The sequence below is a fragment of the Capricornis sumatraensis genome, chromosome 2, assembly GCF_032405125.1.
Source record: "Capricornis sumatraensis isolate serow.1 chromosome 2, serow.2, whole genome shotgun sequence".
NCBI lineage: Eukaryota > Metazoa > Chordata > Mammalia > Artiodactyla > Bovidae > Capricornis > Capricornis sumatraensis.
Window position 1 is genome coordinate 192161334 of NC_091070.1, and position 286663 is coordinate 192447996.

The following is a 286663-nucleotide window of genomic DNA, read 5'->3' on the forward strand; positions in this document are numbered from 1 at the left end:
TGTAACTGAAGCAGCAAGCACTCCTTAGGGGAGCAGTGCAGAGTAAAACCCGTAATGACCCCATAATCAGAGTAATGAAGATGAATTGTACCTTGTGCTGCCTGCCCATTCCTTCCTCTGTGTCTAGCAGCCAACATCAGACGCTGGAAACTCCTGTTTAGTCAGTATGAGAAAGGCATGTTTAAGATCATGAAAACAGGTGAGATTTTTCAGTTATAGGTTTCTAGAAGCTCAATATTGCAAATAATCTCAGCCATCACCTCTTCCAGCCTCTCCATCTAAACCAGAACTCCTCTCAACAGTGAGTGTTCTGAGAGAGTATCCAAACCTCTTGCATGCCTCTGGTAGACAGGCAGATCACTACCTCTTGAAGGTATCAGTCCATTTTTAAAGTCTTCTGAGTTTGTCTTTCTGTTGCATTGAAACCTTCTTTTATGTCATTTGCATGTCTTGATTCAAGTTCACCTTCAGCACACAGTGAAAGTCTCTCAGTTGTGTCTGACTCTTTGCGACCCCATGGACTATACAGTCCATGGAATTCTCCAAGACAGATTACTGGAGTGGGTAGCCTTTCCCTTCTCCAGGGGATCTTCCCAACCCAGGGATTGAACCCAGGTCTCCCGAATTGCATGTGGATTCTTTCCCAGCTGAGCCACCAGAGAACCCCAAGAATACTGGAGTGGGTAGCCTATCCCTTCTCCAGTGGAGCTTCCTGACCCAGGAATCGAACCGGGAGCAGACGCTAAAAAGCAGTCTGTGACCTTGAACAGGTCACTTTGCTCTTGTCCCCATTCTCTCTGTAAGGTGTTTGAGGTGTTCAGCGGGTGGGTGGCTGCCTACTCTACCGGCAGCCAGGCCCAGCTCGGACCTGACACCAGCCGCCGGTGCCCACCTGGAGCTGACACAGAGCTAGCAGTTGAAAGCAGAACAGACCAGAGCTTCTCCCAACCGTAATCAAGCCCCGAGGGAACACCCTGTGTGGATGATGGTGGCTGGATGCCAAATGAAGTGAAATATCTCCTTTTCTCAGGCTGTTAACTTTTTTTCTTGTTTAAGGAAGGGGAGGATAATGACATTTAGCACTTTACAACTCAGCAGTAAAATGAGCAGATGGAAACAGATCCCCAGCATCGTGGGCATGCTTCCAGCAAGAAACCCTCCCTGGCTCTAGCTCTGGCTCCGTGGGGCCGAAGTTACTGGCAAGGTTTGCTGGTGGGGTGAAGGACACCGCCTGCTCCCTCCCACCCCGGCTCCTCCCACAGGCACCCCTCCAGGCTGCACGTTGTTGGTAGTGCTGGCCCCCGTTGCCTGCTTCTGGTTTCTGGTTGCTGTGTTCAGCCTACCTGGAGCACCGTTCCCGTACACCAGGTCTGTTTGGGGTGTGACCTCTGTAGTTTGGAGATGAGGAGGAGCAGAGGTGGGAGGGGTGGGTTCTCAGAGAGCTTGCTCAATCGCTTCAGTTGTGACCAACTCTCTGTGACCCTATGGACTGAAGTCCGCCAGGTTCCTCTGTCCACAGAATTCTCCAGGCAAGAATACTGGAGTGGGCAGCCATGCCCTCCTCCAGGGGATCTTCCCGACCCAGGGATCGAGGATTCTTTACCATCTGAGCCACCAGTGGTGAGTAAAAACTGTTGCGGAGCTATGGAAAAGCTCCGGCTGGCCTCTAGGTGGCCACAGAAGAACAATTTGAGCGCAGAAGGTTCCTACAGGGAGGTTAAAAAAAGTTGTCACCTGTGGCTGATTCATGTCAATGAATGGCAAAAACCACCACCATGTTGTAAAGTAATTAGCCTCCAATTATAATATATAAATAATTTTTTAAAAAATTTTAAGTTGTCCTTGTCATCATCAAAATTATTATTTACTGAGAACTCTCCACTGGCCAGTCCCCATGGCTCATGTCTCACACACCTCACTTCATTTTAACCTTCCCAAGCCCAGGAGCTATGTGTTAGCACTGTCTGCATTTTACAGGTGAAGAAACTGAGGTTCAATAACTTCCCTGAGGTCCCTCAAGGCAGGCAGGCTAAAGAGTACTAATGAATGACTTTTTAACTGTTTTGAGTTTAGATTACTTTTTCTCCTCTATCACATATGTTGCTCTATTAACTGCACATTTAAAAAAACCTGAATGCACTTTTCATGTTTGTTTCCAAACTAGTCAATAGCTCTGTGCTGGGACTTGTTCTATCTTAGCATGTAAATCATTTCATTAAATTACAGGTTTTCTGTGAGTTTTATTTGTAATCCACAAAGTCAAAGAAACCAACAGAAGAACCCCTACTGTGGTGGAGAGCGATTGCCTCCACCATCTGCCCTGTGCCTCCCTGCTGGGAATAGCACCTCTCCTTCCTGGGCTACTAACCACTCCTTCCCCACTTGGAGTGGTGGCAGAGGGCTGTCAATCATAATACCCCACCCCTGACTGCAAAGGCTGACGTGACCAAGGTTAGGCCAATCAGAGTCCTTCCCAGAGAGTTTTTCAATTGGGTGCAAAAAAAGGACAGAAGATGCTCTCAGTCTGTCTGCTGAAACAGCTATTAGCAACTGTCCCTGATAGGATTACTCATTGGAAAAGACCCTGATGCTGGGAAAGACTGAAGGCGGGAGGAGAAGGGGACTACAGAGGATGAGATGGCTGGATGGCATCACCGACTCAATGGACATGAGTTTGAGTAAACTCCAGGAGTTGGTGATGGACAGGGAGGCCTGGTGTGCTGCAGTCCATGGGGTCACAGAGTCAGATATGACTGAGCGACTGATCTGAACTGTGGGCATCAAAAGTCTGAAAACAGTATCTTAAACAAGACTGTGTGTTTATCTTGCAAGGCCAGCTCATGTATTACCTCAGTGTCCCCTCTCTGCTCACCCACCAGGTACCCAGTAAGGTCATCGTACTGCAAGCTCCTGACACTCTCCACCTGTCTGGAAGCACTGGGTAGCTGACAGCCCTGGGAGTGGCTTTCAACCAACGGGGCATGGAAATTGCATAAATACCCGAGCCTCATAAGCTGGGGTGGGTGAGGGGATAGGATACTTTGGAGGAATGTGAGATTAAGGCCCAGTGGCCCATAGAAGTAAGCTGTTCATTTTTTATCACAGCCTGTATTCATTTCGAGCTCTTTCTTCTCACTTCCCTACTCTCTTCTCAGTGTTTCCTGAGATCATCTCCCAAATAAACTAGTAAGTACAAGTGAAAGTCACTCAGTCGTGTCTGACTCTTTGCGACCCCATGGACTATACACACTATACAGTCAATGGAATTCTCCAGGCCAGAACACTGGAGTGGGTAGGTTTTCCCTTCTCCAGGGGATCTTCGCAACTCGGACTGAACCCAGGTCTCCCACACTGCAGGCAGATTCTGTACCAGCTGAGCCACCAAGGAAGCCCAAGAATACTGGAGTGGGTAGCCTATCCCTTCTCCAGGGGAGCTTCCCGACCCAGGAATCAAACTGGGGTCTCCTGCATTGCAGGCGGATTCTTTACCAGCTGAGCTACCAGGGAAGCCCCACGTGCCCTCAGATCTTTGACTCAACCTGCTTCGGGGGATGGGGGGCAAGCTTTAGATGCCCTTGAAATCCTTCCTCATCCCAAGAGGAAGACTCTGCCACCTCCAAGTACTCACATGGCACCTTGTTTGTACCTCTAATAAATACACCATGGCCTGCCTTGTAGTATTTATTAAGCATAAAATAGGAAGGAGGAGGGAGATGGGAAGGTGGTTCAAGAAGGAGGGGACATACGTGTACCTATGGCTGATTCATGCTGATATTTGGCACAAACCAACAAAATTCTGTAAAGCGATTATCCTTCAATTAGAAAATAAATAAAATTTTTAAAAATAAAATAGGAAGAAATGTGTTTCTTGAGTACTATGCCTTATACCAGGTGTCTTGTGCTCATTCATTAACTTAATTCATTTTTAATTATTCATTTATTAACATTAATTAATGATCATAAAATCTTTTTTTAATTTACACTCGACCATTTATTTTTTTGTTTTAAATATTTTTTAAAATCGAAGGATATATAGTTCATGTACAATGTTATGTAAGTTACAGCTGTATGACAGTGATTCACAATTTCTAAAGGTTATAGTCCATTTATAGTTAGTATAGAATATTGGCTATATCCCCTAGGCTGTGTAGGCTCCTTTTATTTAAAAAAAATTATAAATAATATCATGACAAGTATATTTTTTAAAGCTGATTCCATTTTGGATGGTTTATTAGGATGTAAATCTTTAGAAGTGGAATTATAGGATCAAATTATATGAACAGTAAGATTTTTAATATCTTATTATTTTTATTTTTGACTGCCTTGGGTCTTCGTGGCGACGCGTTGGTTTTCTCTAGCTGCTGTGCGCTACCCTTCGTTGCCGTGCTTGGGTTTCTCATTGCGGTGGCTTCTCTTGTTGCAGAGCATAGGCTCTAGGACATGTGGGCTCAGTGGTCATGGAGCGTGCACTTAGTCACCTCGAGGCATGTGGAGTCTTCCCAGACCAGGGATCAACCGGTGCCCCCTGCGTGGGCAGGTGAATTCTTAACCACTGGACCACTAGGGAAGTCCTAATATGTTATTTTTAGAGTATATTTTTATTTTTATTATTTTCTTTTTACTTAAATGCCCTGATTTTTTTTTTTTTACTTTATTTTACTTTACAGTACTGTATTGGCTTTGCCATACATCAGCATGAATCCGCCACGGGTGTACACATGTTCCCCATCCTGAACCCCCCTCCCACCTCCCTCCCTGTACCATCCCTCTGGGTCATCCCAGTGCACCAGCCCCAAGCATCCTGTATCCTGCATCGTACCTAGACTGGCGATTCGTTTCTTACATGATATTATACATGTTTCTATGCCATTCTCCCAAATCATCCCACCCTCTCCCTCTCCCACAGAGTCCAAAAGACTTTTCCATACATCTGTGTCTCTTATGCTGTCTCGCATACAGGGTTATCGTTACCATCTTTCTAAATTCTTTATTGAGCGTTTATAATGTGCCAGATAGTGATCTACGCCAGGGGGTGGCAATCTATGGTCCATAGGCCAAATTAGGCACACTGCCTGTTTTTGTAAATAAAGTTTTGTTGAAACACAGCTGTGCTCATTTATTTATGTATGCTTATGGCTGCTGTCTTGTCATAACAGCAGAGTGGAGTAGTTGCGACAGAGACCATCTGGCCTGTGGAACATAGTAAACAGGAACAGTAAACAGCATTTACTGTCTGGCCCTTTGCAGAAAAAGTTTGGTGCCTGTTGGAATAGGCACTGGGGCTGCCGCAGTGAACAAAACAAAAATCACTGCCTCCTCCACTCTGTTCGGGTGAAGTCAGGGGGCAGAGGGGGGGAATCTAACACAGTGAACCCCAAACTAGATATTTAGTATGTTAAATGATGATAAATGCTGTGGAGAAAAAACAAAGGGAGAGAGAATCAGGAGTGCTCGCCAGCAGGGGTGGGGATTGTGGTGAAAATTGGGGTGTCAGGAGGTCCTGGCTGTGAACGTGACATTTGGGCAAAGACCTGAAGCAGGTGAAGGAGTGAGCCACGTGAACATGGTGGGGAGGAGCCTCTGGGTAGTGGGGCAGCAGACGGAGGGCCACACTCGAGTATTAACAACAGTTCATCCTATGCTGAGCGTTAGTTACCATGTGCCCTTCACGGGCTTTACATACATATTCCATTTAATTACTTAAAAGTTATCATCTCAATACACATTTAATCTTACAAAAGAATGATCTGAGATATTTCTATTATTAATAAAGACAGAGCTTTCCATTTACATAGTTGTTTTACAGTGCTGTTCGTTTATTCTTCATAGCATTTCAAAGAGGTTACTGACCCCATTTTAGGCAGCCAAAACCCAGAAAGGCCAAGTCCTTTGTCCCGGGTCACACAGCCAGTCAATGCTGGCCGTGGAAAGCAAGCCCAGCTCTATCTGCCTCCAGGCACTGCCTTGCTCTCTCTAAGCCACCAGTCTTGGAGGGTGTAAACTCCACCTGCTCCACTCACACCTAACAACTCCTTGTTAGGAGCTGGCAAAGGCTTGTTGGAAGGAACTCAGTTACCATCGTCCTTCTGGATGAAAGTGACCAGGTAAACTGCTGGCGTCATCCTCGGAATTCACAAATGCGATCATTCTCTCTGTCTTGGGGCATCTACACTGTGTCCCAGCCTTCTTCTGGCTATGCCAGTGCTGTGTAGTGTTAACCCCAAAGCAAGGGCTCAAAAGGGGCTTGTTGACCGACAGATTAACTATTGCTGCGATTCTGTTTCATTGCACTTTTAGCAAGACTTTCTTATGAACTGAAGGATCATTCAGAAAGACATTAATTCAACAAATATGTACTGAGAATTACAATGTGCAGAAAAATTGAGTTTTACTATGCACAAAGCCTTTCTACATAGTAATCAGATTTACTATGAGAGGGGCTAATAGGTGAACAAGCAATAGGTCCTCCTCTCCGGGAGCTTGCAGCCTATGGGGGTGAGGAGACAAGTGTTTTGTATGTGCTACAGGACCAATTGTGTGCCGGGCCTTGTGCCAATCAGGGCACTTTCATCATTAAAAATAATCCTCATAATAGGACTTCTGAGTTGGCCCAGTGGTTAAAAATCCACCTGCCAATGCAGGGGATGCAAGTTCGATGCCTGGTCTAGGAGGATCCCACATACCAAGGGGCCACTAAGCCCATGTGTCACAACTACTGAGCCCACACGCCATAACTACCGAACCTGCATCCCTAGAGTCCATGCTCCACAACAAGAAAGGCCACTGCAGTGAGAAGCCCGTGTAACACAACTGGAGAGTAGTCCACACACAGCGACAAAGGCCTAGCACAGCTATAAACAAATAAATACAAACTTTAAAGAATAATTGCAATAATAGCAAACATTATTGAACCCTGATACACACCAGGCACTGTGCTAAGCCCTGTACCTGGGCTAACTCCTTGTGTCTTCATCACAACTCCATGGAGGAGATGTCATCACTGTCTTCAGGATGAAGGCATCTGATCCTCAGGGACATTGAGTATCTCACCCCCAGGCACACTGTAAGTGGGTAACAAAGCGAGGATTTGCATTGAGCTCTACTTGCCCCACCACATATACACACTCAGCTATGACACACCTGAGAGAGAGTAGGTCAGAGGAGAGAGTCAGGAAAAAATCCGAATGGTCTCAAGAGAGGGGGAGGTGGGACGTCCATGGTGGTCCAGTGGCTAAGACTCTGTACTCCCAGTGCAGGGGCCCTGGGTTTGCTCCTTAGTCAGGGAACTAGATTCCACATGCCACAACTGAAGATCCTGTGTGCCACAACAAAGTCAAATAAATAAATATTTTTTTAAAAAAAAGAGAGGTGGGGAGGCCCTGCCAGAGGAGGCTTCAAGGGCGGGTTCCTCAAGGGGATACCATTTAAGACGGTCCCCAAAGAGTGAGCCTCCAGCAGAGGGTATCCAGTCAGACAGAAAGGGTCTATTTGGGTAACTGCTCCACAACTTGAACTGTATGTTTGTTACAAACAAGTTGCCATTGGAGGCTCTGAGTGGGGAGATCGGGCTGTGCATCAGACAGACCTGGAGATGAATCCTTTCTCTCCCTGTTACTAGTTGTGTTGACCATGCACAAGCCAACCAACCTTTCCAAGCCTTGGTTGTCTCATCTGCAAAATGGACATAACAGTGATAATTATACCTCTGGGGGTTTTATTGTAAGGATTTAATTACATACAGGTGTAAAGTGTCTAATACTGTTCTTGGTACATAATGAACAATGATGATGATGATGACGATTGGTGCCACACTTCCATTCTGAGGAATCTCAATTTAAAAAAAGAGGCCCGCTTTCTCAGCTCCCTTCTAATGTCTAATCATCTGAGACTTGGACACTGAGCAAATGAACAAGTGGGCACTCTGAGCCCAGGGGGAAGAGGTCCCTGGAGACAGAAGGGCATTGGTGTTCCACACAGGGGTCGGAACAGAGGTGGCAGAAGAACGATGGCTGTCTCCTCACGGTGGGCAAGGGCAGCTGCAGTCCTGAAAGTCGGAATGATTGAAGGCCGAGCCGGATACTTTCAATCATTATCTCTCATGGGCCTGTCACAACAGCCTCACATGGCATTCTGTTTTACTGAAGAAACCAGGAAGCAACGGGCCCAAGGTCTCAAGGCTGGGAATTGGCTGGGCAGGATTCCCAGGCAAGGCCACGTTCCCACCTCCAGTTTAGTTGGTCTGGGCCAGTCTGGGGTAACAGGTTAGGGGGTGGGTTCAGGAGTTCAACAAGTGGCCTGTCCCAGTGGCTCTCTGGAGTCTGTCTCCTCTCCCCCCACCAGTCTGGGCCATTACAGGAGTCTCCCATCTGGCCTCTTTCTCCATCCCCCTCCTCCCATCTCAGTTCACACCTCACTCAGGCAAAGAAACACAACCGACCATGTTCTTCTATGGTATAAAACCCTTCCATTACCCACAAGCCTGCCTCTTACACTGGTCAGCACTCTCAGCAGAGGAGGCGGCCACCTTTCTGAAGTGATGATTACTCTTGTTTTCAAGTTATAACAAATACATGCTCTAGAGTGGAATGCAAAATGTCCAGGCATTTTTCTCAGAGGAGGAGTTGTTTCGGATTAAGCCTCAAAACAGATGTGTGTACGTTGGTGGGGGCATTCTTCACAGAAACAATTTCGCCAGCCTCAGCGATAAGAAACTCAATCTGTTCCAGCAAGCCCTGACACAGTGGTGCCCACTGCCTTTCTGGTTGTGCTTCCCTGACACCTGGGGCTGCTCCATACTCCAGTCAGAACTATCTTGGAGCCTTTTTCCTTACAGCAGTGTGACCTGCTGCCCCTCTGAATAGAACTGTCTTCCTATTCACCCTCTGCTACTTTTTAACCTGAAAAACTCCTAGTTATCGTTTAAGTCTAATTTCACATCCCCTCCTCCACGAAGCCCTCCTGGATTCCACCCCTCCTTACGGTGCTCCCCTCCCAGCATCTTGCTCTCCCTTCTTCACAGCTTCTTACCACAGTCTCCTGTGACCTCCACTTTCAGACACCTTCTCCAAGAGGTTAGGAGCAAGTTGAGGTCGGGGAGTTCACCATAAACTCAGCCATCGTTGTTCATTCAGCACACACTAGGAGCCCCTCTCTGTGCCAAGCTGTGAGCTCTGTATGTAGAGACAACTCAGCATGTCCTAAGAGGAGCTCTGACCCCAAGTAGACAAACCATCCACGCATATACTGATTGATATATTAAAACAAGCAAAAAGCAAAACCTCTTGCTGAACCCAACATGGCTAGGCCTTCTGCTTAGAGGTGAGGATCCAGAAAAGAGCCAGACCTGTGCCTGCCTGCAAGGGATTCCCAGTCTGACCAGTGGCCAGTGGAAACCACTAAGCTCATGATGCATCTTAAGCTTATGGCTGTGGGGCACCAAGGCAAGTGACTTTTGCTTTGTTGTGGATGACAATGAATGAATGAATGAATGAATTTCTCTCTCTCTTTTACGGAACTTGTGAGGTTGTAACCATGAATGGGCTCTGTAAATCAAGGCACTCAATAAATGACTGATCAATCAATCGACTGAAATGTCACCCATGAGGTGGCTAGCAGTGAGAGGGCTATATTCTGGCCTCCACCACCCTGGACTTACTCAATGGGGAGTAAATCTACTCTGACCACAGCCACCTGGAGTGGACCTGCAGCTCCTGGCTGCAGAGCCTCCTGCAAATTCCCAGTAAAAGGCAGCAGTTCTCGGCCTGCCTCCCAAGGGGGTCATGAGCATTAATTAGTTACCATTGGTAAAGCGCTCTGAAGACATGGGGGTGTATAAACACGGCAACTCATTAGGCCTCTCCACACCACAAAGCTCTACAGCCGGGAAGAGCTAATTGAGAAATAATTAACACCTCAGGGTGCAGAGGACGATGCCTGGCTTTTCTAGGATTGGAAGGGATGTAATAAAGTGCATGGAGAGCAGGAAGAATTATAAGGCTACTTTAGATCCCCAAATATACTAAAGATTATTCACCTTCTGCCCCCAGGGAAGAGTGTGGGGACCTTTGCCCCACTAAAGCCTTTGGGACTGCATTCCTTGGAAAAGTCCAGAGTACAGTGCTGGGCTGCAGAGGCCAAGTGATGCTCTTCATGCAAAAGAGCTCAGGTCCAGCCCAGGTCTGCCCGGCTTCTAGCGTGTGAGCAGATGCCAGTTGTGGAACTCATCAAGCGGTATTTTCCTCAGGTCTAAGACCTGGATGGTGACATGTGTCTACCATCCTCCTGCCCCAGCACCAGCGTGTCTGATGTCCTTCCTCTACGTCAGCAGATCTAGCCCCGGCTTCATGTTAGGATCATGGGGGACTATAAATACTGACCAGCATCTTGGGACCGGGACTAGTGGGCACACAGTGATTCCCAGTTCAGTCAAAGTTAAGAACCACTGCTTTGGTTTGTGTATCAGGCACTGTGTTGGGAGCTGTAGAAAACACATGTAAACCCTACCACACTCAATGCTCCCCTCACAACAGCTCATCATTCCTGATTCAATGCCTCAGAGTGTCCTGGACATCCCTCTCCACTCTCACTGCCATTTTTGTGCTGCCAAACCTCACCCAAACCATTTAGGCTTGGTTTTCAGCTCGCCTCCTCAGGGAAGCCCTCCTTCCCTGTGTTCCCACAGGACTGTTCTCAGCCCTATTATAACACTGATCACACAGTGCTGTTCCTGGCAGATCCTGGTGGGCTGAGAGCTTCTCGGGGGCAGTATCAGAATCACCAGTGTCTTGCATTGGGTCTGGTATCTTTTAGGCTCTGAATAAACTGTAACAGTTATAAGTTAGATAGAGTTATATGATATGCAACTCCCACCTCAGGGCATTTGCACTTATTGTTCCCTGTGTCTGGAGCACTTTTCTCCCAGATACCTGCAAGTCTCTCTCAACTCCTTCAGGTCTTTACTAAAATGTCACCTTCTCCCCCAGACTTTCCCTGATCCTTCTGTTTTGAATGGTAACCACTTGACCTCCAACCCATTCCCTTCTCTAATTAATTTTTCTCCAAAGCATTTAAAACCATCTGACTAATGGGTCCTGTCTTTATATAAAATTGTTATAATTTGTTTATCCTGGAGTTTTTACATTAATTTTTAAAATTCAGGGATTGACACACTACTATATATAAAGTGAAAGTGAAAGTGTGAGTCGTTAAGTCTGTCTGCCTCTTTGCGACCCCATGGACTGTAGCCCACCAGTCCATGGGTTTCCCTGGTGGCTCAGATGGTAAAGAATCTGTGTGCAATGCAGGAGACTGGGTTTGATCCCTGAGCTGGGAAAATCCCCTGGAGAAGGGAATGGCTACCCACTCCAGTATTCTTGCCTGGAGAATTCCATGGACAGAGGAGCCTGGTGGGCTACAGTCCACGGAGTTGCAAAGAGTTGGACACTACTGAGCGACTATGTGTAAAGCAGATAACTAGTAAGGAACTACCACATAGCACAGAGAACTCTACTCAATACTCTGTAATGAACTAAACGGGAAAATAATCTAGAAAAGAGTGGGTATATGTATGTGCATAATTGATTCACTTTGCTGTACATCAAAACTAACACCAACATTGTAAATCAACTATACACCAATAAAAATTTGAAAAATAAATTAAAATGTGATTGCATTAAAAAACCACTGGTCTTGAGCCCTGAGTTCTTCGACCTCCTCTTAAAATTCACCATATTGGATAATTGACTAGAATGTAAACTACACTGAAGGCAGAGAATTTTGCCTATTTTGTTTACTATTCCTAGTTTCTACAACGGGCTGGTACCTGGTTGCTGTTGTTCACTCAGTCGTGTCCGACTCTTTGCGACCCCATGGACTGCAGCCCGCCAGGCTTTCCTGTCCTTTGCCATCTTCTGGAGCTTGCTCAAATTCATGTCCACTGAGCCAGTGATGCCATCCAACCATCTCGTCCTCCTCCTGCCTCCAATCTTTCCCAGCATTAGGGTCTTTTGGTACATGGTAGCTGCTCAAAAAATATTTCGTGAAAGTTTGACTTAGTGTCTTTAAGACTAAATAAAATGCCTTATTTCAATTCTTTAATATTTTAAATTTATTTAAATTGAAAGCCTGTAAAATCTTAGGGCAGATTCGAAGCCACATGGCCCATTGTTGTCATGGTTACACACCACCCGGCGGTTCTCGCATTCCGACATAGAGGCGGGCCCCGGGACCCAGCGCGCGAACACCAGACTCGGAAACATACCCGATCGGCCTTGATCATAGAGTTACACCTCCCTCAATCCTAGAGGGCACTTCCGGGACGATTTACCTATTGCTGCCTAGGCCAATCTACGAGCGCGTTCTCTCTCCTTGGCTAAGTTTCCGGCAAACCTTTCACTGGAGTCTAGCCCCCCCCCCCCCCCCCCCCCCGAGAGCGCGGCTTTGTGATTGGTGGGAAGGGTAAGAGGCGGGCTTGTGCTGGCACCGCTCTGGCGCAGGCGCGGTGGTTTGTGTGGCGGTGTCTGTGCAGGCGACGTTCCGTGGGACTACGGTTGGTGAACGGGCATAACAGTGAGGGCTGAGAGACGGGCGGGACACTGCGGAAGAAGAGCGGGCTCGGTTCTGGGCGCGGAGACCGAGGTCTTTGGTGTCAGTTTTTCCACGTGCATCCCGGCCCTAGATTGGGGCGGGGTCACAACCACATAAACTGTTGAATAATTTTCGTTTCTTAGTCTGTTTCCTCCATTGTGAAATGGCAGGACTTCCTTGTGTGCCTCGGGTCTTTGTGACCAGTAACTTGTGAGAAATACAAGTTCTCTGCCCACACCCCAGACCTACTGACTCAGAAATTCTGGCGATGAGGCCCCACAAGCTTTCCAGGTGATTCTGATGCTTGCTGAAATTTCACGATTACTGGGCCACTGTAATGTGAGGGGTCGACTTGAGAGAAGTCTTGGAGACAGACTCATTTACTTGAGGAGGAGTCAAGGGTGAAGGAGTTTCTGGCTTGAGCCACGGGCCTGAGGTGGGACTTTAAGTGATGGCTCCAGGCGTGAGCCACATGTGGCCATGCCTCCCAGCTGTCTTCAGGTCATGGTTCACAAAGGAAATGATAATATTTGTACAGAGCTCAGGGGAAGTTGTTGAAGCTGCTAGAAGTTGGAGGGGACCCCTGAAGGACTGAGGCTGCTGAAAGTTGGAGGGAGCCACCTGGGGGGATTTGAGCTTCCCAGAGCTGAGGGGAATTAGTAACCTGTTCTCAGCATAATGCAGGAGAGCTTTTGTTCCGTGGGATGTGCCGATGATTAGGGGTACTCACTAAGTTTGGCAGTATAAATCAGGAACCTTGAAAGAGCTTATATCCTTTTGCATCTGCAAAATTGGTGGCTGTCATAGAAGTTTTATTGGAGGCCGATCTGTGCTGACTGCTGCAGGGTGTCAGATCACAGTTAACACGTATTTCTGCTCGACTGGTTTTTCTTCAGGCACAAGTGCCTCCCTGTGCCGGGGTGTCATGGAAGGGCTGCTGACAAGATGCAGAGCACTGCCTGCCCTGGCCACCTGCAGCCATCAGCTCTCGCAGTATGCTCCTCAGAGGTTTCACCACTGTGCCCCCAGGAGAGGGGAGCGCTTGGTGCTGTCCCGCATGTTCCAGCCCCAGAAACTTCGGGAAGACCAGGCACTCTCTCTCGAGGGCAGATCTGGCGACCTGACCTGTAAGAGCCAGCGGCTGATGCTGCAGGTGGGCCTCATCCACCCGGCAAGCCCTGGATGTTTCCACCTCCTGCCTTACACTGTCCGCGCCATGGAGAAGCTGGTGCGCGTGATAGATCAGGAGATGCAGACCATCGGGGGACAGAAGGTCAACATGCCCAGCCTCAGCCCAGCAGAGCTCTGGCGAGCCACCAACCGGTGGGACTCAATGGGCAGGGAGCTGCTAAGACTTAGAGACAGACATGGCAAGGAATACTGCTTAGGACCAACCCACGAGGAAGCCATTACAGCCCTGATCGCCTCCCAGAAGACACTGTCCTACAAGCAGCTCCCGTTCCTGCTGTACCAGGTGACGAGGAAGTTTCGGGATGAGCCCAGACCCCGCTTTGGTCTTCTCCGCGGCCGAGAGTTTTACATGAAGGACATGTACACCTTCGACTCCTCCCCCGAGGCAGCCCAGCTGACCTACAGCCTGGTGTGTGATGCCTACAGCAGCCTGTTCAACAGGCTGGGGCTGCGATGCGTCAAGGTCCGGGCCGACGTGGGCAGCATCGGGGGCACGATGTCCCACGAGTTCCAGCTGCCAGTGGACATCGGGGAGGACCGACTTGTACTCTGTCCCAGCTGCCACTTCTCTGCCAATGTGGAGACTCTGGACTCGTCACAGACAAACTGCCCTGCTTGCCAGGGGCCACTGACCGAAACCAAAGGCATCGAGGTAGGGCACACGTTTTACCTGGGCACCAAGTACTCCTCTATTTTCAATGCCCAGTTCATCAATGTCCACGGCAAGCCGTCCCTGGCTGAAATGGGGTGTTACGGCTTGGGCGTGACACGGATCTTGGCTGCTGCCATTGAAGTTCTCTCTACAGAAGACTGCATCCGCTGGCCTAGCCTCCTGGCCCCTTACCAGGTCTGCCTCATCCCCCCCAAGAAGGGCAGTAAGGAGGAGGCGGCCGCAGAGCTCGCAGGGCATCTTTACGACCACATCACAGAAGCGGTGCCACAGCTCCAAGGGGAGGTCCTGCTGGACGACAGGACCCATCTGACCATTGGGAACAGACTGAAAGACGCCAACAAGTTCGGCTACCCCTTTGTGATCATTGCTGCCAAGAGGGCCCTGGAAGACCCTGCACATTTTGAGGTTTGGTGCCAGAATACCGGAGAGGTGGTCTTCCTTACCAGAGAAGGAGTCCTGGAATTACTGAGCCGAGTGCAGGTTGTCTGAACCACCCCCTGGACGCCTCCCACCGTATCTCACAGCCTTGGTGTTCACTGAAATGCTGCCTTTCCTGTACTGCTCTCCGGAGCTGGTCTCCCCAGAAACAGCAGCTCGTGGAAGGTGAGACCATGTTAGGAAAGCCAGTTGTAGTCATTTGTTCGGACTATTTGTATTTAAAGTTGTTAACTTGATCCCTTTGTCTGGGCTGGCTGTGCCACCACATACCCTATCTTTCATATTCCACTGTGGAAGCTTCTGTTTGGAGGTAGTGGCTAGAAGGAGCCAAGTTGTCATCTTGGCCCTCAGGAGAGTCACTTCCCTTCTCTCAGCAGTTTTCTACACCACATGTAGGTTGGGGGCCTCCTGATGACCGACCCCCTCCCAGCTCCAGCAGTCTGACCTTGGGCCTCTTGCTGCATTCAGTCCAGAGAGGCAGCCCACCAATCCTCCTCCTTTGAGAAGTGGGCTGAGGGTCTGGGGACAAGAATCAGGACACCTGGCTGCCACTGACTCAACAGTGACTTGGACGTGACCCCTGCCCTGCTGGGGCCTTTGAGTTTCTCCATCTGTAACGTGCGAAAATGGAACTAGATCTGTAAAGTCCTCACAGCTGACTAGCTGGTTCCTTGAGAGGTTTATGACAGGCAGATCTGGTTCCTCTGATCCTCCATTGTTTAAGCTACCCGGAAAGTTAAAACAGTTAGCTAATGGCCCCCAAACCACCTCCAGAGACCTGACTCTCCCTCTTGAGTTGGCCTGGCACTGAGATGATGTTATATTGATTGAATAAAGTCAGACTGTTGGGGTAAGGTTTGCATGTTAATTGGAAACAGTGGTAACACCTGCCAAGTTCAGAGCGCCACAGCTTCTTGCCTGGAAACTCTCCTTTTTCTACTTCTCCACTGGAAAAAGAAAAAATTGGGTGACTGGAAAATACGTGTTATACCATTTCTTCCCTCAAGTGTCTGCAGGCTTCCAGTGCTACAGTGACTTCGTCCTGGCTGCAGAGTTGGATCCTAGAGCCATGCGTGACGGAGGTGAATTATCAGTAGAAGGTCACTGCCTGAGTGCTGGGGAGAACTGGCAGCGAGCTTGAGCTTTCATTGCTCCTGCCCCCAGGAGCAGGATCAGCTTCTGCATCCTCGGCCCCTGGTGTCACGGCTTGTCCATACCTAAGGAGAATCTTTCAGGGCTAAGCTCAAAGCCATCACCTCCTGAAACATGCTCGGCAGCTCCTGGCAATGGTTTCTGTCTTTGGCATCCCCTGTGCTCTCCTACTAGCACCGACACCCTTCTCACTCAGCGCGCACAGCTCACTGTATGGCTGCCAGCCTGTCATTGATGGTCAGCTCCCTGAGGCTGGGGCCCTAGGCTGACTCCTAGTGCACTGAAGTGTTGTCTTGGCCTGTTGTTCTGCCTGCCAAACAGCTTCCCGGCAGCTTGTGACCGCTGATCGTGCCAGAGTAACCTCACCCCCAGCACACACCATCAGGGTTCCTAATGAATGTAGACCCCAGGCCCTAATGACTCCCAGGCTACCGCTGGGCTCTGCGCCAGCATTCAGGCTAGGAGACAGGATTCTGAGAGCAAACCTAAAGAGGCTGGATTGTAAGACAAGGATCTTACTCTTGGGTGCACAGTGGAATCCCCTGGGTCCCACCCCGAGGTTCTGTTCTGGGGTGTGGCCTGGGCGTCAGCAGTTTTAAAATTCCCCAGATGATTCTAATTCACCAACTTTGTGGAGCGTCCTCAGCCCACATTGCAGGGTTGAATGAGTCATTTCAGTTGTGCATTATCAGGTTGATGTGAGCTCTCTGCTTTCAGCACTTATATATGCCGTGTTCAGATCTTAAAACTGTTAAAGGTAAGTGCTGTGAAATCTTCATTTTACAGATGAAACTGGAAGCTCCATTCAAGCAATTTAAGAATGCACAGCTATTATGTATCAGAGCTAGAATCTGGGTACTGACCAAAACCTGTGTCTTGTCTCACTATACTGCATAGCCTCTGCCTGGGCAAAATGATTCCAGTAAGTAAAATGGATTATGTATGTCTGATCAACTTAGCCTGAAGCAGAGAAATTAGAATTACGTGCAAATGAGCACTTTAAATATTTTCTTAAATTTGTGCTTCATAAGCATACTTTATGGAAGGCTAGCCTAATGTAAGAATAAGCACTTCTAAAAATCAGCTTCAGGGAATAGAGAACTAGTTAATTTAAAACTCTCAAATGTGTATGATATGGAATGATTTGAGGGTAAGGTAGAATCATGGAACTTTAGAACAGGAGAGCTTGCAGCCTGCTTATCCAGCCCTCACTTCACAGATGGGAGGCAAACCTGCAGTGGAAATTAACCTGCTGCAACCCATCTGGCCAGACTGCCTGATTGCAGACCAGGTGCTGCGTCTCCTGAATTAGGCTACCTCGGGTCAACCTTGTTGCCAGGAGTGACGGCTAGTTGAGTCAGCCTTTGAGCTACAGAGGCCTTTAGGTTTGAAAGAGATACCCATTTTCCAAGGGAGACGCATACAAGGAGCACAGTGATTTGCTCAACATCCAGTTGAACTGAAACCCAGGTGTCTTGATGACTTAGCCAGCATTTCTTGCAGTAGCCAGGGGCAGTATAATTTGGTGGAAAGATTAGGACCTTGAATAGAGAATCAGTTTTCCACTTAGCAGGTATATGATCATAGACAAATAACTTGTCTTTTGTGCATCTCAGATTCTTCATCTATGAGATGCTTTCATGGCACCCACACCTCCTTGGGTTGGCCGAGCTGACTTATATGAAAAGCTTAACCCCTAGTGTGCTCTCTGGAACCAAGATGACTTGCATGGGATGACTTAGGAAATAATCCGTTGGGAGCTCAGGTTCTGCTGTTAACATTGAGACCTGGGTTTTGTTTTTTTGTTACGTTGCTTCACAACTTTCCTGGGGAGTGGCACAAACAAGAATAAAGTAACATCTGCAGAATGGTTCCGTCTCTAGAGGAAAGACAGAAATATTCTAACCGTGTACATTCCTCTATCCTTTCTTGAACTTGCCAACATTACTTCTTGCCATAAATTGATGAAATGGGGTTGCTGGCAAAATAACAGGTACAGGCTGTATTATCGTTGCTCATTCCTTGGGGAGATGGAGAAGCAACTGGCTGGGAAATACTTAACAGAATTAATACTTGGGGACAAAGGCTGGTGCATAACAAAACCATTGTGTAAATCAAGCTTAGAATGTAAATCAAGGGCTCCATTAATATTCAGTGTTTTAATGGAAGAAACACCTGCTGGGCCATCAATAAAGGAGCTTTGTGGAAATCTTGAAATTGTCACTTCCTTAACTACTTGAGCGCCAGGCCTCTTTACACCCCTGTCCATTTCTACTCCTAGAGGCCAGGACGCTTTTTAGAATTTGTATCTAAGGGCACACATTCTTTCTGGAGTTATTTATCCACTGATCTCCAGTAGCATATTGGGCACCTACCGACCTGGGGAGTTCCTCTTTCAGTATCCTATTATTTTGCCTTTTCATACTGTTAATGGGGTTCTCAAGGCAAGAATACTGAAGTGGTTTGCCATCCTAGCAAATCTGGAAAACTCAGCAGTAGCCACAGGACTGGAAAAGGTCAGTTTTCATTCCAGTCCCAAAGAAAGGCAATGCTCAAACTACCGCAAATTGCACTCATCTCACACGCTAGTAAAGTAATGCTCAAAATTCTCCAAGCCAGGCTTCAGCAATACATGATCTGTGAACTTCCAGATGTTCAAGCTGGTTTTAGAAAAGGCAGAGGAACCAGAGATCAAATTGCCAACATCCGCTGGATCATCAAAAAAGCAAGAGAGTTCCAGAAAAACATCTATTTCTGCTTTATTGACTATGCCAAAGCCTTTGACTCTGTGGATCACAATAAACTGTGGAAAATTCTGAAAGAGATGGGAATACCAGACCACCTGACCTGCCTCTTGAAAAATCTGTATGCAGGTCAGGAAGCAACAGTTAGAACTGGACATGGAACAACAGACTGGTTCCAAATAGGAAAAGGAGTACATCAAGGCTGTATATTGTCACCCTGCTTATTTAACTTATATGCCGAGTACATCATGAGAATTGCTGGACTGGAAGAAGCACAAGGTGGAATCAAGATTGCCGGGAGAAATATCAATAACCTCAGACATGCAGATGACACCACCCTTATGGCAGAAAGTGAAGAGGAACTAAAAAGCCTCTTGATGAAAGTGAAAGAGGAGTGGAAAAGTTGGCTTAAAGCTCAGCCAATATCGACTTTCTTTACTGGTATCTGAATGAGTGTTCTCATAATCGGCTCCTTTACCATCTCTATGGAAAGTGTTTTCTGGCTGTTTGTCAGTATATCAAGATGGGATTTTTCCTCATACAAAGCACTGAATAGTCAAAGATATTAAACTGAGCTGATAAGTTAATGGATTTTATGTAAGTTATACAGTCTTAACTGGGTACTTGTAAATAGCACTAAGTGGGCCTTCTACCTATAATACTCCAAAAGTTAAGGCAGCAGAGGGATTAGAAAGAATTTTTTTTTATAATCAGTTAATTCACTTTGTAAAATAGCTGTAAAGGATAATGTGTACAGATTTTCTGTTCGCATATTCATTTGTAAACTTCCTAAGACTGTTATGTTTCTACTGCTTTTGTATGGAATGACATTGCAAAAATAACAAACCTTCTTTAACTGAAAAAAAAAAAACAACAACATTCAGAAAACGAAGATCATGGCATCTGGTCCGTCCCATCACTTCATGGCAAATAGATGGGGAAACAGTGGAAACAGTGTCAGACTTTATTTTTCTGGGCTCCAAAATCACTGCAGATGGTGACTGCAGCCATGAAATCAAGACGCTTACTCCTTGGAAGGAAAGTTATGATCAACCTACATAGCATATTCAAAAGCAGAGACATTACTTTGCCAACAAAGGTCCATCTAGTCAAGGCTATGGTTTTTCCAGTGGTCATGTATGGATGTGAGTTGGACTGTGAAGAAAGCTGAGTGCCAAAGAATTGATGCTTTTGAACTGTGGTGTTGGAGAAGACTCTTGAGAGTCCCTTGGACTGCAAAGAGATCCAACCAGTCCATTCTAAAGGAGATCAGTCCTGGGTGTTCTTTGGAAGGAATAATGCTAAAGCTCGGAGAAGGCAATGGCACCCCACTTCAGTACTCTCACCTGGAAAATCCCATGGATGGAGGAGCCTGGTGGTCTGCAGTACATGGGGTTGCTAAGAGTCAGACATGATTGAGCGACTTCACTTTCACTTTTCCTTTCATGCATTGGAGAAGGAAATGGCAGCCCACTCTAGTGTTCTTGCCTAGAGAATCCCAGGGACGGCGGAGCCTGGTGGGCTGCCATCTATGGGGTCGCACAAGAGTCGGACACCACTGACGCGACTTAGTAGTAATATGCTAAAGCTGAAACTCCTGTACTTTGGCCACCTCATGCAAAGAGTTGACTCATTGGAAAAGACTGATGCTGGGAGGGACTGCGGGCAGGAGAAGGGGACAACAGAGGATGAGATGGCTGGATGGCATGACTGACTCGATGGACGTGAGTCTGAGTGAACTCCAGGAGTTGGTGATGGACAGGGAGGCCTGGCGTGCTACAATTCATGGGGTCGCAGAGTCGGACACAACTGAGCGACTGAACTGAAGGGCACACATGACTTTTAGAATTAGGAAAAGAATTTTTTAAAGTTTTCTATAATGTGGAAATTGGGGAAAGTATTTTTATGATGTTTTTGCAAACTTCTGGGAAAAGACTGATTTCACTTAATTTAAAATAATAACTTAGATCATAGTGACCCAGACAGAGAGACTCTACTGTCAGACTGCCTGGGCCATTTAGCAGCTATGGGACCTTGTGCAGGACACTTCATGTACCCATTTCCTCACTGGGAAAACAGGGACAGCAGGGCCTGCTCACAGCAGGTGCTTGGGAAGTGTAGCTGTCCTTCTGGAAGGTTGAGCAGGCAGTGCACATGGCCAGCACAATGGGGTGGTCACTTTCAGGCTCCCACATTCAGGCACCAGGTCCATGCAGGGGTGGTGTCCACTCATATTAAGCCAGCAGCTCTCAAGGTGCTAATGAGCTTGTGATTAAAACCTTGTAGGGCTGGGAGAGTGGGGTGGAGGCACTTACTGGTTAATGGTTAAGCCCGTGGGCTGACGGGAGTGCCACAGGCAGGATGTTGATGCTGTTAAGGGTTTCAGCAGACTGAATTCTTCTACCTAGGCAGACATGTCAGGGACATTGCAGGTGAAACTGCCGAACTTTTACCATAACCTTGGAGTGAGCAGGCAAGGGCCTCTGGTTTGTTGCCAACTCCTGGAAGCAGGGGCCCAGTCTTGCTACTGTATCTCCTGAGGGACTGAGGGGAGTCCTGAATTCAAGTTGTGACTCACTCTTCACTAGCTAGCTGGCTCTGTAAGCTACTTATCCTTTCTATGCCACTTTTCTTCTCAGTAAAATGGTGCCTTGCCTCCCAAAGACTGGCAAGGTTCAGCCCATCCACATGAAGCACCTGGAATGCCCTCTGGCACACCTAAGTGCCCAGTACATGGCAGTCGTTACTACTAAGCCTGGTAGCATGTGTGCTACCCCTGGCATATGCCCTTTCAAGTCTCCTGCCTTAGCTTGAAGTCCCTCCCACCTCACCAATCCCTTCAATTGAACGGCCCACATCCCCTGTGTGTGGTGGCCTCCCTCCACCTCCCACCCCGAGTCTGTTCAGAATTCATCACTCCTTCCTGTGTCATCAATCAGTAACTATTTGTTATACACCTGCTGTGTGCTGAGGAGCTGCTGTGCGCTGAGGAGCTGCTGTGCTAGGTCCTGGCAGGGCACAATGCACAGTTCAGCATACCTGACTCGAGTTTCCAGAGAAGTGGAAGCAACCACCCAGTAATCAAGTACAGTGCAGTCAGCATAGAGAAGGTAGAGGACTCATGGGATGTGTGGTAAGAAGCCAGCCAGTAGGGTTTCCTGGAGGAGGCAGCTGGACCTGACGGAAGGTCCTGATAGGTATTAAATAAAGGGAGGAACAGTGGGAATGGAGGGAGGAGAAGTGAGAGTCTTCCAGAGGAACAGTGTACAAAAGCCGTAAGCTAAAACCCTAAGACTGGAGAATAAAATGTGTCATAAACTCTTGGTGTGAGGCAGGCTGTGTTCCGTGTACTACATGCAGATTCATTCATCGAATTCTCACAGCGCCTGCATGAGGAAGGTGCTGTTATCCTCAAGTTGCAGACAGGACTGGTACCTGAGGCTACTCAGCTAGCGGGTCATGGGGCTGGAAGTAGAAAGCAGACAGCCGGGCTCCAGAGCTGATACTCTCACTTCTGCACCATCCTACCACAGCTGAACTGAGGCCAGGAGGCTAGGCTGAGGCTGGAGATGGAGGGAGCCACAGAAGTGGTAAAGGGCCAGACACTGAAGGGCCTTCAGTGTCACACCAAGAGTGCAGCGGGGACACAGACAGACTGGCTGCATTTCCCTTTATTGGAGAGTTCTCAACCCAGGCTTAGGTTTATGACACCCACTCAACAGCATGACCCTGAAGGCAGAAGCTACCTGATGCCTTGCCCTTGGTTCAGTTCAGTTGCTCAGTTGTGTCCAACTCTTCATGACCCCATGGACTGCAGCACGCCAGGCCTCCCTATCACCAACTCCTGGAGTTTACTCAAAGCTGGTGTCCATTGAGTCAGTGATGCCATCCAACCATCTCATCCTCTGTTGTCCCCTTCTTCTCCCGCCTTCAGTCTTTCCCAGCATCAGGGTCTGTCAGTTCTTCATATCAGGTGGCCAAAATATTGGAGTTTCAGCCTCAGCATCAGTCCTTCCAGTGAATATTCAGGACTGATTTCCTTTAGGATGGACTGGTTGGATCTCCTTGCAGTCCAAGGGACTCTCAAAAGTCTTCTCCAGCACCCCAGTTCAAAAGCATCAATTCTTCAGCACTCAGCTTTCTGTATAGTCCAACTCTCACATCCATACATGGCTACTGCAAAAACCACAGCCTTGACTAGATGGACCTTTGTTGGCAAAGTAATGACTCTGCTTTTTAATATGCTGTCTAGATTGGTTGCCCTTGGTTGGTGCCCATTAAATGTTGGTAAAGCCAACAGAAGGAAAGGAACCTGAAAGAGGAGGCAGGTGGGCTCTGGAGTGAGATGCTTGGGTTCAGATCCCAGGTCTGATACTCACTGTTGAGACTGTGTGCCTCCATCTTATTTATAAAATTGTGATCCTAGGACTGAGAACGTGGCTTAGGATGAGGGTTTGCATACTGCTTGCTGTCCAGGTTGACAGCCATTTGCTTGCCCTTGTACACCTCCAGAAGTGTTTCATCAGGGTGTGGCTTAAGGGGTTCTTTTGTCCCCCAAGTTCTCCAGCTGACACCCTAAATCCACAGAGGTAACTAGACAGGTTGGGGAGGCCCACCTCCATCCCTGACCCTTTGCCCTGAGAAGGGCTGCACTCTAGTCTTGTGGGGAGAAGGGTCCCTGGGATGGTGGGAAAGGCTCTGCCTCAAGCTGGGGATGCCAAAGATGCTGGCTCCTCAGCCTTGCCCTTGTCCTTCCTCTAAACCTAAGTTTCCTCATCTGTAAGATGAGGTGGAGGAGGGTTAAATCTTTGTGGGGAGCTCTGATTTGGCTCTGCTGGAATCCGAGGCATGGGCAAGTGGCCACAGAGGCACCAGGTGAGGGCAAGGTCCACAGGCCCCACTACACCCATCCACTTCACAAGAGGGCCACCTGTCCCGAACCCTGCAGGTCCCACCCCTATGGAAGGGGAGTGCTCAGGGCCCTTGCCCCACACTCCTGTGCTCACCCTGGCTGCCCATCACCATAGCCACTGCAGTGGAGCAAAGCTGGGACAGGCCTTGTTGTCTGGAAGGGCACAGAATCTAGCTGGGAAATGAGAGAGGATGGCCTGTGTGGCCTAAGCCAGGCTCATGATAGACACTGGACTTTGGCTCTATAGCCACAAGCAGGGACCTGCACCTGGAAGGAAAGCTGCCTGGTTCTTTGTAAACATTCCACAGCAAACTGCCATTCATAGATGACAGCATGCACAGCAGAAAACCCTAAGTTAGTCGATCTTAAGTAGAGCAGCTGGTTTCAGTTTAATGATGTATTAGGTAGCTTTGCTATAGTAACAAACAACTCCCAAATCTCAGTGCTTATTATTAATACTACAACGAATATTTATTTCTCATTCATGTCACAGTCAATGGCTGCAGGCCAGCTGCTTCAGCTCTGCTCCACGTGTTTTAGCATCCAGCTGAAGGAACAGCCCCACCCTGGGAAATACATTCCCAGGCAGAGGGAAGAGCATGACCCACCGCACCATACCCTGCAAGCTCTGCCTGAACATGTCCACTCACATCCCTTTGCATCAGAAGGGACGCACCCTCCTCACTGGGGGAAAGGGTGGACAATGCAAGGACAGGACATATAAAATCCTCTAGGAAGGAGGAAGCAACTAGCTGTAGACAAAAATACAACAGATGACAGTGACTCAACGTGCAAAAAGATTTTCCAGATTAAAAGGCATAAAATTCTAAATATGAAAACTGATGTACTATCTAAGTATGTCACAGGTCTCCATACTGCAAAAATCAGGAAACATGGCAAACTTTTTAGGGATTCTAGAGGAGCCTCAATTTTCAACTCTTCATAAAAGATGGAGCATTAGGACCTGGCTTCCCTGGCCCCATCTCACCCCAAGGCATCTACAGGATCCCAACAGAGCAGGCCTCTGTGTTCATGAAGGACTTCTCAGCATTAACACCTTACAGTCACAAGTGTGGCTGTGTATGTGTGCAGTGTGAGGCACACAGCTGCAGAACCATGTCACTGGATCATGAGTCTTCAGGTCAGAGCTGGAGGGTGGTGTTAACACAACTCACAGTGAGTCCAAGCAGGTCATAAGCAAGGCACAGAGCTCAGCAGCAAGAGAGCAAAGTGAAGGCCTGCTAGAGCTCAGCGGTCTGACCCGAGAGGCTGAAGTTCAAGAAGGCAGCAGCTCCTCCCCAACCATGATGCAGGGAAGGCCTGCCCCTGGGGTGACAGGAATAAAGTGCTGGGTTCGAAGAGTAGATCTTGCTGATTCAAGTATGCTTAACTCCAGGCTGAGGTGGGGGAGGGCGGAGGCCCAGGGAGCCTGGCTCCCACAGCATGGCCCAGTCACTTAACCTGGTGCACCTTTTTCCCCCGGAGATAATTCCTACAAAAACCAGAGGATCCTACACAGACCAAATATGTTGGTGTCAGGGCTTTTACAAAGTACCTGCAGTGAACACAAGAAAAGAGACAGATAATTGAATTGCAATCTTAATCACCCATGGATCTTCCCAACAACAGTCAAGGTGAACCTTTAGATGTGAGTCAACATTAAAACACAAGTTTAGCACATTTATTTGCTTGGTTGTTTATAAGTCTGCAAATGAGCATGACCCCCTCCCCCTTAGAACCTAGCCAGAACCTCTGGGCCAGTCCTCTGGGTCCTCTAGCATCATGTATGTTTATGGCTAAACATAAAATAAGAACATGCTTTCATTCCTTCATTCAACAGTACGTGCCCAGGGTAAGCCAGGCCTTGTGCTGAAAAAAACAGATTAAACAACAAACAAAAGCCACCATCACTGTCTAGAGAAAGGGAGATAAATAATGACAGTGAGGCACAACTGTAGAAGCATTTTTGAGGTACAGTGTTAGCCCAAAGAGACATAATTCCTCTACGGGAAAGGGAATCAGGAAAGGTTTCTGGGAGCTGTCATGTCTCAGCTTGCATTAATTGGAAAAGGGGTCCTGATGGGCATGGGGGAGAAAAAGCCAGGAGGTGCAGGTCACTAGCACTTTTGCTGTTGCTGGGCATAAAGCAAATGAAGCAGGCGTGCTGGACAGCAGGCAAGGTGGTGGACTCAGGTCCAGGGGTTTCTGCACCAGCCTGTGGGCTCGGATCTGGGCAGAGGAGCCTGTATCATGGCCCAGCACCCAGTTCAGAGTTTGATGTTGCTGGTCTGAAGTTCCTCTGTGCTGGGTAGTCTCTTGCCTACGCTAATCACTTAAAAAATAATGACTTCCAATGTATTTATACTTTCTCAGAAGCATGAAATTGGTTTTCCTCCATTAATCAGTCTGCTTTATATTTAAGATTTCTCTGCATTTTCTGGGAGATAAGATAGAGCAGACCTCAGGCCTTTAAAGAATTCTGGATAATTTACTAACAATTGATAAAATGAAGAGCTAAAAATCTGTCTATAAACTAGAAGGGTAATTTAGGGCTAGGAAAAAACAATGCTGCCAAGAGAAGTCATCAATCATATCTGAAGAAATCCTCACCTCCTGCCTGCCAGGCCAAAGCAGTAGCATCAAGACCAGCTAGACACTCACTGAGTCAGTCAACACATCACCAATTCCCATCCCAATCTACCTCCTAAACTTCAATCCACCCCTACTTCACGTCTCACCACTGAACAGTACACTTAAGATCTGTACACTACTTGGTAAATTTTACCTAAACGCCCTCTAGGGCTCCACACACCATCGTCAGGATTCATGCTCCCTAGAGCATTCAAGGCTGCCATACACGGTCCTAACATGGTCCTCCAGCCTCATTTCCAACCCAACCACCCTTAGCATACTGGACTCTGCCTAAATCCAAGACATTTGCTTTGCTCAAAGCTCAGGGAAAATTGGCCCAAGGGTCAACTGTAAAGCTACTGAGGCCATAACCTTATAGTCCAGGAACCCCCAAAGCTAAGAGACAACTGCCAAATCCAACTGGCTCCCACTGCAATTAACCAAGGTGCCCTCTCACGGTAGACCACCCCTTTCAGTGCATCAGAGCACTGACTCCTACTCTCTCTCCTACCTGAGCAATATGTAGTCAAGAGTTATTATCCTCATTTTAGAGATGAGCCAACAGACCCAGGGAGGCGGTATGGGCTTAGAGGCACACAGCCACTGAATGATGGTGTCTGACTTCAAGAGCCAATGCTCTTTCCATACGACAACATCAAGGGACACAGGCGCAATTAGGAACAGGAGGGCCATCCCAGCTGTCTTTGGTACAAAAGCCAGGCAGCGCTTTCTTTTTCAACCAGCCCCATTCACTTCCCACTGAGGATGTCACGGCTGTGGTGCAATGGGCTGAGTCAGCACACTGCAGCCTGTTTGGCCAAAAGCCTGGGCCAGTCTCCGTAGGCTGCTGTCTCACAATGTTGCATCCAGGGCAGAAGGGAGGGGAGTACAAGGCCAGTGCTCAGCAGTGAAACGGGAACCTGGCCATGTCCCTGGGACGGTGCCTGAGCACCCTTCCTGGTCTACCCAGCCCCATGAAGGTGACTCACCTGGGGTGCTGCAGCACCTGCAGCAGGGTGCTACTGGGAGGCACGCAGTACAGCTCCTCCCTGTCCTCATCCTCAAAGTAGATCTGCAGGATGAGCAGAGGGGCACAAGTCAGACACCAGTAAAGGGCTTCAGCGACACTAGGCATGCTGAGGCCAAATCGGGGAAATGTGTAAGAGACAGCAACTGCTGAGACTCAAATCCAGGCCCATGAGCCTTCCTTCCCTAACAATTCAGTCGTAGAGCCATTAGGTATGGGGAAAGGAGGCAGCAGTGGCCCTGAGCAGAGAAAGAGAGATGTCCACACAGGAGGCAGCCCTGGGCAGGTGTCAAAGCCTGGCCAGTGGAGATGTGCATTCTCACTGGGGACTGGCCAGCCAAGCAGGGTGAGAAGGGCAGCCACTTATGGCAGGGGGAGGCCTGCTGAGGGGAGTGAGGACCCACGCTGGATAAGAAAGACATTCCTGCAGGACGGTTGAGCAGTGCAGGGTGACAGCGTATGTAGGATGAGGAGGGCACCATGCTGGGGCAACAGGCTGATGCGGGAGTCAGTCCATGTGAGCGAGGGAAGGCTCCCCATGAGAGGGGATGCTGGTGGTGAGGGGAGGGGAATTAAATGTGGGGCAACCAATCAAACAAATATATTAATAATAATAGAAGCCACTGCAAAAATAGAGAAAGAGTTGGTACTGGATTAGAATTGGAGATACCAGTGACAGCTCATGTTTTTATACACACACACATGCACGCCAATGGAGCAGTGAGCATCCTCCTCCCCTCACCCCTGTACTTAGGAGTATAGCTACTAGACAGATCTTGACTTCTAAATACTATTTTCTGCTAAAAAGAACCAAAGCTCCTCGGGGAAAATGGCTGATTCTAGAGCTAAGGCAAAAAAAGCACAATTTGAGCCTCAAACACATTGTAACACAAAGCAAGGAAGTGCTTTAAAAGTGGAGACAAGTCCGAAGGACACAAAAGCAAATTTGAAGGAATTCCCACTGACCAAATCCTAGACACCTTGAGCATAATGTAACCATGAAAGTGAAAGTGAAGTCACTCAGTTGTGTCCGACTCTTTGTGACCCCATGGACTGTAGCCCACCAGGCTCCTCCATCCATGGGATTCTCCAGGCAAGAATATTGGACTGGGTTGCCATTTCCTTCTCCAGGAGTTAATAGATTATAACTCAATTGATAAAATAAACCATAAATCCACTGACATAAACAACGGTTTGATGAATAAGAAAATATGTGTATCATCTCCAAGTACCTCCCTATAAAATACTAACTACAAAGGGCAAAAGAGTAACTTTATGCAGTACAGAAGCTTGTATACCCCTACCTCAATCAAGTGATGAAAGTGAACATCATCAGTAATGGGACATTTGAAATTATGACGTCTGACAGGATGCAACAAGAATATAGCACTGCTCTGTGATATTCCAGTCAGATACACATAATCTAGGTCAAAAGACACACAAGACAAACCCACACTTTCCACAAAATAACTGGTCTGTAACCTGCAAAAGTGGTAAGATCAAGAAAGTTGACTAAAGACTGAAAATCTTCTGTAGCCCAAAGGAGACTGAAGGGACATGAGCACTAGATACAATACTATGTGGGATTCCTTCTGCTATAAAGAACATTACTGGTGACTGGCGGAGGGGATCAAGATGGTGGGAACAAGAAGATGCAGAGCTCACTCCCACACACACAAACATCAAAAATACATCTACATGTAGAACAATTCCCACAGAAACTAACTAGAAACTGGCAGAAGATCTCCTATACAACCAAACCTGCAAGAAAGATCTCCACATCATCAGGTAGGACAGGGAAAGAAATAAAAGCATCAGGCTGGGACTGGTACCACTGGAAGGGATCTGTAGTGAAGAGAAGTCCACATGGATGGACCCTCACCCTGAGGAGCCTGCGTGCCAGCTGGGAAATCCACTGACACAAGAGAGAAGCCCAGACTGTACAAGTAAGCACATGTGCTGGCCTGCTGACAATCAGGACCGAGAGAGAGCTGCACTGGAGGCTGCCACCTCGACAGGCACGTCCCAATCCAAAGGACCAATACCCTAGCCCCACTCACCCCACACCACAGCCTGGTGTGAGACTAGGGCAAAGGTTCAGTCTAGCTGTGCAGACAGACTAGGGTGATGTGGTCTGAGTAGAACCACGGAGACCACTGTCAGTGTACACACCAGGGTGGTGGGTCAAACCGGGCAGACATGTCAGCATATGCACCAGGCATCACAAGGGCATACAGCAGCTAAGCACTGGATCTCAGGCAGACAGGCCGTGGGAGAGGACTTGATCTAGCTACACAGAGATAAGACTGGAGGGCCTGGGATGTGATTTGGGGGAGATGCAGAATCCACTGTCAGTACCCAAGCAGCAGGGGCGCGTCTAGCTACAGCAGACACTGTCAGCACATACACTGGGCAGTCCTGGAAGAACACAGTGGCTAGGCGGTCAGGACCTGCCTGGGTTTCTGCAGGGATGGCTTCCCAATGGAAGCAGCCTAGTTCTGCCCACTCCACACAGCAACTACTGTCAGATCTAGAGTGGACAGGTCCTGGGAGAGGTCTACCACAGAGGCTGCCCAGGTCCCAGGTGGCACCACAGCCTCCTCAATTCCTGCAGCCACAACACCCTGACCCCCAACTCCAGCCTACTTCACACCACAGCCTTGCACCAGACAACCACAGCAGAGAAAAGGATGCGACCCTGGGCTGCTTCTGAGGGGAACCATGGCGGTGCTCAAGTTCACCGAGACTGCATGGACTTCACTTGCTTCAGCAACCACTTTCTTTGGGGCAGGGCACACACTCAAGGGCAACGAAGCCTGATGCATCCTGACCCTCGTGGCTTCTACCCCAACAACGGGGGAGCAGACGCTGCCCGGTAAGCCATGGAGCAGAGAGGAGGCCCCACCTCTCATCCAAGGCAGGCTCTAGACACACCACACCACCAACCATACCCCCACCAAGGGGGACAGCACACTCAAGAAAGATGTGGCTGGCATCCACACCCAAAACAGCCCTCACACAAGTATTGGACAAACTCTGAGCAGGAATGCTTTTTTAAGACCACAATAGCTAACTTTTTTAAGACCACAATAGCTAACTTTTTTCATAAATTCACAGAGATAGTGAAAGTGAAGTAAAATGAAAAAGCAGCGGAACTTCTCCCAGTTAGAAGAACAGAATTCCCCTGAAAGAACAAGTAATGAAACAGAACTCTCCAGTCTATTAGACCTCAAGTTCAAAAAGGAGGTAATAAAAATGCTAAAGGAATTAAGAAAGATTATCAGTAAAAATGCTGATCACTGTAAAAAGGACTAGAAACTATAAACATGAATCAATTGAAATTAGATAATTCAATTGCTGAGATAAAAACCAACTCTGTAAGTAATGAATAGCAGACTAAATGTCACAGAAGAACAAATAAGTGATCTGGAAAATAGAATAATGAAAACCACCCGAACAGAACAGCAGACAGAAAGACAAATTAAAAAAAAAGAAGAAAACAACATATGAGATCTACAGATGAATATAAAGCATGCCAACCTACACACCTACACATAATAAGAGTTCCAGAAAGCAAAGAGAGAGAAAAGGAGACCAAGAATGTGTTTGTAGAAATTATGGCAGAAGACTTCCCAAACCTAACAAAAAAAATAGATATCCAGGTACAGGAAACATAGACGGTTCCAAACAAGATGAACCCGAATAGATCCAGAACAAGACACAGCATAATTAAAACAGCAAAAGTTAAAGAGAAGATTCCAAAGTCAGCAAGAGAAAGAAAAAGAGTCAGTTAAAGAGGAACCCCCGTAAGGCTATTAGCTGATTTGTTCGCAGAAACACTTCAGTCCAGAGAGAGTGGCATGATATAGGCAAAGTCCTGAAGAGGAAAAATCCACAACCCTATCCGGCAAAACTATCATTTACAATAGAAAGGATAAATAATTTCTCAGACAGGCAAAACTAAAAGAATTCAGCAATACTAAGGGTCTTTAGTACTGAAAGGTCTTCTCTAAGTAAAAAAGCAGCAGAATCTATTGGAAAGGAAGATCACAATGGGAAAGGCAAATATATAAAAGGATAAAAGATCATTTAAATAAGCCAGTACACAGATTATAAAACCAAAAAATTCTGTAAAAGCAATTAAAACTATAATAGCAAAAGGATAAACATGAAGATGTAAAATAAATAGGACATAAAAATCATAAAATGTGGGGGAAGGGAGTATAAAGAAGAAAAAAATCAAGTTGTACTCACTCCAGTCACAAGGACAGATCAATATACACCAGTCAATCAGCGTGATGTATCACATTAACGAATGGAAAGACAAAACCTATGTGATCATCTCAACAGATACCAAAATAGCATTTGACAAAATTCAACCTCCACTCATGATAAAAACTCTCAAAAATGGGCAGAAGACCCAAACTGACATTTCTCCAAAGAAAACATACAGGTAGCCAACAGAGACTTGAAACGATGCTCAACATTGCTAATTACTGAAGAAATGCAAATCAAAAACCAAAGTGAGGTAACACCACACACCAGTCAGAATGGCCATCATTAAAAAGTCTACAAATAGATGCTGGAGAGGATGAAGAGAAAAGGGAACCCTCCTACACTGTTGGTGGGAATGTAAATTGGTGCACCCACCACGGAAAGCAGAAGCTAATAGTTACAATATGATCCAGCAACCCCACTCCTGGGTATATATTCAGAGAAAACTCTAACTTGAAAAGACACATGTATCCCAATGTTCATGGCAGCACAATTTAGAATAGCCAAGAATGGAAACAACCCAAGTGTCCATCAACAGATGACTGGCTTAAAGAGGATGTGGTATATATATATACACAATGGAATATTACTCAGCCATAAAAATATGGCCTTTTGCAGCAACATGGATGGACCTAGAAAATATTATACTTAGTAAAGTCAGTCACACAAAGGAAAATATTATATGGTATCATTATGCATGGAATCTAAAAAATAATACAAGGACTTCCCCAGTGGTACAATGGAAGACTCTGTGCTTCTACTGCAGGGGGTACAGGTTCACTCCCTGGTCAGGGGCCTGAGATACCACATACCATGTGGTGTGGCCAAAAAAATTAAAATAAAAAAATAAAAATGAATCTACATGTAAAACAGAAAAGAAACTCACAGACACAGAAAATAAACATCATTACCAAAGAAGAAAGAGGTGGAGGATAAATTAGGAGTATGGGATTAACAGATACAAACTTCTATACACAAAATACATAAGCAACAAAGATTTACTATATAGTACAGGAAACTATTTTCAATAGCTCATAGTTAACATATAATGGAAAATAATCTGAAAAAATATAACTGAATCACTTTATACTTGAGAAACAATACTGTAAATCAACTATACTTCAATTAAAAGAAATCTTTTTAATTAGTAGTATGTGCAAAAAAAAAAAGTGTTTCTGGGGGCTGGGGGGAAAATCTGTGAAAACTAATGGAGTCTGAGGATTAGCTGGTACTAGTGTATCAAAGTTAATTTCCTGATTCTGATGATTTATTGGGATCATGAAAGAAAATATCCTTGTGTGTAGGAAACAGACACTTAAGTCTTCAGAGGTGATGGGGCATCAGTTGACATCTTACCCTCAAACAGAAGACAAATTTCTTTGTTCTGTAAGTTGTGATTTTTTTTCAAAGTTGCAACAGTGGAATGTTATTCAGCCTTAAAAACAGTAAGATTCTGACCCATGCTACATGATGATAAATCTTAAAGACATTACACCAAGTAAATTAAGCCAGATAAAAAAGGACAAATACTCTATGACTCCACCTACACGAGGCACCTAGAGCAGATCCATTCAGGGACAGCGAGGAGGAAGAGTTCCCGTACATCAGTTCAGGATGACGAAAACGAGACAGACGGTGGTAATGGTTGTACAACAATGTGGAGGCACTTAATGCTACTGAACTGTACATTTTGAAATGTTTAAAATGGTACATTTTATGTTTTTTATATTTTGCCACTTTTTTTTTAAAGGCAGTGAAACCTTGCTCCACCCTGATTCCCCCAACCCCAATTCTCATAGAGGGACAAAAGAAAACTTCCTTACCTCTAAATTATCAGGGCAGTATTTTTGCTCTAAATCCCAAGAGGGTGTTTCACCAAACATCACCATTAGATGATCAATAAACCTAAGGAGATATAACATGTACTTTCTGGTATCAGTAACTCATAATCTTGTTTTCCCACATCCCCATCCCCTGGACACCAATTCACGGAGATATCAAGAGTATATAAATCATGAAATGCAGGCCTAATCCATTTTGACAACAGTGCCCAAAATATGTGAATCATTTGTCCCATTATGACATAGTAATTCTCTTTAACTGACTCAGGATTAACAACATTCCTATACTGAGCCACAGTCTAACCATTAACTATGAAATCACATGTTAAAATCACTAGTTAACATGTTTTCTAATAAACATACCCTTCAGTTTTATTCATGTACTACCTCCAATACTTTCATCTCTCACAAGAGACAACTCCCAGCGCTTGACAAACACTGTACTGTGGTGTTAGTATAACCGTGAGACCATGTCTCTCATTGCAAAGCTTCTTAGTGAAAGGAGAAATCAGCTATGGGTTAGAGATTATGCTAAACCAGACTGTGTAATAAAACTCTCTAATACTATTCTCTTCCCTCCTCACCCAAAATTCTACCTGTCCATCCTGCTGAAAAAACAGGGAAGCGCATGCAAGCACCACAGAAGGCTCCCGGGGAAGGAAGTTACCTGGAATCCTCGTGAAAAGCAGAGACCAAGTCCGACTGGGCATACTCTGGGTACAGAAAAAGCACAGGCCAGCTCAGTCTTCCCTGGTCATCCACACTCAGCCTGGCTCCACAGGGGTTCTCAGAGCTGAGCCCATACAGGACGAGCTCACTGAGACCTTCTGAGGCTGAGTCTTCATCCTCTCCAGCAGCTTCAGCGACTAGCCTGATGTTCCTAGCCTGGATTAAAGCAATAACATACATGTCATGTGAGAAGGATGCAAACTCACTTCACTAGAACAGGGAAAACTGTAACACTACCAGCTCCGTGAAGGCCAGCTCTACACATGATTTGTCTTCATTATCCCTGATACCTGCTGAACTCACCTTTACCGGCCATCTACCACAAGCGAGACTCTTGTCACAGACATGAACTAGACATGGTAATAAGTCCAACATAAGGGAAGAAGTAAAGCTGTGGAACTGCAGACCATGAATAATTAATTCAGCCTGGAGGCTAGCGGTGACTGGGGAATGCTAGGTCTTGAACAATGACTCTGAAAGGCAGAAGAATTGGGGCGCATGGGGAGTGGAAGGGCATTCTACCCCAGGGAATAGCCAAGGAACAGCTCGTGCTAAGGTATTAAAAAATACAGAGTGGCATGTACAAAAATGGAAATGTTTTCAACTTGGCTGGGACGTGGGATACTAAAAATTATATATACACTGACTTAATCTTGAGTCTGTCATAGAAATAAGGATAAATCAAAGGTCTGAATGGTAGAGTCACCTCTTACATATGCTGGGGGTAGCTTCCTAAGGTTAGCCCACAAGGGAAAAATGACATGCAATCAAAACTACCTTGATGGTATCTCCTATACCAGGGGTTTGCAAACTTTCCCTGAAAGGGTCAGATTAAGAAATATTTTAGGTTTTGTGGGCCAGATGGTCTCTGTGGATATTACTCAACTCTGCCACTGTAGTGTGAAAACAGTCATCAGTAAGACACAAACAGGCAGGGCCATGAGCCACTGGCTGCAGCTTGCTGACCCTAGCTTTAAACCACTAAAATACAATATATATATAGCTTTGGGTATATTACTCTCTAGAGTAGTTCTCAAATATAATGAAGTTTCAGATGCAGAGTTAAAGAAGAATACCAAAATAATGTCTATATGCCAATGTCTAGGCATTCCAATACTCTACATTTAAGGAAATGACCAAATCTCTCTGGAGTTATTCCCTTCTGTTTAATCGGTTAACATGTTAACAGATTTTCTGTTGTAGGGCAGAACTAGCGGAGTGCATCTTAGTACTGTGAAGTTCTCAAAGCGAACAAATAATTTTAAGGAGGTACATAATTTAACTCAACAAAGAATGAAATCAAGAACCAAATTCAAAGCCAGTATTACCTCCCCTGTGAAGCCAAGGCTCAATAGGTGACCTGTGAAAGCAAGATTTGGATCAGACCTTTCCTACATTTATTTAAAATGCAGGCGAGAGAGGGAAGGGGAGGAAGAATTTTGTGTTACTGTGATAGTTAGGAGAGCTACATCCTAAAATCACTTTCTCAGGATGCAGTATAATACAGGGACCAAGAGCAAGGACCTGGCTCTGACATACACTAGCTATGTGAGGTTTCTCTGAGACTATGTGGAATAAGAACGAACAAGATCCACCTCAGAAGGCTACTGTGAAGATTAGATAATGATTAACCCATAGCAACTATTCAGTATATGTTAACCTGAAACCAACACATGCATACAATTGAGACAGCTGACTGAACTCAGGGGGTCTGACTTGTCACACTGCTTCACCAAAAGCAGAAAGAAAATGAACAACTCATTCAGGTAAACCATCCCCAGAAAGGTTCCCGATCAACTTCATGATGAGTGAATTCTGCAAGACCATAGGGCGAAAGTTTGAGAACTCACCTTGATGGCCTGGAGTAAAGCCTCATTCTGATCCTGCTTCTTCTTTTCTTTCAGCTTTGCTTTCCTTATATCCCTCTGTTCAGTTCGCTGAAAATGAAAAATTCAGATGCATCAGCTCTAGGGAACTTGCCTCCTCTCCTCTTCTGTTACTCCAGCCTGACCCTAAATAGCTCTCTCTTGTCTCTATTCAACTCTGGCTCCTATATATCAAGGAACACCAGTGGCTGGATTCAGTTCAATAAACATTTAAGAAGCACATGTCTGGGTGCTAGGACCAGGGGCAGCAGTAATGTTAAAACCTACCCCAGGAACTCACAGTCTACCAAGGGGGACAGACATATGAAAAGGTCTAATGTTAGCCTGGGAGTACGAACTCAGTGCTCTGAAACACAGAGGAGGGAGTGATGACTGATTCTGCCCCATGGAGGTGGGTTTAGACAGAAACCAGATCAAAGAGAAAGGGCATTCTGGAAAGAGGACCTGACATAAGGGCCAATGGGGCATTAAAACTTCTCTGTTATGGATGGAGTACAGGAAAACACACTGGGAAAAACTCAGGCCAAGAACATATCAGAGACTCTGCCCTGGGCCAAAAACTTATCACAGACTCTGCCTCTTGCACAATTACAGTCCATGAGAGAAAAATATCACCAGTCTACTTCATCTGGCAGAACTATAACTCAGATTTCCTTTTCCTACTAGTCCACCCAAAACCAGCTGATCCTACTCCAACTCTCAGGACTGTGATTAATAGGGGCCAACTTGTTCTCTGAAGGGCCAGACGGTAAGTACTTTAGGCTTTGCAAACCACGCACATGTTCAAGCTAAACGATCTCCAGTCTCATCTGTTTGTACGTCTATGTGTACGTTATGCACGTAAGATGTCTCTATGGAAAATATTATCAAAATTAAATGTATAAGAAAGCTCTATTTAACAGACTTAAAAGTAAACACAAATTAACTTTTTCTAAATATAATGGAAACTGGCCAAAATGAATTTCAGATTCACATGATCTTAGAAATATTCAATATTAAATTATATCTGATAATAAAGCTAGCTTAACCTTGTTGGCTTAACCAATGTAAACATGTCTTACTTATTGTACTTAGGTTAACCGAGTTCATGTTACTTCTGTTGCAGAGTCTGTTAGCAATTGTTGACTGGAAAAAAAAAGCATAACCTAAAAAGGTGAGAATTTTGTTTTATTTGCAAGACTTGCGGAGGACTTAAACCTGGGAGGCGGCCTCTTGAATAGCTCTAGGAACTGCTCTGAAAAGGTGAGGGAAGACTTCCCTGGTGGGACAGTGGATGGGAACCCACCTGGCAATTCAGGGGACATGGTTCGATCCCTGGTCCCACGTGCCACAACTACTGAAGCCCCCGCAACTAGAGCACGTGGTTTTGTCCTAGAGCTGACTGTTTCTAGAAGAAAAATAAGGAACTAATACGGATACAGAAAGTTGTGAGATTTGAAAAAGGGAACCTTGAAAAAGAAGTTTTGTACAGTCAGGCTGGAATTAAATTAGGTAAATTTAATTTACCAAATTAAAACTACTAACAGTAGTATGGGACAGGATTTAGTTTCTCTATTGAGAGAAGAAAGTTTTCTTGGAATACTGCTTTTGCTAATAGATTGTATGAGTAATGAGTTTCTTTGCCTTTGCATGCTAAGTCACTTCAGTTGTGTCCAACTCTTTGCGACCTTATGGACTGGAGCCCACAGGGCTCCTCTGTCCGTGGGATTCTCCAGGCAAGAATACTAGAGTGGGTTGCCATTTCCTCCTCCAGGGGATCTTCCTGACACAGGGATCAAACCCAGGTCCCCAACCCAGGCCCCCTGCATCTCCTGCATTGGCAGGTGGATGCTTTACCACTGAGCCTCTTGGGAAGCAGAGGCGATAGCTCAGAACATTCATACAGGACCTTCTAGATTCCCAGGAATACACTGGAGCTTTTCAAAGGCCCCACAGACTCTCAATCCCCAGCTTGTCCTTTTAAGTTTTCTGGTAAGCCTATTGCTTGCCTCAACTGTTTTCCACTGCCTCAGGCAGACGAAATCTTACATAATTGCCTCAAATTGTATTTGACAAATGCCTCCAATCACAACACTCTGTGAAAAAGCTTTTCCTACTGGGATAGTTTCAAGATGTCTAAAATAAAAACAACTTGTGAGTGGGGTCTTCTAGATGGTCAAATAATGACACTCTTCTGGCAATGGGGCTTAATACTGTTCTGCCTCCTCTGGTGGCTACCAGGATGCTCATTTTCACCATAATTGTGGGCTGTTGGCTTTCAAGGCTACTATGGACCTTGGGAGAGAGGCGATGGGAAAGGGCAAGGTAAAATGCCACAAAGCTTGCTGTTCTTAAGAAGGTGCAGCCATTATTTTCCAATGAATAACCACTACCCAGATTGCTGCACAGCTTTGGTTCATTTCAGAGTTATGCTTTTGGGCCCTGAAATCTCCCTTTAATTACACTTGTGCTGCAGGACACAGACGCTTCCATTTAAGTCCACAGAGGAAAACAATAGAATGGAAAAGACTAGAGATCTCTTCAAGGAAATTAGAGATACCAAGGGAACATTTCATGTAAAGATGGGCTCAATAAAGGACAGAAATGGTAAGGACCTAACAGAAGCAAAAGATATTAAGAAGAGGTGGCAAGAATACACAGAAGAACTGTACAAAAAAGATCTTCATGACCCAGATAATCACAAAGGTGTGATCACTCACATTCACCTAGAGCCAGACATCCTGGAATGTGAAGTAAGGTGGACCTTAGGAAGCATCACTACAAACAAAGCTAGTGGAGGTGATGGAATTCCAATTGAGCTGTTTCAAATTCTAAAAAATGATGCTGTGAAAGTGCTGCACTCAGTATGTCAGCAAATTTGGAAAACTCAGCAGTGGCCACAGGACTGGAAAAGGTCAGTTTTCATTCCAATCCCAAAGAAAGGTAATGCCAAAGAACGCTCAAACTACCGCACAATTGCACTCATCTCACATGCTAGTAAAGTAATGCTCAAAATTCTCCAAGCCAGGCTTCAGCAATATGTGAACTGTGAACTTCCAGATGTTCAAGCTGGTTTTAGAAAAGGCAGAGGAACCAGAGATCAAATTGCAAACATCCGCTGGATCATCAAAAAAGCAAGAGAGTTCCAGAAAAACATCTATTTCTGCTTTATTGACTATGCCAAAACCTTTGACTGTGTGGATCACAATAAACTGTGGAAAATTCTGAAAGAGATGGGAATACCAGACCACCTGACCTGCCTCTTGAGAAATCTGCATGCAGGTCAGGAAGCAAAAGTTAGGACTGGACATGGAACAACAGACTGGTTCCAAATAGTAAAGGAGTACATCAAGGCTGTATATTGTCACCCTGCTTATTTAACTTCTATGCAGAGTACATCATGAGAAACACTGGGCTGGAGGAAGCACAGGTGGAATCAAGATTGCCAGGAGAAATATCAATAACCTCAGATATGCAGATGACACCACCCTAACGGCAGAAAGTGAAGAACTAAAGAGCCTCCTGATGAAAGTTAAAGGAGAGTGAAAAAGTTAGCTTAAAGCTCAATATTCAGAAAACTGAGATCATGGCATCTGGGCCCATCAATTCATGGCAAATAGATGGGGAAATAGTGGAAACAGTGGCTGACTTTATTTTGGGGGGCTCCAAATCACTGCAGATGGTGACTGCAGCCATGAAATTAAAAGATGCTTGCTCCTTGGAAGGAAAGTTATGACCAACCTAGACAGCATATTCAAGAGCAGAGACATTACTTTGTCAACAAAGGTCCGTCTAGTCAAGCCTATGGTTTTTCCAATAGTCATGTATGGATGTGAGAGTTGGACTATAAAGAAAGCTGAGCCCAAAGAATTGATGCTTTTGATCTATGGTGTTGGAGAAGACTCTTGAGAGTCCCTTGAACTGCAAGGAGATCCAACCAGTCCATCCTAAAAGAAATCAGTCCTGAATATTCACTGGAAGGACTGATGCTGAAGCTGAAACTCCAATACTTTGGCCACCTGATGTGGAGAGCTGACTCATTTGAAAAGACCCTGATGCTGGGAAAGGTTGGGGGCAGGAGGAGAAGGGGACGACAGAGGATGAGATAGTTGGATGGCATCACTGACACAATGGACATGGGTTTGGGTGGACTCCAGAGTTGGTGATGGACAGGGAGGCCTGGCGTGCTGCGGTTCATGGGGTCGCAAAGAGTCGAACACGACTGAGCAACTGAACTGAAGGGCTCTTCTGCAGATAGGCTTGGGAATGGCCTTCCACAGTAGCCTTCTAGATACTCTCTCCTGTATAAGCCACTTTTAGAAATTCTGGCCATACCTAGTAGCCTGGGCTCAAACTTCTGTTCCTGATCCATGTGGGTCCATACCTCTACTTTTGTAGACAGGACCAGAATGACTTCTGACTAAAACTTGTCCCTGTTCAGGGCCAGCTCTAGGCTCCCATGGTACTGAAAATTCCCATTTCATAGTGTAAGCAGTCAAGAGGGACCTAGACCAAGAATCAAGAGAACTGAAGTCTAGTTATGGAACAAACCTGTGAGACAGTATTGCAGAGGACTAAGACTGTAGACTCTGGAGCCAGACTGCCTGACTTTGAAGCCCAGCTTCACCAGCTATGTGACTTTCTGATCTCTCTGCTTTAGCTTCCTCACTAGTGGAAAGTGAATTAGAATAGTGCCTACCTTATAGGACTATGTGTGATTTAGACAGATTCGTATAAGTAAAATTTTTAAATAGAACTTGGAACATACATACAGTAAGTGCTAATGTTGAGGCTTTTTTTGGTAGTGATGGTCTGTTATTACTATTGTTTTTAATCATCACTTTTGCTGTTATGTACCAGAAATGTCACATTTCATCAGCAAATTAAAGATGTCTTAATGTTGGAAGTTACACAGCATTATAGAAGCCTAGGGCTTCCGTGATGCCTCAGTGGTAAAGAACCCGCCTGCCAATGCAGGAGACCCTGGTTTGATCCCTTGGTTCGGAAGATCCCTGGAAAAGAAATGGTAAGCCAGTCCAGTATTTTTGCCTGGGAAATCCTATGGACAGAGGAGCCTGGCAGGCTACAGTCCATGAGGTCACAAAAAAATTGGACAGGACTCAGCAACTAAACAACAAATAGAAGCCTAACATCTTAAGTGTTTAACTGTCTTTCCCCTCCTCTTGCAATAGCTATACTCAGTGTGCAGACTAGACTATGCCACTAGTCTATTTATTCAAATCATAATAGTCACAAATTTATCAAGTACTATATAGTCTTCCTTATCTCTATCATGTTATAATTACTCATTTAGTTCTCTGTATCCTCTAGAGCCCCATGGGTAGGGACTGATTCGGGGTTGTGTCTGTTGTTGTTTTCTTCTTTTTTTAGCCACACCGCATGACTTGTGGGATCTTAGATCCCCCACCAGGGATTGAATCCAGGTCCTCAGCAGTGAAAGCACAAAGTCCTAACCACCGGATGACCAGGGACCCAAGATCCACTCTGGGAGATGCTAATTAATTTTGCCACCAACCTTCAACTTGTCTGCTTTAGCCCTCAGGTCCAGAAGCTTCTTCTCTGTGGCATCTATCTGCAGCCCCTCATCGCACCAGTTCACAGCCTCGACATAGTTTTTCAGTTCCAAATGGCAAGAGGCACCTGTAGAACCCAGCACCCTTAGTATCCGGGGACAAGACGCATGGAAAGAGCCATCCTTGAACATGACCCCCAACTTCAACCAGCTACCAGCCAGTGGCCTGAAGTTCTGGGAAATGGATGACAAAGTCCTTTCTAGTACATTCCCCAGACAAGGAACACTGTTTCTTATATTTTAGATCAGAAAGGTTTCTAGGTCCCATTCGGCTCAAAACTCTCTTTCTGGTATCAAGGACTCTTAAAGTAGGGAAGGCTACAGCTTAGTGGCAAAGAACACGGTCTTTGGAATCAGAGAGATCTGGGCTAGAAATCTAGCTGTCATTAACCAACTAAACATTAGACAGTGGACTGAGTATCCCTGAGCTTTAGGCTGCTCATCTATAAATGAGAAGACTAAAGTCCATCTCAGATGACTTTAAATGGAGAGACAGAAAGCAGAATTTGCCTCAGTCACTCACAAAAGCAATGGCAAAACTAAACATGTTAGGTATCTCCTAAAACTGTTCTTGATGACTACCGGTTTAAGCTACCTCTCCTTTAATCAATCGTGTTTTTCCTCCAGTTAGCCTCTGGGCTTTCTACAGAATTTAAAAACATCTGAACTAAAAAAATTTAAATGTCAATAGAATTCAACCTCATCTTTCAGAGACAGAATGGGTGTCTTGCCAACACCACACAGTAAGGTAAAAACGACAATTCAAGCAAGCTACAGACTTCCAGCTGTAGCAAATTCCACATGACTATACACAATTTATTTGCCCATCTTTCCCTATAGCTGAAGGGCCTGGATCTACATAAACTCCCTAACCATGATTACATAAGCATAATTTTAATAAAGCATTTTAAGTTGGTCCATGGGGATATAGAGATTAACATGTAATGAATAAATTAAAAGTTTACAAAGCACCACTGAGCTTCTCAAAGAAAAGGTGAAGTATGCAAGTAATAAAAGCAAATTAGGACAGAACAGACTAGGACAGAAAAAATAATCTGAGAACATCTGAACATTAGAGTTATCGGCAAAAGTCCCATAGCTTATCTTTTAATTAACAATAACATGGCATTTGAAGATCTTGTCTTTCAATCAGCTAATTTGGAAAAAAAATTAGAATATGGCTTTTAGAACTGCTTTAATTAATTTTATTCTTTATTAATTTAAAATGAGGAGTTTCAATTTCTCTACCAATTCTTAAAACACAGAGGGTTGAATTATTCTCTGGAGAATTCTTTTAAAAATGGCATGTTGCTGCTGCTAACGACTTAATACTAAGATTGCAAAAATAAGGTAACTTCATTAGTATCTTAGCACTTTAATATCAAAGCTTAAAATACTCCTGGTGTTGCGCATGCCAACTTTTCCATGGTGACAGTCACACTGCAGCTCTACAGGACTTACCTCTTATTATTGCTTTGAGGTGGCAGGGTTTTAGCTTTCTGGCAGCCATCACATCATTGAGAGAAGAACGAAAATTACCTGACAAAACACCATTCAGTAAACGAGAAAACAAGTTTTAAGATCACATTATTTCCAAAATTTTGCATGTAAAAACAAAAACACTCTTGGACAATCTTAGAGAAATATAAATCAGAGCAACTGTTTATAGAAAAAAAATTGTTATGCTCATCAAGCACCTCAGAAATGTTTATAATAGCAGGCAACCCACCAAACAACTATAAATGGCTAGTAAGCACATGGAAAAATGCTCAAAATCACTACTGATTAGAGAAATTAAGATTAACATGAAAGTGAAAATTAAAAACAGGTAATACCCAATATTGGTGAAGATATGGTAAAAGGGCATTCCGTGAGTAAACCAAGAGAGTAAATTGGCGTGCATACTGTATATTCACTTTGACCCAAAAATACTCTTCAAAGAATCGATCCTTAAAAAGGCTTGCAAAAAAACGAAAAAATGCTTGCAAAAAATGTACAAGCACAAATGTAAAAGCATGTGAGCTGCTGCATTATTTTTAATTGTGAAAAGCTAGAGATAACCTAAATATCCTCAATTTGGTAATGATGAAATAAATTATAGTAAATCCATACTACTGAATACAGCTATTAAGGGAGTAAGATAGATCTGTATGTAAAAGGCATGATAGGATGTCTTTCCTACATTGTTTTAAGTGGTGGGTCAATGTGTACAGAAGCCTATCTTTATAAAATAAACAAACCAATCTAAATATACAGGCACATGTACACACATATGTATTTGTAAATGCATTAAAAAGAAAAAAAAAGGTGTGCAATCATGAACACTGGTTATCCAACCTAGGAGCCAAGAGATAAACTTTCACTCTCTAGTTTATACCATAAGTATTACTAACAGTTTGGTATATACTTATTAATTTCATTTCTAAAGCTCTAGCCCAGGGGTCAGCAAAATTTTTCTCTAAAGGGACATATAGTAAATATTTCAGACTTTAAAGGCTACATATGGTCTGTTATACATTGTTTGTTTCATAATCCTTTAAAAAAACACTTTTAGCTCACAGGAGATCAGGGACCCAGATGTGGCCTGAGTCATAGTCCGCCAAATCCTGCTTTAGCCTAAATAATCAGAATTACCAGAAAAATTTTATCACTAACTTTGTTCATTTTTGCATTACTTAAAAAAGCCTAAAAGCAGCTATATACTCAACAACAGCAGTACAGTAAAACAAACACTGGTATGTCCATATGATGCAACTTCAGTATTCACAAATAATTTAATGACAGGTGAAATTGTTAATGTTATAAAATTAAGTGAAAACTGAACAGAGAATTGGAACAACAGCATGATCTTATCTGTAGAAAAAATACATAAAGAGAAATCCAAAAACTTCTGCTTAAAGGTAGTAGACTGAACATATGCATTTCAACCCCTATCACTTGACCAAAAAAGCCATTAATCCAGAGACAAGAATGAGAAAATGGAACGCACATTTTAAAGCTGGAGAACAAAGAGACACAGGCTAAATGACTAATTAGGCTTGAGACAACTGAAATCTAAGCCACTAGAGGGAAAATTCAAAGCTACCAAGTATACTGCAAAGCCTACAAAGTACCCAGTACTAAGGAATCAACAGCAGCAGGTGCCTCCGTAAGAGTGGATGAAGGGGTCTTTGTTTAGTGTATTCTGAGTCAAACTTGACTCTGAATCCTAATCCCAGCACTGCATACTCTTAAGGCAATTCATTTTACACATTTACTACATTTTACTACAGTTTCTTACTCTGTTAACTAGGGATAAAGCTGTTAACCTTATTTACCATACATAGCTGCTATGAACTCAAGAGGGATAAAAAACGTGAAAGTGTTTTGTAAGCCATACCAGTGACAGCATTTAAGGAATGTCTCTTGATTATTATGCATTTGCTCCTCTGGTATTGCAAATACCTGTTTTTGTTTTTTTTTTCTTGCAAGGTGCTTTTGGTCTTATTAGGCCTATACATAACATTCTTTGAAGTGAAGTGAAGTGAGCTCGCTCAGTCGTGTCCAACTTTTTGCGACCCCATGGACTGTAGCCCACCAGGCTCTTCCATCCATGGGATTCTCCAGGCAAGAATACTGGAATGGATTGCCATTTCCTTCTCCAGGGGAACTTCCCGACCCAGGGACTGAACCCGGGTCTCCCGCATTGCGGGCAGGCGCTTTACCCTCTGAGCCAAACATTCTTTAGTTCCCGCAAAAAAGGAACTATGTAGCTCTTATTCACAGTGCAGTGCCTAGCACACAGTAAATGCTTTATATTTACAGTCTGAACAGGTAAATGAATGAAACTCCCTTAAGGAAAAGTCAGGTCTTACTCATTTCTATTTTGCCAGTGCCTAACACAGAACAAGAACTCAGTGTGCTGAACGAAGACAATGTATTCCTCCAGAAGTAAGAAGACTGGGTTTCTAGTCCAGAGTCTGGCACTAACCAAAGGAGTTCTTCTCTACGCCTATGTAATGAGGGGGCTGGTTGGCTCAAATAATCTCCAAAGTTCTATACCACTCTTGCTTTTTAGAATTTTATAATGAAACAGGTTAAAGAAGAAAAAAAAACTGGAGCAGATTATGACTGGAAAGAAACTCTGCTCCAAAGGTGATGAGTCCCAATAGATCTATCCCAGCTAGACTTTAAGGCTTATTGTCTACCAGTCCCTCAGAAAAGGCTGAAGTCATTCCCAGGTCCTTTCTCAAACTATGTGATAAGAAACAAGGGTTTAATATGCCTAAGATTAGATACCAACAATGATGTCACCCAAATAATCAGTTGTTTCCCAAAGTCATATCTGCACAACAGTCCTGCATGTCAGTAAGTGTTACTTGAAAAGGAGGCGCATAAAACCTGAGAATTACAGGATAAGGTTCTCTGCTGTAGGTTTTCTCAGTATTAACATACTAACGTGCACTGCAAATCTCCAATGAAGCAGCAGCACTGTCCAAGTTTACTTGCCCAAGGAATGTTTTACTTCAAAGGGCCCACAGACTACTGAGAAATTCTCCCTTGGACTAACAGAGTTTCTCTCACACAAAGAACTTTATCACCTTAATCCTTCTGGCATCCTTGAGAGGAGGCCAGAGAGAAAAACAACTTACTTTTGAGAGAGAAGAGGCATCTGGGCTCAAAAATTCCAGATCATACCAACTTGCCATGTATTAAAGTATTTGATGTTACTCATGTGGCTCAAATAGTAAGCATTATATAATCTATCTGACATCCCTTTTCACCAATCTACCTGGAAAATCAAAGTTCAGTTAAAGTAAGCTATCTTAGGTTTCTGGGATAAACAGCTCCTTTTCCTCTGACACTCTCAAACCCTCCCCACTAGCCATCATGTAATAGTTTTTTTATAAGTTAATCTTTTAGAAAGTACTAAATAATAGAATAAATTACCTAGATAGTATTGTGCTGCTGCCCGATTGGTATAAAGAATAGCATTCAAATCAGGGTCTGCACATTTCTTCTTTAATCCTTCAGTGTATGAAATAACAGCTTTCCTGTAGTCTTTTTCTTTAAAGTAATCATTGCCCTCGTCTTTGTAAGTCCTGGCCTGATCTGCAAAAAAGAGAAGAAAAAAAGCACTATTCCCTATTTTTTAAAGGGCTCATTAAAAATCTAAATCACACAATAATGTAATGACAAACCAAAAAGAACCAATAGGGAAAGAAAACTCAAAAAGGAATGCTATAAAACTGGGTATTAATATGGAGAAATAAAGTCACATGTACTTAACTACAATCAATCCTAAATATCTTAGAAAGCAGATTAAGTGCTCACACACCCCAAAAAAATCATAAAGGAAAAAAGTATACTTATCTCTTGAAGACAGGGCTTTAATTACAGAAGAAATGGGGGGAAATTACACTGTTTTTTAGTATGTTGTTTTGAGTCCCTTGAAGGCAAATTCCCCTCCTCACTTTAGCAAAAGCCTACAAAATTGTTACAATTCAGTTCAAATTTCCCAGCCACTGAAAGCCCACTTCTACACAACCCCGCCCCCCCCACCCCCAACCTTTGGTGTTCCAACAGCACCTCCAGCACCTTGGCACTTATCACATAGGTTTGTCCTGATTCTTTAGGACAGCTGAGCTGTCCACTGGAGTGTGACCTTTGAGGGCAGTCTCATTTCTTCCTGTATCCTGGTGCCCAGTATTCAGTAGGTATACAAAAAGTATATGTGGAATAAATAGTGACAAGTCAGCTCAGGCTAACCACTTCTGGTATCTATCAAAACCTTTCTAACTCACACTTTATCTCAATTTAATGGAGGAGCTTAGAGAGTCACTGAAGATACCTTCTGGAGATCGCTCTTCATCAAAAATAATTGACTGCAGGCAGGCCAAGTCAGGATTCTCCAGGGGATCAATTTCTGATGGTGAGTTCTTCATAAACAGAGGAATCTTTTCAAATTCCTGGAGGTTGTTAAGGGAAGAATGAACTATACAAATACAATTTTCCACTGAGTAGACCCAATTCCAGGTCTCCACATGAAAGTTTTTTCTCACTCATCATAATTTGCAAATCCTCATGACATCTCTCCCTCCCCGGCCTCAGTGTCCCACCTGTAAAATAAGAGTGCAGAATACCTAAAGACCCTTCAGTTCTCACATTCTTACAAAAGCGGCAGTAACTACCAAACGAGTTGAGCGCTCGTTTGTTCCTGGCACTTCACCCACCCTCTCACTTGAGCTTCGCCAACCATCCTAGTCGGAGGAATTTTACAAACGAGAGGACGGTCTGAGATAAGCTCTGTACTCACAAGTTTCTGACTCCAAAACCTGAACACCTAAACATACTGCCAACTTAAGAAGACCCTCAAAGCTTCGGGGCCGATTTTTAACACACAAGTAGAAACCGCCTATCCGCCGGCAGGGCCAAACCTTGGCGGTAAGAGCGCCTCAGCGCCCGGGAGGCCCCAGGAGTTGGGACGACGCCCACGCACGCACGTGCTGACCCCGGGCCCGCCCACCTCCTCCCACTGGCTCTCGTGGAAGCCGCCACGGTAAGGCTGACTCTGGAACTTTTCCACGAATGAGTCCATGCCGTCGTCAAAAGTGGTGCCCGGATGCTGCTGCGCCATGGCTGCTCCTGGTGATCCAGCCACCGACCAGGCGCCGAGAACCGTACGGCAGCTTCCGGCGGCGCGGGTGCCCCCTCTCAATCTTCCGGGCGGCGCCGGCGTGCTGCTTCCGGCTTGCTAGAGGCGTGGCCGACCCGACTCCACCCCTCCCCCGGGAAACGCCTACCTTCCCGCGCACTTTCGAATACTTTCGGGACGGTGGATGAGCCCCGCACCCCACAATAGCGCACTATCACTTAATTCACTCGTTTATTTAACCAGTCAGCACGTTTTCTAAGCTCCTTTCTGTGCCAGTCCTCGTTGGGTATACAGTGCTGGGCAAAGCAAGTAAAATCCCTGCCCTCTAGGATTTGATAAGGTAGAGCGGAGAAAGTGAAAGTGTTAGTCGCTCAGTGGTGTCTGACGCTTTGTGGACCCCATGGACTAGGCCTGCCAGGCTACTCTATCCATGGAATTCTCCAGGCAATAATACTGGAGTGGGTAGCCATTTCTTTCTCCAGGGGATCTTCCTGACGCAGGGATTGAACCTGGGTCTGCTGCATTGCAGACAGATTCTGTACTATCTGAGCCACCAGGGAAGCAGTAAGCAGAGGGGAGAGAGACAGACAATAAACAAGCAAGATACGGGAGTTTGTCAAGTGGTAGCAAGGACTGTGGGAGAAAAGTTTTAAACAGGGTGGGCAGGCATTCAAGCAAAGGAAGAAGCTTGGAAGTGGCCAGGGGGTGTCTGGGGAAGAGCATTCCCCGAGGAGGGAACGGAGAGGACTAAAGGTGTGAGGTGCAGAAAAGACAGTGAGTAGCAGGTAGGTGGGAAAGATAATAAGCTGTGATTCTGAGAGTTTGGGTTTTCCTCACAGTGCAAGGGGACCCTTTGGAGAGCTTTGAGGAAAGGAATGATGTGATCAGACTATTTCTGATTGGGATTCTGTGGTGGGCTAGTAGTAAAGAACCCGCCTGCCAAAAGATGCAGGTTTGATCCCTGGGTCAGGAAGATCCCCTGGAGGAGGAAAGGGCAACCCACTCCAGTATCTTTTCCTGGAGAATCCCATGGACAGAGGAGCCTAGCAGGCTACAGTCCATGGGGTCAGAAAGAGTCAGACACAGCGACTGAAGTGACTTAGCACACATGCACAAACCCCTACCCCCCACAGTTGAGATGGCAACAAGCCCTCTGGGCCAGGTGTGCCTTCCTGAAACCACTGGGTTCCCAGCAAATGGCTGCTGGGCCCTGCATTGGATGCCGCAGTCTCAGGAGCTCACAGCCTGGTCTAGAAGGAAAGATACGCATGCAGCAAACCCTAAACCCAGTCTGGTCACAAGCCGGCTCAGTGGAGGAACAGAGGAATGGCTGTTCCTTGGGGGGGTTCGAGGAGGGTTCATTGAGGAAGCAATGCAGATCTCAGAGCAGAAATGGGGAAGGTCTCTGCAGATGGATAGGGGCTGGAGGGAAGTTGGGCATTTTAGGCAGTGGAAGTCCACGTGCAGAGACATGGGGATGGGCAACAGCCTGCATGCTGAGTTAACAGGAAGGTCAGCAAAGTAGGTGGGAGTCATAGGTCAAAGGGTGAATGGGTGTCCTTTCACCCTTTGTGCTGCAGAGGATGGTGAGATGCTGACAGACATAGGGGAAAATTTGTCTTAGGAAGGCCTGGGTTGCAGGTGAAGGATTGATAGGAGATGCTGGGTTAAGAAATTGCCAAGGAGGATGCTGGTGAGAAGCCAGGGGAGAAGAGAGATCTGAAGCCCAGAAACAGAGCTAGCAGGCTTGCTCGTTATTTGATATAAGAATGAGACAGACAGCAGGGCTCAGGATGCCACTTGGAGGGGCCATGAGCCCTTCAGGACCAGGACTGTGTCACTTACCTTCTGCGTCACCTGTACCCAGGGGAACACCTGGTCCATATGTTTTCTTCCAAATCTAAATCTCCTTTTCCACACTTCCTCCTCCAGCCTAGTCCCTGATGATTCCTGTATTATTCTCATTTCTTCTCTTCTTGAATACAGAGCCTGCAGTCATTTTGCTTCCATTTTAAAAGTGTGATTCCATAGGAACTCGTTTTGCAGGTGATGATAGGGAAGGTTCAGAGAAGGGAAATGCTCTTTGACCCTTTCAAGGTGAGACTGTTTGGGGGCCTTTGCCAATAACTGAGCCTGCCAGGTGCCTCTGTGCTTTGAAACCACCCAGACCTAAAACGTGGCAGCTCTTCTTTGTCAAGGCCACCCAGACCTGGGCTCTGTCTCGTGAAAGTAGCAGTGTCTCTGGGTGGAAAGGGCTCAGACATGGGAGTTGGGAGGCCTTTGGGATCCACACTTCTAATTGCTTTCTGGCGTGACATTAGACAAGACCCACCCATCTTTGAGCCCTGTCCTCATCTGTAGAACATGGATAATAAAGCCAGCCTGCCTTTCCCATGACTCTGTATGGCTACTGTGAGATTCAAATGGGGCAATGCTCATGAACATTCTTGGCAATGGACAAGGTTATGCAAAAGTACCACCCCCATTTCTTATTCTAATGCAGACCCAGGATCCCGATGGGTTTGGCCTACATTTGTTGGAAGATGATTGTGTGGTTATGTTACAGACTTACGTCTCTTTCTGCTCTGCACACACACCCAGGGAATCTCAGCTCACATCTGTGCTCAGATAAATATCCCAAATCTGTTTACATCTTAGATCCCTCTGCTGAGCTCCACCATGTGCAGCCAGTACCTAGGAGATATCTCCACTATCATGGAAGACAAGCCCCTCAAGTTCACCATGTCCAGACTGAGCTCATCTCTCCCCAAACCTGCTCCTGGTCCTGAGGACCACTCAGTGGGGGACATCATTGGCCTGGCCATCTGCCCTGAAATCTGGGCACCATCCTGAGGTCTTGCTCTCCTTGCTGTCAACCACCAGATTCTGAAAATTCTTCCCTAGTCACCCACAGGTCCAGCCATACTGTCCATCCTGTATTGCAGCCCAGGCCCCTGCCAGACCCCAAAGCCCCCGGCCAGACGTCCTTGTCCTCCCCTCCGCTCCTGCGTGAGCTTTCCTCTCCTTTTTCTCATTTATTCCTCTGAGCCTTCCTCCTTTCCTCCTCCCATCACTCTAATGTGTTTTAATGTGCGTTTTTCAGTTTGTAAGTGTCCTTTGCAAACGTAACTTCTTTTGTACATGCATTTTATATGTATTTTTTTTTTCCCGCAGCACTAGGTTTTAGGTCCCATCCATGGTGTTGCATGTACCCTTACTGCTTCTAACTGCTGCATGGGACTCCGCGGTGCCCATTCATCTCCTCAGGGTGGATCCCCAGGCTGCCTCCTGTCCCAGGCATCACAAATAACTCTAAGAAAGACTTCCTCATACATCTCCCCTTAGGGACCTGTGGGAAGATTCCCTGAGATGTGTGACCGCGGTGGAAGTGGTGAGTCATGGGCGTGCATAAACTTAATGTGAGTGAAGAGTGACAGATTCCTGTCCAGAACGGCTACTGCCCTCCCCACGGCAGTGCCTGTGTGTGCACAAGGAGGAAGCTCTCTAAAGCAGACATCCTCCTGCATCTCCCCCTGCTTGCCTCTCCCCTTCCCACCACACCTCCCCAGGCTCTCTGAAGTCTTCTCCTTAACACAGGCTCCAAGGCCATACTAACCCAGCCCTTGTCCTCCTCTCCCCTCCCACTCTGAGCTCCAGAGCACCTTCAGATCTGCCGTGGATTCTTCGTCTCATGTGCCCTGCTCTTCTCCATACATGCCTGATGTGTAGGCATCTTTCCAAACCCACTGGAGGGGGTATCTTTTTTCTGGGAATCCTTCCCTGATCTCCCACCCCCAGTTAGCCTCTGGACCTCACAGTCCCCACACTGCTGTTCAGCACAGCATTGACCTGCTGGGCTGTTGGTGTTTTATATGTCTCTAATACTTCCATGAGGCCAAAGTTCATCAGCCTCAGCACTTTTGACAATTTAGGATGGACATGTCTTTGCTGAGGGACTGTCCTGTGCACTGTAAAATGTTTAGCAGCATCCTTGGCCTCTACCCACTGATGATAACAGCCTCCTCCCCAAGTGGAAACAACCAAGAATGTCTTCAGACCTGTCCAGATCACCCCCAGTTGAGAACCACTGCATCAGACTATCAAATGCTCAGGGCCTGGGGCTGGGTCTCATTCATGTCTGTATCTCTGGCACTCAGAGCAGGCCTGGTCCAGGTTAGGTGTTCAGTAAATGTTGCCCGAATGAGTGGTGGCCAATCTCTGGGCAAAGACTCGAGGGTGGGGCTCAGAGATCAGGATTCTGGGATATGCATATCATGGGGTGGGGATGAGGGGATCTCTTCTTTTCCTTCTCCAAAGGCTACCCAAATCATCGTCTCCTTTTGTTCTTATTCTCTCCCTGTGAGGGAGGGGAAGCTGAGACATCTAGCAAACTTACCGTGTGACCTTGGACAAGCCATTGCACCTCTCCTGGCCTCAGCTTCCACATTTATAAGAGAGCCTGAGTGCGTCTATGAATGTTGACTGAGTCGATAGTAAAGAACATGCTCATCTCGCAGGAAAAACTCCATGGGGAGAGGCAAGCTATGCAGCATTTATAGGGATCGTGGCTGGGGCCTTGGCCACCTCCAAAGAGGGCTGAGGCTCAGGAACATCACTGCTTCAAAGACATCTTCCAGGAGCCCAGCACCTGCATGATCCAAGAGCGCCGCTGGTGGGAAGTGGGCAGGTTCTCACAGCTCGGGCTCCAGCGGTGCGTGGTGGCCGGGTCACACACCCATGCGTCCCCATGTGGCAGTGGCCAGGAGCTCCGCCAGCAGCTGGCCAGGATGTTGTCCTGGGCCTGGGCAGCACAGATGCACACTGACGCTTCTGGGTCGTGTCTCAGGTTCTCCAGAGCTGAATTATGGGAGGAGAGTGGTCACCTGTTAAGTCTAGGTCCTCGCCTGAGTCTCACACCTCATCCTTATCACTTCATATCTTAGCTTGGGTACTCTGCTCAGCATCCCCTCATCTCCCAGCTCTTCAAATTGTTCGTGTCTTTCAAAGCTTGGATCAAAACCTGCCTTCTCCAGGAAGTCTTCTTGGACTGTCCAAGCCTTCCTTCATGCTCCCATCAGCTTTCCCAGTTATGAAATTAACATGTCCCTTAAGAGTCTGAGCTACTGGCTCTGCACTAAATGGTTTTTTATCTTGTTTTCTGAGTCTGGTTTCCTGGATTGTAAGCTCCCCTAGCAGGTGGACTGAGTGTTCTGTGTCTTAGCGACTCCACAGTAGCTAACATGTACTCACCGGGGTCAATGTTAGCACAGCTGGACTAAGCTGAAGCCCCTGGCATTGGGTCGTAACCCTCCCCTCTCCCATTTCCCGCTGTGAGCCTATTCATTCCCGCACTGGCTCTGGAAATCTCGCCAGCGCAGGACAGGACTCACCAGTTTTAACTTCATTCATACGATCTTCCGTCATGCTGCTGTCCATACAGGGGACCAGGGACCCTTGAGCATAATCCAAGATGTGAGTGGGTCCATCTCCTGATTCTGACTGCCCCCCTCAGACCAGATCTCCTCGGAAAAGCTCTCCTACTCCCACAAACGAGGACACAAACAGAGAACTTCATCTTGACCCTGGGACAGATTCCTTGAGAGGGGTCCTGGGAGGGGTGGAAGATCCAGTGGGCAGAGAGGGCAGCAGGACAGGGACAGGAGCAAGGCCATAGCTGACTCCGAGAGGTGGTCCTAGGAGACCCCTTCCCTAGGCTGATCTGTAGTGTCCTCCTCCAAGAATCAGGGAGGTGCTGCCTCAGTGCCCCCTCTCCAAGGAGCAGTAACAGGAGGGTACCAAGTGCCTCGCATACCTTCCCCTCAGGTGGTTGGTGGGATCCCTGGAGAGGCTGAAACTCAGTTCCTCGGCAACATAGCTCAGCCCTCCCCTGCTGCAGCGGCTCCTAAAGTACCTGCAGATCCCTGAAAGTGCCCTATCTCTCAGAAGGCCCCTACCGTACTTTGTACCTTACTAATTCCTATTTGTCCTTGAATATTCAATTTAACGTGGCTGCTACTCTAGGAAATTTTTCCCTACCTTGCCCCAAGCTAGTTATAAACGCCTCTTTAGGCTCCCAGAGTCTCTGAGTCTGTCTCCACCTGTGTACACAGTGTGATGTGTTTTACTTGTGATTCATGAACATCTCCCACCAGATGTGGGGTTTCTTCAGCTTAGATCTGCTAGAGATGGGGGAGCAGGAAAGATAGTCTGAGGGCCTCAGAGACACTTGCTCAAGTGCATGCGTGTGTGCGTATTTCTAGGGCTGCTACTGCTGTTGCTGCTAAGTCACTTCAGTCGTGTCCGACTCTGTGCGATCCCATAGACGGCAGCCCACCAAGCTCCCCCATCCCTGTGATTCTCCAGGCAAGAACACTGGAGTGGGCTGCCATTTCCTTCTCCAATGCATGAAAGTGAAAAGGGAAAGTGAAGTCGCTCAGTCATGTTCGACTCAGCGATCCCATGGACTGCTCCTCTGCCCATGGGATTTTCCAGGCAAGAGTACTGGAGTGGTTGCCATTGCCTTTTCCAGGGCAAGTGTTCCTAAATTTTTGTAGGGTCTCACAAAAGACCTATAACCCGCAAGAGGTTAGGAATCAAAACACCAACATTCTTAGAAGTGATTAGTTTGGAACAAGATTTAGAGAAGCCAGCGTTTAGGAAATACATCACTCTGTTTAAGGAGCTCCCCCTGAGCATGTCCCCACAGCCCAAATGATGCCCCCTCCAGCTGGGCATTGCTCATCTGCCCCCGAACTGACCATGTTAACAGCTGCCCCCACATCTCCCCAGTCCTGACCATCGGCATCACCTCCTGAAAATTTCTTTGTTTCTCTAGACTAAGCGCAGTGCCTGACACAGAGTAGAAGATCAATCAGTGTGTGAGGCAGAGGCCAATGGATACATGCATGGATGACAGGACGAATGAAAAATTGCACATGAATTGGGCAAAGGTACAAGATGGCGGCCTCTCCAAGCCTCTCTGCAGTAGGGTCTCCTGCAGACCCTTGAAGGATATATGGCTGGGGGAGGGAAGGAGAGTGGCTGAGAGGAGACGGCATACCGTCAGAAGTGTCCTATGGAGGATTCTGAGTGAAGGGAACCTACTTGGTTTTTTCCCCAGAAAGACAGAGGTTGGGGTTGTGGGAAGAAGGAGGAAGGTGACTGTCACTGAGGGAGAACCTTTATCTGCCAGTCTTCACATTTTAAAAAAATTCTCATCCAGGCCACAAAGCAGGAGCGGATCCCTATCTTGCCAATCACCTTACAGATCTTACAGAGGAGGCTCAGTTGGCATCACACAAAAAGGCGATTGTGGAGCTGAGATCCTAGTTCGCTTCCCCCTGTGCAGACTGGTGCTTCCTGCTGCAGGGCAGGCTCCTGCTGCGCCTGGACCTTGCAGTACTGGGGACGGGAGGTGGGGCAGGTGAAGCAGCGATTCTACTGCCTACAGATGCCAAGGTTATGACCTCGGTCCACTTCCCAAGCAGTGATCTCAGAAGAAGGGAGACCTTGCTGATTTATATCAAAGCTGAGTGCTGGCCAAGCCTTGCATCCAAAGGGAGGCATCCACCCTGGGCCAGAAGGGCCACTGCTTCCTTCCAAGGGGAGGAAGCAGCAGAACTAGGTCTGCCAGGGCAGGTTACCTATGAACATGACTGAGGACTTCCGCAGGGAGGCCCGAGGACTCTTGGCATACTCCAGGCTCTGGCTGAGGAACGTGAAGGCGCTGTCTCGATGGGTGTCCACCTGGGACAAAGAGAAACCAGAGAATGCTGGGCCCTCAGAGGGAATAACCACCCATCTACCCCTCCCAAAGCTAGGAACCAGGACCCAGTCAGGCAGCTGAGCCCTGGCCCTTTGCCTCCTAAATAACTCTGCTACCCATTCGGGACTCTTCCAGAAGCCAGACCTCATGTTCTCTTAGCTGACTGCAGCAATCATGTTAATGGCCTTCCTGCCTTGGGTGTCTCCTCTTCTGATCCACCCACCTGCTACAGGCCAGGAGGCAAGTTCTAAAATACAAGTCCAGCCAGAGCTGAGAATGGATATGGCATGTGAGGGACATGACTAAGGAGACGGGTCTGACTAGGGTGAAGGATTCAAGTTACAAAGCGGTGGGAATAAACTACAGACTTAGGAGGGTCTTAAAAGTCCTTCAAATACAGACAGAAAATAGGGCTTCCTTATGCATTAAAAAATAAGAAGCCAGCATCCATTCTTAATAGGGCAATGACAAAGTAATGTTTTAGGCAAAATAGTCTGACAGTGGTGTTCAGGTTGGGTTTGATCAAGTAGAAACCAGGGGGCAGGCAATCTGCTAAGAGACTGTTGAGGGAGATAAAGAGAGGTCTGGTCTGGTCACTCTCCTATTGACAGTCTGCAATCAGGGAGTAACTGTGGTGCTGGAGAAGACCCTCGAGAGTCCCTTGGACAGCAAGGAGATCAAACTAGTCAGCCCTAAAGGAAATCAACCCTGAACATTCATTCGAAGGACTGATGCTGAAGCTGAAGCTCCAATACTTTGGCCAACTGATGCAAAGAGCCAGCTCATTGAAAAAGACCCCGATACTGGGAAAGATTGAGGGCAGGAGGAGACACGGATGACAGAGGAAGAGATGGTTGGATGGCATCATCAACTATATGGACATGAGTTTGAGCAGACTCCAGGAGACAGTGAAGGACAGGGAAGCCTGGCGTGCTGCAGTCAGTCCACAGGGTCGCAAAGAGTCAGACACAACTGAGCGACTGAACAACAGCAATAACAAGGTCAGGGAGGAAACTCCTGGGCTTAGTGTGCAAAGTGTTCATGATCATGTTCTTTCTCAGCCTCAGGTCTTTCTCTACCACTGCCTCCATGCACACCATGCTCCAATCCCAGGGCAAGGCACAACTCTGCCCAAATCCGTGCCCGACACAAGCCATTGCTCCTGATTGGAGTCCCTTTCCCTCTTTCCTTCCTGATGAGTCCCTCTCATTCTTTGAGGCTCAACTCAGAAACCGTCTCCTCCCTGAAGTTTTCCACAACCCTCTGGCACAGCTAATCTCACCACCCTTGGCATCCCTGCAGCACGTTTCACGCCTTTGTCATGGTGCCTATGACACTGGACTTATAATTACTTATACCTGTCTCCCCCACTGGATCTGTAGTTCCCCCCAAAGAAGGGACCTTCTCACTCAGCTCAGAGTCCTCAGCACCCTGGACGGAGCTTTGCGTGGTACAGGTGCCCAGAAAGTACTGGATGAATAAATGAATGAATGACTAGGTTACTGACCCCTCTCTAAAGCTAAGGCCAGAGGCTGACCTTCATATGAGCAGAACTGTTGATGCTTGGAGAGCAAAGAAGAGACTGAGAATCCAGAGGTCTAATGCAGAGGTCACAAGCTGGCAGCCCACAGGCCACAAATGGCTGGCAGGGCAGAGGCCAGCACAGTATTTTAACCAAATTGACTGTTAATTAAAGTCTTATAAAAATCTAGCTTTCTTGTGAAACTGAAGGCCCTGGCGAGAGTTGGCTGCATGGTGGTTGGAGCTCTCCGTTCGTGCTTTCAACAGAGCCTGGCCCCTCCAGGTTGCCATGGCCCAACCACCCCTACATCACTTATCTGCCCAGTCACTGGTCATGGTTAGTATTCGTATTAGCAGCACTGGCCAAACACTTCTCCAGGCCTCTTTTTCCCTCTGTAAAGGGAGGTAACAATATTAGGCACTGGATTGCAGAGGCTTTGAGCACTATTGATAATGATTATTACTGCAAAATAACAACCTGTTATTTTGTTTATTTGTTAGGTTGATGGGGGAATGGGGATGCTGCATGCCCCATCCAGACCTCCCTTAGGATGTGAAGGATTTATTCCCCCAAGTACAGATTGCCCTGGTGGAAGAGAACTGCTGGCCCAAAGTCACGTCCCTTCACAGGACAGCTGGCAACCGATGACAAGGTAAACCACAGCCTCAAGACCTTCTTCAAGGGGCAGAACCAGAAACTGACAGACCACTCAGTCTGTATGGAGACCTGACCGCCAGCCCCAGTGTGAAGAATCTCGGCATCATGCTGGCTGAGACCTTCCCTGAAACCACACTGCAGCTTGACTCCTCTGCCGCTTCCGCTCCCTGCCCTCCCTTCCACAGCGGCTGGTCCCAGGGTGCTCCCTAATAAACCTCCTGCATGCTAAGCTCTGCCTCAAAGCCTGCATCCCGGGGAACACAGCCTGTGACTACAGGAAGGGTAGATGGGCCTAGATGGCAAAGCGTCCGAAATGGTACATGAAGGAACCCGGCTGCATCCTGCAGTGCAGCGTATCGCTGTGTGTAGGGCTCTCTCCTACCGCAGAATGTTCTCGAGTGTTACCTGGACAGGGGGTTCTGTGGTTTAATAATTTGGGGAAACCATGAATCAACCATGAAATTTCCTCAGCACAGAGCATGTCAGAGCTCGAAGGTGCTGGTGACACTGCGAACCTCAGAGAGGAAGATAACGATGCAGTCTTTCCCAAACTTACTTGTCTTGGATCTTTTTTCTCCTGTGGGGCATTTCTTGTAGGACTGACATCACAGCGAATACGTGCTGGAAATTACTGTTGTAGAAGAGGGAGCCGGTAGAGTCCCTCAGGCAGGGATGTGATATAGACAGACTCGGGTTTTAACCAGATTCTGGCAGCCTTAGTGGGGAATGGATTGGAGGGGCTGAGATTCAAGACTGGGGGACCCGCTGGATGGCTGGACTCATCTGAGAAACATTTATGACCTGAACTAAGGGAATAATAGTGGGAAGGGGGAGGGAAAAACAGATTCAGAGGTATTTAGGATATTTAAGATCGATCAAAGGTGAAGGTAAGGGGGACCAAGAAGCCTTTAGGTTTCAGCTTTGGGGATTTAGAAGGAGAGAGAACTGACGTTGGGAAGGCCATAAATTCAGAAGAGATATGCTGAGTTTAGTTGTGTGTGGTCATTGTGGGCAGGGGAGGGCTTCCCAGGTGGCCCTAGTGGTAAAGAACCTGCATTGCAACGCAGGAGACAAGAGATGCGAGTTTGATCCCTGGGGTTGGGAAGATCCCCTGGAGAAGGAAATAGCAGCCCACTCCAATATTCTTGCCTGGAGAATTCCATGGACAGGGGAGCCGGGTGGGCTACCATCCATGGGGTTGCAAAGAGTAGGACAGGACTGAAGCGACTTAGCACAGCACACACACAGTCACTGGGGGAGATGTCCAGTAAGCCTTGGAGAAGGAACACCAGAAGTGGGGAGAGAAGTCAGAGGTAAAGATGAGCTTCCAGGAGCCAACAACGTGTAGGTAGTAATGGAATTATCAGTAAGGATGCTCATGTAAAAAGGAGGAAGAGACAAGGAAAGAACTGGCCACCTCCAACATACTCATAAGAACCCACTGTAGTCTTAGAAGCACTCACAAGGTACTTGCAAATTTTGGCCACCATCTGCTGCTGGTTGTCCCAGGGCTTCTGGCTGTAAGCTTTTTTTGGCAGTTCCCAAGCCATGAAGCAAGAACAGCGGAACAGGGTCTTCACACATTTCTGGGGGCCAATAGGAAGAGAATACCAGAGCTATGCAATTCCAAAAGAGTTGAACTATTCTCCGGAAAAAAAAAAAAAGTACAAAACTGGATTTTGGGAAAACAATTCCTATCAATGTTTGAAACATACAAGGAAAGTTGGCTGTTTTGAAAAGAAATACTGGCATGGGTCCCTTTTGAAAACAGGCTTGGCCAGACTTGGTTGCGTGATGGATTGTCTGTGATTCCAGGCTGGGTTCTGTAAAGTGGGCTGCACCCGCAGGACTCAGGGCTATGCACTCACCTGGCTCACCTTGGCGTTGCCCTCTTGCATGGTCAGCAGCAGGGGCACCAAGGTGCTGATCAGCTGCTCCTCCACAGCCGGGGTGCGGGGCGACCGCAGCTTCTGAACTACCTTGCCGTACAGGTTGATGCTGGAGGAGCGCACGTCCTCTCGTGACTGGGGCAGATGCAGAGGCTCAGGTGTGCTCCATCCTCCAGGAGGCCGCCTGCACCTCTGTGCCCCACGTAGAGGCTCATGGCCTTCTTCCCACACATTCCGAGGGCCCCTCCAAGCATAAGACGCACAGAGACGAAGAACACTGAAGGCCACCTGGTGGGGCTGATCTAGGGCTGGCTTCCTCCTCATCAGAGCCTGGGTCAGGAGCTCTGCCCGCTCTTCCCAGCAGGGACCCCACTGTCCTAAAAGGTGCCTTTGTGACAAGTAGAAAAATGCCCCCCTTTGCTGAGACCAATCAAAGAATTGTGACCCCACCCCCCACCCCCCTCCCCCGCTTAGGGGAAGAATGGGGGAAGGGATAGTTAGGAAGTTTGGGATCGACAGGTACATACTGCTGTATTTAAAATGGATAACCAATAAGAACCTACTGTGTAGCACAGAGAACTCTGCTCAATGTTATGTGGCGGCCTGGATGGGAGGGGAGTTTGGGGAGAATGGATGCATGTGTGTGCATGACTGAGTCCCTTTGCGGCCCACCTGAAGCTATCACAACATTGTTAATCGGCTATACTCCTATTTTGAAAAAAAAGTTCAAAGGAAAAAAATTGTTACTCCTCTAGATAGACCAATCACAGAGAGGCAAGTCTCTGGGGTAACGAGCACACAAAGAGACCTCCTTCTGTGAGAACCAATTAGAGAAGGAGCTTTCTCTGTGCAAACCAATTACAAAGAATTTGGACCAGTTGGGACGAGCACCCATTCCCCTTGGGCTGACTCAGCCCTGCTCGGGTCCCAACAGGCCGTGGGAGCTACTACGACCCCTAGAGTAGTAAAGAACTGCCCTCCAGGTGTTACCCCCATCCTCCCACCCTCACGGAATCCTTACATCGCTGAAGTGTGGCAGCAGGGTCTGCAGCACCTCCACATAGACTGAATTGTCCATCAGCTTCCGATCCTGCCCCTTGAAAATGGTCTTGAGGTTGTGGACCGCCTCCACCACCAGCAGCCCATCCACACTCTTCAGACCCTTCACCATGGAGGGCAGGAGGGCCTGCACCTTGGCGGCCTGCGGAGAAGGAGTATTTGGGGCAGGCGCTCCTATCTGGTCTAACAGGTGAGGGGCCCAGCCTCTGAGTCACAGAGATGAACTTGGTCAAGCAAGTCCTACCTCCAGGCCTTTGCTTATGTTATCCCGCCTGCCTGGTACGCCCTCACTCAAACTCCCGCTGTTTCCAAAGCCCTCTTTAGCCTCACTGACTCCTTCCTAGCCTGCAACCCTGAGGGCTTTTGTTGTCTCCCCACTTCTTGGCACTATCTATAGATGATACCCTGTGTTGTTAGTTTTCTGAGTCTATGTCCTGTCCCTTTGTCCCTCTAAATCATAAGCTGTAACGACAGTGCTTAGTAGAGAAAAACAGCACTTTTTAAAAGGCTAATGAAACATCAACAACCTGCGACTCAGCTTCCTAATCTCTAAATTAGGAATAATTACTGCTATCCCCCGCCCCTCCTAAACATACTGCTCTTAGGGTCATTGCGAAAAATCTGAATTCGGAAAGTACTTTTCAAAAAATAAAGCATATAGGGAATTAAGGGATACCCATTTTACAGATGGGATAATTAAGACAGAGACAGAAATGAGCTCTGATTCCAGTCACCAGTATTGGAGAGTTGCGAATGGCCAAGCTCTATCCTTCCTCTTGTCGGGGCCCTGGCTGAGTGGGCTCTCCCCTGCCCTCCACTCACCTTTTCAGTCCTTTGAGCCAGGATGACCAGGCCTCGGATGGACAGCACCTTCATGATGGGGTCCCGGTGGCTCAGGCCTTCCGCCATCCGCCCCAGAGAGTACTCCTCAGGGATCCGCCGTACCTGCTCCATCCGGAGGAGCTGAGGGAATAAAGATGATTACTCCCCAGTGCAAGGAGTACCCTCAGGGCCCATTTGCCTCTGGGGCCTCATTCACACCTATCCACCCTCTAGTCTGTATTCTTACAACAAGCTTCTAACCAAGCTTCCCATCATTCACGGAATGACCCAGGCTGTTTTGTCCCTTCTGTGTGGGCAGGGATGCTCTTCTGCCAGGCCTCTCACCTCCACTCTAGCCCCAGCTCACCATGCACGGCTCCGGCCAAAAGTCAGCCCCTGCCGCCATGTTTGAGGGTCCCCAGGCCTCACCTAGGCTGACTGCCCCCTTCTCTGCGCCCCTGGGGGCCCTGAACACAGAAACCTTATTGCCCCCATGTGCTTATGCACCTGACTCCCACATCCTATCCCCCTGGAGCTTCTTTGAGGACACAAACTGAGCCTTTCTCTTTGGGCACCAGTTACTGATGCAAGCTCTGGGATGGAGTGTGTGCTCAGGGAACCCTGTTGGCATGAGTTCACAACCAAGAAATGGTTCCTTTCCTTCTTGGAATTGTCCTCCTCCAGAGCCCACCATTGCAAGGTTAGTACCATCAGCCCCACTTTGTCCCAGCCCCAAACCAGGCATCATCCCCATCGCCTTCCTCTCCCCCTCCCCTGCCACCTCCAGCATCCAATCAGTCTTCAGTTCCTGCCTAGTCATCCTCATAAGCACTTTTCCCATCTGTTCCCTTGCCCTGCATCTACTGTGACGATTGAGACCACGTGTCTATGATGAAAAGAGAAAGCTGGGGAGAGAAAACAGGACAGCTGATGGGGTGGGGGTGGGGAAGGCAGGAAAGGTGGGGCTCCACCTACCACCCGCCCTCCACGCATCCATAGAGCTACACTCAGCTGCTCTGCACCAGGTTCTGGGCTGTGACTAGAGACACAGAAATGTGACAATCGTAAGAGCAACAGAGCTTACTTGGGGAGTACTTCCTGCGCTGGCACTTTACATGAACTCACTTACTCCTCATCAAAACCCTTTGAGGTGGGCAATTCATTATCCTTGTATTGTAAATGAAGAAAGCAAGGCACAGACAGGTTCAGCAACTTGCCGAAGGTCACACAGCTCCCTTGAGGACTCCACCCACCACTGGGAGAAGCAAGTACCCCTTCAGGCACAGCATGGGGAGTCTAGGGGTGCCGGGAAAGGACATCTGAGCAGCATCAAAGCGTCACTGTGAACATGTCGCGCCACCACTTCTGGGGAGAGAGAGAAGGACTTGGAGCTGGGAGAGGACCCCTGTCCCAGGGAGGGAGGGCCACTGCTCAGGGCTCCAGGGGAGTGCTGGAAAAGATTAAGCCTACAGTCCCTGACCTCATGGAAACGCCTCTCCCACGAGGCTAACCAAGGTAGAGGAGCCAGGTGGGCAGAGCTGGTCTGAATCTCTCTGGACAGCATGAGCTGTGTGACCTTGAAAACTGCCCCTTATCTCACCAACACATGAACATCACAATTCCTGCTTTGTAGGGCTGCTGGGCAGACAAGTGGGGTCGTATACGTAAGAGGTCAGCGTGGTGTTTGGCACATGGCACGCCCTCAAGAAATGACACTTTCCCAATTCCTCACCAGGGTCATGGGGATCCCAGAAGAGCTGAGACTGTAACCTGGACTTCCGACCCGAAGACACATGCAGGTCCTCCTGAGGTGACACGTTCTGCTGGTGCCTGCAGAGCCAGGGAAAGTGCTTACCTGGGTACTCACTCACCCATCTGTTTGCCTCTTCTTAGAGGCCTTCTTGGGGCTGGGTCTAGGGATGCCAGGCATACATGATGTGGCTCCTGTTCCCCAGACTCACAGTCCACTGGGGAGGCAGTGCTGGATTTGCCATGCTGCCCCCATCCACCTGGCTGTCTTTACTCAAGGCCCAGTTCAAATGGCACCTCACCCAGGAAGCCATCCTTCACCTTCCACTGTCTGAGCAGACAGTGAGCCTCTGAGCCCCACTGTACAGACCCTGGTGATAGCCCAGACCCACTGTGTGCCAGCTAGAATGTCACAGGAGGAGGAAGGGTTGGAGGTTAAGCGAGTGGGTTTTCCAAGTGTCATCGACTAGTGACTGGAGAAACAAAATGTGGTATGTACATACAGTGGAATATTACTCAGACTTAAAAAATAATGAAATTCTGACCTGTGTTACATGGACGAGCCTTGAAAACATTATATTAAGTGAAATAAGCAGGACACCAAAAGACAAATATTGGTGGTTCCATTCGTATGAAACCTACAATAGGCAAATTCATAGAAACAGAAAGTAGAGTGGTGGTCACAGGGTCTGAGGGGACATGGGAAGGAGAATTAGTGTTTAATGGGTAGAGAATTTCAGTTTGGGAAGGAAGATGGAAAACTTCTGAAGATGGATGGTGCTGACGGTTGCACAAAAGTGTGAATGCACGTCACACTGAAGGCACAGACAGTGAGCTGTACACCTGAAAATGGTCAACATGATCACTAAATATATATTTATTACATCCATAAACACAAGCACACACACAAAGCTATAGAGGGAGTGCGTATTTTACAGCCCAGACGTCTGGCTTTGAATCCTGGATCTGCCACTTACCAAGCTGTGTGGCCTTGGGAAAGGTACTTAAATCTGTGCCTTGGTTTCCTTCTCTACAGTAGGGGATGGAATAATATGTGCATCATAGGATTATTGTGAGAATTAGATGAATCAGTATGTGTAAAGCCCTAAGAATACACCTGTAAGGGAGTCAGTGCTCAATAAAATTGTTGGCTATTATTATTGGCAAGTCTGCCCTTCTGGGGCTGACACTACCAACCTTCTCCTGACTCAACTCTCCCCAGCACCCGCTCTAGTACCCTTGTATCCTCACTCAGTTTAGACGTCACTTCCTCCAGGAAGCCTCCCTGATGTTTCCCTACCCAATACAACCAAGACTTATGTTCACCCACCACAGCCTGAATTGCCCCCAGTGCACAAGCCACTCTATGGTACCCTATGATATAACTAGGATGTCCTCTGTCTCCCCTCCTGCACCAAGAACTCCTGAGAGCAGGGCAGAACCAAGTTTATACTTGTGTCTCCAATCTGGTACCTGGTACATGGCAAAGGATGGTGGTTGCCAGGGGTACTAGGGGAGTTTGGGAAGACTCAAATTGGGTGGAGGGATGGAAAGAAGAGAAGAGATAGGAAGGAGGAGGGAGAAGACCCATGAGATCTTTTTACTCAAGAAAAATCATGTTCAGGAAAGACTCTAAAGTATTAAGTACTTATCACACAAGAGAAATGACCAGCAATGGGAACTGAGGCCTATGCTCCTGGGAAGGCCCTGGTAGCCCCTGCCCCGCTCTGGGCACCCAGTCGGTACCTCCACGAAGAAGGCAGTGGCGGTGATCTTGTGCTTCTCGTCGCCTCGCTCCAGGAGCGGGATGAGCAGGTAGAGGACACGGCACAGCTCCTGGCAGGAGTAGTGCACCATGGCCCTGGGGAGGAGGGGAGCAGTGCCCTCAGGCTCTCCAGCCCCAGGGGGCCCGCCGCATGGGGGCCTGGCCCCACACTCAGAACTCTGGGCAAGCCCCAGTCCCCCGTGTTCCCGCATCCCCAGGGTTTTCCACCTGAACAGGATCTCAGAGCCCATTGGATCACACTGCTTTATTTTACAGGTGGGAAAACTGATAGACAGAGTGGGAAAGCGTCCTGCCCAAGATCACAGAGAAGATCAGTGAGAAAGACAAGGCTATGACCCCTGAATGTGCAGGACCACTCCAGGAGGAAAAGACAGGAAGGAAAGAATTTGAGGACCCACTCACTAGGCACCAGGCAGCAAGCCAGATGCTTTCAAGTCCTTATTGCATTTGATCCTCATCATTACCCTTTGAGGCAGGTTACTATTGTTAACCCATTTAATAGATAAGGAAACAGAGGCTTTAAGTGTGAATTGCCCAAGGTCACAGAGCTGGAAAATTGTAGAGCTGGCGCCCCAACCCACGGGTTCCTACTCCAGCTGCCTAGCTCATTCTACGAAGCCAGTGATGTTCCAAGTGTGGCCCCTGAATCAGCAGTATCAGCATCACCTGGGAACTTGTAAAAAAAAATGCACATTCTCAAGCCCCCATCCCAGACTAACTGAATTAGAAACTCTAGAAGTGGGGCCCAGCCATCAGCGTTTTAACAAGCCCTGTAGATGATTCGCCCTCAAGTCTGCACTACGCTCTGTTAGTCAGTGAATCCAGAAGAGCGTGTCAGCCATGCATAGAGTCTGGAATAAGACAGCCTGGGTTCAAACTCTGTTACCACTAGCTGTGTCACTTTGGGCAAATCACCCAACTTCTCTGGGCCTCAGATTCCTTATGGGTAACTCTGGGGAAGTAATAGTGTCATTTCACCAGTTATTGCTGTTGTTATTATTCAGTCGTAAGTCACATCTGACTGTTTGCGACCCTGTGGACTGCTGCACACCAGGCTTCCCTGTCCTTCACCATCTCCCAGAGTTTGCTTGGACTCATGTCCGTTGATTTGGTGATGCCATCCAACCGTCTTATTCTCTGTCACCCCCTTCTCCTCCTGCACTCAGTCAGTCATGGTGAGCATTAAATGGAATAGTCTGTGAATAGACGGCTCTCTGCAAGGGCCTGGAGCATGCAAGTGCTCAGTAAATACTGTTGTATCTTGAGACCCAAGGGGAGTGCACCATCCTGGACTCTCAGGCTGCAGGGCTAAGAAGCAGGATCCTCTTGCAGAAACCACATTAGTGAAATCAAGATGCACCAGCCCCCTATCTCCTTTCCCTAAGGGAGGCTGTGTGTGGCTGAGGGGAAGAGCCCTGATCTGGGGCAGGGGGCTATTTCCCAGCCTTGCCACTTCCAGGCTGTGTGTACCTTTGGTGCATAACTATCCCTCTCTGAACCTTGGCACTCTACCCTGAAAAATGTGCATTAATAATCCTTGCCCCACAAGTCAGCATAATGATAACAGAAGTAAATGTGTTGAACTCTTACTATATGCAGAGGCTGTTCAAAGTATTTTAATCCTCACCCCAAAGCTCAGAGGTGAGTCCTGTTATTGTACTGCTGATGGGAAAACTGAGACACAGAGAAGGAAAGGAACTCTGCCCTAGGTCACACAGCTGGGAAATGGTAAGCTGGGATTCCCAAGCAGGCAGACCTGCTCTCAGACCACATTCTAAACTGCTCGGCTAGACCATCATTTCTGCATTAGCATGGGAATTAAACTAATACTGTGGTGAGAAAGGTGCTTTATAAATAACCCAAGCAGCTCCACAATGCCAGGTACTGTTACAACCACAGTTTGTAGAGCACATGTCATCTTTCACATTTGTATTGTCTACTTGCTGATGGAGACAATACTCTGCCGATCTTAGAGAAGAGGTGATAGAGCAAGGGAAGGGTCTTGCCCAGAAAGAGATGCAAACCCAAGTCTGTCTGAAGACACTGAGGTCTCTTCCCTCCCTTTGACCCCTGCCCCAGGGTCCTCACCTGGCCAGCAGGGACACTCCACGGTGGTGGTTCTCTGCCTGCCCCATAAGCTCCCAGCCGCCCTGGTCCTCCAGAAAGTTAGCCTCGTATGAGCAGCCCATCTTCAGCAGCAGGGTTTTCACCACTTTGACCACCCAGCTGCCAAGACAAGGGGGGCTGAGATCTCATGTCACCCTGCTCCCAGCAGGCCAGACCTTAATATATAAAGAGCTCTTACAAATAAATAAGAAAAATTTCCAAAAGTCCTATATACAATTAGGCAAAGAACAAGAACAGTTGCTCACAGAAAAGGAAATAGAAATGGCATTTAAACTCAACCACATTCATAGTAAGAGAAATGCAATCTAAAATGACAGCAAAATACCTTTTTTTTTTTAACTTTCAGATTGGCAAAGATGATGGCAAAGTTGTGGGGAAATGAAGTGTCATATACTACTGGCAAGCTGGGTGCTTTAGGAGGTACTTCATTTCCTTTCACTCACTGATCAAGAACTTTTTCCACCATATCTTCCTGTTCCACCATAATAGTTAAACACAGAAACCTTTTGATGCACCCATTCTACTTTCAGGAATTCATCCTATGTGTACAGTCACATGTAAATATCAAGACATATAAACAGCCTCACTCGTGGCAGCGTTGCTTGTAAAAGGCTGTGAAGCCCCTAAATCGAGAGGATCCTGGTTAAGTAAATGGTGGTATATTATAATCTACACAGACGGATATTATGTGGCTGTCAAAAATAATGAGGCAGCTCTGTGTGTGATGATCTCAAAGATACAGTATATAATAAAAGCAGAAATATGTAACTATGTAAGGTTCACTACCACGGGTGTGAAAGTAGAGAATGAAAACACGTTGGCTTAGCTCTGCATCAACCCCGTCCGAAGAGCAAGAAAGAACCCGGGCCTTATGAAAGCAAACTGGGGTAAAGAGAGGAACAGAGACTGTTTTTACTGTCTTTGAAGATTTTTACTCATGTGCCTATATTAACTGTTCCAATTAACAAATGAAAATCAAATAGTTCAGCCTTGGTTATAAATCTAATACAAATCATATCTCTAGGGAGGGAGGAGGAAAATTGAAATGGTGATCTCCTTGGAGAAGGCTGATTTCTTGCTGCCATCCAGCCCTAATCAGAGAACATATACAGCAGATGTTCACAGATAGCTCTCGAACACAACTGGCTCTGTCTCATAAAAGTGCACTTCTGTTTTCCTTTCTAGCCGCGGAGCTAATTTCTACCAATCAGTTGCCCTAAAGACTTTCGTAAGAGCCTTTGCTGGTGGCTGTCCCTCTGCTGGGGACAGCAGGAACATACCGAACAGGGACGAAGCCAGGGGTCTGGGCGTCCTTCTTGGCATCCTTGCGGGAAGCCACGCGGCCGGGCAGGCTGAGGCCAATGTGGTAATGGACCTGAATGAGCAGGGCCAGGAGCAGCTGTGGATAGATGCGCCTCACACGGCCCATGCAGCTGTTGACGGACAGGAGCTCGCACAGGCCACTGGCTGCCTGGAGGTGGAGGGGAAGCTGGTGAGACGTTGCCACCCACCATCCCAGCACTCCTGACCAGGCCTGGGGTGATTCTCTAGGAGGTTGGTCCTCGGTCTTTGCTCTTCTCTGGCCCAACATGGACAAGACCAGGTTCCCCCACCACTGCATAAAGGCCCTCTGCGTGAGCCCTGCACAGTGTCACAGCGACACTTTGCTGTTGACACAGCCCTGAAAGAATCATGGTGGAAGGATTTCTTCCCACATTTATGAGGTAGAGTCTTGACCCCACTGTGCAGGGCAGGAGACAAGATCAGAGGGGGGAAGGGACTTGCCCAAAGATACCCAGCCCCTTGGGGCAGAGCTGAGGCTTGAACCCAGGTTTTCAGATTACAGGAGCCCTGCCTCTTACTGGTTCATAACATCGGTGCCCAGTCAGTGAGGTGGGGTATCAGTTGCCTCTTTGTTGGGGGCTGTTAAAACTAGACTTCCCTCACTGTCTCCTCTGAGTGACTTGAGGATATGCCAACACACAGTGATCAGAGGAGTGGGTGATGCCCAAACCAAGGATGGAATGGGCGCTGGTGCCCTAGTCACAGAACTCAGTGCTGGGGGAGAGAGGCAGAGAGATCCAGAGGTAAAGCATGGGATTCGGGGGCAGGAGATGTGGGTCTGAGTCCTGGCTCCACCACTCAGTAGCCGTGTGGCCTTAGGTGAGACGTGGAAAGTCTCTGAGCATCAGTGTCTTCCTGTGTTAAGGGATATACCACCCGCTCCTCTATCCACCATGTCTCTGTTTATTGGCTTTCCTCTACCAGATTGTCTTGCTCTCTGCTGAATCCCCGGAAACTGATGAGTATGCCTGGCACATAGTAGGTGCTTAATGTTTGTTGAATAAATAAATCAACCCAACAAAAACAGTTTTTGAGTGTCTACTGTATGTGCTGAATTCAGGCATCTCATAGATTAATCAAATGAGCCACTCTATACACACACACTATTGTTAGATCACAACTGGGGTGAACTCTTCCAAGAGAAGTATGTGATGTATATGTGCTCAGTCGTGTCCAACTCTGCGACCCCATGGACTGTAGCCCACCAGGCTCTTCTGTCCGTGGGATTCCCCAGGCAAGAATACTGGAGTGGGTTGCCATTTCCTCCTCCAGGGGATCGCCCTCACCCAGGGACTGAACCCACGTCTCCTGCATTGGCAGGCAGATTCTCTACCACTGAGCCACCTGGGAAAGAAAGTATAATATGCACATATTTGATTTGGTCAGAGTGGGCTTCCCTGAGGAGGTGGATAGCTTAAGAGATAAGGGATGAGAAGAAGTTAACTTGGCAGACAGAAATCTAGGTCGAGAAAATAGCATGTGCAAAGGCCCTGTGACCAAAGATAGCACAGTGATCAAGAAGACCTGACAAAGAGTAATGAGGTTGGAGCCAGGCAGGCAAGAGGAACACACAGCACAGTGAGGCCAGCGAGGGTTGCAGGGCCCAGCAGCACCAGCAGGAGCTCTGTGTTACCCTCAGGGGCAATGGGAAGCCATAGAGAGAGTTGGGAAGAGCAGATGTGCATTTCTCAATGATTTTCTTAGCTGTGATACAGATGGGAGGGGCTGGAGTGGAAGCAGGGAGGTGAATGGGGTGTTATCCAGCTGGCTAGGACCAGGGCGGTGCTGACAGAGCCAGAGAGAAATCTGTCTGTCCACTCAGCCCCCTTCCCACATTAGAGCCCGTTCCCTCTGTGTTCCCAGGGCCAGCCTCTAAGAGTGGCAGAAGATGCGCTTAGACATTTTATGTCTCTAAAAAGAAGAGATGAGTTACCTCATTTGATCTTCATAACTGCCATACAAGGTAGATGTTGTTTCTATTTACAGATGCAGAGACTGAGCCTCAGAGAGGTGCGGTGACTTGCTCAGGTTACAAAATAGTAAGAGAGCAAGGCCAGTTCTCAGCCTAAGGTGTGTGAGTCCCTGGTCATTCAGTCCCAGGCCATTCCAGGCTGCCGTGGTCACTGTAAGTAGCAGCAGGATGGTGCTGCTGGTGGCCCAGTGGATCACAAACAAGAGCCCGGGGACAGACTTGCTCAAGGCCACCCACTTAGCTCCGGGTAGAGCCAGGAACTAGAAGATGGGTGTGCAGAGCTCAGCGAGAGCAGGAGGAGGACGTGTTGGGGCAGTGATGGGGCCGCTGGGCACGGGAGGAAGCGGGCAGAAGGAGAGCTCCTCACCGCCAGGGGCACAATGGAGGCCCGGCCCTTCTTGGTCACGGGCTTCTCCTTCAGGCTGGTCAGGAGCAGGTCCAGGAGGTCTCGGACGTCACAGCTGGGCTTGCGCAGTATCAGCTGTCTCCACATCTCTGCTCCATTGCTGACAGGCCAAGAGCAGGGACGGTTAGTGGGGACAAGGGCAGTGGGGCCAACCCTGCCGCCGAATTATTTTGGGAGGTAGAAGGAAAGAAGCCTTTGAAATCGCATCCATGAGTGTGCCGAAAATTTTCTTGAATGATCTAAGAAGCCTGGGGCTAACAATGATCAAAAACCTACTCAGGTACTTTGCCAGGTGTTTTGCATACAAGTCATGACTTCAGCAAATGTTGAACATCTGCCATCTGCCAGCAGACCTGAGCAAGATAGTCAAGAAACTGAGGGTCACTGAGTTCTTACAGGGCCCCTCACAGTGGATTGTCAGTCTCATTTTGCAGATGCGGAGTTAAGGCTCAGAGAGGTAAAATCACCGACCCAAGACTGCAGGGCTGATGAGCTACAGAGTCCAGGAGTGACCAGGTCTGATGACTCCAATGCCTGTGCCTGTTCCTCTAGGCCTAGGAGCCCTCGGGGCCTGGGTCTTACATTTGTCACATAATGTCAGGGAGCTCCCACTCCTGACCCTTAGAAGGTGATACACCAGGGACTTCCCTGATGGGCCAGTGGTTAAGAATCTGCCTGCCAATGCAGCGGACACGAGTTTGATCCTTGCATTTTGGGAAGACGCTGCATGCCGCAAGGCAACTAAGTCCATGTGCCACAGCTTGAGAGTAGCCCCACTCACCACAACCAGAGAAAGCCTGGGAGCAGCAGCAAAGACCCAGTGCAGCCAAAAATAATAAAAAATTAACAAAAAAATTAAAAACAAAAAAGAAGGCAGTATACCAGTCAGGGAAAAGCATCTGGATTAACCTGCACCAGCCTATAGGTTCTATCCTGGGGAGGTGAAAAGTGCTGACAGCCCAGGGCACTAAAGGGTTAACAGAAACCTTCCATCCCCTGCCCCCCAATCTGGTTAAGAGTTGAACCTTCCATTAACTTTCCAGCTCTGTTCCCCTGGAAACCTGATAAAGATAGTATGTCAACTATGTTGCTAGGCAACATTGCTTATGGTAAAAATGACCCAATTGGTAAATTGTGTCTGGGTGAAGAAGAACTGCAAATGAACTGTAAGGACCACTGGGGACACTGCTGCATTGAGCTTCTCAGGGTGCAGCAACTCTTGTGACTGGGTTTGTCCCTGTGAGAATCTGGGAGGCAAAGTCCAGAGGGTTATAAGAGACTCGAGTTCCTTTAAAACCCAAGCCACTCAAGCCACGGTAGCACCTACATCTTTTCAACTGGGAGGCCCAGGGCCAATACTAGCATGAAGAAAGTGAGGCATCCAGGTCTCTACATTTAAGGAGGTCCTCAGTCTCAGGCATGCACGGGAGTGGCACTTGTGAGCAAGGCCTCCTTAAATCTCATCCCAGCTCTGTCTAATCCTGCACAGGCTGCTGTAAAGATACTGCCCTGTCCTACATCCTCCTGAAGTAACTGAAGTCAGATGTGGTCCTGGCAGTCTTGAGTCTGAATGTTTAGTGGCTCTAAGAAGAAACTTCCCTGGCTTGCAGTGAAGCCAGAAAGGGTTAAATTCTTCTGGGTGGGAGATGGGAGTATGTCACTCCTGCACTGCTCTCCCTGGTTTCTGTGAATGACACCAGCTCTTCTGGTCAGAAGTGCACCCCACTTGCACAGTTCTGCATAATTCTTTTCCATTCACTCTCAACCAACCGTCTTAAGGCGTGGATCACACACTTCTGCCTTGTTTTCATTCAGAGGTATGGGAGCATTTCCTCGGCCAGGAGCCTGGAGCAGCCAGATTTGTCTCTCTTGCCCACAAGCTGATCACCACCTGGCCACAGTCCCCTCTGCCATCAGACCAGAGCTCCCTGAAGTCTGACAACATGGAGCGCAGGGCATGCACTCAGCATGACTGGCTGCTTTACTGATCTTGCCCACCCATTTGGGGTGAGAATGTGGGTGTTATTTTGTCCTTTTACATATGGGGAAAAACTGAAGCCCAGAGAGGGCAATAAAGCTACCCAAGACCACACAGCATCTGGAGGCAGTTAGAAACAACATTCAGTTCTTTTTCCCATGGCATCATTGAAGAGCTCTGGGCTTGGAGTTGGTCAGATCTGAGTTTAGGTCATCATTCTGCTGCTTGTTCAGTAGGTTCCTAAGGCTAGAAACTTTCTGTGAGCCTCAGTTTCCTTATCTGTAGAATGGGGTTATTACGCTTGTGAGAGAACAAATAAGTGTGCAGCACAGACCCCTGGCAGGAAGGGCTTAAGGGTCGTCATAAGCAACATCGATCATGGAGGTGGGACCACTGGGAGGGCAAGGGACTCCCCTGGGTAGAAGGAGGGATCCCCAGCCCGGGAATAGGGGGCTGCATCAACTCTCTGAGAGAGAGTGGCTGGAAGCACCCATCACTCGGTACCTGTCCAGTGGGAGGGGACACATGAGCAGGGCGATGACGACCTCGGTCATGAAGGAGCTGGCCAGGAGAGAGACGGGCAGCAGGGCCACCTCGCGGGCCCGCGGCTCCTGGATGTGGCTCAGGCACACGTAGATGCCGTGCATGATTTCGGGGATCTGGGGCGCAGCCAGACAACCAGGAAGCAGGCAGAGGGCCAAGCGGAGAGGCCAAGGGGAACAGCGGAGCAGGGAGGTGGGAGGAGGGAGAAGAGGGCAACGTGGAAGAGGAGGGCACAGAGAGGAGAAGTGGGGAGACGGGCAGGCACACACCTGCCCCTTCCCTGGAGACAGCTTGTCTGCACTGCCCTCCCGCACCCCTCACCAGATAGTTGAGCTCTTGGGGGCTGATAAGCAAGTTGAGAGCATCTAGAACTCACTCACCACCCACCCTGCCCTACCTGCAGGATTAGCGAGCCCTGTGGGGTCTCCCAGCCCAGCCCCTGTCCCCAGGGGGCCTTACCACCTCCAGCGCCCTGTGTCGGTACCACTCCAGCACCGAGCTGAGCGTGACCTCCGAGGCTAGCTGCATCATCTCCCCTGAGTCCTTCCCCCGAGCCTCGGAGCCACCTTTCAGCCCTTCCAAGGCTGCTAGCAGCAGGTCCTTTACCTGCTGGGGCCCCAGGAAATCTCCGAATTCCTGAAACAAAGGCAGAGAGATCCTGACACACGTGGGCAGACCCAGAGTGAGTCCTGCATCTATACACAAACGCCGCCAGACACAGGCAGAGGTCAGCAAAGGGACCACATACTCAGTTAATCATTGAGTGTCGAACCCTTTGAAGAACTGTGACAAAAAGAGGGAGTGACATGACCCCTGCCCCTCCAGAACTGGGTGCCACATGCTATGGCACAGACCAGAGGGATAGGGAGCCCACAGGATGGACCTATGTGGTTGAGGAAGGCATGTAAAGAAATATAAGGGGGATTGAGCCTAGAGGGCTGGAAGGAGAGGAGGCGGCACTAGGGCGGGCTGGTGCTGCCCCTCCTCCCTTGCCCCCATCCCCCAGGAAGGCCCAGGGCTAGTGGGCAGCAGGTGGTCACCGCAATCACACGAAGAATGTTCTGGCATGGGCTGACAGGGTTGTAGGGCCCCAGGAAACGCTTGTTGCTCTCATACAGCTCCTTCTTATTGGTCTCTTCCTTATCTCTGGCTCCTGCAAAACAAGAACCTTTTCAGTGAGACCTCACTACCTATTTTGTTTCTTAACTTTTTGCTAAACATGGATGTCAAATGTGCATAAATCGTAGGTAACCAGCATGATAAATCTTCTTGATGAGCACATCCGTGTAGCTCTCACCCAAGCCATGAAACAGAACACAGTCAACAAGCCCAGAAGGCCCTCCTATGCCCCTGTTTCAGACCATAATCCCCCTCCCCAACGCCTATTCTGACTTCTAAATCCACAGATTAGAGCTCCTTGCTGTTGGACGTCATATAAATGGACTCCTACTCTATGTTATCCTTTATGTCTTGCTTTCACTCAACATTTATGTGGGTGAGCTTCACCCATATTGTTGCAAGCCGCGTGGGTTCATTCATCCCCAGTGCTGTACAACGCTACACAGTATGAATATGCTACCATTTACTGGCCTGCTGTTCTACTTCTGATAGACATTTGGGTTTTTCCTAGCTATTATAGGTAGTGTTGATATGAATGTTCTAATATATCAAGTCCATGCTTTTTGTAGGCATGTAGCTAGAAGCAGAGGCTTCCCAGGTGGCTCAGTGGTAAAGATTACGCCTGCCAATGCAGGAGACATGGGTTCAATCTCTGGGTTGGGAAGATACCCTGGAGAAAGAAAGGGCAATACACTCCAGTATTCTTCCCTGGGAAATCCCACGGACAGAGGAGCCTGGCAGGCTACAGTCAACGGGGTCTCAGAAGTGTCAGAGACCCAGCAGCTAAACAACAATAGCAGCAACAAGCTGAAAGTGAAATTGTGTCCTAAGGTGGGTAGAGGTTCTGCTTTAGAGGGTATTGCCAAAGTTCTCCACGGTGGGGACCGGTTATGCTCCCACCAGCAGTGTGTGAGAGTTCCGTGGCTTCACATCTTGCCAGTGAATTTTCTGTTCCATTTTTGCTGGGTGTGTGAAAACACCTCTTTTTAAACTGCAGTTCCCTTACCCCTGGTATTCCCAACCTCCCTTTCCTATTTTTTTCTTCTTTCTTTGATACTCATCATCATCTGACTTGCTATATATATTACTTCTTTATTTTGTTCATTGTGTTCTGACAACAAGAAGATAAGCTCAACAGGAGGACTACTGATTTTTTTTTCCTTCTGTGTCCCCAGTGCCTAGAATAGTACCTGCAAATTGGAGATCCTTATGCTCTGCAGAAGGAAACACATTTTAGGCACATTTCCTGAGTCTTATCGTGGTCCTACCTGGATTCCTCAGCATGTACAAGATACAAGACGTGGGCATGAGGAAGGGTCATTGAGGCAGAATAGCATACAGACCAAGCAAGCACACTGCCTGAAATCGCTTCAGTCATGTCCAACTCTTTGTGATCTCATGGATGTAGCCCACCAGACTCTTCTGTCCGTAGGATTCTCCAGGAAGAGTGCTGGAGCAGGTTGCCATGCCCTCCTCCAGGAGACCTTCCAGACTGAACCCACATCTCGTGCATCTCCTGCACTGGCAGATGGGTTCTTTGTCACAAGCACTACCTGGGAGGCCTAGGTTCAGGCAGATCAAGGTTCAGATCCTAGCTTTGCTGCTTCCTACAGTCCAGAGGCCTGCATAAATCACTCCTTGAGAATCTAACAGTGGGAATTAGTCCTTAGAGTCACCACATAAAATACAAAATACCCATCTGAACTTCAGATAAACCAGCAATTTTAGCAAAAGTATGTCCTAAATATACCAAAAGGTATTTACTGTTTTTCTGAAATTTGTATTTAACTGAGTGTCTGATATTTTTATTTGCTAAATCTGGCAATACTAATTGAGTATACACTATTCCTGTCCTCAAGACTGAACATTAACATGACGTATATCACCTTTATCCATCACTCAGAAGATCTATGTGGCTCTTGGCAGAAGGGGAAGTCTCCTAGGGGCTAAATCTTTGCCCCAGATGCTAGAGAACAAGAAAAGCAGGGATACCATACAGATCCCAAAAGACTGAAACTAATAAGATGGGAGGGATGGGGGGAAAAAAATCTTTGTTGGCCCATAATGTGTGGAACGAGCTGGTCATTTTACACATATGATCTCATTTAATCTTCCAAAAAGCTTGTGGTTTGCATCCTACTGTGTCCTTTTTACAAATGAAGAAACCCAGGCCTCAACAAGAAAAGTACTTGCCTGAATTTATATAGCTAGGAAGGGCCAGAGCTAGGTCTGGTACCCAGGTCACTCTGCTTCCAGAGCCAGGGGACTTGAAACAATGTGCCAAGGTCCCTTGGTTTGGAGCAGAGTTGGGACTCTGGGGAAAGGGGGGAGGCAAGTAACAGTCAATACTGCACACCTCTAGGTGCAGTGAGTGCCAGCTGGGTTTCCGTGTCAGCCCTTACCACATCATTAGCTTCCCGCAGCTCTTTCAGAGATGTTCTCCTGCCTACAGGTTTTAGCCACTCCAGATTCCAAGATAGGACCTGTTCTTTGCTCACTCATCCAATACATGTTCACTGAGCACCCACCATGTGCCAGGCCCAGGGCGAGATCTTGGGCACACCATGGGGAACGAGACATAGACTCAAATGAACTATAGACTAACGGGGAAGACAGACCAAACACCAGGGCACTGGGGCTGTCATTCCTGGCTGCACACGGTGGCATGGGAATGTGAACATGAGAATCACAAGTTAAACTAGGAAGGAACAGAAGAGGCTTATATATACAGAAGCATTGCTTGAACCAAAATGTGTTTGTCACCTCTGTCTCCTAGTTCTGTGGGGACTAAACTTCACACTGATTTCCAGACCTCTCTGAACTTTGCGTTGGTCTCGTCCATCTCCCACCAGTGCCTTGTTGCCAAGGGTCCACTCAATTCCGAGGCTGAGTACCTGGCTCAAAAGCCTTGTGTTAGAGGCACGCCAAAGGGCTTACGTTTTTGAAGCTCCAAGATGGTGTAGAGGATGGTAATGCCGTCCAGAGCTTCATGGCCAATCTCCTCATCAGGATCCCCGATGCGAATGATGAGCCTCCCCAGAAGAAGCCCCAGTGCCGGGAATCCCGAGGACATCTGTTTGTGTCAGAATCTTAGGGACTGAGGCTTATAGGTCCAATAATGCTATACAGTAAATGGTGAACAGAGCTAGATGGCCTGGCCCGGAGAGCTGAATCCTCTGAGGAGTGAGGCCCACCTAGGAATCTCGGGGCGGATGCATGGGCTCCCTCAGAGCTGAGAACATTCTCCCTAGCAGTCCTCCCCTCCTCCCTCCCAGAGCCACTCACAAGGAAAGGCGGGGTCAGAAGCGCGTGGTTCAGCACAGAGACACTGATTTTCACAGCCCGTGCTCTCTCATGGGCCTTCCCAGAGTTCATCCAGGGCCCCAGGGGCTGTGGGGAAAAGGGTACGACTCAGAGCTACGAGCCGGATGCTAGCCTCTGCCCCCTGGATGGGCAGGACAGCCTTCACCAATTATCAGGAAGCTTCTGAGGGAGAGCATCAAAGCAACCCACCGCAGCCCTCCTCCTCTTCTTAGAGCATAGGGACACATGGGGTCCAGAAGCTGAGGACAGAACGGAAGACCAGAGGGAGGGCAAAGGTCAATGGGAGAGAGACGAAAGGTGGAGAGTCTTGAAGATAGGCGAGAGGCATAAGCACAAGAATTCAGAAAGCAAGGATATGGGAGCAGCTATCACAGGAGTCGCAGGAGTACGGGGGAGAGGGAGGGTGAAGGAGAAGGAGTTTGGGACACGGCCTGTGAGGGGGGCAGGGAAGCAGAAATCTGGCACAAGATTACATCCTGAAGTCAAATCACTCTTTCTGGGTCCAGACCCCCAGCCCCCGTTCTCCTGAGTCAATTCCCCATCCTCCTCCACCCTTCTCCTCCCTGCCCCCATACCTCCAAGATGCTCTTCAGCCCAGCAGGAGTGGGGTCCTCAACAAAGAGGGCCTTGAGAAGCGTCTGCAGGGCATTCAAGGTCTGACAGTAAAGTACCTGTGAACACGGAGAGGACCAAGTCACTAGGGAGCCTCTGGGGCAGACCCCAACCCCAGGCAACCCCTGATGCGGGTCAGGGGAGGAAGGGCACTCAAGCCCAGGAGCGCTGCTTTCTAGTCCCACCATGTGAGACTAACCTTGATGTGCGATATGGGGCAACTGGCTTCCCCTCCATGGGTTACAGGTTCTTTATGGAGACACTGGTAATTATTATCCGTGAACCCCTTAGCTTACAAGGGCAAGAGGGGATTGCCTCGTAATTGGCACAACTCTATCACTCTGTCCTCAAAGTGTTTTTCTCACTGTGCGAATGAGGACATGTTCTTTAAAAACTATTTATTTATTTGACTGTGCCTGGTCTTAGCTGTGGCATGCGGGATCTTTAGTTCTTTAGTTGAAGCATGTGGGATCTAGTTCCCCTGCCAGGGATTGAACCTCAGCCCTCTGCACTGGGAACTCAGAGTCTTAGCCACCGGACCACCAGGGAAGTCCCAGGAAGAGACACTTGTCCAAGGTCATGGAACCAAAGTTTCAATTCATGAGGAGCATGAGAAGATGGGTGGGAAAATGCTCAAGAACCGTGAGGGCTAGATCAATGGACAACCAGCCCTACTTGTGTTATTGTCTCCGAGGAAGTGTTCTGATTCCTTTTAAAATCACCACTCCTAGATCCAAATAGATTTTCTAAGTTACCCCTTCCAGGAGTCAGCTCTCTCCTCCCCAGTTGTTCCTTCCCCAGTCACACCACAGTCCTGAAATTGCCTTAGGAGGGTGCAGGCATGACACCTACACAAGGCTAAGGGGTGTCTTTGAGGCCCTCTCTCCCTGCCTCTCTTCTTCCCATCATCTCCACATATTCCTTCCAGGTCGTCTTTGTCCAGGCTTCCTGAGTCTGAGCACAACAGGCTTACACCACAACCACCAAGGAAGCCTTGCTCACCAACTCCCTCCTCCTACCTGCCCGTCTGCAGTCCATCACTGTGCAGCACTGACCTCTGCTGGCCTGGCCTGGTACTACAAGAAGGCTGCAGGCTCTCTTCCTACCCATCCCTGCCTCCCCTTTGGGTCTCCTCTCAAGTGCTCCACCTCCAAGACTCAGAGCCATCACACTGCGGCTGGTCTGGCTCCAACTGCTCTCACCTCAGCCTCTGGACTCCAGCCACTCTGCCTTCTTATCATCCTTGCAGTCATCACGTTCTCTCCGTCCTCAGGCTGCTGCACAGGCCATTCCCTCGGCCTCTCGCTCTTCCTTCGGCCACCCTCTTCAGCTAGATAACTCTTCTAAACCTCTCGCCTCTAGCATCACAACCTCAGAACCCCAACACGGTCAGGTTCCCTCCATTTCAGGCTCTTAATAGTATCATGTACTTCTTGCTTGTACCAAGTACTGTTGTAATTCTGCATTTATTTGTATGATACTTTGATAATCTGCCCCTCAGCCCTACAGTATCTCAGCCCTGTACTTCTGGATCAGGTATTAGTTAAAATTTCCTGGATAAAAGGATGTAAGCCTGTGGCTCACTCAGAGCTGAAATATCTCTCCCTAACCTCCCCCACTGACCCCATTCCACATGCAGGGTCTCCTCTGATCACTCTTCCAGGGGCCATCCTGCAGGGAGTTGAAGGTGCTCATGAGAGCCCCTTGAGGTTCTATTTCCAGGCCTCAACACAAACTTGCCCAGTCCTCAGGCCTTTTCTTCCTGATCCTGGCCACTTCCTGAGCCGTGCCAACATCTGCCCACATCCTTCTCATGGGGCAGAGCCCAGCGTGGGCAATGCTTCAGATGAGGGATCCTTTATTCCACAGACTCACTCATTCACCAAATATTTATCAAGTGCTTGCTCGGGCCAGGAGAGGGGAGGTGAATTGCCCAAGCCGCTTAAGTAGGAGGTTGAAGATTCCAATCTACCTCTCATAATGCCCTTCCTCTCCTGCTGGGAGTCCAGGGACGTGCCTCCCTCTGAGGACACCAGTCAGCCCCAAGGCCCTGCTTGGGAGGGCCCTGCCTCACCTGTAAGGCATCTGCCTTGGCCTGGTCTTTCTCCTGCATGGCCTGCACGGTGGGCAGGGAGAACACACTCTTCACGCACATGTTCACCAGCTCTGACCGTTCCTGCAAACCCAGGACAGGCTGGGAATGACTGGGGAAGAGACAGAAAGTGAGGGCATGGAGTGAGGGGGCACCTGAGGCTGGAGGCTGGAAGTGAAAGGTGTAGGGCTGGGACAAGGGCTGAGATTCAGATCCACAGAAGGGTGAAATGAGGTGAGGAGGAGGAGGGTGGTGGGGTACAAGTCAGATAGCCCCGGCAGGGCCTGGGCAAAGGGAAGGCGAAAGCCCCGGGACTAGGAAAGGGCCACGCACAGCAGAGAGGCCTCAAGATACAGGCAGAGCCTGAGGGTTGGGAAAGGGGCTGAGGGTTGGGAAAGGGGCCGAGGTCACCTCAGCCGGGTCAGGGTCTCCATGGCCTGCTGGCGGACGGAACTCGTGAGAGAATCCAGCGGCTCCTCCTGGATCCACTTCTGGATGGGGGACACGGAGGTGTCAATGAGGGGGCAGGCCACCACAGACCACCAATCCCGCAGCCACTCCTCAGGGAATGGGGCCACTCTTCAGCCTGGGCCGGCTCACTCCCTGCCTGGCCTCCAGTGGAGGGAGCCAGCTGACTGCTCTAACCCAGTCCAGAGGCCGCAGTTCAAGGTCTGCAAAATGGGCCTGATGCGCTGCACACATGCAGGGCTCAGCAAGAACTGTTTCAGCAGCCCTGAGGTAGGAAAGTCTAAACCACGGAGCAGCCCCCAAACACTATGCGTGACCCTTGAAAGTGGTCCAGTTGAGATCCTTTAAAATGTCCTTCCAGTTAGTTCTCACTTTTGATCTAGCACCAACACCCAGTAGGTGCTCAGTTAATGTTAATTAAATGAAAGTATCAGAGGCACGGGTGTTTTTTTCTCTCTTTATAGCTAACTATTGATATAATTCTGGAAACTTCAGTGGCTGTCCCAGCCCAGACACTCCGGTGGATAACTGAGAAGTGACTGCATTTAGCAGAAAAAAATGAAGTTCCTTCGGAAGTTCCCCTATCAGAGGAACTATGTGGGGAAATAACATAATGACTGTTCCCGGGGAGCTAAGATTTTACAGTGAAATAACCTTTGGGTTGTGTCCTCCATTGACACAGGTTTTTTATCAGTCACTTGTGAGATATTAAGAGTGAGACTTAGAGAAGGGAAGTGACTTGGCCAAGCTCCCTCAAGGTAGGTGGGGGGCAGTTCAGGGTGGAGCTGAGACCCAGGCCCAGGTATCTGTGCCTTGGTGTCCTCTGCCCACCCCAGCCCAACCCCACCTCATCAGTGGGTGGGCTCAGGACTTCTGCCCCCTCCCCACCCTGATGCCACAGACCCGCGAGCTGCTTGCGCACCATCATCTTCTTTATCAGGGTCTTCTTCTCTTCTTCCTTGTCCAGCACATTCTGGCTCTTCTGGAGGCTGAGGGCACTCCCGACCTCAGGGGCAGTAGAGGGCAAAACCACAGGGTGAGAGCCACATGGAGCCCAGCCCTGGGGCTGCCCTTACACCCGTCTTTGCGCCTGCCACCTGCAGCCAAGCGGCCTGTTCCTCCCCAGCTGCCAGCCCCCAGCATCAGCTCAAGAGAAGTGAGAAACCGCAGGGGAACTTGGGGTGGGTGGGTGGGGGGGGGGGTAAAGATACGAGAAGATGGTGGTGGCAGCAGGTTGAGGATAATCCCTGTAGGTCAGATTTGGGGGAAGACCAGATATCAGATTCAGATTGCAAAGCACCTGTCAACTAAGGGAGAAGAGGCAGGCACTGGTGGGACAGAAAGGGTTCCAACACCTCAAGTTGAAATGTCATCGTTAGTGACACCTCGTGAGGGCCTTCTAGCATCTACCCTTTGTAATGACACCCACTAGTCGGATTAATGCATTCTGCTATCGGAGAGGGAATACCAATACAAATGTCCCATTAATGTCCCATTAATTAATGTCCCATTAATCTATTAGTTCTCTGTATCTTAAGGTAGAAGAAGAAAAAAAACATGAAAGAGATAAAATATATTGTAAAGAAAGCAAAACACGTGTGTCTGATGGGCAGTATGGTGGTTTAAAGATGCTACAAGTTACTTCCCATTCCACCTGGCAAGAAGACAGGTTGTATGGCCTGGCCTGGGCGGGCGCCCTGCTTCTAGACTCTATCTGTCAACTAGGCTCACCCACATTCCATGTGTTACACTCACTACCAGCCTGTCCAGTCTTCTCCCGTTGGCCCTCACCAAATCATGAAGATGCTGGCTTTCTCTGGCCTCCCAAGGCCTGCTACGTGGCCAAGACCTGGGCTGGGCCTGTGTCCTGAAAAGGGTCATTCCCCTTTTATAGACCTTCACAATTCATTCAGTTGTTTAAAAAAAAAAAACAACTGTTATCAAGCACTTAGGATGTGCCAGGCACTGCTCTAGATTCTAGGAATACTGCTGAGAATAAGACAGACAAAACTCCCTGATTTATGGAGAATGAATTCCAGTGCGAGAGACTGACAAGAAATAAGATAAACTAATAAAGCCATAGAGCAGAGAAGAATCCGGCAGAGAAGAGAGAAATGCTGAGGGTGGAGCGGGAGGTGGAGGGAAAGGGCATCCCAGGAAGTCGGTGGCAGGAGGTGGTTTGACAGGAAGCATACCAGAGCCGTTTTGCCGCGATCATCTCTCTGCCCTGGCACCTCCACCAGGCATGAGGCTACTTCATCGAAGGCTCCTGCATGTCACAGTTCCATTGAGGAAAGAAGAGGGAGAGTAAAGGTACAGTGCAGCAGAATCCCATCTCCCCTTCCCCATGGGGCTCCTCCAAGCTTTACTTCCCCAGCAGCCAGACTGAGCCCCTATCCCTAAAACCCTTCAGGGGCACCCCGTGTCCCAGACATAAGGCTCGCATCCTTATTAGTGCCTTCAAGGCCCTGCCAGGTCAGTCTCGCCTGCCCACCTCTGCAGCTCACTTTCCCTTACTCTCCTCTCACTCACCATGCTCCCACCATGCTGGCCTCCTTCCAGGCCCAGCAGGCTTTGCTGCCAGGCCTTTGCACAGCTCTTGTCCTCTGCCTGGGCCTCTGCACTGTCGCACCCCCTTGCCCAGGTAGAGGACAAGGTCCGCTTGCCTGCCACTCCTCAGAGCGGCCTCCCCTGACCTTCAGAGTAACAGCGGGCCCACTGTGATCCTGCTGTGCATCTTTTGGTTCTCTTCTCTTGGTTGTTACCACACTTTATAGTTAAATTCTTACTTGTTACAGTATTGGTTGGCTAAAAGTTCATTCAGCTTTTCTCATAACATCTCACGAAAAAACCTGAATGAACCTTTCGGCCAACCTAATAGATAATTGCTATTTTGTTAGCCCCACAATTCCTCATCTTTCTTCTGGTGGCAAAGCCTCTGTCTTCCCTGCAGGCTATTCATTTCATATAGGTAGGTGAAGCTACGAGGCCCACCCATCACCTCTCTTCAAATAAGGATGGGCTTTACTCTTGAAATCAGTATAATATTATAATCAACTGCTGCTAAGTCACTTCAGTCATGTTTGACTCTGTGCGACCCCATAGACGGCAGCCCACCAGGCTCCCCCGTCCCTGGGATTCTCCAGGCAAGAACACTGGAGTGGGTTGCCATTTCCTTCTCCAATGCATGAAAGTGAAAAGTGAAAGTGAAGTTGCTCAGTGGTGTCCGACTCTCAGAGACCCCATGGACTGCAGCCTACCAGGCTCCTCCGTCCATGGGATTCTCCAGGCAAGAACACTGGAGTGGGTTGCCATTTCCTTCTCCAATGCATGAAAGTGAAAAGTGAAAGTGAAGTCGCTCAGTCGTGTCCAACTCTCCGGGACCCCATGGACTGCAGCCCACCAGGCTCCTCCATCCATGGGATTTTCCAGGCAAGAGTACTGGAGTGGGCTGCCATTGCCTTCTCCAATAAATCAACTAGACGTCAATAAACACACAAATGAATAAAGGTGGATCTGGAAACCATGCTTGCTCAGTAAGAGATTCCCATGCCCCCAGCCACAGTGATTGGTCCAGGTGTGGGCACTTGGCTGAGCAGGGCCATAGAGTCCTTGACTTAAGGCAATGAGGCGAAGCCCAAGGAGAGAGACCCTGGGACATCTTGGCCCCCAACCTTGGTGGCTACTGGAGGATGGAGTCAACAGTGAGCAGCAGAGACATCGCAGTGGTAGTGAATACAGCTAGCACTAAAACCCTGGCTTCTTCTAAGCACCTTTTCCACTAAAGGAAACAAGGCTCCTAGGAGAATCAGGTGATTCTAGGACCCGGGCAGAGAAAGTGCAGGTGAGTCTGAGACAACTTCTACCAGAAAACAAGGAAATGAGCCCAAGAAATTGTGAGAATATGTCAAAAAGACATAAAAGCTTGCTCAAAGAATACTCCTTGGTCAAACGGGGAAAGCTTCAGTATCACAATAAATGATGGTAACAACAGATGATATAGTCTATCGAGTAAACTAAGAAATGGTAAGTCCATGCTAATATGAAAAAAGAAATAACTAAATTGAAAGTCTGATGAGAAATAGGATATTTACATAGTTTCAAAAGATCTCTCTAGTATTTTTTGCATATTTATGACAAAGGGGTGAATAATGACTTTACAGTGGAAAACCTTGGCAGCAGCCATTGAGCTCGAGTGATCAAAGTGACCATCACCAGTAATGGAGCAAATCAAAACCATTCACCACCAGACAGAATGCAGTGAGAAAGACCCGGCATCATGTCTACGCTATTCCCACCAAAGATGCATGACGTGACTCCGACCATGAGAAAACACCCGACAAGCCCCGAATTAGGCAAATCTTATAAAACAGCTGGCCTATGATCTTCCAGAGTATCAGGGGCGCGACAGCCAAGGAAGATCTGATGGCTGAGGGAAACAAAACAGACGAGACAGAAAAGGGCAGTAAGTGAGTCTGACCTGGACCCTTTTTTAATAAAGGACACTTCCGGGACCATTGGTGACATTTGAATGGAGCCTAAGGACTGGATGGTAGCACTGTATCCGTGTTAATTTCCTGATTTTGATAGTTAATCTTTATCCTCTTTTATAAGAAACACATACGAATTCAAGATTGATAGGGTATCATTTAGCAACTTATCAATTCAGAAAAACATTTTATACCGTACTTTCAACTTTTCTGCAAGTTTTTTATTATTTCAAATTTTTAAAAGAATGATGGATAAATAGAGGCATTTTCAGTAAAAATGGAAAGAGTTTGCCTCAGCAGAGCTCACTAAAGCACAAGGGTATACTTCAGCCAAAAGGAGATTAATCCCAGATGAAGGTCTGCGATGCAACAAGCAAACGAAAAAAAAAAAAGAGGTTAATATTTGGGTAAATATAAGAACATTAACTACATAAAATAATAATAATGTTCATAGAGTTAAGAAAAAGAAAAGATAAAATTAACATACATTACCAGGAGAGCATATAAATGGGAGAGGAGGTGTTAAATGAGGTTAACACGTTTAAATCATCTGGGAGGAACATAAATGCATTGACTAGTTTGGACGTTGTGATTAATTAAGTATACACATTGTAGCTTCTAGAGAATCAGTAACAGACTTTAAACAGTATATAACTTTCACACAAATAAGGAAGAAAAGAGGGAGGAAAAGCAACCCAAAAACCAAAGAAGGAGAAAAAAAAAATATAGAGCAAGCAAAACAAAGAATACAATTGCTGGTCAACTATAGGCCAATTAAAAATTTTTAAAATTTTAACTCTGCATAATTGTATTAAATATAAATGAACTGTGGGTTGGAAACAGTATTACCTAATTCACTTTTTTGATCTGGATGCCCTTTCACTTTCTATTTGTTTGTTTTTGACTGTGCCGGGTCTTTGTGGCTGCGTGGGCCTTTCTCTGGTTGTGGCGAGCAGGAGCTACTCTCTGGCTGCAGTGCATGGTCCTCACTGCGATGGCTTCTTGCTGAGCTCAGGCTCTGCTAGGAGCTCGGGCTTCAGTAGTTGTAGCAGCTGAGCTCAGCAGGTGCGGCTCCCTGGCTCTAGAGACAGGCTCAATAGTTGTGATGCACAGGCTTGGTTGCTCTGAAGCATGTGGGATCTTCCCAGATCAGGAATCCAACTCACGTCTCCTGCATTGGCAAGTGGATTCTATACCACTGAGCCATAGGGAAGCCCCAGAAACAATGCTACATAAATTGATTTGTAGATTCAATGAAATTCCAGTGAAAATCTAACAGATTTTTATTTAGTTTTATGGAAATTGACAAGCTGTTTCTAGAATTAAAATGGAAAAGTAAAGCACCTAGAATAGGCAATCCCGACAAAGTGGAGGAGTCTCACTACTAAATATAAAGACTTACTCTAAATCACGGTAATTAAAGGCAATGGTTAAGGATGACAAACGAAGGAATAGAAAGAGTCCAGAAATAAACCGACACGTACACAGTCACTTGATTTACCTCAAGGTGACACTACAATTCAGTGGGGGAGATTATGTGTTTTTTCAATAAATGGTCCAGAGCAATTAGATATTCACATGGGGGGAAAATGAGCCTTTTAAATTCCTCTCTCAAACTGTTTCCCAAAATTAATGCACAATGCATTATAAATTTGATGTGAAAGACAAAATGGTAAAACTTATGGAGGAAAATATAACACTATTTTCATAACCTTTGCATACACATATCAGGATTACATAAAGAACTTCCACAAACCAATAAGAAAAAGACAACACAAATTTCTTAAATGAACAGAAGACTTGAACAGGCACTTCATTATAAAGGATATACAAATTGACAATAATCATATTAAAAGATGCTTAACATCAGTAATCATCAAAAAATGCCATTGAAAACCACATGGAAATGGCATTAGATACCTACACTTTCATGCATTGGAGAAGGAAATGGCAACCCACTCCAGTATTCTTGCCTGGAGAATCCTAGGGACTGGGAGCCTGATGGGCTGCTGTCTATGGGGTTGCACAGAGTCGGACATGACTGAAGCGACTTTGCAGCAGTAGCAGCGGCAGAATGGCTAAAATTGTAAAAAACTGACTACCAAATGTCTGTGAGGATGTTGAACAACTGGAAGTCTCACATGTGAGAGGGTAAATTAATCCAACCACTTTGAAAATTTTGCAGTATCTATTAAAGCTGGACATGTGCTTTTGCTATGACCCAGAAATTCCTCTTCTAGGTGAAAAAGAGTATCTTTGCACTAACATGTACAAAAGGGTTCAAAGTAACTTTATTCATATTATCCAAAGAGTAGAAAAATTCCAATGTCCATCAGAATGAATCAACAAATTGTGGTAATTTCATAAAATAGAATACTACAGAACAATAATAAGAATCAGCTATGACACGTGCAACTGTGGATGAATCCGCTAGACATAATGTTGGGCTAAAGAAGCCAGAATCAGAACAGTATAAACAACAGCAGTTATTGATAGAAAGTTAAAAGAAAAAACAGGCAAAACTAGTCTATGGTGATACAAATCTGAAGAATTGTTCCTTCTGTGACTGTTGATAACTGAGAGCAATCTTGACCCCTATTTGCCATTTGGCCTCTTTTGCTGTCACAACTTCTGTGGGAGGATGTCCCTACTAGTATCTTCTGCAGAGTCTAGGGATGCATCTTACGATGTGTAGAACAGCCCCCATACACCCACACCCACACCACGAAGATCTGTCTAACACAAAATATCAGTAGTGCCAAGACTGAAAAACCCTACCCGAAGAGCCAACTCATTGGAAAAGACTTTGATGCTGGGAAAGATTGAAGGCAAAAGGAGAAAAGGATGGCAGAGAATGAGAAGGTTAGATAGTATCACTGACTCAATGGACATGAATCTGAGCAAACTCCGGGAGATAGTGAAGGACAGGGAAGCTGCAGCCCATGACTTAGCAACTGAACAGCGAACAACCCCAGAAGAAGGGGAATTGATTGGAAAGGATCACAAGGAAAGGTTCTGGGATGCCAATAAAGATCTGGGTCTTGATCTGGGTGGGAGTCACCAGTGTGTTTATGTATGTAAATATTCATCAAGCTGTACGCTTAAGATTAGTAGCGCACTTTACATATTTTACTGATACATGTTATATATCTTGGAAAACTTTTTAAAAGACAAATACAGTTTGAAAATACATTGTCTTTAAAAATACAAATGGATAAAATTATCCTACTAAAAAACAAAGATTGATCCTAAATAGCCAAAACAATCTTGAAAAAGAACAAACTTGGTAGACTCCTATTTCCTCCTTTCAAACTTACTACAAAGCTGTAGAAACCAGACAGAGTGTTACTGGCATAAGGACAGACACAAAGACCAATGGAATAAAATAGAAATAAATCCTCATATATATGGTCAATTGATTTTTGACAAAGGTACCAAGACCTTTCAGTGGAAAAAGAATGCTCTTTTCAATATGTAGTGCTAGAAAAACTAGATATCCGCGTGCAAAAGAATGATGTTGGACCCCTTCCTCACACTGTACACAAAAATTAACTCAAAGATTAAACTTAAAAGCTAAAACTATAAAACTCTTAGAAGAGAACATAGGGGGAAATCTTCATGACACTGGATATGGCAATAATTTCTCTTATTTTTCAGACTACAGAATTATTCCATTTTATTCAGCTCAAAAAAATACAATTCTTTTCTTTTTTAACATGTTGTTTGTTTTTAGTGCTTTAGGGAAGAAATCGTTTTTTAAAAGAACTTTTTAATTTGTATTGGAGTATAACCAAAGGCAAGAATTTCTTAAACATAACGCCAAGGTAACAGACAGTAAAAGAGTAGACAAATTGATTCTCATCAAATTAATCGCTTGTGCATCAAAGGACAATGTCAAGGGAATGAAAAGACAACTCACAGAACGGGTGCCAATATTTACCAATTGTGTATCTGATAAGGAATTAATGTTCAGAATATATAAAGAGCTCCTAAACTCAACAACAAAAAACGACTAAATCTGGGGGCTTCCCTGGTGGTCTAGTATCTTGACTCCATGCTTCAAACGCAGGAGGCATGAGTTTGATCCCTGGTCGGAGAACTAAGATCCCACATGCTGTGTAGCATGGCCGCAAAATTAAAAATAAAACAACCAAATTTGAAAATAGGCAAAAGACATTATACAAATGTCCAATAGGCATACTAAAAAAAATGTTCAACGTCATTTATTAGTCATTAGGGAAATGCAAATCAAAATCACAATTGAAATATTACTTCACACTCTTTAGGAAGGCTATTATAAAAATGTTTTCTAAAAAAATAAAAAATAAAAAGTGCTGGCAAGGAGAGATTAGCAGTGCAGCAGTAGAAACCCTTGTACATTATAACCTCTGTACATTGTTGGAGGGAATGCAAAATGGTACAGCTGGTATGGGAAATAATTTAGCATTTCCTCAGAAAGCTAAACAAGAATTACCATACGATTCAGCAGTTTCACTCCGAGGTATATTTCTAAAGGAATTGAAAGCAAAGATTCAGAGATTTTTGAGCTGATGTGTATAGCAGCATTATTCATCATAGCCAAATATTCGTCCATGGACAAATAAAATGTAGTACATTCATCGGAATACTATCCAACCACAAAAAAGAGTGAAGTACTGATTCATGTTACAACATAGATGAACGTTATGCTAAGTAAACCATATACAAAAGAACAAATGTGTGATTCCATTTCATGAGTTACCTAGAGGAGGCAAATTCATAGAGACAGACAGCAGGTTAGAGTTCATGTGGGACTGGGGAGAGAGGAATAGGGAGTTACTACTTTATGGTAAGACCTTCTGTTTGGGATAACGTGTCCGACTCTTTGCGACCCCATGGACTGTAGCCCACCAGGCTCCTCCGTCCATGGGATTTTCCAGGCGAGAGTACTGGAGTGGGGTGCCATTTCTTTCTCCAGGGGATCTTCCCCACCCAGGAATCGAACCCGGATCTCCTGCATCGTAGGCAGACGCTTTATCGTCTGAGCCACCAGGGAAGTCATTTGGGATGACAGACAGTGGTAACTTTACACAATATTGTGAGGTGACTAGTGCCACTGAATTAAACACTAAAAAATGTTTGAAATGGCAGATTTATGTTATATATATTTTACAATGATTTTTAAAAAGATTTATCATGTAATATACCAAGAGCCATTGAATTGTGTACTTTAAATGGGTAAATTGTATAGTATATGTATTAGATTACAATAATAACTGGACTCCACAAGGAAAGGAATGAAGTTGAACCCCAATTTCACTCCATTTCACTTGAATAGATGGATATGTTAATAACGTTCCAACAAACATGCCAGAGAGATATTTTGAGGACCTAGACAAACGTATTTTAAAATGTATACAGAAGAATGAGGGTTTTTGAATAGCCTCTAGGGCATGGTGTGGAGGCTGTTGTCCTTGGAATAATTTTAAGAACTTTAAAGAGGGATTCTTTCAGATATGAATGCATATCTGTAAAGCTGTGGTAATTTTTTAAAATTGCAATGTGGTATTGGTAAATGAGCAAATAAAAATATTTGGAGATATAAATAACTGGGAAAAGATCTTTACAACATCAAAAACTGATGGATTCATTTATAGAACTCTTGCACATCAGAAGTGAGTCACAGGTTCCAGACAGGACCCCAAGGCTTCACTTAGGTGGGAACCTCAAAAACTCAAGCCTGCTTGCTCCACTGGTCTAACTCTGACCTGAGAAGCCAGACCTGAAATTCATCAAGAAAGAAAAGAAGGTAAAGTTAGATGACTCGTAATTTGTACAGAATGAAAGTATCATTATATGGAATATTATATTACAGTTAAGAAAACTGGAGCTCAGAGAGATTAAGTAACTCGTCCCAAGTCACACAGCAAGCAGGGGCTGAGCACTAGATCTCTGGTGTATAATTAATGTATTGCATGTTACCCATTACATGCTGGGTCCTTCCTTTCCCCTCGCCCCTTCCCTCCCTGCCCTACAAATATGAAGAGAGTTCTTCCAGGTCGGTGTCCTCTCTGGGGCTGGCACTCTGGCCTTACTCACCCTGAGGGATGCTCTGGAAGGCCGTGGAGTCCTTATTCGTGCTGTCGCCGGTGGGGAGCCCCAGGGTGAACTGGCACACCTCCACACTAGCCATCTCACTCCAGCTCCCCAGAGTCCCCTCCAGAGGCATGGTGTGGACACTGCTGTCTTCGGAACACCCCTGCTGGCTGCTCAGCATCAGGGTGGAGGTGTCGCTGAAGATGAGGCTGGAACCCAGGCTCAGAGTCTCCTTGGAGCCCAGGATCAGGGTCATGCATGAGGGTGGCGAAACGGTGGAGGTGGGTCCATGGGTGCTGGAGTGAAGGCTGACAACGTCATTGGAAACAGGAACCAGGGTCAAGCATGAAGCCTGAGTGACGGTCATGTTCAAATCAGACTTGGGGTTGCCATTTGAAGCCACGCTGATGGTTCCCTTGGAACTTGTGTTCCAGACTGCACCAAAGGCTCTTTTTGAAACAGACCCAGAGATGTTATGTGGAACCAAAGTGACGGTCTCGTTCGTGTCTGGCATAAGGGACTCAGGAGAACCTGAAGCCGCGTTCAGGTCCAGCTTGGATATGTTCTCTGAGCCCATGCTGAGCAGCTGATTGGAGTCAGGATCAAGAGAAGGGGTTGAGGCTGAAGTAAGGAGAGTTTTTGAGCCTGGCCTGGAGATGCTGTGGCCCAGAACAAGAGAGTCTTTGGAATACGGCCTTATAAATGGGTTTGTCTCAGGCCTGGAAGGATTGGAGTTGCTCTGACCCAAATCAAAAAGATTGCTTGAGAGGGAGTTGACAGCTTCCTCCGAATTTGGACCAGTGTGGCTCCCCGAGCTCATACCCTGGGCCTCCATAGAGTGGGGGCTCAGAATGAGGTTTGAGGCTGGACTTAGGGTCCCCTGTGAGTTAAGCCTTGAGAGGTGATTGGAATCCAAAGCCAGGGCTTCAGCAGAGTGGGCAGCAGTGATCTGGAGGGAACCTGGAGTCGTGGACCTGCTGTCATCAGGTCTGGGGGTGTCATCAGACTCCAGGCCAGGGGCCTCCTCTAAGAACAGAATCAGAGTTGGATTAAGGTCTGGAACAAGAGCCACGCCAGGACTCAGGGATGGATTTAAGACAGCAACAAGGTCCGTGTCCAGGCTGGGCCCAGAGATGATGCCAGAGCCTAAACCGGGGGCCTCAGTGGAGTTGAGATTGGGTGTCATGTTCGCGTCTTCACAGAGGACCAGACTAGCCCCTGGACCCAAGGCCATGCCCGGTCTGGAGGTCTATCAGTGCCACTGCCCCCTTCTGTCCAATAGCTGACTGTCGAACTCCCTGCAGTGCTCCTGAGAGACAGAAAAGGCAAGTTCAGCCTCACCTATTGAAACCTTTCCACGGCTCCCCATGGATGACCTCCATGACCACGCCCAGCCCACCTGTCCAGCTCCGTCCTACATGGCTCTCCCCCAGCTCTCTCAGCTCCAGCCTCATCCCCTGCGTTTCCTTCTTCGACCACACCCCGCTCCCTTTCAGCTCACAGTCCTTAAATGTAGTTTCCCTGGCCTGGAACCTCCCCCTACTCTCCTCGCTGATCCTACTCCTCCAAGCAAATGATACACGGCACTTTATTCCAATGGCTTGTTTAGTGATCCAGCCCCTGCTGGAGATGAGTGGGGACATTGGCAAGAACTACGCACATCTTAGTCCCTGGGGCATCCCCAGCACCTAACGTAATACTAGGTCCACAGTAGGAAGTCCAGGAATACTAGACAAATGAGGAGCCTCTCCCACCTTAAGGTAGAAAGGGAGAAGGGGAAGTCTCCTTATTCACTACTTCCAGCCAACCCCTAAGTTGCTGGAACTGCTCTTTGAATGACTGTGACACTAGATGCCCAAAGGCGCCTTGGCAGAGATGCCCACTGCCCTTAACAGTTTGCTCTGGGTGAGGCAAACTAAATGGAGGAGAACCTGAGGATATCATCCAAATCAGAGCCTGTCTCAGCCCAGCAATCTCACTGCTGGGTGAACTCCCCAAGTCCCCCGACCCCCATCCCACCCCAGAAAGACTAGACAAAGGAGGAAACTCTCCCACCTAACCCTACCCCACCCCCACACCTGGGCCACCCTCCCTGTGGGAATCGTAGGGACAGCTCACCTGCATGCTTGGTGTTCTTAAGCAGGAGTGGGGCCCTGTGAGGAGAGGCGAAAGAAGACCAAGTCAGGCAAGAGTGGCTTTTTCGGTACTTACTGAGCAAAGTCTAAAGGCCAGGCACACACTTCTGCTAACAAAATCCCCTGCGTGCACACACACATACACACAGAGTCCCAGAGGTTAAATATGCTTACTCCATTGTATGCTTAAGGAAGGGGAGGTCAAGGGGAGGAAGGTCAGCCCACGGGCTCTCAGGGAAGCCAAGACCACCTCTTTATGCCACCTAACTGCCTACCCTCCGTGACTTCCCACTGTCTTCAGGACAGCATCCCAAATCCATAATGGGACCTAAAAGGCCTTTCTGTGTCTGGCCCCAAGTCCTTTTTCACCCTTCTTGCCCCTTCATAGCTCCCTCTGCCTCTGCACCCCCTCATTCCAACATCCCTCAACTTCTTTGAGTTTCTACACAGTCACACGTCCAGGTTAAGTCTGGCCCTCCACAGACTGAGTCATTTTCCCTAGCTAACACCTACAGCTTCACCCCTTCAGATTTCAGCTTATATGCTACAAGCCTTCCAGGTCCCCCAGACAGGTGAGGTCCACCTGTAAGTTCCCAGGGCATTTTGTCCACTTCCCCTTTCTTGGCACACAATATCTGGTTTCCTCGCTAAACCACAAGATCCACAAGAGTCTAGCACTCCCGCCCACCCTAGGGCCCGAGCTCCGCAGCAAGAGAAGCTACCACAACGAGGGGCTCGCACACTGCAGTTAGAACATAGTGCCTGTTCGCCACAACTAGAGAACGCCCTCATGCAGCCACAAAGACCCAGTGAAACCGAACGTTACAATAAATAAATAAAAAGGAGTCTAGCACAGCACCTGGCACACAGGAAATGTGCAGTACATGCGCTTGTTATTTCATGCTTTCATCTCTTCTTCATTCATTCTTCCATTCGGTCACTAGCTCACTTCCTCATGTATTCATTTCTTATTCATTCACACACCAACTCACTCACTAAGTCATTTACTCATACCGTACATTTTGCTGTGCACCTTATGGCTTGGCTTTGAAAAAAATATAGATTCATAGTCATGTTGTCCTGGGTTCAAATCCCAGCTCATCCTCTTAATAGTGTCAGTAAACTTGGGCAAGAGACACTCCCCTCCCCCCATCCTCCTCGTCTCTAATATGGGGAGCATAAAGCCTGCTACCCAGGGTGGTTAAAGTCTCAGCATCTGGCATGGAGCCCACTTGGCCCACTGAAGGTCTTCTCTAAATTAGTTACTCGTTCTGTTTCTCTCTGTGAGGCATTACAAGCAGAGTAAGGTCCTTGGAGCCCAGTGGGACCTTCCTTCACCCCCTAAGCCAGCAGTTTATGCAGAGCTTTGTAACTTGCCTCAGAGGAAGGAAGTTTCACTTACCATCAGCACCAGAGGTGATTTTACCCTGAAGCTAATGAAATTTAAAATTTCAAGGCTCCTTGCTCATACAATTCTTTTCCAAAGGGCCTGTACATAATTTTGTATTCATAATTTTGTCTTCTACTTAAACAGGAGCCTCAAAATTATAAAAAGCGTCAAGGCTCCAAAATACCCTGGATCATCCCTCCCGTATTCTCCTCTCTGTACACATACATACACACACAAACACACATCATATTTATCAAAAGGAGGCATTTTCAACCTGGAAAAAATTTGAGTCAGGTATAGCCTATGGTGCAGTCAGTAGGATTTTGGAAGGCCTACCTGGTTTAACCTGTGAAAGAACATAAGCTCTACTTCTCTGACACAATAAATGCATAATACTGGGTCAATGGGCAAAAAGCTATGGGTCTCAACCCAGGCTGACCCTCCTTTATCCAGAAGAAAAGAGCAGATCTCCCTCACTTTCTTCTATTTCCTCAATCCTCCTCCTCCACCCTGCAACACACAGGTGAGTCTTCAGAGCTTAGGTGGGCAGCCCACATCTTACCCTCCACCAAAGGGATACTGTGCATTAGGAAGATGGTGGTTGTTGAGGTGGGACCCAGGGGAACTAAAGGAGGTCGCCATACAGCTGCTTATTGGCCTTTGCCCCCAGGTCCTGGAGCCCCCGTTGAGGAGAACAGAGGGTGGCAATAGACCACCTAGCCCCATCAGAGACTGAGAATCATTGGCTGATTCCCATCCTTTCTCCTTCACCGTTATGAAACCTTCCAGATCCTTGATAAGGGTTTCTGGCGCTCTTGGAAAGAGGAACTATCAGTGGATCTTCCAGTTCCTCATTGAGAACATGTTTATCAGATGTGTGGGCCTGAAATGTGTCAGGCACTTGTATGAGTATGTATACACGCATGCACGTATACACATTTGACATTGTTGTACCTCGGTTCTAGAAAATCCAAACAGACTTTGCCATCATTCCTCCAGATCAGATCCTCTTATTCTCTTACATTGCAAGGCACTGGAACCATGATCCAAGCCAGACACAATATCATCCTTGACTATACTCTTCTTGACTTCTGAATCCAAATTTTGCCAAGTTCTGCTAATTCTGGCTCCAGAAAATTCCCCAAGTATCTTCTCATATCTCCATCAGTTCAGTTCAGTTCAGTCGCTCAGTCATGTTCCACTCTTTCCGACCCCATGAATTGCAGCACGCCAGGCCTCCCTGTCCATCACCAACTCCCGGAGTTCACTCAAACTCATGTCCATCGAGTTGGTGATGCCATCCAGCCATCTCATCCTCCGTCGTCCCCTTTTCCTCCTGCCCCCAATCCCTCCCAGCATCAGGGTCTTTTCCAATGAGTCTGCTCTTCGCATGAGGTGGACAAAGTACTGGAGTTTCAGCTTTAGCATCAGTCCTTCCAAAGAACACCCAGGACTGATCTCCTTTAGAATGGACTGGTTGGATCTCCTTGCAGTCCAAGGGACTCTCAAGAGTCTTCTCCAACACCACAGTTCAAAAGCATCATTTCTTCCACACTCAGCTTTCTTCACAGTCCAACTCTCACATCCATACATGACCACTGGAAAAACCGTAGCCTTGACTAGACAGACCTTTGTTGACAAAGTAATGTCTCTGCTTTTCAATATGCTATCTAAGTTGGTCATAACTTTCCTTCCAAGGAGTAAGTGTCTTTTAATTTCGTGGCTGCAATCACCATCTGCAGTGATTTTGGAGCCCACCAAAATAAAGTCTGACACTGTTTCCACTGTTTCCCCATCTATTTGCCATGAAGTGATGGGACCAGATGCCATGATCTTCGTTTTCTGAATGTTGAGCTTGAAACCAACTTTTTCACTGTCCTCTTTCACGTTCATCAAGAGGCTCTTCACTTTCTGCCATAAGGGTGGTGTCATCTGCATATCTGAAGTGATTGACATTTCTCCCGGCAATCTTGATTCCAGCTTGCGCTTCTTCCAGCCAGCGTTTCTCCATAACCGCTGCTAAACGCTAGTACGGCTCTCACTGCTTTGAGACTCTGTCTTGGAATTGCCCTCTCAACAAGGGTCCCTATGCATAGGGGTCGCTCCCAACAAACCATTTTCCAAATTGAGCACAAAGTTCTTCCTCTAAAATTGCATTCAACAGTATGGTACTGGCAAAAATATAGAAACATAGGCTAATGGAATAGAACTGAGATTCAGGAAATAAATCCATGCATCTATGGTCAACTGATCTTTGACAAGGATGCCAAATCTGTTCAACAGGGAAAAAATATTCTCTTCAACAAATGGTGGTGGGATGACTGGAAATCAACACCTAAAAGAATTGAGTTGGCCTCTTTCACACTAAATATAAAACTTTAATCACAATGGACAAAAGACCTAAATATAAGAGCTAAAATTATAAAACTCTTGGAAGAAAATATATGGATAAATCCTCATGACCTTGGATTTGGCGATGGTTTCTTAGATATGACACCAAAATCACAAGAAACAAGAAAAAAATAGAGAAATTGAACATGAGCCAAATTAAAAACTTGTGTATCAAAAGGCACTGTTAGAAAGTGAAAAGACAACTTACAGAATACCATGAAATATTTATAAGTCATATAACTGATTAGATCTAGTATCTAGAATAACAACTAACAATATCTTACAACTTACAACAAAAAGATAAACAACCCAATTTAAAAAATGGGCAAACAACTTGAATAGAACACTTTAGTCATTAGGGAAATGTAAATCAAAACAACATTAAGATAACACTTCACACCCACTATGGTGGTTATAATTTTAAGAAATGGAAAATAGCAAGTGTTGGCAAGGATACAGAAATATTGGAACCATCAAACATTGCTGGTGGGAATGAAAATTATGTGGCCTCTATAAAAACCAACCTGGCTGTTCCTCAGGAAGTTAAACTAGAATGGCCATATAATGCAGCAATTTCACTCTTCTGTATATACCACAAATAACTGAAAATTGATGTTCCAACCAAAACTTGGACACCAGAGTTCACAGCTGCAGTATTCACAAGAGCTAAATGTAGAGACAACCAACATGTCCATTGACTGGCAAACAGATGAAAAAAAAAAAAAACATGGTATATCCACACAATGAAATATTATTTAGCCATAAAAAGGATTGAGTACTGATACTTGCTAAATATGGTAAACTTTGAAAATATTATGCTATGTGAAAGAAGCTAGATTCAAAAAATCACATATTATAAGATTCCATTTATATGAACTATCTAGATAATCAAATCTAGAGAGGTTAATAGCAGATTAAAGCAGACAGACTGTCATGGGCAGGAGAAATGGGAGAATGGGAAGTGACTTCTTAATGAGTACGGGGTTTCCTTTTGGAATGACAAAAATATTCTGGAGCTAGATAATGGTGATAATTGTGCAACATTATAAAGGTAACAATTGTCACTGATAGTAAATTCTATGCTCTGTGTTTTGTACAACAGCTTTTCTTTTTAAATGCATGTAACAGATAAGACAGAGTCCCTTGGACTTCAAGGAGATCAAATCAGTCAATCCTAAAGGAAATCGGTCCTGAATATTCATTGGAAGGACTGATGCTGAAGCTGAAGCTCCAATACTTTGGCCACCAGATACAAAGAATAGACTCATTGGAAAGGACCCTGATGCTAGAAAAGATTGAAGGCGGGAAGAGAAGGGGACGACAGAGGATGAGATGGTTGGATGGCATCACTGACTCAACGGACTTGAGTTTGAGCAAGCTCAGGGATTTGGTGATGGACAGGGAGGCCTGGTGTGCTGCAGTCCATGGGGTCGCAAAGAGTCGGACACGACTGAGCCACTGAATTGAAGTAGACTGAACAGACAAGAGGGCATAGACTTGCTTTTCCATGCTCTTCCTTTGTAAATACAACTAAATATCCTGGAAATAGCTCAACAAACAACCAAAAACAAACCAAAAAAAGGACTCAAATCTAGAAAGAAGGCAGTGGCCTAGCTAGAAATCTCAGGGCTGGAGGGATAACAGGGTGGTGACTTCTCCAGGGTTTTCTTTTTATTTCCCACATATTCCAGACTGGGTACCAGAGAGGCCTGTAACACAGATCTGTCAAGAGCATAAACACACTTGCAAGAAAAGAAAAGCCTGTTTTCTCTGACCAAAGAACCAGGAGGAGAAGCCCAACAAAGAAAGAGCCCCGGGGGCAACCCACTCCCTACTGCATACCCAGGGCGGCAGCAGCTTAATCCATCCGCAGTGGCAGTGGAGCCTTGTGTCATGGGCCCGCCACTGAATGGCAGAAAAGTTACTAGGGCCCACAGCTCCTGAACCCCACAGGGACACAGTTGGCCCAGAGAAGTACCTCATTCCCCTGCAGGTAACAGCAGTACAAATAAACAGGAGCTCCGATAGCTGAAGAACAAAGCAGGCTAGTGCTCTGGAAGCTATCACTGAAACCATGGTCCAGCAACATAGGCCCGAACCTACACTCTAAACATTAACCTGCTAAAATAAAGTTTTAAATAGGCTCAAGGATCTCTTAACATAATATCCAAAATGTCAAGGATACAATAAAAAATTGCTTGTCATACCAAAGACTAGGAAAATAGCATCCTGAGAAAAGATTACAGACACCAGTGTTGGGATGAAACAGATGTCAGAAGTTGTGAAAATGGCTTTAAAGCAGTCATAAAAATACTTCACCAAGTAAGTACAAATCCTCTTGAAACTAATGATAAAATAGAAAATCTCAACAAAGATATCAAGGTTATTTTAAAAAATTCAGTAACCAAAATTAAAACAGAAATTATTTTTAAAATTCAATAACTGAAAAAAAATTTAGCTTGCTGGATGAGCTCAATAATAAAGTGAAGATAACAAGATAGAATCGATGAACTTGAAGACAGACTAATAAAATTTACTTAATCTGAACAGCAGAGACAAAATAGACAAAAAAAACTGGACAGATTCTCAGCTATCTATGGAACAAAACAAATATCTACTATCCGTATCATCAGAGTTCTAGAAAGAGAAGAGAAAAAGTGTTGAAAAATTTCAAAGTAGAAATGGCTGAAAACTTCCCAACTTAAGGAAAGATATAAACATACAGATTTAGGAAGCTAAGAAAATCCAAAATGGGACAAACCCAAAGAAACCCATGCCAAAATACATCATGATTAAACTTCTGAAAACTAAAAGCATTGAAAAAATTATCTTAAAAGTGATCAGAGAGAATTACCTACAGAAGAACACTAATCTGAATGAGAGTAGATGTCTCATCTGAAGCCATGAAGGCCAGAAAGAAGTGGTACCCATTTTTTAAGTGCTGAAAGAAAAGAAGTCAACCACTACTTTTATAACTGGCAAAGTCATTCTTCAAGGATGAGGGGAAATAAAGATACTCTTAGACAGTACTTCCCTGCTTCCACTGCAGGCAGCATGAGTTTGATCCCCAGTAGGGGAACTAAGATCCCACATATGCTACACAGTGTGGCTAAAAAAAATGATAAAGGGAAAATATGTGTAAATTCAACCATGCCATCCCCCTCTTAGAACCCCTCTGTGACTTTCCATGGCTTTTTAGACTGTGGCGGTGTGGGCTATATTTTCTAAGAGACAGATTCCCAGGGCTTCCCTGGTGATCCAGTGGTTAAGAATCCATCTTGCAATGCAGGGGACACTGGTTTGATTCCAGGTCTGGGAAGATCCCACATGCCTCGAGGCAACTAAGCCTTCAAGCCACAACTAGGGAGGCCCACAGCCCTACAGGCCGTGCTCTGCAACAAGAGAAGCCACTGCAATGAGAAGCTCAAGCGCTGCAACTAGGGAGTAGCCACAACTAGAGAAAGCCCACTCAGAGCAAAGAAGACCCAGCACAGACAAAAATAAAAGCTAACTGATTAAAAAAAAAAAAAAAGATTCTCAGGCTTCACCCTTAGAAATTCCACTTTGTAGCTCTGAGGGGACCCAGGAATAAGCATTTATCAAGCCCCTCCACCCCTCCCCAAAGTGGTAATCACACAGCTGATGGAAAGGCCACAGGTGGAGACACTCAGATCTTCAATCTGATGTCTGTGTTTCATTTGCCAAGAGCCTCAGCCCATAGGCCTTACCCTCCATCTCTTCAGCGACATCCATCCCTTCCCAAGCCACATGCTTCAGCCACTTTCAAACTTCTTCTGGTGCTTCCAATGGGGCTTTTGCAAATACCCTTTCCTCTTCCTGAAGACTCCCCCCAGACTGCCCACCACTCCATCATTCCCCTGGCTAACATCTAGTCACATTCCAGATGCCAGGTTAGGTTTCCTTTCCTCTAGGAACATTCCTAGGACCCTCAGATGTGGCTGAGGTGCCCTCCTCGTGTGATCACCTGTATCAGAGAATTGCTCGGTTTACCTGTGTGTCTCCAGTTTAGAAAATGAGCTTCGTGGATATCTATTACCCCTGTTTTCCCAAGACATGGCACAATGCCTAGTACCCAGAGGAGATTCAGAAAACATTAACAGAATAAGGAAATGAATGAATGACAACTCCTCTGACAGGTACCATGATCCTCATTTACTGGCACGTCAATTCAGACGGCTCAGGGGCCATAAGTAGATTTTTACAAAGCCTCCCACAGTGACAGAGAAAGGATTCAAACCCAGGTATTCTTAGCTCACGAGTTTCCCTACAGGATCCCAGCGATTTCCGAGGTCTGAGTCACTCAGTGAGACCACATCTTCCCACTTCTCATTCCTTATTCCCTCTGCCACTCTTAGGCCTCTGTGATGTGTTGCTGCTGCTGCTGCTGCTAAGTTGCTTCAGTCGTGTCCAACTCTGTGTGACCCCAGAGATGGCAGCCCACCAGGCTCCCCTGTCCCTGGGATTCTCCAGGCAAGAACACTGGAGTGGGTTGCCATTTCCTTCTCCAATGCATGAAAGTGAAAAGTGAAAGTGAAGTCGCTCAGTCGTGTCCGACTCCTAGCAACCCCATGGACTGCAGCCTACCAGGCTCCTCCACCCATGAGATTTTCCAGGCAAGAGTACTGGAGTGGGTTGCCATTGTACTTCAATTGTGTCTGACTCTTTGCAAACCCATGGACTGTAACCCATCAGGCTCCTATGTCCATGGGATTCTCTAGGCAAGAATACTGGGGTGGGTTGCCATACCCCCTCCCTTTTTCAGGGGATCTTCCTGACCCAGGAATTGAACCTGTGTCTCATGTCACCTACATTGGCAAGCAGGTTCTTTATCACTAGCGCCACCTGGGAAATCCTTAGTTCTCTATCCGACAGGAAAAGTCCTGTAAAAACAGCACATCTCTCCTAATGCCCAGCTATAATGCACAAATCCAGGGCTTTGGAGTCAGCTGAACTTGAATTCAAAACCTGCTCTCTCTCTCACCAGAGGTGTGAATCAGGGAAGGAAGCTTCCCCACACTGCATGTCTAACTTAATACTCAATCCATGAGATAAGCATAGAGAATTAAATGTGATAATGCACACAGGAATTTTCATAGCATCTGGCCCCCAGCAGTCCCCCCAGTAAACGTCCATCCTCACTGTCCCTTCCTCCCTATGGGTGACGGTCGGGTGGGGGCCTTGAGAAAAAGACCAAGTCTGGCTTTCAGTTCTCTGCACCCTCTCCCCCAGTCCGTGGTATTCCCTCCCTGGATCTCACTCTCCCTCTCCTCCCTCAGACTCCCACCCACCACATTCTCAGAACTTGATAGCCTAAATGCTTTGTCCGCGAGCTTTAAGCAACTATTGTAAAATTCAATGCGTTACCTCCACCTGGGGCATCCACATGGTAACAGAAAATTCAGCCTTAAGTCAAAGGTACGAAGTTCTAAGAGTGGAATTATAGCCAGTGGGAGACTTTTACCCAGGGGGGTGGGGTCAAGGTGGTAACTGCCTTGTGGAGGCTGTGGCGGCTGCCCCCACCCCTGGGACTTTCCCAAAGCCACCCCTCTGCTTACCTAGGCTCTCCCCCCCAGCTCTGGTGTTGCAGTCTTTGTGAGGTCACCATGACTCAGAGTTCCCAGCCAATGAGGCCCCTTCTATGCCTACACAGTCGGAAGAAGCAGGGAGATGTCCTTTCTAAGAAGGAGGCATCTTCAATCCCTCCACCACTGCCTGGAAATGACCTAGCTCAGACAAAGTCCGACTTCCTCACCTGGCATTCAAGTCTTCTCATAAGATCCCCTCACCCTGCAAATCTATTGTTGCTGTTCAGTCGCTAAGTCAGGTCCACCTCTTTGCGACACCATGGACTGCATACGCCAGGCTTCTCTGTCCTTCAGCATCCCCCAGAGTTTGCTCAAACTCACGTCCATTGAGTTGATGAAGCCATCCAACCATCTCATCCTCTGTCGTCCCCTTCTCCTCCTGCCTTCAATCTTTCCCAGCATCAGGGTCTTTTCCCTGAAGAGTAGGCTCTTCACATCAGGTGGCCAAAGTATTGGAGCTTCAGCTTCAGCTGAATGAATATTCAAGGTTGATCTCCTTTAGGGCTCACTGGTTTGATCTCCTTGCAGTCCAAGAGACTCTCAAGAGTCTTCTCCAGCACCACAACTCAAAAGCATCCATTCTTTGACGCTCAACCTTCTTTATGGTCCAACTCTCACCTCTGTACATGACTACTGGAAAAACCATAGTTTGACTATACAGATCTTTGTCGGCAAGTTGATGTCTCTGCTTTTTAATATGCTGTCTAGGTTTGTCATAGATTTTCTTCCAAGGAGCAAACATCTTAATTTAAAGACTGTAGTCACCGTCCGCAGTGATTTTGGAGCCCAAGAAAACAAAGCTTGTCACTCAACTCCACCCCATTCGTCCTGGCTGAGGGCTTCAATGCCAGACGCCCAGACGCTGGCCGTCGTCTCAGTAATGTCCTGCAGGACAGGCTCTCCCCTCTGCCAGCCACCTGCATCCTGCAGCCAGGTCATGTCCATGCTCCTGGTCTGGTCTCTTCACAGTCTGCTTTTGCTTGCCTGTCCACCTTGTCTCTGCTTCCTTTTCAACTCTTAAAGTATGCACTAAAGCGTCATATACATGTCAGATTCCCCGGTAAAGAATCTTCCTGCAATGCGGGAGACCCTGGCTCAGTCCCTGGGTCAGGAAGATCCCCTGGAAAAAGAAATGGCTACCCAATCCAGTATTCTTGCCTGCAGAATTCCACAGACAGAGTCTGGCAGGCCCTAGTCCATGGGGTGGCAAAGAGTAGGACACAACTGAATGGCTAACACAAAGCATGATATACAGGCAGAAAACTGCACAAACCAAGTCAATTGTGGGATGACTGTTCACCAAGAGAGCACACCCATAAGGCAGGCACCGAGATCTAGAAACAGGAACTACCAGGATCCCAGAAATCCTCCAGTCAGTATCTCCTGCACCAGGGGTAATTGCTAGCCTGATTTCTCACAGATCTTTTAGACTGGTCTGCTTCCATACTTTATACAAATGGGATTATACAGTACAAACTCTTTTGCGTCTGGCTTCTTTGATTCAATGCTAAGTTTGTGAGCTTTTACATGTTTTTGCATGTGGTGGCTGTCCCTTCTTCTAAATGTTGGCTCTCTTCCAGTCTCTTCCTCCTTTTAATCTCTCTCCAGAGCCTCCAGGTAGGTAGTTGTTCTTCATATTTTGTCCAAAGTTCATAACTGTTATCTCTAGGGGGTTGGTCTGATAGCAGCTACCTTGACATTACTGGAAGTACAATAGAATCTCTCCTCTTTAATATTTTTTCTTTTTTCCTTTCTTTAGGATTACTGATTTTGCCTTTCTTCTCTCACTCCTTTTTTCCCCCCTTTTCTATTTGTATGAAATTTACATATTATATATCTATTCCTTACAATTACTCTAGCCATTTTAATGTGCATACTTTAAATAGAAAAATCCAAAATTATACTCCAAAATAATCTAAAATATAATAGATAATACTGTTATCTGCAATCCTCTTTCAGAAAAATCAAGAAACAAGAGACAGCAGAAGAGTTTAACACTAATCAGCCAACTTACATACCATTGTTATATTTTATTTTAGTCCTGTTCTGATTTTTAAATCCTACCAATTAGAAGTATTGGTAGCTGACGCTCCAATACTTTGGCCACCTGATGCAAAGAGTCAATTCATTGGAAAAGATCCTGATACTGGGAAAGATTGAGAGCAAAAGGAGAAGGGGACGGTGGAGGATGAGATGGTGAGATAGCATCACTGACTTAATGGACATGAATTTGAGCAAACTCCAGGAGATAGCGAAGGACAAAGGAGCCTGGCATGCTGCAGTCCATGGGGTCACAAAGAGTCAGACATGACTTAGCAGTTGAACAACAGCAGCAATTAGATATCATGGTTTTATGCAATCAGTGTTTACATTTAACCAGTGTGTGCATGTATGCTAAGTTACTTCAGTCGAGTCTGACTCTTCTCAGCCCTATAGACTATAGCCCTCCAGGCTCCTCTGTCCATGGATTCTCCAGGCAAGAAGACTGGAGTGGGTTACTGTGCCCTCTTCCAGGGGATTTTCCCGACACAGGGATTGAAAGGAGGTCTCTCACGTCTCCTGCCTTGGCAGGTGTTCTTTGCCACTAACGCCACCTGGGAATCTTCAGATTTAACCACTATTCCACAAATATTTTGTCTAATCATGTAAGCAGCAGGACTCTATCGGGCCTTCCTGGACAGAACCATGCCCTCCTTTTCCTTCACCTGTCTCTTGTTTGTGGAAAAACTTTAGCCTCCTAGGCCTACCCAAGTTCCAAAGAATAAATTTAATTATAGAAGTGAGAAAGTGCAGAAGCAAAACAAAATAATAAGTTTAGCCATTAAACAAAGGGCTTCCCAAGTGGCACAGTGATAATGAATTTGCCTGCCAATGCAAGAGACACAGAGACTAGGATTCAATCCCTGGATCAGGAAGATCTCCTGGAGGAGGAAATGGCAACCCACTCCAGTATTATTCCCTGGAAAAATCCCATGGACAGAGGAACCTGGTGGGCTACAGTCCAAGGGGTCGCAAAGAGTCAGACACAACTGAGTGACTGAGCACATTAAACAAAGTCAAGGACCTTTCGTTCTTCCTCAAGGGCTATAGATAATATCCTGAGCCGTGTCCTTGGAGCTGTTTTGCAGAGAATGAAAGCTCCATCAGGTGGAAGAAGTTAACTGTGTGCTGCCCACAAGCATGTAGATCCCAGACTGCTTGGAACCAGAAGGTTGATGATGTTGACCCCCAACTACCTCACCATCAACCAATCAGAAGAATGTCTACCAGCTGATCACACACCCCACAACCTCCCTCCCTTCATCCCTAACCCTGTCTTTAAAATCCTTTCCCTAAAGCCATTGGGGAGTTTGGGTCTTTTAAACACTAACTGCCTAAAGTCCCTGCTTGGTGCCGGGTAATAGATGCTGCACTTCCCTTCACCGCAACCCAGTGTCAGGAGATTGGCTTTACTGCACACAGTGGGGTGAGCGGACCCAAATTTGATTCAATAGTGATCATTTTAAAAATTTAATCTCAGATCTTCCATCTGGGATCAATTTCCTTCTACCTGAAGAATGAAAAGTGAAAGCTTTAGTCACTCAGTCGTGTCCAACTCGTTGTGAGACTGTCAGGCTCCTCTGTCCATGGAATTCTCCAGGCAAGAATACAGGAATACTAGAGCCATTCCTGAAAGACCTGAAGATAGCCTTAATAAATTCAATAAGAATTTATTAGTGATGGGACTTCCCTGGTGGTCCTGGGGTTGAGAGTCAGCCTGCCAATACAGGGGACTCGGGTTTGATCTCTGGTCCAGGAGTATGAGCCTCTGCACACCAACTACTGAGCCTGCACTCTAGAGCCCAGGAAGTGCAACTGCTGAGCCCAAGAGCTGCAACTACTGAAGGCCGCGTGTCCTGGAGCCCCTGCTCAGCTACAAGAGAATATAAGAGAAGCCCGTGCTCCCCAACGCAGAGGAGCCCTCACTTACTGTAATTAGACAAAGCCCACATGCAGCAATGAAGACTCAGCACAGCCAAAAGTAAACAAGTAAAATTTTTAGAAAACAATTTATTAGTGATAAACTCTTTTAGTTTTTGTTTACAAAAAAATATTTTATCCTCATTCTTAACTACTGTCACTGCATGCAGGATTCCAGGGTGTCTGTTACTTTGTTTTAGCACATCAAAGGGAATCTCCACTGCCTCGGCTCCCATCGACATATCTGGTTCATTATTCCACTGGAATCATGTCCCAGTCTCATCTCCTACCATTTCCTCCTACACAGTTTCTGCGTTAGCAACACAGTGGTTCCCCCAAACTCACAGTAACGTTTCTTACCTTTATGCCTTTTCTCAGGCTGTTCCTTCCATCCAGAGTGCATTTTCCCTCCCTTTCCTCCCCATTTCATCTGCATGGCTCCTACTTATCTGTCAAAACCAGTGGTACCTTCTCCAGGAAGTCCTCCTTGAGCCCCTCCCCATAGCTCAGTAGGACTTTCTCTCTGTTCCTACAGCTTAGATCAGAACTGTATTACAGTGTGCTATAAATCCCTGGAAACCTGATTGTTTCCCTCTCTGCACTGAGAATGCCTTAAGAACAGAGACCATGGCTTATGCATCTTTGCACACCAGGTACCCGAGGCCTGGCCCGTACGTGGTGCCAAATATACTTGGCAAGTATTTCAATATTTCAGTAAGTATTTCCTGAAGAAACGTTTTACTCTCACTCTGGCCTACCGCACCTCACTCCCTGCCCCGTTCTTTAACACTTAATCTGTTCTCTGCCACCTCCTCTCCTTCGGGGCTCTGCCTCTGAGGACATCGCTGAGTTGAAGTCTTACCCTCCATCTTCATTCTCTGCCTTCCCTAGAGCATCTGCTTTATGATGCTCCGAACTTAAGGCATTCTCCTTCCTTAGTTCCTGGGGCGCTTCACTCTGCTGGTTCTCTCCCTGCCCCAGATCCTTTTTCTCTCGTGTCCCTTTCAGTGTCCCCATCCGCCCCCCACCCCCCAGCTCCTTACATCTGTGTCCCCTGGGATTCTAGGCTTGGGTCTCCCCTCTCTCACTTGGGACCTTATCCATACTCCTTCCTTTAATTATGGCATCCATGCTTGTGACTCCTGGCTCAGTCAGGGTCCATCCTGGAAAATAAGAAACCACACTATGTATTTTAATGTTTAAAACAGAAGAAGCAGGGTCTTCCCTGGCAGTCCAGTGGTTAAGACTGCTGCTTCCTCTCCAGGGGACATAGGTTCGATTCCTGGGTGGAGAACTAATTTTGCATGCCTCTGGCCAAAACATAATTTTAAAAAGAAAGCAGTTTCATGGTGACAGCTGAGGAGCCAAATGAGCAGGAGGCAGGGATGCCAGAGTGGGCGTGGGAGCCATTCATTCCTAGATACGTTCCCTGAAGCAGAGGGAAAAGGATGACGAGATACTGCCTCTCCCCTCTCCCACCCGCCTACTGAAACGGAGCAGGACCTTATGGCCCCGGTCCCCAACCCCCACCATGTTCTCTGTCTGCCCGTTGTCTTTGCAAAACTTTAGTCAGAGAATAAATTTAATCAGAGAAGTGAGAAATGCTGAAACAAAGGAAAACAGTCAAAGGAGACCAAATAACAAAAATGTAGTCATTAAGCACATGACTTACGAGCCCAAGAGCCTTCAGCTCCTTCTCAAAGGCTATAGATGATATTTTGAGCCATGTCCTGTGAGCTGTCTTATAGATTCCAGAACACCAGGTGGAGAAGTTAACTGCATGATGGCCAGACTGTCCCCAGGACTGGAGCCACCACACTTCTGAGAACCGATGCGAAGAAATGGGAACAAGTGCACCCTGGAACCGAAGATTAACTGTACCCAGGACAACCAAGATGATGCAATGATGCTAGGCAGATGACCAGTTTGAAGATGACTGTCAGAGAGGACAGTACTGTTTCTGCATGTAACCCCCTCCGTCCACTCTGTCTATAAAAGCTCTCCCCCCTGCTTGGCAGGGGGTGAGTTGGCCTTTGGATAGCTGTCTGCCACCCTCCCCTCCCCCAGTTGCCAGCATCTGAAATAAGCAAACTTTCCTTTCCACCAACCTGGCCTGTATACCATCTTTTGAGTGGTGAGCAGCTGGACCCCTCAGTGCACACCTTTGGTAACACTACTCCTGCCAGTGCTTCCCTTGGCTGATGCGGCTGGAAGGCAGAGACAAGGGGGCAGGATTTAACTCCGTGCAGGGCCAGGGAGAGCCAGAAGTGGATCTGCGGACACCCTGGGCTGAGACTAACATAGCCCCATCCCTGGGCTTCCTGCCTCAGCTTGTTCACCATCTACATACCTGACCTGTGACTCATCAAGTCTTACTTGAATCTTCTTCCCACCAAACAGCCTCCCAGCTTTCTTATTTCTATCAGTGGTCCCTGATTCTCCAAGAGACAGGCTGAAACCTTCCAGCAAATCCTCTGACTCCTCCCTCCCTCTCTCCTTCCTCCATGTGGTGTCAGTTTCCAGGTCCTACTAACTATGGAATGAGGTTTGTGACATTGTACAGGAGACAGGGATCAAGACCATCCCCATGGAAAAGAAATGCAAGAAAGCAAAATGGCTGTCTGGGGAGGCCTTACAAATAGCTGTGAAAAGAAGAGAGGCGAAAAGCAAAGGAGAAAAGGAAAGATATAAGCATCTGAATGCAGAGTTCCAAAGAATAGCAAGGAGAGATAAGAAAGCCTTCTTCAGCGATCAATGCAAAGAAATAGAGGAAAACAACAGAATGAGAAAGAAAGACTAGAGATCTCTTCAAGAAAATTAGAGATACCAAGGGAACATTTCATGCAAAGATGGGCTCAATAAAGGACAGAAATGGTATGGACGTAACAGAAGCAAAAGATATTAAGAAGAGGTGGCAAGAATACACAGAAAAACTGTACAAAAAAGATCTTCACGACCAAGATAATCACAATGGTGTGATCACTAATCTAGAGCCAGACATCTTGGAATGTGAAGTCAAGTGGGCCTTAGAAAGCATCACTACAAACAAAGCTAGTGAAGGTGATGGAATTCCAGTTGAGCTGTTTCAAATCCTGAAAGATGATGCTGTGAAAGCACTGCGCTCAATATGTGAGCAAATTTGGAAAACTCAGCAGTGGCCACAGTACTGGAAAAGGTCAGTTTTCATTCCAGTTCCAAAGAAAGGCAATGCCAAAGAATGTTCAAACTACTGCACAACTGCACTCATCTCACATGCTAGTAAAGTAATGCTCAAAATTCTCCAAGCCAGGCTTCAGCAATACATGAACCATGAACTCCCTGATGTTCAAGCTGGTTTTAGAAAAGGCAGAGGAGCCAGAGATCAAATTGCCAACATCCGCTGGATCACTGAAAAAGCAAGAGAGTTCCAGAAAAACATCTATTTCTGCTTTATTGACTCTGCCAAAGCCTTTCACTGTGTGGATCACAATCAACTGTGGAAAATTCTGAAAGAGATGGGAATACCAGACCACCTGACCTGCCTCTTGAGAAATCTGTATGGAGGTCAGGAAGCAACAGTTAGAACTGGACATGGAACAACAGACTGGTTCCAAATAGGAAAAGGAGTACATCAAGGCTGTATATTGTCACCCTGCTTATTTAACTTCTATGCAGAGTACATCATGAGAAATGCTGTACTGGAAGAAACACAAGCTGGAATCAAGATTGCCAGGAGAAATATCAATAACCTCAGATATGCAGATGACACCACCCTTATGGCAGAAAGTGAAGAGGAGCTAAAAAGCCTCTTGATGAAAGTGAAAGAGGAGAGCGAAAAAGTAGGCTTAAAGCTCAACATTCAGAAAACGAAGATCATGGAATCTGGTCCCATCACTTCATGCCAAATAGATGGGGAAACAGTAGAAACAGTGTCAGACTTTATTTTTTTGGGCTCCAAAATCACTGTAGATGGTGACTGCAGCCATGAAATTAAAAGACACTTACTCCTTGGAAGGAAAGTTATGACCAACCTAGATAGTATATTAAAAAGCAGAGACATTACTTTGCCAACTAAGGCCCGTCTAGTCAAGGCTATGGTTTTTCCAGTGGTCATGTATGGATGTGAGAGTTGGACTGTGAAGAAGGCTGAGCACCGAAGAATTGATGCTTTTGAACTGTGGTGTTGGAGAAGACTTTGAAAGTCCCTTGGACTGCAAGGACATCCAACCAGTCCATTCTGAAGGAGATCAACCCTGGGATTTCTTTGGAAGGAATGATGCTAAAGCTGAAGCTCCAATACTTTGGACACCTCATGCGAAGAGTTGACTCATTGGAAAAGACTCTGATGCTGGGAGGGATTGAGGGCAGGAGGAGAAGGGGACGACAGAGGATGAGATGGCTGGATGGCATCACGGACTCGATGGACATGAATATGAGTGAACTCCGGGAGATGGTGATGGACAGGGAGGCCTGGTGTGCTGTGATTCATGGGGTCGCAAAGAGTCAGACACGACTGAGCGACTGAACTGAACTGAACTGAACTGAAAAATTCTCTGATGGAAATATGCACAGACCCTCCCCTTGCCTCACACCCAGTTCAGATCTCCTCTTTCGCTTGTTGTGTGTGTGTGTGTGTGGCATGTGGGCTTTCTCTAGTTGTGGCACACAGGTGTACTTGCCCCCCAGCATGTGGGAGTTCAGTACCCACACCAGGGATCAAACCTCTGTCCCCTGCACTGGGAGGTGGATTTGCAACCCCTGGACCACCAGGGAAGTCCCTTGTCTGGCTACTAACAAGAGCTTCTTCGCTGGGTTCCCTACTTCCGTTAACCTTTTCCTGATTCATGCTACACCACAGCCTGCCCATCACCAGTGAATCAAAGATGACTTTTTCCACCCTGCAGCCTTCTTGCCCCACCACAGGCCCACTCAAACCTCATGACTTAACAGCCTTCTCCCAGTTCCCCTAGGACGTCCTGTGCTCTCTCCTTCTGAGCCTTGGGTCATCCTGCTGGTTATCTGGAATGGCGCTTGCTCTTTGCTTCTCCCCCAGTGGAAACCCCACCCAACCATGCAGCTCCACACTGATGTAAATCTTAGGGAATGAAATTTTAACAGCAGATTCCAAAAGTCTCAAAAATGTGCCATTCCACTTCTAAGAATCTGGCCTAAGAACATCATCAGGAATATGGCCAGAGAGGCTCACTGGAGCATTTGCTTATTAAACAATCCAGGTATCCAACATGGAAGGTAATGGTTCCATAAACTAGGGAAACAGCCATTGAATGAGATTTTATACATCTATTAAAAGTGAAAATTGGGGGACTTTCCTGATAGTACGGTGGCTAAGACTCTGAACTCCCAATTTTGGCAGCCCAGCTTTAATCCCTGGTCAAGGATCTAGATTGCACATGCCTAAAAGAGGACAGAAATCCTGCGGGCCACCAGTAAGACCCAGTGCAACCAAATAAATTGTTTTTTTTTTTAATGATAAATGTAATCATATAGGGAAATGCTCATATTATATATGTGGGGAAAAAAGCAGATTACAAACTCATATTTTATAAATTATATACATACATGTACAACAACGCATCATCTTTATCAAGCACTAAGTTGGTACCAGGTACTGTCCCGAGTGATTTACATGTGTTTATTCATTTAACCCATACGACAACCCTACAAGGTAATAAATGAGGAAACTGAGATAGAGAAAGGTGAAGTGACTGCCTCAGGTCACACAGCTAGTGGGTGTCAGAAGGAAGTACAGGCAGCCCAGAGTCTGTGCACTGAGCTTCGCCGTCTCCCACGAGGAGTGGGACCCCAGCCATGTTCTTTAAACAGGCAAATTTAAATATTCTGCAGCAGATGATACTACCTTAAAACCGAACAAGTACGATAAATGTTGGGATGTGGTACAGAACAGTATCACAAGACAATTCCTTATTTTTGTTCCCTTGTTTTTTTCTTTTGGTTTACAAGAGAATTCTTTTGGAAGGTTGTTTTTTTTATTTTAAAACTTATATACTACATATGCCTGGGAAAAGTTAGAACAATATCCATCACAACTTTAACAATAACTTTCTCAGGATGGCAGTATTATTATTTTTCTTTCTTTTTTTTTTTACTACCTTTGGTTTTTCTTCAAAATCTATAATATGTATATATTATTAGTTTACTAGTGTTTGGTTTTAAAAACAATATATGATCCAATCAGGGCAGCAGCTGTGCCATACTGGTGTCTCTATCCCCAATATTTAACACAGTAAGTGGCACAGAGTAGGTGCTCAGTAAAAGTGAACTGAATGTCCTTTGGTTATAGATCCTGCCTCCTGGACAGTCACCCTCTAAAGGGATTTCAGGACAATGTGAGTCCACAGAACTCAAGGATATGAAATGACAGCAGGCAATTTTCACAGGAAAGAGGCCTCTAAGTATAGGAAATCATTTCAATGCTGCATTCTCAGGAATCGGTAACCACTCTTCTCTTTGAAACTAAGCATTTTGAGTGATTTACTACAAATTTACAATGACAGTTGTGAACACCAGTTGGCTTTTCTTTTCTTATTTTTTGGTGTGAGGAAAGAGTCTGTTGATTGCCTTGCTGCTCAAAATAAAATAAAAAGGGGAAATAAAAGCTAACCCTTGCCGTGGCAGGTAAAATGATTCGCCCCCCCCCCCCCCCCACCGCAAAGACAGCCACATCTTAACCCCTGGAACCTGTGACCTTATGCAAAAGGAATTAAGATTACAGATGGAATTAAGATTTTAACTAGCCAACCTTAAAGTGGAGAGATGATCCTGGATTATCCTGGTGGGCCTAATTTAATCATAAAGGTCTTATTATAAGAGGAAAAGGGAGGCAGGAGAAAGTGAGACTGAGAGATGTTAATATGCCCAACCTCGCTGGCTGTGGAAATACAGGAATAAGGCTAAGAACCAAGGATGCAGGCCAGCTCTAAACTGGAAAAGACCAGGGAACAGATTCTCCCCTAGGGCCTCAGAAAGAAACTCAGCCACACCTTATATTGATTTTGGCCTAGAGGGACTAGAAGATTAAAAATGTGCTCTTTAAGCCACTAAATTAACACATCCACCAAAAAAAGCCAAAATTCTGGTAATAAATGTGCAATAAAAAAGTCTTGAATTGAATGAAAGCAACCAGTTAAAACTTCTTGGTGAAACTTTTTAAAAGAATAATCACTTCTTTTAGGGGAAAACTCTCCCTAAGAAATCCCACCCAACCGTCAGTCAGTAAGTTCAGTCACTCAGTCGTGTCCGACTCTTTGCAACTCCAAGGACTGCAGCACACCGGGCCTCCTTATCCATCACCAACTCCCAGAGTTTACTCAAACTCATGTTCATTGAGTCGGTGATGCCATCTAACCATCTCATCCTCTGTTGTCCCCTTCTCCTCCCGCCTTCAATCTTTCCCAGCATCAGGGTCTTTTCAAATGAGTCAGTTCTCATCAAAGAACTGGCCAAAGTATTGAAGTTTCAGCTTCAGCATCAGTCCTTCCAGTGAATATTCAGGACTGATTTCCTTCAGGATGGACTGGTTGGATCTCCTTCAGTCCAAGGGACTCTCAAGAGTCTTCTCCAACACCACAGTTCAAAAGCAGCAATTCTTCGGCGCTCAGCTTTCTTTATAGTCCAACTCTCACATCTCACGTTAAAGGACGCTTACTCCTTGGAAGAAAAGTTATGACCAACCTAGACAGCATATTAAAAAACAGAGACATTAGTTTGCCAACAAAGGTCTGTCTAGTCAAGGCTGTGTTTTTTCCAGTAGTCATGTGTGGATGTGAGAGCTGGACCCAAACTTCAAGGTCCAGGTCAAATGCCACCTCCCCCAGGAAGCCTCCCAGATGCCTTAGGCTTGGTCAGTCTCTTCTCCCACGGCCTTAACACTGCGCCCAGATTCTAAACGCCTCAGAAGAATCCATGTCGTATTCTCCTAGTGGTTCAGGGGCCCCAGCTCGTGAGTGTTGATTGTTTAGAAACAGTCATCTTTCCTCTCTGGGGTACCTCTAGGCTGTATATCCCCACTGCCTCTCTCAGGGCACAGTGGGCAGAACTCCCTGCAGCACCAGCTCTAAAGGTCGCTGTTCCACATCTGAAATGTGGGTGCTTCCTCACGACCTCCATTCCCATCCTTACCATATAGGAGGGAGGTGTAAGCAGATATGGTAGGGGAGACATGCCCACAGAAAGAGAACTGGGCATGACTGTCTTGACATAAGAGAAGCCATTTTGTGATCTAAGCCTGGCCACAGTGCTTGTCCTTGAACAGGTCTCAGTAAGTAAGGGAGTGTAGGAACAAAGGAAAAGCCCTCAAGAAACAATAGTTCAGATAAAACAGAGTCCTAGTTCTTCCCCACGGGATATGTGTAAACGGTCTGACAGGGAGTTCCACCCAGGTGGAGGATGGGATGATGTTGACCTTCCCTTGTCTTCAAGGTTTCAATCGACTAAAACTTAGATTCTGTCATCATTAGCCCCAGTTCTATGCAGAATTTTCCTCTGTGCAAGCCCCTCCATGAACATACCTGAATCCTTTCTTTCTTCCTTTTTTTTTTTGTGGAACTCTATCATTTATTTTTTATTTTATTTTTATTTTTATTTTTACTTTATTTTACTTTAAAATACTGTATTGGTTTTGCCATACATTGACATGAATCCACCACGGGTGTACATGCGTTCCCAAACATGAACCCCCCTCCCACCTCCCTCCCCATAACATCTCTCTGGGTCATCCCTGTGCACCAGCCCCAAGCATGCTGTATCCTGCGTCGGACATAGACTGGTGATTCGATTCTTACATGATAGTATACATGTTTCAATGCCATTCTCCCAAATCATCCCACCCTCTCCCTCTCCCTCTGAGTCCAAAAGTCCTTACATGCTGCTGCTGCTGCTGCTGCTAAGTCGCTTCAGTCGTGTCCAACTCTGTGCGACTCCATAGACGGCAGCCCACCAGGCTCCGCCATCCTGGGATTCTCCAGGCAAGAACACTGGAGTGGGTTGCCATTTCCTTCTCCAGTGCATGAAAGTGAGAAGTAAAAGTGAAGTCACTGAGTCGTGTTCAACTCTCCGCGACCCCATGGACTGCAGCCTACCAGGCTCCTCCATCCATGGGAGTTTCCAGACAAGAGTACTGGAGTGGGGTGCCATTGCCTTCTCCATGCTGCAAATAATAAATCCTTCCTTCTCTGAATTTTTGGCTTGGTTGTGTCTTTTGACTTGGCACCGATGAGAGGTAAACCCAGTTTTCCTGTAGGGGGCCAGGTAAATGAAGTAACCCAGGATAGAGAGGCTGGGCCTGGGTGGACCTGTGTGGTTCTGAGTGGAATGGACTGGGAGGTCATGTGGCTCTGTGGTAGGGAATGGGAGGATGGGAGGTGTGGAGGGTTGCTGAATCTGGACGGCCCCAGGGCTAGGGACAGGAGGGGCCCCCTCCAGCCACTCCTCAATAGCAGCTTCCAGAATTATTCTCCAAAGTGCGAAGCTGAGCCTGTCTCTCTCCTACTTATCCCACAGACGAAGGTTCCCTATGCCCTCCTGGTTGGAGTGAAGCTCTTCATCAGGGTGACCCAGTCCTGCTAGCCTCTCCACCTTCTCTCCCGAGCACCCCTGCCTCCCACCTGGCAGGGCCCAGCCCCACTGCACAGCTGCCTCCTGGGCCAGCCCTTCCCCCACATGCTCTGCTCCCTCCACACACACTGCCCCTCATCTAGAACATTCTTCCCTAGCCCTGGTCCCCTGTGGCTCTCCAGGTCCTCCCCGTCGCCCCTGAAAGCCACGTGGTCCACCCAGGAGGCTGAGACTCCTCCCCTGTACTCCCAGTTCCTTTGTGTCTCTTGGTCCATCAGGCTCCACCTCGCAGGCCCTGCTATTGCCCATCTCTCACTTTACAGGCTGTAAGCTCACTCCCGCAGCATCAGCTTTAGAATGGGGGCTCCACCTAAGGGATGCTGGAGCCCCTGACAACCCCCATGTTCTCCTCTCCTACCATGTCACGGGGGGCTGATGGGTCCCCAGAGCTAGCATGGTACCGGGCACAGAGTGGGGCCCAGCACCCTCATCAATTATCTGTCTCATGAGGAGTGTCATAGGCAATGGGGTTCTTTGTGGCCTAGAGACCGACCCAGAGCTCTTCCTCCTGCCAAAAGCCAGAGCTGATAAAGTCCCTCTTCCTCAAAGGCAGCCTGCAGAGGCCACAGAGCCGAGAGAGGCAGCTAAGCTAAGTGCCTCAGAATCCACCAGCATCCTTCCCAGGGGTGGACAACACACAGTCTGCTGGGCAGAAAGACCCAGGCTCATAATCCAGCTCTGCTGCTGGCAGACTCCCGCTCCCTTATCTGAGATGTGGAAGTGATGCTTCCCCCACCAGAGTGTCCCAAAGACCAAATCAGCATACAGTTCTAAAGCTGATGGCAAGCAGCACCCTGTGGGACTTCTGGGAACGGAGGCCTTTATGTCCCTCATCTCTTATAGGCCAGACCCAGGCTCCAGGACCTTCTCTTGGTTCCAACTGTCAGAACAGTTGCTAAGGAAGGAAGGAACAGCAACAAAACCACCTGAGGCAAGATTAAAGGGACCATAGAAGCTTATCAAGGAGACTGGGTCACCTAAGACCCTTTTATTGTTCAGTCGCTCAGTAGCATCCTTATGACCCCATGAACTGCAGAACGCCAGGCTTCCCTGTCCTTCACCATCACCGTGTCCACTGAGTCGCTGATGCCATCCAACCGTGTCATCCTCTGTCGTCTCCTTTTCCTCCTGCCCTCAATCTTTCTCAACATTAGGGTCTTTTCCAATGAGTCAGCTCTTCGTATCAGGTGACCAAAGTACTGGGGCTTCAGCTTCAGCATCAGTCTTTCCAATGAATATTCAGGGTTGATTTCCTTTAGGATGGACTGGTTTGATCTCCTTGCTGTCCAAGAGACTCTCAGGAGTTTTCTCTAGCACCACAGTTTGAAAGCATCGATTCTTCCATGCTCACCTCTCTTTATGGTCCTGCTCTCACATCCATACGTGACTACTAGAAATACTATAGCTTTGACTATATGGACCTTTGTCCTGCACACACCCTAATCGTGCCAGCAACCTCACCCTTTCGAAACTTTGCAGAAGAAGAAATAAATACTGTTGCTGCGTTGATCTTTATCACATATCCCTGCCTGACTATGTAACCTCTCTTACTCATCAGGGAGGGGGACACAGTTCTTGAGGCGCTAGCCTCAAGATCTCCCCTTGCCAGGCAAAGTAATAAAGCCACTCTTTCCTTCTCCTCAGTAACTCTGTCTCCATATTTTTGTTTGGCATGGTGCACAGAGAGCCAAGATTTTGGCAACAAAATGAGGGCTGTTCGTTCAGGGAGAGCCTAGTCAATTGTAAGAGCTAATATCTAGATTTTTCTTTCAAAAAAGAGATTTGTCTAGTGTTAGATATTGTAACCAAAAAATAGTGACCATCTCTCTGTAAATGGAGTATGGACACTGCCCTCTCCAACATCACCTTTACTCTTATAGTCAAGTCTGGCAGCACCTTGCTGTCCTATGGGCCTGCATCTCCAGGCACAGATGACCACCCCTTTCTTCTCTAAGTGAGACTTTCTATTGGCTCCCTGGGCCCTCTCCACCTCTTGTCATTCTATCCCACAGCACTTAACTGATTTCTCTTCCCCCACCATCCCTAAAGTCTGTGGTCCCCAAAAGTCTGCCTCTACCCGCTTCTCTCTTTGTTTTGAGCAGGAAATGATGCTCACAGCTTTGTGTTTTGTCCGAGAGTCCTAGACCTCTACATCCTGGAAAGCTCTTAAGAGATGCTCCAGAGGAGGCCTGAACGAAATCCCCTCCCGAGCTTCTCCTTACTTCCCAGATTCCCTGAATCTGCCTACCTGGGCACTCTTCTAGTCACCCCTACACACACACACACACACACACAACACACACACACACACACACACACACACACACACTAGAGTAACCAAGGGCTCTACTGGATTTCTCTGTGCACCTCTGTAAGTCCCAAACCCCATGCACATGACAGGTGATTCTTGGACAGATTTAAATTCCAGGGTCTCACCTCAAAACAAGGGACACATATAGACTGAAAGTGAAGGGCTGGAATAAGATATACCACGCAAATAGAGACCAAAAGAAAGCAGGAGTGGCAATACTCATATCTGATAAAATAGACTTTAAAACAAAGGCTGTGAAAAGAGACAAAGAAGGCCACTACATAATGATCAAAGGATCAATCCAAGAAGAAGATATAACAATTATAAATATATATGCACCCAATATAGGAGCACCGCAATATGTAAGACAAATGCTAACAAGTATGAAAGGGGAAATCAACAATAACACAATAATAGTGGGAGACTTTAATACCCCACTCACACCTATGGACAGATCAACTAAACAGAAAATTAACAAAGAAACGCAAACTTTAAATGATACATTAGATCAATTAGACCTAATTGATATCTATAGGACATTTCACCCCAAAACAATGAATTTCACCTTTTTTTCAAGTGCTCATGGAACCTTCTCCAGGATAGATCACATCCTGGGCCATAAATCTAAACTTGATAAATTCAAAAAAATCGAAATCATTCCAAGCATCTTTTCTGACCATAATGCATTAAGATTAGATCTCAATTACAGGAGAAAAACTACTAAGAATTCCAACATATGGAGGTTGAACAACACACTTCTGAATAACCAACAAATCACAGAAGAAATCAAAAAAGAAATCAAAATATGCATAGAAACTAATGAAAATGAAAACACAACAACCCAAAACCTGTGGGACACTATAAAAGCAGTGCTAAGAGGAAAGTTCATAGCAATACAGGCATACCTCAAGAAACAAGAAAAAAGTCAAATAAATAACCTAACTCTACAACTAAAGCAACTAGAAAAGGAAGAATTGGAGAACCCCAGAGTTAGTAGAAGGAAAGAAATCTTAAAAATTAGGGCAGAAATAAATGCTAAAGAAACAAAAGAGATCATAGCAAAAATCAACAAGGCCAAAAGCTGGTTCTTTGAAAGGATAAATAAAATTGACAAACCACTAGCCAGACTCATCAAGAAGCAAAGAGAGAAAAATCAAATCAATAAAATTAGAAATGAAAATGGAGAGATCACAGCAGACAACACAGAAATACAAAAGATCATAAGAGACTACTATCAGCAGTTGTATGCCAATAAAATGGACAATGTGGAAGAAATGGACAAATTCTTAGAAAAGTACAATTTTCCAAAACTGAACCAGGAAGAAATAGAAAATCTTAACAGACCCATCACCAGCACGGAAATTGAAACTGTAATCAGAAATCTTCCAGCAAACAAAAGCCCAGGTCCAGACGGCTTCACAGCTGAATTCTACCAAAAATTTCGAGAAGAGCTAACACCTATCCTACTCAAACTCTTCCAGAAAATTGCAGAGGAAGGTAAACTTCCAAACTCATTCTATGAGGCCACCATCACCCTAATACCAAAACCTGACAAAGATGTCACAAAAAAAGAAAACTACAGGCCAATATCACTGATGAACATAGATGCAAAAATCCTCAACAAAATTCTAGCAATCAGAATCCAACAACATATTAAAAAGATCATACACCATGACCAAGTGGGCTTTATCCCAGGGATGCAAGGATTCTTCAATATCCGCAAATCAATCAATGTAATTCACCACATTAACAAATTGAAAAATAAAAACCATATGATTATCTCAATAGATGCAGAGAAGGCCTTTGACAAAATTCAACATCCATTTATGATAAAAACTCTCCAGAAAGCAGAAATAGAAGGAACATACCTCAACATAATAAAAGCTATATATGACAAACCCACAGCAAACATTATCCTTAATGGTGAAAAATTGAAAGCATTTCCCCTAAAGTCAGGAACAAGACAAGGGTGTCCACTTTCACCGCTACTATTCAACATAGTTCTGGAAGTTTTGGCCACAGCAATCAGAGCAGAAAAAGAAATAAAAGGAATCCAAATTGGAAAAGAAGAAGTAAAACTCTCACTGTTTGCAGATGACATGATCCTCTACATGGAAAACCCTAAAGACTCCACCAGAAAATTACTAGAGCTCATCAATGAATATAGTAAAGTTGCAGGATATAAAATCAACACACAGAAATCCGTTGCATTCCTATACACTAATAATGAGAAAGTAGGAAAAGAAATTAAGGAAACAATTCCATTCACCATTGCAACAAAAAGAATAAAATACTTAGGAATATATCTACCCAAAGAAACTAAAGACCTATATATAGAAAACTATAAAACACTGATGAAAGAAATCAAAGAGGACACTAATGGATGGAGAAATATACCATGTTCATGGATTGGAAGAATCAATATAGTAAAAATGAGTATACTACCCAAAGCAATTTACAAATTCAATGCAATCCCTATCAAGCTACCAGCCATATTTTTCACAGAACTAGAACAAATAATTTCAAGATTTGTATGGAAATACAAAAAACCTCGAATAGCCAAAGCAATCTTGAGAAAGAAGAATGGAACTGGAGGAATCAACTTGCCTGACTTCAGGCTCTACTACAAAGCCACAGTCATCAAAACAGTATGGTACTGGCACAAAGACAGACATATAGATCAATGGAACAAAATAGAAAGCCCAGAGATAAATCCACACACATATGGACACCTTATCTTTGACAAAGGAGGCAAGAATATACAATGGAGTAAAGACAATCTCTTTAACAAGTGGTGCTGGGAAAACTGGTCAACCACTTGTAAAAGAATGAAACTAGATCACTTTCTAACACCGCACACAAAAATAAACTCAAAATGGATTAAAGATCTAAATGTAAGACCAGAAACTATAAAACTCCTAGAGGAGAATATAGGCAAAACACTCTCAGACATAAATCACAGCAGGATCCTCTATGATCCACCTCCCAGAATTCTGGAAATAAAAGCAAAAATAAACAAATGGGATCTAATTAAAATTAAAAGCTTCTGCACAACAAAGGAAAATATACGCAAGGTGAAAAGACAGCCTTCTGAATGGGAGAAAATAATAGCAAATGAAGCAACTGACAAACAACTAATCTCAAAAATATACAAGCAACTTATGCAGCTCAATTCCAGAAAAATAAACGACCCAATCAAAAAATGGGCCAAAGAACTAAATAGACATTTCTCCAAAGAAGACATACGGATGGCTAACAAACACATGAAAAGATGCTCAACATCACTCATTATCAGAGAAATGCAAATCAAAACCACAATGAGGTACCACTTCACACCAGTCAGAATGGCTGCGATCCAAAAATCTGCAAGCAATAAATGCTGGAGAGGGTGTGGAGAAAAGGGAACCCTCCTACACTGTTGGTGGGAATGCAAACTAGTACAGCCACTATGGAGAACAGTGTGGAGATTCCTTAAAAAATTGCAAATAGAACTACCTTATGACCCAGCAATCCCACTGCTGGGTATACACACCGAGGAAACCAGAATTGAAAGAGACACATGTACCCCAATGTTCATCGCAGCACTGTTTATAATAGCCAGGACATGGAAACAACCTAGGTGTCCATCAGCAGATGAATGGATAAGAAAGCTTTGGTACATGTACACAATGGAGTATTACTCAGCCGTTAAAAAGAATTCATTTGAATCAGTTCTGATGAGATGGATGAAACTGGAGCCGATTATACAGAGTGAAGTAAGCCAGAAAGAAAAACACCAATACAGTATACTAACACATATATATGGAATTTAGAAAGATGGCAATGACGACCCTGTATGCAAGACAGGAAAAAAGACACAGCTGTGTATAACGGACTTTTGGACTCAGAGAGAGAGGGAGAGGGCGGGATGATTTGGGAGAATGGCATTCTATCATGTATACTATCATGTAAGAATTGAATCGCCAGTCTATGTCTGACGCAGGATACAGCATGCTTGGGGCTGGTGCATGGGGATCACCCACAGAGATGTTATGGGGAGGGAGGTGGGAGGGGGTTTCATGTTTGGGAACACATGTAAGAATTAAAGATTTTAAAATTTAATTAAAAAAATAAATAAATAAAAATAAATTCCAGGGTCCCTGAAATAGGGACATTCTCTAACTGCCTTCCTATACCAGGGACCGTAGGACACCCTCTGTGCCAGGCAGTGACTCAGTCCCTCCCCTATGGACTCAGGAGTGGCCTGCAGCAACCCAGGCCAGCATGCCAGTCCTATCAACTTCAATTCCAGGCAGATAATCTATCTGGGATGGAAGGAAAATTCATGCTCCTTGGGCAGATCTAATCTGCTCCTGTCACTCACCCTTGCCTGAACTTTGTGACTCTCTGGAACAGGGCAGAAAGAAGGAAGGACCAACTAGGTGCCTCCTTTTATGCAGGGGAAGAAAACCTCCAGGTCTTCAGGAAAGCAAGGTCAAGCTGGGTCCAGATCCCTAGTCCCCCAACTCTCAGGCTGGAGCAGACAGGCAGCAGGTTGCTGGAGGGGAGGGCAGTGGTGGCCCCATCTAACACCTGCTGCTGTCTCTGACTGTGCTCAAAGGTCATTTTGGAGGTGGCGGGATTTTCTGCTTGACCTGTTAAGATCCTGGGGGAGAGAGAGGAGGAGGCGCACAGGAAGGTAGGTGGGGCCTCCAAAGCTGTCTTTTGGACATTCAAAGCCTGCAGGAGCTGTCCTGCCAAGGGAAGAATTAGGTGCTGCTAAGCCTCCTACCTCCCACCCGATCCCAGCTCTCAGAGCCTCAGGAGACACTACCCTTCAGGGGGTATTCTCCCCAGAGGGTCATCATGGCCAACAAGAAGGGGTGCTGGAAGTGGGCTGTTGTCGGTGGTGTCAGTGCGGCTGTGGTATTCGCCATCGCGATGGTCCTGGGCTTCTCACTGCAGAAGCACACCAGCTTGCCAGGTAGGAGCACCCCATCATGCCATCTGCTTGGCTTCCTCCATCCCTCACTCTTTGCCCCCATAAGGTTCTGTCCCCATCGACAGACCTGATGGCCTCTGCTCTCCTCCCTGTTGTTGTTCAGTTGCTAAGTTGTGTCCAACTCTTTGTGACCCCATGGACTGTAGCACGCCAGGCTTTCCTGTCCTTCACCATCACCATGTCCATTGAGTTGGTGATGCCATCCAACCGTCTCATCCTCTGTTGCCCCCTTCTCTTCCTGTCCTCAACCTTTCCCAACATCAGAGTCTTTTCTAGTGAGTCAGCTCTTCTCATCAGGTGGCCAAAATATTGGAGTTTCAGCTTCATCATCAGTCCTTCCAATGAGTATTTAAGGTTGGTTTCCTTCAGGATTGACTTCTCCTCCATTCACAGCTCTACTTGCCCACCAAGATTTGATCTCCAATAAACAGTCTCATTAGCTTTGTTTCCCTTCTTCTTTACCAGGCTTCAGCTATCCTTCCATGCTCCTGGATGAACACTTCTTATTGGAGGGTCATGCAGGCATCACACTCAGCAGACTGAGCTGAACTTACCCTCACACCCCTGCACCCTCTCCTGATGAAGGGCCTTCCATCCACATGGGGACCTGGGAGCAGCCTCCTCTCCTTCTGCCTCATGCCTGTATCTTCAGTCCTGTGCCTCGAGGCTTCTTCCTTCCCATCCTCTATCTCCATTCCCTGCTCACCCTAACCTCTCAGCTCCCCGTCTCCTGCTGGACCCCTGCCTCAACCCGCCCCTTCCCACACAGTCTCTGCCACCAGCCTGCTCTCACCAATCCATGCTTGCCCTGCTACTAAGGAGCACTTTCTAAACACAACCTTGCTTGCTATGTCCAGCACATACCCCACATTTTTTTTTTTTTTGCTGGAACTCAGGGAATACCAGACCACCTTATCTGCCTCCTGAGAAATCTGTATGCAAGTCAAGAAGCAACAGTTAGAACTGGACATGGAAAAACAAACAGAATGGTTCCAAATCAGGAAAGGAGTACATCACGGCTGTATGTTGTCACTGTGCTTATTTAACTTATATGCAGAGTACATCTTGTGAAATGCCAGGCTGGATGAAGCACAAGCTGGAATCAAGACTGCTGGGAGAAATATCAATAACCTCAGACACACAGACGACACCACCCTTATGGCAGAAAGAGAAGAAGAACTAAGGAGCCTCTTGATGAAAGTGAAAATGGAGAGTGAAAGAATTGGCTTAAAATTCAACATTCAGAAAACTAAGATCATGGCATCTAGTCCCATCACTTCATGGGAAATAGATGGGGAAATAGTGGAAACAGTGGCTGACTTTATTTTGGGGGGCTCCAAAATCACTGTAGATGGTGACTGCAGCCATAAAATTAAAAAATGCTTGCTCCTTAGAAGAAAAGCTATGACCAACCTAGACAGCATATTAAAAAGCAGAGACATTACTTTGCCAACAAATGTCCGTCGAGTCAATGTTATGGTTTTTCCAGTAGTCATGTATGGATGTGAGAGTTGGACTATAAAGAAAGCTGAGCACAGAAGAATTGATGTTTTTGAACTGTGGTGTTGGAGAAGATTCTTGAGAGTCCCTTGGATTGCAAGGAGATCAAACCAGTCAATCCTAAAGCTCCAATACTTTGGCCACCTGATGTGAAGAACTGACTCATTTGAAAAGACCCTGATGCTGGGAAAGATTGAAGGTAGGAGGAAAAGGGGACGACAGAGCATGAGATTGTTGGATGGCATCACTGACTTAACGGTCATGAGTTTGAGCAAGTTCCCGGAGTTGGTGATGGACAAGGAAGCCTGGCATGCTGCAGTCCATGGGGTCTCAAAGAGTCAAATATGACTGAGTGACTGACTGAACTGAGGGTCATTTACAACTGGATCACAAATGGCCTGTGATCCAGTTGGAATCCTCTGGATTACAGTTGGAATCCTCTTTTCCAATCTTGTCCTATCTCATTTCTCTGTATCTGTACCAAAGGAATGGCCATTCTTTTATGCAACCACACATTTCCTATGGCCATACCTTTGCTTGTACTCTTCTTTCTGTCTGTAATAACCTAGTCCCCTCTTTTGGTTAATTTACACACCCATCCTTCTAAGTCTCCCTTAAATGTTCCCTTATCAATGAACTTTCCAAGGTCCCCAGGCTGGTCCAGAGCATCCTTGTGCTCAGGACCCCACATGTTTCTCTCTCACAGCACTGATGACTCTGGGGTCCACTGTCTATGCTAGATGGCAGGCTGGACATGGCCCTGGGGCCCAGAGAGGGTTAGTAAGATATACAGACAAGATTCCTGGGCTTGGGCAAGAACTGATGCTAACAGCCTCCTTGGCCTTGATTCCAGGCTGTGAACAAGATGGGACCTGCCGCTCTGATGCAGACATGCTGGACTACCTGCTAAGCTTGGGTCAGATCAGCCAAAAGGATGGCCTGCTGGTCACCTGGTACCACCGTGCCAACAGCAAGGAGCAGATGAAGGAAGCCCTCAGCAGTAAGTCCAATTGCCAGGATGGGGCAGGCTGGGGCAGAAGTGGAGAAGATGGAGGGAGGGTGGAGGCAGGGCTAAGACAGCATTACCTGTGAGGTAGCATTAGGATGGGTATGGCCGTGTTCTTGCCATCATCCACTTGAGAAAGTGAGGGCTCACTGGTTATGTGACTGGCTAAGGTTGTAGGGAGATGTTTTTGTCCAAGGTCACATCCTGCTCTCCCTCCCAGGCCTTGCCAGGAGACAGCTTGCCTGCTAAGGAGGCTTTTGCTCTCAAATCTGAGGAACCAGAGATATGTTTGAAGTCTAGCACTACCAAAACGAGTGTAAAAATCTTTAAGCAAATTGTCTTAATATAACTCCTGAGCCTCCGATCCGCAATGATGATGACAGCCAGTCAGCCACACTCCCTGTGGGGACACACACACTCAGTTACGTTAGGGCTCCTAGTACCACAAGCAGCTCCTTTTTTGGGTGCCATCCCACAGAAGAAAAACGGGGGCTCAGAAAAGTTAAGTGACTTAACCGAAATTCACACTAAAGTCACACTGTTTGAAAGTGGCTAAGCCAATATTGTGGGGTTCCATGGTGGTTCAGTGGTAAAGAATCCACCTGCCAATGCAAGAGATGCAGGTTTGATCCCTGGGTTGGGAAGATCCCCTGGACAAGGAAATGGCAAGCCACTCCAGTATTCCTGCCTGGGAAGTCCCATAGACAGAAGAGCCTGGTGGGCTACGGCCCATGGAGTAGCAAGAGTCAGATACGCCTTAGTGACCAAACAGTAACAACGAGAAGCCAGCATCAGAACCCCCATACTCTGAATCACTGCACTATGCCTGGCCCAGTTCAACAGGGGAGACCACTTTTTTAGCACTGTGGGAAAGCTCGTTAAATCATGTTCAAGAACGTGCTTGTTAATTCTAAAGCAGTGACTATTTGAGATGAAAAGAAGAGTCTCCAGTCTGAGCATACTTCAGAAGAGAGATTCAGATTCAGTGGCTCTGGGGTGGGGCCTGAGAATTTGCATTGCTGGTAAGTTTCCAAGTGGCGCTGATGTTGCTGACCCTGAGATCACACCTTGAGAACCACTGCTCTACTTTTAAAAAAGTGAGATCCTGAGTGGAAGAGGGTCTTGTCCACGGTCACACAGTAGGTCTGAAGCAGAATAAGACCCAGGCTCAAGGCCTCTGACTCTTACCTCCTTAAGAGTCACCAAGACCTGGGAGTAAGTGACTGGGAAAGGATGCTGAATGAATGAATGAGTCCTTAGAAAAACTTCCTGGAGGAGGCAGGCTTGGTGATCAGCAAAGGGGAGGGCATCGCAGGCTGGGTGGAGCCAGAAGTGAGAAATAGATTTAAGGGCCTAGATCTGATAGATAGAGTGCCTGATGAACAATGGAATGAGGTTCCTGACATTGTACAGGAGACAGGGATCAAGACCATCCCCATGGAAAAGAAATGCAAAAAAGCAAAATAGCTATCTGGGGAGGCCTTACAAACGACTGTGAAAAGAAGAGAGGCGAAAAACAAAGGGGAAAAGGAAAGATATAAGCATCAGGCAATGCCAAAGAATGCTCAAACTACCACACAATTGCATTCATCTCACATGCTAGTAAAGTAATGCTCAAAATTCTCCAAGCCAGGCTTCAGCAATACGTGAACGGTGAACTCCCTGATGTTCAAGCTGGTTTTAGAAAAGGCAGAGGAACAAGAGATCAAATTGCCAACATCCGCTGGATCATCGAAAAAGCAAGAGAGTTCCAGAAAAACATCTATTTCTGCTTTATTGACTATGCCAAAGCCTTTCACTGTGTGGATCACAATCAACTGTGGAAAATTCTGAAAGAGATGGGAATACCAGACCACCTGACCTGCCTCTTGAGAAATCTGTATGGTCAGGAAGCAACAGTTAGAACTGGACGTGGAACAACAGACTGGTCCCAAATAGGAAAAAGAGCACGTCAAGGCTGTATATTGTCACCCTGCTTATTTAACTTCTATGCAGAGTACATCATGAGAAACACTGGACTGAAAGAAACACAAGCTGGAATCAAGATTGCCAGGAGAAATATCAATAACCTCAGATATGCAGATGACACCACCCTTATGGCAGAAAGTGAAGAGGAGCTAAAAAGCCTCTTGATGAAAGTGAAAGAGGAGAGCGAAAAAGTAGGCTTAAAGCTCAACATTCAGAAAACGAAGATCATGGCATCTGGTCCCATCACTTCATGGCAAATAGATGGGGAAACAGTGGAAACAGTGTCAGACTTTATATTTTTGGGCTCCAGAATCACTGCAGATGGTGACTGCAGCCATGAAATTAAAAGACGCTTACTCCTTGGAAGAAAAGTTATGACCAACCTAGACAGCATATTCAAAAGCAGAGACATTACTTTGCCAGCAAAGGTCCGTCTAGTCAAGGCTATGGTTTTTCCAGTGGTCATGTATGGATGTGAGAGTTGGATTGTGAAGAAGGCTGAGCGCCGAAGAATTGATGCTTTTGAACTGTGGTGTTGGAGAAGACTCTGGCGAGTCCCTTGGACTGCAAGGAGATCCAACCAGTCCATTCTGAAGGAGATCAGCCTTGGGATTTCTTTGGAAGGAATGATGCTAAAGCTGAAACTCCAGTACTTTGGACACCTCATACGAAGAGTTGACTCATTGGAAAAGACTCTGATGCTGGGAGGGATCGGGGGCAGGAGGAGAAGGGGACGACAGAGGATGAGATGCTGGATGGCATCACTGACTCGATGGACGTGAGTCTGGGTGAACTCCGCGAGTTGGTGATGGACAGGGAGGCCTGGTGTGCTGTGATTCATGGGGTCGCAAAGAGTCGGACACGACTGAGCGACTGAACTGAACTGAACAGGATTGGGAGGCTAATGGTCAGATTTCAGTGATAAGGGAAAGAGAGAATTCCCTGGCAAGAGTGAGGACTCTTATCTGGGAGATAAGGCCTGAGGGAAGGCAAAGAGGCTCTGCTAGCCCCAGGCTAATCTCAGGTAAGTCCTGGGGCAGCAGATAAGGATCAGTTCAGTTGAGTTCAGCTCAGTCACTCAGTTGTGTCCAACTCTTTGCAACCCCATGAATCACAGCACGCCATACCTCCCTGTCCATCACCAAATCCTGGAGTTCACTCAAACTCACGTCCATCGAGTCAGTGATGCCATCCAGCCATCTCATCCTCTGTCGTCCACTTCTCCTGCCCCCAATTCCTCCCAGCATCAGGGTCTTTTCCAATGAGTCAACTCTTCGCATGAGGTGGCCAAAGTACTGGAGTTTCAGCTTTAGCATCATTCCTTCCAAAGAAATCCCAAGGCTGATCTCCTTCAGAATGGACTGGTTGGATCTCTTTGCAGTCCAAGGGACTCTCAAGAGCCTTCTCCAACACCACATTCAAGAGCATCAATTCTTCAGTGCTCAGCTTTCTTCACAATCCAACTCTCACATCCATACATGACTACTGAAAAAACCAGTAAGGATCAGGCCCCACCAGGTTGTGACCTTGGGCAAGAAGAAAGCTAAGGGCCCCAACCAAGCAGTGCCCAACAGCAAGGAGCATGCAGAGGTACCTGTCAGTATAGCCACAGAGGTGGGAAGGACCCGAGGCCCAGGTTCCCCCCTGCGGGTCCTGCTAGGTCCCCGGGGTAGGTCTATAGGAGGAGGGTGGCTCCACAGCTGGGGTAGGGATCCTGAGGGCAAGCAATGGTAGGCCGGAGTTAGGCTGGCGAAGTCACACCGGACATCTCTGTGGATGGGAGGGGCCGGAGCTAAGGCTTGGGAGGCAGACAGGAGTGGGCTCAAATTCTACATTTTACCATTTACCAAAGGAGTGGTTTGGGACAAGTGACTTCACCATCTGCAGCTCAGTTTTTCCCTCTGCCAAATGTGGACTGGTAGGATGAAACCAGGGCACTTTTGGTCATGAAAAAGGTCATTATTAATAATTATGCTGAAACAACAGGAATACACCAGATTATCCCAAGCAAATGGGGACGTGTGATCACCCCAGCTGAGTGAGTTAATTGTCAAGTAAAAAAGATGCGCAAGTTGAAAGCTGCAAGTGTTCGAGTCCTATTCTGGTCACCACAACTGTTAACTAAAAAGATGCACAACCTAAGAGTTACGAGTTAAGTTTTATCTGAAGCAAAATCAGGACTGCAGCCTGGAGGCATCACCTCATATAGTTCCGAGGGACTGCTCCAAACAGGTAGTAGGGGAAGGTCAACATAAAAGATTTTGGTGAAGGGGGAGTTCAGTGCAACCAAATGCTTACCTTACAAGAGGTTTTCTCCTAGTCACAAGGATCTGATGTCATCATGAAGGGATTTAGTGCTTTTATAGACATGAGGAGATGAAACGGAAAATACCCACCTATCTAAAGACCTGTCAAATCAGGTTCCCCGGAGCACAGAGTAGCTCACTCCACCCTGCACTCCCTCAGCGGCTGTTGAAGGGTCACCAGCTGCAGCAGCACCGGATTCAATCTCCCCAGAAGCAGAGGGCAGATGCCCTTGGTGTTCAGTCAGCGTCAATGCTCTTGGCAAGTGCCGATTTAGAGTTGACAGTGCCCCCTTGTGGCCATAAACCAACCATACTTGGTGGTGGTTTCCTCACAAGTCGTGTCCAACTCTTGCAACCCCATGGACTGTAGCCTGCTAGGCCCCTCTCCTCTGTCCATGGGATTCTCTAGGCAAGAATACTGGAGTGGGTTGCCATTTCCTTCTCCAGGGGATCTTCCCGACCCAGGGATTGAACCCAGATCTCCTGCATTGCAGGCAGATTCTTTACTGACTGAGGAAACTTGGGAAGGCATTTCACGACCATTTTGTCCCGTATTGCTAGGAAGGCTCATTCCCGGTTCTGAAGGTTTTTGTTGATAGGCCACTCAATGCACTATTACTGGACTAGGTCCTAATAGTCAAAGATCTCTGGACACCTGTCTTCTAGTTATGGTCCAAAAAAGTAACATTCCCTCTCGTTGCATCTTCCCATATCTAGAGTTACACTATTATAATCATTGATCACACATCAAGCTACACATTTGATCAACAGCTTCAAGTTTAGTCAACCTTATTTTCGTTGGAGGCTCAGTCATACACTTGGTAATACAAGAAACAATAATCTTGTAAAACAGGCAAAATGCAAATAATACAACTAACAACATTAGCAGAATTATAAATAAATATTTCAGCTATGAGCCTCCTGCACCAGGTTTTTATTTTTTTTCCAAACCAGTTTTTTAAAAGATCGTCAAGAATAGGGAATGGACCACTTAAGGCAGAAATCTGATTTTTCATGTGGTTCATCAAATGTGTTACATTAAAGGATTCATCAGGTATGAAAACACAGCATTCAGTTTGAATTATGGCACAGGTACCTCCCTGAGATGCTGTAATGATGTCAACAGCTGAGGGTTTTGTAGTACCACCTTTCTCATCATAAAGACCTCAGAGTTCAACAGGCTAATAGTCTGGTTACTATCATTTGAAGTTTGTTGAGTGAAAGTTGTTAAGGCTTCAATATGATCAATTACACCCTCCAATCCCACTGAAGTCACAAAAAATAGCTGCTAAATGATCATACCAGTAGAATACAGATGTCTTGACTCATTGAGCTTACATCAATGTTAGACTGGCTTGGTTACCTCTAATTTGTTATGTATACGACCTTGCGTTCATGGTAATCCCAGGCTACACCTTCCTATCCATTCCAGATGCCAAAGCCATTAATTAAAACCACAAAGCCACCGAGTTCCATATCAGTCACTCTCTCTAAGGGTAATAGTAGGCATAATTCATAAGGCACCCAGCCTAGTTTCATAATATTACTAGGCTGATTATTCTTAGAGGAGCTTTTAAACTTAAGTGACCATAGCTTGGTGTTAACCATATAGATCCATCCCATAATTGTGCGAGTTTCCTTTTAGTAGACAAGAGGTTACAATTTTTAATTGAGACTTAGCTTGCCATTCTAATTGGAGTTTGAGTGACCCTAAGAGAAAACTTAAATCTATGGCCAGGGTCAGAGCAGGTATTATTAATTGGCCAGGTGAGAGGATCCCATATAGTAATATCCTGAATAGATAGAACAGGACTAAATTATTTTCTAAAATAAATTTGCTAGGGGCTATCCAGTCAAAGCCCTGAAGGGAAAAATCCACCAAGGTAATCCAGAAGTATTAGACACAGGTAATTGGCCACAAACCCACCAGCTGGATTGAGTTTTAAACTAGCATAGCATCATGTCCACGATAGAAAACATTTGATTTATAGGCAAAGGTCCAAGAAGTCAAGAAAACATTATAACTGATCATATGAATCAGCCCAGCATCTTGGGCAAGCTGTCCACTTCTAGTGTCACTTTCTTTTCATCTTAGCGCACTGCAGCTTCCTCTGATTAAAAAAAAAGTCCTTCCATCCAGGTAGCAGACAGTTCCTTAAATTATGTCTTTTTCTCGTCTTGGTCGCAGGTCATGAGGCATCTGATCTTCATTCAAAGATAGATTACTGAGATAAGCTTCAGAAACTAATTTAGAGTGTCCTTTAAAAATTCAGTTAAATTTTACATTAATACAGCATAATAGCAAAGAACTACCAGGAAGTGTGTCTTAGTAGATACAGACCTCCATTAACAAATTAGAATTTAACAATCATTGAAACATCTTTTTCTCACGCCAGGCCTCCCTGTTCATCACCAACTCTGGAGTCCACCCAAACCCATGTCCATTGAGTCAATGATGCCATCCAACCATCTCATCCTCTGTCATCCCCCTCTCTTCCTGCCCTCAATCTTTCCCAGCATCCGGGTCTTTTCCAATGAGTCAGCTCTTCGCATCAGGTGGCCAAAGTATTGCAGTTTCAGCTTCAACATCAGTCCTTCCAATGAACACCCAGGACTGATCTCCTTTAGAATGGACTGGTTGGATCTCCTTGCAGTCCAAGGGACTCTCAAGAGTCTTCTCCGACACCACAGTTCAGAAGCTTCAATTCTTCGGCACTCAGCTTCCTTTATAGTCCAACTCTCATATCCATACATGACTATTGGAAAACCCATAGCCTTGACTAGATGGACCTTTGTTGACAAAGTAATGTCTGCTTTTGAATATGCTATTTGGTTGATCATAACTTTCCTTCCAAGGAGTAAGCGTCTTTCAATTTCATGGCTGCAATCACCATCTGCAGTGATTTTTGAGCCCCCCCCAAATAAAGTCTGACACTGTTTCCACTGTTTTCCCATCTATTTGCCATGAAGTCATGGGACCAGATGCCATGATCTCAGTTTTCTGAATATTGAACTTGAAGCCAACTTTTTCACTCTCTTCTTTCACTTTCATCAGGAGGCTCTTTAGTTCTTCTTCACTTTCTGCCATAAGAGTGGTGTCACCTGCATATCTGAGGTTATTGATATTTCTCCTGGCAATCTTGATTCCAGCTTGTGCTTCATCCAGCCCAGCGTTTCTCATGATGTACTCTGCATAGAAGTTAAATAAGCAGGGTGACAATAAACAGCCTTGATGTACTCCTTTTCCTATTTGGAACCAGTCTGTTGTTCCATGTCCAGTTCTAACTGTTGCTTCCTGACCTGCATACAGATTTCTCAGGAGGCAGGTCAAGTGGTCTGGTATTCTCATCTCTTTAAGAATTTTCCACAGTTGATTGTGATCCACACAGTGAAAGGCTTTGGCATAGTCAATGAAGCAGAAATAGATGTTTTCCTGGAACTCTCTTGCTTTATCAATGATCCATCGGATGATGGCAATTTGATCTCTGGTTCCTCTGCCTTTTCTAAAACCAGCTTGAACATCTGGAATTTCACAGTTCACATATTGCTTAAGCCTGGTGTGGTGTCAATAAATTTGGCCTGATGATTTACGTAACCATAATTGATCATAGGCTTTTTTTCTTTGCCAAAGCTTTTATAGCATCTCAGACTGAACTTTTAAAATAAAACCTTTCAGAGCTAAGAAAGTCACACCAAAGGCTGATCACAGATTTCACCTTTCACCTAACAGATCTAGGTGGATTCTGCCCTTCTCAAGGTCTCCAAAATTCCTTGAGATTTCTGTAGCTGTTAGCAATATAACTTTCTTAACTTATCTGATAAAGTTACTAGAAGCAGAGTTTGCAATTTCTGGAGGGGTCAGATAGAGAGAAAAGATAAATGTTTCAATTTGTTTCTACAGTATAATTTTACCAAATTATTGTCTTAATTAGTTTGAAGGGAAGGTTTGTCTTACACCTGGAAAACACAGATTCAAACCAGTAATTTTTCATATAGAAACCATAAAATTAGCATGTTCGCCAGTTCATTCAATCCTTTCGCTAACCTTTGTGAAGTCACCAGGTTTTCCATTAGAATCCTTAATTACTTATCCAGTTCAGAAACTTATATTTATTCAAAAGTCCTTTTTATAAATCTTGAAGAGGAAGCATTTTTGCGAAACTTGGTTAAATGCTGTGACAACACTTTAAGATAGTATCTAGAATTATGACTGATAACATTTACTAAGATATATCAGAACTTTAGGAACTCCATACAGTTTCTAATATATCTAAATTAGTAACATTTACCATACAATATGCGGGAGACCCGGGTTCGATCCCTGGGTTGGGAAGATTCCCCTGGAGAAGGAAATGGCAACCCACTCCAGTATTCTTGCCTGGAGAATCCCATGGACGGAGGAGCCTGGTGGGCTACAGTCCACGGGGTCGCAAAGAGTCGGACACCACTGAGCGACTTCACTTTCACTTTCACCTTCACCATACAATATAACCCAAGATTTATTACTCACTTAACAATAGTTCCTACGTGACTCTGCATTCAATATGAATCTAGGGAAACATTTCTCTTTGGGATGTTTCAGGGGCCCTCTGAAGCATCCCAAAGTTAGCTAGAAGCCAAAAGTGCTTCATTAGAATCTTTTAGGAAGTTTTGTCAACAAATATCAAAAAGGCTTACAACATTCAGTCAAGTAGGATTATAGGTCACTGTGAAACAATAACTATTCTACAGTGAAGGATTTCAGAACAGATCATTTAAGAGATAAAGAAACTTAAACCTATTACCAAAGCAGTTCAACATCTGAAGATAGAGAAAAGCCAAATTTAAGCTTTTGTACCAGCTTACTTTTAACTTCATTTAAAAGTCAACTTAATTAAATCGATTTTAAACCTAGTCAGTCCTAACCATGCACAAAATTCTTTTCTCGGGGTCTGCTTTCCACAAATCTTCTTATCACTTTCTGTACCCAATACTTTGTTCTCCCATCCTGAAACAGCCACCTGTAAGTCAGACCTACTTGCTTTTCCCTTCGTAAAATGCAATACCATTCCTCATACCTTCTTTGCCGAAAACACACATCCTACTTTCCTTAAGCAACCAAAAATGACCTTTATATTAGCATTCTGTAGATTGGTGAGCATAAATACCAGTGATTATTTCCAAAAACCTTTTCTTTCTTAGAGAGAACATTTTAGGAAAGCACCAAACATTATTCATTAATAGTCCCAAATCTCTTTTGTTTTTCTGTAGGGGGAAATTAGCGTTCAGTGATAAATGCTTCAAAATCTTATTTTATTTGGAAATGACCTAGTATTCAATAGACTCCCATCACTTAGTTTAGTATAGCCCTTAGAATTTCAAGTTACCCCAATCTAATCTAGAGAGTATTTTAGACAGACATTCCTAAAGCATAATTATTCTTAATAGAGTTTATCTAAAATTTCACCTCATTTACATTTTTTAGAAGTTTTTTTACTTAAGGAATTTTCCTTGCTGATAAAATTGTAACAGATATAATAATATTTAACTTACATTAAACCTAGACACATGAAAATACTCTGCTTAATGTTAATGTTAGTGACTCTTAGACATGTATATATTAGTTACATTAACAAACAAACATTAATGCCAGGTATTTAATACTTGATATGCCAGCAAATTTGGAAAACTCAGCAGTGGCCACAGGACTGGAAAAGGTCAGTTTTCATTCCAATTCCAAAGAAAGGCAATGCCAAACAATGTTCAAACTACCACACAATTGCACTCATCTCACACGCTAGCAAAGTAATGCTCAAAATTCTCCAAGCCAGACTTCAACAATATGTGAACCATGAACTTCCAGATGTTCAAGTTGGATTTAGAAAAGGCAGAGGAACCAGAGATCAAATTGCCAACATCCGCTGGATCATGGAAAAAGCAAGAGAGTTCCAGAAAAATATCTACTTCTGCTTCATTGACTATGCCAAAGCCTTTGACTGTGTGAATCACAACAAACTGTGGAAAATTCTTGAAGAGATGAGAATACCAGACCACTTGACCTGCCTCCTGAGAAATCTGTATGCAGAAGCAACAGTTAGAACTGGACACGGAACAACAGACTGGTTCCAAATTGGGGAAACAGTAAGTCAAGGCTGTATATTGTTACCTGCTTATTTAACTTATTTGCAGAGTACATCTTGTGAAACGCCGGGCTGGATGAAGCACAAGCTGGAATCAAGATTGCTGGGAGGAATATCAATAACCTCAGATATGCAGATGACACCACCCTATGGCAGAAAGTGAAGAAGAACTAAAGAGCCTCTTGATGAAAGTGAAAGAGGAGAGCGAAAAAGTTGGCTTAAAGCTCAACATTCAGAAAACTGAGATCGTGGCATCTGATCCCATCACTCCATGGAAAATAGATGGGGAGACAGTGGAAACAGTGTCAGACTTTATTTTGGGGGGCTCCAAAATCATTGCAGACAGTGACTGCAGCCTTGAAATTAAAAGATGCTTACTCCTTGGAAGAAAAGCTATGACTAAGCTAGACAGCATATTAAAAAGCAGAGACATTACTTTGTCAACAAAGGTCCATCTAGTCCAAGCTATGTTTTTTCCAATAGTCATGTATGGATATGAGAATTGGACTATAAAGAAAGCTGAGTGCCAAAGAATTGATGCTTCTGAACTGTGGTGTTGGAGAAGACTATTGAGAGTCCCTTGGACTACAGGGAGATCCAACTAGTCAATCCTAAAGGAAATCAGTCCTGAATATTCACCGGATGGACTGATGTTGTTGCTGAAACTCCAATACTTTGGCCACCTGATGCGAAGAACTGACTCATTGGAAAAGACCTTGATGCTGGGAAGGATTGAAGCCGGGAGGAGAAGGGGATGACAGAGGATGAGGTGGTTGGATGGCATCACTGACTCAATGGACATGAGTTTGAGTAAGCTCTGGGAGTTAGTGATGGACAGGGAAGCCTGGCGTGCTACAGTCCCTGGGGTCCAAAAGATTGAGTGACTGAACTGAACTGTACTGATTTAATACTGAATATTTCCCAATTCATGTGAACTTGAAATTCTTTTAGGTTGATTTATCTCTTATTTAGAATTGCTTGATTTGTAAGCCCTTACGTTTTTTTTTTTAAGTTATGACAAACCTAGACAGTGTATTGAAAAGCAGAGACATTACTCTGCTGTTAAAGGTTCTTACAGTCAAGGCTGTGGTCTTCCAGTGGTCACATATGCTTGTGAGAACTGGACCATGAAGAAAGCAGAGTGCCAAAGAATTGATGCCTTCAGACTGTGGTGCTGGAAAAGACTCCTGAGAGTCCCTTGGACAGCAAGGAGATCAAACCAGTCAATCTTAAGCGAAATCAACCCTGAATACTCATTGGACCATGGGGTCGCAAAGACTCGGACATGACTGAGGGAATGAACAACAAAAATGGTTTTTCCAGTAGTCATGTATGGATGTGAGAGTTGGATCATAAACAAGGTCGAGAGCCAAAGAATTGATGCTTTTTAACTATGGTGTTGGAGAAGACTCTTGAGAGTTCCTTGAACTGCAAGAAGATCAAGCCAGTCAATCCTAAAGGAAATCAATTCTGAATATTCACTGGAAGGACTGATGCTGAAGCTCCAAAACTTTGGCCACCTGATGTGAAGAGCCAATTCATTAGAAAAGACCCTGATGCTAGGAAAGATTGGAGGCAGAAGGAGAGGGGGACGACAGAGGACAAGATGATTGGATGGCATCACTGACTCAATGGTGAAAGACAGGGAAGCCTGGCATGCTGCAGTTCATGGGGTTGCAAAGAGTCAGACACTAATGAGCAACTGAACAATAACAGATAAGTTATCTAGAGAACTCTGGTCTCAAGGCATAGGAGGAGTTATTTCTTCAGGGCAAGAATTCTCAAAGAGATTTTTTTTTTAAGCTTTCTCTGGAGTCTAAAGAATATTGTGACCACACTGTCAAAAATCGTCTTTATTTTTCTGTGATCATAGTTTTATAGCCAGAATTTAGACCTGATAGTGCTCAAATTATATGCAGAGTGCATCATGAGAAACGCTGGGCTGAAAGAAGCACAAGCTGGAATCAAGATCGCTGGGAGAAATATCAATCGCCTCAGATATGCCGGTGATACCACCCTTATGGCAGAAAGTGAAGAAGAACTAAAGAGCCTCCTGATGAAAGTGAAAGAGGAGAGTGAAAAAGTTGGCTTCAAGCTCAACATTCAGAAAACTGAGATCATGGCATCTGGTCCATGACTTCATGGCAAATAGATGGGGAAACAGTGGAAACAAGTGAGAGACTTTATTTTGGGGGGGCTCAAAAATCACTGCAGATGGTGATTGCGGCCACAAAATTAAAAGACGCTTACTCCTTGGAAGGAAAGTTATGATCAACCTAGATAGCATATTCAAAAGCAGAGACATTACTTTGTCAACAAAGGTCCATCTAGTCAAGGCTATGGTTTTTCCAGTGGCATGTATGGATGTGAGAATTGGACTATAAAGAAAGCTGAGTGCCGAAGAATTGATGCTTTTGAACTGTGGTGTCGGAGAAGACTCTTGAGAGTTCCTTGGACTGCAAAGAGATCCAACCAGTCCATCTTAAAGGAGATCAGTCCTGAGTGTTCATTGGAAGGACTGATGTTGAAGCTGAAACTCCAGTACTTTGGCCTCCTCATGTGAAGAGTTGACTCATTGGAAAAGACTCTGATGCTGGGAGGGATTGGGGGCAGGAGGAGAAGGGGATGACAGAGGATGAGATGGCTGGATGGCATCACGGACCCGATGGACATGAGTTTGGATAAACTCCCGGAGTTGGTGATAGACAGGGAGGCCTGGCGTGCTGCGATTCGTGGAGTTGCAAAGAGTCACACATGACTGAGCGACTGAACTGAAGTGAACTGAACTGAGTGCTCAAATTGGCCCTGATAACAAGGGTAGATTGGTCCCAACAAGGATTGTTCTTCTGGAGAAATGGGGGGTCTTAATTTGCTTAGCCCCAGGCTGTTGATTATAGGAGAAAAGTCCTGGACATAAGGGAACTTCAGTCCATTTCCCTATCCTGTGTCAATAAAAACCTGATATTTTTAGGTCACTTTTCTTGTCATTGGATCATAGCTACAGGTTGACCAGTCATTTGAAATTTTTTTCCAAGGGGTTCCCAGGTGGAGTGTAGAACCTTAGAGGAAGCACTTCCCATATAAGCTCAAGCAGTTTGTACCAGATGTCTGCATGCTCAAACCAAACCAGAACCTCACCAGCCAGGAGTCACACTCCAGATAAAATAATAAGGCAAAAGGATGCCCAGAAATCAAAAGCCAAGTGGTAAGAGTGCCCTCAAAAGATGGCAAAGTGATTGCCCAAAAATCAAAAGTCAAATGGCATAAACGCCAAATGTGACTTCCCAGTCCCACTAGATCTCTGACCTGGCAGAGTCAGTGCTAGCAGCCTTTTTTGGTTCTGATATAGTTTCAAGCAATTTCTTGTTGGTTTCCTGCAAAGAAGTTACTCTATGGTTTCCTTTCTTGTACACTTCCAGATACCAAGCAAAGTAGTATGGCCGGCCTTTTCTAATCGTGGGCACAAAGATACCAATTTTGGAATATCAAAAGAGCCCCAATTTGGCCATTTTAGGTTGAGAACTCTTTTAGTATAATTTCCCCCAATTAACTAGGCCCTTGCAAATACCAGCTCCATAAGTATTGTACATGAACCTGGCTGGAATGTTAGTCAGAGGTTGGTTTTCTGACACCCCTCTGTTTCTGTGTTTGAGATTCCGTTTTCCACTTTAAGCTGAATTTGTCAGGGATAAAAACCGCTAGTGAAACTGTGTGGTGGGCCTGTGTGCTGCTTGTGAGCTGAACTCCTCCAGGAGTCACCTCAGAGCCGTTTTAGCTCCTCTCACGTGTCCTGGATTCTGCCTCCAGCACTCTAAGATGCTCAGGTCGCTGAATGGCCAGTTCTTAGGTGCAACCCCCCAGACGAGCAAGTATTTTGATTAATAGGTGAGTTTCCCTACGGGACCACTGTACTGCACTAGGACTAGGTCTTCACCACTCCCATAAACTCTTCAGTTGCCTGAGAAAACCATAGCTGCCCAGTAGAAGCCTTGTCCCTTTTCTTCAGAGCAAAGCTCTCATATTCTCACGTTTACCCCGACAAAGCCTATAAAGGCAGTCTAATTGAGGGAAAGTGTCAGATCAGCCTCCTACCTAACCACTCAGCCAAGACTGCTCAGTTCCCTACAATGGAACAACCTCGGCATCTTTCAGCTGAGCCCTGGGTATTCCTCAATTTTTTTTCGATCGATGCCCTCTCCCCCAGGGCCTTTTCACTGGACGGATATTCTCTGGCATCTTTCAGCCAGTCTCCCACCCAGTATCTTTCTGCTGTGTGGAAACTTCTTAGTATTTTTCAACCAAGCCCGAGTCAGTGTCTAGATCATGAGTGGGTATACCCCGGATATTTCACCCGGGCCCTCTCCACTATCTTTCCAACTGGAAGTGGGCAGGTAACCTGCTCCACAACCAAATAAAACTCAGAATCTCAACCAATACAGGAGATTCGAAAACCAGGAGAGGCTTACCCAAACTCGTCTGCACTCCCCGAGGAGGCGGATGGGCCACCCCTGGTACCAAGGCTCTGGTTCCTCCTGGAGTTCAGGTGAGGAGGGATATCCACTCTGGGTCCTTAGTTGGTCGTCATAACTGTCTACTAAAAAAGATGCACTACTTGAGAGTTGTGAGGTGTTTTATTTGGGGCAAAATGACTGCAGCCCAGAAAGCAGCACCTCAGATAGCTCTGAGAGACTGCTCCAAAGAGGTGGGGGAAGGCCAGTCTACAATTCTGTTGAAGGCAGAGTTCAATGCCATCAAGTGTTTACTTTACAAGAGGTTTTCTCCCAGTCGCAAGGATCTGATGTCATCGTGAAGAGATTTAGTGCTTTTCTGAGTGATTAAAGTGTTAGTCACTCAGTCGTGTCCTACTCTTTGCAGCCCCACGAACTGTAGCCCACCAGGCTCCTCTGTCCACGGGATTCTCCAGGCAAGAGTCCTGGAGTGGGTTGCCATGCCCTTTTCTAGATTTACCCAACCCAGGGATCAAACCCTGGTCTCCTGCATTGCAGGCAGATTCTTTACCATCTGAGCCATCAGGGAAGCATCTCAAATTCCCCTATAGGTAAGGATTGGGAACATAAAACCTGTTCCTGAAAATATTTCCCTGATAGCTCAGTTGGTAAAGAATCCGCCTGCAATGCGGAAGACCTGGATTCAACCCCCGGGTTGGAAAGATCCCCTGGAGAAGGGAAAGACTACCCTCTCCAGTATTCTTGCCTGAAGGATTCCATGGACTGTTTAGTCCATGGGGTCACAAAAAGTCAGATATGACTGGGCGACTTTCACTTCAAAGACTTGTCCCACCAGGTTCCCTGCAGCACAGAGTGCCTCACTCCACATGAACTCCTTCAGGGGGTGTTGAAGGTCAACAGCTGAGCAGCACACTAGCAGTCTTGGGTTCAGGGTCTGCACACTCAGCCATGGCACCCCTCTGCCAGATGTGATGTGTAGAGCACCTCGTGTGTGGGGGAGGGGAGGGAGGGCCTGGGAACTTCCTGTGGGCTCCCTGTGGAGAGCAGCACTTGACTGCACCTCTGAGGACCAAGGCTCCTCCTGTGGAAGCAGGCACCTGCTCCTGTCCTCATCTCTTCTTCCCTCATACCCCACCACCCCCCACCCCAAGTTGGCTCCCAGATTCAGGATCTGGAAGGCCCCAAACAGGTGTGAATGGCCGTGCAGGAGGAAGCTGGATCCAGGTGCTGATCACAAGGAGGCAGGCTAGGTCCATCCATCTTTAGTCCCCCTCACTGAGCATTTGCTGGGTCCCTGCTCTGCACCCAGCTCAGGAAGAGGTGTAGAAATGAGCGAGATGTGGTCCTGAGTTCAGGGGCTACCAGCATCTCAAGGGAGGCAGCCGGTGCAGGTCAACCAAGGCAGCAGCGTCAGAGACTCACCAGGACTGAGACCTGGGTTCCAGCCCTGGCTCCCTCCCAGTGTACCGCCACCTTCCCCAGACCAGACTTGGCCCATTTTAGATGGGGAAGGAGACCTCTCAGCATCCATTCTCTTTAGCTACCCTCTTATCTGCCCAGCTACCCACCTGGGCCCTGACTTCTCTGGGCCTTGCTGGGCCCCAAACCCCTCTGGATCCCTGTCTCAGCATTCCTGGGTAACCAAGTTAAGACAAGAAAACCATAGAAATAAAGGTTACCTTCAAATAGCCCTTCACAGTTTACAACCTGTTTTTGTTTTGTTTTTAATTTTTATTTTTTTAATACAACATAATTTATGTCCATGTGCTGTAGTTAAAGGCCAGAGAGATTCATCCCCATCTTGTCAGTGAGGACACCAAGGATTCCGGAGCACTGGGCCAGAGATATAATATGAGGATGAAATGGGACAGTGCAAAGTGCCTGAAACAGTGCTGGGGACAGCCTGGCACTCAGCGTCCTCTCGCTTCTGGAAATCCAGACACCTAGGCTTCAGAGAAACTTACAAAAATTCTCTGCAACTTTGTGCAAGCTCTTTTACTTTTCTGGACCTGGGTTCATTGAACTTAACTTTTTTCTCTTTGGCTGCACTGTGAGGCCTGTGCGATCTTAGTTCCTCGACCAGGAACCAAACCTATGCCATCTGCACTGGGAAGACAAAGTCTTAGCCACTGGACCACCAGGGAAGTCCCTGATCTCAGCTTTTTCTATCGTTCATTTATCCAGTCTTTTACCATCCAACAAACATTTCTGAAGCTCCTTTTTTAGGCCTGGTACCATCTTGGCACTGGAAATCCCAGTGATGGGCACCATAGACCTGGAGCCTGCTCCTAGCCCTCAGGCTCAGGGAGGATGGTGCTATATGAGTAGTTACATGGGGGCTGTGCACTCAGAGGATAAGCTGTCAGCCTGACTTTGACTGAGTGTGTGGTTTAGGGATGGCCTCCTTGATATTTTAAGCCAACACCCACAAATGAGCTGGAGGTGGCCTAGTAAAACTGCGGAGAGAAGAGTGTTGCCATGGCAACAGCCAGGTGTAGGAGCCCAGAGATGGGAGACAAGATATTTGAGCTTCAAGGCTCAAAGTGCGGTCTGTGGACCAGCATTCTGGGCATCACTGGGAAACTCGGTAGGTGTCTTGGGCCCCACCCTAGATCTCCCGAGCAGAACTTGCATTTGAACAGTTCCTGGGTGGTTTGTGTGCACACTGATGTTGGAGAAACAGGAGTGGATGGAAGCTAGATATTGAGGGAGAGAGGGACTCGAGGTGAGAAGGCAGTTTGCCAGGCCTGGTCCTACAGGACCTCACAGACTATGGGGAAGCATTTGGATTGGATTCTCAGGGCTACGGGAATTTTGATTTTTTAACAGAAGTGACAGGATCGGGTATATGGAACCGTCACTCTAGCAGCTATATGCTAAATGGACTTGGAGGGGAGCAGGGCTGCAAGTGTAAAACAGAAGAGACCCCTCTGATGCCAACTGTCCTCGATGGCGCAGGAGCTCATAGCGACCCCACCCACCCTCCACTCCACTCATTGATCAGAGAGCCTGGCCTGCTCTTCCCAGTCTGCTTCTCATTCAAAGGCCTTGACTCCCTTCTGGCCTGAACTCTCCCAACAGGCATCACACAGCCACTGGAGGCGTTAACTGCGTACATTTAAAAGACAAAAATAACAATTCTCAGTGCTTTATGCGTGCCTGGAGATGGACCAACTTATGTAGTTCTGGCAGGAATATGAGTTAGATGAATTTTTCTAACAGTACTTTGATAATGTGGGCTCTAAAAATGACCCTGCAGACTTCCCTGGTGATACAGCGATTAAGAATCTACCTGCGAGGGAGAGGGAGAGGGTGGGATGATTTGGGAGAATGGCACTGAAACATGTATACTATCATGTAAGAAACGAATCGCCAGTCTATGTTCGATACAGGATACAGGATGCTTGGGGCTGGTGCACCGGGATGGTCCAGAGAGATGATATGGGGTGGGAGGTGGGAGGGGGGTTCGGGATTGGGAACTCATGTACACCCGTGGCAGATTCATGTCAATGTATGGCAAAACCAATACAGTATTGTAAAGTAAAATAAAGTAAAAATAAAAATTTTTTAAAAAGAAAAAATAAAAATAAACAAATAAACCCTTAAAAAAAAAAATAATCTACCTGCCAATGCAGGGGACATGGGTTCCATCCCCAGTTCTGGACTAAGCTGATGCACCACACTGAGCCTGCGCACTGGAACGCGCGCTGGAACGCGCGCTGGAACGCGCGCTGGAACGCGCGCTGGAACGCGCGCTGGAACGCGCGCTGGAACGCGCGCTGGAACGCGCGCTGGAACGCGCGCTGGAACACCTGAAGCCCATGCATCTAGAGCTTGTGCTCTACAATAAGAGGGGCCCTGCAGGGAGAAGCCGGTGCACCGCAATGAAGAGTAGCCCCAGCTTTCCACAACTAGAGAAAACCCTCCCCCAGCAATGAAGATCCAGCGCAACCAAAAATAATTGATTTAAAAAAAAAAAGACCCAGCATGGCCCTGACTCAAATTCCTCAAGTCATGGTAAAAAAAATACCCAGAAAGTCAGAATAAAATATGCATCATTATCTGTTAGTAACAAAAATTCAGAGACCACTGAGTCTTCCTAAAAATGTAAGAGTCTCAGGAACGGCAGAGGAGTGGCTGACTAGGACAGGGTGACTGCTCTCAATCAGGGCTTTTGCAGCTTTTTTCTTTTTCATGAAAAGATTGTGAAAATGTGTCAAAATTGAAAGAAAAAGACTAAAACTATAAATGCTGAGTGGTCTCAACTGTGGAAAAACTATACATAGATAAAAATGGAAGAAAATACATCAAAAAGTGAACTATGATGGAAATGTGGGTGAATATTTCCCTTTCTGCTTTTCTGTATTTTTCAAATATTCTATAAGTGTATAATACTTTGATGATGAGAAAAATTGCTTTAAAAAGTTTCTCTGTCCAATGGAACAGGCGATGTCATGGTCCTGGAGGCAGACATCACAATAGAAGGGCTCGGCACAGTCAACGAGACGGGAGTCCCCATTATGGCGCACCCCCCAGCCGTCTACAGTGACAACACCCTAGAGCAGTGGCTGGAGGCTGTGCTGGCCTCTTCCCAGAAGGGTAAGGACTTCTCTCAGCCCCTCCCCAGCTGCCCACCCCTCTGGTCCTCAGGCCACATGGGCAGGGGTCCCTCTACTAGGAGACAAGTCCAATGACTGTCAGGAGTTGCTCTTGCCTTAGCTTTCCAGACCACTCTAGAGGCCTGGGCTCAGGGAAGATGGGTGAAACGAGGGATGTAAACGTGCAGGGTAAGCTGCAAAGGGCCAGACATGACCATTCAGGCCCCCTGAATCCATGGAACTGGATACAACATGCTCAAAGCCAATTCCACCTTCCCCTCTCCTGTCTCTTTGCCTGTTACTATCAGAATCCAGGCATCACCCTAATGCCTCTCCCTCATCCCCTGCATCTACTCAGCTGCTGCATCCGCCAATTCTAACTCTGAAGCCTTCCCCCGATCCAGTCCCACCCACATCATCTTTCTCCTGGACCTCCTTCCTCACTGGCTTCCTGCCTCCAAACTTAGCCCCTACCTAGGTGAGCTTTCCAAAATGCCAACTGTCGTGTCGCTCCCCTGCTTTAACCCTCTATGGCTCCCTACGCTGTCAACATATTATGATCCCCTTGGTCTGGCTTTCTAAGTTCTTCTCTAATTCTTCAGCCTGACTCTGTGCTATTCAGGCTTGGGTGGCTTAGGACCCTCGGAGCCTGCCTGTCCAAGAGTCACAGTCCCTTTTCATCAGATTCTTGACAATACCTGCACCAGCCCCAAGTCCCAAGCCCTTAGCCATCATTTGCTTCTTCCCCTTGGGGATGAGGGATGGAAGATCGCTCCTACACGGGCAGGTCTTTCTCTCCAGCAGAGCTCCGCCTGTTTGAAGCCTTCTTCACACCCACCCAGAATTCCGTCCCTGTCTTCCCTCCCACCCCTGACACACACAGCATACCTGCTCTCTCTGTCCCAGGAAGTCATGTCTTCTGTTTCCTTCTTCCTTGAGCACAAGGGACCAATTTCCCAAGCCCTTGGCCCTCTCCCCACAGGCATCAAACTAGACTTCAAGACCATCAAGGCTGTGGGCCCCTCCCTGGACCTCCTTCGGCGGCTGACAGAGGAGGGGAAAGTTCGAAGGCCTGTGTGGATCAATGCCGACATCCAGAGGGGTCCCAATGTGGGCCTCTCAATAGAGGTCAATGCCACACAGTGAGTGTTTGCCTCTCTGCTCCAGCTTGTCCAGTCTGTTTCTTTCAACATCTGGTACAGCAGGTGCTCAGGGGACCTTTGCTGAGTTTGCCTCCAGCCACACCAGGTCGTCTGACCTCTGAGCCTTCACACATCCTGTTCCCTCTGCCTTGAATGCTCTTCCACCATTTCCTGGTGAACCAGCCATTACCTGCCCCAGAAACTTCCCTGACGTCCAAGGCTGCTGAGGACCCTCCCTCACACTTTCTCCTAACAATCTTGATTTCACTGGGCTCTCACTGTCAGATTATGGATTTGTGCCCTACTAGAGAGTTTATTCGGAGAAGGCGATGGCACCCCACTCCAGTACTCTTGCCTGGAAAATCCCATGGATGGAGGAGCCTGGTGGGCTGCAGTCCATGGGGTCGCTAACAGTCAAACACAACTGAGTGACTTCACTTTCACTTTCATGCACTGGAGAAGGAAATGGCAACCCGCTCCAGCATTCTTGCCTGGAGAATCCCAGGGGCAGGGGAGCCTGGTGGGCTGCCGTCTATGGGGTCACACAGAGTCAGACATGACTGAAGCAACTTAGCAGCAGCAGCAACAGAGTGTTTATTCCCAGACAGCAAACAGTGACCGGGGCAACCCCTGGCCTGCTAGAAAAGTCTGTAAAGCACTAACTCCTTCCCCAGCCTCCCCCGCCCACCCCACAAACAACCCCCAGGTCCCAGCACTGCCAACAACAGCACTTAGGTAGCACCAGCTGCATGGTGCACTCAGGTTTACAGAGGGCGGCATAAAAGGAGAGAATATATCTGAGTTCATCTTCCCATAGAAATGCCAGGTTAGGAGCATTTTTTTCTTACCATTTTGCAGATAAGAAAGGTGACAATAATTGAGGCTCAGTCTGTTGAATGCTTATTATCTGTCACACACACTGGTTTAAGTAGTCTAGTTGTAGAGTACCAGTTAACTCTTAGAATGAGAATGAGGTAGGTACTATTATTTTCATTTTCGTAATACAGCATATCTTATTGAGGTTAAATGACCTGCTTAAGTCTAATCATTGGCAGAGCAAACATACAAAGCTAGGTCTTTCTGACTCTAACCTCCAGCTCTTTACTGTCCATCTCCATTCATCCATTCACCCATCCATCCATCAAACCATCTTTCCAACCAGTCAGCTAACAATCCATCCATCCAATATTTATCAAGTCTCAAACTGAGGTGCATTTGGTAAGCAGCAGTTTGAAACTGTAGTCAGTGGCCCAAGATTAAAAAATAGTTGATCTTCTTGTAGTGAGGTTACTCAATAATCTGGGGAAGGGGAGAGAGTAACATTATTTGCCTATTAACATTTGTAAGAATTCAAAATCTGAATGAAATTTTTAAATAATATCTGAAAGTTCAGAGGCTCTCACAGCTGATAGAGCCCAGATCCTACACCCAGGGCTTTGAATTGCATCTCCACATCCACATGAGGATGTTTGAGAAGTCCTGTCCTGCCTGAAAGGATGCCATTTTTAAGAATCAAAGAGGTTGGGTGAACTGCCCAAGGTCATAAAGTCAGGAGTGAAATCCAGGCCTCCCTAGCTCCAAAGTCCATCCTCTATCGTGGGACTTTGAGCAACTCGTAAGCCACCCTGTGCTTCAGGACTGTGCTCTAACATCTAGATGCGACAGATCCTGCCTCTTCCGAGCACTCTGATGGGAACCCAGGAGATGAGGAAGGGGCTCTAAAAGACCAGCGTCTCCGATTCTCTGCAGGTTCCTGGCCTTGGTCCAGGAGAGGTATCCTGAGGCAACCCTGTCTCCAGGCTGGACCACCTTCTACCTGCCCCTTTTCCCAAACGTGACGTACACACGGGCCATGGTGGAGAAGATGCAGGAGCTGGTGGGAGCACTGCCCCAGAAGGTGACCTTCCCCGTGCTGGCCGTCATGGCGAGGGCCGCCTGGCCCCACTTCAGCTGGCTGCTGGCCCAGTCTGACAGGTGGGAACGCCCAGGCCCCTGCCACGGCCCCCACTCCCTCCAAAGCCACTCCCAGTCCTGATGCCCCAACAAGATCCCAGATGCTGATGGTTAGAAGGGTCTTCATGATCATCTGGCCCAACCTCTGCTGGTGTTCACATCCTCTATAATATCCCTGCTTTCTGCTTGTGCACCTCTGGGACAGGCAGGTCACTATACCTGAGGCAGCCTGTCCATTGGAAAGTGTTGCTTTATTATTATTATTATTATCTGTTTATTTATTTTGGACCACACTGTACAGCATGCGTGATCTTAGTTCCCCAACCAGGGATAAACAGGCATCCCCTGCAATGGAAGCACAGCCTTACCCACTGGAACACCAGGGAAGTTCCATAAGAGTTTATATTGAGACTCAGTTTGCCTCCCGCAGCCTCCTCCCATGGGAACCACCTGTTCCCTGAGGGTGTACAGACTGCACCTGTAGCCTCTGCCCCTAAATAGCCCTGTGGGGTTGAGGAAGCCCACCCTCCCCCTGCTCTGTACTGCCCCAGCTGCCCAGCTCCACCTTCCTCAGACTTTCCCTGCTGGAGGCCACCCCCTTTCCTCTTCATGCCTGGCCTCTGATCCGCCCCCGCCACCCCCAGCTCCATGCCCATCTCTCTGTCTGTCTCTTTCCTGAGAGAGGACCCACAGGCACACACTCCAAGTGGAGGGCGGGCCAGTCCATCCACCTCTCCTGCTTCTTAGCCTCTGCTCTGTTACCCAAGGCCTCTGCGGCTTCTTCTGCCCCCAGGAAGGGGGTAGTGCCCAACACCCCCCGCCCCCAGCTCAGGTTAACTTCTGAGCATGGGAGAGGGGCTGAGGGCTGCTGGGCGCAGACAGGCCCTGAGCTGACTCTCTGGACCCCAGGTACACCCTCACGATGTGGCAGTCGGCCTCGGACCCCGTGTCAGTGGACGACCTCCTCTACATCCGGGACAACACCGCCACCCACCAAGTCTACTATGACATCTTTGAGCCTTTCCTGTCGCAGTTCAAGCAGCTCGCCAGTAGGGAGGGGTCTGCGGAGGGTGGGAAAGGGTGTATGTGTACCCATGCTCAGTTGTGTCTGACTCTTTGCGAGCCCATGGACTGTTGACCACCAGGCTCCTCTGGCCATGGGATTATCCAGGCAAGAGTACTGGAGTGGGTTGCCATTTCCTCCTCCAGGAGAAAGAAAAGGTGGTGGAGCGGATTCTGCTCACAAAAGCACTGACTAGGTGGGGCGGAGCATTGGAAAGGGAAAATCCTACATGAGATAAGAGGAAGGAATCATTTGAAGCATACATTGTATGCCAGACCCTGGGATGGAATGCTAAGCTCCATAGATCCGTGAAGCACGGATTCTATTTTACAGATGGATAAAATGAGGTTCAGAACAGTTATATAATTTATACAAAGTTGTTCAGCTTAAACGTGGCACAGCTCCTACTGGAAACAGCAAATTCCAAACCCTTGCAGTAGAGTTCCTCTGAGGGTTGCTCTAGCATTTCAGAGAACGGCTCCTCCCCTGTACCTGCTAATCAATGATGCTTGTTCCTTTGTCCAAAGCCCCTGTTCCCTTGACTCCAAACCTAGGAGAGCCTGCAGTCAGGCCGTCTCAAGGGGACCCATCAGACCCAACATTCCTGCTCTGGGAGCCATCTAGGTGAGGGGGGACGAATACCAGCTTTGGGGCCCGACTGACTTGGCTCCATCAGGCTCCAATCCCAGCAACCCTGCCCACTGGCTGTAGGACCCTGGGCAAGTCACCCGTCATCTACAAAACAGGGAACTCCAGCTCCCTGGAACTTTGCTGTGAGGCTTAGAGAGGACTCATGGTGTCCAGAAGGCCTCCGTGACTGGTGGTGGCCTCTTCATCTTGGCAATCTGACCCACAGTGAATACGTCACGGAAGCAAAGCTACTACACTGGGGGCAGCCTGACCCCTGCTCTCCAGCAGCCCGGGGACGAGGGTCTGAGCGTGGAGTGGCTGGTCCCTGACATCCAGGGCAACGGAAGCACAGCAACAGTGCAGCTCCCGGGTAAGGTCTGCCTGCAGCCCCTGTGCTCCTAGCTCGACTGCAAGGGTTACCTCGGGAAGCTACTCAGGCCTCTGTTACCATAGCAACGGGGCTGCAAGGTGGGGGAGCAGTGTTGTCAAAAGTAGGGGGCCCCTGGCCTTTGGACCAGCACTTGTGAGGCTTCGGTCACATGGTGCTGCAAGAGAGGCGGGCACAGGCCTCAGAGCTGAGCTAGCGGCTCACTGGGCCATTCTGATGAGCCCCAGGCACATTCACAAAGCAGCCCTTCCACCTGGAACCCAGACCCAATCAACAGACCCCATTACGTCCCGCTGTCCCTTTACCTTCAGCAAGGGCCTCTGACCCCCCATGACAGCCCTAACCCCAGACACTGTTGCCTCCACTGCCTCTTCCAGACCGAGAAGGCATGATCCTGCTGGACGTGGGCCTCCAGAAGCCTGCAGCTGGGGACCCCGTGCCCATCGTCCGCACCCCAGATGGCCGTGCCCTGGCGCTGGAGTCCTGCCTGCAGCAGCTGGCCTCGCACCCCGGACGCTGGGGGGTCCACGTGCACGTAGCGGAGCCCACCGCCCTGCGGCCGGCGCTGGCCACGCTGGCCACCCTCTCTGCCCTCGGCCGCCTGTCTAGGCCTGTGTGGGTTGGTGCCACAGTCTCCCACGGGAGTTTCAGGGTCCCTGGCTACGTGACTGGCAGGGAGTTGCTTACAGCTGTGGCCGACGTGTTCCCCCACGTGACGGTGGCACCAGGCTGGCCCGAGGAAGTGCTGGGCAGTGGCTACAGGGAACAGCTGCTCACAGACATGCTGGAGCTGTGCCAGGGCCTCTGGCAACCCGTGTCCTTCCAGCTGCAGGCTGGGCCTCTGGGCCAGAGCCCCGCTGGAGTCGTGGCCCGGCTGCTGGAAGCTTCTCCCCGGGCCACGGTCACGGTGGAACACAGCCCTGGCCGGGGCCTCTATGCGTCTGTGCGGGCAGCGCTGCTGGCAGCCAGGGCCGTGAAGAAGACCCGAGTCTACTACAGGCTACCCCAGAGCTACCGCCAAGACTTGCTGGCGGATGTTGGCACACACTGAGCACCCGGGTGGCCTGGTGGACCCCAGCTTCCCACGGGGCGGCAGGAAGGAATAAATGCCTCTGCTTCCTCAGTGCACTGCACGCGTGTCCTTGGGGCAGGATGGAGTGGGCGTGGACGTCAGGTGGCCAGGGACGATGCTTAGAGGGTCTGGAGGCTGGGGGCCAGGTCGTTCCGGTTGTCCAAGAGGAACTGTTCACAAGCCTTGAAGGTGGTGTAGAACTCAGAGGAGAGGCCAGTCACATTGGTGGTCACGTACTTGAGAACGCCCGGGGTGGCCTGGTTGTAGTAGGACACCTGCAGGCCGGGCAGCCACACCCAGGAGGAGGGGGCGGGGCGGTAAGAGGGCACTGAGTGGGCATGAGGCCGGGGGGGCGGAAGCCTTGTTGCCTGCCAGGATGGCAGCAAATACCGATCAGCACCTGGGCATACAGGACTGTGTCACTGACAGGCGTGACCAGCTGGACTCCCCTGACCCCTCCTCTGGGTGCTGACAACCCGGGCTTCCCTCCATCACCAAACACTATACTCTCATCATGTGTCTCCCCCCTCAGCTGGGAGGCTGTCCCCAGACTGAGGCCAGAGTGGAGGTGACTTACCCATCATCACATAGTTAGTTGGGCCGGGCCCCCACCTCCAATTCCAGGCTCAGTCCCTTTCCTGAGGGCTCAGAACATCCTTGACTCAGATACTCACCTAACACAGAACCACAGTGCCTCCCTCCCCATCCCTGACTCCCAGCTAAAAGCAGGGGCCCAGAGCAGTAGGGGATGGCTCAGCAGGAGGAGACACCTCAGGGCCCCTTCCCCATCCCCACTCCCCTGTACCCCCGCCCTCCGGCACCCACCGGCAGTGCTTGTCCCACTCGGGCCTCCGGCGGAGGTCAGAGAGCAGCAGGAAGGCCTGGGCTGTGTCCACGTGCACCAGCATCTCCATGTGGAAGGAGAGGAACTTGTCCTCCTCTAGAGTGTACAGGCGGACCTGCATGGGACAGAGGGCAGCCTCGTTCCCTCGTTTCCTCCTCAGACTGTGCTGGGGACCTGGGCTGGAAGTCAGGGCTGCACTGATTGCTGTGTGTCTGTGAACAAGTGACTCAACCTCTCTGAGCCTAAGTGGCAGCCCCGATAAAAATGGGAGAATCAGCGCAAAGTGGATAGGAAGGTGTCTGAAGAAGCAGGGACTTCATGGACAAGCCCACTAGTCAGATGGATGGTACTTGACGTGAAACGGAACGCACTCATCCCTTCCCGCAGCTGCATGCACGGTGCCTCAGGAGCTTCGTCAAAGGCCACACACGGCACGACTCCCTTTACTGCCCATTCTCAAACAGACCAAACGAAGGCACGGGAAACTGGCCTGTGGCTTCCAGGGACTGGAGTGGGGAGAGGCTTGATCACAAAGGAGCCAGAAAAATGGGGGCTTATGGAAATGCTCCATATCTTGATTACTGTCGTGATGATGTAACTTCATGTGCTTTCCACCCTAGCAGGATTACACACTAAAAGGGGGAAGTTTTACTGTATGTAAATTATGCCTCAAGTTTTTAAATATTGAAAATTTTCTTTTTAAAAATAAAAAGATAAAGAAGCAGTAATTAATGCAAAACCAGAATGGATCCTCAGAGCCAGGCGTGCATCCAGCCACGGATGTCACTGTGGGGAGGTGACCCATCCCAGGACACAGGCAAAAGTGGCAGAGCTCAAGCCCCGCCTCAGCCCACCCTTGCCCCCAGCCCCCAGCCGAGCCACGCCAGGCCTTGAGGGGTGGGCGTGCTTCTACAACTGGTTGGTTTCATGACTCTCCCAGGACCTTCTAGGGAACCCCCGTCTGACCTGAGTGGTTCGAGAGGGTTTCATGGCTCACAGTCAACACCTCTGGCTGCTCAAAGGAGGAAGGAAAGCTGGGAGGCTGGGTCTGCTACCTGGTTGCTCTCTGAGGACAGCACCCAGTTGTCCTTGGCCACGAGCATCTTCAGGGAGGAGACGTTGTTGTAGCTCAGGCACACCTGCACGGACACACAGAGCAGTCTCACCCTCCCCTCCTCGGGGGCTCCATGCTAGGGCCCCTCTGATGGGTGGAGAGGAAGCTGCGCGTGAAGGAAGGAGCCCTGGGCTTTGGGAAGGAGGCCCAGGCTGGGCCAGACTCCTCCTCCCCTTGGGGCCTCAGCTCGCTCCTGCCAAGCAGGGGGACACAGGAAAGCCCTGGCTCACCAGGCCAGCCTTGAGGCAGAGTATCCTGTCCCCTTTGGGCCTCCTCCAAGAAGGGAGGGTTGGGGGTCCCCAACAGGTCTGAAGGCTGTCCACACAGAGCAGAAGGCCTTACCTGGTTGCTAGGATCCCAGGGGACAGAGAGGGGCATCTCTACCTGCTTACAGGACACGATGTACTTCCTGGGAGAGAGGGAAGATGACAGCCTTGGTCCCTCTGGGGCCCACCTCTTCTCAGTAGGCTGACTGTGTGCCAGGCCCTGTGCTCAGGCCAGCAGGGTGGGAGGCACCCCTATCTGGCCAGGGAGACTGGGTGGGCACACAGAAAACAGCAGCCGAGGACACGCACACTCAGAGGTGGGGACTCACAGGGAAAGGTGTAGACCCGTAACCCTTGCCCGAGTGATTTCACCCTTGTGCCTCAGTGTCCTCATCTGTAAAATGGGGTCAGTAGTCACACCTGCCCCCTCATGGGATCATCAGAAGAACAGTACTGGGTGTATGGTAAACCCTCCCTAAATGCACATTTTTCTTATTAAATTCAAATGGTGAACCATGGTGTGTTTACAGCACTTTCAAGCTTGTAAGGTGCTTTGACAGTGGTCATTCACACCTGGATTTGCATCTCAAGCCTTTGCTCATCTCCTCTCAGATCCTTTGTTTCTTCATCTGCAAAAGGGGCATCAGAATCAATGGGAGGGACTCAAGATGTAAAACTGGCCACACCAGCCCGGGTTCAAATTCTCATTCTACCAATCATTCCTATCTGTGTGCCGTGGACACCAAATCCCTCTGTCCTCAGCGTCCTAACCTGTACAAGGGGCGGGTAAGACCACTGTGTCAAGAGGCCAAGACTAGAGACTGCCTGGATGTAAAGGCCCAGCCCAGGGGCAGCACCAAAGACAGGCAAGTCCCCAGAGGCAGGGAGCAGCAGACAGGGAGTTGAGACAGAACTGAAGCCGTGTCCCCTCCCACCACCTGGCCTCCACTTGCCTATCTTGGTGGATCTTCTTCCTGGCACAACCAGCTCGCCCAGCCCCCATTACCGCCTGCCCTCCTTCCCTAAAGGGCCCAAGGAGACCCTCCCGGCAGTCCTAAAGCGGACTTTAGGTCACATAGGGGCAGCCTGGACAGCTCAGTGCCTGGTCACTGAGGTCCGGCCCCAGCTTCCCGTCACACCCGTGAGCGACTTTGGGAAAACCACCCACCCTCACTAAACCTGCTTCCTCCTCCAAAGAGGACTTGCTACGGGCAGATGCGCTCCTGAAGCGTTTCCCGTGCCAGACTCCCACCAAGCCTCATGGCAACCCTCTGTGTGTGGCACTGGCACAACCCCCTTTATTTTATTTGGGCAGTGCCATGCAGCTTGTGGGATTTCAGTTCCCAACCAGGGACTGAACCTGGGCCGAGGCAAGACTTTGGCCACCTGATGGGGGGAGCATACTCATCTGAGAAGATCCTGATACTGGGAACGATTGAAGGCAAAAGGAGAAGGGGACGACAGAGGATGAGATGGTGAGTTAGCATCACTGACTCAATGGGCATGAATTCAGAAAACTCAGGGATATAGTGAAGGAGGAAGGAGCCTGACATGATGCAGTATATGGGGTCCCAAAGAGTCACAGGCTTCCCTCATGGCTCAGATGGTAAAGCGTCTGCCTGCAATGCGGGAGACCTGGGTTCGATCCCTGGGTTTGGAAGATCCCCTGGAGGAGGATATGGCAACCCATTCCAGTACTCTTGCCTGGAAAATCCCATGGATGGAGGAGTCTGGTATGTTACAGTACAGTGAAAAGTGAAGTCACTCAGTCGTGGCCGACTCTTTGTGACCCCATGCACTGAAGCCCACCAGGATCTTCCATCCATGGGATTTTCCAGGCAAGAGTAATCAGACAGGACTGAGCGACTTCACTTTCTTTTCTTTCTTTCTAAAGAGTCAGACACAACTTATCAACTCAACAACAACAACAACAATTAGATATCATTGTTTCATGCAATCAGTTTTTGTTTTGATATAACTATCTCACAAGTGAATATTTTATCTGATCATGTAACTGAGCAGGACTCTATGGGGCCTTCCCGGGATAGAACCACCTCCTCTTTTTCTCTTGTTTTCTACCTGTCTCTTGTTTATAGGAAAACTTTAGCCTCCTAGGCCTTCCTCAAGTTCCAAAGAATAAATTTAATCAGAGAAAATGCAGAAGCGAAGGAAAACAGTCAAACAAGACAAAATAATAAGTTTAGCCATTAAACAAAGTCATGGACCTTTCGTTCCTCCTCAAGGGCTATAGATAATATCCTGAGCCGTGTCCTTTTAGCTGTTTTGCAGAGAATGAAAACTCCACCAGGTGGAAAAAGTTAACTGTGTGCTGCCCACAAGCGTGTAGACCCTAGTTCGCTTGGAACCAGAAGGTTGATGATGTTGACCCTCAACTACCTCACCATCAACCTCAGAAGAATGTCTACCAGTTGATCACACACCCCAAACCTCCCTCCCTCCCTCCCTCCCTCACCCTGTCTTTAAAATCCTTTCCCTAAAGCCACTGGGGAGTTTGGGTCTTTTAAGTACTAACTGCCTAAAGTCCCTGCTTGGTGCCGGGTAATAGATGCTGCACTTCCCTTCCCTGCAACCCAGTGTCAGGAGATTGGCTTTACTGCACACAAGGGGGCGAGCGGACCCAAGTTTGATTCAATAGTGATCATTTTTTTAAAATTTAATCTCAGATCTTCCATCTGGGATCAATTTCCTTCTGCCTGAAGAATAGCCTTCATAAATTCCTCAATAAGAATGTATTAGTGATGGGGCTTCCTGTCGTTGAGAGTCTGCCTGCCAATACAGGGGACTTGGGTTCGATCCTTGGTCCAGGAATATCCTGCATGCTGTGGAACCACTAAACCTCTGCACATCAGCTACTGAGCCTGCACTCTAGAGCCAGGAAAGCACAACTGCTGAGCCCCGGAGCTGCAACTCCTGAAGCCCGTGGAGCCCCTGCTCAGGGGCAGGAGAAGAGCAGCCCGTGCACTGCAACAGAGAGTAGCCCCCACTCGCTGCAACTAGAGAAATCTAGTGCAGCAGCGAAGAACCAGCACAGCCGAAACTAAACAAATAAAATTTTCAGAAAACAACTTATCAGTGATACTCAGTTCTTGTTTACAAAAAAATATTTTATCCTCATTCTTGAAAATACTGTCATTGCGTGTAGGATTCCAGGGTGTCTGTTACTCTGTTTTAGCACATCAAAGGGAATCTTCACTGCCTCTGGCTCCCATTGACATATCTGGTTCATTATTCCACTGGAATCATTTCCCAGTCTCATCTCCTACCATTTCCTCCTACACAGTTTCTGTGTTAGCAACACAGTGGTTTCCCCAAACTCACAGTAATGTTTCTTACCTTTATGCCTTTTCTCAGGCTGTTCCTTCCATCCAGAGTGCATTTTCCCTCCCTTTCCTCCCCATTTCATCTGCATGGCTCCTACTTATCTGTCAGACCCAGTGGTACCTTCTCCAGGAAGTCCTCCTTGAGCCCCTCCCCACAGCTCAGTAGGACTTTCTCTCTGTTCCTACAGCTTAGATCAGAACTGTATTACAGTGTGCTATAAATCCCTGGAAACCTGATTGTTTCCCTCTCTGCACTGAGAATGCTTTAAGAACAGAGACCATGACTTATGCATCTTTACACACCAGGTACCCGAGGCCTGGTACTTTACCATACATAGTACCAAATATACTTGGCAAGTATTTCAGTACTTCAGTAAGTATTTCCTGAAGAAATATTTTATTCTCACTTTGGCCTCCCAAACCTCACTCTCGCCCTGTTCTTTAACACTTAATTTGTTCTCTGCCACCTCCTCTCCCTTGAGGCTCTGCCTCTGATAACATCTCTGAGTTGAAAGTCTTGTCCTCAATCTTCATTCTCTGCCTTCTCTGGAGCAGCTGCTTTATGATGCTCCAAACTTAGGAATTCTCTTTCCTTGATCTCTGGAGCACTTCACTCTGCCTTTTCTCTTCCTGCCCCAGATTTTTTTTCTCTTGTGTTGTTTTCCGTGTCCCCATTCCCTACCCACCCCCCCCCTTAAAAAAAAAAAAAACCAACTCCTTACATCTGTGTCCCCTGGGATTCTGGGCTTGGGTTTCCCCTTTCTCACTTGGGATCTTGTCCATACTCCTTGCTTTAATTATGGTATCCATGCATGTGGCTCCTGAATAAGTCAGGGTCCAAGGTGGAAAGCAAGAAACCACGCTAAGTATTTCTTCCCAACCCAGGGATTGACCCGGGTCTCCTGCACTGCAAATAGATTTTTTAACCATCTAAGCCAGCAGGGAAGCCTCATTTAAAACAGAGGAAGCAGGGACTTCCCTGGCAGTGCAGTGGTTAAGACACGTCCATTGCAGGGGACACAGGTTCAATTCCTGGTCAGAAGCAAATCTTGCATGCCTTGCAGCAAAAAAAAAAAAAAGTAAAAAATAAAACAGTTTCATGATGATAGTGAGGAGCCAAATGGGCAGAAGGCAGGGATACCATAGTGGGAGTAAGAGCCATTCATTGCTAGACACATTCCCTGAAGCAAAGGAAAGAGATGACAAAATACACTGCCTCTCCCAGCCTCTTACTCCAGCCAGTGCTTCCCTTGGCTGACGCAGCTGGAAGGCAGAGACAAGGCGGCAGGGTTTAACTCAGTGCAGGGCCAGGGAGAGCCAGGAGTGGATCTGCAGACACCCTGGGCTGAGACTAACATAGCCCCATCCCTGGGCTACTGCCCCAGCTTGTTCACCGTTGCACTCCCCACCTGTAACTCAGTACATCTTACCTGAATCTTCTTCCCGAAAAACACGTTCCTCCTCCCAGCTTTCTTATTTCTGTTAGTGGTCCCTGATTCTCCAAGAGCCAGGCTGAAACCTTCCAGCAAAGCCTCTGACTCCTCCCTCCCTCTCTCCTTCTTCCATGTGGTGTCAGTTTCCAGGTCCAAAAGATTCTCTGATGGAAATATGCACAGACCCTCCCCTTGCCTCACACCCAGTTCAGATCTCCTCTTTTGCTTGTTGTATGTGTGTGTGTGTGTGGCATGTGGGCTTTCTCTAGTTGTGGCACACAGGTGTACTTGCCCCCCAGCATGTGGGAGTTCAGTACCCACACCAGGGATCAAACCTCTGTCCCCTGCACTGGGAGGTGGATTCGCAACCCCTGGACCACCAGGGAAGTCCCTTGTCTGGCTTCTAACAAGAGCTTCTTCACTGGGTTCCCTACTTCCGTTAACCTTTTCCTGATTCATGCTACACCACAGCCTGCCCATCACCAGTGAATCAAAGATGACTTTTTCCACCCTGCAGCCTTCTTGCCCCACCACAGGCTCACTCAAACCTCATGACTTAACAGCCTTCTCCCAGTTCCCCTAGGACGTCCTGTGCTCTCTCCTTCTGAGCCTTGGGTCATCCTGCCGGTTATCTGGAATGGCGCTTGCTCTTTGCCTCTCCCCCAGTGGAAACCCCACCCAACCATGCAGCTCCACACTGATGTAAATCTTAGGGAATGAAATTTTAACAGCAGGTTCCAAAAGCCTTAAAAATGTGCAATTCTACTTCTGAGAATCAGGCCTAGAACATCATCAGGAATATGGCCAGAGAGGATCACTGGAGCATTTGCTTATTAATAAAAGACTGTAAACAATCCAGGTATCCAACATGGAAGGTAATGGTTCCATAAATTAGGGAAACAGCCATTGAATGAGATTTTATGCATCTATTAAAAAAGAAAATCGCAATCATATGGGGAAATGCTCATATTATATATACGAGGGAAAAGCAGATTACAAACTCATTATAAATTATATACATACATGAACAACAACACATCATCTTTATCAAGCATTTGGTAGGTATCAGGTACTGTCACAAATGATTTACATGTGTTTATTCATTGAACCCTCACGACAACCCTACAAGGTAATAAGTGAGGAAACTGAGGTACCGAAAGGTGAACTGACTGCCCTAGGTCACACGGCTAGTGAGTGTCAGGGCTAGAAGGGAGGACAGGCAACTCAGAGCTTATGCATTTAGACATGCTGTCCCCCACAAGCAGTGGAAACCCAACCATTTTTTTTAAACAGGCAAATATAAATATTCCACAGGCCAGATTATACTACTTTAAAACCTAACAAATACAGTAAATGTTGGGATGTGGTACAGAGCAATATCACAAGACAGTTCTTTTTGAAGGTTGTTTTTTATGTATGTATAGAAAAAACGCAGAACAATATACACCACAACTTTAATAATAATTTTCTCAGAAGGACATTATTTTTTTCTTTTCTTTTTTACTACCTTTGATTTTTCTTCAAAATCTGAAACATTGTATATATTACTAGATTCCTGGTTTTTGGTTTTAAAAACAATGTATGATCCAATTAGGGCAGCAGCTGTGCCTAATTGGTGCCTCTGTCCTCGACATCTAACACAGTAAATGGCACAGAATAGGTACTCGGTAAAAGTGAAATGGATGTCCTTTAGTTATAGATCCTGCCTCCTGCACAGCCACTCTAGAAAGGGATTACAGGATAATGTGAATCCACAAAGCTCAAGGATAAACAACAGCAGGCAATTTCCACAGAAAAGAGGCTACTAAGTATACGAAATCATTTCAATGCTGCATTCTTAGGACTCAGTATCCACTTTTCTCTTTGAAACTAAGTATTTTGAGTGGTTTATTATAAATGTACAATGACAGTTGTGAACATCAGTTGATTTGGAGGGGGAGGGAGCGGGAGCTTGAGAACTGAGTATGTTGGTTGCCTTGCTGCTTAAAATAAAATGGGCTTCCCTGGTAGCTCAGTTGGTAAAGAATCCACCTGCAAAGCAGGAGACCCCTCTTCCATTCCTGAGTCAGGAAGATCCGCTGGAGAAGGGATAGGCTACCCACTCCAATATTCTTGGGTTTCCTTGGTGGCTCAGCTGGTAAAGAATCCACCTGCAATATGGGAGACCTGGGTTCGAGCCCTGGGTTGGGAAGATCCCCTGGAGAAGGGAATCTGTACCAGTATTCTGGCCTGGAGAATTCCATGGACTACATAGTCCATGGAGTCGCAGAGTCAGACAGGACCGAGCGACTTTCACTTCATACTTCATACTTCCTTGAATAAAATGGCCGCAGTGCTTGCCCTTGAACAGGTCTCAGTAATCAATAATCTTAAGGGAAGTAAGGGAGTGTAGGAACAAAGCAAAAGCCCTCAAGAAACAATAGTTCAGATAAAACAGAGTCCTAGTTCTTCCTCAAGGGATATGTGTAAGCAATGTGACAGGGAGTTCTGCCAGAACTAAGGCTTCCACCCAGGTGGAGGATGGGATGTTGACCTTTCCTGATCTTCAAGATTTCAGTCAACTAAAACTTGGACTCCATCATCATTTGCCTCAGTTATGTGGGGAATTCTCCTCTGCTCAAACATTCATGTACCCTTATTTACAACTTCTTCTGTTTTGCTGTTCCTGGAGATGCTGCTTTGGGAAAGTAATAAATCCTTCTCTGGATCTTTGGCTTGGATGTGCCTTTTGACTTGGCACCGAAAAGACGGTGAACCCAGTTTTCAGGTAAGGGGCTGGGTAATTGAAGTAACCCAGGAAAGAGAAGCTGGGTCTTGGTGGACCTGTGGTTGTTCTGAGTAGAATGGCCTGGGAGGTCATGTGGCTCTGTGGCAGAGAATGGGGGGATAAGAGGTGTGGAGGGGGGCCCCCTCCAGCCATTCCAGAATCATTCTCCAAAATGCGAAGCTGAGCATGTCCCTCTCCTACTTATTCCACAGACGAAGGCTCCCTATGCCCTCCTGGTTGGAGTCAAGCTCTTCATCAGGGTGGCCCAGCCCTGTTTGCCTGCTCAGCCTTCTCCCCTGAGCGCCCTGCCTCCCACCTGGCAGGGCCCAGCCCCACTGCACAGCTGCCTCCTGGGCCAGCCCTTCCCCCACATGCTCTGCTCCCTCCACACACGCTGCCCCTCATCTAGAACAACCTTCCCTAGCCCTGGTCCCCTGTGGCTCTCCAGGTCCTCCACGTCGCCCCTGAAAGTCACATGGCCCGCCCAGGAGGCTGGCTTCCCAGTTCCCCTGTGCTCATCAGGGATCCATCAGGTCCCACCTCGGAGGCCACGCTATTAGCCCATCTCACAGGCTGTAACCCCACTCCTGCAGCATCAGCTCTAGAACAGCGGTTCCACCTAAGAGATGCTGGAGCCCCTGACAACCCCCATGTTCTCCTCTCCTACCATGCCCCCGGGCGCTGATGGGTCCCCAGAGCTAGCATGGTACCGGGCACAGAGTGGGGCTCAGATCAGTTTTCTGTCTCATAAGGAGTGTCATGGGCAATGGGGTCCTTTGTGGCCTGGAGACCAACCCAGAAGTCTGAGCCAAAAGCCAGAGCTAAATAAAGACCCTCTTCCTCAAAGACAGCCTGCAACGGCCACAGAGTTGAGAGAGGCTGCTATGCTGAGTGCCTCAGAACCCGTCAGCATCCTTCCCAAGGGGTGGACAACACACAGCCTGCTGGGTGGAAAGACCCAGGCTTATACCTCAGCTCTGCTGCTGACCAACTCCCACTCCTTTATCTGAGATGCAGGAGTGATACTTCCCCCACAGGACTGTCACAAAGACTAAATAAGCACACAGTTCTGAAGCCGATACCAGGCAGGGCCCTGTGGGTTACCTGGGCGCTGAGGTCTCTTTGTCATTTCTTATAGGCCAAACTCCAGGCTCCATGACCTCTTGGTTCTAACTGGCAGAACAGTTGCTAATCAAGGGAGGAACAGCAACATAACTACCTGAGGCAAGATTAAAGGGACCCTAGAGGCTCATCAAGATAAGAGACTAGATCACCTGAGACCCTGCAAATCTTGCCAGCAACCCCACCCTTTAGAAACTGCAGAAGAAGGAATGAAGACTGCTGCTGCCCTGATCCTTATCACACACTCCTGCCTGACTAGGTAACCTCTCCTCGGTCACCAGCGAGGGGGGCACCCTTCTTGAGCAGCTTGCCTGCTGTGTTCCTCCTTTGCTGCCAAAGTAATAAAGCCACTTTTTCCTTCTCCTCCATAACTCTGTCTCCGTATTTCTGTTTGAAATTGGTGCACAGACAGCCAAGATTTTGGCAACAAAACAAGGGCTGTCTGTATGTGGAAAGCCTAGTCAATTGTAAGAGCTAAGTTCTAGACTGTCTCCAACATCACCTTTACTCTTATAGTCAAGTCTGGCAGCACCTTGCTGTCCTATGGGCCTGCATCTCCAGGCACAGATGACCACCCCTTTCTCCTCTAAGTGACCCTTCTATTGGCTCCCTGGGCCCTCCCCACCTCTTGTCATTCTATCCCACAGCACTTAATCAATTTCTCTTCCCCCACCATCCCTAAAGTCTGTAGTCCCCCAAAGTCTGCCTCCACCCCCTTCTCTCTTTGCCTTGAGCAGGAAAAGATGCTCACAGCTTCATGTTTGGTCCAGAGTCCCAGACTTCTATTCTATTCCTTCCTGGGCAGCTGCTCTTCAGGGACACCCAGAGCCCCCATGACCTGAGGACCCCTGAACCAAACTCCCTCCCGAGCTTCTCCTTACTTCCCAGATTCCCTGGATCTGCCCACCTGGGCATCCTTCTCATCACTCTTACACACACACACTCACTCGAGTACCCAAGGCCCCTGCTGGATTTCTCTACACTCCTGCCCCAATTCCCCATGCACATGACAGCTGGCTCTTGGACTGATTTAAACTCCAAGGTCTCTGAAATAGGGACAGTCTCTAACTGTTTTCCCACACTGGGAACCATGGGACAGCCTCTGGGTCAGGCAGTGACCAGTCCCTCCCCTGTGGACTCAGAAGTGGCCTGCAGCAGCCCAGGTCAGCATGCCAGTTCTATCAGTTTCAATCCCAGGTAGGTAATCCATCTGAAAGTGAAGTCGCTCAGTCGTGTCCGACTCTTTGCAACCCCACGGACTGTAGACTACCAGGCTCCTCTGTCCATGGGATTTTCCAGGCAAGAATACTGGAGTGGGTTGCCATTGCCTTCTCCAGAGGATCTTCCCAACCCAAGGATTGAACTCGTGTCTCCTGCATTGAAGGCAGACTCTTTACCATCTGAGCCACCAGGGAAGTCCAAAGTAGGGCTCGTCCAGGATTTGAACCCAGGACCTCTCGCACCCTAAGTGAGAATCATACCCCTAAACCAACGAGCCACTAATCTACCTGGGATAGAAGGAAAATAATTGTTCCTCTGGCAGATCTAATCTGTTCTTGTCACTCACCCTTGCCTGACCTTCCAGACTCCCTGGGACAGGGCAGAAAGAAGGAAGCCCTCCTTTTATGCAGGGGAAGAAAATCTCCAGGTCTTCAGGAAAGCAAGGTCAAGCTGGGTTCAGATCCCTGGCCCTCAGGCCGGATCCATCTCTCAGGCTGGAGCAGACAGGCAGCAGGTTGCTGGAGGGGAGGGCAGTGGTAGCTCCATCTAACATCTGCTGCTGTCTCTTACCGTGCTCAAAGGTCATTTTGGAGGTGACGGGATTTTCTGCTTGACCTGTTAAGATCCTAGAAGAGACGGAGGAGGAGGAGGCGGGTGGGAGGTAGGCGGGGCCTCCAAAGCTGTCTCTTGGGACATTCCAGGCCTGCAGGAGCTGTTCTGCCAGGAGGAGATTTAAGCGCTGTCAAGGCTCCTTCCTCCCTCTGGATCCCAGCTCTCAGAGCCTCAGGAGACTCTCCCCTTTGAGGGACATTTCCCTCAGAGGGTCATCATGGCCAACAACAAGGGGTGCTGGAAGTGGGCCATTGTGGGTGGTGTCAGTGCGGTTCTGGTGTTCGCCATCGTGATGATCGTGGTCTTCTCGCTGCAGAAACGCACCGTCCTGCCAGGTAGGAGCCCCCAGCCGTGCCATCTGGCTGTCTCCCCACCCCTCACTCTTTCGCCGCATAAGGCTCTGTCCCCGCCGACAACCCTGCTGGCCCCTGCCCTCCTCCCCATTGTTGCTGCTCTCCAGTCGCTGAATCATCTCTGACGCTTTGCGACCCCATGGACTGCAGCACACCAGGCCTCTCTGTCCTTTACTCTCTCCCAGAGCTTGGTAAAAGTCATGTCCTTTGAGGCTATGATTCTATCCAACCATCTCATTCTCTGTCGTCCCCTTCTCCTGCCTTCCATCTTTCCCCTCATCAGAGTCTTTTTCAGTGAGTCCTTCTCACCAGGTGGCCAAAGTACAGGCATTTCAGCTTCAGCATCAGTCCTTCCCATGAGGGTTCACAGTTGGTTTCCTTTCGAATTGACTACCAAGACTTATCCCCCATCCACAGCTCTATTTGCCCCTCCCATCACCAAGCCCACCAAGATTTGATCTCCAAACAACAGTTTCATTAACTTTGTTTCCCTTCCTCCTTTACCAGGCTTCAGCTATCCTTCCATGCTCCCAGATGAACTCTCCTTGGAGGTCACACAGGCATCACAAGCTCGGCGGGCTGGGCTGAACTTACCCTCACACTCCTGCACCCTCTCCTGATGAAGGGCCTTCCATCCACATGGGGACCTGGGAGCAGCCTCCTCTCCTTCTGCCTCATGCCTGTATCTTCAGTCCTGTGCCTCGAGGCTTCTTCCTTCCCATCCTCTATCTCCATTCCCTGCTCCCTAACCTCTCAGCTCCCCCTCTCCTGCTGGACCCCCGCCTCAGCCGGCCCCTTCCCACGCAGTCTCTGCCACCAGCCTGCTCTCACCAATCCATGCTCGCCCTGCCACTGAGGAACACTTTCTAAACACAACCTTGCTTACTATCTCCAGCACATACCCCGCTTTTTTTTTTTTGCTGGCACCCAGGGTCCTTTACAACCAGATCACAGCCCTCTTTTCCAATCTTGTCCTATCTCATTTCTCCGTATCTGTACCAAGGCAATGGCCATTCTTTTATGCAACCACACATTTCCTATGGCCATACCTTTGCTTGTACTCTTCTTTCTGTCTGTAATAACCTAGTCCCCTCTTTTGGTTAATTTACACACCCATCCTTCTAGGTCTCCCTTAAATGTTCCCTTATCAATGAACTTTCCAAGGTCCCCAGGCTGGTCCAGAGCATCCTTGTGCTCAGGACCCCACATGTTTCTCTCTCACGGCACTGATGACTCTGGGGTCCACTGTCTATGCTAGATGGCAGGCTGGACATGGCCCTGGGGCCCAGAGAGGGTTAGTAGGATGTACAGACAAGATTCCTGGGCTTGGGCAAGAACTGATGCTAACAGCCTCCTTGGCCTTGATTCCAGGCTGTGAACAGGATGGGACCTGCCGCTCTGATGCAGACATGCTGGACTACCTGCTAAGCTTGGGTCAGATCAGCCAAAAGGATGGCCTGCTGGTCACCTGGTACCACGGTGCCAACAGCAAGGAGCAGATGAAGGCTGCCCTCAGCAGTAAGTCCAATTGCCAGGATGGGGCAGGCTGGGGCAGAGGTGGAGAAGATGGAGGGAGGGTGGAGGCAGGGCTAAGACAGCATTACGTGTGAGGTAGCATCAGGATGGGTATGGCCGCATTCTTGCCATCATCCACTTGAGAAAGTGAGGGCTCACTGGTTATGTGACTGGCTCAGGTTGTAGGGAGATGTATGGGTCCAAGGTCATATCTTGCTGTCATCTTTTCAAGGTGAAAGGAAGGGGCCCAAAATTTGTGCACTCTTCAGAAGGGAGTTTCAGATTCAGTGGCTCTGGTGTGGGACCTGAGAATTTGCATTGCTAGTAAGTTTCCAGGTGGCACTGCTGTTGTGAGCCCGGGATTACACTTTGAGAACCACTGCTCTACCCAAAACCCTGCTTTAGGGAAGTTAGATCCTGAGTGGGAGAGGGTCTTGTCCACGGTCACGCAGTAGGTCTGAAGCAGGAGACCCAGGCTTCTGGCGCTTACCTCCTGCAGAGTCACCACAGGGGGCCTGGGAGTAAGAGACAGGGAAAGGTTTGCTGAATGAATGAATGAGTCCTTAGACTTCTTGGGGAGGCAGGCTTGGTGGTCAGCAGAGGGGAGGGCTTCCACAGGCTGGGTGGAGCCAGTTTGCTACTGCTTCAGGATTCCGAGGCTAATGGTCAGACTTGGGTGAGAAGGAGGAGCTAGAGAACCCTGGCAAGAGGGAGAACTCTTATCTGAGACATAAGGCCTGAGGGAAGGCAAAGAGGCTCTGCCAGCCCCAGGCTCATCTCAGGTAAGTCCCAGGGCAGCAGATAAGGATCAGGCCCCACCAAGTTGTGACCTTGGCCAAGAAGAAAGCTAAGGGCCCCAAACAGGTGGTGCCCAATAACCAGAGTAACCAGTCAGTATAGCCACAGGGGTGGGAAGGACCTGAGGCCTTCCATAGGTCTATGGGAGGAGGGTGGCTCCACAGCTGGGGTAAGGATCCTGAGGGCAAGCCATGGTAGGCCAGAGTTAGGCTGGCAAAGTCACACCAGACATCTCTGTGGATGGGAGGGGCCAGAGCTAAGGCTTGGGAGGCAGACAGGAGTGGGCTCAAATTCTACATTTTACCATTTACCAAAGGAGTGGTTTGGGACAAGCAACTTCACCATCTGCAGCTCAAACCACTTCCTCTGCCAAAAGTGGACTGGTAGGATGAAACCAGGGCACTTTTGGTCATGAAAGAGGTCATTATTAGTAATTATGCTGAAACAATAGGAATACCCCAGAGTAACTGAGTGATTTACTCCAAGTAGATGATGATTGAAACACAGTGTATGCAACACAATGGATATTTTTTTATTTACCTCTAGTAAGTGATGGAAAGGGGGCACAGAGAAGTCAAGTAACCTGTCCAAGGTCACACAGCTTGCAAGTATTAAAGCGGGGACTGAAAGCTGGCAGCCTTGGGTACAGGGTCTGCATGCGGAGCCATGGTGCCCCTCCTCCCGGATGTGATGTGTAGAGCTCATGGGCAGGGAGTGAGGGCCTGAGGACTTCCTGTGGGCTCCCTGTGGAGAGCAGCACTCCTCACTTGTCTGCATTGCTTAGGACCAGGGCTGCTACTGGAGCTGCAGGAACATGAATCTTCCCTCATCGCCTCTTCCCTCATACCCACCCCCTGCCTCCCAAAGAAGTTGTCTCCCAGATTCAGGATCTGGAAGGCCTCAAACAGGTGTGAACGGCCGTGCAGGAGGAAGCTGGATCCAGGTGCTGATCACAAGGAGGCAGGTTAGGTCCATCCATCTTTAGTCCCCCTCACTGAGCATTTGCTGGGTCCCTGCTCTGCACCCAGCTCAGGAAGAGGTGTAGAAACGAGTGAGACGCGGTCCTGAGTTCAGGGGCTACCAGCATCTCAAGGGAGGCAGCCGGTACAAGTCAACCAAGGCAGCAGCTTCAGAGACTCACCAGGACTGAGACCTGGGTTCCAGCCCTGGCTCCCTCCCAGTGTACCGCCACCTTCCCCAGACCGGACTTGGCCCATTTTAGATGGGGAAGGAGACCTCTCAGCATCCATTCTCTTTAGCTACCCTCTTATCTGCCCAGCTACCCACCTGGGCCCTGACTTCTCTGGGCCTTGCTGGGCCCCAAACCCCTCTGGATCCCCCTCTCAGCATTTCTGGGTAACCAAGTTAAGACAAGAAAACCATAGAAATAAAAGTTACCTTCATATAGCCCTTCACAGTTTACAACCTTTTTTTTTTTTTAATACAACATAATTTATGTCCATGTGCTGTAGTTAAAGGCCAGAGAGATTCATCCCCATCTTGTCAGTGAGGACACCAAGGATTCCGGAGCACTGGGCCAGAGATATGAGGATGAAATGGGACAGTGCAAAGTGCCTGAAACAGTGCTGGGGACAGCCTGGCACTCAGTGTCCTCTCGCTTCTGGAAATCCAGACACCTAGGCTTCAGAGAAATTTACAAAAATTCTCTGCAACTTTGTGCAAGCTCTTTTACTTTTCTGGACCTGGGTTCATTGAACTTAACTTTTTTCTCTTTGGCTGCACTGTGAGGCCTGTGCGATCTTAGTTCCTCGACCAGGAACCAAACCTATGCTATCTGCACTGGGAGGACAGAGTCTTAGCCACTGGACCACCAGGGAAGTCCCTGATCTCAGCTTTTTCTATCGTTCATTTATCCAGTCTTTTACCATCCAACAAACATTTCTGAAGCTCCTTTTTTAGGCCTGGTACCATCTTGGCACTGGAAATCCCAGTGATGGGCACCATAGACCTGGAGCCTGCTCCTAGCCCTCAGGCTCAGGGAGGATGGTGCTATATGAGTAGTTACATGGGGGCTATGTGCTCAAAGGATAAGCTGTCAGCCTGACTTTGACTGTGTGGTTTAGGGATGGCCTCCTTGATATTTTAAGCCAACACCCACAAATGAGCTGGAGGTGGCCTAGTAAAACTGGTGGGAAGAGTGTTGCCATGGCAACAGCCAGATGTAGGAGCCCAGAGATGGGAGACAAGGTATTTAAGATTTGAGGCTCAAAGTGCGGTCTGTGGACCAGCAGTCTGGGCATCACTGGGGAGCTTGGTAGGTGTCTTGGGCCCCACCCCAGATCTACTGAGCAGAACTTGCATTTGAACAGTTCCTGGGTGGTTTGTGTGCACACTGATGTTAGAGAAACAGGAGTGGGTGGAAGCTAGATATTGAGGGAGAGAGGGACTCGAGGTGAGAGGGCAGTTTGCCAGGCCTGGTCCTACAGGACCTCACAGACTATGGGCAGGCATTTGGATTGGATTCTCAGGACTACAGCCAGAGCTGTTTTGAATTTTTAATAGAAGTAACACAATCAGGTATAGGTGAATGGACTTTGAGGGGAGCAGGGCTGCAAGTATAAAACAGAAGAGGTCCCTCTGATGCCAACTGTCTGTGATGGATCAGGTGCTCATAGTGACTCCACCCAGGCTTTACTCTACTCCTTGGTCAGACAGCCTGGCCTGCTCTTGCCAGCCTGCTTTGCACTCAAAGTCCTTGACTCTCTCCTGGACTGAACTCTCCCAATGGGTATCACACAGCCACCTCAGGAGTTAACTATGCATTTAAAAGACAAAAACAATAACAACCCTCAGTGCCCTTAAGGGTTCCCAGAGATGGACCAGCTTACATACTTCTGGCAGGCATATGAGCCACAAGAATTTTTCTAGATAGTAATTTGATAATATGGGCTTTAAAAACGATACAGCGGCCTTCCCTGGTGGTATAAAGAAGGCTGAAGGTAGAAGAATTTATGCTTTCAAACTGTGGTGTTGGAGAAGACTCTTGAGAGACCCTTGGACTGCAGGGAAATCAAACTAGACAATCCTAAAGGAAATCAACCCTGAATATTCACTGGAAAGACTGAAGCTGAAGCTCCGAAACTTTGGCCACCAGATGAGAGAGCCTGCTTATTGGAAAAGACCCTGATGCTAGGAAAGATTGAGGGCCAGAGGAGAAAGAGGCGACAGAGGATGAGATGGTTAGATGGCATCACTGACTCAATGGACATGCGTTTACGCAAACTCTGGGAGATACTGGAGAGGAAATCTTGGCATGCTGCAGTCCATGGAGTCATAAGGATCCACACATGAGTTAGCGACTGAACAAGGACAGTGGATAAGAATCCATTGGATCCAGGGTTTAGGAAGGAACATGCTTTGGAGCCACTAAGCCCATGTGCTACAACTACTGACCTGAGAGTTTTTGGACTCGCAAGTCGGCACTACTGAGGCTGCGTGCTGGAACGACTGAAGCCAGTGCAGTGCGCCTGGAGCCCGTGCTCCGCAACAGACGCCACTGCAGTGGGAACGCTGGGCACAGTGATGACGAGCAGCCCCTCTTGCAGAACTAGAGAGCCTGCTCCTAGCAGCCAGAAATAATTCATCAAAAACAACCAAACGACCCTGCATGGCCCTGACGAAAGTTCCTCGAGGCAGGGTAGAAAATAATCAGGAAAATCAGAAAAAAAGATGCATCCTTATTTGTTAGTAGCAAAAGTTTGGAGACTACTGAAATGTCCCAGGAAAGGTCGGGGAGTAGCTAACCAAAACAGGGGGACCACCCTCAATCAGGGCTTTCGCAGCTTTTTTTTTTTTAAAGTGACACATAGAAAAGAGTGGTCTCAACTGTGTAAAAATTATAAAAACGGATGGAAATGTGGGTTAGTAACTCCCTTTCTGCTTTTCTATATTTTCCAAATGTTCTATGATAAATGGCTAACACTTTGATGAGGAAAATAGATCTGAAAAAGGAACTGATCGAGTTTGTCCTATTCACAGGCGATGTCATGGTCCTGGAGGCAGACATCACAACAGAAGGGCTCGGCACAGTCAACGAGACAGGAGTCGCCATCATGGCGCACCCCCCAGCCATCTACAGTGACAACACCGTAGAGCAGTGGCTGGAGGCTGTGCTGGCCTCTTCCAAGAAGGGTAAGGACTTCTCTCAGGCCCTCCCCAGCTGCCCACCCCTCTGGTCCTCAGGCCACATGGGCAGGGGTTGCTCCACTAGGAGACAAGTCCAATCCCTATTAAGAGCTGCTCTTTGCCTCAGTTTCCCAGACCACTCTAGTAGGCCTGGGCTCAGGGAAGATGGGTGAAACGAGGGATGTAAACGTGCAAGGTAAGCTGCAAAGGGCCAGACATGAGCATTCAGGCCCCCTGAATCCATGGAACTGGATACAACATGCTCAAAGCCAATTTCACCTTTCCCTCTCCTGTCTCTTTGCCTGTTACTATCAGAATCCAGGCATCACCCTAATGCCTCTCCCTCATCCCCTGCATCTGCTCAGCTGCTGCATCCGCCAATTCTAACTCTGAAGCCTTCCCCTGATCCAGTCCCGCTCACATCATCTTTCTCCTGGACCTCCTTCCTCACTGGCTTCCTGCCTCCAAACTTAGCCCCTACCTAGGTGAGATTTCCAAAATGCCAACCGTCGTGTTGCTCCCCTGCTTTAACCCTCCATGGCTCCCCATTGTCCTCAGGACAAATTATGATCTCCTTGGCCTGGCTTTCAACATCCTTCTCTAACTGGTAAAGAACCTGCCTGAAATGCAGGAGACCTGGGTTGAATCCTTGGGTGGGGACAATCCCCTGGAGAAGGTAATGGCAATCCACTCCAGTATTCTTGTCTGGGAAATCCCATGGACAGAGGAATCTGGGCTACCGTCCAAGGGGTTGCAAAGAGTCAGACATGACTGAGCAACTGACTCTTGCTAATTCCTCAGCCTCATCCTCTCTTAGCCTTGTGTGGCTTAGGACCCTCTGAGCCTGCCTGTCCAAGAGTCACAGTCCCTTTTCACCAGATTCTTGACAATACCTGCACCAGCCCCAAGTCCCAAGCCCTTAGCCATCATTTGCTTCTTTCCCTTGGGGATGAGGGATGGAAGATCGCTCCTACACGGGCAGGTCTTTCTCTCCAGCAGAGCTCCGCCTGTTTGAAGCCTTCTTCACACCCACCCAGAATTCCGTCCCTGTCTTCCCTCCCACCCCTGACACACAGCATACCTGCTCTCTCTGTCCCAGGAAGTCATGTCTTCTGTTTCCTTCTTCCTTGAGCACAAAGGACCAATTTCCCAAGCCCTTGGCCCTCTCCCCACAGGCATCAAACTAGACTTCAAGACCATCAAGGCTGTGGGCCCCTCCCTGGACCTCCTTCGGCGGCTGACAGAGGAGGGGAAAGTTCGAAGGCCTGTGTGGATCAATGCCGACATCCAGAGGGGTCCCAATGTGGGCCTCTCAATAGAGGTCAATGCCACACAGTGAGTGTTTGCCTCTCTGCTCCAGCTTGTCCAGTCTGTTTCTTTCAACATCTGGTACAGCAGGTGCTCAGGGGACCTTTGCTGAGTTTGCCTCCAGCCACACCAGGTCGTCTGACCTCTGAGCCTTCACACATCCTGTTCCCTCTGCCTTGAATGCTCTTCCACCATTTCCTGGTGAACCAGCCATTACCTGCCCCAGAAACTTCCCTGACGTCCAAGGCTGCTGAGGACCCTCTCTCACACTTTCTCCTAACAGTCCTGATTTCACAAAGCTATCACTGTTGGATTACAGGTTTGTCCCCCCTTACTATAATGTTTATTCCTGGATGGCAAACAGTGACCAGGGCAACCCTGGTCTAGCAACCCAGGGCCTGCTAGAAAAGTCTAAAGCACTAACTCCTTCCCCAGCCTCCCCCTCCCACCCCCCAGCCGCCCCCAGATCCCAGTACTGCCAAAAACGGCACTTACGTAGCACCAGCTGCATGGTGCGCTCAAGTTTACAGAGGGCCACATGAAAGGAGAGTTCATCTTCCCATAGAAATGCCAGGTTAGGAGCCTTTTTTTTCCTCACCGTTTTGCAGATAAGAAAGCAGACAATAATTGAGGCTCAATCTGTTGAATTTTTATTATCTGTCACACGCATTACATAGTCTAGTTGTAGAGTACCATTTAACTCTTACAATGAGAATGAGGTAGGTACTATTACTTTTATTTTGTAATATAGGAATTATCTCACTGAAGTTAAATGACCTGCCTACATCTAATAATTGGCAGAGCAAACATATAAAGCCAGGTCTTTCTGACTCTAACCTCCAGCTGTCTACTGTCCATCTCCATTCATCCATCCACCCATCCATCCATTAAACCATCTTTCCAACCAGTCAGCTAACAATACCTCCACCCAGTATTTATCTAGTCTTTAACTGTGGTGCATTTGGAAAGCAGCAGTTTGAAAATGTAGTCAGTGGCCCAAGATTTTAAAAATCAATGATCTTGGAGTGAACGTTACTCAATCTGTGAGGTGGAGAGGGTGATATTATTTGCCTAGTCAAATTTGTAAGAGTTCAAAATTTGAATGACATTTTAAAATATCTGAAAATTCAGAGACTCTCACAGCTGGCAGCACAAATCCCACACCTGGGGATTGGATGCATCTCCTCATCCACATGGGGATGTTTGAGAAGCCCTGTCCTGCCTGAAAGGATGCCACTTTTTAAGAATCAACGAGGTTGCATGAGCTGCCCAGGGTCATAGTCAGGGCTCAGTCCCCTAACATGGGACTTTGAGCAAGCCACCCTGTGCTTCAGGACTGTGCTCTAACATCTAGATGCGACAGATCCTGCCTCTTCCGAGCACTCTGATGGGAACCCAGGAGATGAGGAAGGGGCTCTAAAAGACCAGCATCTCCGATTCTCTGCAGGTTCCTGGCCTTGATCCAGGAGAAGTATCCTGAGGCAACCCTGTCTCCAGGCTGGACTACCCGGTACCTGCCCTTATTCCCAAATGGGACATATACCCAGGCCATGGTGGAGAAGATGCAGGAGCTGGTGGGAGCACTGCCCCAGAAGGTGACCTTCCCCGTGCGGGCCGTCATGGTCAGGGCAGCCTGGCCCCACTTCAGCTGGCTGCTTGGCCAATCTGACAGGTGAGAACGCCCAGGCCCCTACCACTGCCCCTTCTCCCTCTAAACTCACTCCCAGGCCTTGAATCCCCAGAAAGATCCCAGATGCTGATGGTTAGAAGGGTCTTCATGATCATCTGGCCCAACCTCTGCTGGTGCTCACATCCTCTACAGTGCCCCTGCTTTCTGCTCATACACCTCTGGTAATGGGTAGCTATCACTTGAGGCAGCCTGTCCAGGGGAAAGTGTTGGTTTTTTTCTGCTTATTTGTTTTGGGCCCCACTACACACCATGTGGGATCTTAGTTCCAAATCAGGGATCAAACCAGCAACCCCTGGGGTGGAAGCAGTCTTTCCCCCTGGACCACTAGGGAAGTTCCAGAAAGTGTTTATACTGAGAGGCAATTTGGCTCCCACAGCTTCCTCTCTTGGGAGCCAGCTATTCTTTGAGGGTCTACAGACTGCACCTGTAGCCTCTGCCCCAGTAGCTCTGTGGGATTGGGGGAACCCACCCTCTCCCCCAACTCTGCACTGGCCCGAGCTGCCCAGCACCACCTTTCTCAGCCTCTCCCCCTGGAGGCCACTCCCTTCCCTCTTCATGTGTGCGTGTCAGTGACTCAGTCGTGTCCGACTCTCTGTGACCCCATGGACTGTAGCCCTCCAGGCTCTTCTGTTCATGGGATTCTCCAAGCAAGAATACTGGACTGGGCTGCCATTTCCTTCTCCAGTTCCCTCTTCATACCTGACCTCTAATCCAAGTCCCACCCCCCACCCCCCACCCCCCTCACCCTTATCTCTTTCCTAAGTTGTTCAGGCTCTGAGTCTTGTCTGACTCTTTGGGACCCTATGAACTGCACCACGCTAGGCTTCCTTGTCCTTCACCACCTCCCAAAGCTTTCTCAAACTCATGTGCAGTCAGTCAGTGATGCCATCTAACCACCTCATCGTCTGTTGTCCCCTTTTCCTCTGCCTTCAATCTTTCCCAGCATCAGGGTCTTTTCCAATGAGTCAGCTCTTCGCATCAGGTGGCCAAAGCATTGGAACTTCAACTCTTCAGCATCAGTCCTTCCAATGAATATTCAGGACTGATTTCCTTTAGGATTGACTGATTAGATCGCCTTGCTGTCCACGGGACTCTCAAGAGTCTTCTCCAACACCACAGTTCAAAAGCATCCATTCTTTAGCACTCAGCCTTTATGGTCCAACTCTCACATCCGTACATGACTAGTGGTAAAACCATAGCTTTGACTATTTGGACTTTTGTCAACAAAGTAATGTCTCTGCCTTTTAATATGCTCTCTAGGTTTGTCAAAGCTTTTCTTCCAAGGAGCAAGTGTTTTTTAATTTCATGGCTGCATTGCCCTTCTTTGGGACTTGAATGAAAACTGACCTTTTCCAGTCCTTTGGCTACTGCTGAGTTTTCCAATTTTGCTGGTATACTGAGTGCACCACTTTAATAGCATTTTTTAGGATTTAAAATTGCTCAACTGGAATTCCATCACATCACCTCCATTAGCTTTGTTCATAGTGATGCTTCCTAAGGCCCATTTGACTTCACACTCCAGAATGTTTGGATCTAAGTGAGTGATCACATCATTGTGGTTATGCAGGTCATTTTTTTTTTTTTTGTATAGTTTTTCTGTGTATACTTTTTTTTCTCTCTGTATTCTTGCCACCTCTTTTTAATATCTTCTGCTTCTATTAGGTCCATACCATTTCTGTCCTCAATTGCGCCCAATCGTATGAAATGGTCCCTTGGTGTCTCTAATTTTCTTGATCTCTAGTCTTTCCCATTCTTTTGTTTTCCTCTGTTTCTTTGCATTATTCACTTAGAAAAGTTTTATTTCTCCTTGTTATTTTCTGGAGCTCTGCATTCAAATGGGTATACCTTTCTTTATCTCCTTTGCCTTCGCTTCTTTTCTCAGCTATTTGTAAGGTCTCCTCAAACAACCACTTTGCCTTTTTTGCATTTTTCTTGGGGATGGTTTTGATCACTGCCTACAGTACAATATTACAAACCTCCATCCATATTTCTTCAGGCACTCTATCAGGTCTAATCCCTTGAATCTATTTGTCATTTTCACTGTATAATCATAAGGGATTTAAGTCTTACCTGAATGGCCTAGAGGTTTTCCCTACTCTCTTCAATTTAAGTCTGAATTTGGCAATGAATTTATGATCTGAGCGACAGTCAGTGTTTTGCTGACTGTATAGAGTTTCTCCATCTTTGGCTACAAAGAATATAATCAATCTGATTTCAGTATTGACCATCTGGTGATGTCTGTGTGTAGAGTATCTCTTGTGTTGTTGGAAGAGGATGTTTGCTATGACCAGTGCATACTCTTGGCAAAACTGTTAGCCTTTGCCTGTCTCACTTGGTAATTGCCTGTTATTCCAGGTATTTCTAGACTTCCTACTTTTGCATCCAGTCCCCTATGATGAAAAGGACATCTTTTTTTTCATTCAATTTAGCTTCTTCAGCACTACTGGTTGGGGCATAGGCTTGGATTACTGTGATACTGAATGGCTTGCCCTGGAAACAAACATTCAGCCATTTTTGAGACTGCACCCAAGTACTGCATTTCGGACTCTTTCGTTGACTATTAGGGCTACTCCATTTCTTCTAAGGGATTCTTGCCCACAGTGTAGATATAATGCTCATCTGAATTGAATCCGCCCATTCCCATCCATTTTAGTTCACTGATTCCTAAAATGTGTCTTTGAGGGTCCTCTTTCCTAACAGAGGGCCCACAAATAGACACTCCAAGTGGGGGGGCAGAACAGTCCATCTCCCTTCCTTCTTAGCCTCTGCCCTCAGTCAGAGCTCCCAAGGCCTCCCCACCTCAGCTCAGGGTCACTTCTGAACATGGAGGAGGGGCTAAGGGCTGCTGGCCCCATGGAGGCTCTGAGCTGGCTCTCTGGACCCCAGGTACACCCTCACGATGTGGCAGTCCGCCTCGGACCCCGTGACAGTGGACGACCTCCTCTACATCCGGGACAACACCGCCACCCACCAAGTCTACTATGACCTCTTCGAGCCTCTCCTGTCACAGTTTAAGCAGCTTGCCAGTAGGGAGGGGTCTCGGGAGGGTGGGAAAGGGTGGTGGGGTGGATTCTGCACAGGGCAGCCCCTAGTAAATATGGGAGCAGAGCTCGGTGGGGCAGGCCAATGAAAGGGGAAAATCCTACGTGAGATAGGACAAAGGAATCATTTGAAGCATACATTGTATGCCAGACCCTGGGATGGAATGCTAAGCTCCATAGATCCGTGAAGCAGAGGTTCCATTTTACAGATAGATAAACGGAACAGTTATATAATTTATACAAAGTTGTTCAGCTTAAACGTGGCACAGCTCCTACTGGAAACAGCAAATTCCAAACCCTTGCAGTAGAGTTCCTCTGAGGGTTGCTCTAGCATTTCAGAGAACGGCTCCTCCCCTGTACCTGCTAATCAATGATGCTTGTTCCTTTGTCCAAAGCCCCTGTTCCCTTGACTCCAAACCTAGGAGAGCCTGCAATCAGGCCATCTCAAGGGGACCCATCAGACCCAACATTCCTGCTCTGGGAGCCATCTAGGTGAGGGGGGAGGAATACCAGCTTTGGGGCCCGACTGACTTGGCTCCATCAGGCTCCAATCCCAGCAACCCTGCCCACTGGCTGTAGGACCCTGGGCAAGTCACCCGTCATCTACAAAACAGGGAACTCCAGCTCCCTGGAACTTTGCTGTGAGGCTTAGAGAGGACTCATGGTGTCCAGAAGGCCTCCGTGACTGGTGGTGGCCTCTTCATCTTGGCAATCTGACCCACAGTGAATACGTCACGGAAGCAAAGCTACTACACTGGGGGCAGCCTGACCCCTGCTCTCCAGCAGCCCGGGGACGAGGGTCTGAGCGTGGAGTGGCTGGTCCCTGACATCCAGGGCAACGGAAGCACAGCAACAGTGCAGCTCCCGGGTAAGGTCTGCCTGCAGCCCCTGTGCTCCTAGCTCGACTGCAAGGGTTACCTCGGGAAGCTACTCAGGCCTCTGTTACCATAGCAACGGGGCTGCAAGGTGGGGGAGCAGTGTTGTCAAAAGTAGGGGGCCCCTGGCCTTTGGACCAGCACTTGTGAGGCTTCGGTCACATGGTGCTGCAAGAGAGGCGGGCACAGGCCTCAGAGCTGAGCTAGCGGCTCACTGGGCCATTCTGATGAGCCCCAGGCACATTCACAAAGCAGCCCTTCCACCTGGAACCCAGACCCAATCAACAGACCCCATTACGTCCCGCTGTCCCTTTACCTTCAGCAAGGGCCTCTGACCCCCCATGACAGCCCTAACCCCAGACACTGTTGCCTCCACTGCCTCTTCCAGACCGAGAAGGCATGATCCTGCTGGACGTGGGCCTCCAGAAGCCTGCAGCTGGGGACCCCGTGCCCATCGTCCGCACCCCAGATGGCCGTGCCCTGGCGCTGGAGTCCTGCCTGCAGCAGCTGGCCTCGCACCCCGGACGCTGGGGGGTCCACGTGCACGTAGCGGAGCCCACCGCCCTGCGGCCGGCGCTGGCCACGCTGGCCACCCTCTCTGCCCTCGGCCGCCTGTCTAGGCCCGTGTGGGTTGGTGCCACAGTCTCCCACGGGAGTTTCAGGGTCCCTGGCTACGTGACTGGCAGGGAGTTGCTTACAGCTGTGGCCGACGTGTTCCCCCACGTGACGGTGGCACCAGGCTGGCCCGAGGAAGTGCTGGGCAGTGGCTACAGGGAACAGCTGCTCACAGACATGCTGGAGCTGTGCCAGGGCCTCTGGCAACCCGTGTCCTTCCAGCTGCAGGCTGGGCCTCTGGGCCAGAGCCCCGCTGGAGTCGTGGCCCGGCTGCTGGAAGCTTCTCCCCGGGCCACGGTCACGGTGGAACACAGCCCTGGCCGGGGCCTCTATGCGTCTGTGCGGGCAGCGCTGCTGGCAGCCAGGGCCGTGAAGAAGACCCGAGTCTACTACAGGCTACCCCAGAGCTACCGCCAAGACTTGCTGGCGGATGTTGGCACACACTGAGCACCCGGGTGGCCTGGTGGACCCCAGCTTCCCACGGGGCGGCAGGAAGGAATAAATGCCTCTGCTTCCTCAGTGCACTGCACGCGTGTCCTTGGGGCAGGATGGAGTGGGCGTGGACGTCAGGTGGCCAGGGACGATGCTTAGAGGGTCTGGAGGCTGGGGGCCAGGTCGTTCCGGTTGTCCAAGAGGAACTGTTCACAAGCCTTGAAGGTGGTGTAGAACTCAGAGGAGAGGCCGGTCACATTGGTGGTCACGTACTTGAGAACGCCCGGGGTGGCCTGGTTGTAGTAGGACACCTGCAGGCCGGGCAGCCACACCCAGGAGGAGGGGGCGGGGCGGTAAGAGGGCACTGAGTGGGCGTGAAGCAGGCAGTTGGCATCTTTGTGTCCAGCTCTTTGGGACCACGTGAACTTGTAGCCCTCCAGGCTCCTCTGTCCATGGCCTTCTCCAGGCCAGAATACTGGAGTGGGTTGCCATTTCCTTCCCTGGAGGATCGTCCTGCCCCAGGGATAGAACTGGGGTTTCCGCATTGCAGGCAGATTATTTACTGTCTTTAGGCTCCATGGGAGCCCAGTCACCTGCTAGGAAGGCAGCAAATACCAGCAGCACCTGGGGCGTTTGAGGACTGCATGATTGGTGGGCGTGACCTATAGCTGGACTGTCCTGACCCCTCCTCTGGGTGCTAACAACCCTGGCTTCCCTCTGTCACCACACTGTACTCTCATCATGTTTGTCCCCTCTCTAGCCTAGAAGGTCAGGAGGACTGGGTCTCCAGAGCCAAGCCTAAAACTCCTTTAAATGAAGGTGCTACCGTTAGAATATGGCTTCCCAGGTGGCCATAGTGGTAAGGAATCTACCTGCCCATGCAGCAGACCCAGGAGACCAGGGTTTGATATCAGGGCTGTGAAGAGCCCCTAGAGAAGGAAATGCAACCCACTCCAATATTCTTGTCTGGAAAAATCCCATGGACAGAGGAACCTGGCAGGCTAGAGTCCGTGGTGTTGCAGAATAAGCCCTTGTCAGCAAATCTGCAGCAAGCGGTTAGAACAACCCCAGGGAACACTAAGTTAGCAAATGTCCAAGTCTCTACATGGGGTGTCTCAGGGTCCTAACAGCTGCTGTGATCTGAGGAAGGGGCACTGAGTTTCCCAGCTAGCCCACTTTCAGCCAGCCAGTTAACTCTGATGAGTTTCATGGGCCCTGAGGGCCTTCCTAGACATGAAAGGGGTACATAAGTAAGAAGATGGAGTTTTAGCGACTTTCCTGTAGCTCAAATAGTAAAGAATCTGCTCGCAATGCAGGAAACCAGGGTTCAATCCGTGGGTTGGGAAGATCCTCTGAAGAAGGGAACTGCAACCCACTCCAGTATTCTTGCCTGGAGAATCCCATAGAGGAGCCTGGCGGGCTACAGTCCACGGGATTGCAAAAATACAATTGAGCAACTAACAGGCCTGGTTCAACTGTGTCCTTGGACTTGTCTCTGCACAGATTAGGTCTTATTGAAGGCTCCTTTTCTAGGCCCTGATACTCTTCGGCTCCCTACAGCTGGAAGAGAGCTTACTGGCCAGTGAGAGTGCTGAGGTCTGAACAGGGCTGAGCTCTGGACACAAGTGTGGCTTTGGGGTGAATCTGGGTGGGAAGGGCAATGAGACACTAGGCCTCACCTTGGTTAACTGGTCCCCCTCGCGCCAGAAGCAGAAGCCTGAGCAGACAGTCTCTCCACGCCGGTACTCTGGGCTCTCCCGGTGCGTGGGCAGCGTAACTGACCTCAGCGCAATGACATAGGGTTCCCTGTATGGAAGAAGTGTGCAGAGGGGGCACGGGAAAGGGTCAGGGCAGCTTCCAGAAGCCCCCTCCAGCACTGACCAGGGCCCCGCTCCAGGGATGCCCTCGCCAGAGTCTAAGGCACACAGCCTGGCTCCAGTTCAAGCTGCAAAGGAGGTTCTAGACAGGAGGTGCCTGTGGGTGAGTAGTTCTGAACCCACCAGATACCAGCATGACTGCACTGTGGACCTTCTGGAAACATTCTCCGCCTCCGTCTCCCCGCCCCGGGGAAGCAGTGCTGCACTTTGGATTTTCGTGCTTCATCTTTTTGCCTGTCTCTAGCACAAGTGATGCCATTTCTCCAGCATCCTCACCACAGTGCAGCTGGAAGCCTTACCACCCTTCAGGCAACATGGGGCTTTCAGAGGCTGGAGGCCAAGGAATGGGCCATGTGAGAGTTGGCCTGTCCGTGACCTGGGGCAAGGCACCCTCACCACACCAGGGACAGAGACCACCCTGCTTTAGAGCATGAGTGACCGCAAAGGGCAGTATGTCCTCTTGTTCTCCATTCTACCCACAGTAAGACCACGGCCACTGATCTTACGCTGAGGTCCTGAGGCCATAGGAAAGAGGGCTGATTCTACCTGGATGTCCCCTCCCTGAGGAAGAAGATGAACCTGCCCACCTCCCAGCCCAGCAGGCATGCACGCACCCGACGTCACAAGGCTTCCGTCGAGAGGCCAGAATGATGAAGTCCTGGGGCTTGGGGTCACCACCGAGGGCGGGGCTGATGACATGGTAGATGGCATCATCCTCATCCACCTGCTGCACTAGCTCCACGCTCCTGTGCGGAGTCCACAGGGGTCACAGAGGCTCCGTGTGTGACAGCAGGATTGACCCAGCCACTCCCCTGGCCCCATGCTTCAGCCACCCTGAGCACATGCTTGGGGGATATATCACCCCCAGACCACTCAACAGGGACCACAGGAAGGCAGAAAAGCCTGGCCAAAGGGGACATACACACCTGGGCTCGCAGACACGTACACAAGCAAATAAACCCCACGTGTGGGCACACGTGCAGAAACACATGGACACCCACTGATGCACACACAATACTATAGATGTCTGTCTGTGTCTGTGCAAATGCACATACATGGATGTGTGATGATTTAGTAACCATACTGAATATTGAGAGTGAGTGCCCACTGTGCCAGGCACTGTTCTAACAGCTTACAGGTACTATCTCCTTTAACGTCACATCAGCCCAAGCAGCTGGTACTCTGAGTATCCCCATTTAATAGACGAAGGGACTGGGACTCAGAGAAGTAACTCACCCATGGCCACAGAGCTAATAAGGAAGCAGGTCTGGGATGTGCACAGGTTGGGTGCCAGAGCTGTGCCCCTCAGATGCGGGTACACTACACACATGTGCCCAGGTAGACACACCCAGGCTTATACCAACACACACTCACAAGGACATCCTCACAGAGACACAATATGTCCAAACCTGCCACTTTCCCTTCACATATCGACATGAAGAATTGGTAAGCTTGGTAAATTGAACAAACTGGACATTCTCTGAGCTACCCTGAGTCTGGAAGGAGTTCCCACCTACCCCCTCCACTTCCCAACCACCTCCCCAAGCAGCGCCCAAGCCCCTCTCAGAAGGCAGAACTCAGTTGGAAAACCACTGATCTACCCCATGTGCAAATACATACCCACACTTCAAGTACCCATTTTAAGAGGAGGGAAACTGAGGCCCAGAAAGGACATGACTGGCCCATGGTCACATAGTTAGTTGGGCCAGGCCCTCACCTCCAATTCCAGGCTCCGTCCCTTCCCTGAAGGCTTGGAATACCCATGACTCAGATACTCACCTAACACATAACCATAGCACCTGCCCTCCCATAACCCACCCCTAGATAAAAGCCAGCAAGGGGCCCAGAGCAGTAGGGGATGGCTCAGCAGGAGGAGACACCTCAGGGCCCCTTCCCCAACCCCACTCCCCTGTACCCCCGCCCTCCGGCACCCACCGGCAGTGCTTGTCCCACTCGGGCCGCCGGCGGAGGTCAGAGAGCAGCAGGAAGGCCTGGGCTGTGTCCACGTGCACCAGCATCTCCATGTGGAAGGAGAGGAACTTGTCCTCCTCTAGAGTGTACAGGCGGACCTGCATGGGACAGAGGGCAGCCTCGTTCCCTCGTCTCCTCCTCAGACTGTGCTGGGGACCTGGGCTGGAAGTCAGGGCTGCGCCGATTGCTGTGTGTCTGTGAACAAGTGACTCAACCTCTCTGAGCCTCGGTGGCAGCCCCGTGAAAAATGGGAGATTCAGCGCAAAGTGGATAGGAAGCTGTCTGAAGAAGCAGGGACTTCATGGACAAGCCCACTAGTCAGATGGATGGTACTTGACGTGAAACGGAACGCACTCATCCCTTCCCGCAGGTGCATGCACGGTGCCTCAGGAGCTTCGTCAAAGGCCACACACGGCAAGACTCCCTTTACTGCCCATTCTCAAACAGACCAAACGAAGGCACGGGAAACTGGCCTGTGGCTTCCAGGGACTGGAGTGGGGAGAGGCTTGATCACAAAGGAGCCAGAAAAATGGGGGCTTATGGAAATGCTCCATATCTTGATTACTGTCGTGATGATGTAACTTCGTGTGTTTTCCACCCTAGCAGGATTACACACTAAAAGGGGGAAGTTTTACTGTATGTAAATTATGCCTCAAGTTTTTAAATATTGAAAATTTTCTTTTTAAACATAAAAAGATAAAGAAGCAGTAATTAATGCAAAACCAGAATGGATCCTCAGAGCCAGGCGTGCATCCAGCCACGGATGTCACTGTGGGGAGGTGACCCATCCCAGGACACAGGCAAAAGTGGCAGAGCTCAAGCCCCGCCTCAGCCCACCCTTGCCCCCAGCCCCCAGCCGAGCCACGCCAGGCCTTGAGGGGTGGGCGTGCTTCTACAACTGGTTGGTTTCATGACTCTCCCAGGACCTTCTAGGGAACCCCCGTCTGACCTGAGTGGTTCGAGAGGGTTCCATGGCTCACAGTCAACACCTCTGGCTGCTCAAAGGAGGAAGGAAAGCTGGGAGGCTGGGTCTGCTACCTGGTTGCTCTCTGAGGACAGCACCCAGTTGTCCTTGGCCACGAGCATCTTCAGGGAGGAGACGTTGTTGTAGCTCAGGCACACCTACATGGACACACAGAGCAGTCTCACCCTCCCTTCCTCAGGGGCTCCGTGCCAGGGCCCCTCTGACGGGTGGAGAGGAAGCTGCACGTGAAGAAAGGAGCCCTGGGCTTTGGGAAGGAGGCCCAGGCTGGGCCAGACTCCTCCTCCCCTTGGGGCCTCAGCTCGCTCCTGCCAAGCAGGGGGACACAGGAAAGCCCTTGGCTCACCAGGCCAGTCTTGAGGCAGAGTATCGTGTCCCCTTTGGGCCTCCTCCAAGAAGGGAGGGTTGGGGGTCCCCAACAGGTCTGAAGGCTGTCCGCACAGAGCAGAAGGCCTTACCTGGTTGCTAGGATCCCAGGGGACAGAGAGGGGCATCTCCGCCTGCTTACAGGACACGATGTACTTCCTGGGAGAGAGGGAAGATGACAACCTTGGTCCCTCTGGGGCCCACCTCTTCTCAGCAGGCTGACTGTATGCCAGGCCCTGCACTCAGGCCAGCAGGGTGAGAGACACCCCTATCTGGCCAGGGAGATCTGGGTGGGCACACAGAAAACAGCAGCCGAGGACACGCACACTCAGAGGTGGGGATTCGCAGGGAAAGGTGTAGACCCGTAACCCTTGCCTGAGTGACCTCACCCTTATGCCTCAGTGTCCTCATCTGTAAAGTGGGATCAGTAGTCACACCTGCCCCCTCATGGGGTCATCAGGAGAACAGCATTTGGCATATGGTGTGTTAGTTGCTTAGTCGTGTCTGACTCTTTGCAACCCTGTGGACTGTAGCCCGCCAGGCTCCTCTGTCCATGGGATTCTCCAGGCAAGAATACTGAAGTGGGTTGCCAAACCCCTCCCTAAATGCACATTTTTCTTATTAACATTAGATGGTAAACCCTGGTGCATTTACAGTACTTTCAGGCATGTAAAGTGCTTTGGTAGCAAACATTCACACCTGGATTTGCATCACAAGCAATTGCTCTCCTCCTCTCAGAGTCTTTCTCCATCTCCAAAATGGGCATCATCGTAATCAATGGCAGGGACACAAGATGTAAAATTGGCCACACCTGCCCGGGTTCAAATTCTCACTATTCCTATCTGTGTGCCCGTGGACACCTAGTCCCTCTCTCCTCAGCATCCTCACCTGTACAAGGGGCCGGTAAGACTGCTGTGTCATGAGGCCAAGACTAGAGACCGCCTGGATGTAAAGGCCCAGCCCAGGGGCAGCACCAAAGACAGACGAGTCCCCAGGGGCAGGGAGCAGACAGGGAGTTGAGACAGAACTGAAGCCGTGTCCCCTCCCACCACCTGGCTTCCACTTGCCTGTCCAGGCGGATCTTCTTCCTGGCACTAGCCTCTCGGTACCGCCGCTCGCCATCCTGGGGGGAGGAGCCCAGACAGATTGTGGTGGGGGGCAGGACAACCAGCTCACCCAGCCCCCATTACCGCCTGCCCTTCTTCCCCAAAGGGCCCAAGGAGACCCTCCCTGCAGTCCTAAAGCGGACTTCAGGTCGCACAGGGGCAGCCTGGACAGCGCAGTGCCCAGTCACTGAGGCCCAGCCCCAGCTTCCCCTCACACCCATGAATGACTTTGGGAAAACCACCCGCTCTCACTAAACCTGTTTCCTCCTCCAAACGGGACTTGCTATCAGTGGGCACGCTTCTGAAGTGTTTTCCACACAAAACTTCACCTAAGTCTTATAACAACCCTCTGAACTGGCACTACTACACCCATTTGATTTTATTTTGGCCACACCAGGCAGCTTGCAGCTACTCAGTTCCCCCACCAGGGATTGAACCTGGGTCATGGCAATACTTTGGCCACCTGATGTGAAGAGTCAACTCACTGAAAAAAGACCCTGATGCTGGGAAAGACTGAAGGCAAAAAAAGAAGAGGGTGCCAGAGGACAGATGGTTAGATGGCAATTCCGACTCAATGGACATGACCTTGAGCAAACTCCAAGAGATAGAGGAGGACAGGGACCTGGCGTGCTATAGTCCATGGGGTCACAAAGAGACAGACACAACTTAGCAACTGAACAACAGCAACAGTGTGGCAATGAAATCCTGGGATTCTAAACACTAGGCCATCAGGGAACTCCCAGTACTATCCCCATTTTACAGAGGAGGAAACTGAGGCACAGAAAGGCTAAGTGGCTCACCCAAGGTCACAGGACTAAGGAGTGTGGCCAGGAACAGAATCCAGATGCCCTAGCCCGGAGCCCACCTCTGAACTAGTACCTCTAACATCTCCTCACACATGGACATTTATTGGCAAAGACCTGAAAGGACATCACAGACTGTCTCCTGTCCCAGTGTCTTCAGGCTCCCCACTCCTTTGCCCACCACCCGTCTTGACTGCCCAACACTGGCTCTAGAGCAGAGGTTTCACAGTACATGCTCAGCCTTGTGCGGCGGGCAGGGCAGGGGACCTTCTGGGAGAGAAGAGGCAACCTCACCAAGGTCACTCCCTGGCCCCTGGAAGCAAGCCCGAGCCTGGCCCACAGGAGGCACAAGGGAACATTTTTTAGAGCCAGCCTGGACCCCTGGTCCCTGACTCTCATCCCTACCCTTTTTGCTCCCCTGTCACCACGGTCAGAGCAGTTGCCACTTAGTCAGGCACAGGATCAGTGTCTCCCCAACAATCCTATAAGGCAGGAACTGCAGATATGCCCTCTTTAAAGATGGGACTGAAGCTCAAGGAGGGCACCCATTAGAATGTGGCCAAGGTGGGGTCCAACCCACATCTGACCCCAAAGCCAGTGCTTTTACAGATCTGCAGGCTCAGGAGTGCTGGTTAACGCCCAGCAATGAGGGAGGCCCACACACATGGTTCAAATTCTTCCAGAAAGCACAAGGAGCACCTCTGGGGCTCACAGCAGGGCACTCAGGGCCAAGCTGTTCCCCAGCAGAAGGAAAGGGTTGGGCCTGTGCTCCCCAGTCCTGTCACCCCTGGGCAGAGAGGGAAGGGGGCTGGTAGTGGGGCACTCACCCCAGGCTGGGGCCGAATCCAGGGCAGCATCTGAGGCTGGTCATCTGCACCCAGGACCACGAAGGTCATGAAGGCGCTGTTGATGTGCCGCCGATGGGTCTCAGCCTCCTGGCGGTAGGCCTCCACGCACACACCCACCTCCATGCTGAGGGGGAAAGAGGGATGCCGTCAGCTGGACAGATCTTCCCAAGGCCACCCCTCTGCAACACACATGTGCGCACGCGAACACACACACACACACACACACACACACGTACTCCTGCCGCTTCTCCCACAGCCCGGATCAGAGACCGCTGGACGGGAAACTCAGAAGCCTTCCCTTTCAACAATGTTTACACAGCACCCGCTGCACCCCTGGCCCGTGCTCATCTCTGGGGGTCACAGCAATGAATAAACCTGTGCAGTCTAGGTTCTCATGCACTGACAGCTAGGGGATGGGGAAACAAATGTCTCTATAAAATATGTTTATGTAAAAACAAAGGGTTATGGAAAGACATAAAGAAGGTGGAGGGGCAGGGCCTAATTAGAGAAAATGCTCATTATAAACATATTCACCAGTGCTCTAACAGCCGTGCTCCCAACAGCTCAGTTGCTGCTGTCTCTGTACCTCCGACTGTCTCGATGAATTATAAAATAGCAGCTGCCTCCATTCCCCTCACTTAGCAATGCAGACTTTATGCAGATGGGGAAATCAATACCTTGAACAAGGCACTAACTTGCCCAAGGTCACACAACAGTCAGGAAGAGAATCTGCACTAGAAACCAGGCCTCACAGACCCTAGTTCAGGACCTTTTGCTCTGCACAACAGCAGAATGTGTGCTTATCAGAAGGAATAGTAAAATGATAATAATAATAATAAAAATAACAGCAGCAGCAATGGCTGACCTTCAGTGAACGTTCTCTCTGTCATTATACTATTAAACAGCAACTCCTCATTTAATCCTCGCAATTATGAGGTAGCTGTGGTGAGCCCTGGTTCTCGAAAGAACTGAGGCTCAGAGGGTTAAGTAAGTTGCCCAAAGTCACACAGATGCTAAGAGGTAAGCCAAATTTGAACCCAGGCAGCCTGGCTCTTGATCCGTCACTGTTAATGACTACATATTACTGAAAATCACCACATCTTTGAAATCATCAAAAGAGATGCATACTTTAAGTAAGCTTTCGTGGGGGTATCAGAATCCATTACAAAGATAAGGGCTCTGGGAACTGTTTGCGGTTTTAGGAAAGGGGTCAAGAAGGGTTCGATGAACAACAGAACACTGGCCAGAGGTGCCCCGTGACCCGAGCATCCAGTGCGGCAGGATCAGAGGCAGGAGCCAGGGAGAGAGACCAAGACACAGAGCACGAGGCGTGACACAGGATGGGGAGGCAGAGGAGGAACACCAGAGTGAACCCTGGGGATGGTGCAGGGACCCAGCGGCCAGAGTCCAGACCCCATAGACCTCGTCTACCGGGGAAACGGCTCCTGACACTTTGAGGTAACGTCCCTTCTCAGGCCAGGAAGAGCCCTCAGTCCCAGGGGGCCCCATCGCATCCATCCCAGCCCCTCACCTGTGCTTGAAGGCGTTGTTCACGATGGCCTTGAGCACCAGACGGTCCCCAACCTGGGATGGGCCCCGGAAGTGGAACATCTCAATGGCCTTCAGGGTAGGGTGGGCACGGCAGAGCCGGCTAGAGGAGGCCGGGGGTCAGGGGACAGGACAAAGCACCCTCCAGTGCTTCTCCCTGCCCCCATCCCCAGACCCTGCCCAGAGCCACACGCACCACCCTCTGGCCCACCCACTCCCACCCAACCCAGTGACAGCTCTACCCAGAGAAAGAGAACTGAAGTCCCATCTCACAGCTTAGAATACTGAGGTCTACATGCGTAGCTGGGAAAAAAGCTGAATTTGAGGTGACAAAGAGCAGGGCTTGCAATAAACCTTTTCCTTTCAATGTTTATATCCTAGCACCTGCTGTTCCTACTACCTAGAAGCCCTCCCCTTACCCAAAGCTACTTGTCATTCAAGGCCCGGCTGACAAACTCCTCCTCTAGGAAGCCCTCCCTGACTATCCACACTCTGACTCTCCTCTGAGATCTTATTGCACTCATAGCCTTGGCTGCCCAAAATGGCGTTGCTTATGTACTATGTCCACAGGGTAAACACAGAGGAAGGGCCATTGGAGCTAGGCTCCAAAGGGTGGAAGAATTCACCTGGCTGAGGAGGATAAGGGTTAGGGAGGCACTCCTCTCAGAGGGAACAGCAAGTACAGTCGTGGAGGTATGACAGTGTCAATTAATGAATGTTGGTCGTCATAACTACAAAAATATGCTCCAGTACTTGGGGCAGAACAAGTCCCAGACAGATACACAGGTTATAGGAGAGGGAAGGAATTCTTTCCACCTTTAGGGAGAAGGGGACAGTTAAAGAGGCTTCTTAGAGGACAGACAGGATTTTAGTAAAGAATAGTGGGGCTACAAGGTGGAAGGTCAGCCAGGAGGGGAGACAAGGGCTGGGAGCATGGTGGGGTGGGTGGGAAGGAGAAGGGCAAATGGCTTGCTTTGCAGAGTATAAAATCCAGGAAGTGACTGGGCAGGGCCAGGGCATGGGGAGGCCCTGGTGCTAGCTGAGGGCTTGACATTTCCCCCGGTGAGCTCACAGAAAATCATTCCTCTCTGGTTCCCTGGGTCTGAAGGCCCCAGCTTACCCTATAAGAACAGTCGAGCTGCTGAAGCCTTGAATGCTAGCACCAAATCAGGGTTTCTGCCCCAGAGGGAGCTGGCCAAGGGAAGGAGAGGAAGAAAGAAGAGGAGGCACCTGGCTGCAATGGTGGCCACGTTCTCCATCCAGGCCATGATCTGCCCCCCAAAAGTATTGCCCTGGTGATTGGCGTGGGGGGGCAGGACCAGCTCCACACTCTCCACCCGTGTCTTCTCGGCCGGCACCATGTGGCTGCAGTCTCTGCTCTCCAGATCTGACCAAGGAGGGATAAAGCGAGGAAGTGAGAAGATTCCCGAGGGCAGACCCCGCCATGGGCAGCCCAGGAACCCCACCACCACCACTCCACACAGCTTCTCTTATTCACTCAGCACCAAGGAGGTGCCATGTATTTCCCATCTCCCAGGGGAAGAGAGCTCGTCGGGCGAGGCCTGTGAAAGAGGAGGTCTTTCGCTTGGTGTGCAGGCTACCCAGCGATGCCACAGGCAGGGAGGAGAGCAGCTGAAGCCCTGAGCCAAGGTCTGGAAACCAGACAGGCAGGACAGTCATTAGGAGCAACAAGACCCAGGCTTAGCTGGAGCCGAGGACGAGCAAAGGGGCAGCACAAGATAAGGCTCAGATAAGGGCCCAGACACCAGTCTAAGGCATCTAGACTGACCCTTGGGTAGAAGGGCTGTCACGACAGGAGGGATCCACAGGGGCTGCAGTGGGATGGATGGTGCCAGGGGCCTGGACGACCATAGGAAGAGCTGGGCCTGCCGTGGCCTCCAGGCCCCACATAAGTAGGGCACATGGAATCTAGAGCACAGCTCACTGCCTTCAGTGGGGTTTGCTACCACCGTCTGCTCTCTCTCCACTCTGGGCGGCTGAATTATCCTTGATGGGTCCTAAAACTGCCTCCTCTAGGTTTCCAGGGAGACTCTGCATTCTCATTGTCCGGAGATCAGAGAACAAAACCAAGGTCACCTCTCTAGACTTTTGCCCCCAGCCTGTATCCTCTGTTAGAAAGACCTTGCTTCATCTCTCCACCTGTCAAAATCCTCCCAGTCCAAAGTAGGTCTTGTGTGCTGGCACAGGACAATCTGCAGGATATGCTTTTAAGGGGAAAGGAGCAAGATATGGGACAGTAGGTGCCGTTCCCCTATGGGGTAAGAAGAGAGGGTTGAAGTGAGAGGTAGTATGCATTAATATGGCTTCCCCAGTGGCTCAGACGACCCAGGTTTGATCCCTGGGTCGGGAAGATCCCCTGCAGAAGGGAATGGCTACCCACTCCAGTACTCTTGCCTGGAAAATTTCATGGACAGAGGAGCCTAGTAGGCTACAGTCCATGGGGTTGCAAAGAGTCGGACACGACTGAGCAACTTCACTTTCACTTTTCATTTTCATGCATTGGAGAAGGAAATGGCAACCCACTCCAGTGTTCTTGCCTTGAGAATCCCAGGGACAGGGGAGCCTGGTGGGCTGCCGTCTATGGGGTCACACAGAGTCAGACACAACTGAAGCGACTTAGCAGCAGCAGCAGCAGCTGCCTTTTTGGAGGGGCCTGGGTTCTGGGGTAGAAGAGAGTCTTGCTTTTTATTCTATCTCTGTCTTTTTTATCCCTAGAGCTATCTCAATCTATCTACCTATCTAGCTACCGGTCTACTGAGTTGGCCAAAAGAGGGAATATCTTACAGAAAAACCCAAATGAACTTCTTGACCAACCCAATATATGCTTTTTTTTAAGTCCTAGGGTCCTCAAGGCCAAGCTCAATACTACCTTCCCAAACACCTTGACTCCTAGAGACCCAAATGCATTTAGTGGATGACAAACCGTTTTCCATGTGTCACGGCTCCTGGGAGCTGGGTGAGAGGTCCAAATGCTCCCTTTTCCCCACTAAGGGACCTTGAGGCAAGAGGGTTATCCAGTCCTGAGGCCATCATTGGGTGGATATCCCAGGGAGACTTCCTTCCTTTCTCTGCCCAGTGGGAGCCCCAGACAGAGGGGAGCATGTAGGACACGAGCTGCCCTCCCCACCCATGACACTCACCATCCTGAATGACGCAGTTGGCGAGGAGGTCCTTAATGGTGTCTGCGTAGACCAGTCGCATGCGCCGGCGCTCGGCCGCCACGCTGTGCTCCGTCTTCTCCTCTTCCGTCCGCGGCATGGTTGGCTTCAGCTTCACCTGTGGCGGGGGCGGAGTGGGGGGGTTTCAGAACAAATTCCCTGAAACAGCATGAGGGTGCGCCCCCCTAGGATTGCAAGGAGATCAAACCAGTCAATCCTAGAGGAAATCAACCCTGAATATTCATTGGAAGGACTGATGCTGAAGCTGAAGCTCCAATACTTTGGCCAGCTGATGCAAAGAGCCGACTCTTTGGAAAAGATCCTGATGCTGGGAAAGATTGAGGGCAGGAGGAGAAGGGGATGGCAGAGGATGAGATGGTTGGATGGCATCACCGACTTGATGGACATGAATCTGAGCAAACTCTGGGAGAGAGTGAAGGAGGGGGAGCCTGGCGTGCTATGGTCCTTGGGGTCACAAACAGTTGGACACAACTTAGTGACTGAACAACAACTGTCCCCCTGGTAATCATCTCACACCTGGGGCTCCTGGATAGTTACAAGTCTTGTCCCCTCTTTGTCCCCATCTTCCATCTCCATGTTGACTGATATATCATTTTCACCCTCCAGTGTCCCCTGAGCCCATTCTTGGGCAAAGGCACTGTGGATGAGGAATGTCAAGGCAGGACATGGAAGGCAATAGAAAGACCTGGAGAATCCTGCAGTGAGGTGCATGGGGAGAGAAGGGGAAAAGCAGAGCAGGAAGGCACTTGGGGATCAACCACAGTGGGGGATGGGCCTTCTTCTGGAAGCTATGGATTCCCTGCTGCACCCCCATCTCTACCGCTCTACCAACCCCCAGAATCATTGCCCTGGAAAGGCCCCCAGGTGGCCTGGCAGCATAGAGTGGTCAGGTATAGCCACCTACCTTGGAGAGCTCCTTGTGGGCCACAAAGGTGGCTAAGGCCTTGCACACACACCACTGCTTCTCAGAGCACAGGTCCTCAGAGGCCACCTGGATGCCCACCTGGAAAGCAGAGCAAGGTGGACAGGTGAGGAGGGAGGAACTAGAACCCTACAGCTTGAGATGGGAAGCATCACCAGGCCCGGCTTCTGGTATTTCTGTATCACCTACCAAGTCCAGGGGGCTAGAGACGTGGGATAGGTTCTGATTCTGGCCCTGGCTCCCTGGGGAACCTTGGGCATGTCAATTCCTTTCTCTGGGCCTCAGTTTCCTCCTCTGTAAAATGGGAATGATTGTACCTACACTTACAGGGTTACTGAGAGGATCAAAATGAGACTGTGTTATGAAAGGGCTTGAGGTAAGTTAATTTAAGTGTTGGCTAAATTGGAAGGACAGAGTTTGGGGGTCCATAGGGGGACCTTGAGCCCTTATGGGGTGTCCAGAGCTACAGTCAAGATTCTGCTATCCAAGCCTCAGTGTGCCTCAGTAACCACTGGCCCAGCTGGGTAAAGTTGCCTGGGCGTGACGTCCATAAGTGGGAAGTAGAGGCCCTTCCTCTTTGTGCGTCACCAAAGAGTCCTCTCATTAAACCTTCCACAATCCTGCAGCATAGGAATCATGTGCCCATTTTACAGATGTGAAGACAGAGGCTGTGGGAGGTAAGCTAATGGACCAAAGTCTACCTCTCTCACTGCTTCAGCCCACTGACGTCAGGGCTAAGCACAGTGGCTGTCCTCCCTGCATTCACCTGGCTGCTGAACAGAGGGTCTGACACTAGGGGAAGGCCCAGGAAGCTGGAAGTCAAGGCCCACAGTGGAATCCACATCGCTCGGAGACCAGAGGCATGTCCCTCCCCATCCCTGGCCTCAGTTTTCCCTTCTGTGTTATGGCCATTGGAAAGTTAGATCCCTAGATCCTCCCAAACTTGCCAGCTATTTCAGAACTCTGTATCCTCAGCCAGGGCGCTGTGAGTATGAACACGCATGCACCCAGCCTGGGGGCCGAGAATGAAGAGAAAGTGGAAACCACCCACCCAGTGGCTCACCTCCATGCTAGAGTTGAAGGCCCGGTTCACCTTGGCCTTGATATTCACCACTTGTCCAACACTGAGGAGGGAAAAGCAAGAGATGAGCCACCCAGAGGGACAAAAAGAGAGAACAGGGGCCTCAGATACTTGTGGGGCCTCTGTCGAGGGGAACTAGCCAAAAAATGTTACAGCGTACAGAGCATATTCACATCTATGATGCTACCAAAGCAAGTTGGCAAGACAGTGTTAGCACCCCATTTTACAGGTGGGGAAGCTGAGGCAAGAGAAGTGGCATAATGTCATTCATCTCCCCCTTCCCCCTGCTCCCCCTAGTCCAGTGAACGCTCAATATTCTCTTTGCTCTCAACTCAACAGTCCCTCCTAAGGAAAGCTCCCCCACCCCCACCTTCTTATAGCCCCCCAAATTTTACCCTCCTAATACAGATCACCATAAATAATAATAATGAAAAAGTTTAAAATATTGCAAGAATTACTCAAATGTGACACAGAGACACTACATGAGCCAATGTTGTTGGAAAAATGAGGTCAATAGATTTGCTCAATGCGGGGTTGCTACAAAACTTCAAGCTGTAAAAAACGCAAGCTCTGCAAAGTGCAATAAGATAAGGCATGCCTGTATTTATCCACATACAGATAAAGCAAATTTAGCAAACTGTTAATTACTGACTCTCAGTGGTAATGATCACACCACTATTCAACTTTTCTATAATTTTGAAAGTTTTTATGATAAAATATTAGAAAAAGAACTTCCCTGACTCACCAATACAAAGAAAATCTATTTTTGGCGGTGCTACAATATGACCCTTCCCCTTCCTCCTCCTCCCCTCTCCTCTTCCTCTCTAGCCTCCCCTAAAGCCAAGCAGTCACCCATTTGGACTCCCAAGCTTCTCTTCCTTCCTGTCTTCCGTCTCACAGCTCAGGTCAAAATTGGCTCCATCCCCAGAGTCACTGCCCAGCCTCCTTGGGGGCCCCTTCAAGCCCCTAGTTTCCCAAAACCCCTCCAGAGGCAGCGCCTATAGACAAATCTGACCTTTTCAGCCAGTTGTAATAGAGCCCTTCTGCAGGACCAATACTCTTGGCAGAGAGAGGAACATGTTAAATGACACCACAGTGATGCTAATAGTAAAACCCAGATGATGGAGAACCCTAGAGAGCAAATGACCAAGGTTCTTCAACAAACAAACTTCAAGAAAAAACAGAGAGAGATAGGGAGTGGGAGGAGGAAGGAGAGGGTGCAGGAAGAAGGTGATGGCGGAGATGTAGGGCCTACAGGTTAAAAAAAGGACTTGAGGGAATTCCCTGGCAGTCCAGTAGTTAGGACTCAGTGCTCTCCCTGCTGGGGACCAGGCTCCATCCCTGGTCAGGGAACTAGCATCCCATGAGCCATGAAGCATGGCCAAAGGGAAAAAAAGACTAAAGACAACAAGTAACCAAATGCAACCTTATTTGCATCATGACTTGAACAAAATAAAGCAAAAAACTATAAAGCAAAACAAAATAAAACAGATTCAAGAGACACTGTGGGCAACTGAACGCTGACTGGATATTTGATGTTGGTGAGAAATTGTTCATTTTGTTTAGGGGTAGTAGTGGTATTTTTACGTTTTTTAAAAGTTCTTATTCCTTAGAGATGCATTTTGAGGCATTTTTAAATGGCTAAAGCAAAAACAAGCAAACAAAAAACCTTTCCCAGCTTTCCTCAGGTATGGCCAGGACTTTCCAGGTCACCAACCATGTTCCAGGCCCCTCTCCAGCTTGCCCTCACACCCACACCCTCCTCTGCCCAGGCTCACCTCCACTCTACTGGGTCCTATGGCAGGCCCATCCATCACTACACGCCCCACCCCAGCCTTCTCTATCATTGCTCCTCAGCTGTCAGATCCTGTTTCGGCAGCAGAGACTCAGAGTTGACCCAGACACAGCTCCACTGGCCTACAAATTCTCACTGCATACAGTACTGCAGGCAGCTCAAATACCTCCTCCAGGAAGCCACCCATGACTACCCTCTGTGGCACTCACTATGTGCTGTGCTCAGTCACTCAGTCGTGTCCAACTCTTTGAGACCCCATGAACCGTAGCCCACCAGGCTCCTTGTCAGTGGAATTCTCCAGGCAAGAATACCGGAGTGAGTAGCTTATCCCTTCTTCAGGGGAACTTCCTGACCCAGGAATCGAACCAGGGCCTCCTGCATTGCAGACGGATTCTTTACCAGCTGAGCTACCAGGGAGTCGTGTCCAACTCTTTGCAACCCTATGGACTATAACCCGCCAGGCCCCTCTGTCCATGGGGATTCTCCAGGCAAGAATACTAGAGTGGGCTGTCACTTCCTTTTCCAGTGCCTCTATCAGTTCAGTCACTCAGTCGTGTCCAACTTTTCACAACCCCATGGACTGCAGCATGCTAGGCCTCCCTGTCCATCACCAACTCCCGGCGTTTATTCAAACTCATGTCCATTGAGTCAGTGATGCCATCCAACCATCTCATCCTCTGTTGTTCCCTGCTCCTCCCGCCTTCAATCTTTCCCAGCATCAGGGTCTTTTCAAATGAGTCAGTGCTTCGCATCAGGTGTCCGAAGTATTGGAATTTCAGCTTCAGCGTCAGTCCTTCCAGTGAACATTCAGGACTGATCTGCTTTAGGATGGACTGGCTGGATCTCTTTGCTGTCTCTCAAGGGACTCTCAAGAGTCTTCTCCAGCACCATACAGTGCCTCTATACCCACCCTCAAAAACAGAGGCAATGTAGCCCATTGGTTGGGCTTCCCAGGTGCCCCAGTGGAAGAAGAAACCACCTGCAATGCAGAAGACGCAGGAGACACAGGTTTGATCCCCGAGTCAGGAAGATCCCTGGAGGAGGGCATGGCAACCCACTCCAGTATTCTTGCCTGGAGAATTCCATGGACAGAGGAGCCAGGTGGGCAACAGTCCTTAGGGTCACAAAGAGTTGGACACAACTGAAGTGACTGAGCACGCCTGCACGCAGAGCCTACTAGGTAAGAGCAAGCTCTCTGGGGCCAGACTGCCTTGCCTGTAGTATATCCTGAGTTCTCCACCAGCTGTAAGACCCTAAGTAAGTTACTTTACTTCCCTGTGCCTCAGTTTCCTCACCTGTAAAAGGAGGATACTAATAGCCAGGATCTCACAGTCTTGTTCTGAGGACTTAGTAAGTTAATTATCAATAGTAAAAAGACATTACGGTTATTATAAAACATTGAATATAGTTCCTTGTGTCATACAGTAGGGCCTTCTCCCCCCCCTTTTTTTTTTAAACTGGAGTATAATTGCTTTACAATGCTGTACACCTGAAACTAACAGAATATTGTAAATCAACCATCTTCCATGTAAACAATTGTTTACATGTTTTTAAAAAGGCTTACAAATAACTCATCAGTAGGGGCTCATTAGGACTTCCCTGGTAGTTCAGCTGGTAAAGAATCTGCCAGCAAAGCAGGAGACCTGGGTTTGATTGCTGGGTTGGGAAGATCCCTCAGAGGTTGGCATGGCAACCCACTCCAGTATTCTGGCCTGGAGAATCCCCATGGACAGAGGAGCCTGGTGGACTGCAGTCCATGTGGTCACACAGAGTTGGACACGACTGAGCAACCAAGCACAGCACATGGGTTCATTAACTGTGACAAAAGTACCATATGAATGTAAGATGTTATAGAAACTCTGTACCATCTACAGTGTTTTTGTAAATCAAAAACTATTCTAAAATAAGATATTCAAAAATGAGTACTGCAAAGCACCCATATGTCAAAGATCATTATTTGCCTGGAATTTACCCCTGTGAATTGAAATTATGTTTCTTTATCTGCCTCCCTGCAGACTGGGAACTGCACAGAGACTATGTTCCAGTGGACTTTGTAGACTCCAAACCCAGCATGGACCCTGGTCCAAAAAAGGCACAGGTAGTGAGAAATGACTGAGTAAGTAAGTACAGGAACTGGCCAAACTTCTTCCTTAACCACGACGCATGGGGCACCAGGAAGTCCTGGATAAGTTTTGGCACTTGATTTCCCAGGCACTGATAGTTCAGAAGCAGGCCTGGAGGCCAGAGCACTGCAGGCAGCCCCTGCAGCCTGCCCTGGGCTGAGACTTGGCATGCTCCTTGGGTCCTAGCAAAACTGTGCAAAGACCAAGCTCCGTACAGTGTAATGAAAACCCTTCTAATCAGTACAGACATCAAACAAACAAAACTAGTAGGTAATGAGACCCCCGTTCCTGGAGGTATGTGAGCAGAGGCTGAATGGTCCAAGCTTCTGGCTCAGGCTCTGCCAAGGCACCTTGTCTAGGGACCTCCCTACAGTCTGATGACCAATGACCCACAGAGAACAGCCAAGCTCCAAAAGGCATTCACTGATTAAGTCTAACCAGCACCCTTGAATATTCATTGGAAAGACTGATGCTGAAGCTGAAACTTCAATAATTTGGCCACCAGATTTGAAGAGCTGACTCATTGGAAAAGACCCTGATGCCGGGAAACCTTGAGGGCAGGAGGAAAAGGGGGTGACAGAGGATGAGATATTTGGATGGCATCACCAACTCAATCGACGTGAGTCTGAGCAAACTCCGGGAGATAGCGAAGGACAGAGAAGCCTGGCGTGCTGCAGTCCATGGGGTTGCAAAGAGTTGGACATGACTTAGTGACTGAACAGCAACTTCCATTTTGAAGATAAGAAAATTGAGGACCAGAGAAAGAGATTGACTTCCCCAAAGTCACACAGCACCCCATGCCGCAGCATGAGCAACATCCAACTCCAAAGCTGGCTGAGGGAGCCCACCCCACGGCACCTGGCCACAGGGGCAGCTCCTAGCGCACTGCTGTCCCAGAGACCTTGCAGACGGGTCATGGCTCCAGAAAGGCTGCCCCCCATCCATCTGCAAAGGCCCTCAGCTGAGGCAGGTGCCAGGCAGCACACAGGCTGATAAGGCAGGAGATGGGGGAAGAGCTCTGGGCGTGTGATGAGGAGACCAGAAAGAGAGGCAGGAAGCCACTTACCTGATGGTGTGCTCAAAATAGATGTCGTCCATGGAGGCTGTGACGCAGGGGCACCCTGCATGCCTCTCCGCTGGCATCAGGAGAAGAAAGCCATCCGTTAGCAGCTTCCCCACGGCCCAGGCCTCTGATCCAATATCAGACCCTCCTAGCTAAGGCCTGCCTCCTCGCTTGCACCCCACCACTCTACTTTCCTCACCGTGATTACGACACCCTGACCCTGTCTTACTTATCTGGGTTTTGTCTGGCTAGTGCCTCTCCCTTCTGCTAGACCGCAAGTCACTCGAGGGCAAGGAATTTCGCCCATCTTGTTCACTGCTGTGCCCAGTCCTGGAGCAGTGCCTGGCACGCAGTACTCAATAAGCAGCCGCTGAATGAATGCTCACGCCTCCACTTCCTGACTTCCTCGAGTGCCCAGACAACCTCACCCACCTTTGTCTGCTTGCCTGAGTCCTTCTAGAATTCCTTCTCTACTTCCAGGGATGGGTCAGGGTTGTCTCAAGTCTGTTCTCCTAGAGCCCCAGTTCCGCCTCCCTTTCCCAACCCCTATCAGACAGTGCAGGGGGACAGTTAGGCCTCCTGTCTGCTCCCCCGCTACCATCAGTCTGTGAACTACCTGTGGACTGGAGAATACTAGGGCATCGGCAACAAAATGAGCTCCATCCAAGCTCCACTCAACCCTGCCCAATGCCATGGGTTTTGCTACTGTCAGCCTCGGAGCAACCACATCTAATGCTACGCTGCATCAGAGCAGGGACCCTAGGGTCCAGGACCAGCACTCAGAGCCCTGGGGGTTTGCAGGCAAGAGGGTGGGCCCAAGCTGAGCATGTGGAACTTGAAGAGGGCATCACAGGCAGGTGGAGCGGCCTGAGTGAAGGTCGGGATGAGAGAAGAGGGCGACGCTCAGGAAGGGCCTCTCCCCTGGTGTGTGTGGCCAGGGCCGGGAAGGCAGCCATGCCGGGTTCAGCCTCACCAGACAGGCAGGCAGTGGCATCGATCCACTTGAGCAGCTGCCCGACGCTCAGCTCGCCACGCTGGTTGGTGTGGCAGGGCAGCACCAGCTGGCTCATCTGCACCTCCGTGGGGTTCCGGTAGCCCTCGCCGTCTGCCATGTTGTCGCTGTCAGTGCGTGAGGCCGACTTCCGGGATGAGCGGTTGGAGAACACGGAGGCCAGGCCCTGGGGAGCACGCGGGACGGTCAGCTCACAGCAGAGTCTCCAGGTCTGCCAGCCCCTGAGATCCCCAAGACCACTTGCCAAGAGAACCTAACTCCAAGAGTGGCCAGCACCCTCCAGCCCAGGGTCTCAGACCCCAGGGGCTCTCTGGATGCCCCTACTAGGCCCAGCTTCCTTTTAGCCACAAATTTCATGTTAACATATCCTTGCACCTGAGGGAGGGGGTGGGGAGAAAGGGACGGAGCAGAATATTAATTCAACTGTAGGCCAGCTTTTTCAAGTTTTGCCTCAGATTCACCTTCGTTCTGGCAAGATTTCCCATCTCTATTCAGGGAGGCCTAGGAAGCACCCCCCTATGGGGCTTCCCTGGTGGCTCAGTGGGTAAAGCCCTATGGGCTTCCTTGGTATCTCAGCTGGTAAAAAATCCACCTGCAATGCAAGAGACCCCAGTTTGATTCTTGGGTTGGGAAGATCCCCTGAAGAAGGGATAGGCTACTCACTCCAGTACTCCTGGGCTTCCCTGGTGGCCCAGATGGTAAAGAGCCTGCAATACGGGAGACCTGGGTTCAATCGCTGGGTTGGAAAGATCCCCTGGAAGGAGGGCATGGCGACCCACTATAGTATTCTTGCCTGGAGAATCCCCAAGGACAGAGGAGCCTGGGGGTCTACAGTTCATGGGGTCACAAAGAGTCTGACATGACTGAGCAACTAAGCACAACACAGCACAGTGAGCCCTACAATAGTCAAGCCCAGGGATTTGCTCCTATTTCATCCCATAAGGACCCTTTCCTCGGGCTCTTCATGTTTCAGATGACATCGGAAGCAGCACCTCGGCTGGTGCTTATCCGTTGTCAACACTTGGCTCTACTGACAGTGAGGGCTCCAGCCAGTCACTGACCAGCTGTCTGATCCAGACCAGGGCTGGAACAGCTGCCAGCTGAAGAACCAGCAGAGAAAATCCTAGAACTCATGAATAAGCGGAGGAGTCTCTGCCCAGGGTCCAACTTGGGAGTCTTACTTGCCAAGCAATAGAGGTAGGCATGCCTGGCAGTCCCCTGGATGGGGTGGGATGAGGAAGGGGAGCTGACCTGCCATCCTGTCTCTCTGGCCAGCTTTCCCTCATCACACTGTGAACAGAGCTAGGGACACCTGCCGGTGTGAGAAAAATGACAAGTAGGGATAGGCACATGGGTTCCAGTTTTCATGCATACATGCGTGCTAAGTCGCTTCAGTCGTTTCCGACTCCTTACGACCCTGTGGACTGTAGACCCCAGGCTCCTCTGTCCATGGGATTCTCCAAGCAAGAATACTGGAGTGGATTGCCATGCCCTTCTCCAGGGGATATTCCCAACCCAGGAATCAAACTTGCAACTCTTACATCTCCTGCTTTGGCAAGAGGGTTCTTTACCACTAGCGCCCAATGGGAAGCCCTCCAATTTTCACGGTCACTGCCAGTTGTGGTGATAAGTCTCTGCTAACATTTATAAAGTGCTTATAAAGTATCAGATACTCTTCACTTTACAAGTCCTAATTCAAATTTTATCCATATGACAAACCTCTGAAAGAGGTACATTATTATATTCATTTTAAAGATTAGGAAACTGAAGCTCAAGTAAGTGCCAAGCCCAGCTGTGACTCCAGAGGTCTAGCCAGTGTGACTGAGGTCCTACTCACCACACTACACTGCCTGAAGGGCTTCCAGGGGCCCAAGATGAGGAATCCAGGGCCCTGGGTGTGGATTCAGCAGCAAAAAGTGCTATGACCTCTGTTGACCCTGCTACTGCTACAGGATGGGGGCAGTGATGGCTCAGGGAAAGGACGGGTCTCATTCTGGGGTGCTATACTCTTTGGATAGCTCCCTTCACAAGGATTCCACAGCTAATTCAATAAATTTACAACATACCAAGTTGACTTGCTTAAGGTCACTGACCCCTAAGAGGTAGCCCTGGGATTTGAACCAAGCTAGTCTGGCCCAGAACAGCTTGTGGGTTCCTTGGAGAGGCAGCTCCTTGCCAAGGGCCCCTGGATACCAAGTGCAGTGCTGGGGACCAAAATGAGACAGAAGAGGGCAGCTGCCCCAGGAGCTTGCAGCCTGGGTGGGGACCTGCGGGCACCAGGCTGCCAGGCTGTTGTAAGCAGCTTCCAGACCACTGCGATCCGAGCAGCAGGAGCTGTCACCATGGTAACCATTGCCAAGGCATTTCCAGCCTGGTATGTGCTGGGGGCTGCCTGGATGTGGATTTGAGTGGCTGACTTTCTAGGTGTGGGAGACGGTAGAGGGAGGAGGCAGGCAGACTGTGTTTACCCACACTCTTCCCAAGCCCCTCCCACAGCTAGTTCTGGGACAAACATTCCAGAAAGAAGTCCTGGAGAAAGCAAGATGGAAGCAAGATGCAGAGAGTAAGGGGGAAGAAGAAAATCAGAGTATGTGGAGTTTCTGGGCAGTTCCAGATGTGCACACAGGGAAGATCCCACCCGCCCCAACACAACGTCCCTGCTGTTCAAGCCTGTCCTCACCCACTGCCTCGCTGAATCGTCACGAGGCAGGCAGAGGGTAAAGACCGTTTACCCCATTTTACAGACGAGGAAAGTGAGGATGGCCAAAAAGTCGTAGACCAGCAGTCAGGACACCTGAGTTCTAATCCTCTCTACTTCCCACCTAGCCAATCCCCACTCGTCAGTTCAGTTCAGTCGCTCAGTCGTGTACAATTCTTTGTGACCCCATGGACTGCAGTACGCCAGGCTTCCCTGTCCATCACCAACTCCCAGAGCTTACTCAAACTCACATCCACTGAGTTGGTGATGCCATCCAACAATCTCATCCTCTGTCGTCCCCACTCCTACCAGCCTCCTATTTCCTGTTTTGTGAAACAGGAAACGTCCCATCCATTGACGTCTACATGCCTAGAGGCAGGATCTTTGCCTTGTCATTCTGTTCATTCATTCGCTCACTCATTCATTCTCCAAGCACTTCCTCTGTATTAAAGTGAAAGTTGCTCAGTCGTGTCTGACTCTTTGCAACCCCATGGACTACACAGTCCATGGAATTCTTCAAACCAGAATACTGGAGTGGGTAGCCTTTCCCTTCTCCAGGGGATCTTCCTAACCCAGGAATCAAACCGGAAAGTCTCCTGCATTGCAGGCGGATTCTTTACCAGCTGAACTGCCAGAGAAGCCCCTCCCTCTGTATTGGACCCTCTCAAACACTGAGCTTATAAGAAAAACTGGGCCAGTCCTTTGAGAAGCTCCTACTCTAGTTCTCATGCTTAGAAGTGCCTGGCACCCAGTAGGACCACATCAAAGATTTATAAAGGGATGTCTAGAGGCAGACTTGAGTTAAAATCCTAGCCCTGCCCTTCAGAGTGCTATGTGATCCTAAGCAAGTCCCCGCTCCTCTGAGCCTCATCTGTCACTTGCCAGGCAGGGCCCAGGGGAGACTGCCAGTCTCCAAGGTATCTCAGCCCTGGTTCCAGGATTCTGGGGTCTAATCTTGCAGGGCTCTGGCATGGCCAGCTGAGCTTTCTAACAAGGAAGCTAAGGAGCTCTGTCACTTGTCAGGCAGGAAATACTGTGCTCTGAGAAGGGCGGAGCTCCCACCCTGGGGCTGGCAGAGGAACAAGCCCCACTGTGCTCTGGCCCCACCTCCCTCAGAGAGAGGAGTGCTGAGCCCCTGGAGCATGGGCCGAGGGGGAAAGCAGCAAAGCCTCCAGACTCCAGCAGCTTCCTGGGGCTCCAAGGCAGTCTGCCACAACAGGGCAGGCCAGGCCAGGCGGCCTCCCAATCCCTTGGTGGGCAGGCAGCCAGTCAGGGAGGACGGGGCGTGTGTGGGCCTAGCAGGGTTTGGCCAATGAGGCCCCAGAGCCCAGCCACTCCTCTCAGGGCCAGTCACGGGGAAAGCAGAAGCCCTGGGCAGAATCAGGGCCTGGGGCAGCCAGGAAGGCTGAGCCAGGACAGCTGACAGGGAGGACAGAGCCTGCATGAAGGTGGGGAGGGCATCTAAGGGTCAAAGACGTGCGCTCTCAGACGGCAGCCATGCCAGGCACTGGCGCCCAGCCGCAACAGTCCTGGCCAGATTGAGTAAGGCCAGACGAGGCCCCAGCCGGCTACACTGCGGGCTCCGTGTCCCTTCTCCTCAGCCAGAGTCATGTGACAGACCAGCTGGGTCACAGCGAGAAAGGCCACCTTGTCCCACCCTCTCATGGCTGGGGACACTAGGGGAAAGGCTAACGTAAAGGGGAAAGCCTCTTCGGCCACAAGGCTCCTTCTGGGCGACTGGACAACCATCCCACACAACAGATTTAACCTGGACCTCTTCTCTCCCCCAAGTAGCCAAGCTCCAGGGATCCAACCCCCTTGAACTCTTGGTCTGCCCCCCCCCCACCCCTGACCCCGCTCAGCCCCCACACTCTGATGCGCTCAGGCCCCTGCACTGCTCACTCACTGGGCTGCTTCCACAGCCAGTTCACGGGCCTCCAGTCTCTCCACCTCCTTCCAGGCCTCTACACAACACTGAAGGGCTCTTTCCAAAACCCCAACCCACCAACTTAACCACCACAACCTACTGCGTCCTGCCTTCCGGGGAAGCTAGACCCAGTCCGCACAACTGGGACCTTGGTCTGACCCGTAGGGCCACACAGACTTTTCTGCAGCGCAAGCCTGAGAAGGCACCTCTCCTGCTCAAGGTCTCTCAGCGGCTCGCCACGGCTCTGCCTACTCTGCAGCTCCTGCCACTGCCCCCGCAGCTGCTCTCCCAACTCCAGGGCACACTCTCACTACCTCTGCCTAGGACCCCTTCATCTGTTCTACCTGCCAAGTGAGTCCTTCCTCCTACCCCGTCTCCAGCACCCCTTCCCCATGCCTGCCTCCTCTCCAGGGAGAGTTAGGGCCTCCCTGGACCCCGCAGCCTCACCATCTCCATCACAGCACTGACCAAGGCATGCAGCCACAGTTTTCACAGCCACCTGCTCCACCAGACAGGCATTCCCACGGACAGGGATGGACATAGGCCTGGCACAGAGCAGGTGCCAAATTAACGCCTGCTGCTGCTGCTAAGTCGCTTCAGCTGTGTCCGACTCTGTGCGACCCCATAGACGGCAGCCCACCAGGCTCCTCTGTCCCTGGGATTCTCCAGGCAAGAACACTGGAGTGGGTTGCCATTTCCTTCTCCAATGCGTGCATGCATGCTAAGTCGCTTCAGTCATGTCCAACTCTGTGCGACTCCATAGACGGCAGCCCACCAGGCTCCTCTGTCCCTGGGATTCTCCAGGCAAGAACACTGGAGTGGGTTGCCATTTCCTTCTCCAAAATTAACACCTACAGGAGAGGAAAAGAGTGGTGACAAGGGCAGCCTTGGAGCTGAGACTTGAGGAAGAGGGCAGTCTGAGGTACAGGAAGGACTGGAGAAGAGCAGAAAACAAAAGCAGGAGCAGCAGGGGCTCTGGTGACGGAGGGGCTGGGGCAAAGGGCAACTGGTGGGAAAGTCCTAGGCACCTGTGTGGGTGGAGACAGAGGCGGGGATGGGGGGTAGGGCAGAGTCCCCAGAAACCAAAGAAGACCCCTGGAGAAGGGTGTGCCCTACAGTGATCAGCAGGAGAATGTGGAGACCAGCCAGCAGAGAGAACATCTCAGGGACTTCCCTGCCTATCCAGTGGTTGAGACTCTGCATTCCCAATGCAGGGGGCATAGGTTCAATCCCTGGCCAAGGAACTAAGGTTTCCCACATCACTAACCCCCACATGTCACAACTAGGAGCCCAGGCTCCACGAGAGCAGCTCACACGCACCGCAACTAGAGAAAAAGCCCACGTGCCACAAAGAAGACCCAGCCCAGCAAAAACATAAATAAACCAAAGAACCACCTCAAAGAGCAGGCCTGGAACAGAGGAGGCCCACCAGCCCCGGAGGGGAGGAGCTGGCCTGGGTAACCTCTCAGCTCACTCACCATGCCACAGGGCTGTGCACAGAGAGCCCCTGGAGATCAGCCTGGCCTGGACTCAAGTCAACTAACTCAGGTGCCTTCAGGCAGGCTGCTCAGCCTACCTCTGTGGGCCTCAGCTTCCGTAACTGCAAGAAATGGGATCATAATACCTACATCCAGAGACATCATGGGGATGAAATTAAAGATCAACTGCTCACAGCTCCTAGTACACACCTGCCACGTGGCTAACATTTGCTGAGCACTGAGGTTAGCATTATAAAGCTGAGTTTGGGCTTCCTACCAAACTGTAGCTAGGAGACTCCTAAACAGAGCTCAAACCAGACTGTTTACATAGTACTTTCTCACGCATGAGTTCACCAGAACCTCATGGCAACCCCGTGAGGAGGCAAGACTGGTAGCCGGTTTGAGAGGTTCTGTGAGAATTCAAAGAACCAGTGACAGAGTAGCGGGGATTCAGCTGCAGGGCAGGAGACCCCACATGGCCCTGCTCCGCCCACTCTCCCCCCCAGGCCTCTCTCCAAGGGCTGGGGACTGGAAGGCGGGCCCAGGGGCGGGGGGCGGGGGGCTGGAGGTGGGGAAAAGCACCTTGGCCCACTGCCAGCCAGGCCTCAGGAGAGCCAGGCCCTCCTAGAGTGTGAGGGAGCTGCCCAAGTTGGTTCCCTGTCCCCACAAAGGTGGCTCCAGGCTCTCAGAGCCACCAGTCGCCTCCCAGCAGTTTTCCCACCAGCAACACAGAAGCATCTGTCAACCTGCTAACACCCCTTCAATCCTATTCCCTGTCTTCTCCCCCCAGAAGGCTCTGAGGCAGCCTGCACACTCATACACCCTGGGTATGTACAGGGGCCCAAAATGTAAACAGAGCCAAGGAGCCAAAAAGGGAGGAGCGATTACACCAGGAACGCGTGTGTCATGCTGTCACTTCAGTCGTGTCCGACTCTTTGCAACCCCGTGGACTGCAGAGTGCCAGGCTCCTCTGTCCATGGGATTCTCCAGGCAAGAATACTGGAGTGGGTTGCCATTTCCTTCTCCAGGGGATCTTCCTGACCCAGGGATCGAACCCGGGTCTTCTGCATTGCAGGCAGGTTCTTTATCCTCTGACCCACTAGGGAAGCCACGTGAGGAAACCAGTTGCACAAAGATGCTGCCATAAAGAATTTCATTTGGCCTTGAGATTCCCAGTAGACAAGGGTAAAAAGGGTAGCAGTGGGTACCAAACTCTGAGATGAAAAGTGGGTGCACTGGTCTGTGAAGCCAGCATGAGGGCTGGGAGGACATCGGTGTTCCATAGGCTTCTGATGGCCATATATCATCAGATGACACCTTCATTCTAGAAGATAAATAATGGTCTCCAGTGCCCTGTACGCACATCCTCATTTTACTTCTAGCTACAGGGTGTATTGGCACTTGACATTTTCCAAGATTTGGGGGTGAGGAAGGTAGAGAATTAAACCATTAGTTCTCACTAAGAACCTGCTAGATGCCATTCATTTGGTTAGCACTTATTGCACACCTACTATGCACCAAGTTGTATGCTAGGAGCTTTCACACGTATCCTCTCAGTAATTCTCATACACATCCTACAACACACTGTTACTCTACCCATTTCACTATGAACAAACCAAGGCTGTGAGAGCCAGTGCATTGTTTCTGAGCACCTGAGAAGTGACAGACAGAATTTAAGACAGTCCCAGAAGATGGGACTTCCCTGGGGACCCAGTGGTTAAGACTCCCTGCTTTCACCACAGGGGGCGCAGGTTTGATCCCTGGTGAGGGAATTAACATCCTGCATGCTGTACCAAAAACAAAAGAAAATGAAGAAATTTTATTCCAGGGCAGTTCCCTGGTGGCCTAGTGTTAGGATTCTAGGCTTTCGCTGCAGTTACTTGGGTTCAATCCCTGGTGGGGGGAACTGAGATCCTGTAAGCTGTGTGGTGTGGGAAAAAAAAAATGCAATCCCAGACCTACCAGCCAAAGCCCACACTTATATCTCCACAGGCCTTGGAGATGAAGAGATGCTTCCATCTGAAACTCAAGAGAGGGGAGGCAAACTAACCCATGTCACACAGCCAGTCAGTGACCAAGGAGAGAAGAGGCCAGTAGCCTGAGTCCCTGCCCAGAGCCCACAGCCTAGGGCAGGCTGGTCAGCTTTTGTGCTCTCCCAGTGAGGACAGAGGGGGATGGGAGGGTCTTCAACCTGTTCATCCTGCCTCTGACCCTAAATCTGACAAGAAAGGAAGTGGGTAGCGGGTATAATTGAAATTGTGAGCTAAGCCCACCTCTTTTGGAGGTAGAGCTTCATGAGGCATTTCCAGTTTAGCGCCTTCCTATAAAACTGAATATAAGTGGAACTTATATCCATCAGCTTATCATCCTCAGGAGACCTTGGATAGGTTATTTTGCCTCTCTGTGCCTCAGTTTCCTCATCTGTCAAATGGAGCATTTAACTAGAGAGTTACTAAGAACTCTTTTCAAACCATGAAATTGTTTGGCTTATGGGAGGACCTCCTTGACAAGACTCAATACTTTGGCCACCTGATGCAAACAGCCGACTCATTGGAAAAGACCCTGATGCTGGGAAAGATAGAAGGCAAGAGGAGAAGGGGACCACAGATGAGGAGATGGTTGGATGGCATCACCGACTCAATGAACATGGGTTTGAGCAAGCTCCGGGAGCTGATAAAGGACAGGGAAGCCTGGTGTACTGCAGTCCATAGGGTCAGAAAGAGGCGGACAGGACTGAGTGACTGAACAACAAAAGACGTCCTTGACAAGACCCACAGGGCCCTCCAGCCACACCCCCAGTCTTGCTCACACCACACACCCCAAGACAACTGACCGTCTCTCTCCTCATGCCCCTCAGGCTGCTGCTTACCCCTGTCTGGAGCACTCATCCTCTCCTCTCCACCTCCGAAACGACTACAGGTCCCTCAGCTCCTTTATCTCTCCTCTATCCTCAGGCTCCGGCCCCAGGCCTCCACTCTGCAATGCTCTCCATTGTGACAACATTCATTTAACTGTGGGAGTATTTGGTGGAGCACTCTTTACTCCTGGTGTCCATGGGGCCCAGCACAGAGCCTGGGACACTGTGGACCAAACGAATGAGTCGGTTCAGAGGGTCTCCAATTCTCAGTGTCACCCCATGTGGCAGAGAGAATGGAGGCCAGGAAGTCAAGAGAAGTTTCCACTAGAAGTGCTGACCTCTCACCCCATCCTAGAACAGTCGGAACATCACCTGTCTGCCTCCACCCCCAAGGGTAAAAATAGTTTGTCTGAAATCGGACACCTGAGTCATCTGGAGAATTCCTCCTGCCCCACTAAGAAGTCAGCCAGGGGCCAGAGAGGGCAGGGAGGGCATTTCCTGAATGCTTAGCCATTCCTATCTCATCCGATCCATAGGAAACATTTGAGGTGTTATCACTAGCAGGGTACACAGGCGATCCAGAGAAGTCCCAAATCCAAGGTCACCCAACACTGAACCACAGAGCAGGGATTAAGTGAGGCCCCCTGCCTCTTGCCTCTGCACCAAGAGTGAAAAGGGTTTGGAGATAGAGAATGACTGCCTGCTGGTATGGACGGGGAAATTGAGGCTCACGGGCTGTCTGCCCAATGTCTTAGGCAAAAGGGCCTGAACTTCAGCAGACCTTAGGTAAATTAATGAGAAGTAGAGGACAATCCCCACCCCATCTTCATCCAAGACTAGTAAGGGTTAAAGGAGATGCCAGGGACTTCCCTGGTGGTCAAGAATCCACCTTCCAATGCAGAGAACACGAATTCTATCCTAGTTTGGGGAACTAAGATCCCACATGCCACAGGGCAATGACACCCCCGTGTCATAAATACTGAGCCTACTCCACACCACAACTAAGACCCGACAGAGCCAAATAAATAAATGTTTTTAAAAACAAATAAAGGAGATCCCGAAACTAAAGCACCCAGTTAGCTGTGAGGTGTGGTCCACATGTGAGGGAGGCTGGAGAAGATGGAGCAGTTGGGCAGGACCAGACTTGTCCTTCCTCCAGCAGGCTTATCACTGCTGGGAAACGAAATGCGGAGATGGAAGGGAGCGTATGGAACGTGCCTTGTAAACCTCAGTGGCTCAGCCCTCCTTTCATTTCAGCACTTCTTGAGTGTAAGGCCTGCCCACAGGGACAGGACATCCCGCACAGAGCAAGGCGGGGGTTACTTAGGAAATGCTGCTACACGGAGGGGTAGCAGGGGCCTGGCAACCAGGCAGAACCTGCAGGGACTGGCTGTGTAGGGCCAGGATTCAAATTAGCCTCAGCCAACATCCTCAGTTCTGCTTCTCTACACTGTTTGGGCACTGTTCCTACAGCATTTCGCAAGAACAACGGATGGCACGTGAGCAAGTTTTTGAATCTCTCTGGCCCCAACTTTCTTGTTTATAAAATGGAAAGGTACGCAGGGGAGATGTGACAACAATCGCACTCCCTTGTTTAATTACTTGATATGTGCAGGTGGGGCGCCAGGCATTTTCTGCGCCTTCTCTCTCGATCCCCACACAGCCCTAATAGTTAAATGTTGTTATTATTCCTATCTTACAGGTGGGAAAACAGGGGCTCAAGAAGGGTAAGTGTCATGCACACACACACACACACAATCATTATAGCCAGTAAAGGGCAGTCAGGACTTGGACCCAAGTTTAACTCAAGGGCTAAGGCTGGCTGGGCGCTTTGCTGTAACTGCCTCTCTCTTGTCTGACACAGCAGAATACTGCTGTGTCCCCGGCATTCAGGCCCTTTCTCACCCACACATGCCAGGCGGGACCCCTAGGCAAGCTTCCTCCCCATGGACCCTCACACCCTCTGCAGGAAACAGTGATGGTATCATGACCTCCTCCCAGCATAGTCCAGCATCCAGGCACTTGTCCTACTAGACGCTCAGAGTCAGCAGCCTGTGAGGGAGAGAGGTGGCTACCTCCAGAGTGGAAACTGCAAGCTCTCTGTCAGCCAAAACCTGCTTTGCAAATCCTCAGCTCTCTGGAGTAGGAAAAAACCTCATGGACAGCTATATATGCCCTCTCAGACACAGACATCTCAGTCACCACCACCACCCTGCCCAGTGACTGTCCAACATGAGCTTGCTTGCTCTCTGAGACAGGAGGCTCACTCTCTGCTGATGTAGACACTTCCCTGGTGTCTACATCCCCTTCTGCCTGACAGCAGATCTGCCTGCCAGAGTTCTTCTATCTACCCCTCTCCAACTGACAACTGCCTCCCTGCAGCTTTCTTCCTTGGAGCTGTTTGCCACCTCCTACCCCCTACCTCCAGCAGACCCCAGAAAGGGGCAGGAGGGGTCTGCACACAGGCAGTCTGACCCCAAGTGTGACTGGTCCCCACTTTGCGGCCTCTCAGGCAACCCTCTCCAATAGTACCCAGCTTGGAACCCACATTCACAGGCAATACCCCTCCATGGGAGCCCCTGGCAGTGGGGTGGGCCCTTCAGGATTGGTGAAGACGAGGGCAAGCCTCTCTCCTTCATCAGAGCCCTTCATGCTCCCCCTGCTAGACAGCCAAGACTCCTGCCTGACGCTGCCTCCGAGTCACCATGGCAACGGGTAGCCAGGCAATGGGCCAGGTCCAGCCATCCTGCAAACAAGCCCATTTACCTTGGAGCTGGAAACACCAGTTACAGGGACCAAAAGTCCTCTCCAGAAGGACAAAGTGGGGAGGGAGAGAGAAGGAGAAGAGGGATGGAGGGGAGGAGAGATTGGTTACAAAGAGAAAGAGGGAAAGAAGGGAAAGAAAGAGAGGAAATAGAGAATGGGTGCTGGTAGGGAACAAAACAAGTAGAAGACACACACACAACCAGAGAGAAGTGAGGAAGGCAGGAAAGGGCCCCCCCCACCCCGCCCCCAACCTTCCCCACTGCTCACATTCCTCAAGCCTGAGCTGCTCTCAGCCCTTTGGGACTCTGGCCACAGCTGGGACTTCCTGCCCCAGGAAGCTAACAGCCCATGGCCCCTTGGAGGCCCCAGTTGCTGCTCTGGCCCCTGCAGTCCCCTCTGCTGAGGGACGGTGCCTGCCCTCCCCGGATTGTGGGGCCCCTGCCCTAACCCCAGACAGCACTTACAGGCTGTTTTCTGCTTGGGTCCCCATCGTTCCCCTGAGGCCCAGCCTGTCTCTGATCACCAGATCTCCTGCCCCTCCCCCTCATACTTCCACTTCTTGCCCCCAGAGTGTTCAAGAAATCAGTCCCAAGCAGAGCAGAGCGGCAATAATAGGTGTGACTTCATCCACAGAACACACTTCCTTATACTGTGAAAGGAATGAGTCACAGAAGGAGGTCTACCAAGAGGACACCAACCCTCCAGGGGCTGCTTCCAAGGCCCCAAGTCTGGAGGTGGAAGGGTGAGAGTGAGAACTGGGCCTGGCCTGCTCCCTGGTGGGTCTGCTGAGCTGAAGCAGATGGCCCAGTGGTTCTCTGCTGGGCACTTACCATGTTCCAGGGCCTTCCTCAGCCTCAAGCTCTTTGGCTGTAAGATGGCCTTATCATTCTTGGCCTAGTCTCATTCCCACCCCCATGTGCCCTGAACTGTCTCAGAGGAATCTGAGCCCACAAGAAAGGCTTGTTGAAGAGGGATGATCAGGGCAGAGAGAGAAAAAGGGAAAACAGGAAGGCACAGGGGGCTGGCAAGAGGAAAACAGACTGTGCTAGAATCCTGGCCCAGCCTCCATCTCCCTGGATAATTAATTAAGCCACTCTCAACCTCACTTTGCACATCTGTAAAGTGGGAATAATAATATCATAGTGAGGATTCAATGAGATTATACACAAAATCTTGGACCAAGATCTGACCTGAAGAGTGCTTAAAAAGTACTAGCTCTCCATATTGTTAAAAAGTCAAGGCATTTGTGTGATTTTTGCAGATTCCATACAAAACAGAAATAGACCCACAGTCATAGAAAACAAATTTATGGTTACCAAAGGGGAAAGGGCTGGGGAGGAGGGTAAATTAGAAATTTGGGGTGAACAAATATACACTACTATTAAGATAGAGTCCCTTAGACAGCAAGGAGATCAGACCAGTCCATCCTAAAGGAAATTAACGCTGAATATTCATTGGAAGGACTGATGCTGAAGCTGAAGCTCCAGTCCTTTGGCCATCTGGTATGAAGAGCCGACTCACTGGAAAAGACCCTAAGGCTGGGAAAGATTGAAAGCAAAAGGAGAAGGAAATGACAGAATATGAGGTAGTTGGATGGCATCACCGACTCAATGGACATGAGTTTGAGCAAACTCTGGGAGATAGTGAAGGACAGGGAAGCCTGGCATGCTGCAGTCTGTGGGGTTATAAAGAGTCAGACACAAGTTAGCGACTGAACAGTAACAATATATGTAAAATGGATAAAGGACAGGGACTTACTGAATAGCACAGGGAACTGTATTCAGTATCTCGTACTAAAACCTACCATGGAAAAGAATCTAAAAGGATAGAGGCATCGTCGAAGGACACAGGAAATCATCCTAACCAAAGAGCCTGCACTGGTCCCTAGGGTAAGAGATGCCCACTATAAGTGGCCAGGCAGCCTTGGTAGAGCCCACAGAAGGCTTCAGGGCAAGGACCCAGGCTTCAGGTGGAGTGGAGAGCTGCAGGAAGCTGCTGGCAATGGTGGGGATCAGATGGGCCTTTCAGCCCCACCCCGGGACAGTCATTTCCAAACAAAACATGCCATCTGCCTACCATCAGGGCTTCATTTCAGCCGCGGATCAAGATGTTGAATAGGATGGTGTCTGTAGCACTCCATGGGGGCCTCCCCCAGATGACCACTCACAGTTTAACCAGACTCAACAAATTCTCATCTCCCAGGCCCCTGAAAGGCTCAAGATGCCTCACTAAGGAAATGGTTTCTTGGAATAGAAGGCAGTGATCACTAGAAACCAGCTTGGGTTTATGGGGAACAAGGCATTCCAGGCACAAGGGAAGAGTTCACCAGGGCAGGAATAGACATATGTTGCGTCCGCACAGACCCAGAATATTGTGAGTGTTCAGTAGACATGAGTTAAATCGAGCCTGGGAGCCATCTCCCACGTTTGTGTGCTCTGTTCAGCATTTGGTTAAAAGACTTGAATGAAGACACACTTGGTCACACATGGCCACCTGAAAGGCTGTAACTTTTAGACAGAAAACCAAACAGATGAAAATGAATGAGTCATGCTATCAACCTGCACCTCAGTTTTTCTGTTGCTGTCACTTTGCTCTAAGATATTTGTGTGCTTGGGCTTTCCAGCTGGCCCAGTGGTAAAGAATCCGCCTCCCAATGCAGGAGACGCAAGAGATGCAGGTTCGGTCCCTGAGTCGGGAAGATCCCCTGGAGCAGGAAATGGCAACCCACTCCACTATTTTTGCCTAGAGAATTCCATGGGCAGAGGAGCCTGGGGGGCTACAGTCCATAGGGGGTTGCACAGAGTCAGACACAACTGAGCACAGATCACATATACGTGTGCTGGGGTGGCGCTAGCTTTATGGTCGTTTCTGCAAAAATGGCCTCATGGTTTCCTCCATCCACAAGCTCAACAAGTCCTGCTGCATCCAAACAGGGCCCAAGGGCTGCTGGAGGACTCTTTGGAGGTGAGAGGCGGAAACGTGTTCAAGACAGGAGTGACTGGGTGGCAGGGAACAGACGGCCTCTCGCTGGGGTACGGCAGACAGTGCGAGGCCCAGCCCAGCGAGGGGGGAACAGAGGGGACAGCGGGTGGCACAGGGTGAACAGTCAGGCAACAGGAGGGACGGCGAGAGGGCCGGGCTGCGTATGGCCTGGGTGCCAGACCTCTGGCTACAAATGCGAGGGCTGGCTGAGTCAGGACAAGAGGGTCCTGGTAAGGAATAAAACCCAGACTAAACAGGAACAGACAAGGTTAGAAAGAGGCTAATTCTGGCTGGGGATCAACAGCAATCTTTTCTTAAAACTCCATTCCTTCCTTCAGGAAGATACTGGGAGTGTAGCACTGACCAACCCAGACTCTCCACTCACGAACAGACAATAAACAAAGGAACAAGATCATTTTCGAGGGAAAAGTGATGTAAGAAGGAAGACAGCGAGGAGCACTGTTTATAACAGCCAAGTCATGGAGGCAACTAAACGTTCATCAGCAGAGGAATGGCTAAAGAAGACACGGAACATACATGGAATATTAGTCATAAAAAAGAAGGAAACAATGCCGTTTTCAGCAACACGGACAGACCCAGAGATCATACCAAGCGAAGTCAGGCAGAGAAAGACAAATATCACATATCATTTATATGTGGAATCTAAAAAAGTGATACAAAGGAACTCATGTACAAAACAAACAGACTCACAGACACAGAAAACAAACCTGAAGTTACCAAAGGGGATGGGGGTGGGGTGGGAATAAATTAGGAGTTCGGGATGAACAAAAACACACTACTATATATGAACTAGATAAACAAGGTCCTACTGTATAGCACAGAGAACTGTACTCCATGCTTGTAATAACATAATTAGAAAAGAATTTGAAAAATAATATATATGCATAACCAAATCGCTTTGCTATACACATGAAACTAACACAAGGTTACATATAAACTATATTTCAATTCTTTTTGTTTTTTAAATATTTCAATTTTTAAAAAGAAGAAGAGGGCTTCCCTGGTGGTGCACCGGCCAAGGGACATGGGTTTGATCCCTAGTCTGGGAGGATTCCACACACCGCATGCAGAGCATCTAAGCCCGTACTCCATAGCTGCTGGGTCCTCACTCTAGAACCCGCAAGCTACAACTGCCGAGCCCATGTGCCTAGGTCCCACGCTCTGCAGCAAGAGAAGCCACTACAGTGAAAAGCCCGCACACTGCCAGGAAGAGAAGCCCCTGCTCACTGCAACTAGAGAGAGCCCACACAAAGCAAGGAAGACCCAGTGTGGCCAAATAGATAAACAGAAATTTTACTAACACCTAAAAAGAAGAGAAACAGCAGATGTGAAAGAGAGATGAGGTGGTGGACTGGAAGGGGCTAATTTAGACTGGGTAATCAAGGAGGGTCATGGCCACGATCTGAATGAGACAAGCAAGAGTGACTGGGCAAGGCTCTGGGGGCACAGGGTCCCAGGCAGGGGAGCAGAGTGTGTAGAGGAACAGGGAGAGCTTGGCTGCCAGAGGAGCAGTATGGTGGGCAGTGAGGCTGGAGCAGTGTCAGGGAGAAGGGAACGAACTAGTCCCACATTGCCCAAAGCCTCAAGTTCCAGTGGAATTTGTATTCTACTCCACGAGTGATGGGAAGAACTGGAGGCTGTGAATGGGGAGAGAGATGATATGACCTGCATTTTAATATCACTTTGCTGTCGTATGGGGCATCCCACGTGGCTCAGTGGTAAAAAAAAAAAAACCCACCTGCCAATGCAGGAGACACCAGTTCGATCCCTGGCTTAGGAAAATCTCCTGGAGGAGGAAACAGCAACCCACTCCAGTATTCTTGCCTGGAAAAAATCCCACGGACAGAAGAGCTTGGCAGGCTACAGTCCATGGGGTCAAAGAGTTGGACACGGCTGAGCACCCGCATGGTGTTGTGTGAGGGCAGACTGCAGGGTGAGAGAAGAAGCAGGGAGACTCCTCCGTGGGCAACTGCAGTCCAAAGGGAGATGATGGACCCAGGTGTATTTGGGAGGTGGAAGCATCATGACTTGCTGATAGCTTCCATGTGTGAGAGGGACAGAACAGGAGGATGCAGGGAGAACACGACTGAGTGGCTGAACAACGAGGACAAAGCTGGTAAGAGAGGGGTCTCCATGTGCCAGAGACCACCTATGTATGGCCCAGGGGCTGTCCCAAAATTGCTCTCCCAGAAGTTCAAAGACCACTGTTTAGAATCGATGGCTGGTACTTACTGCGCACCTTCTGTGTGCTAGGCCTAGTCCTTGGGGGTCCTTTAATTCTCCAGTGCACCCTGAATCAGGAGTCCTCCTTTTACCGTCGAGGAAAAGGAAACTCAGGGAACGTGGAAAGATCCACACAAGGACACATGACCAGTAAGAGACAGAGCAGAGACTGGACGTGGGTTCTTCTGACTCCAGAGCCTGGCAGGGGTGCTGCCCCAAGGGATGCCAGCCCTGGAGGGGGGTCGGATCACTCAGCCCACACGACTTTTCAGACAAAGCCTGGCACTTGGGAGACCCTCCATAGGTTGCCTCCTGGCTCTCCTGCCTTCCAGGCGATATGGAGAAAGCTGGGGAGGGAGTGGTCCCTGGCCAGTCCATCCCCCCTGGGCTGTGGGAATCACCATCCCCCCCACCATGGCCTCTTCAGAGGGCCTACCGGGCTCAGAAGTCCCTCCCAGTCTAAGCAGGAGTGAGACACACCTTCCCTTAGTCTGGCAGCCTGGGAGCTCCACTTTCATCTTCCAAAGCATTGGCAGGTGGGTGGGGACCAGTCACTCTCAGCCTCAGGGTGGGGCGGAGGAAGCAATGCTGTGCTTGCCCTTTCTCTTGACCCAAAGTTATCCAGTCTTTGGGTCCCTTCCTCTCCCCGGGCCCATATGTCCCACATACCCCACCACTCTCAAAGCCTGTAGGCAGGCCATCCAGTCTCTATGCATCACGGAGCTACCCTCCTTGACACAAAGCAGGCTCAAATGACAGGGACCATTATTACCTCCAAGTCCATGTGTTACCGACGAGAAAACTAAGGCTGGGAAAAGGTAGCCACTAGCCGCTTGAACCAGCCAGAGCCTTCCGACTCCAGACCACCATCCCTCCCACAGCTCTGAGGGGCAGTATCACCAGAGAAAGAGAGGAGCTGGTCTCTCCACAGCCCCTACAAGGGATCAAATGGAAATTGAGACCCACCTGGTTTGGCTTAGCCCTGAAGTGTGCTGTAAATCTGAGGCTGCTTTAGGAAGACTTGAAAGCCACTCCCCTTCCTGACCTCTGACCTGGATTCCAGGCCTGGGAGCAGGGCCACACCCCAGGGCGGATCAGAGCCGGTTTTAGAGATGGAGAGGCCAGGGTTCACATCCCGAAGGATGGGCCTCGAGGGGCCACCTCAAGGGTGCTGCCAGCCAGTCTGCTGACTCTCTGCACTTTTGAACAACCAGACCAGGTAAAACACATACAGTCACTTTTAAACTGTAAAGTGGGCGCACATATGAGGAGAAAAACTCCTTGAGAACAGGAACCAGGTCCCATGTCTCTCTAGAGAACCAGGGCCTCCCTATAATTTTTCCCCCCAACTCTATTGAGACACAGTTGACAAATAAAAGTTGTACACATTCAGGTTGCAAAACGCGATGTTTGGATAGGCATATATATTGTGGAATGACCACCACAATCAAGCTAATCAAGATACCATCACATCAGTTACCCTTTCTGGGGTGAGGAGCGAGGACATTTATGCTCCACATTCTTAGCAAATTTCCAGTACATAAGACATTATTATTAACTACAGTCACCATGCTGTACTTCAGGTCTCCAGAACTTATTCATCTTACAACTGAAAGTTTGTACCCTCTGACCAACATTTTCCCTCCCCACCCCCACCAGTCTACTATACTTTTTTTCCCCCACTTTGGCTACATGGTGAAGCATACAGGATCTTAGTTCCCTGACCAGGGATCAAACCCACAGCCGCTGCAGTGGAAGCTCAAGAGTCTGAACCACTGGACCACCAAGGAAGTCAGCTACTATACTTTTTTGAGCACCTACTATGTTCCATTTCTATATATTATATAATGGCTTTGTATCCACAAGCCATTTAATGCTGGAGATGGTGAAGGATAAGGAGGCCTGGCGTGCTGTAGTCCATGGGGTCGCAAAGAGCTGGACAAGACTGAGTGGGACAACTGGACCCTGAGAGAGACAACACTCCCTCTTGCACAGACGAGGGAACTGAAGCCAGGCCACCTGAGGCCACTCAGCTCTGGGTGGTGGAGCTGGGACTTTGCTTTTCTCACTAACAGAGCTCTTTCTACTCATTCACTAGGCTTCCTCTCCAGAAGAGATGCTTAACACTTAATGTCTACTCACATTAATTACTATTAATTAGTCTGATTTGCTGAGAGCAGATTATTACTACCAAAGAAGGCCCAGGCATGATATTATATAGGCAAGGGGGCCAGGGAGGGAGGGACTCCTCAAGGAGTCAGTGCCAAATGCTCTCCCTATTCCTTTGGAAAGACTTTTCCCCACATTTTATAAACCTCCGCCTGGACCATGCTTTCTAACCTGGAAAAGTTTTCAAAGCTGAGCTACACCATCATCCTCTCCAGGGAGACCACCCTCTCCTACAGGCTGCGAGTGGCCACCTCTGCGCTTCCCTCTGTCACAGCCCAGTCACACCGCGCTGTCATCGTAGGCTTGAACCTCAGTCTTTCTATCAGTCAGGGGGCACCTGAGGACAGGTCCAGTCTGACTCATCCCTGTGTCCCCCAAATGCTGGACTCTGGTCCTTTCCATCACTGCCCGATGCCACCTCCTGCCCACAAGGAGGCTGCTTCTGGGAACAGCAGGAACATGCAGGCCCACAGCCAGGGAGCTGGCAGAGGACCCAGCCAGCAGCACCATCTGTCCCTGGAGCCACAGGACACAAGAGGCACAAGGCAGAGGTGTCAGTCCCTCGGCTCAGCCAGGTCAGCCTGGGACAAGAAGAAGAACCACAACACCGGGGCCCCTGCCCAGCTGCAGCTGAGCATCAGACAGGCTTCGAATTCTCTAACTCACTCAAAGTGACTCGGGGCCAGAGCTTTGGTTTTCTCAGCTGTAAAGCTAGATGAAAACCAGCAGCCTTGCAGGGCTGTTGGGAGGTTTAACTAAGCCTGACACTCAGTAGGTGTTCAACAAAAGGTAGTATTTACCATATCACCCAACCCACTGACCCTGTCATTGACCCACTAAGGAAACTGAAGTCCAGAGGAGTCAGAAAGAAAAGAACCAATATTTATTATAGTCAATTACGTGTCAAGTTCTACACTCCTCCAATGCCTTTAATCTTGCCAACAATCTAACAAGATCTGCAGGAACAGACCTGCTTCACAGGAAAAGGCCTACAAAGATGAAGTGAGTGAACATCTCAAAGGCAGTTAGCACTTAGCACTGTCCAGCTTGGGCCCAGGCTCCTGGACCAGGCACACGTAAAGGGCAGAGGTGCAGCCTCTCCAGGCCATGGTGTGTATGAGGTTGAAGCAGAAGGTCAGCTCTGAATCTGCATTGTCAGTGTGTGAAGGTAAGCAGAGGAGGTTGGCATGGGTGAGTCTGGGTGGGAAGTGAGGCTACTTACTGAGGCTACTTACAAAGGCTGGGAAAGGGGTCCCACTTAGCAGGTAGAGGTTCTGAGTCTCTTGCCAGCAATGCAAGCCCTGCACTTCCCCTTACTTCTCTATGCCTTGCCTGCATCAGGGTGCTGATCCCACGGTCCACCTCCCAGTTGTGAGCGGTTGGGGTGGATGAGAAGCAGTGGGGACCTCCACAGCACAGGCCATTCAGAGGAGAGGAACTCCTTAGACATGTCTCCCTGGGCTGCTGAGCTCAGTATGCAGGGACTACACACCTTGGCACCAAGGCTCTAGAGAGCCCCAAGGAGTGCACAGCCTGGTGGGCAGGGCAACATGACTCACAGCACTCCAAACCTCAAACCCTGCTCACGGGGCCCCGGCCCCCAGCCTGCAGCTCATCATAGCCTTGTCTCAGACCCTTCCAGCTGCTCTGCCCTCACTCACTCCCAGCCACGCCAGCCTCCCTTCAGCAGCTTGCCAAGCTCCCCCCACCTTGGAGCCTGCAAATGAATGCTATTCCGTCTGCCTGGAATGCTCTCCCCCCAACTCCTCCCATGGCTGCCTCCTTTTTAGCCGCTGGGTCTCTGCTCAGCGGTCACCTGGTAGGAGAACTCTCTTCTGACCTCTCTCATTATTCTCTAACAGTTCTCCATTCCCCAGACAACCTGAGTTTAACCTCGGCAGTGCCACTTACTAGCTGTGTGACCTTGGGCAAGTTACTTAACCTCTCTGTGTCAGTTTCCTCTTTAATATGGGCACAGCACCACTATCTACTTCACAGACTTGTTATAAGGAATAGACGAGCTAATGCAAGCTTGTCACCTAGCTCGTATTTATGACATTTATTATTACTATTCACAGCTCTTATCGCAGATTTTCATTGTATATTTCTTTGACTACCTTTTCACTGTGTCTCCCTCATTAGCTGTCAGCTCACAACAGCCTGGGTTCATCACAGAATACTCAGTCCTGACACAGGCTAATCACTGTAGAAGAAACACCAGAGGCCAACACAACATCCCAGGGAAACACCATTAATTCTGGGAGCAGAAGGATGGAGGTTTGAAAGGAAATGATGGCTGAGCCAGGTTTTGAAGGATGAAGATAAGTCCTCCAAACAGACTAAGAACACCAAGTCTATCCACCCAGGGCTGAGACTGGGGTTCAGATGTGGCTCCCAAATAGGCTGAAGCTAAGCATCCGAGTTTTGTCTCCTCTGGGAAGACTTCTGGGAACCCTTCAGCCCCCTCTGAGCCATCATGGCCGCCCATTTGTCCACAAGTTTTTGTGTTCCTACTACATGAGAGACACAGTATTTTATGTCTAGGGTTTTCTCTTCCCCCACCACTCAGTGGGGTAGTTGAGGAAGCCAGGCCCCTGCTTTTCACTGTCAGGACCAATCTCAAAGTGGTGCACAAACCCTTCGCAAACATCCAGACCCCTAGGATGTCCAGGCTGATGGAGACCTCAGAGAACAACCAGAAAAGGGGAGCACCTGGCCTAAGGTTAAGCATGAACACTGGGGTGAAGATGAGATGTTAATCCAGAGGTGGCCAAATACTGTGTCCTAAACTTCCCCACACTTTGAACTAGACCCCAGTTGAGGCTGGGGGTGGGGAGCGGTTCCAACAGCTGTCCTCAGGTTCGAGGTGAAGCGGGGGGTTGCAACAAGGGGCCGGAAGCAGCAGGCAGGTCTGTGGGCTGATGAACAGGTGCACAGATGCCCACAGCTGCATCTGGTCTCCTACCACCTGTCAGCAGCACCACCAGATGCAGGGCTTGCCGGGGAAACTGGGACAAACAACCCCTTCCTCATTCCCAGGGTAAGTGAAGTCCTGGGCCCCTTGGGGAATTGCCTAGACAGGGCTAGAACCCAGGTTTAATAGAGGTTCACAGCCTCCCACAGGGTGCCCGCAGATCCCTGCCAATCCAGGAAGGCGGGACTCAGTACCCAGTACAGACTGACCACTTGCATGGGGAAGAAGGGTCTCCACCGAGAGAAACAGGACAAGTGACCCTTGCAGCACCACCATACGGGCATCAGCGCTCCTCCAGACTCGTCCCCCCAGGCTGGCAGCAGACTTGCAACCTCATTCACTCACTCGCTCACACCTGCCGAGTGCTCGCTGGGTACCCAGTAACAGGTGAGAGCCAGAGCCGACCCCAAAATGCTCACTGTTTGCAGTGCCATGTGACCCTGACAAGGGCCCTGGAACCCTGGGAAGCAGGGCTTGTGGGTTATCTGAGGACTCCGTTTAACCCAGTTCTCTTTGTCCCCAGGGAAGAGTTTGGTGGAGTTTTTTGGTTTGCTTGCTTTTCATTGAAAACCGCTCTGGTAACAAACTCAGCAAATGGTCTCCTCCTGTATTCTGGGAGAACTTGGAGAACTCAGGAGGAAACAAGGGGAGTCCAAGGAGATCTGCCATTCAGGCAGCAATCCAAAGGTGGTGATCAAGGGCACAGTGTTCTCAGCCAGTATGAGGTCACCATGTCACCCTATGAGCCCAACTTCCATACCCACCCCTACCTCTACTCTCAGACTCAGGGTGCGGGTGGGGGCAAATGTGGGGAAGCAGCATGCCAGCTGGGCTCCGAGTTGGGACACGTGGGTGGGAATCCCATTGTGGGCTTTCATCGGGCCTAGCCTTAAGTTCTCTAGGAGCTCAAACTCTAGAGCCAGACTGCCCAAGTTCAAATCTCCACTCTGCCAGTTTCTTCCAGTGTGATACTGGGCAAGTCTTCAACCTCTCTGAGACTCAGTTTCCTCATGGAGGACGTGGAGATGATAACTGCACCTATCTCACAAAGAACTGGAGGAGTTATAAACACAAAGCATCTCATATGATGCCTAGCATGGTCAGCTGTATAAGGATTTGCTACTGCTGTCATCTCTGTGATAAAGACATGTTGCTCCTCCACTGCCTTCTCCCCGGTTACTGATGAAGATCAACGGGAAAAGAGTCATGAAGGGTTAAAGACAACAGGGCACAAGAGAAGACACAGACAGCCCTACCCACCCGGAAGAGGCTCTCTGCCCTGCACTCAGGGATGGGACCAAGAAGCCCTGATGCTCAGATCCCATCCTTGGTCTCGCTGAGAAGCTGCCTGTGCCCACTGGTTCATTAAGCATTCCCAGGCCTGGCCACATCCAACCCGGTGCTGGGAACACCAAGAGCTGCCTCAAGTGGTGGGAGAGAGGGACATGCAAATTCCACACACAGTCCATGGTGGGAAGGAGCTAGCACAGGGGCTTGTCGTGTCAAGAGAAATCTGGGAAAGCTTTCCAGAGGAGGCAGCATCTGAGCAGAGATCAGAGGGCTCAGAAGAAACTTATCATGGAGACAAGTTCGCAGGAAGCTGGTGGGGAGTCTGGCGGTGGGGGAGGGGTGGGGGTCACTTAGCAGAGAGCACTCTTGCAGAGGAGGGAACAAGCGTGGGGCACTGAGGCAGTGGCAAGCTGTTCAGTATGGGTGCCACACTAATCGCAGAGGCGTGGGGAAGGGGGATGAGGAGGGAAAGGGGGGCAGAGGCAGATTACCAAGATCCCTTTGTATAAGGTAAGGCACGTGAGCGTGATACCCAAGGCAGCCTTCTGAACAGGTGAGGAATAATTACATTTGCCTTTTAGAAGCATCTCTGTAGTGGAGGGTGAGTAGGAGGGGGTGGACCTGAGACAGGGAAGCAGGGAAGGAAGGGTGCTGGGCCAGTTGAGGACGGTGAGGTCTGGGCTGAGTGGTGGTCGTGGAGATACAGGAAGGGAGTGGAGAAGAGATGTCTTTATTTACCCCTTTTTAAAGGCTTTCCCCCAAAATATCTTCAGAGGACACTCACTCTACGCCCATAGCATGTCTGCCAGTCTGTCCTGAACCTTTTTCCATTTACCAGATCAAAGGCCCCCACCAGGGACCACTGAGCACTTGGGTCTGTCTGGTGCCTCAGCATCCAATCTCAGCTCCAAAGTCCCCGTTAAGAGGCTTCAGGGAAACGTTCTCTGCAAGGTTACCTTGCAGATCACCCTCCCAACAGCCCTCACTTGGTCCTCCTGCACATGCTCTCCCAAAGAGGTCATTGTCCCCAAGAACCCTTCGGTTTCAGTCTGCCATACTCTCACCCACACGCACACCCCTAGCCTGTAACTTTTAGCAGCTCCAAGCCCTTCGAGCCCTGAACCCTGAGAGTTAAACACCACAGAACCACAGAGCTCAGTCATCCAGCAGAAACAAGCTTGGAACTCCACGGGGAGACACACACACACCCAGAGTAGAATCCCAGATGCCAAGAACTTGCCAAAGATGATTCTATTCAACCCAGCTAGTCAGCCTAACGGCCCCTGGAGCTTGTTTGGTGATTGTTGCTTATAATGAACCAGCCTAGGAGCTCTGAAATTTCTCCTTGCAGAGAGAGCTAGAAAATGCCCCGTGGAAAGGGAGAGAGAAGATGTAGGACTCCTGACTTCAAATGGAAACTTCAGTTCTCTTTTGGGATCCCCAGACTCCAGTCCCCTCCCTCTGCCTCCAAGCCTCCCTCCCCCACCCACCCTCCATACCCTTCGCAGGTGACTTCCGACACTCTGGATCATTGCTGCCGTGGCCTGCTAGCTGGTCGCACCCTCCTCGGAGAGACACTGGTCAGAGAGACTCTGACAGCCGGCTCCAACTCAGAACGCAGCGGATCACCTCGCCTCCCCCTCCTCGTCCCCCTCCCCGCTCCTGCCCTCCTGAGCCAGCCCTTATCACCGAGCCCGGGCCCTTTCTCAGACTGCCCCCCTCCCCTAGAGCCCCGCACAGAGGCTCCTGTGCCTGCTGCTCAGCGCAGAGGAAGGAGAGAGGCTGCCAGCTGGGCCACAGCCACGTCAGGAGCCCTGTGCCCGCCCACTGGGCAGCCAGCCGGACACTCACTACACCTCCAGCCACCACCAAACTTGGTCACCTCCACTCCTAGCCCCTGACGTCCTCCCCACAGGGTCTCTGCTCTGGGATCCCTCCCGGTCCCAGCCAGGAAGACTGACAGAACGGGAACCAGGTTTCCATCCGTCCACAAAGGGTCAGGCCAGAAGGTGGCAGGAGGCCAGGGAGCTGCCAGCAGCCTCCCAGAGAGATACCAGATCCACCTGCTAGGACTCTTCACCCTTGGGGTGCCGCCTCACGCTCCGGCCTGCCAGCATCAAGCAGCTGCTGGCCAGGGACAGGGCACACCCCCTCACTTCCTTAAAATAGGCAGTGTGACTTTTCTAAAAGTGACACCTACCAAATTCCACCCACGGGCACCACAGAGTTCAGCCCCTGGGCACCCACCCCAGCCCCTCTGTAGCCACTACTGACTAAAAGAACACCAACATTTTCCCTTCTCCCCCTCACTTCTGCAAGAGACATGGTGAGGCAGACTTGACACACGCATGGGATTTCTCATGACAGGCCAACAGAATCAAGTGCTTGGTGCTTAGGGAAAGAAGGAGGGGAGCGGAATGTAGGCTGCGATGGACACGTGCATGGTGCACAACAGCGCCTCACTGCAACCTTCACCCACTGTGTGCTGGGCTCACCACGCCCTCATTTCAACCCCCGCACGGTCGCTTGGGGAGGGCAGGTGGGGTGTCCCAGGTGGCACAGCTGTTGAGTGCAGAGCTGTACTGGAACAGAGGTCAGTCTGATTCTGAGGCCTCTGCCCCTCACTGCCTCTAGTTCACTTACCACGAGCCTAATGTCTCCCCCTGGGCCTAAGACAACTGGGTTCCGGCCTGTTTTTTTTTTCACTAATGTGCTGTGCGACTCTGGGCAAGTTTCCGGCTTTCTCTGGGCCCTCTTGTTCTAGGAGTCAAGGACTCTAACGTCCATCACTATGAGCTCAGGCCCTCCCTTCGAAGAGTTTATGTCTGTCAGTAAGCTTCAGTGTCAACAAATGAAAAATTAGAGTCAAGCCTTAAAAATGGCAAGATGGGGACTTCCCTGGTAGTCCAGTGGCTAAGACTCTGAGCTTAATGCAGGGAACCTGGGTTTGATCCCTGGTCAGGAAACTAGATCCCACATACTGAGACTAAGATCAGCGGCAGCCAAACAAATAAACAATTTTTTTTTTAATGGCAAGATGGTCCAAGCATGGCACTGAGGGTTGGGGTAATCTGGGAGGCTTCGTGGAGGAGGCAGTGCTAGAGCTGGAACGAGGCTGAATCAGCTGAGAAGAGGGAAGAGGTGGGAGGCCTTAAGGGAACAGAACAGGATGCAGTCATAGGCAGTAACCATCCTCATACTGTAGGAAAAAACTGGAAATCTATCACTGAGGACCCTGAATGCCAGGAAACAGGGTTTAAGCATCAAGGAGCCTCTGAGTTGAAGTTTGTGTTCAACATGATAAAAAGCCATGTGAGGTGAAGAGGACAGGTGTCACGAGAACCTTCTGGACAGGTAAGAAAAACAGCTCAGAAAGAGGACAGTTCATCTCACTAGATAAAGCAGGCAGGAGGACAATTTCAGGGTCTTCGTTGTGCAGATGAGGGGGAGGAAACCCAGAAGGCCTCTGGGCCCAGCCCTAGCCTCTCTCCAGAGATGTCTGGACTCAGACTCACTGCACTCAGTCTAGCCCCCTCATCTTACCGATGAGCACACTGAGACCCAGGGATGAAAACTGAGCCAACCAGAGTCTCACAGTTAGGCAGCTGTCTAGAATCACCACTCCTGACCTCAAACCTAGAGTCCTGGCCACCAACACCACAGCAAGGCATAAAATACGAAAGGCTTCATTCAGTTAGACTTATGAGAAGACTTCCAGCAAGGCTGAATCGATGTACTATCAAGAACTAGGTCTTTCTGCAGAGGCCCCAGCAGCCCACGAAGGTCTCCCTCCCCTTTGCTATTTATTACAGAACTGACCCTTGCGTCTCTTCAGCAGCTCTGTTTGGTCTATTACTCCAATGAATATTTCCTGGGTGTCTGTCTCCCCTTTCCAACTTGGGAGCCCCTTGATGGCTGAGATCCCATCTTCCTGATCTTTGTGCCTCTCCTACAAGCCCCCAGACCAGGGCCCTAAATGCAGAAGGCATGAGACACACCTGATGAATCATAGTCCTGGAAAGGTGAATTGAGAAGAGATCTTCAGTGATAGCTAGTCAGTAGTTCTCCAACCTCAGCCTGCATCAGAATCAGCCAGAGGACTTTTTTATTTTTGGCCACAATGAGAGGCATGTGGAATCTTAGTTCCCTGACCAGGGTTTGAACCTGCACTCACTGGCTATTCAGGAGACGCAGGTTCAGGAAGATCCCCTGGAGAAGGAAATGGCAACCTACTCCAGTTTTCTTGCTTGGGAAATCCCATGGACAGAGGAGCCTGGCAGGCTACAGGTCTACGGGGTCACAAGCAATTGGGCAAGACTTACACGACGAGGACTGAGCATGCATGCACTGCAGTGGAAGCGCAAAGTCTTAACCGCTGGACCACCAGGGAAGTCCCCAGAGGGCTTACTGAAATACAGATCACTGGGACCCACCTTCAGCAGAGCTCCAACAGAGCCCAAGAATTTGCATGTCTAACAAGATCCCAGATAACCACGATGGTGTGATCACTCACCTAGAGCCAGACATCCTGGAATGTGAAGTCTAGTGGGCCTTAGGAAGCATCACTACGAACAAAGATAGTGGAGGTGATGGAATTTCAGTTGAGCTATTTCAAATCCTGAAAGATGATGCTGTGAAAGTGCTGTACTCAATATGTCAGCAAATTTGGAAAACTCAGCAGTGGCCACAGGACTGGAAAAGGTCAGTTTTCATTCCAATCCCAAAGAAAGGCAATGTCAAAGAATGCTCAGACTACCGCACAATTGCACTCATCTCACACGCTGGCAAATTAATGCTCAAAATTCTCCAAGTCAGGTTTCAACAGTATGTGAACCATAAACTTGAAGATGTTCAACCTGGATTTAGAAAAGGCAGAGGAACCAGAGATCAAATTGCCAACATCCACTGGATCATGGAAAAAGCAAGAGTTCCAGAAAAATATCTACTTCTGCTTTTAACTATGCCAAAGCCTTTGGCTGTGTGGATCACAACAAATTGTGGGAAATTCTTCAAGAGATGGGAATACCAGACCACCTGACCTGCCTCCTGAGAAATCTGTATGCAGGTCAAGAAGCAACAGTTAGAACTGGACATGGAACAACAGACTAGTTCCAAATCAGGAAAGGAGCACATCAACGCTGTATATTGTCACCCTGCTTATTTAACTTATATGCAGAGTACATCATGCAAAATGCTAGGCTGAATGAAGCACAAGCTGGAATCAAGATTGCCGGGAGAAATATCAATAACCTCAGATATGCAGATGACACCACCCTTACGGTGGAAAGGAAAGAAGAACTAAAGAGCCTCTTGATGAAAGTGAAAGAAGACAGTGAAAAAGTTGGCTTAAAGCTCAACATTCAGAAAACTAAGATCATAGCATCCGGTCCTATCACTTCATGGCAAACAGATAAGGAAACAATGGAAATATTGAGAGACTTTATTTTCTTGGGCTTCAAAATCACTGGAGATGGTGACTGCAGCCATGAAATTAAAAGATTTCTTGCTCCCTGAAAGAAAAGCTATGACCAACCTAGACAGCATATTAAAAAGCAGAGACACTACTTTGCCAACAAAGGTCCGTCTAGTCAAGGCTATGGTTTTTCCAGTGGTCATGTATGGATGTGAGAGTTGGACTATAAAGAAAGCTGAGCGCCAAAGAATTGATGCTTTTGAGCTGTGGCGTTGGGGAAGACTCTTGAGAGTCCCTTGGACTGCAAGGAGATCAAACCAGTCAATCCTAAAGGAAATTAGTCCTGAATATTCATTGGAAGGAATGATGCTGAAGCTGAAGCTCCAATACTTTGACTACCTGATGTGAAGAACTGACTCACTTGGAAAAGACCCTGATGCTGGGAAAGATTGAAGGGAAGAGGAGAAGGGGTCAACAGAGGATGAGATGGTTGGACGGCATCACCGAGTCAATGGACATGAGTTGGAGTAAGCTCCAGGAGTTGGTGATGGACAGGGAAGCCTGGTGTGCTGCAGTCCATGGGGTTGCAAAGAGTCAAACACAACTGAGCGACTGAACTGAACAAAACTGAACAAGATCCCAAGTGAGGCTGATGCTGCTGGTCCAGGGACCTCACTTTGACAGCCCGTGAGTTATGTCAGTCTTCCCATTTTAAGCTGGGGAAAATGAGGCCCTGAGGTTTTAAAGGCAAACGCTGACAGTATATCACTATCGTCATCATCATCATCATCATCGGCATCATCACTGTCATTTTAGCCCTTCATTATAGCCCTTCTCACCTGCCCAGCACTGGGTAAGCACTTCACGTTTGCTACCATCTCTGGGCCTCACCTTAACAGGAAGGGACCATGACTGTTTTTCTCCTGCAGAGGCAATGACAGAGGCAGAGTCTAAAGTCGCACAGTTGATAACAGCCGGCACTGCAACTGGCACACTGATCTAGGTCCAGAGCCCAGGAGTTTAACCCCCACTCTACACAACCTGCTTACAGCTTATGCTGACCAGGAATTCTCTAGAGGTTTCCAAATCCAGCGGGTTCATCCCCAGTGAGGGATGAGCCTGCGGCACCCTCAGCCCAAAGGCTGGGTCCTCGAGTGGTCCGTGTCTAGAGGAAGACTGCCTCTTAAGTCTTGTGACCCCAGAGTATTTTCTACCTCAAACACTTCTTTTCCCACAGTTACATCCATCTTCTGACCCCACCAATGGGGGCCTTCCTGGCTGGAGGATGAAAGTCTGCATTAATTCTTCAGGTCCAAGTACCAGCCCTACCCCTACTCAGCAACAAAATAAATGAAACAGTCTCTAGTCCTACTCCATGGCGACACCGGGTTGTCACTGTCAGTCGTGGGTCTCCTCCCCCATCAGATGGGAGCGCATCTGAGTCAGCTGAGTCCTCAGTACAGGATCTGCCCAGACCAGGATTTAGTAACTAAATGATGAATGAATGAATGAATGATTGGGTGTAGAGGCAAATGAGGGAATGAATGAGTGAACACATGACCAAACTCCCAGGAATCCCCTCTGCTGGACCCTCTGGCCTTCCCAGATAGGACGACAGACTCTTTAGCTGGGAGGGGACCTCTGACATCATCACTCCAACTTATTTTCAGCATTGTCCTAGCCGAACCCCACCAGGGGCCACAGCCTGCAGCTCTCCCCTCTCCACACACATATCTAGTGTCCTAGCCTCCATTTACACACCTCCAAGATTGAAGAACTCACTCCATCTAAGGTTGCCTATGATACGAAAGAGCTCTAGTATCAGCAAGGATGTTACCATTCCTCTTAGCCATGAGGAAAAGGCCATTACCTTTTCACCAAGGCTCTATATCACCCAGAACAAGGTTGCTCCCGTGGCCTGTGACAGCTGGCAAAGACAAGGGAGTGCATGGCTTGTCCTCTGCCCACCCTAGTCTATCTGTCCAGACTTCTTTCTTTTTGGTTGTGCCAAGCGGTGTGTGGGATCTTAATTCTCTGACCAGGGATCAAACCTGCAATCCCAACAGTGGAAGCATGGAGTCATAACCACTGGGCCACCAGGGAAATCCCAGACTTATCTCTTCTAATTCTCTCAAGCCATGAACAGAGCTTCCCACTGTTCCCTTACACACCTGGGCCTTCCTTTGTTCCTGCTGTTCCACCCACCCTGATGCCCTCTAATAACGCAACATCCAAACCCTTCCCTCACAGTCAAGGCCTGGCTCAAATGGCACCACCTCCAGGAAGACTTCTGGGCTCTTCCTAAGTGGAAATTACATTTCCTCCTTCCTCTGTATCTTCACTGCCCACACAAAAACACACAGCCACACTTCAATCCTTTATTTCTCTCTCACACTGCTTTTTCTCTTAAATTGAGCTGACTTGTGTTCATTTCTCCTTCTTCACCTTGAACAAACAGGTAGAAGCAACGATGCTGATTCACCAGACTACCCTTCCCCCCTCCCACCAAACACGCAGGTACTGGAATACAGTAGATGCTCAGTGAGTGTCTAAAGAATGGGGGAGTAAGTGATGGAATGGGAAAGAAAAGGGATTGAGTGAACGGAAGTAAGCACATGTGTGAATGAATGATCAAATGAGTGAGTGACAGAATATCCTGTTCTCAGAGCTAAGACTCCCAGTTCTTTCTGGGGGACCCATTGGGCTTGTGCGGCAGAATAAAGGAAGTTGTGAGATAACTGCAGAGAGGGCAAGAGAGGGGAACAAAGGGCGGCGGTAGTGATGGCATCAAGAGAGGAAGTGGAGGTGACTGCATTGTTGCTTCAAGACCAGGCCCCCTCTTAGAACCACGGCCATTGCGGAGAAGCTGGGCCAGGAGAGCGGTTGAGAAGCCCACTGAAAGGTCCAAAGGGGAGAAGATACAGCATGGTGGGGATGGAGGGGAGGGAATGTCTACAAGTCGTTTAGGCCAGATTCAGGTTTGTGTGAGCAGAGTACCGGACCTGCCCAGCCAGCCCTGAAATCTCTCCTGCCCAGCGGCTCAAACATGCTCTCCCTCTCTCTCTCTCTCTCTCTCTCTCTCTCTCTCTCATCACCTCCTCCTTCTTGGCCCAGCTGCTGGGGGTCCGGACCCAGCCTAACTTCCAGGATTGAGCCCTTGCCAGTGACTGGCTCCCCGACCCCACTCCGGGACCCCAGTGAGCAGCAGTGGCTGCACCCTGTAGACGCTTGAGTTTCCCTCCAAGGGCCAGGCTATGTCGTCTTAGTGAGAGGCCCCGCCCATCCCAGCTCATGTCCCAGAATGCCTTGGTGCCCCAGCCTGCCCAGGCGAGAGTGCTACCAGGCACCCCCTGCCTTACCTGGAGCGCTCCCGTAGGGTAGAGGCAGACAGGCCGGGAGAGGGTGCTGGAGTCGAGGAGGAACCAGCAGCAGAAGGGTCCCAGGGAAAGCAGCCCTTCCGGAGAGAGGGGGTTGGCGGGGAGGGGTGGGGGGGGCTGCGGGCGGCCGGGGTCTTACCCAAGTGGTGGAACACTGGGGACCTAACACCTTGCAGGGCGGAGGCCCGGGAGTCTCCTGGGGACGTCGGAGATGTGGTGGCGTGGGGGAGGTCCCAGAGCAGACTCCGATGGGGGAGGCTGCGGGAGGCTGGAGGGAGGCGCAGGAAGCGGGTAGAGGCACCGGCAGGGGCGGCCCAGACCGGTTCCTGGAGGAGTCTGCTCCCCTCCCCTCACCAGCGCCGGCGAGGTGGCCCCGGGGCTGCCGAGCCTGCAGATCATAAAGGGCCGAGGCACCCGGACTGGAGCCAGACACTCCGCCCCTCGAGGCGTCAATCCCTGGGCGCCAGGCAGAGGCGGAAACGCTGGGGACCTGGCGGGGTCGAGGGGGAGCCTGGCGGCCTGCGGGATGCAGACACGTCCTCCCAGGCATTGTTAAACCAGCCCCTCACCGCCTTGAAAAGCAATGCCTGCTAGTCATTCACACCTTATTGAGCACCTATCAGGTGCTAAACGCGGTGCTGGGTGCTGGGATGCGGTTTTGAGCAGGACACACTGGCCTTGCCTTTATGGGTATTGATAGAAAAAAATTTTAATGGGCAGTTCAGAAGAGAACAAAGAAAATAAATACCACCCAGGGATCTCTTCACTGAGAGAGAATCACTTACTGTTTTCCTGGTATGTGCTTCCAGCTACACTAGAGCTGAAAGAGGTAAACAGTGCTGGCCAGGAGAGATGGAGGCTTCCTTCTCCCTCCACCAAGTGCAGGTACATATGTTATGTTATATAATATGAAATGTGTGATGTGATCATAGACATGAAGGCGCCACCTAGAAGAATCTCCATCAGTGTTCACGTTTGGGGTACAGGCTCATCTGGCAAATTTGGAAGAGACTTGACAGAGGTGTCGTGGTCTGGGCATGGGTTGGAAAAGAATTTCCAGACATGAGACAGAATGAGAGGGAAATAAAGTTTATTTAGAGTGGGAGACGCTGTTAGAACAGCAGGCCAGCTCAAGGGAGAACCAACGCTGAACAAGGGTCCCTAGTCCACTTTTATACCCAGGGTACAAGGAGTGGGATAGGGGTCTTGCAGGTCATTTGCTGATTGGATGGGGCACATATACGGGTGGGGGGAAGAGTAAGGCAAATACCTTCTCCCTATGGGGTAAGAGGGGAGACAGGTTCTACTGCTCTAGAGGACCTAAATCCGTTAATAGTTACAACATGGGGGAGGGAAGGACAATAAGGGTCTGGTTTTTCCGTTCCTGCATTCCAAGACCCTCCTTGGTTTTATCTGCTCTTTCATCCTTGGGTCACCAAGAGAGGATGTTGGTGGTCCCTGAAAGATAACTATCACAGGAAGAGGAACTTGGCAGTGGGAGTGCATTCCATACCAGGGCCAGAGAGGGTGAGGGATCAGTCATTCCAGACACTTCACAGGGACTGGTGGTTGAACTCACCTGCCCAGACCCTCTCAGTGAAGAGAGAGTTGCCTGCTGAGCGCACCACACTTGGGGCCCAAGCAGCCCTCCTATGGGGACCCCTGGCTAGGTAACAAGATGGGGGACTTCCGTCACCCAATGCGTGGGGCTTTGGCAGCAGCCTAGGTGATAACATAAGCCAACCTCTGCCACAGACAGTGGCATTAATGCAGGAGCTTCAGCTCAGCAGAGGCCCCAGGCATCTGCAACGGCAAACAACATCCAACACTGCTTTCCAAGTGCAGTGAGACACATTTGGGAACACCCAGAAACATATGGGACAGGTGTTCTTTGCTGCTGCTGCTGCTGCTGCTAAGTCACTTCAGTCGTGTCCAACTCTGTGTGACCCCAGAGATGACAACCCACCAGGATCCCCCGTCCCTGGGATTCTCCAGGCGAGAATACTGGAGTGGGTTGCCATTTCCTTCTCCAATGCATGAAAGTGAAAAGTGAAAGTGAAGGCACTCAGTCGTGTCCGACTCTTAGGGACCCCATGGACTACAACCTACCAGGCTCCTCCATCCATGGGATTTTCCAGGCAAGAGTACTGGAGTGGGGTGCCATTGCCTTCTCCAGGTGTTATTTGCAGGGAAAGGGAATTCTCAAACAGAGGATGGCGCTGGGCTGACATAAACTGTGGCTTAATTTTAATAAGACATTGTTCACAACCAAATGGTGAATCCTAGAGATAGTCAGGTTATCCATAGAAAAGTGACCTTACTGGATATACTATTTTGTAATCTGCTTTTTTTTCCTTGCAACAATTATCATAAATACCTTTCCATAATTTTTATTGCTATATAGCATTTCTTTTCATATAGATCTACTCAAATGTATTTAATCTCTTTCTGCTTTTGTAAGCTTTAATGAAATATCATTATGTACAATAAACTGCACATATTTAAAGTATACAACTTAATGAGTTTTGTCATATAAACATATATATTCATGACCGCATGACTACACTCAAGGTAACGAACATATTCTTCACCCCAAAGTTTCCTGACGGCCCTTTATACTTTCTCCCTTCTGCCTTCCACTGCCCTCTGCCCCTCCCCCACGTTCCCAGGCACAGCATAATCTTCCTCTGTCACTCCAGATTAGTTTGCATTTTCTAGAATTCTGCATAAATGGAAACATACACAATGTATTGTTTTTTATCTGGCTTCATTCACTGGGCAGAATTATTTTGCAGTTCATACACACTATTGAACACATCAGTAATTTTTTTTTTAATTGTTGAGTAGACTGTCATCTTATGGATATATCACAATTTGGTTATTCATTTACTTATTGATGGACTTTGTCTCTAAGTACTATTATCCAAATGGAGGTGGTGTGGACACTCCTGCTCAAATCCATATGTGCACATATAGTTTCATTTCTCTTAGGTAAATACCTAGGAATGGATTCGCTGGGTCACATGACAGATGTAGGTTTGACTTTTTTTTTTAGTATTTATTTATTTGGCTGCACCAGGTCTTAGTTGTAGCATGCAGGATTTTTAGTTGTAGCATGCGACCTCGTAGTCGAGGCATGTGGGATCTAGTTCCCTGACCAAGGATCAAGCCCGGGCACTCTGCATTGGGACTTCCAAGTCTTAGCCGCCAGACCACCAGGGAAGACCCTTAACATTTTTCACAGTATCAGAATTTTTCCAAAAAGCTGGTATCATTTCACATTCCCACCAGAAGCGTATGAGAATTCTAGTTCCTTCGTACCTTCACCAGCACTTATTTGGTCAATCAGTTTAATCTTAGTCATTTCAGTGAATTCATAGCGGTATATCCCTTACTCATTTCAGTGAATTCATAGTAGTATATCCCTGTCGATTTGAATTCTATTCTCCTGTTCATTGATGTTGCTAAGCATCTTTTTGTATCCGTATTTGCCACAATCTGTGCATCTTCTTTGGTTTTAAAAAATTGGACCCTCTTATCATTGAGCTATAAGAGTTGTTTGTATATCCAAAAGAACTGAAAGCAGACTCTCCAAAAGATATTTGTACACCTATGTTCACACCAGCATTATTCACAATGAGCAAAATGGGGAAGCAACCCAAACATCCATCAACTGATGAATGGATAAACAAGAAATGGCATATACATATGACGAAATATTAATCGGCCTTAAAAAGGGAGGAAATTCTGACACAGGCTACAACATGGATGAATCTTGAAGACATTATGATAAGTGAAATGTCAGACAGACAAATACTGTATGATTCCACTGTATAATGTATCTAGAGTAGTCAAATCCATAGGAACAAAGTAGAATGGTAATTGCCAAGGGCTGGGGGAGAGGGAAGTGAGGAGTTGTTCTAATGAATGTACTGTTTCAGTTTTGCAAGAAGAAAAGTTCTGGAGATTAGTTGCAAAATAATGTGAATATACTTAACATTACCAAACTGAACAGTTAAAAATCAGAAAGTTGAGGAATTCCCTGGCATTCCAGTAGTTAGGGCTCTGCACTTTTCACTGCTGAGGGTGTGGGTTCAATCCCTGGTCTGGGAATTAAGAGTCTACAAACAGCATGGTGCAGCTAAAAAAAAAAAAAAAATCATGAGTTTGGTAAATTTTGTTATGTATATTTTACCACAGTTTTTAAAAAAATTAAGTAAAAGAGTTCTTGACATATCTAAATACAGTCAACTGCTCCATATCTCCAAATTTTGCACCCAAAGACTCAACCAACTCCAGATCAAAAATATTCCAAAAAATAAATAAATTCCAGAAAGTTCCAAAAAGCAAAGCTTGAACTTGCTGCCTGCTGGCAACTATTTACATAGCATTTATATCATATTAGGCATTATAAGTGGAGAAGGAAATGGCACCCTACTCCAATACTCTTGCCTGGAAAATCCATGGATGGAGGACCCTGGTGGGCTACAGTTCATGGGGTGGTTAAGAGTCAGACATGACTGACTAAGCGCCTTCACTTTCACTTTTCACTTTCATGCACTGGACAAGGAAATGGCAACCCACTCCAGTGTTCTTGCCTGGAGAATCCCGGGATGGAGGAGCCTGGTGGGCTGCCGTCTATCGGGTCGCACAGAGTCGGACACGACTGAAGTGACACAGCAGCAGCATCAGCAGGCACTATAAGTAATCTAGAGATGACTTAAAGTATACAAGGGGATGTGCCAAGGCTATATACAAATATTACACCATTATATATATATATACATATATAAGGGACTTCAGGATCCACAGACCTTGGTATCCTCAGGAGTCCTGGAGCCAGTCTTTGGAGGATACTGAGAAAGACTCTATTGTCAGTTGTCTTTTATACTGGTCTATTGCTAAAATTTCATAAGTGCTGATGCCCCTCCTTTCCAGTTTCTTCATTATTGGGAGTTTGTATCTTTTTATTTCCTTTACTGTCATTTTAATGGATTCTTGTTAATGAGCGGACTTTTTTTTTTTTTAAATAAAAATGGTCAGTGTACCATCTCAAACCCTGAGTTAGTCATAATTATTAAAACATCCTAAGCTAATGTTTTTGTTGTCTTAAAAAGTGACATTTCACTTCTGTGCCTTTTCTAGGACGCCATATAGCTGGCGCTCAGCCTTTGCAGATTGGCTTCTTCACTTAGGAATATGCATTTAAGTTTCCTCCATGTTTTTCATGGCTTGCTAGCTCGTTTCTTTGTTTTGCTGACCCCAGTTTTCATTGTGGTATGCAGGATCTAGTTCCCTAACCAAGGATCAAACCTAGGCCCACTGCATTGGAACCGGAGAGTCTTAACCACTGGATTACCGGGGAGGTCTTAATAGCTCATTCCTTTTTAGCACTAAATAGTATTCCATTGTCTGGATGTACCAGAGTTTATTTATCTCTTTGTCTACTGAAGGGCATCTTGGTTTCTTTCACGTTTTGGCACTTATGAATAAAGCTGCTATAAACATCAATGTGCAGGGTTTTGTGTGAAGATAAGCTTTCCACTCTTTTGAGTAAATTCCAAGAAGCATGATTGCTTCATCATACCTTAGGAGGATGTTTAGCATGGTAAGAAACCAAACTGTTCTGCACGGTGGCTGTACCATTTCACATTCCCACAAGCAATGATGAGAGTCTCTATTGCTCCTCATCCACCCCGATATTTGGTGTTGTCAGTGTTTTGGATTTTGCCTAATCCAAGAGTTTTACTTCTAATGGGCATGTGGTAGTATCTTGCTGTTTTAATTTGCGTTTCCTTGATGACATATGATGTGAAGGTTCTTTTCATGTGCTTATTTGCCATCTGTCTATCTTCTTTGGTGAGATCTCTGTTTTCTCCCAGTCTGCGGCTTGTCTTCTAATTCTCATCAACCTATTTTTTCCTTACTTTTTAAAAATGTATTTATTTACGGCTGTGCTGAGTCTTCATTGCTGCACACTGGCTTTTTCTAGTTGCAGCGAGCAGGAGCTCCTCTCTTAGATGTGTGGGGCTTCTCATTGAAGTGGCTTCTCTTGTTGCAGCTCTCAGGCTCTAGAGCACAGGCTCAGTAGTTGCTGTGCACAGGTTCAGCTGACTGGTGACATGCGGGGTCTTCTTGAACCAGAGATTGAACTTACGTCCCCTGCACTGGCAGGCAGATTCTCAACACTGAACCACTAGGCAACTCCCTCATCAGTTTATTTTTGGTAACAGAATGAAGACCTGTGAACTTTAGAATTTTAGAGTATTCGTGGTAACTTTCATCTACCTATATTGTCCTCACCATCCTTGTCCCTCCCCAAGTCAGGGAATCATCATCCTGAACTTTGTATTTACCATTCCTTTGCATGGAGGAAGAGGTTTGTCATTGTTTTTCTAATACAAATTGCTATTATGAACATTCTCCTATCTGACTCCTGTTGCGGTACAAGGAGTATATACCTAGGAGTGGGGGCTTCCCTGATGGCTCAGCAGCAAAGGATCTCCCGGCCAATGCAGGAGACAAGGGTTCGATCCCTGGGTTGGGAAGATTCCCTAGAGTAGGAAAAGAGTCGGACATAACTTAGCGACTGGGCACACAGGTGCATGCATACCTGGGAGTGGGTATATACCTAGTAAAATTGCCGGGGTATAGTGTATGAAAATGTCCAACATTACAAAAGAATAACTTGTTTTTCAAAGTAATCGTATCAGTTTGCACACCCACAAACCACATGCAAGCAGTCTCTTGATTCACACTCACTCCAATTGTCAGGCTTCTGATTTGGGGCACTCAAATGTTGTAAAATGACATTTGATTGTTGTCTTGCCTTTTGTTTCCATGATTACTAATAAGTTGAACGTCTCTTCAGATGTTAATTGACCACCTGTTTCCTTCTCTAAGAAATGCTGCTGCTGTTTAGTTGTCCAACTCTTTGTGACCCCATGGACTGTAACCCTCCAAGGTCCTCTGTCCATGGAATTCTCCAGGCAAGAATACTGAAGTAGGTTGCCCTGTCCTTCTCCAAAGGATCTTCCCAACCCAGAGATCTAACCCACATCTCCTGCTTGGCAGGCGGATTCTTTACCACTGAGTCCCCAGGGAAATCCTCTCTTAAGAAATGCCTGGTAGACTCCAATTAAAATAAATAAATTTATATTAAAAAAAGAAATGCCTGGCCATATATTTCTTTCCTATTTTTAGTTTGGGCTTATTTTCCTTATTAACCAGTTTTGCATGTTCTTGATATGTATCTTTTAGCTACTATATGCATTGAAAATATGTTCTTGTATTTGTAGTACTTTACTTTCTTTAAAATTTCTTTTGAGGAAAAGGTGTTCTGGGTTTTAATACAGTCAAAGTTTTACGGTTAGTACTTTTAGGTCTTTTTAAAGAACTACCCCCAAATCAGAATGATGTTCATTTACATTTTATTCTCAAAATTTCAGAGTGTTGCCTTGGACATTTAAGTACTTAACCCATTTGAAATTGCTTTTTGGTAAGAAGTTGGGTGTGAATTCAACTTCATTTTTCCATATCTGCAACTAAGTTGTCCACTTCTATTTATTGAATAGCCCTTCTTTCCCCATGGGGAAACTGAGACCAGAGAAATTCAGCAACTTGCCCAAGATCACACAGTTTGATTGTTGTTTAGTCACTAAGTTGTGTCTGACTTTTTGTGACCCCGTGAACTGCAGCATGCCAGGATTCCCTGTCTTTCACTATTTCCTGGAGTTTGCTCAGATCCATGTCTACTGAGTCAGTGATGCTATCTAACCATCTCATCCTCTGCTGCCCCCTTCTCCTTTTGCCCTCAATCAGTCTTTTCCAATCAGGCAGTTAATAAGTGTCAAAGCCAGGATTCAAAACCAGGCAGTCCAGCTCTGGAATCTGCCATAGTTTGAACCACCCTGGTACCTGCCTTTTGCTTCTGTCATGCAAATTAAATGCAGAGTTCTATGCCAGGCTCTCAATTCTATTTCACTGGTCAATTTGTCCATTCCTGAGCCAAACCACACTGTTTTAACTATTGGGGTTTTATAATAAATACTGATATCTGGTAAAGCAAATCTACCCTATTCTTCAGAAAGGGCTTGGCTATTTTTTTGATCTTTCTTCATATATATATATATATATATATATATATATCAGAATCAATACATCAAATTTCATAGAAATCCTTGTCAGAAATTAGATTGGAGTTACATTAAATATATTTATGTATTAATATATTATTCAGGAACAATTTTATATCACCAATATTAAGTCTTTGCATTTAAGTTTTCTTTAATATCCCTTGATTAAGTGTTAAAATATTTTCCATGCTAGTCTTACACATCTTTTGTTCTTTAGACACTTTATTCCTTAGATATTTCTTTTGCTGTTGGGGTCTTTCTTATTACATCTTCTTAACTTGGTGTCCATTGTGACTAAGGCATCCCTGACTGAGCTCCAGGAGTTCTGCAAACCTTCTGAAACTATATATGCATTTTGTGGAATCTATGCATAACTTCCATTAGATTCCCAAACTATTGCCAAGAGTACTGAATGTTTCTCATGGGCCAGGCACTCCCTCGAGCCCTTTATAAGTCCCACAACCACCTTGGGAAATAGACGCAGTTATTCCCCCATTTTATGGATAAGGACACTGCTTCTCAGAGAGGTTAAGTGCTTTGCCTGAAGTCACAGAGCTAAGAAATTAACAGCCAGCATTCAAACCCAGCCTGTCTGACCCCAAAGCTATACACTGAACTTCTGTAACCTGTTACCTCCAAAGAGGTTGGCACTTGGCCTCCCTGTGCTACTACTGTTTACTCATCTGTAAAATGGGTGGATGAAGGTTACTGCTCCACCTCCCTCTCAGGGCTGTTTGGAGAGACAACTGAGGCCATGGATGGGAAAGAGGCTCTGCAAACTGCCAAGTGCAGCACGTGAGGCAGGGGTGCCAGAGGAAGCAGGGGCTCGGGCGTCTCTCCCTCCACCGCTGCCAGCTTCCCAAGCAGCCTCTTCCTAGGAGATGGAGGACACGCCAGCTGAGCTGGGGAGGAGCTGTCCTGCCCAAGCACCCACTCTGCAGCAGGCCCTGTGTGAGGCAGGGACGCAGAATCAGACGTGCTTCCATGATGATGAGGTCCGACCTAATAGGTGGTGACAACGGGTGCTAGTGCCGTGGCAGTTAGGGCTGGGGGGTGGCATAATCACAGAGAGGTTCCCGGTCTACCCTGGGGAGCCATGAGCTCCCCTTGCATCACGGCAGCCAGGTGCCCTCCTCCAGGTGGCCAGCTTCCAGCTTCCCTTAAGATCTGTGCCACTGGCCCTTCGGAGCAGCCATGCAGCTTTGAAGATGCTCGTTCATGGTACCACACCTCTGCTGAGGCCGCCTCAGTCACCTCCACCACTCTTACCACAAATCCATAGTCCTCCCCTTGGCCTCTCCATCAGGCCCCTGGCCCTCACTTCCTGGCCTCACCCTAACCCTTATCATACCCAAGAGGGAAGACTCACCAGCTCTTGCCAGCCTCCTGACCTCGGTGCCTAGAGCACCCCTCCCCCACTCTCTTCCTGAAGGGGTCATTCTCCCTTGGGTCTCAGCTTGAATGACACCTCCTCAGAAACACCTTTACTGGTGGCTTAGATGGTAAAGAATCTGCCTGAAGTGTGGGAGACCCAAGTTCGATTCCTGGGTCAGGAGATCTCCTGGAGGAGGAGGTGGCTACCCACTCCAGTTTTCTGGCCTGGAAAATCCCACTGACAGAGGATCCCAGCAGTCCACAGTCCATGGGGTCCATGGGGTCTCAAAGAGTCAGACACGACTGAGTGACTAACACTCATCTAAAGAAAGTCTTCTCTGGGCTGCTTCTTCTCTGCCCCTCGCTGGTTTCTTTCATAGCTCTTATTTCTTGCAGTGATTTGTGCATTCATTTTCCTCTCTTCTCTCCCTCCTGTCCTCTCCTGTTACAAAGGCTTCATGAGGGCAGGGGTCACACCTGCCTATTCTTGGTGGTCTCTTAGCCACAGAGGGCACTCAATAAATATTTGTTTGATGAATGAATGAATTAGTAAAAAAATTAATGAACTGGATCTTAAAGAATCTAGAGCTGTGCTGTCCAGTAGCCACGAACCACAGATGGCTATTTAAATGTAAAGAAATTAAAAGTAAATAAATTTAAAACCCAATTCCTCAGTTGCAGTAGTCACATGTCAATCTCTGTATGCAGCTAGTGGCTACTGAATGGGACATTTCCGTCATTTCAGAAAGTTCTATTGGGTGTGCTGCTCTGAATGACCTTAAAAGCAGAGAAGGTGGACAAGGGCATTTGGAGCAGAGGGCCCAGCATGTACCCAAAGCTGCAGGTGTGAAAGAGCAGCATGGTGACGCTACGCTCTGGAACAAGGAAGGGGCCACATCGCTCTGCCTTTGCACGGCCCTGTTTGCATTAGAAAGTTTGGCTTAAGGTCAGGAAGAATGTCAGAACAGGGAGACTCCTAAGAGACAGCTGGTTCCATCCATTTCTCTTGGAAGTGGAGAACGTGGCCCAGAGAAGACACCCAAGATCAAAGAGAAAGTAGCATGAATGGGGCAGGAACCTAGGCCTCCTGACTCCCAGTGCCTTAGGAGTCAGTTTCCCCCAACCAGGTTCATGGATACTCCTTCCCTCCTTCCTGGCCCCTCTCCCTACCCACAGCCAGGCCACCAAGCCTGGCGAGGCACCCAGGCCCATCCTTATCCTCGACACTCACACTGACCACTTTTATTTACTCCTTAGTACGTCACAAACCCTCCCTCCCCAGTGTCTGACCCCTAGAAATTTTAGACATCCCAAGGAGAATAGCTGCTTATAACCATTTGCTAATTACATGTATGGATGTCAATTAATTCATTTAGCTAATTACCCACTCGATGAGCACCACGCACCAAAGAACTGTAAAAGACAGACATATGGTGAGAGAGGGGGGTATCCGGGTGCTCAAGCGGCATGCAGGGGTAGGGGAGGGAGGGCACCATGGCTGCAGCAACTCCCCACCACCGGATGAGTGGAGGGAGGCCGCTTAATGGCTGGGGGGACAGAGCTGCTGCTGCTGCTGCTGCCATAAAGCATAATTATGGCTTTCCACTAATAGTGCTGGGAAAACACACAGGCACTCATGCGTGCAGATAACCGCACATATGTATATGCACATCTCTGTTTATACACACACTTATGTGCTTACAGACACAGCATGCACATACGCATAAGCACGGTACACGTGCACACGTGTGGACACACACACATGAACACGTGAGGTCATTTGGCATCAACACACAGACATTTTCTTCAAGTCCTACCTTTGGTGGAGGCTGAAGGGTGGGAATTCTCTCTTTTTGCACCCAACTTTATGCCAAGCACTGTGCTCAGCCCTTCCACATAAGTTATTTCATTTAATCTTCACATAACCCCACAAAGAATGAATTATCTCCACTTCACTGATCAGGAAACTGAGGCTCAGAGAAGCCAAGACACTTGTCCAAGGCTACACAGCAGGTAAGTGGCAGAGGTGGGGCTAATCCCTGCACCTCCATAGCCACAAGCAGCAAGGGGCAGGGGAAAGGAAAGGGGGTTTTCATCTGCTTGCAACTGGTGGGATCTTGGGAAAATAAACCTCTTTTAGGGGAGACTCTACCCTACTCTACTTTAGACTCTACTCTACTCTATGTCATTCTCCCTGGAAAAGGGATCTCCTGTCAGCTTCGGCCGCATCCCATGAGTCTGCTCTGAGGCCACCTCTGTGCCAGGCCTGGCACTCAGGACACAGGGTAAAGATCTGAACTCACAGCGTGGTAAGGCAGATGGAGAATACGGGTTGTCATCAGAAAAGCAAGCATTTGATCTGGCTGTCTGGGTTGAGAGCCCAAGTTGTTCCATGTTCCACGCTTTCTCTTTCTTCCTACCCTGGAGGGGCTGGATCCAGAAGCCTAAGATGAACCCCTTGAGCTCCCTGCAAATGACACACATCTCCTCTCTGAGAGCTTCTGCCTGGGGTCCTGCCCTGGCCCTACACACCTTTCCTCATCTTCATAAGGACAGCAGCATTGGTCTACCCTGGCAAACAAGAATAAAAGTTTCTCCAGTTTTGGGGAAAAACAAGAAAACTCTCCAACACCCCTCTTCTAGCCTCTCCACTTACCAACCCTCATGTCCATTCACCAAAGTAAATAGGAAGCCAGTTAGGTGATTCATTCATCCCTCTGTTCAATAAAATACTCCAGAGAATTCCTCTGGTCTAAGAATGGATGGTCTCAAACACTCTTTCAGGCCAGCAAACAAGCAAAAAGTAGCAGCTCTGCAGCGTCTATCAGTTAAAAATCTTTCTGTTGCAAATGACAAAAAAATCCAACACAAATAAGTTTCAACAGAGGGAATATACTGGCTCAGATACAGAGAAGGGAAGGGGTATGGCAGTTTCAGGAATAGCTTGATTCAGGGGTTCAAGCAAAGTCACTAGGACTTGCCTCTGTCGGTCTCTTATTCTTACTCTCTCCCATGCATTGGCTTCATTCTAAAGCTCCACTCGGTGATAAGCTTCTCTTGCTCTCAGACTCTAGCCCACCAGAGACAGGAGCTTTTCCAGGAGCTCCTACACAAGCCCTGGGATTCGCTGTGGTAGAATGCGCTCCCGCATGTGCCCACCTCTGAGCCAGTCTCCACAGCCAATGGGCTGCCATGCTCAGATTGCTTGGATCCAAGGGTGGAGTTCCAGCCAAACCTCCTGAACAGAGTGGGAACAGCTGGAGCCCCAAATGTTGTCAGAAAAGGGGGAATTGATAAAGGACCAGGAGGCAAGGTACCAATACCCACTACAATGTTCTTTTTTAAAATTTCATTAATTTTGTTTATCTTTGGCCACACTGGGTCTTCGTTGCTGCGGGCGGGCTTTTCTCTATTTGCGGCAAGTGGGGGCTGCTCCCAAGTTGTGGTGCATGATCTTCTCGTGTTGTGGAACACGGGTTCTAGGGCGTGTGCTCAGTAACCATGGTACATGGAGTTAGCTGCCCCGCGGCATGCGGAATCTTCCTGGACCAGGGATCGAATCCATGTCCTCCGCACTGGCAGGCGGATTCTTAACCACTGGACCACCAGGAAGGTCCTACAGTGTTCTAAGCATTCTAAATCAGAAGGGTAGGGAGTATCAGCCCCGTCTTGGATCTAAGGAAACCGAGGCTGAGAAAGGCGATAACCCTAATAAAAATTGTCCAGTGAGTAAGGGACTGAGTCAGGATTTGAACCAATTTCCTCTCACTTCCTCCTTGAGCCCTTCCCCCACAAACAGGCTCCCGGGAGCACTCTCCAGGCATCCACGCTACAACGAATCGAATCACTTTCCTTGGTTATGCGGTCCCTGGGCCAGCAGGGCCTCCTGATTGCCTGGGAAAGGCCTCCCAGGCTGGGAACTCTGTGAGGGCCAGCCTGCTCCATCCATGGGTGTCCCACTCCTAGCCCTCGGAGCTCACTCCAGGGCAGGTGGAAAGCCTGCCACGCCACTCTCCCAGACTTCTCTCTGGCCAGGTGTGGTGAAGGACAGTCCAGAAGGGCCTGGGAGCGGCCCCAGACAAGGACCAACGGGAGCTAGAGGATACACGCCGGCTCCCTGGCCCCATGGTGGCATGACAAGGTGGGGCCTGTTCCACCCAGGTGCCCACAGTGGTGACTGGCCTGATAACACACCCTTTCCCAGCTGCCTTCCCTGCCCTGTCTCACTCCCCGACTCCCCTCCTTGATTCCCGCAGTCAGCTCTCAAACAGGCTTGCCTTCCAACTCTTCTCTCAGGATCTGCTTATGGGAAAACACAACTTAAGGTACCTCCATTCTCCTATAAAATTAGGGTATGGGACGCCTAAGTGGGGGTTTAGCTAAATCAATGATGGTCAAATATTTTTTTAGTAGAATGCTTTTACAAATGCTTCTCTTTTCTGTCTGGTTTTCACCCCCTCTCCTTCCTAAAATCCAGGCCCCTCCCCTCCCTGCCCTGCCCCTTGTCCCACTGAGTCTCAGGTGTCCCATAACCCTTCTTTTTCACGTGGGATCTTAGTTCCCAGACCAGAGATCAACCCTGCCCCACCCCATCCCTACTCCCCCAAGCCCCACGCCTCAGCCCCTTGCAGTGAAAGGGCAGAGTCCTAACCACTGGACCACCAGAAAAGCCCCTCCCACAACCCCTGAGTCTTGCGAGTCTCAACCCCTGGCATCTTCTCAGTCAAGGGCATTTTCTTCCCTGCCAGGTCCTGTGCTGAGGGGAGGCAGAACTTCGGATCCCTTGGTGATGGAGGGCAGGAGGGAGATCCTAGAAATAGTTACAATTCACTCCCTCCTCTAACAGCTAAAAAAATCACACAGATTGCACATCTCAAAGACTAGCTTCCTGTAGAAAACCCTTACTGTGTCTGTATATCCTTTCTGATAACGTAACTCTGGCCTAAGTACACTACAAGAACTCTAGCCCCACTCACTGTGGAAAACTGTACAAAGCCCTCTTACATTAACCTGACATCGGAGAGTGCCAGGTCGCAGGGTCCAGACTGGTCTCTCCCCCAGCTTCCTACAGGGGATGGGAGAGCTGTGTCCATCTTTCTGTCTGCTTATATCTGCCTCCCACTCTCTCTCTCAAGGACCATCTTCCTGTCCTCCTCTGGAACGTAGGAGGTAGAAGGTAACCGTTATCAGATGCTGTGGAGCAAATCACACCAAACTTAGCGGCCCTACACAATAACCTATTATGCTCCCAAATTCCCTGGGTTAAGATTTCAGGATGCTGGGCCATTCTCACTTGGGTCTCCCACGCAGCTGCAGACACATAAAGGCTTGATGGGGCCCGACGACCCACCTCAGAGGTGACCCACTCCCTTGGCTTGCGACAGTTCTGGCTGTTGGCCCAGACCCTCAGCTCCGCCCCACGTGGGCTTCTCCAGGCTGCTGAGTGTTCTCACGGCCTGGCAGCTGGCTTCCCTGCAGCAGGAGAACCAAGAACCCAAGGCAGACGCTGCAGTGCCTGTTGTGAACCAGTCCCTGGAGGCACATCGTCACTTTCATCTTATTCTGTTGGTCACACAGGGCCAGCCCTGATCTGGCGTGGAGAGAACCACACGGGAGGCGTGGGGCAGTGGGCCATCATGGAAGCTGCCTACCATGGGAAGTTTCACCGGAGCCCTGGCCACCCCCAGGTAGTCTGTGCTGCCTGCCCCCTGAGTTCCTGTCCGCCCCACCCTGAGCCCCCCAACACCATATCGTGGCGTCTAGTAGTGCATACAAGAATCAGGCAGCAGAGGCACACAGGCCAGAGCAGGAAATGTCTCAAAGCCCTCATCAGCCATCGCTGTCTTGAAGTTCATCAGTCACTGCACTTTCGGGCCAAGCTCCTCTTACAAGCCCACCAGGCTCCTGGGGGCACAGAGGGGAGCCCTCATCACCTGCCGCCCTGGGGGACCAGGAGCTCCGGGAGGGCCCAAGGGAAGACTGGTAAGGTGAGACTGGGGAATGGGGTTAGAAGGGGGCGTGTCTTCTACCTACCTCTATTCATTGGCAAGATGATACTCCCCATTCCTGCCAAAAAAAAAGACAGAATCTGCCCCAGATTGTCACCCTGCACTCCACTGAGGAGACCCTGAACAAGAAGTGCCCAGAATGTGATCCACAGAATCTGAGTGGAATACAGGGTTGCTTTATGCCACTTAGTTATGGGACAATGTGATATAGAGCATTAAACAACCCAACACCTTCTGTCTCCAAAGACATAGAGGTTCTGCCCCAGGCTAACCTGGTCCATGGATGACAGGCTCCATGTGGTCCCATCAGTCAGATGGGCCACTCCCCCAGGCCTGGAGGCTAAGAGTGTTCATTCCAACACACTGCAGACAGGAGGAGACCCTCCTGCAGCTCACGTCCACACACCTGGGCCTTGTTTTTCTCCACCCTTGTGTCCAGATGCCCATGCAGAACCCCAATTCCTGTTGCTTTTTCTAACAGCTTAGCCCTTCATCCTCTCCCCTCTCCCTGCACCCCCAAGGCCTCACGCCAGCTTCTGTACAGATGCAGGGCCTGGCTAAACAAGAGCCTTCTAGGCAGCTTATTTCCTTGGCAGAAGGAACCAGCAGAAGCTCGGACATTACAGCTTGTTCCTGAGTTTACTGAATGAAGGTGACCAGCTACTCTAGGAACCAGCCTGGACGTGGGAGAGTGAGGGGGATAGGTTGGGGGGAGGGAGTGGGAATTTTCTATTCCTAGAGTTTGCCCACACCTGGAAGGAATAGCAGGAGACTACTTTTAAGTCAAAAGGGGGATTTCTTGGGAGGTCACCAGGGTAGCCCACAGAGCTCTTGGCAGAGACCTTGAGAACCAGAGAAGAAACCAAACTTCTAACAATGATGATGTCTAGGGAGGGCTTCCCAGGTGGCACTAGTGGAAAAGAACCTGCCTGCCATTGCAGGAGACGTAAGCCTAAGCAGGTTCTGATCCCTGGTTTGAGAAGATCCCCTGGAGGAGGGCATGGCAACCCACTCCAATATTCTTGCCTGGAGAATCCCATGGACAGAGGAGCCTGGTGGGGTACAGTCCATGGGGTTGCAAAGAGTCAGACACAACAGAAGCAATTTAGCACCCATGCACACACGATGTGTAGGGAATGGGATCGTGAAGAACACGTTTCCTCCACACTGTTAGAATTTCTTTCTCAAAAATCATGTAAAATCAATAACAACAAAAAGAAAAACATTTCCTTTTGGAGACAGAAAAGATCTGAAGCAAGGTGGGGGATGCCCAGAGCCCCACAACCTCTGCCCCCGCTCAGTCCCCAATTCAGGGCCTCGAGCATCTCCACTGGTTGACTGCTCAAGACCCCGCAGCTCAGGCCTATTGTCAAACACTAGAGTCTGAACAAGCTCAGGGTCCGGGCCCAGCCTCACCCGCCCTGATCTGGCAGCCAGCACCTCGGGAGCCCAGCAGCATCTCATGTGTACAGACCTGGGCCCCCACTGCTGATCTTCTGCCTGCTGACAAATGATCCTGCCTTCCCCACGAGCTGTGACTCCTGGGCCCATCCATCAGCTGCCCAGCCAGTGCAATCGGAGTTTAATGATGTCATGACAGGAGTGATTACAATTGTTAATTACCTTCCAGCCATCAGCAGCTTCTGCAGGTCTTCAGCCATGTGGCAGCTGCCACAGCCACCCTGTGCTTGTACAAACCTCTCCTGGTCTCATCGACCACCCTGCTGTATTCCCAAAGGCCCTGGGATATGGGGGTGGGCATTTCAAAGGAGGATTTCTAGGCACCAGTATGTCCCCAAGATCCTGGTACTCTGAAGGTCTGAATGCCTTTCTCCCTGGTTTAATTTATAGAACGCACGCTATCAGGGTCCTGAAGGAAAACACCAACCACATCACTATCTGCTCACGATCAGTGGTGTGGAGTCCCATACCAAGGTCACAGGCACAAGGCCTTGTACCAAGGCCATAGATGCAGAGCCCAGGACCAAGGTCACCTCTGGAACTGATTGAGCCTCATTGAGAACCATTGCCAAAAGCCCCTCTGATCCTTACAGGCCAGTCCCCTGATCCCATATCAGGTAAAAATGACCCCCGGCACTCACCCTGTAGTGCCCTAACCAATCACCTAATGCCACCTTTCCAGCAGGAATCCTCAGCTAAAATTGGCTTCTAACTCACAAAAAGACTCTCCCTGGTGTGTCAGGAAGTCAGCCCGCTGTATTTGCAGTGTCCCTCACCTTCTATTCTCCCTTCAGTCGGCTTTCCCTGGTCTGTCAGGAGGTCAGCCCACTGTGCTCACAGCACTCAAATTATCTCTACTCTCTGTTCTTAATAAACTCTCCCTTTATGCAGTGCTCTGCGTCTGGAAATTCTTTCTCAATCCATATCTGGACTGGACTTCCACAAGCGGATCCTCCCTGCCACAGCATAAAATCTAAATCCCTTAGCTTAGCACTTAAAGATGTTCCACGAAGGACAGTGCCTGCCTTTCTCTGGTTGCACCTCCCACTACTCAGCTCCACACACCTCGTTGATAATAACAGAGCTTCCAGCCACGCCTCCTACTTTCCCAATCCCAGGCCTTTGCCCACACCATCCCTCCCCCCCGGAAAGCCCTTCACCCATGGCTCCATACATTCAACTGCTACCTATTCTTCCATGCCTGCCTCATGCTAACTCTGTAGGATATGGCCTAGAGCCTCCCTCCTGCCCCAGGCTCCAATCCCAGGTAATTTTGGCCTCCCAGGATCTTCAGAAGCCCTTCACCTGAGCCCCCCCTTTCTCACACATCCACTCCCCAGTTTAACAGGTTTGTGTCCATGTCCTCTCTCTCCCACAGCAGTGAACTCCTAAGGGTAGGCCCAGCACAGGGCCTGGAGTGGAGTGAGGGGTCAGAACCCATGGACAAGTCTTGAGCTGGCCCAGGAGGGAGGAAGTACAAGTGGCCCTGAGAAGGAGACAGCATGTGCCATTGCTTCCTTCGTAAGGGACTGTGCCCACATCCAGGCCCTCACCAGCTATGCAGGAGTAATGGGCTCCTCACTGGTCTCCCTGCAACCCACCTCCACCTCCAACAGCCAAAGCAAGCCTTCAGTTGTGAGTCAGATTCTGCTACTCCTTGGCTTAAAACCCTTAAATTCCCCCGGAGGTGAGTCTGTTAGTTCAGCCTTCAAGGATCACCATGGCCACAACACGTACTCTCCGTGCCTGTCTGCAGCTCGCTGCCACCCCCTCCTCTGAAGGCCACACCTCCACACACAGGCCAAGGCCGTGACCGCCAGGTTCGTACCTCCTACCCTCTCCCGGTCAGGTGCCAGGGCCTCACTGGACCTACCCGGTCTAAGCTCAGTCAACTAGATTTTCTCTCTTCCCTGGGAACTGAAAGGTATATAAGTGCTTCGGAGCCATGAGGAGGTTATTGTCCACTTGGAGCCCAGAGAGGATGAATGAAGAGGAGGAGTATGAGGAAGGGGAAGAAGAGGGGCTCAGAGAGACAAAGAGATACCAGGAGACTTTGGAGGTCACACCCGTCCCTCCCCGAGACACAGTTCTGTTGGGTTCCAGAAGAGACGCCCATCTCTTTATAAACATTGTCATTTTGTTCACGGTGGTTTCTGTCAAATGTGTCAAAGATGGAGGAAATTTTCTCATCCAGACATGTACAGCTCAAAACAAACATCATTGTATCTTTGAATGAAATACTCTGAAAAGCTGTCTGGGGAGCAGTAGGGATGTGGGAGTGCAAGTTCCAAGGACTTGTCCACATTTCACAAGGTGGTGGGGAGGCTGCCCCTTGAACGGCAGGTGAGAGCGTCATACTGCTTCTAGAAGCAGTAGGGCTTCCAGAGGTCAACCATCTCCATTTAACCCCAGCCCTGCCACCCACTCACGGTGTAAGACTGGACCAGTTCTCTCTGGCTTCACTTTCCTCATCTGTTAAACAGCCCTGCTCATAAAAACAGTGCCTACCTCAAGGAGTTGTGTGTTTTTTTTTGGGGGGGGGGCGGTTCTTTTCTTTTTTTATTGGATTAAACAAGTTAATATGCAGAAAGCACACAGTAGTGTCTGTTAAGGGCAAACACCGAATGTTAGCAAAAATGGGAAAAGCTAAAGGTGAAGGGGCCTGGAAGTTGTGCGATAAACTCTGATATGCAAATTTAAGCCAGGATCCGGGGCACAGGTGAATTTAAGGAAAAAAAAGAACTTAAAGTAGATTATTCACCACTGCGTTCCCAGGAGAGTCCTAGACACAAAGCAGCCCAAGTCCCTGCTCTCACAGAGCTTCCATTCTAGAAGGAGACAGGCAATCAATAAGGTCCCTACAGATGACAGCTACAAAGACAAGAGAAGTGTGGTATGAGGAGAGGGATGACGAGAGGGCTTCTCTGGACCAGGCGGGGACTGAGAAAGGACCAACCGCTCCAGCACCACCCGCGGAGGGAAGCCAGCAAGGAGGGGACAGCAGTGCCGAGGCTGGCGAAGGTGAGCAAGCTGTCCATGAGAGGGCAGGAAGGGCAGATCCCTGAGCAGGCGGCTTTGAGCATGGATTCTGCCAGGCTCTCTGCTACAAAGCATGAATAGAAAACAGCCTCGTCCATCTCTGCCTTAATCTTCAGTCCCTCCCACGTGCTCATGAACACCTTTGGGTGGTTCAGTTCTCTTTCAGGGAATAGGGGAGCTTCGGAGTTCAGCGAGGAACAAATCCTGAGACAACAGGGGTGGGTACTCCTCGGGGCAGGCCCCTCCAAGACTCTTCCTCAAAACTTAACCCTTCCTAAAGAGTCCACAAAACCCCGCATTTACCCAGAGCCCAGCTCTGGCTAACCTGCCGCAGGGGGAAGCTGAGAGAACTCACCTTTGCCTTGTCTTCAGCAGGCCTGGTCCCTCAGCGACCCTAGTGAGGAGAGGCAGGAGCACTGGGTTCGGAGTCCAGCAGACTGCGTGGCACTCTTTTCTGTCGCTTGCACACTAGAAGCCTGGGCAAGTCTCAGCCGCCCTGCTCCATAAAATCGGGGAGACAGCTCCTGGAGAAGATGAGTAAGCCTTCCCCATGTTGCCAGAAGGTATCAAGCTCAAGAGACCCATGCTAGTCATCCCATTTTCCGTCCAAGGGGCCAGTGGGACAGCATCTTCTCCAATGTGAAGACCAATGATAGCTATGCCTTGATGAGTGCCTTCCGGGGGCCAGACACATGTGAAAGAAAAAAAAAAAAAAACAGCAATAAAGACTTTAAAATAAAAAAATGAACACCTAGTGGAACAGTTTTACCACTGAGCAGGTCACAAATCTGGCACAGGCTCTGGGGAACTGCAACTTTGATGAGACAGAAAGAAATTTAACTTTTTAAAGCCAAATACCAAGCACTATAGGCTTCCCAGGTGGCGCTAGTTTTAAAGAACCCACCTGCCAATGCAGGAGACGCTGGAGACACAGGTTTGATCCCTGGCTAGAGAAGATCCCCTGGAAAAGGGAATCTACCCACTCCAGTATTCTTGCCTGGAGAATCCCATGGACAAAGGAGCCTGGCAGGCTACAGTCCATGGGGTCGCAAAGAGTCGGACAGGACTGAGCGACTAACACACACCCACCCCACGCATTGCCTGCCCCGAGTGAGGAAAGCAAAGCCTCTGAGCTGCCAGGGGCACAAGGCTCGTCAGCAGGCATTTGCTGCCTGTGAGGGCCCATCTCAGGAGCCTGGCGTCTGCTGCGCACACGGCATGCCGGGTCTGGGTTACGTGGCCTAACAGGTCTGCCCCAGTGTCAGCAGGCCAGGGGGTCGAGGCAGGGTGTACCACCTGGTACCCAGCTCTTCCTCCATTACCACTGCTCCAAGTGACCCCACAAAATACAGTTCCTTATCCCCATTTTAAAATGAGAAACTGAGGCCCAGAGAGTTTAGGGATTCCCCTGTCAAGGTCACTCAAGCCCAGCTCAAATTGGAACCTAGATCTGTCTGGTTGCAAAGGATGTAACTGTCACATCAAACCACGGAAATGCCAGCTGGGGCACAATAAGCAGACTGTAGTCAGACTAAGCTCAGAATCCTCAGAACTTGGAGGAAGAGGGTCAGGCCAGAGGAACCAGGCCAGAATGCTGGAGCCCAGGTTCCCTCCCAGGCCCCTGGGGTTGCAGAGAGGCTGAGCCAGGGTGGTCCAGGGAGAAGTGTGGGATTACTCCCAGGCTGCACCGGCCTCCCGCCTCCCCTCCCCACTAGGGGATGATTTTTCAAACCAGATTTTCCAACATCACCCTTCCCTGGGCGGCCAGACACCCGGCCCCCCACAGCCCGCCGCCAGTCAGCCCTGCCTCCCTCCTGGAGCGGCAAGAAGCCCGCAGCCGTTCTGCATACACCCCCTGGTGGAAACAGCTCATTACGAGATGGGGGAAATGTGCTAGAACATTAGCTTAATAAATCAAGCGCTCCCGGAGCCCTGCAGCCGCCGAGGCTCTGCAAGGCGGGGCCACGGCGCCCACCCCCGAGCTGGGCTTGGGGGTAGGGGGCGGGGCCATCATGCGGCCGTCACCCGGCTGCCGCCTCCCCTGCGGAGCCGAGAAGTCGGTGTGTGCAGCCGGCTTGGGAGACTAGGCCGCCCGGGGTTTGAATCCCGGGGCTGCCACTTGCTAACCTGCAACCCAGAACCAGGGAGGGCCTCCTGGAGCCTCTGTCTTCATCTAAACAATGAGGCAGTGACGAGCCCTATCGATGGAGGGCCTCTCAGAGTGATGCCTTCCACAACTCACTGCAGCTGCGTGAGATCCAAGAGGCCATTTCATTTTTCAGAATGATGAGATTCAGAGCCTGTGGCTGGTTTATGTCCAGTCCTGCCAACCCTCTGCCCAAGGTCACTCCCAGCCCCCTGGCGCCCACCTCTGCCCAGAGCAGGTACTCTGCAGTGAGGAGCCCTGCAAGGTAACCAGGTCCTGCAGGGTGGCTGGACTGCAGAGCAGCAGGCTTCACCTCCTGGGTGCCCAGCAGGCCAGCCACCTCCCAGCTCCTCCCGATCCCAGACAAGGAAAATCCAACCAGTGGTATAGGGACCACCACGGACTGGGAGCCCCAGGTTTTTTCCTGCAGCCTGCTGCCCCCGTCCCTGATACACGCCAAAGCCTTCTCTGCTGTCCCCCACCATACTGGCTGGCTCCAGCTAACTTCCCTCCCAGTCCTAGCTCAGGTGTTAACCCACTTAGGGCCTGAAGAGAATCCCTCCCTTCTCTGGGCCTCAATTTCCCTCTCTGTGTGAGATTTAGCCTAGAGGATCCTAAGGAGGCTCCTGCTTGCCACCCCGCCTCTCCTCCCTGCTGGTCTAGGCAGGAAAGGGGCTGCAACACAAGAGCTCCTTAGCAGAGAAAACTACTGTCCAGAGAGCTAATCCCTCCTGCTCTCTGGGGGGTGGAGAGAGGGCTAGAGAAAAAAAAAATTAAATTACTAGACCATCTATTTGTCAACTCCTCCCTCCCCATTGACTTAATTTTTTCCAGCCAAAGGTAGAGTCAGAGGAGGCAGGAGTGAGTCTGCAGCCCAACCAGAGACGGAGTAAGGGGAACTGCAACAGGGAATGGGAAGAAGAAGCCCCAAATGGACACAGGGGTGAACCTGTTGGATGCTCATCAAGCCAGGAAGCCTCATCTGGGCCAAGAACAAACAAACACCAAAAATGAGGAATAGATATTCCTCTGCACCTAGCTCTGCCCAGGGACTCGGAGCAGCATCACTTCCTCCAGGAGACTTTCCCAGATCTCCCAGTATGGGTTAGGAGCCTTCTCTGGGTTCCCACAACCTCTTTGGTTCCCCCATAACACCATGCCGATATGGTGTGTTAGCTTTCATTCATTTATACAATGAGTATCTCTGGAGCATAGTATGTTCCAAGCTAACTGCTGGGAATAGAGCTAAAAACAAAAACTGTAGTCTACCAGGAAAGACTGATAAGAAGTATAAACCCATTTGGATTATCTACTGCTGTGTAACAAATCATATCAAACCTTCCTGGCTTAAAATAACAGCAATCATTATCTTCCTTCTCGTAATTTCTGTGGACAAGGAATTTGGAAAGGCCACAGCTGGGGTGTTCTGGCTCAGGGTCGCCCGTGTGCTATAGTTAGACAGCAGCTGGAGATGGAACGGCAGAGGGCTGAACAGCTGGGGGGTGGCCAAGCTACCCCTCCTTTAGTCTCAGGACTTCACACGATCTCTCCACGTAGAGAGTTTGGGCTTCCTCACAGCATGGCAGTTTTAGGGCAGTCATGGCAGCTGGCTTGCACCACAATGAATTCTCCAAGAGAACCAAGCAGAGATGTTTCACATTTTTTCAACCTAGCCTTAGTCATAAAAATAGTGTCTCTTCTGCCACACTCTTGGTCAAGGCAGTCATCAAGGTCCACCAAGTTTCAAAGAAAGGACACCTACAGACCCTATCTCTTGATTTGGTAGGAGGATCAAAGTCATATTAAAAGAGGGGCATATGGGAAGGGGTTATATTAGTGGGACCACTTTGGGAAAACACAATCTGCTGCAAAACCCAATTTGATTTAAATAAGATCACCTCACACACCTCCACACTCACCTCACACTCTCTTCCCAGGTGGTGCAGTGGTAAAAAATCTGCCTGCAATGCAGAAGACATGGGTTCGATCCCTGGGTTGGGAAGATCCCCTGGAGTAGGAAATGGCAACCCACTCCTGTATTCTTGCCTGGAGAATTCCATGAACAAGGGAGCCTGGCGGGCTATGGTCCATGAGATCACAAAGAGTCAGACACGACTGAGCAACTGAGCTGAGGTAACACCCTCCATCCCCCTAGGAAGTTAACCCCTCCACATCTCACATTTTTGCACTTCCCCAGAGGCTGACTTACGTTTCACTTTGTTTCATTTACCTTTCCTGATCACCTCTGGCTCTAAACTTCTGCTTCTGCTGTACTTGCTCAATTTTCAGACTATCTCACTGGTCTGTGGGTGCAGACTTTTGTCATAAGCATGAGATTTGGACAGAAACTCAATCCCTTGCTTGCATTTCCACAAAACACTCAGCTAATGGGATGAGATGGCTGGATGGCATCACGGACTCGATGGACGTGAGTCTGAGTGAACTCCGGGAGATGGTGATGGACAGAGAGGCCTGGCGTGCTGTGATTCATGGGGTCGCAAAGAGTCGGACATGACTGAGCGACTGAACAGAACTGAACTGAATGGCAAATGAGGATGTGGTGGGCTCTGCTAAGAATTTAAGGAGAAGGAGGGGCAGCTCCAGTGACTTGAAATTGAATATTAGACATCCCTTCCCATAACTGAGATTTATGCTTGGTCTAATCTCCTCTCCCCTCTCCACTGCACCCTCCACCACCACCAACCACCGCACTGAGCTGCTTCTGGGATCTCAGTTCCCCAAGCACGGATTGAACCCGGGTCACAGCAGTGAAAGCCCTGAACCCTAACTAGACCACCAGGGAACTCCCATCTCCTCTCCCCTCTTTCACTTTTCCCTCTCTTTCCCAGCCCTTTCTCACAACTCTACCCCCTTCCCAAATTTTCCCCAGGTAAGCCAAGCAGTTTTCCAAGACTCCTTGCCCTAAACTTGCCCCCCGGCATTGTTTTGGAGGCTCAAAGGGCTTTTCAATTTCAGAGACATCTTCCCTAGAAGGGAAGTGTGGATGCCATGATGCAATGATGAATTTTTCCTCCATTACCCAGGCCAGGACCATCAAGTGGGACAGGGTGTCTAGTGGGGAGGGACTTTGTGTGGACCATCGCATGCAATCTTTGGAATAACTCTCTTCTGCCTGGTCTGCTCCCTCACTGCACCATGAGCCCTTAGAAATCAGAGCAGCACGAGTCGCCTGGGTCCTCGGAGCCCACTCAGGATAAGCACTCAGGAAAGACATGAAATGACAGCAGTTCAAAGGCGATTCCATCAGGGACCGAGGGCAATGGTGTGCCAGAGCTCAGACCCTTGAAGCCAACCTGCCTGTCCCATCCCCAGAGGTCAGACCTGCTCTGAGGCAGGTGCTGTAGGTGGTCCTCAGTGCTGATTGTGGACAGGAAGGCAGACCAGGAAACCCAGCAGAAAAATGTGCAAAAGACACAAGCAATTCCCAAAAGGAGAAGCCCCAGATGGCCAACAAGCGCAAGTGCGTGAAGAGCTGTTTATATTCACTAACAATCTAAGAAACACAAAGAGTTGCCACCTTACATTCATCATAGGGGCAAAAATTAGAACAATGGGTAATACTAAGTGCTGGCAGGCACGTGGGAGGTAAATGCTCTCACATGCTGCTGGCGGGTGCAAAGCGGTTCAGTCATCCTAGAAAGCAGGCTAATGAGAGTTAGTAAAATTAAGTAGGTGTGTGTCCCATCAGGTAGCAGGAGTATCCTGGTGCACCCCTGGATATGACAGGGAAATTCTCACACAAGCCCGCAAGGGGACTCGTCCATGATGTGTACAAGGGTGCATGTCAAGAAATTATTTGTAAGAGGAAGAAATTCAAGGCAGGAAACTTCCCTCGTGGTCCAGTGGTTAAGAACCTCCCTCCCAAGTCAGGGGACACGGGCTCGATCCCTGGTCAGGAAAGTAAGACCTCACATGCTGTGAGGCAACTAAATCTGTGCTTCACAATGAAAACCTGTGCATGCGTGCCGCATTGCTTCAGTCGGGTCCGACTCTGTGCAACCCTATGGACCATAGCCTGCCGGGCTCCTCTGTCCATGGGGACTCTTCAGGCAAGAATACTGGAGTGGGTTGCTATGCCCCCTTCCAAGGGATCTTCCTGACCCAGGGATTGAACCGGCATCTCTTATATCTCCTGCATTAGCTGGTGGGCTCTTTACCTCTATCAATATCTGGGAAGCCCAGTGAAGACCCAGCACAGCCAAAAAAAAATTTAAAAAATTTTTTTAACTAACAAAAAAGAAATTCAAGGCAGTGTATGTGTCCATCACTGGGGAAATAAATGAGCAAAATGGGGTGGATTGCGCTCAGAAATCCATAGTGTAAGAAGAGGAAACAAAGAGGCCTTCAAACATGTAGTTCTGAGTTTGTGTGGTGGTGCGGGAGCAGAGGGGGAAATGAAAAATACATAACGAGATCTCTAGCACCCAAGACACCTCTACAAAGTTTACAAAGATACATGGGTCCTCATGGAAAGAAGAGATGGGAGAGGGGACTAAAAATAGGTGAGTGGTAAGAAGGGAAAAATCCTACACATGTAAGCCAGGCCTGGTATTCTGAACTGTGTATGTATCATCTCATTTCATCTTTGGAATATTCTATGAGGTAGGTACTATTAATAGCACCACTTTTTTCAGATGAGAAAACCAAGGCTTAGAGAGATCACTCTGTCCGTGGGATTCTCCAGGCAAGAATACTGGAGTGAGTTGCCATGCCCTCCTCCAGGAGATCTTCCTGACTTAGGAATCGAACCCATATCTCTTAAGTCCCCCAGCTCTGGCCCCTCCAAATCCAGCCTCACATGAACCAGCAACAAACACCCCTCACCCTCTTCCCCCAAGAATGGATTCATCCCTCCAAGAGAAGCTCACTTAGCACTCTCTAGAAGCCAATGGCTCGCAATGCCCGTACACTGAGTCCAGCTCTATCCAGGTGTTTGAAGCTCTCCACAATTGGACTCTGCTCACCTAGGAGTCTCATCCATCATTATTTCCCTACTGATGCTGGCTCCACATCAGACCAAGCTTCTAGCATTAATGTACCATGGCCTTCCACGCCCACCTTGAGTGCCTTCCCTCAGCTCCTTTCAGTCTATTCAGACATAAGGAGTATATGCTCTAGTAGCTTTCCAGTCTTTTTTATTTTTAAAAATTGATGTATAACTTACATATAAAGATCTTAACTTCAAAAAATTCACTGAGTTTTGACAAATGCCTTCATCAGTTTGATAGTCATTTCCCCTCCCTGAGTCAGTTTCCCATCTACAAAATGAGGTAATGTCAACCTTATAGGGCTGTGGTAGGAGGTAAAAGTTATATGACAAGTGGCCAGCACAGTGCCTGGCACACAGCAGGCAAGCAGTTAACTATTCTTCACAAGTAGCCTGTATCCAGTTTTCAATCACAAAAGCTTAAATGAGCATCTACTCTGTGCCCTGTGTACATATGGCCTGGAGACTCAGGGAAAACCAAAACTGGAGGCTGCTAGCTTCCTACTGGGGTTTTCCAGGCAGCTTAGTGGTAAAAAATCCACCTGCCAATGCAGGAGATGCAGGTTCCATCCCTGGGTTGGGAAGATCCCCTGGAGGAGGAAATGGCAACACACTCCAGTATTCTTGCCTGGAGAATCCCCATGAACAGAGGAGCCTGGCGTGCTGCAGTCCAGGGGGTTGCAAAGAGTTGGACATGACTGAGGACCCACGCACACAGCCTCCATGGATTTTTTTTTTGGCTGCATATAGGATCTTAGTTCCTCAACCAAAGATTGAACCTGCATTGGAAGTGTGGCGTCTTAACCACTGGGCCACCAGCAAAGTCTCTCTCCTAAGGATTATTAAACTATACTGAGACAGGTGCTGTGACAAAAGCAAGCACAAGGAACAATGGAGTTTGAAAGGAGGAACCCAGGTCAGCTTTGGGGATAAAAGAGGGCTTCCCAGAGGGAGTAATGCCTGAGAGGCATCTTGAAACAGTTAACAGTTGGACTTCCCTGGTGGTAGTGGTTAAGACTGCATTTCCACTGCATGGGACACAGGTTCGATACCTGATCAGGGAACTAGAATCCCAAATGCTGCGCAGTCAAAAAAAAAAAAAAAAAATTAACAGGTGAACGACAGTAGGATTCCAGGCAGAGCAAATGGTGTGGGTACTGCTCTGACGGTTGGTGGGAACACAGTGTAATGGGGGAAATGCAGATAACTCTGTTGGCTGGAGTAATGGGAGTATGAGGGTTCTGTTGTGGTGAGTTGCAGAGGCCAGCAAGGGCCTTGAATGCCATGCAAAGCAGAGGGCTTGCCCCTCAGGACAGCAAGGAGCCAAGGAAGATGTTGAGAGCAGGAATTAACAGGTGTGTATTTTAGAACGTCCTCACTGGGGTCTCTTCATTCTGCTCTGACCCGGTTTATTCTTTATCTGCCTTAGCCTGCAAGCTCCTTGCTGTCCAGCCCAGGGCTCAGCAACCTCTCCAGGCTCCCTAAGGACTGTATGTGACAATCACAGCTCCTCAGGCCAGCACACAAGGACCACCCAGATCTGACTCCCTCTCCAGTCACATCTCTTCCCCACTGTCCTCTCCCCTTAGATTTCAGCTACGCCATCTTCGGTTTCATTAAAGGTCATGCTCCCTCATGTCTTGCGCTTGCCCATGCTGTTGCCTATTCCTGCCATTCCCTCTCCCTGAATGAACTGTCTCCCCTTTAGCTCTGTTTATCTGGCTAATTCCTACTTCTCCCTTGGGACTCAGCACAAGGATCACCTCCTTCAGGGAGCCTTCCCTGATTTCCCCCCAGACTGGGTGACAGTTCTCTTAAGACACCATTCTGCCAACCATCATTATACCACTATGCTTTCTGCAGGGAAGGCTGGTTCACCTCAGTATCTCCAAGCCCTGGCAGGACCTCACAGTGACAGCCTGTGCAAGTCTAAGGAGCAGGGCAGGCTCTGGAGGTCACATGTAGTGTCGTCCGACTCTTTGTGACCCCAAGGACTCCTCTGTCCATGGGGGTTCTCCAGGCAAGAGTACTGGAGTAGATTGCCATGCCCTTCTCCAGGGGATCTTCCCAACCCTGGGATCAAACCCAGGTCTCCCACATTGCAGGTGGATTCTTTACCATCTGAGCCACCAGGGACGCCCACATGCATGTATCACTAAGACACAAAAGATGCATCTGAGAGAAATAAAATGAGATGGTCAAGGTGGAAAGGCCTAGATCATGGAGGGTCTCACCAGCCTGCAGCTGATCCACAGGGCAGGGAAACGCAGGGCATAGACAGAAGCAGCATGGGAATATGTGCTTTGTGGTTCAGAAGGCTTGGTGGAGGGGCCAGTTTCAAGCCCCCTGGATACCAGCAAGCTGGCAGATTAAGATGGTGGCTAAGAGATGTGGAGAAGGGAACAACTGGAGAGATATTTAAGGGGAGAAAGGACCAGACTTGGTGCCTGATTGTTCGTGGGCGGCAAGGGAGAGGGAGGAGTGGGAACGACTCCCTGTGCAGCTCCTCGAATCTCTAGGGAGAGAGGAAGGAGGCCAGCAGCCAGCTCGGACACCAGTCACCTTGGACACAAATAACCTCTAGGGACTCTGCCCCTGCTGAGCCGAGCTGCTACCTCTGACAATGCCTCCCCAACAAACACACACACACACACACACACACACACCCTGTTTTCCCAAGGGGTTGACTGGACGCTCTGCTGGCTCCTTGCCCACTGCTCCCTCCCGCAGTCTGCTCTGCGCCAGCCAGGAGGGGAGGGAAGGGGAGGGGCAGCCGCAGAAGCCCTGCCGGAAGGGAGGAAGGGCGGGCTCAAGAAGCCAGCCCAGCCGACCCCCAACTGAGGAGCAAGGGAGAGCCGAGGAGAGAGGGTGAGACAGACAAAAGACAAGGAGAAGCAGTACAGCAGCTCTGAACACTGGAGATACAAGATGCCTTTCTGTTCCTCTTGCTTGCCCACTCCCCATTTTAGAGATGGGGAAACTGAGGCCCAGAGACAGCAACAGTTTAGGAACCTACAACTCAGGTTTCAGCAGACCCACACTCTTCTGTTGGAGCCCCTCGGCCTGGGGCAGTCACTTACACGCTGGTCTGGTAGGAATGGGTGTTGAGCACCACAGCCATCCCCCCAGAAGAAGAGCTGGCCAGCTAGTTGAGTCTATGGTTCAAGTCCCTCCAAGTCCCCATAGTATAGAGAACTGGACTGAAAGACAGGGGACTTGAGTTCTCACCCTGCTGTAGGACTGATTTTTCATCTGTAAATGTCCCATACTGCCTCTGATAAACCTCTCTACAAGGTTTACAAGAGCCACTAAGGGATGAAGGAAGACTGTGAATTCAAAAACGCCACAGGACCCCAGAAGGATTGGGTGCAAAACCATGTCCCTGAGCAAATCGCTCCCCTCTCTGGGACTCAGTTTCCTCAACTGCACAAAAAGGGTACCAGATTCATTGATATTAAAAGGCCCATTCCACCACTGGAAGCCAGTAGGATGCACCCAGTCTGCCAAAGTTTTAAGATTCTAGAGCAAACACAAAACCTCACCATCGCATCTTCCCCGCCCCTAGAACAGGTGCTTGGAAGCCCTCTTCAGGCCTGTCACCGGTCACCGGGGGAGTTATTGTCGCCCCTGCCCAGGTACCATTGACTCCGTCCTTAAGGCCCCTCGCCGCCCCGGCTGCAAACTTACTGCAGTGGCCCCTAGGGGGCAGTGTTGCCCCGAACTTGGGCCGCCGCAGCTGCTGCCCCCGCCCCAACGGGCGCCGGGAGAATACTTGAGTTCTGGGAATGTTTGACACCCCCCGGCACACACACCGCCCCCCGCGGCCAGCCCCAGTCCCGGGGGCTCCCGCGCTGCCCACAGCCCGGGTGCGGACTTACTGCTAGCACCCCACCCCACCCCCCACCTCTCCCAGCAAAATATTTCGCAAGGACAAGGCTTCTATTTTTGTTTTTTCGCAGGAGTAGAGAACAGGTATTGGTCTCAGGCTGCTCGCGCGGACTAGGATGTCTCTGTGTTCAGAGATCTGAGGGAGAAATCTGAGGGGAGAGGAGGCTTGTTTTCCCAAGAACCTGTCAGCTGTTTCCCCCGTCACTCCCGCATCCCTTTGATAAGGGGTTGGCGGGCATGCACCCCCGTACCTCCTCCTGCACGGGTCCCCCAACCCCGCCAGGAAGCGCCCCGGGGTAGAGGGTGTGGGCTGCAGGGTCCGACCTCGCCTTCTCCAGCTCAAGCCCAGGCCCAGGGACCGGGGCACAGGCCGAGCTTGAGGGGCTGGGTTTTGGGGGTGACTTCTGCTGTCTCCCCAGCCTCAGATGTGAGCAGCAAAGTCAGGGTGAAGACGGTGAAGGGGAAACGGAGGGAAAATCCCACTCAAGTTTGGTCCAACGGTTTAATGGAAGTGGGGGGAGTAGGAAGAATTTAAAAGCCCCGAACCCACAAAGCAGACTTTTTTAAAAAAAATTATAATTGAAAACATCTCGGAGTAAGGGCCGCCAGGAGCGGGCCAGCTCCCCCCGCCCCATCCCCCTCTCCTGCTCCCCGGAGTCCGATGAAGTCATGATAAGTAGGCTGCAAAAAAAAAAAAAAAAAGTGGGGGGGGTGGTTTGCAGGGGCTGGGGGCACAGGGGTCCCAGGCTGGGGCCCCGAGCGGACACAGTTTGGATACTATGGTTACGCGACCCGACCCAAACAGCGAAGGCGGACAACAATAGCGGCCGCCAGAGGAGGAAATTCCTTCCGGGGTGGACGGCGCGGGGGGAGGGGCGCCTGGCTGGAACGCCGAGGCGGCGGCTCGGCCAATCAGCGCTCGGCCGCCGGCGGTTTCAAGGTGCCCCGCGCCGCGCGCCCCCGCCCCCCCGCGCGCTCCGCTTGGGCGCTGGAATTGCTGAGACGTTTCCCTGCACGCGCCCGGGTAACCCTGCGGGGGCTGCTGCTCAGGCCGACCCCCTCCCTGGCCCTTCTCCCCGCCCCCCGCCGGAGCCCACCGCCCCGGGAAGACTGAGTGTTCTGCTCCCTGAGTTGCTTGCACTTGAGGGAGATGGGGGGGGAACATCCCTCCAAACTACCCCTTTCTGTGGGGTTGGTTACTGCACAAGCCTGTTTTCTATTTTAAAGCATGTCTCAAGAAAAAATGAGAGAGGGGAGAGAGAGAGAGAACAGGGAGAGCGAAGATCCACCCCAACTCAAGAAGCCTGGGAGGCTCTGACCCCTGCCTGCCTGGCCGCAGGGGCTGTTACATAATAAGTTGGGTTATTGATATTGGCGGCCCTGGCCGGGCATCTGGCATGCAGAGATCCGAGGGCAGAGTTGGCATTTAGAAAAGCCCCCCTCCCCCTTTCAGTGACCGTTACCTGCTTTATAAAGGACCAGCGGAACCAGGGGCTCACCTCAGCCGGTGTCTGGGCAATTTACCTGGTGCCCATGGTGTGACCGTGCTCACTGCTACCCCCACCTACCAGGGATTCTGTGCCTAAGTCCCCCTCCTTCAGAATCCCTGGACTGGCTCTTTCCTTGTTGCCAGGCCCTCCACGGTGCCTCCTGCTTTCCTGCCAAGTACCCAAAGCCGGCATCCTGGGCACTCAGAGCACTGAGCTGGTCCCGTTCCTTTTTTAAGCGGAACCAGGTTTCTGCTCTCTGGTGTTTCCTAGCTCGGAACACCACTCTGAGGAGGAGTAGATACCTTCTCTTATTCATTGCCTACTGAGAGATTCACTTCTCTGGAAGGCTCTAACATTCAAAAAGTATTAGCCTCTCTCTCCCACTTTTTCTCTCCCTCTCTTCATATATAATGGGGATAGCCCTAATTCTCCAGTTCCTCGTGTGTCTCTATAAATAAATAATGAGATTTTATTAATTATGCACGTATAGTATCTGCAAGCAGATTGCTCTGTCTCTTGATGCTTAATAATATTTTAAAAATGAAAAAAAACTTCCACACTGAAGCTGGGTATTTGGGTTTTTTTCCCCTCCCTTCAGGCAAACAAAAACTTCAAGGGGCCATATGTCCTCCAAGGAGAGGCGAGGAAGGCAGAAAGTTGGGGAGTGCAAGAAAGGGAGGGATTAAAGGGGGTCTCTCTGCAGATTTTCAAGGCAGCTGAAGGCAAATTTCAAGTAGCCTGCTTCATGTTTGTGATTGAGCTGCTGGTCTGAAAACATACCAAGGTTCACTTGGGCGTTTGTGTGTTAGGCGGGATGGGCAGCTGTTAATAGTAAACAGGAAACCAGCAAGAAGAGAGCTGGCTGCAGCCCAGTCCCTCTCTCAATTCCGCACCCCTTCTCAGAGCCCCCAAACCCTTGAGCTCTCAAAACACACTTGGTTTCTGGGAATTGTGCATCAGTTAATTTCTGGGTGCCCAACACAACTCCTGGCACATAGTAAGGGTTCGAAAAAACATTTGCACATTGAACAAATGGAGCCTGGAGAACATATCCAGGGTTGGGGAGTGGTTGCACAGAGGCCGGGGCTAGGTCTTGGGGCACTATGCCTTGAAGGCATAACAGTTGGAGCTTCAGTCCTCAGAGAATGGGGGAGGGACTCGCCCCTCCAATTTTGTAGTCCAGGAAGTGACAGAGCAGAGCTGAGCATTGAAAAACTAATCTGAGTGAGGGAGACCAGAGAGAGGTGCAGATACAGGAACCATCAGGCAGAGTCGGTATGGCCAGAGAGAAAAGGATACAGAGGTAGCCTCCTACCTTTAGCATGTGGAAATGAGGCAGTGGGAGGGGTCAGAGGGGAGCTTTGATTCAAAACGTTCTAGTTCCTGATCTGAATAGCAAGCCTATGGAAATAGAGATTTAAAGGGCGCAGACATGAAGTGTAAGGACTCCTATAGAACAGGCTTCCCTCGTAGCTCAGTTGGTAAAGAATCTGCCTGCAGTGCAGGACACCGGGGTTCAATTCCTGGGTTGGGAAGATCCCTGGAGAAGGAAATGGCAACCCACTCTGGTATTCTTGCCTGGAGAATCCCATGGACAGAGAAACCTGGAGGGCTATAGTTCATGGGGTCACAAGAGTCGGACACGACTTAGTGTCTAAACCACCACCACCAGAACAGGCACCTTAGACTGAAATTTTAAAAGCAGACAAAAAAAGAGATCCCAAAGGAGGCACGCATCATTAACTGTCCATCAGACTGTCCAAGGAATTATCATTTGGGACCCAGAGATCCCAAGAGGATCAGGGGCTAATCGCGGGCAGAGGGTGGTTGGTTTCCACAGCAGGACCAGTTGCTAGCACACCACCCCACATCTTTTGCCTCCTTCTCAAGTTATTTGCACAACACCCGCCTTGCAGGAGAGAAACAATTTTCTCACCCAGCCCAAAGCAGACCAAGCCTTCCTACAAAAGGGTTAATTAAACTGGGTATGTGTTGCGCAAGTTGAAAAAAAATTTTTTTTCAAGGGAGAAGTTCTGGATGCCATTTCTTCTGCCTGTGAGAGGCCTATATATCACCAAGAGTTAAAACATAAAAATAAAATTGTGCTGGCTGAGGTTACCACAAAACTATCAAGCTGGGTCTTGTTGCCGGTGTCCTGGCATCTGCTGTGTAATTTGGGGAGCACTTACTCTCCCAACCATGGGTGGGGGCGGCTGTCTGACTTCTCTCTTTGTATCCTCCTAATTAAAAGGGACCAGGATCCCTTACCACATGTGTTAGAGGACATCTCTTGTGCCAAGAAAAGGCAAGGAGATGAAGATGCTATGGGTACTCGGGATGCAGGGAGATGGTACCAGGATCCAACACGAACCCTCCCTGCCACCCTCACCCCCACCCATACCTGATGTATCATGACCTGCTCTGTGACCTTGGGCAAAGTCCTCAGTTTTCCCAAAAATCAAAACGAGGAGGGGAGAGGAGGATGGTTGAAGATCAAGGATCCTTCTCACTCTCTGGCTCTAAGAAATGGGTCCAACTGGACCTCAGGCTATCTTCCCTCATGGTCTGTTGGGATGGAACCTCTGCCCCGCCTCCAGCAGCCAACATGCCTGTTGCCTGCCCCCCTAGTTCCAGTTGTGGGGCCAAGGTCCCAAAACACAAACCACCTTTAGACTACAAAGGTCCCCAGTTGTAGATATGCCCAAGCTCCGACAGTGCCTCCTACACACAAACGCAGCAAAACCCTAGGCTCAGACACCATCTAGGCTGACAGGCCGCCAGGCCCAGCTCACCTGGGATGCACGTAAGCCCTCTACAACATCCCAGGCTCGTGTCTGTCCAGCCTCTGCTTGAATGCCTCACATGACCAGAAACTCACTATCACTTGTATACCCTGGCACAGGGTACCCTTACCACTTAACTGCTCCTGTCCACCAAGGCGTCCTGCTACTAGTTCAAAGCCAGCACGTACCAGGATGGAACTCATAATGTCCTCGACAAACCTGGTACTCCTGCACTTCCTCTCACGCATCCTGGCTCAGACAACTGACACCGCAAGCGAAAAGCTTAGGACTTCTTCCTGCTTTCCCACTCCCTCTCCAGTTGGTCCCCAAGTCCTGACATTCCATCTTCTTACTGCCCCTCTAGTCGGGCCCACCTCCTCATCCCCCTCCCTCATCGCTTGCCTGTGCAGTACATCTGCTTCTAGCTGGCCTCCCTGTCTCCTGATTAGCCCCATCCACATGACCCTCCATGCTGCCTACCAGAGGGCCCTTTCTAAGCCCTTAACCTGAATATCACGCTCCTCTGCTTACAAATAAACGATGACACAAGTGGCCCACAGGACCACACTCCAAAATTCCTTACCACAGTATTCAAGGCTTTTCTCAATCTGGTACAGACACAAAGCAATCCTATCGCCCACCTTCCTGGTAGACTTACTTCACCTTGCAGCCCCACAGAATGGCGTGCTGGTGCCTGAACATACTTTGTTCTTTCATGCCTGTATCTTTGTCCGTGTAGTCCCTCCACCTAGGACACCCCTCTCAGCACTGAAGAAAGAGGTGGAAAGTACAGGGTCTCTGCCCTAGAGGAACCCACATTCGAGAGCTGTGCTATCACCTATGGGAACCACTCATCACACAGGCAGATCGAGCACATGAAATGTAGCTAATTCAGACTGAGGTGTGCAGTAAGTGCAAAATACACACCAGATTTCAAAAACTTAGTACAAAAATAATAATGTAAATTAGCTTGTTAATAATTTGTTTCTGTTGATTCCATGTTTACCATAATTTTGGTATCTTGGGTTTAATAAAATATATTAGTAAAAGTAATTCCATCTGTTTCTTTTTACTTCTTACAACCTGGCTACTAAAGAATGCAAAAAAGTACAGGTGTGCTCTCATTCGTGACTCGCTGGGTATGTCTGTGAGACAACGCAGCCAGGAGCACAGATGCAGAAACCAAACCGGTGGTTAGAGCAGTGATGTGGGGAACAGACGATGGGGGGCGGACACAGGGTGCTAGAGGCCAAGGTGAAGGCGGTGCCCCCTAGCCCCCATCTGAAGGTGGTGAGTTTAGGCTTGCCAGCGTGGCCATGTCCTCAGACAGCACCTGGACCAGCTGGCACACAAGGGCAAGTGCTGGCGGAAGTACGTGCAAACAGGGAGGCAAGGCGTGCATTGAGTGCTCTCAGCTCCCCCCAGACACTTTTATCTGGAAGCCATCCCTGACCACCCATTCCTGGGGCCCAGCTGAGGTGAGTCCTCCTGGGGGGCTCCTAGAGCCCCTCGTCTTCCCGGTCACAGTACAGAGCAGTTGGCGCTGTCATCACCATTGATGGTTGTGACCACCAACCCACCCCTTCCACCCCACCCCACCGCACCCCATCCCACCCCAACCCAAACCTCCTCTGGGCCTGAGGGCTGGGGGCAGTCCCTCACTTCCTCACAGTGGTGTCCCGGGGCTTGGTGCAGGGGGTACCTCACGGAATGTTTTAGAAAGTTGAATGAATTCCTTCGTTCAGCAAACATTCATTGACCCTGAGCGACCTTTCCAACTACATCCTTTGACAACCCCACACATCCTCAGAGGTGCCTTCCACCAGCCAACCAACTGTAGGAACCCATATTGCGGCCCAGAACAGCTATCGTGCTGGGTTTTACTGAGCCCTGCCTGGCCATAGTTACAGTACTTATGTAGGTTAACCCATTTCATTTTCTCCATAATCCTGTGAGATGGATTCCACAGATCCCCATTTGTATACAGGCGAGGAACTTGAGTCTTGGAGAGATGAAGTGACTTGTCCAAGGTCAAGGTCACAGGGTAGGTCTGGATGGAGCTGACTTTCACAAATCCGTCCTCTAGTTGCCAGGCCTTTGGCCTAAGACAGGGCTCCTGCAGAGTGCTCTTCACGCTCTCCCTTCCCTTGCTTCCTCCTCCTCCCTCTGTACCTCCAGCTGTGAGAGAGTTGAGTTTAATTCAGACGCTAGCAGTGGGGACGGCCCCCACCCCATACCCTTTGCAGGGGAAGTGCCTCCCCCCAAAGGCTGCCCAGGGCTGAACACCCCGCCCCCAGCTGAGGAAGGGAGGAGGGAGGAGAAGAGAAACCCACCGGGGCCTCTGGGGCACAGCCCTGAGGAGCCCCGGTGTTTGGTTTCAATTAGGAGGACAAATTCCAGGAAGCCAGGCCAGTGCTAGGGGGGTGGAGGGTGCGCAGAGCAGGGCTCAGAATGAGGAGGCTTCTGGAATCTGGCCTTGGGAAGAGGCTCCCGTAGGGTGAGGGGCCCGCTGGGGAAGAAGCCTGGCCCCCAGGGCCCGGTTCGGGTCCCAGTTCACGTTTACCAACTTACTGCAGTGTGCTGTCAGGGGCATGGAGAACACGGGCCGGGTGCCTGGCACCCAGTAGGCTCTCGTGGGCCCAGGAAGTGGGAACAACAGTGCTTCTATTCGTGCTTATGCTTAAACTGCTCTACAAATCCCAGCTCTGGAGGTGGGGAAGGGTGCCCAGTGGTTGACGACACAGTCTGCTGTGTGGCAAGCTGGGGGCTGGGTCCTGGGGTCCCAAGCTGACGGAAGCTGAGAGCTTGTGCACAGTCCAGGAGCGACAGGTATAAATAACTGCTATGCCACGTGGCCAACGTCAGAACAGCACCAAGAGCCAGGCTCTGGAGGCTCAGAGAAAAAGGAAAGAGCCAAGAGGGAACGAGCTTCATGTGTCGTCTTGGTGCTCGTGTGCCCAGCACCGAGCTTCATGCCTGCCACAGAGCTAGCACTGAATTCATGGGTGATGAACTCTTCTGGGAAATGTCAGGGAAAGGGTCTTAAAAGAGGAGTGTCTAAGCAGGGTTTTTAGGAAATGAATCAAAGCTTGGAGACCAAGCAAGGAAAAAAAGGGCATTCCAAGCAGAGGAAACAGCTGATGCAGAGATGAGGCAGCACAGAGCGCGCGGCAGTGTTCGTTGATTCACTCATTCAACAAATATTGATGGCGTGTCTGTGACGGTCCAGGCACTGTGCTCCACAGATGGCTGTGGCTGGACTGGAAGGGAATGAGTGGGAGGAGGAAGCAGGGGCCAGGCTTCTGGGTGGGAGGAGAGGTGAGCTTGTGCATTTTGCAAGGGAATCAGGACTCTGCACTGTCAGGTATGGATGGGTAGGGGGGACTGAAGGAGGAGTTGTCTGGAAAAAATCATGGTAACATAGGACTAGAGTGTGGGAGGGGAGGGGTCCTACCATGTAAATGAGGAGCCTGAGGCTTCAAGTGATGTTGGCATTTGCTCAGGCACAGCCAGGTACACAGCAGCAGAGGTGGGCCTCTGGGCTTCCACAGCCCAGAGCTCAGCTCCTGTACCCGGTCTGGTCTCTCAGCTCTCCCCCAGTCTAGCCCCACCCTGGGTCAAAATCCTGGGTCTTGGGCTCCAGGTGGCTACCTCGCTTTCTGAATGACCATGGGTACCTCTCCTCCTCTCTCTGGACAAAGGGCTTGGATTAAGGCAGAATCTTCCAAGGTGTGGGTCAAGTCCACCCCATGGGATGAGGGAATGAGGCCAGCGAGGGTGCAGACATGGCCACAGACCATGGAACCTCAACTCATCTCGGATAATTTATTCCTTTTTGATTCTTGCTCCTGGCTACCTCAAGGAGAAGGAGAAGGCCCATTTTGAGGTTGGAATGTCTTTAAGGCCTTTCTGATGCTTGCTAATCTCCCTTCATAGCAAAGAGAGAGGCCATTTAGGAAGCAAAAATTATCTAAGCACAATTGCTTTGTTTTCACTGAATTACCTCTTGTATTTACCTCTTGTTTTTGGAAAGCCAAAACAGAGCACAAATAGTTTCTTTTGTTAAAGTTTTTAAAAAGTGAGTTAACTTAAAGAAAAACACTAAACAGATAAGGTTAGAGCAAAAGTCATGGAGACAGATGACCAGGCTTTAAGGACTTCCTGGTTGGAGATCTCTTACTTCACTTCTAACATCAGCCATTTTTCTAGGAAACTAACTTGGAATTTAGGTGCTACAACACATGGGATCCCCAACCAGGAATCAAACCAGAGCACCCTGCAGTGGAAACACGGAATCTTAACCACTGGACCACCAGGGAAGGCCCCTGTTTTTTTTAAAATGGGAAAAATGAAACTTCCCTGGTAGTCCAATGGTCAAGGGGGCCACTGGTTCGCTCCCTGGTCTGGGAACTAAGATCCCACATGTCACATGTGCAGCCAAAAATAGAAAATAGAAAAATAAGAGGGAAACGGTAGAAATTCCCCTGGGTATTTCACAGTGGAATTAACTCTATTTACCAAGGAATTTCCCTCAGCACACTTCAATCCCAGCTGCAACATTCTGGCCATGCCCTCCATGAAGGTGGGGATGAGGAAGGAACCCAGGCTGGGGTAGCCAACCCTGAGTCATTGTCACTTTCCTTCTCCCGATTCTGGGGATGCTCTAAGGAGGAAACTGTCCTTCTGCGTGCACCATCCACCTGTCTGATTCCTACTCCCCTGCTGGGGAGCCCTTTCTCAGTTCCTGTAGTCTCCCCCAATCTGAACCAGGGCCTCTTGTGGAAATCCAGTTTCCTTAGCTTCTCAGGCACCTTAAGGCATCATTGCCTGTATGTGCGCCTACTGTCCCCATAGATGGGGAGGCCGTGCCTCTGTTATCTCCATCTAGTCAAAGCTGTGGCTTTTCCAGTGGTCATGTACGGATGTGAGAGTTAGACCATGAAGGCTGAGCGTTGAAGAACTGACCCCTTCAAACTGTGGTGCTGGAGAGGATTCTTGACAGTCCCTTGGACAGCAAGGAGATCAAACCAGTCAATTCTTAAGAAAATCAATCCTGAATATTCATTGGACAGACTGATGCTGGAGCTGAAACTCCAATACTTTGGCCACCTGATGCAAAGAGCTAACTCATTGGAAAAGACCCTGATGTTGGGAAAGACTGAGGGCAGGAGGAGAAGGGGACGACAGAGGATGAGATGGTTGGATGGCATCACCGACTCAATGGACATGAATTTGAGTCAACTCTGGGAGACAGTGAAAGGCAGGGAAGCCTGGTGTGCTGGGGTAACAGAGTCGGACACGACTTAGCGACTGAACAACAGCAAGAGCCTAGCACCCAGCACAAGGTCTGAACAGACAGATGCTCAATAAACCTTTGTTGGATTGAAGAGGGCACTTCTCAGTGTGCGTGATGCTGACATTAGTTCCAGTCTCTCTGGGACTTTCTATGAGATTACTTGTCCTCTGCTGAGTCTCCTGAAGGGAAAGTTGCCTGTGAAGGGTAGTGAGAAACAGGGGAAAGGCCAAGATGTAACATCAGACAGATGTGGGTTCAAAATTCTGCTTTGCTGTTCAACCGATTGAGCCGAACCAGAGTACTGTTAAAGGGGATCCTATCCCCACCAAAGAGGAAGACAGGTCGTGATGGATAAAGGGGACAATGTGAGAAGAGCTACATCCACACTTGCTGGGGTCAGGGACACACTTGCTTATTAAAACATGGAAGCGTTAGAAGTGTAGAAAGTACAGAAAGCCCAGATGCTAGAGGAAAGGAACTCACACTACCCAGGGGACTGAAGCTGGGAAAGTTCTCTATGAGGGTCCTTTTGAGTCGGGCTTTGAAGGATGAACAGGAGTTACCCATAAACACTCAGAGGAAATTGAGATGAAAAGGCAGAAATTCATATAGGGAAAGAACTCCCAGCCTCTAAACGGAACTACAGCAAGAAGAGTTTTAGTTAAGAAGGAAGGACGTCTCCCCCCAGAACTTGGGCACAATTCTAGTCTAGATTTGACTAAAGGTGTAACACGGCCCAAGAAGGGTCAGAGCCCCTTTATCATAAGTCAAAGGCCAACTTGTCCATCGGCCTGTGGCAAAGCCACCTAATAACTTTCTCACTAAACCTGCTTCCTCTGTGCTAGAAGGCAGTCCCTCCTTGAGTGAGGAGGGGAAGGAGCAGGAGGCTCCCCTCTGATTACTGGGTCTGTAGCCAAAAGACTGGGCCCAGGGCCAAGCAGCCCCCTCCCCTCCCTCTCCCAGAGCCTGATCCCCACCCCGCCTGGCTCCTTCATTTCTCCCTGCAGCCTTGACCTAGGGCAGTGATACCAAATTGGAACATCGGCCCCTCTCCTGGGCTGGGGAGGAACAAATGGAGGCAGGGCCCGTTTTCTAGGTCAGAACTCCTTGCCCTCACCCTTCCTCCCCTAGCCCATGTTGTTCAAAACTAGACCTTGGGGAGAAAAGGGGACTGGAGAGTGTGGATGCTTTTGTGTGTGTGACTGAGTGGGTATGTCTGTGTGGAGAGAGGGAGAGAGAGGGAAAGAGAACAGAGCCTGGGAGCGTGTGAGTGTGTGTGTGTGTGTGTGCGTGTGTGTGTTATGCCTGTGTGGAGAGAGACACAGAGAAAGGGGGGAGAGAGAACAGAGCCTGGGAGTGTGTGTGTGTGTGTGTGTGCGCGCGCGCGTGTGCGTGCGCGCGCAGAGAGAGAATGACAGAGAGGGGGAGAGAGAACAGATCCTGGGAGTGTGTGTGAGGCTGTATGACTGCGTGACTATGTGCAAGAGACTGGTGTGTGTGTGTGTGTGTGTGTGTGTGTGTGTGTGTGACTCCAGCAGTAAGCTGTACCTTAAAGGCACAGACCCTGCCTCTGCCCAGCTCCCCTCCACCTCCACCCCTAACCAGAACCACCCCCACCAGCATCAGCTGGGAACCAGAGCCAGTCAGTCCCCAGTGACTCTTGCCTGAGGGAAGAGAGGCAAGCCAGCCCTCTAAACAGCCCCACTCTAGGCCGAGGCTTTGAGACCTCAGAAAGGGGTGCAAGGAAGGAGAGAGGGGCTTTATCCCTAAGGAAAGTAGGGCCCCTCAGAGGATTGGGGGCTGGTGTGGGCAGGAGGCCCAGCTCTGGGCCAAGACTGCCTGGTCCAGGGTCCCAGCTCCTCCCTTACTTAGGGCGGGGTGGGTGGAAGGAGGCCACAACCTCCACACCTCCTTTGCAGGGCGGGGACTCAGAACAGAGCTGTGCAGCAGTCCCGGATGGAGGCCATGGGGGTATGGGTCGTGGCAGGACACCGTGAGGTCTCTGGCGCAGATAAGAAGGCTGGCTCTCGGGTCAGGCTGTCTTCCCGATATCTTAGCAGCTGGAGCCTGCAGAAGGGAGAGCAGGGGTGTTCGTTTTCTTCCCACAGTAACCTGCCCCTCCCCCCACTCGTACACCCGATTTGGGCTCCCAGGCAGGAGGTGATGGGTGGAGCATCGACAGGCTGAGACCAGGTTTCTCGGTCTGCCTTGGCCTTCAACTCGCTGTGTGACCCTGGACAAGTCGCCTACCCTCTCTGGGCAGCTGCCGCCCGTTCTGTATAATGCGAACACTGGGTTCAGAGACTACCAGCTCCTCTAGCTCTGACATTCCCACATGATGGGCGTCATGAGATGAGACCATGCCTCCAGTGGAAGAGGATGAGAAATTACCCAGCCCTGAATCCTTCTGGCCCGATCCCCAAAGTCACAAAAATGTAGTGTGCGCTGATGTGTCCAGGAAAGTCTTCCTGGCCCATCTCTGCCGTGTCACAGGCGAGGAAACTGAGGCTGGGAGATGGAGGATGAACGTAATGATTTGCTTGCGCGAGATACAGAGGGACTGAGAGCCGAAGCCAGAACGGGAGCCTGGTCCTCTAGTCAAACGGGGTTCTTCTAGCTATCCGAGTCGCCAAAGGAGCAGCAGGAGCTGGGAGGCCGGGAGGAGGAGGACAAGCTGGGGGCGCGCCCAGCGGCCGCGGCTCCCGCGGGCCCCTTCCGGCCCCTCCCCCAGTCCGCGCACCGTCCCGCCACCTGCTCCCCCGCCCGCCGGGGCGGGGCCGCCGCCCCCCGTCGCCATGGCAACGCGGGACCCGGCCGGCCGCCCTGGCCTCCTTGCCTCCGCGCAGCCCATCTGGCCCCAAGCCCTACCCAGCTGTGCCGCCGAGGCCCGGGCCTCCAGGGGCCCCTCACAGTTCCCCAGGGGCGGGAGACCAGGGTTGCAGCACCAGGCTTCGGCCACCTACCCATCCCAGCACATGGGTTGGCTGCTGGGTTCATCTTCCCGGGTCAGAAGCCACCCTGCCCTCCGGGATCTCACATTCTAGAAAGAACCCACCCCCAAATGTGCACCCAGTGCGTAGGAAACAACCATAGGATTAGGACAGCTTTCTGCAGCCAGCCACCCTGGGCTCAAATCCCCAAGTAGTGTGACCCTAGTCAGTTTACTTAGCCTTTTCCCCATCTGAAAAATGGAAGTGATCATAGAACTTGCCTCATAGGGTGGTGTTGAGGGTTAAATGGGTCAATAAAGAAAAATACATGGAGTCAGCACTCAATAAGGATAAGCTGTTATTATTACCTCCGGTAGCAAGCACAGCAAGAAAGAGCTGAAACCTAGAGCAAAGGGCCTAACCCAGCCTGGAGGGCAGCAGGGGCAGCTTCCCAGAGGAGGCCATGCTGGTTGGAATCTCAGGAAGTAGCAGTTAGCCAGGAAGCAAAAGGGAAGAGGGAAGAGCAGCATCTAAGGCAGAGACGTGAAAAAACAGCAGAGAGTTTGGGGGAGGGGAACATTATGAAGCCCCTCAGTGTTGCTGGAGAGTGTAGAAGAGCTTGGCAGACTTCCCTGGTGGTCCAGTGGTAAAGAATCCACTGGCCAATGGAGGGAACGTGGGTTTAACCCTCGGTCTGGAAGATCCAACATGGCTCAGGGCAACTAAGCCCATGATTGAAACTAGTGAGCCCAACTGCCCTAGAGCCTATACTCTGCAAGAAGAGAAGCCACTGCAATGAGTAGCCCCAAGTCCAGGCAACGGAGAGAGTCTGAGCACAGAAACAAAGACCCAGCGCAACCAAAAATACATACATAAATTTTAAAGCATAAAAGTAAAATTGTTAAAAAAAGGAAGAAGAACTTGGCTTTTAGTCTAAGGGCACTGAGACAGGAACCACTGAAGAGTCTAAACAGAGGCAGGAGATGTCCCTTATTTCCTAGACATCATTTTGGCTGCCATACATCCAATGGCTTGGAGGGGTTAGTGGTCTTTTTGAGAGATGGTGAGGTCTGAACAAGGGGAGATGGAAGGTCAGTGGAAGGTGGGGACCGATTCATGGCTATTAGGAAGCAGATGTGACAGGACGGTGACCTGTGCATCAGAAGTGGCTAGAGAGGGCAGAGTTAAGGGTGGCCATGAACACGCAGGTGGTTGCTTTGGGTACTAGAAGGGCAGCAGGGCCAGAAGAGGGACAGGTGTGGGGTTGGGGGTGGGAAGAGAATGGGCTGTGAGTGTGGAGCAAGGGTGAAGGAGGTGCTGCCCAGCTTGGGAACACTTTGGAGCCTAGAGACCGGGCTACAGAGACCAGCGTGGGAGACACTGGTGCCTGGATGATAACTAATCCTACCGGGGCCTGAGAGAAGCCCCAGAATCTTCTGGGCTAGAGACCCTCACCAGGCCATATCCTCTCACACAGAGAAGAGGACTTTTGTTCCATGATTGAATTCTAAGCTTCGCTTCCCAGGGCCAAGCAGAATCTGTCCAGAAGAAATTCAAGAATTTTGACCCAAGTGCTAGAGTGCCATTATCTCTTTCTGAGGTTGTGGGGTTTGGGAGGGACTGGAGAGTCCAAGGAGCTAGTCCCAGCTCTGTCGTGTAGCAGCTGTGAGGTCATGGCGAGTCTCCTTGCCAGCCTCAGTTTCCTCCTCACCATCTCCCTTGCAGGGTGACTGTGAGAATTAAACAGGTTTCTGGACACAAAGCTCCCAGCACGGCCTCTGGCCATCTTTGTTAAACATGCAAACTCTAGGATCTTCGCCAAGACCCAGGAATATGAATGTTCACGGTGGGGTATCTGGGGGTGGTCTGGAATCTGCAAGCGAAACTGACCCATCATTGAATCAGAGTTACGACCACCAGGGACTTCCCTGGCAATGGTCGAGAGGTAGGATAGTCCACCTCAAACATTTGTGGCCTGGGGCAAGGGCTCAAATGGCAGGCCACCTGCCAGGTTCCTCCTCTCCCCACCTGCTTCCTCCCTACAGCAAGAGTCCCTGTTTGCAGACATGGGGACTCCGCCCTATGTCCCAAATTCCCAGGTGCACATCCCCTCCATCCCCCCCCAAACAGTTCCCTTGTCCACCCATCAGGTCTAGGGTTGCACACACCTGCAGCACAGTCCACTGGGAGGACAGACCTGGATCCTGGGAGTGGGCTCAGGACCCTTTGGGCAGGGAATTCCAGATTCCATTGCCTGGAGTGTGATCTAGACTAAGCTTGGGCTCCAAGGGGGCATGTCCCCTTGGCCTCATGTACACCTTACCTTGTAGCGGGGAGTGGGGCTGGAGGAGGGCAGAGGGGACCCATACATAACAGAATTCAGAGCAGAGACCCAGCTGCCCAGGTCTGTGGTTCCCCTGCCTCAGTTTCTATCAGCCTTTCCCACCAAGGCCCTCTGACCATCCCAGTGGATCCTAATAGCCATATCATGGAGGCTGCAGTCATTTGTCCACCTGCCTGCTCCCTGCCCAGCTGAGGTCATCTCAGACTTTACCTCCAGCCTCTGCTGGCCCTGAGAAGTACGGGGTTCTGAAACCTCCCACAAAGCTACCCCGTGGGTCATCACAGGTCATGCATGACCTGTCCTGGGCTTGTCTTGGGAGATTCTATTGTTGTTCTTTAAAAATGAGGAAACAGAGGCTCAGAGAAGGCAAAGGAGGAATTTATATTACAGAGCATCTACTGAATGCCAAGCATGACGTAGGTGTTTTAAAGACATGACCACCTAATACCTCTGTCAGGATTATCCCCAATTTACAAGTGAGGACGCTGTGACTCAGGGAAAGAGAAGTAACCGGCCCCGGGGCCATCTCTTTGGTAGGAGGCAGAGTCAGAATTCAGACTCAGCTAGTCAGACCCCCAAGCCCAGACCACCTTGATGCACAGTATTTGGTGGTGGTTTAGTCACCAAGTCGGGTCCGACTCTTGTGACCCCGTGGACTGTAGCCCGCCAGGCTCCTCTGTCCATGGGATTTCCCAGGCAAGAGTACTGGAGTGGGTTGCCATTTCCTTCTCTAGTTGATCTTCCTGACCCAGGGATCAAACCTGGATCTCCTGCATTACAGGCCAGTTCTTTACGGCCTGAGCCACCAGGGAAGCCTGTGATGCACAGTAGGCCTTCAGTAAATCTTGCCAAAAGGAGCTAAGGTTGAAACCTGGGGCCTACAGTCTCCTGTGAGGTCCACGGAATGTGAGGAATGTCCACCCCCAGGGCCAGGCCCTGGGCAAGGTGACCTTTGGGGAGATAAAGTCAAATTCCGATGCTCAGAAGGAGACTAGCAGGGGCAGAGCTGGGGTGGTACTGCCAGGGACTGGGGCCAGCTGCAGCCAGGCACCGGCTCCCAGAGCCAGTCTTTACAACTAGGCCATGTGATGGGGGCAGCACCCCACCCCACCTTACCCCTGTTGTTTCCTAGGTAGGAATCTCCTTTCCCCCACTTTGCAAACGACACCTCAGCCGCTAGACCTCTAACCCTGTCCCCAGCTGTCACCTGACACTTCTCCTCGGAAGGCCCTGGAGAATCTCAGCCATAACTGTTCATAACTAAACTCACCATGCTCCCTGACTGCATCCTGCCATCCTCCCTGGGAATGCCAGCTGTATGCCCCAACATGGTTGCCAGGGCAGAGCTGCCAGATATAGCAAATAAAAATATAGGACTCAGGTATATGTACACAATGGAGTATTACTCAGCCATAAAAAGGAACGTATTTGAGTCAGTTCTAATGAGGTGGATGAACCTAGAACCTATTATACAGAGTGAAGTGAGTGAGAAGGAAAAAGATAAATACCATATTCTAACACATATATACAGAATCTAGAAAAATGGTACTGATGAATTTATGGAGAAATAGACATAGAGAATAGACTTACGGACATAGGGAGAGGGGAGGAGAGGGTGAGATGTACGGAAAGAGTAACATGGATACTTACATTACCATGTGTAAAATAGATATTCAATGAGAATTTGCTGTATGGCTCAGGAAGCTCAAACAGGGGCTCTGTATCAACCTAGAGGGATGGGATGGGGAGGGAGATGGGAGGGAGGTTCAAAAGGGAGGGGATATATGTATACCTATGGCTAATTCATGTTGAGGTTTGACAGAAAACAGCAAAATTCTGTAAAGCAATTATCCTTCAATAAAAAATAAATGAAAAATACAGGACTCAGTTAAATTAGAATTTCAGATAAACAATGTATAATCTTTTTTGTGTATGTCCCAAATATTGCATGGGACATACCTATACTAGAAACAAATTATTTGTTTTTTATCTGAAGTTTAAGATTACCAGGCATCTTGTATTTTACCTGGGAACCCTAAGTCCACGTGTAGTTCACCACTTAAAACTCTTCAGTAGTATTCCGGGGGTAGAGAATAGAGAAAACTCCCATGTTTGAAGCACTCTTCCCTCAGTGGTCCTTGAAATCACCTCCTCCAGGAAGCCTTCCAAAGAGCCATACCTGTGTTAGGGACTGCTCTGTGCAATTCAAGGCCATCCATACTTCCCTTATCAGAACATTAAATGCCCTGTCTCCCATCAGTAAAAGGTCCATGAGACCAGCATCTGTCCTATGTTCACTCTGTTCCCAGCCCTTAGCACCATGCACAGTACCTAGAATAACTGCTCTGGAACCCTGGTTAAGCCCCTTGCCTTCTCTGTCTCTCCATTCAGAAGAGACAGGTTCATTTAAAATGGGCTGTGAGGCTCCACCCAGCTCTGATGCCAGCCTGTTTCAGCCAGATCCTGCACTTTGACCCTGGAGATCACTGGCAGGGGTGGTGTAGGGAGAACTCTGAACTCAGCTTGGAAGACGTGAAGACCAGCCCCAGCTCTGCCAGTCTGTGACCTCAGGCAAGCTCCCCACCCTCTCTCAGCCTGACTTTTCTCCTCTGCCAGGCTCTGTACAAGGGAGGGGAGGGATCACGCGGCTTGCTCAAAAGGTTGTTGGGAGGTTGAAGTCAGAGAGGTAAAGCCTGCATCAGGGAGCCGAGCTGGTACTTTGGAGGCCCTCAAAGAACACTAGATTCCTCCCTGCTCTTCCCATTCAACTGGAAGACCTAAATGCCCAGGAGGGACTCAGGCAGTGGGGGCTGCAAGAGCTCCAGGGGAGGAGGGAGGGAGAAGCTGGGCTGGGAGCATTCAGGCAAGACTTTAAATCTGGTCTTCAATTTATTTATTTATTTATTTTTAAAGGGCCTGAGCATCTTCCCTGAGAGACTTAAGAATCAATCCAGCCTTAGCAGAGGGGGACAACCTGAAGTCAATCATCTCCCACTCCTTTGTAGCAGAGTAATTTTTCAGCCTAAGTGGAGGGCAGGGAACATGTGGGTGTAGGGGGAACACATTCGAGAGACCTGGATCCAAGGAGACAGACACCAAGGTGGGGGGTTTTTGCAGCCTTAGAGCTCCGATTATCTTGTCCAGATTCCCCAGCCCACCCCAAATAAATATGCAGCTTCGGTGAGAACAGAATACTCACTGGCTTCAAGACCAGCTCATCCCCCACCCTCATTCCAGTCCCCTTTCCAGAGGCAGCGGGCCCATGAGGTGGGGAATTCCTGGCAGGCCCCGGGGACCACCCAACTCTGTGACCCATTCTTCCAGTGCTTGGACAGGGCCTTCCCAAGGACAGTGGGGTGGGCGAGGAGGGGGACACTCCTTTCCCAGACAGTCTGGGGTTCCTGGGGGGGTGGTGAGACAGCAGTGAGTAACTCAAGAGCTATGAGCCCCCAGGAAATGAATTCTTGCCTGTGAAAAGGAATCTTAAGACAAGGCTTTCTCAAACCACCTCCTTCTCCTCCCCCAGCTCCTCTCTGTCCCCTCTCCTGCCTCCTTCCTCCTCTAGCTCCCCTGCCTGGCTCTCCCAGCCTCTGCTGAACTAGCTTCCTGTGGTCCATCAATCAGGTCCGATCTGATCTCAAGACCAAAGAGGCAAGAGGAGGCAGGGAGAAAGGAAGAGAGGAGAGGAAGGAGGGAGTTCGCCTTCAGTGAGCCCCCGGGTCAGCAGAGCTCACCACTGCTTCCGTGGTCTCTAGGGCCCCAGCCATCCCGCAGGGCAGAGTCTACTTTTCAGGGGACCAAATCCAGCCTTAAAGAGTGTAGACACCGTGACAGACACACAGGCGGTATACAGAGGCAGCCCTCACCCTAGGGCTCCAAGGTACCATCCGGGGGCTTCAGCTGGCCCCAAGGAGGCAAGGCTCCCACATTCTGAGGTTGGGAGCCTTAGTTCTTCTGGTCTGAAGCCAGTCAGAGCAGGTAGGAGGATGAGGCTGCCAGTCCCTGTCCCAGGCAGGCTCAGTGACCTGAGGCAAGTCACTTCACCTTTCAGATGATCCCTTTGTCCAGTTAAAATCTGTCCTGGAGTGACCTTTGCCCTCAAGGGAAAGGGGACAGGTTCCAGGGCTTGATTTCAAATCCTGGTGCTGCTCTTCCCTAGAGTGAGCTGGGACAGTCACTGCCCTCCTTGAGGGTCACTTCCCATCTCTGTGAGATGAGGCCCTCTCAGGGGGCTTGGGGAAGACTGGGAGTGCACAGTGCTCAGCACCACTGAGGGCTCTGCAGCTGGTGAGTGAGGGGAGAACCCACTGAGAAAGCCTCATGACCATGATCCGTGGGACCCAGACCTACCAGGTTCCTGCCTCCCTGCTGTGGGACCCGGCAAGTGGCTTTCCTGCAACAGGAGGCCAAGGCATTCTCAGACCTGGGAGGGCAGACTGGATTCATTTGTCTGACCTAGAGAGGAGACCCCTGTCTACCCAGTCCTGACCTGGACAGGTCCATCCAGCTCTGTTTTTCCCCATGCCGGCCAGGCTGTAGCCCCACCCTGCCCCAGAACAAAAGGGACATTTGACATTCTTTGTCCTGAGCAGACTCATTCTCTGAGTGTTGGACCTGCCAGGCCTTGCAGCCAGGACCTGCCACCAACCCCTGCTGCAGGTCCCCCACCCCCAGCCCCGCCCCCACCCTGTCCTGGCCCAGCTCTCCCAGGAGCCTGGAAGAGAGGGAGGGAGGCGTCTTAAAGGAGCAGTCTGCTCTCAGAAAATATTCCCCACCCCCACCATCGGAACTAGCAGGAAGGAAACCAGGTGGGGGAGGGGGACGGGAGAGGTGTCCACGGAGACTACAGGCATGTGACTTGTTTGGGACTGGAGGGGCGTTAAAGTGGGGCTACAACATACTCTTCTCCTGGCTCCCACCTAAGGGCTCTTTTCAGGTTTTTTTTAGTGTCTTTTAAAGGAACTGGTCCTCAACCCTGCCTTGATTTGCTGTGTGACCTTGGGTGAGTTCCTTTCCCTGTCTGTGCCTTAGTCTCCCTTGTATAAAAGAAGAGGAGAAACACGTATGAGATTTCTGAGCCAAACCCTGGTGAGGCGCTGGGATACCAGACATGTCCTGCCCTCAGAATCTAGTCCTAGGTTTCCATGAAGATTCCACCAGGAAAAAGCCACGAAATGACTCTTAAGGTAAAAGGAATATGTTTCTGTGAAAGCAGGACCCCTAAGTGGTGGAGGAGAACTAGCCGCTCTTCCCTCCAACTGATAGTCTTATACAATGTCCAAAGCTTCCCCCTCTTCACCCACTGATAGGCTTGTGAGACAAACAAACTGAATAGTGTTCTCCTTGTACAGAATATAAGGCTACAGGCACACCGAGGACAGGCCCCGACCCGCCCTGGGAGCTGGTGTCTGCAAAGTGATGCCTAAGCACTGAGCCAAATGGGGAAAGATGGGCGATGGGTCATTTGGTCGAGGGACCCAACAAGCAAGGGAAAAGCACTGATACGTCGCTGTGCTCTGGTTCCTTTGGCTGGAGCTTGGGGTGTGCTGGAGGGGAGCAGAGAGGGGAAGCCGGAGGGTCTTGGTTGCCTGACTGAGGAGTTTGTCCTCTGGGTGCCAAGTAGCTAAGGGGAGATTTTACGCCAGGCAGTATTCCTTCGCTACTGCTGTACTGACGGGAATGAATGGTGGGGGCCCAGACAGAGACCAAGGGCCAGCTGTACACATAGGTACCTTCTGACAAAGGGGCCCGTGGAGCCATGGGGGAGGGGCAACAGAGCAATTCCTCCCGGGAAAGAGGGGAAGTGAGCGGGGAGATGAAGCAGGGGAGAGGAAATGAAAGATTAAGTGCATAAAGGCCATAAAGCTCAGAACCGTCCAGGCTGGATGGATTCCCAGTTTATAGATACATTTATGTTCAAGGATGCCCAGCCAGGCCTGATACGCCCGCAAGAGCAGCCACCCAGGGAGGCCAGGGGACCCTGGGCTAGAGGAGACCCTTCCTGCCACTGCGCTCCTCTCTTGCCCCCTCCCCTTCACTTACCCCCAACTCCTCAGGGCTGGCTGACAGCCCAGCTGGAAGCAATTGTGGGAGTCTCCAGCCTGGAGAGCTGCATCCCACAAAGGGCCCTGGTAAATAGCAGCCCGCACCCCAGACGGCCTGCAGCCCCCTCCCCCTCTGCAGCCCCCTGCCCGGAAATTTGAAACAACTGCTCTACACAGTCTTAAATCCTCCAGGAAGGAGCAGGAAGGGGTTGGCAGGCGGGAAACATGAGGCTGGCCAGGGTCCTCCCTGGAACTCCCTCTTTCCCTTCTCCCACCCTGAATTCCCCTAAAAGACTTCCTCCCACCTGCTCCCCTCAAAGTTTTGCCATGGGGTCCCCAGCTCCCTGACTTCCTATGCCGGTGTTCACTGCAAGGCATCACAGCTGCAGTCTGTTGGAAACATCAAGTGAGCGGTGAGCACCCAGAGCGCAGAACAGTCCTATGCTTGCTTGGCCTGGGGAACTGGGTCCGCCACAGAGCAAATGCACAATATATATATGAAGAATGAACAGATGAAGCCGCATGTGACCCTGAGCCACTGCTTGGCTCTTTTGAACTCAGTTTCCTCATCTATTAAATGGGCGCAATAACTTTTTCACCTAGTCTACTTTGTGCAAGTATTTTATGAACTGCGAAGCTGATAAGTCACAATGATTCAATTTCTGCCTTACTGGTCTTAACTTGCTCATCTGGAAAATGAGGGCCTGAGTTAAGTTCTAGCTAGGGGCTGTTCTAGCTTTGATATGATATTCCAAGACTTTAGCCAGTGGCAAGGATGTTCCTTAAATATCACCTGGGTGGTAGGGGGACAGCAGAAGGTGAGGTAACAGGGAAAGAGCCCTGACTAGTGTTTGCTGCTGCTGTGCTGTGCTCAGTCGTGTCTGACTCTTTGCGACCCCATGGACTGTAGCCCACCAGGCTCCTCTGTTGGTGAGATTCTCCAGGCAAGAATGCTGGAGTGGGTTGCCATTTCCTCCTCCAGCGGATCTTCCCATCCCAGGGATCAAACCCACATCTCCTGCATCTCTCTGCCTAGAGTTTAGAAGGCCACTATTTTAGTTCCAGCTTGGCCCCTGACTTGCTGTGTGATCTTCTCTGGGCCTTCATTTACTTCTCTGTAAGATGGGAGTGGGTGGACACAGGATGCCTGAAGGGACCTCTTGCTTTCGAGTTCTGTGTTGACAGGCTGTTATCCAGTGAGGAGCCACTGCTGGGCTTTCAGCAGCAAAGCGGCATATGCTAGGAGTTGCACTTCAGGACACTCTGGCAGTGGCATGGCTTGAGGGTAGAAGGGTGAGGAGTCTGGAGGCTGGAGAGCCAGAAGGGGGCTGCTGTCTCTGCAGAGGCAGCTGAAGATAGCAGCCTCTACATCCTTCTTCACGCCATGCCTGACCCTGGGCTGCCCTGCCTCTTTCCAGTATCTCCTGCTTTTAAAATTCACCCGTCTTTAAGACACAGTTCAGAGACCACCTTGTCTATGAGGGCTTCTCAGGTTATTGCTGATGCAGATAATGAGCTCTTCCCCTGTCATCCAGTTTCCTAGCTCTGTGTACCTTCATCACGGTACCAGTTTGAATTACGAGTGTGTGTGTGTGTGTGTATGCACGCATGTGTGTGTACTCTCACCTGGGCTGTGAACTCC

The 286663-nt window shown here is 48.9% G+C and overlaps 6 protein-coding genes across 7 annotated transcripts; 3 read left to right on the top strand and 3 right to left on the bottom strand.

Annotated features, from left to right (window-relative positions):
* The first annotated feature begins 13510 nt into the window (after positions 1–13510).
* PARS2 (prolyl-tRNA synthetase 2, mitochondrial) lies at positions 13511–14938 on the top strand. Its single transcript, XM_068963588.1, has one exon. It carries the CDS (start codon positions 13511–13513, stop codon positions 14936–14938), a length of 1428 nt encoding a protein of 475 aa, XP_068819689.1.
* A 9258-nt stretch (positions 14939–24196) lies between these two features.
* On the bottom strand, positions 24197–48290 carry TTC4 (tetratricopeptide repeat domain 4). Of its 2 annotated transcripts, XM_068964916.1 has the most exons (10): positions 48162–48290; positions 47487–47604; positions 46586–46747; positions 43118–43195; positions 41600–41724; positions 36049–36135; positions 34137–34354; positions 33452–33533; positions 27316–27398; positions 24197–25250 (listed from the first exon to the last, which is right to left on the bottom strand). In XM_068964916.1, exons 1-10 carry the CDS (start codon positions 48270–48272, stop codon positions 25148–25150), a joined length of 1167 nt encoding a protein of 388 aa, XP_068821017.1. In that variant the 5' UTR covers positions 48273–48290; the 3' UTR covers positions 24197–25147. The 2 variants fall into 2 exon arrangements, with proteins under 2 accessions (XP_068821017.1, XP_068821016.1); XM_068964915.1 differs by lacking the exon at positions 27316–27398 and having other exon boundaries at positions 48162–48260.
* Positions 48291–52902: 4612 nt separating this feature from the next.
* Positions 52903–93323, bottom strand: MROH7 (maestro heat like repeat family member 7). Its single transcript, XM_068966281.1, has 22 exons — positions 92093–93323; positions 83720–83793; positions 82447–82530; positions 81468–81547; positions 81039–81168; positions 78928–79023; positions 78314–78418; positions 77966–78101; positions 74950–75062; positions 74369–74545; positions 73871–74025; positions 71350–71488; positions 68947–69137; positions 67628–67765; positions 65500–65614; positions 62005–62145; positions 61145–61324; positions 60103–60258; positions 59698–59820; positions 55934–56036; positions 53681–53743; positions 52903–53147 (listed from the first exon to the last, which is right to left on the bottom strand). Exons 1-22 carry the CDS (start codon positions 93321–93323, stop codon positions 52903–52905), a joined length of 3975 nt encoding a protein of 1324 aa, XP_068822382.1.
* Positions 93324–124360: 31037 nt separating this feature from the next.
* LOC138070288 (protein FAM151A-like) lies at positions 124361–152689 on the top strand. Its single transcript, XM_068961452.1, has 8 exons — positions 124361–124478; positions 126850–126996; positions 146311–146463; positions 147445–147604; positions 149354–149578; positions 150467–150606; positions 151477–151620; positions 152016–152689. The coding sequence occupies exons 1-8, from the start codon at positions 124361–124363 to the stop codon at positions 152687–152689; spliced, it is 1761 nt and encodes a 586-aa protein (XP_068817553.1).
* Positions 152690–165647: 12958 nt separating this feature from the next.
* LOC138070297 (protein FAM151A-like) lies at positions 165648–180218 on the top strand. Its single transcript, XM_068961463.1, has 8 exons — positions 165648–165765; positions 167155–167301; positions 172096–172248; positions 173418–173577; positions 174998–175222; positions 178127–178266; positions 179006–179149; positions 179545–180218. Exons 1-8 carry the CDS (start codon positions 165648–165650, stop codon positions 180216–180218), a joined length of 1761 nt encoding a protein of 586 aa, XP_068817564.1.
* A 140-nt stretch (positions 180219–180358) lies between these two features.
* Positions 180359–225910, bottom strand: ACOT11 (acyl-CoA thioesterase 11). Its single transcript, XM_068965007.1, has 16 exons — positions 225785–225910; positions 200862–201066; positions 199892–199961; positions 194890–194950; positions 193809–193907; positions 192866–193001; positions 190935–191091; positions 189688–189807; positions 188136–188280; positions 186463–186522; positions 185492–185554; positions 185090–185173; positions 184016–184149; positions 182695–182826; positions 181883–182009; positions 180359–180514 (listed from the first exon to the last, which is right to left on the bottom strand). Exons 1-16 carry the CDS (start codon positions 225815–225817, stop codon positions 180359–180361), a joined length of 1782 nt encoding a protein of 593 aa, XP_068821108.1. The 5' UTR covers positions 225818–225910.
* Between the last annotated feature and the right edge of the window lie 60753 nt (positions 225911–286663).

Coding starts and splice junctions, on each gene's coding strand:
- PARS2 (XM_068963588.1), top strand. CDS start 13,511: ATGGAAGGGCTGCTGACAAGATGCAGAGCACTGCCTGCCCTGGCCACC.
- TTC4 (XM_068964916.1), bottom strand. CDS start 48,272: ATGGCGCAGCAGCATCCGGGCACCACTTTTGACGACGGCATGGACTCA. Junction 41,725..43,117: donor CCTCAAAGCAATAATAAGAG/GTAAGTCCTGTA, acceptor TGGGTTCTACAG/GTGCCTCTTGCCATTTGGAA. Junction 36,136..41,599: donor CTAAAGCAGACAAGTTGAAG/GTTGGTGGCAAA, acceptor TTTCATTTTCAG/CGAACTGAACAGAGGGATAT.
- MROH7 (XM_068966281.1), bottom strand. CDS start 93,323: ATGGCCTTGGGTCCAGGGGCTAGTCTGGTCCTCTGTGAAGACGCGAAC. Junction 81,548..82,446: donor CCCTGATAAAGAAGATGATG/GTGCGCAAGCAG, acceptor TCCCCCATCCAG/AAGTGGATCCAGGAGGAGCC. Junction 61,325..62,004: donor TGGCTCAAAGGACTGAAAAG/GTGAGTGGAGGG, acceptor CCTTCTCCGCAG/GCCGCCAAGGTGCAGGCCCT.
- LOC138070288 (XM_068961452.1), top strand. CDS start 124,361: ATGGCCAACAAGAAGGGGTGCTGGAAGTGGGCTGTTGTCGGTGGTGTC. Junction 126,997..146,310: donor GATGAAGGAAGCCCTCAGCA/GTAAGTCCAATT, acceptor CCAATGGAACAG/GCGATGTCATGGTCCTGGAG. Junction 147,605..149,353: donor ATAGAGGTCAATGCCACACA/GTGAGTGTTTGC, acceptor GATTCTCTGCAG/GTTCCTGGCCTTGGTCCAGG.
- LOC138070297 (XM_068961463.1), top strand. CDS start 165,648: ATGGCCAACAACAAGGGGTGCTGGAAGTGGGCCATTGTGGGTGGTGTC. Junction 167,302..172,095: donor GATGAAGGCTGCCCTCAGCA/GTAAGTCCAATT, acceptor TCCTATTCACAG/GCGATGTCATGGTCCTGGAG. Junction 178,267..179,005: donor ACAGTTTAAGCAGCTTGCCA/GTAGGGAGGGGT, acceptor TCTGACCCACAG/TGAATACGTCACGGAAGCAA.
- ACOT11 (XM_068965007.1), bottom strand. CDS start 225,817: ATGATCCAGAGTGTCGGAAGTCACCTGCGAAGG. Junction 193,908..194,889: donor CCTTCAACTCTAGCATGGAG/GTGAGCCACTGG, acceptor TCTGCTTTCCAG/GTGGGCATCCAGGTGGCCTC. Junction 180,515..181,882: donor AGGGGGACCAGTTAACCAAG/GTGAGGCCTAGT, acceptor CCCGGCCTGCAG/GTGTCCTACTACAACCAGGC.